General features: G+C 37.2%; 3 protein-coding genes across 10 annotated transcripts; 1 reads left to right on the top strand and 2 right to left on the bottom strand.

The window, feature by feature from the left end:
• Nucleotides 1-9,861: 9,861 nt before the first annotated feature.
• On the bottom strand, nucleotides 9,862-99,980 carry TOGARAM1 (TOG array regulator of axonemal microtubules 1). 5 transcript variants are annotated; one of them, XM_081133944.1, is made up of 22 exons: nucleotides 97,702-99,980; nucleotides 79,579-79,735; nucleotides 76,731-76,865; nucleotides 69,522-69,827; nucleotides 67,911-68,170; nucleotides 65,868-66,100; nucleotides 63,267-63,367; nucleotides 57,884-58,033; nucleotides 52,570-52,668; nucleotides 51,174-51,349; nucleotides 50,524-50,677; nucleotides 49,804-49,938; nucleotides 45,022-45,175; nucleotides 36,941-37,046; nucleotides 36,448-36,683; nucleotides 35,895-36,053; nucleotides 32,165-32,291; nucleotides 30,342-30,460; nucleotides 20,292-20,481; nucleotides 15,522-15,741; nucleotides 12,279-12,365; nucleotides 9,862-11,471 (listed from the first exon to the last, which is right to left on the bottom strand). In XM_081133944.1, the coding sequence occupies exons 1-22, from the start codon at nucleotides 99,619-99,621 to the stop codon at nucleotides 11,218-11,220; spliced, it is 5,478 nt and encodes a 1,825-aa protein (XP_080990070.1). In that variant the 5' UTR covers nucleotides 99,622-99,980; the 3' UTR covers nucleotides 9,862-11,217. The 5 variants fall into 5 exon arrangements, with proteins under 5 accessions (XP_080990070.1, XP_080990071.1, XP_080990072.1 ...); XM_081133945.1 differs by lacking the exon at nucleotides 52,570-52,668 and having other exon boundaries at nucleotides 97,702-99,939; XM_081133946.1 differs by lacking the exon at nucleotides 69,522-69,827 and having other exon boundaries at nucleotides 97,702-99,939.
• A 96-nt stretch (nucleotides 99,981-100,076) lies between these two features.
• Nucleotides 100,077-140,681, top strand: KLHL28 (kelch like family member 28). Of its 3 annotated transcripts, XM_081117649.1 has the most exons (6): nucleotides 100,220-100,348; nucleotides 101,032-101,198; nucleotides 125,128-126,026; nucleotides 133,300-133,743; nucleotides 135,707-135,915; nucleotides 138,113-140,681. In XM_081117649.1, the coding sequence occupies exons 3-6, from the start codon at nucleotides 125,128-125,130 to the stop codon at nucleotides 138,274-138,276; spliced, it is 1,716 nt and encodes a 571-aa protein (XP_080973775.1). In that variant the 5' UTR covers nucleotides 100,220-100,348; nucleotides 101,032-101,198; the 3' UTR covers nucleotides 138,277-140,681. The 3 variants fall into 3 exon arrangements, with proteins under 3 accessions (XP_080973774.1, XP_080973775.1, XP_080973776.1); XM_081117648.1 differs by lacking the exon at nucleotides 101,032-101,198 and having other exon boundaries at nucleotides 100,077-100,348; XM_081117650.1 differs by lacking the exon at nucleotides 101,032-101,198 and having other exon boundaries at nucleotides 100,268-100,425.
• Nucleotides 140,682-151,789: 11,108 nt separating this feature from the next.
• DORIP1 (dopamine receptor interacting protein 1) lies at nucleotides 151,790-161,854 on the bottom strand. Of its 2 annotated transcripts, XM_081158081.1 has the most exons (6): nucleotides 161,522-161,820; nucleotides 158,253-158,777; nucleotides 156,334-156,423; nucleotides 155,982-156,071; nucleotides 154,707-154,841; nucleotides 151,792-153,754 (listed from the first exon to the last, which is right to left on the bottom strand). In XM_081158081.1, the coding sequence occupies exons 2-6, from the start codon at nucleotides 158,774-158,776 to the stop codon at nucleotides 153,571-153,573; spliced, it is 1,023 nt and encodes a 340-aa protein (XP_081014207.1). In that variant the 5' UTR covers nucleotide 158,777; nucleotides 161,522-161,820; the 3' UTR covers nucleotides 151,792-153,570. The 2 variants fall into 2 exon arrangements, with proteins under 2 accessions (XP_081014208.1, XP_081014207.1); XM_081158082.1 differs by lacking the exon at nucleotides 155,982-156,071 and having other exon boundaries at nucleotides 151,790-153,754; nucleotides 161,522-161,854.
• Nucleotides 161,855-243,793: the final 81,939 nt, after the last annotated feature.

The following is a 243,793-nucleotide window of genomic DNA, read 5'->3' as shown; positions in this document are numbered from 1 at the left end:
AGATGGCAGAGAACTCAATTATCAGAGGCAAAGGAGCATGATTAGGAATAGGGAGCAATTGGATGGTGTGACTGGTAGGGATACTTAGTAATATCTAATTGATCGTGGGACCCAAATAGATGAGTAAAATACTAAAGTCCTAGTTGTTTTGTATTTCAAAAACTGCTCTAGCCTGGCTGGTGTAGCTAAGTGGTTGAGCATCGACCTATGAACCAGAAGGTCACGGTTTGATTCCTGGTCGGGGCACATGCCCGGGTTTTGGGCTCAATCCCCACTGAGGGACATGTAGGAGGCAGCCAATCAATGACTCTCTCATCATTGATGTTTCTCTCTCTCTCTCTCCCTCTCTCCCTTCCTCTCTCTGAAATCGATAAAAACATATTTTAAAAAACCCTCTAGACTTGTGAAGGGACCACAATCTCTCAGCTACTTCCTAGGAACCACTTGAAATAAGGGCAAATAAACCTAGAGAAGGATTCCACAGTAATATCACTATGATTATTCCTCCAAAGAGACCTTTAGGTACTTATCAAAGTAGCTTCACACTGGGAAAAATGTGCTTACTTTTGAGAACTTACTGGACACTGGTTCTAAACTGCAGAATAGTACACTGGAAAAAAACCCCACAAAACACAAACCTTCTTTACCCACAGTTTACTACCATTAACATGTTGGTGTATATAACTCCAGCTTTGTTTTCTGTGTGCATATATATTTGATAGAGACACTGTACTTATTTTGTAGTTAGGTTTTTTCCCCTCTTTAACCCATTATGAACATTGTCCTGTTATTAAAGTATTTCACATATTAATGACTAAATGATATGAATTGGGTAAAATATTCCATTAAAATGTTTTTTCTCTTATTTTTAGTTGCAGCATAAGCGAGGTTAGATTTTTATAATTATCACTGCTTGTAAAAAACATCTATTTATTCCAGTCTATTCAAGTCTTCAGCTTTTCTTGAGTTCATTCAATCAGTGATCAGTCTTCAAGTCTTTGTTGACTTCCTGATTGATAACAGTTCTTGATAACAGAGTGCTAGACTTATGAGTGCTTAATATCAAGAAGTTACTTAAAATAGAGACCTCTTTTAGGCTTGGGAATCTGTTACATTATGACTCCTTTCTGTATAATTAGAGAAAACACTGGTCAGGTAGCTCAGTTGGTTAGAGCATTGTCTCGATGCACCAAGGTTGTGGGTTCACTCTCTGGTCAAGGCACATAAAAGAATCAACCAATGAATGCATAAAAAAGTGGAACAACAAATTGATGTTTTTCTCTCTCTTATCCTTTCTCTCTCTAAAAATCAATAAATTTTAAAAAGAGAGGGGAAAAAAACAGATTATGTGATGTAAAGTCTCCACATTATTAGTACTAGTTATATTTACTACACTTTCTTCAATGCAAAGTTCAAACTATATTTAAAATATATGGGTAAGCTTATATATAAAGCAGTGGTCTTCATTTGCCTTTGAAATTTAAACTTTACCTTACCCAACAAGCAATCAGTGCAAAATTAGTAGAAACATTTGTAATCACACAAGGTCAGTGGTCAAAATTAATAAAACATGGAATCCATAATTATGGTTTCAATGAGGCATATCATAAATGGTTGAAGCAAATTTAATGACACATTCAGATTTACAACTTAGGTTAAAGAGTCTAAATCAGGTGTTCCAAAATATGTCAAAGGCCTGTTTTTGTTTGTCACAACTTAAGAATGTTTTTTACACTGTTTAAAGGGTTGTAAAAAAAAAAAAAAACCAAAACCAAAAAACAAGAATATGCCACAATCTTGTCTGTGGCTTACAAAGTCAAAAATATTTCTTTCTGGTCCCTTACAAAAAAAGTTTGCCAACTTCTGATGTAAATTTTAGGAACATAAAATACACTTAGAAGAGGGAGGGAAGATGGTGGCACTCTTGACGGGAAGCAGAGCACTCTTGCTCCCAGCCAGGGACTTGATTTACTACTAAAATATCGTGTAACCAGCTTGGAAAAACATGAGAAATATACCTGAGTGGACATATTTTGAGTAAGGAGCAGTGAAGAAAGAACATCAAGTCTGGTAAGAGAGGGGTGTGTTGAAAGGGTGAGTCCCCCCTGAAGCCAGTGCCAGGCTGAGAGGCCCGAGGGTTAGAGGCTGTAAAGCTCCCTCCCCTTGGGAGTGTGGACTGGCATCCAGAAGCTGGGATCTCAAATTCAGGGCAGAGGAGAGGGGAAGGAGAGCCCCGTGCAAGGCAGGCAGAGGGACCCAGCGGAACAGTGTGCCTGTGAGAAGGTGAGGGGGGCCCTCCCCCACCTTCCCAATGAAACAATGCACCTAATGGCAGCAGCCAGGACAGGAGACTTTCACCCCGAGAGCTGACTCTAGGAAAGGCTATCCCACAATGTGTGGCTTCCAAATATAAAGATGCCAGAGGGCTGCACTGAGCAGCCACCTACAGGGACCCTCTGCTTTCCTGTAAGGCACTGTATAGAACCCCAGAAAGCATTTGAACTGTGTGGCATGGGGAAGGGGAAGAGAGCACTCCCGCTGCCAGAGAGAGAATCAGAGCTGCCAGTGGGTGGATTGGGACCAATCCGGACTCCAGCCTCCAGAGCTGCTGATGGGGTAAATCTCAGATTTTTGATCTGCTCTGAGGAGAGCTGGGATAGTGCACAAGGAACTGCCCTAGCTTTACTGAGATCAGCTGTGCAGGGGAGCTATGTGGAGCTGACTTTGTGACTCCTTCTGCTTGGTTCTGAGGCACTGGGGTGCAGGACCTCGCAGGGCGGGTTCTCTGCATGTTTGTTGCTTTCTGTGTTTTTGAGTTTTTGATTGTTGAACTGGCATCCACCCTCCTGGCTTGCATTGGGGAGACAGACCAGCAACAACTGGGATATGTGTCTGTACTGTGGAGAGTTTGAAATGAGGGCCCCGTGAGATCAGCCAACCAGATCTGAGAAAGGAGGGCAGGAGAATGCCTACTTCCGCCACTGGCTAAGAGCACCAACCCCAACAAGAAAGGAGCTGGTTCAGCTCATGGAAGCCCCAGATACCCCCACAAGGCACAGTCCTGAGGGGGAAGGGAGAACAGCTCACAGGATGACAATACAGTAACTCTCAGGGACTCCTGTTTGGGAACTGGAGGAAAAGTTTAAAACCCCTTCTGGGGGCTGGGCAGGCAGCCTGCTGAAGGGAATCTTTTTTAAATCAAACCCACAGAGTCCAGGCTGCTGAAACTGCCCATAGAGAAAAGGCAACAGACTGAATCCAATCTGAATCTGCAGCAGGCCTTTGTATGTGGAACTAGAATTAGAAGATAGGGTAGAGACTGAGGAACTGGCTTTGAAGCAGAGACAAACTTCCCCACAGTGAGTGCCTGACAGCAACACCTCTAGGTAAGGGGAGCAATACCCCAAGTTACACTGGCCAGCCTGCACCCTAAAGACTCTTCAGAAGACTCTGGAGTAAGACCAGGCAACCACAATAGGGAGGCAAAAATAGCTAACAAGTGGAGGTGGTCCACAGATAGGCTCAGACCAGCCAACTACCCAAGGACACCAAAGCCAAACCTAGATAGGTACTGACATTGGCTGACACACAAGTACCTCCCAGGAGACCCGAAATCAGCATACAAAACAGTGAGCCTCAGACAACATAAGTTGCCCAGGTGAAACTCACATGGTAGACTTTTTTTTTTTTTTTTTAGAAAAAGAAAAAAGCTTTAAAAAATTTTTAAGTTGTTTTTAATTTTTTAATTAATTTTTTAAAAATTTGTCTTGCCCGGCTGGGCGTGGCTCAGAGGGTGAGCGTCAACCTAGGATCCAGGTGATCGGGGTTTGATTCCTGGTCAGGACACATGCCCGGGGTTGTGGGCTCGATCAATGACTCTCTCATCATTGATGTTTCTATCTCTGTTTCTCCCTCTCCTTTTCTCTCTCTGAAATCAATAAAGATATATATATATTAAAAAAACCATTGTCTTGCTTTGCTTATATTTTTGTTTTGTTTTTTGTTCTATTATCAAGATTTTCTTGATATTCTCTGCTTTATTGCTGGGATATTATCATAATCACCAATAAGCTTATAGCTTTTCTCTATTTTTTTCTCTCATATCTCTTATTGGACTCTTTCTATACCATTGCTTTACCTTTCTCTTCTTTTTCTGTTGGCATAAATTTCTTTTTTTTTTCTTTTCTTTTATTCTGTCTTCCTTTTTGTCTATTTTATTTCTATTTTTTATTTTTCAAGCATGTTTCTGTTCTCACACTCTACCCTTAATTTTTTGCTCGCCCCTTTTTCTTGCAGAATCATTTCCCTGCCCCTTTTATCTCCCAGTAGCTTCTCTATTTTGTAGTTTTTAGTTTATTATTATTTTTAATTTTTTTTTACTATTAGCAATAATCTCCTCCTCTCTCTCTTTTTTTTTTTCTTTAGCATTTGTGTTCTTGCTTCACTCTCTCTATTCTACCGTCTCTTAGGAAGTTTCATTGTGATTGTTAGGATATTTTGTAAGATAGTGTTTGTTTCCTGGAAGTTTGGTTGTGTTTTGTTTTGCTCTATCAGCCTCTGTACAACAGTTCACATGACATGACTGTGGCTGAGCCTAATAGCTAGCCAACCTGAGAGGAGGTTCCTCCCATGAATGGGTCCACAACAGTCTAGACCCAATCACAACAGGAGAGCCCAAAATACAAACAAAAGGGACACCCACAAAAGGGACACACCTAGAGCAAACAGCTCAGAAGTATATGGAAAACACACCTCTTGGCTCTACTGGACATACACTACAAAATCCCACCCCACAAGATGGGAGACAGCAAATATATCTAATATACAAATACACACACTAGAAGTTACTAAAATGGGGGGACAAAAAACAACCCTCAAACTAAAGAAAAGGAAAAATTGCCAGAAAAAGACCTTGATGAGATGGAATTATGCAAGTTATCAGAAATAGAGTTCAGTGTAATGGTTATAAAGATGCTCAAGGAAATTAATGAGAACCATAAGACACTTAATGGGAAGGCCCAGGAACTTAGGGAAAACATGAAAAAAGAGCTAAATATGATAAACAAAAACCAGGCAGAAATGAAGAATACTATATATGATATCAAGAATACGCTGGAAGGAATTAAAAGCAGGCTCAATGAGGCAGAGAACAGAATAAGTGAATTAGAACAAAAGGTAGAAAAAACAATCAGAACAGCAAAAAGAAAAAAAACTTAAAAACCATTTGGACAGTTTAAGGGAGCTTTGGGACAACATATAGCGAAAAAACATTCCCATCATAGGCAAACCATTAAGGGGAAGAAAGTGAGCAAGGGATAGAGAACCTAGTGGAGGAAATAATGACAGAACACTTCCCTAAGCTGGTGAAGGAGAAAGCCATACAACTTCAGGAAGCACAGAGGGTTCCAAACAAGGGGAACCCAGAGAGACCCACTCCAAGACCCATCATAATGAAAATGGCAAATGTTAAGGAAAAAGAGAGAATATTAAGAGAAAGAGAAAGACAAGCAGTGACCTACACAGGAGCCCCCATAAGGCTTTCGGCAGATTTTTCAACAGAAACACTTCAGGCCAAAAGGGAGTGACATGAAGTTCTCAAAGTAATGAAAAGCAAGAGCATACAACCAAGACTGCTTTATACAGCAAGGCTATCATTTAAAATGGAAGGTGAAATAAAGAGCTTCCCAGAAAAAAGAAAGTTAAAGGAGTTCAGTACCACTAAACCAGTATTGCAAGAAACTCTAAAAGGACTGCTTTAAGAAGAAAACATACTGAGAGAAAGGTACCTCGGCAAAAACAGAAAAAAATGGCATTAAATAAGTATTTATCAATAGTAACCTTAATTGTAAATAGAATAAATGCTCCAATCAAAAGACATAGGGTAGCTGAATGGATAAAAAAAACTGGCCCCATATAATATGATGTCTACAAAAGACCCACCTGAGAGCAAAAGATTCACACAGGCTGAAAATGAAGGGATGGAAAAAATATTCCATGCAAATAGAAATGAAAAAAAAAGTTGGAGTAGCAATACCTATTTCTGGCAAAACAGACTTCAAAATAAATATCATAACAAGAAACAAAGGAGGTCACTACATAATACTAAAGGGATAGATCCAACAGGAGGCATAACCTTTATAAATACATATGCAACCAATATAGGAGCATCTAAATATATAAAAAATTTCTTGGTCGACTCAAAGGGAGAGATCGACAGCAACACAATCATAGTGGGGGACTTCAACACCCCACTGTCATCAATGGACAGATCATTAAGACAAAAAATCAACAATGAAACAGAGACCTTAAATGATACACTAGATCTAATGGATTCAATTTACATTTACAGAACATTTCATGCCACAGCAGCAGAACACACATTCTTCTCAAGTGCACATGGAACATTCTCAAAAATAGACCACATGTTAGGGAACAAGGGAAGTCTCTACAAATTCAAGAAGACTGAAATCAGATCAAGCATCCTCTCAGATCACAATGGCATGAAACCAGAAATCAACCAGTATAAAAAAAGACTCAAAAACATTCAAACACACGGAGGCTAAATAGCATGTTATTAAACAATGAATGGGTTACCAATGAGATCAAGGAAGAAATCAAACACATCGTGGGAGAAAAAGAAAATAAACAATCAACAACCCAAAATCTATGGGACACAGCAAAAGCAGTCCTGAAAGGAAAGTTCATAGCATTACAGGCATATCTCAAGAAACAAGAAAAAGCTCTAATAAATCATCTAACACAACTACTAAAAGAATTAGAACAGCAAGAAAAGTCATGAGGAAGTAGAAGGAGGAAATAATAAATATTAGAGCAGAAATTAATGACATAGAGACAAAAAAACAAAACAAAAAAATAATACAAAAGATCAATGAAACCAAGAGCTGGTTCTTTGAAAAGATAAATAAGAGTGATGAACCTTTAGCCAGACTCACCAAGAAACAAAGACAGAGAACCCAAATAAATAAAATCAGAAATAAAAGAGGTGAAGTTAACAACTGACCCAACAGAAATACAAAGGATCATAAGAAAATACTATGAGCAACTATATGCCAACAAACTGGAAAAACTGGGTGAAATGACAAATTCCTAGAAGCATACAACCTTCCAAACCTGAATCAGGAAGAATCAGAAAACCTGAATGAGCCAATAACAACTAAAGAAATTGAAGCAGTAATTTAAAAACTCTCAGCAAACTAAAATCCTGTACCAGAAGGATTTACAGTCGAGGTTTACCAAACATTCAAAGAAGAAATAACACCAAATCCTCCTCAAACTATTCCAGAAAATTCAAGAGGGAAAACTCCCAAACTCTTTTTATGAGGCCAGCATCATCCTAATCCCAAAACAAGATAAAGACACTACAAAGAAAGAAAATTACAGGCCAATATCCCTGATGAACATAGATGCTAAAATCCTCACTAAAATACTAGCAAATCTGATCCAGCAATACATTAAAAATATCATACGCCATGACCAAGTGGGATTTACTTGGGATGCAGGGCTGGTACAATATTCAGAAATCAATAAATGTGATACATCACATAAACAAAATAGACAAAAATCATATGATCGTATCAATAGATGCAGAAAAAGAATTATACAAAATCTAGCACCCATTTTTCATAAAATCTCTCAGTTAAGTGGGATTAGAGGGAACATACCTCAACATAATAAAGGCCATACACAACAAACCTAGAGCCAACATCATACTCAATGGTCAAAAACTAAAACCATTTCCCTTAAAAACAGGAACAAGACAGGGTTGTCCATTTTCACAATGCTTATTCAACATAACTAGAATTCCTGGCCACAGACATCAGAAGGGAAGAAAACATGAAAGGTATCCAAATTGGAAAGGAGGAAGTAAAACTGTCATTATTCGCAGATGATATGATAGTGTACACAGAAAACCCTAAAGGCTCCATCAAAATACTACTAGATTTGATAAATGAATTTTGCAAGGTAGCTGGATACAAAATAAACACCCGAAAATCACCGGACTTTGTAAAGACCAACAGTGAACTCTCAGAAAGAGAAACTAAAAACACAATTCCATTTACCATTGCAACTAAAAAAATAAGATACCTAGGAATAACCTTAACCAAGGATGTAAAAGACCTGTACTCAGAGAACTACGGGATACTGAAAGAGAGGAAGATATAAAGAAGTGGAAGAATATACCATGTTCATGGAGTGGAAGAATATCATTAAAATGTCCATACTACTCAAAGCAATCTATAGATTCAATGCAATTCCTATTAAAATACCAAGAGCATATTTCACAGAGCTAGAACAAATATTCCAAAAATTTATAGGGAACTCAAAAAGACCCCAAATAGCCACAGCCATTTTGAGAAAGAACAGAGATGGAGGGATCACTTTACTGGATATCAAACTATAGTACAAAGCCCCTGTAATCAAAAGAGCCTGGTATCGGTACAACAACAGACATAGAGATCAATGGAACAGAATAGAGACCCCAGAAATATACCCATGCAATTATGTTAATATTTGACAAAGGAGGCAAGAGCATATAATGGAGTAAAGACAGTCTCATCAATAAATGTTGTTGGGAAAATTAGACAGTACATGCAAAAAAATGAAACTAGGTCACCAACTTACGCCATACACAAGAATAAATTCAAAATGGATAAAAGACTTAAATGTAACTTGTGAAACCATGAAAATCCTGGAAGAAAACATAGGCAGTAAAGTCACAGACACCTTATGTAGTGGAAACAGAAGAAAAATTAAGCAAACGGGACTACATCAAACTAAACTTCTGCAGAGCTAAAGAAATCAGCCTCAAAATACAAAGGAACCCCACAGTATGGGAGAACATATTTCCCAAGGATGCATCTGATAAGGGGCTAATTTCCAAAACGTACAAAGAACTTGTACAACTCAACAAGAAGAAGACAATCCAATTAAAAAATGGGCAAAGGACCTAAACAGACACTTCTCCAAAGAGGACATACAGATAGCCAAGAGATATATGATAAAATGCTCAAGGTCATCAGTCATCAGAGATGCGAATTAAAACCACAATGAGGTATCACTTCACACCTGTCAGAATGGCTACCATCAACAAATCAACAAATGACACATGTTGGTGAGGATTTGGAGAAAGGGGAACCCTGGTACACTGCTGGTGGGAATGCAGACTGGTGCAGCCACTATGGAAAACAGTGTGGAGGTTCCTCAAAAAATGAAAAATGGAACTGCCTTTTGACCCAGTGATCCCACTTCTAGGAATATATCCTAAAACACCAATCAGAAAGAATCTTTGCACCCCCATGCTCATGGCAGCATTATTTACAATAGCTAATATCTGGAAACAGCCCAAGTGCCCATAAGTAGATGAGTGTATAAAAATGCTGTGGTACATTTACACCATGGAATACTACGCAGCTCTAAAGAAGCAGCTCTTACCCTTTGGGACAGTATGGATGGACTTAGAAAATACTATTCTAAGTGAAATAAACCAGGCAAAGAAAGACAAATATCACATGATCTCATACATGGAATCTAAAGAACTTAATAAACTAATGAACAAAATAGATTTAGTGACATGGAAGCATGGATCAGAAGACAAATCTCAGAGGGAAGGTGGGGGTGGGTGGGGAGAGATTAACCCAAAAATTTATAGGCATATATGCATATCCCATGGACACAGATAATAGTGTGGTGAAGGCCTGGGAAGGGGAATGGGTGCAGGGTGGAAGGGGTCAATGGAGAAAAAAAGGGGCCATTTGTAATGATGAACAATTAAAAAAACTACACTTAGAAGAAAAGATAAAGTATTTAAAAGTATGTTTGTAACTATAAAGCACTGCATATAAATAGAAAAAGTAACCAAATCTTTATTCTCCTTTCAGCTTAGGTTCAAATGGCATCAAAAACCCTTTATTTTTTAATTTTCAGAAGTCACAGATTAATTAAAATCACAATTTTAAAAAGCAGCCAAATACTTTCAAAAACTGATCAGTGACACAAGAATTAAAAGAGAATGAAGATAGTTCACAACTATAATAAAGTGATCATAGAGTAAAGTATAACATAGAATCATATAATTTTAGAACAAGATGGGGTCTTAAAGATCATCTAGTCCAGCCCTCACATTTTAGAGATGAGAAAACTGAGGCCCAGACTTGGCAAGTGACTTACTCAAGATGACACAGCTACTCTCCTGTAAAGTTAGAACTATAACCCAGTTCAGTAGAGATAGGTCAATATTATAATACATATATTTTGCCATTTTAACATATATGGAAGTTGGAAAAATAGGACACCTTTCACACACCTACAGAAATAAATCCTTTTATTTTATAACAATCCTTTTCTTTTTTAAGATGCATACAGTACTTGTAGCCCAAGAATTCTGAGAAAAGCTATAGATGACCTGGCACTATTTTTGAGAATTATACAACTGGACAGCAAAATAACACCTTTATAAATGTTAGGACATATAGAAATATAATTTAGTGTTTGCACAAAAAATAGGGAAGTTACATTCAACACGTTTCCTTAAACGTGCATTTAAAATATTTAAATTTTTTCTAAAACTTTGGTCACCATGCTTTATTATAATTTGTTAAAATTCACAATTATATAGATGATTAAACCCAAGTGGTAAGCAAATATATCACATAAACACAAAACAGCAAAAGCAAGCTAATACTGCACAATCATATTAGCAGACTGATTTGAGAATACATATTTTTCACAAATAGCACACAAAAGTTTGTGATAACATAGTTCAATGACTTTTCTTCCACTTCTTCATCAAATAAGGTTGAGTAATGAGACATAGCAGAACATGATTACATAATAAAAAGTATATTTTTAATTACAAATCTAATTGTACATATAGGGCAAAAATGCAATTTCTATAGAATAGTGCAAATGAGCAGGACTTTTCTCAAAAATATTAAAATTGGATTCACTTCATGTTCCTCACATTTCATGAGCATTAAGTTGTATTAATTATTTTAGGTTTTTGTGTGATGGGACAAGTGGTAGGGTTAATATAGGTCAGATGTGTATTCATAGGCTGCAAATAAAAATAGCCATTGACTTAATTTACTGGATGAGAAGTGCAGGCACTGAAAACGTAACTTTAAAAAAGTTCCATCTGTCATCATGTAAACAGTTTTGTTCATCATACCATATTTCATGAAAGATTCATAATTCATTTCAAATTGTCATATTGAGCAATTCCTCTAAACTCTTTTTAATATGTGGTGGTTGAGATGCAGCCTGATTTAATAGATTCTGGCCCATCTGTGCAAAAAGTGCTTTTGATAACTTAGCTGTGGCTATTCGTATATTTCCTCCAGCTCCAGGCAAAGAGCCACTATTTGTCATGTTTCCTAAGAGATGCCATAAAACAACCAACACTTTCTGTTCTGTGGCAAAAGGCTTCCTTTGATAGAGTTCCATAACAATATCTGAAATACAAAAACATGGTAAACTGTAAGGTTTTTAAAAAAATAAATTCAAGTTCTGCTAATTAAAAAGTATACACAATATATACTGAACTTCTTCCCAATGCCATTTTTCTAAAATGTTAGGTATCTTAAAAGAAGTAGGACAGAAACTTTCCTCCCAAAGATTGGAATCTTCAAGTATTAAAATTCTAAATATAATAGTTCAGGCAAAAGTAGTAAAGATGGGAATGAAACCCCAAATTCATCTCAATGTTTTCCAAATGCAGTTAATTAAAAATTTCTACATTTTTGACCCATGGGCATTTTATCAAACACATAATTTGAAAATAGCAGTTTTCTATGAATACCAATATTTGATTTTAATTATTTTTATTTATCCTGTTTATTTCTAATAGAAGGAAGACTAAATACTTAACTGGGAAAAAGAAGATGAAATTATTTTAAAGAAAATTTTTGGGAGTAAAAGTGTTAAAAGGTCCTTTTGTGGTTCATTATACAATTTATTTCTACTTCATGGGTAGTGATACTGAATTTGGCAGCTAGCCATAAATTAAAATGAAATACCCATCAGTTTATCCTTAATTAATAAAATATTTCTTCAGCCCTGGCCAGATAGCTCAGTCGGTTATAGTATTGTCCCAATATGGCAGGGTTGCGTGTTCAATTCCCCATCAGGGTACAAACAAGGATCAACCAATAAATGTATAAATGAGTGGAACAAGTCAATGTCTTTTTCTTTCTCTCTTTATCTCTCTCTCCCCCCACCGCTTTCTAAAATGAATAAAGTAAAATAAAAAACAAATTTACCAGCAAGCTTTTCAGTCATATCCTGTTTTGCTTTTCCATTTAAAAACTGAGCTTTTGTACAGAATGGCTGTAGAAGTAAGTAATTGTCTGAACAAAAAGAACAGAGATATGTTTAAAGAGTTATGACATCTTAGTTATTTTCAATTACATAGTATTGAAAGCAAAAAATATGCAAATGATTACAACTGTGTTAAAAAGATTTTTTAATCTATCCAGTTGACCACTATTTAAAATTCTCTATAAAACCTTAGCAAGTAACATTCTTAGACTAAATGAGGCATAAAAATACATCACAAAATATTAAAGTAGCTATTGTATGGTGTATATGTATACAGAATTGTATATATCCTAGATATCTTATTCTAAATTATACTCTATAGGTTTATTAAAAAAAAAAAAAAACACAGAAAAAGAATTACTTTTGGGGGGTTAGTTTTTACCTTTACTGCTTTTTCCAAAGTTTTTACTTAGAAATAATTATAGATTCATAGAAAGTTGTAGTAAAGATAGTACAGAGGGGTCTTGTGTACCTTTCGCCCAAAGGTTACAGCTTACATAATTACAGGTGTCTTCCGCTTTTTAAAAGTTCATTTTTTGTCACCTTGCTTTTATGAATACCTGTTTTTGCTAACCAAAAGAAATCCAAAGATGATTGCTGGTGTGGCTCAGTGCTTGAGCATCGACCTATGAACCAGGAGGTCACAGTTCAATTCCAGGTCAGGGAATATGCTTGGGTTTCAGGCTTGATCCCCAGTAGGGGGCATGTAGGAGGCAGCCAATCCATGATTCTCTCTCATCACTGATATTTCTCTCTCTCTCTCTCCCTCTCCCTTCCTCTCTCTGAAATCAATAAAAACATATTTTAAAAAAACCTAAAAAGTGAAAATGCCATTCAGCATGTTTTGCAGTGAGCCAATATAGAGGCAGTGCATAACTCCGAGCAGTGAACTGTACTGCCAAATTAAACTTCCCAGGAAACTAAACTCAGCATCTTAGCACCAAGCTGCCATAGCTTTGAACTGTGTCTGTGAGCATCTGTGCTTTATCTTTTATTTTTTAAAATACATCTTTATTGATTTCAGGGAGAGGGAGAGGGAGAGAGAGAGAAACATCAATGATGAGAGAATCATTGATCGGCTGCCTCCTGCATATCCCCTACTGGGGACTGAGCCCGCAACCCGGGTATGTGCCCTGACTGGGAATTGAACCGCGATCTCCTAGATCATAGTTTGATGCTCAACTGCTAAGCCACGTCTGGCCGAGTTGTGCTTTATCTTGATTTACTTTGTGAATCCATTAGGAAGATGTCTCCTAAGGTAATTGCTTTTTCAATTTATGCCATTTTGGATTTTGAAAGGTTTCATAGGAACACTTAAATTTCCAGTATCAGGGGATACCTGTACAATGCAATATGAAAACAAAGAATCTGACATTCATTGATACAATATGTGTATACAGTTCTGTTATTTTAATACATGTGTAGATTTGTGTAACCACCATGGCAATTAAAATATAGAATTATTCTATCACTACAAAGATCTCGCTAGTGCTACCCTCTTTATAGTCACATTCAGACCTTCTTCCTTAACTGCGCCTAAACCCTAATAACCACTAATCAATTTCCATCTCTGTAACTTTGTCATTTTGAGAAGGTTATACAAATGAAATTCTACAGTATGTGACTTTTTGGGACTGGCTTTTGTCACTCAGCATAATGCCCTTGAGATCCATCCCAATTTGCTGTGTGTCAACAGTTCATTCCTTTTTAGTGCTAAGTAGTATTCTATGGTATGGATGCATCAGTTTGTTTCACCATTAACCCACTGAGTTACATACACACAGGTTGTTCTAGTTGGCTATTACAGATACAGCTACTATGAACAATCATATGCAGGTTTTTACATGGACAGTTTTCATTTCTCTAGGATAAATGCCTAGGAATACAATTGATAGGTTATATGATAAGTGCATAGTTTTTTTAAGAAACAGCAAAACTTTTCTAGAGTAGTCATAACATTTTATTTACATTCTCACGAGCAATGAATGAGACGCTGAGTTTGAGCTCTTCTAATACTTGCTATGGAATGAATGTTTGTGTCCTCCACCCCCAAATACATATGTTGAAACCCAATCCCCAATGTGACAGTATTTAAACTAGGCTTTTGGAAGGTGATTAAGTCATGAAGGTAAATGAGGCATAAAAATACATCATAAAATATTAAAGTAGCTATTGTATGGTATATATGTCTAAAGAATTGTCTATATCATGAGGGTGGAGCTCTCATGAATGGGATTAGTGTACTTATAAAAAGCCCTAGAGAGCTCCCTTGCACCTTCCATCATGCAAGGACACAGTCAGAACATAACCATCTATGAATCATAAAGTGGGTCTCACCAGACACAGAATTTACCAACACCTTGATCTTGGACTTCACATCCTCCAGAATTGAGAGAAATAAATGTTTTGTTTTGAAGCCATTCAGTCTGTCAGTTTGTTATAGCAGCCCTAAGACACCTGTGCAGTGATCATAGTCTTAATTTGCATTTGAATTTCCCTAATAACTAGTGATATTAAACATCTTTTCATGTATTTGCAATTCATATATCCTCTTTGGTAAAAAGAGGATATAAAGTAGTGTTCCTATGAAAACTTTCATGCCTTTTGCCCATTTTCTAATCGGAGTGTTCTTTTTTTTACTGTTGAGTTTTGAGAGGTCTTTATATATCCTAGATAAGTTTTTTGTCATATATGTAGTTTGCAAGTATTTTGTCCCAATCTGCAGTTTATCTCTTTATCCACTTAACAGGGACTTTTGTGGAGCAAATGTTTTTAATTTTGATGAAGTCCAGTATATCAACTGTTATAATGTTTTTAGTGTCATGCTAACAATTCTTCATTAAGCCCTAAGGTCCTGAGGATTTTCACCTATATTATCTTCTAAAAGTTTTAAAGTTAAGCTTTTCATTTAAATCTATGATCCATTTTGAGTTAATTTTGTAAAAGATGTGAGGTTGAGGTAGGAAAAAAATTTGAAAACTCAAAAATAAGGGAAGAGAAAGTCAGTTTAGTAGGATAACATTTAATCAATAAAAATAATTTAAAATATACTAAGTAATTGAAACAATTTTATAATACGAAGTGATAAAAATTAGTTAGAATTTCAGCATTATAAAAAATATGTAAAATAAGAAAGTACAAAAGTAAAGTCCAAGTAATTGGAGTGCCAAAGTAAGATTTCTTACCCACATGCTGACTCAGTGCCTGAACAACATTTGTGGCAGCCGCATAGATGCCTGGATTCTTGGAATTCAAATTGTTATCTACTATTGCTGGAATTAGCATGTTGATGATAGGAGATAAGTTGTCTCTAAGCAAAGGAACCATTTTGTGCATTGTTTCCAGAGCCACCAGATTTACTTTACTATTAGAATCATGAAGTCGAGATTTAAAAGCATCAAAAATCTGAAAGTAAAGTGATAAATTATTTAAAGTGAAATACTGTTTATAGCTATTATATTTAATGTTGGGGCCATTTCATAGTATTTCTCTTTTAGCATACTGTTTTAAAACACAAACACATTTCATTTAACCTGAATTTAGAAAACAGAAACTTTATAAAAATGTAGATGATAAATCTAAGTGTAGAATTTTCTTACATCAAAAAGAGAAGGCTTTAAAAATTACCATAAAAGACATCCTAATAAATTAAGGTTGAGAAATTTGGCTCAGTAGGCTGATGACTTATTTACTAAAAATGTGATAAAAATGATGCTTTCTGGAGGGTGCAGATTATCTTACCTAACTCTAAGGAATTAAGATAAGCTTTTATTTTTATCTATTTGTAGCAAAAGTAGATATTTAAGTTTTAATATAAAGATTTCAGTTCAGGTTTCTAATGAAAATTTTAGCTGAAATTTTAGAGTTAAATTTTATTATTAACCTGATTAACAATTATTCCTTGCTCTTCAGAATTCCTAACTTTAATAAATTAAAGATACAAAAAAGTGAATGCTAAGCAATTCTTTTTTTTAAATTATCTTTATTGTTGAAAGTATTACAGATGTCCTCTTTTTCCCCCCCACTGACCCCTTTTTCCCTGCACCTGTCCACCCACCCCAGGCCTTCACCACACTGTTGTCTGTGTCCATGGGTCATTCAGCCATGCATATACGTTCTTTGGTTAATCTCTTCTCAACCATCCACCCACCCCCGTCTTCCCTCTGAGATTCATCAGTCTGTTCCACGCTTCTACGTCTCTGGATCTATTTTGTTCATCAGTTTATTTTGTTTGTTAGATTCCATATGTGAATGAGAGCACATGATACTTGTCTTTCTCTGTTGGCCTTATTTCACTTAGCATAATACTCTCCAGGTCACTCCATGCTGTCTTGAAGGTAAGAGATCTTTCTTTTTTATAGCTGCATAGTATTCCATATGTGTAAATGTACCACAGTTTTTTTATACACTCATCTACTGATGGGCACTTGGGCTATTTTCAGATCTCAGCTATTGTAAATAGCACTGCTATGAACATAGGGGTGCATATGTTCTTTCTGATTGGTGTTTTGCGTTTCTTAGGATATATTCCTAGAAATGGGATCACTGGGTCAAATAGCAGTTCCATAAATCCATCTGAACTAATGTGTCATTTATAGTCACTGTTTGCTTGTTGATTTTTTTGGTCTGGAAGATCTATCCAGTGAAGTCAGTGGGGTGTTAAATGACTGTATTGCTGTCGATATCTCCCTTAAAGTCCTCCAGAACTTTTTTTTATGTACTTTTAGATACTCCTATATTGGATACATATATGTTTACCAGGGTTATATCCTCTTGTTGGATCGATCCTTTAGTATTATGTAGTGACCTTTATTGTCTCTTGTTATGGCCTTCATCTTGAAGTCTATTTTGTCAGATATGAGTATTGCTACCCCTGCTTTTTTTTTGGTTTCCACTTGCATGGAAAATTTTTTCCATCCCTTCACTATCATCCTATGCGAGTCTTTTGTTCTGTGGTGAATCCCTTATAGACAGCATATATTTGGGTCATGTTTTCTAATGCATTCAGCTACCTTATGTCTTTTGATTGGAGCATTTAAGCCATTTACATTTAAAGTTATTATTGATAGGTATTTATTTACTGTCATTTTAATTCTTTATGCCTATGCTACTAGCTCTATTTCTTTTCATTATAGCAGTCCCTTTAACATTTCTTGCAATGCTGGTTTGGTGGTGAGAAACTCCTTTAGCCTGTTTTTGTCTGGGAAGCTCTTTATTTCACCATCTATTTTGAATGACAGCCTTACTGGATAGTCTTGGTTTCAGATTCTTACTTTAACAAATTGCTTTTCTCTTGCTGCCTTTAAGATTCTCGCTTTGTCTTGAACTTTTGGCATTTTAATTATGATGTGTCTGGGCATGAGCCTCTTTGAGTTCTTCTTGCTTGGGATGCTCTGTGCCTCCTGAACATGTGTGACTTTTTCCTTCACCACGTTAGGGAAGTTTTCTGCCATTATTTCTTCAAACAGGTTCTCTATCCCTTGCTTACTTTCTGCCCCTTCTGGTATTCCTATGATGTGAATATTGTTATGTTTCATGTTCTCCCAGAGCTAGCTTAAGCTGTCTTTTTTTTTCTTCCCCAAAATATATCTTTATTGATTTCAGAGAGAGGAAGGGAGAGGGAGAGACAGAAATATCAATGATGAGAGAGTCATTGATCAGTTGCCTCCTGCACGGCCCCCACTGGGGATTGAGCATGCAACCCAGGCATGTGCCCTAACCAGGAATCAAACCTTGATCTCCTGGATCATAGATGGATGCTCAACCGCTAAGCCATGCCTGGCTGGGCTGTCCTCCTGTTTTTTAATTTTTTTTTTTCTTTTGTTTCTCTGAGTGATTTTTTTCAACCCTGTCTTCTAAATCACTGATCTGGTACTCAGCTTCTATAATCTGTTTATCCCTTCCAATGTATTCTTCATTTCTGCTATGTCATTCTTAATTTCCTTCACAGTTTCCATATCTTTTCTCATGTTGCTGAGCATCCTTACAATCATTATTCTGAACTCTATATATGATAAGATTGTTTATCTCCATTTCATTTAGCTCTTCGTCCAGAGAATTCTCTTGTTCTTTCATTTCGGGCTTCTTTTTTTGTCTCCCCATTTTGACTGCCTATTTGAGTTTGTTTGTATGTATTAGGTAGGCCTGCTTGGACTCTCAGTCTTTTTGGAAGGTCTCTGGTGCAAGTCAATGTCAGACGTTTGTGACAAGCCACAGCTTGTGACTCCCTGTGTTGGGGCTGGGTGGGTTTGGAAAGGGCCAAGATGCATGCCAAGTTCTGCTTTTCCTAGCCCTGGGTACAGAAGCAGATCAGGTAAAGTCTCAAAGCATTCAGTGATCTACCTTTGCCTGAAGGCTGATTGTAATTCTCAGTCTTTTAATGAGCCTCAGGCTATAGACCACAGCAAGGTGTAAATTCCACAGGGTGGGGCAAGAGCTTTTCCAACAGGATGGGGCAATTGCTCCTCCCACCCCAGCAAAAGCTGCCTGGATGGTAAAGGTTGCCTGAGAGAGATGCCTGCTCCAGTCTCAGGGAATGACTCAACACAGGAATCCAAGCTCTATCCCCAAAGCCCCCAACCCTGGATTCTCCTCACACAGCTCTAGTCCATCCTGCCCTCCCTCTGCTGGATTCCAAGGTGAGTGACTACACACAAAAATTTGTGTGCTGGCCCTTTTGGAGGGTGCCTGCACTTTCAGTTGAACCTCCCTGGCAGAAAACCCTCCAGTTTTTCACAACCAGATGTTATATGGGCACCTTTCTCAGTTCTGGTGCTCAGAGCTGCGGAGACCAGATTGGAGTTTTGTTCTCAGTGGGAACCCCCCATAGCTGAGATATACCTCCTGACCTTCAGCTGCTTCCTGGCAAGCCCTCTGGCGCCTCTGCACTTCCTACCAGTCTCTATGCAGTCTCCACTTTTTGTCCTTGGTTATGAGGGTTCTCTCCAGCTAGTCTTTAGTTGATTATTCAGGATAGTTTTTCTATATTTTAGTTGTAAATCTAGTTTGGTCCTGGGAAAGTGTCAGTGTAGCTTCCACTTAATCCACCATCATCTTTGAATCTCTACATATATAGTCTTCAATGCTAAGCAATTCTTTGTTAGGTGAGTGAAGAACTATTCTGTGAGGCTGAGACTGTTAAGTAATAATTTCTGATACATATTATATATATATATATATATATATATATATATATATATATATATATATATATATAAAAATACAACTTTTCATGTTAACAATAGTCTTCCCAAGAGATCTATTTTTAATCAACAGAATCAGAAAATGTAACTTTCTAGTTCACATCATATGTTAATATGGTACTTTTCTTCTGAAATTAAAAGACAACACCACTGGAATTAAAAAAGTAGTTATAGTATATTTGCCAAATTTAACGCACATAATACAAATTTTAAATGGAATTTAATTAATAAATTACTAATAAAATTAACTAAACTCTGATGAAACAGATAATTTATGCTTCAATCCTACTAACATTTATTACTATATTTCTTTCTAATGCTTTTTGTTTTCCTGAAGGTAGGTATATAAATTGGTATATTTGGATGTCTAACCTATATATGAAAAATTTTAATATATCTATTCTAAAGTAATATCAAATCTCTTAAATCCTCTGGTTTTTAAAATATTTATTGATTCACTCAACATATATTTACTGATTGTCAGATTCCAAGAGCTTTCAAGGAGTTACCATCTAGTGGGAAGATCCATACAAATAAGCAGCTATTTTGTTACTTATTTTTTTATAATTACTTTGAATTGTTCTAGAATGCTTTTAAAAGAGCAAAACCTAAGTAATCCATTCTTTTCATAAAGGTGATTTTAACATTTTAAAGTAATATATATAAAATACTAAGATTTAGAGAAATATTTTATACTAATAAACTTTATTAGCCATAGATTAAAAATTAAAATTAATTTTGATGTGTCCTTACCTTCACAATGTTTCCAACAACAAGCTCTTGATTGTTTTCAGTATCTGATAAAAGCTGCTTAATCCCATTAATACGATCACGAAAGTCTTTTGCATTTAGTAAACCCGTTATGACTTTGATATACTCAGCACTTTCTAAGGAATTACGGGGAACTGATTTTCTGGTGACTTCACGAATTTCAGTTACCTCTCTAAAGTAAAAGAAAGGCAAATTTAATTTCATTATTTTTAAATTTTTAAATTTTTAAATATATCTTTATTGATTTCAGAGAGAGGAAAGAAGAGGGAGAGAAAGAGACAGAAACATCAATGATGAGAGTGTCATTGATCGAGCCCACAACCAGGGCATGTGCCCTGACTGGGAATCGAACCCCAATCGCCTGGATCCCAGGTCGACGCTCAACCGCTGAGCCACGCCCGGCCGGGCTAATTTCATTATTAAATTCCTATATGAAACACAAATGTAATAATAATTCTCATTATATATTTATTTTCTAAAAATTCACAAAATGATCTGCCCTGGCCAGTGTGGCTCAGTTGGTGGAGTATTGTCTCAAGCACCAAAAGGTCACCGGTTTGATTCCCGGTCAGGGTGCACGCCCAGGTTGTGGGCTTGATCCCTGGTAGGGGGCTTGTAGAAGGCAGCCAATCAATGTTTCTCACATTGATGTTTCTCTCTCTCTCTCTCCCTTCCTCAATCTCTCAAATCAATCAAAACATATGTTTTAAAAAATTCACAAAATGATCTAACCCATAGCCATTATACCTGTGTTGGGACCCCCAATATTTCTCCTGGGTTAAGTGATTTGCTAAGAGGACTCATGGGGTTCAGCATGCAGGGTTTTGTTTTTGTTTTTAATTTTGCTCCCACCTCTGTTGCAAGGAGTAGATCAGCTCTTAACAGGCCTGCAAACAACCCCAGCACTCCCACCTCCAATTTGAATAAAAGCAATAGGGGACATCTATAGTAATATCAACAATAAAAAATAAATTTACAAAAATTAAGTGGCTTTCAGAGGAGCTACCTTAGGAATTTGTATTCAAGCCTCAGCATGCAGTTTTACTCATGGCCAAGATTTATTACAGTAGAAGGTTACAAAGCAAAATCAGCAAAGGCAGAAGGCACGTGGGTCAAAGCCTGGAGGAAACCAGATTTAAGCTTCCTAGGGTCCTTTCCCAGTAAAGTCACATAGTACAAACTTAATTTCTCTAGCAACAAATTGAATTAAGTTTATCAGATGGTAAGAGATCAGAGTTTTTATTGGGAATGGGTAATGGTTGGTCCTCTGCCTAGGGCACACTGAAATTCCAGACTCCCAAAAGTAAAGCAGAACTTCAGCATAAATCATTTTGATTATCTAAGTAATTTAGGCACAGTAAACTATGCTTATCAGTTAGGGAATGGTGAAAAGCCTTGAAATCCTAGTTCCCAGATGCCAGTCAAGGGCTAACCTTGCAAGCAATCCTTTCTGAGGAATGCAGCCTGAGGTGTGCTATATTAACCCTTTTCTTTTTTAACATATGTTTTTATTGATTTAAGGGAGAGGAAGGGAGAGGGAGAGAGAGAGAGAAACATCAGTGATGAGAGAGAATCATGATTGGCTGCCTCCTGCATGCCCCCTACTGGGGACTGAGCTGGCAACCTGGGGGTGTGCAATGACTGGGAATCAAACTGTGACCTCCTGGTTCACAGAGCAACGCTCAACCACTGAGTCACACCAGCCAGGCTATTAACCCTTTTCCATAAAATATCCATGTAAACATGCAAGAGAAAATTAGAAATTTGAGACCAGCAGAATTTACTATTTCAATGACTTTTAGTTTTAGTTGCACAATGTTTTCCATTGCTATAACAGGTTGACTCAATGTGGCAGATAATAATTCCTTTGAAACTAGAGTCCTGCAAATTGATAGGTCTTAAAGAGAATGGTAACAATTGCCAGTTACTACCATTTCACTGATTAGCGGTATAAAACTCTATACTAAAGTTGTCGTAAGAGCAGTGGTTTAACGAATGACTCAGAATCATTATAAAAGTAGATAGAGGATGGTGATCTGAAAATGCAGATCCTAGATATATTTATCCATTATTTTTAATTTGTTTAAATAAGTTAATCTGAGGTTAATTGGTAAAATGGTTAATTCTATTCAAATTAATTCTACAATGAGAAAAATAAGGGATTAAATTTATATTTTAACAGAGGATTATATGATACATAAAAGGTGAATAAATGAAAAGGATAAAACAGAAGAATACCTCAAGAAGCCATCTAATTACTGAAACGTATCCATAAAGATGGCTTTTTTATTGTTCAAAACAGGTTGAACTTGCCCTGGCCGTTGTGCCTCAGCTGATTGGTTGAGCACTGTCCCATGCAGCAAGAGGTCACCAGTTTGATTTCCAGTCAGGGCACATGCCCAGGATTCTGGCTTGATCCCCAGTAGGGGATGTGCATGAGGCAGCCAATCAATGTCTCTGTGTCTCTCCCTTTCCCTTTCTCTCTCTCGAAAAATCAATAAACACATATTAAAAAAAACACGCCAAAAACTGTGTGAGGCTTAAACAATAACCAGGATGGATTTAATAGTAAAATAACACTTAATACACTTTAGAGGGAAAAGATAAAGTAACGTGGAGGAACTCACTAGTTATGTTAATAAAATTTATTTCAAAAAAGAGAAGACATTAAGAATGATAATAGAGCAGATACAAACATCCTCAACAAAAATATTAGCATACCAAATTCAATAAATTAAAAGAATCATACACAATGACCAAGTGGGATTTATAGGATGGCTTAACATCCACAAATCAATCAATGTTATACACCACATTATCAAAAATGAAGGATAAAAAGTCATGTTATCATCTCAAAAGATGCAGAAAAAGCATTTGATAAAAATCAATATCCACTCATGATAAAAATGCTCAACAAACTGGATATACAAAAAAAATGTACCTTAACATATTAAAGGCCATATGTGAAAAGGACACAGCTAATATCACAATCAACAATGAAAAGCTGAAAGTTTTTTCTCAAATATTAGGAATAAGAAAAGGATGCCCATTCTCAACATTTTTATTAAACATATTACTGAAAGTCGTAGCTGGAGCAATTATGCAAGAAAAAGAAATAAAAGGTATTTGAATGAAAAAAGAGGAAGTAAAACAGTCTCTATGTGCACATAATATATTATATACAGACAACTCTAAACACTCTACCAAAGAACTTTTAGAACTAATCATTAAATTTAGTAAAGTTGGGTTCTGGGAGCCAAGAGTCATTATGGCATCTGTGTGATCTCTGGAGGCTGCTGAATCAGACCTTGGGCAACCATAAAAGATGACAAACATCATAATTAAAATGGCAAACATTAAAGACAAAGAAAGAATCTTAAAAACAGTGAGGGAGAGACAGTAAGTTACCTATAAGGGAGTTCCCATTAGGCTGACAGCTGATTTCTTGATAGAAACACTTCAGGACAGAAGGGAGTGACATGAAGTACTCAAAGTAATGAAAAATAAGGGATTGAATCCAAGACTACTCTATTCAGCAGGGCTATCATTCAAAATTGAAGGTGAAATAAGGAGCTTCGCAGACAAAAAAACGGCTAAAGGAGTTTATCACTAACAAATGTGCACTACAAGAAAGGTTAAAGGGGTTGGTGTAAGAAGAAGAAATATAGAGAATGAGACGAACACAGACATAAAGAGAAAATGGGCCCAGCCAGGCGTGGCTCAGTGGTTGAGCATTGACCTAGGATCCAGGAGATCTTGGTTTGATTCCAGGTCAGGGCACATGCCTAGGTTGCGGGCTGGACTCCCAATAGGGGGCATGCAGGAGGCAGCCAATCAATGATCATTCTCTCATCATTGATGCTTCTCTCTCTCTCCCACTCTCTTCTGCTTTCTGAAATCAATAAAAGATAAATTTAAAGGGGGGGGGGGGAAGCCATTCCAGACGCTCATAGAGATTCTTAAAAAAAAGAAAGAAAAAAAAGAGAGATAATGGCAATAAATAAGTACCTATCAATAATAACCTTAAATGTAAATGAATTAAATGCTCCAATCAAAAGACATAGGGTGGTTGAATGGATAAAAAAACATGACCCATATATATGCTGTCTAAAAGAGATACACCTCAGAACAAAGGACTCACACAGGATGAAAGTGAAGGGATGGAAAAATTTTTCCCATGCAAATGGAAATGAAAAAAAGCAGAGGTAGAAATACTCATATCTGACAAAATAGATTTCAAAATAAAAGCCATAACAAGAGACAATAAAGGTCACTACATAATACTAAAGAGATCAATCCAACAAGAGGATATAACCCTGGTAAACATATATGCATATGAAAAAAACTTTTGGAGGACTTTTAGAGAGAGATTGACAGCAATACAATCATAGAAAGAGACTTTAACACCCCACTGACATTACTGGATAGACCTTCTAGGCAAAAAAATCAATAATCTTAAATGACACACTACATCAGATGGAATGAATTGACATTTACAGGACATTTCACCCTAAAGCTACAGGATATACATTCATCTCAAGTGCACATGGGATATCCTCAAAGATAGAGCACATGTTAGGGCACAAGGCAAGTCTCTACAAGTTCAAGAAGACTGAAATGATATCAAGCATCTTCTCGGATCACAATGGCATGAAATTAGAAATCAACTACAACAAAATATTATCAATCAGATGCAACAATATATTAAAAAGGTCAAACACCATGACCAAGTCGGATTTATTCCAGGGATGCAGGGCTGGTATAATATTCGTAAATCAATAAATGTGATTGATACACCACATAAACAAGCTGAAAGACAAAAAAATTACATGATCATATCAATAGAGAAAAAGCATTCAACAAAACACGCATTTTTGATAAAAACACTCAGCAAAGTGGGAACAGAGGGATCATACCTCAACATAATAAAGGCCATATATGACAAACCTACAGCCAACATCATACTCAATGGGCAAAAACTAAAAGCATTTCCCCTAAGAACAGGAACAAGACAGGGGTGTTCACTGTCACCACTCTTATTCAACATAGTACTGGCAGTCATTGCCACAGAGATCAGACAAGAACAAATAATAAAAGGCATTCAAATTGGAAAAGAGGAAGTAAAACTGTCATTATTCGCAGGTGACATGATATTGTACATAGAAAACCTTAAAGACTCCACCAGAAAACTACTAGATTTGATAAATGAATTTGGCAATATAGCTGGATACAAAATTTACACCCAGAAATCAATGGCATTTTTATATACCAGTAGTGAACTCACAGAAAGGGAAAATAAAAAATCAATCCCATTTACCATTGCAACAAAAAAATTAAGATACTTAGGAATAAACCTAACCAAGAATGTAAAAGACCTGTACCCAGAAAACTACAGGATGATGAAAAAAGAGATAAATGAAGACATAAACTGGAAGAATATGCCGTGTTCATGGACCGGTAGAATTAACATCACTAAAATGTCCATACTATCCAAAGGAATCTATAAATTCAATGCAATCCCTATTAAAATACCAATGACATACTTCACAGATCTAGAACAAACACTTCAAAAATTTATATGGAACCAAAAATAACCTGAATAGGGATGGCAATCTTGAGAAAGAAGAACAGAGTTGGAGGGATCACAGTACCAGATACCAAGTTATACTACAAAGCCACTGTATTCAAAACAGCCTGGCACTGGCACAAGAAAAGGTATATAGATCAATGGAACAGGACAGAGAATCCAAAAATCGACCCACTCCATTATGGTCAATATTTGACAAAGGGGGCAAGAGCATACAATGGAGTAAAGATAGTCTCTTGAATAAATGGTGCTGGGAAAATTGGACAGGTATATGTAAAAAAGGAAGCTAGACTACCAACTTACACCATACACAAGAATAAAGTCAAAATGGATAAAAGACCTAAATGTAAGTCATGAAACCATAAAAATCCTAGAAGAAAACCTAGGCAGCAGCAAAATCGCAGATATCTCTAGTAGCAATATGTTTGCCAATACATCTCCGAGGGCAAGGGAAACAAAGGAGAAAATAAACAAGTGGGACAACACCAAAATAAAAACCTTCTGCACAGTGAAAGAAACCATCAACAAAACAAAAAAGGGAGCCCACTGTATGGGAGAACGTATTTGCAAATGATACATCTGATAAAGGGTTAATTTCCAAAATATACAAGGAACTCATACAACTTAACAAAAGGAAGACAGACAGACAAATTTTAAAAAGTGGGCAAAGGAACCTAAAGAGACACTTCTCCAAAGTGGACATACAGATGGCTAAAAGCCATACGAAAAAATGCTCAAAGTCACTAATTATCAGAGAGATGCAAATTAAAACGAGATATCACCTCACACCTGTCAGAACAGCTACCATTAACAAATCATCAAATGACAAGTGCCGGCAAGGATGTGGAGAAAAGGGAACCCTAATACACTGCTGGTAGGAATGCAGACTGGGACAGCCACTATAGAAAACAGTATGGAGTTTCCTCAAAAAATTAAATATGGAACTGCCATTTGACCCAGTGATCCCACTTGACCCAGTGAATATCCTAAGAATCCCGAAACACCAATTAGAAAGAATCTATGCACCCCTATGTTCATAGCTGAACAGTTTACAATAGCTAAGATCCGGAAATAGCCCAAGTGTCCATCAGTGGATGAGTAAGTAAAAAAGCTGTGGTACATTTACACCATGGAATACTATGCAGCTGTTAAAAAGAAGGATCGTGTAGCCTTTGGGAAAGCATGGATGAACCTGGAGAGTACATATATATATTTTTAATATATCTTTATTGATCTCTGAGAGAGGAAGAGAGAGGGAGAGAGAGAAACACCAATGATGAGAGAGTTGTCATTGATCGGCTACCTCCTGCATGCCCCTGACTGGGGATCGAGCCCGCAACCCAGGCACGTGTCCTGCCCAGGAATCGCACCCTGATCTCCTGGATCCTAGGCTGATGCTCAACTACTGAACCACACCTAGCCGGGATGGAGAGTATTATGCTAAGTGAAATAAGCCAGTCAGAGAAAGACAAGTATCACATGATCTCACTAATATGTGAACAAAATAAACTGATGAACATAATAGATACAAAAATATAAAACCATGGAGCAGTTGGATGAATTTCAGAGGGAAGGTAGGGGTGGGGAGTGGGGGTGGAAAGATTAACTAAAGAACTTAAAAGCATATGTGCATGACCTATGGACACAGACAATAGTGTGGAGATGGCCTGGGGGCAGGAGAGAGGGTGGATGCGGGGTGGAGGGGATCAATAAGGGGAACAAAGGGGACATCTGTAATACTTTCAACAATAAAGATAAATTAAAAAAAAAATTTAGTGAAGTTGCCCTAGCCAGTCTAGTCTTGCTCAGTGGTTAGAGCATCAGCCCACAAAATGAAGGGTCCTGGGTTTGATTTCAGTCTCAGTTGTAGGCTTGATCTCCATCCCCCATTGGGGTGCATGTGGGAGGCAATTAATCGATGTATCTTTCTCACATCGGTGTTTCTCTCTCTCTCCTGTCTACTCTCTCTGAAAAAGCAATGGAAAAAATATCCTCAGGTGAGGATAAAAAAAAAATTTTAGTAAAGTTGCCTGGCCAGCGTGACTCAGTTGGTTGAGTATTGTTCCATGCACCAGGAGGATGCTGGTTCAGATCCTGGTCAGGGTACATGCTCAGGTTGTAGGCTTGATCCCCAGTATGGGCTGTGCAAGAGGCAGCTGATTGATGTTTGTATCTCCCTCTCCCTTTCCCTTCCTCTTTCTGAAATCAATAAAAACATTTAAAAAAAAAAAATAACAAATGGTCAAATACCCCAATTAAAAGGCAGAGATTGTTAGACTGAATTAAAAAAGCACAGCCTAATCATATACTGTCTACAAAAAACCCCAAATCATTTAAAAAATACATACTAGGAGCCCAGCTGGATGTGGCTTGGCGGTACAGTGTCGACCTAGGATCCAGGGGATCGTGGTTCGATTCCCGGTTGGGGCAATTGCCCGGGTTGTGGGCTCGGTCCCTGGTTGGGGGCATGCGGGAGGCAGCCGATAGGTGACAATTCTCTCATCATTGATGTTTCTATCTCTCTCCCTTCCTCTCTCTGAAATCAATAAGGATATGTTTTTAAAAAATAAAAAAAATACTACGATATATAAGTCACAACCACAATGTGTTAAAGAAAAATTATTCTGACACTTGTAAAATGATAAAGAGAACTTTATTCAAGACTACTGCAGTAGGGACCATGACTGTTGCAACAGGGGAGAAAAAGTGTGTTCAACTCTGAATACAGCAGAGACAAATGGGGATTTACAGCCAAAATGCATAGTAAAGGGGTTAGTGGATGGAAAATTACTAAGAGAGACATCAAGGGTAGAGAGTTTCTTGCTAAACTGGCCTAATAAGATTTTTGTAAAGGAAGGCTAGGTAGTTATACTTCAAAGGTGGAGGATGAGGAATCTACTCAGATAACAAGGGGGAGGGAGGGAATGACAGCAGGGTTCTTTGCTAAGACTGGCTTAGGTAGGCCAAGAACAGTACCCAAGGAGGAAGCCCAGTACAAAAGAGGGCTCAAAGGCACTTGTCTAAAGTTTGGTCAAAAAGAGAGTCTGTCAAATAAGATATCAGTTTATACTCACTTGGATAACTACAAGTGTTGATAAGGATGTGGAGAAATTGGAACCCTCTTTATTGCTGGGGGATTGCAAAATGGCGCCACTTGGAAAACAGTCTGGCAGTTACTCAAAAGGTTAAACACAGAGCTATCACGTGAACCAGCAATTCTATATACCAGGAGTCCATGTACCCAAGAGAACTGGAAACATGTACACAACAAAACCCAAAGATCCATCAAATGATCAATAGATAAACAAAATGCAGTATATTCATACAATGAAATACATCCCTAAAAAGGAATGAGGTATTGATATATGACAAAAAATTGGATGCCAAGTCTAAGAAGTGAGTCATAAAAACCTCATATTATTCCATTTATACTGTCATATAAAGTCCAGAATATACAAATCCACAGAAACCAGATTGCCTACAGATGGGAGTGGGAGGATTGTGAGGAAATGAGTAGTGATTGCTAATGAACATGGGATTTCTTTCTGAGGTGATGAAAATGTTCTAAAATTGACTGTGATGATGGTAGCCCTAGCTGGTTTAGCTCAATGGTTAAAGAGTCGGCCACGGACTGAAAGGTCCTGGTATCGATTCTGGTCAAGGGCACAACCTGAATTTCAGGCTCAATCCGTAGCCCCAGTAAGGGGCGTGCAGGAGGTAACCGATTGATGTGTTTCTCTCACATCGATGTTTTTCTCTCTCTCTCCCTTCCACTCTCTCTGAAAAGGAATGAAAAAAAGATCCTTGGGTGAGGATTTAAAAAAAAAAGGTAGATATATATATATCTACCTATGTATCTACTCATATTGCTTTAAAATGTTTAGAATATACTTAAAAATATACCAGAGAAATCATAATACTTTTGTTTTGAAAGATTTAAAAAAATGATATAATCAACCTATTAAATGTTAAAAGTTTAAACAGGTGAGATATCTGCATATACAATTATATTTATAAAATATTTAAGAGTAGTTTTTTACTGGTTACTAGTATTAAAGGTTAAATTCTTCAATGTTTGTATTTTCTAAAGTTGTTTTCTTCTTTAACCATAATTATATATTACTTTTATAATTAAGGGGAAAAAGTAAAGGCTATAAATTTAAAAAAAATTAATCACAGCTGTCCAACACAAGCCTAATATTGATAATTTCAATAACACTAAAGCTTTACTAATTTTTAATACATGTAAAAGAAAGTTGATGTGAGTATATGTATAATTGCCTTATTAAATCTAATTACCTCACACTTTCTAAGTCCTTACCAATTTTTAGAGCTCCATTAAATTTTGGCAAATACCTCTGGGATAGCTCATGGAAACAACCAAATGAGACTACTATCACTAGAGAGTAATTTCTCTAATGATGTGGACTATCGAGTGATCCTACCTTTCGGCTATACTGAAAACATCTCTGGAAACAGATGATGACCTTGCATTTCCAACACTGCCAGTATGAGATCGTCTTCCTTTTGCTGAAGGAGTATCTAGTGGTAAATCTCCCAAACCCTGTAAGTAAATATAAAGAAAGGTAGTGTAATGAAAGTCTTAAAACTAATAAATTGAAATAACTTATATAATGTAATTTTCATAGCAACCATTATTAATCTGTTTTTATGATTGAAGACATTTTAATAATCTGCTATGCTTATGCTTTAAAGATTATCACATATCAGATATATAAAATACCTTATAGTTAATAGTAAATTAAAATATGTGACCAATTAATGGGAAATGATATTGGCGTGGTAAAGTGTCTAAATTTTTAAAAAACAATATGCTATATTTGTAAGTACTTTTCTTAAAGCTAAACTATATAGAAAATAAGAACACATTACATAAACAATGAATTCCTATGGAACGCCAGTGTGAGAATAAACATTTCAATAAGAACTATTTAAAAACCTCTTTTTTGCCTGGCCAGGAGTGGCTCAGCGGTTGAGCATCTACCTAGGATCCAGGAGATCGCAGTTCGATTCCTGGTCAGGGCACATGCTCGGGTTGCATGCTCGATTTCCCAGTTGGGGGCATGCAGGAGGCAGCTGATCAGTGACAACTCTCTCATCATTGATGCTTCTCTCTCTCTCCCCCTCTCCCTTCCTCTCTGAAATCAATAAAGATATATTAAAAAATAAAAATAAAACCTCTTTCCCTCTCTGATACTTATACTTAAAGTGATTCACAAATATAATATGCCTCATTTGAGTAAGATAATTTTTTCATGATTATTTTAATAAGTTCGATATGAATGAAGCTGAAGTCTTTAACCTCAATAGACAGAAAAAATGTTCTAAAATGTGTATTACTATATATCTTTCAAATATCCTTTCATAAATTAATCCTTTGCCCAAGGTTATCAGACAGAAATAACATAAATTACCATAGAAAATTTTTACATTATTAAACATACTTCTACAAAAACTAATATGTAAATGGGATACTTTTCTATAAGACACTTTCACATTTTATTTCACTTGGTATTTCCTCACCCTCTCATTTCACAGACATTTCTGAATCCCATTATCTACCAGGATAAAGGGGCTTCCTCTCAAGGAGCTCCCTATCAATCAATGCTTTGGAGTGTGGTAGGAACTCTAATAGTGAGGCATACAAGGTAAATAAAGCAGGCACCCAGTATAATAAGCATCACTATCCTCATTTTATAAAAATAAAAATTCTGGTTAAAGAAATGATGTGCCTGCCCTGGTTGATGTGGCTCAGTTGGTTGACTGTCATCCCATGCACCGAGAGCTCACCAGTCCGATTCCCAGTCAGGGCACATATCCAGGTTGAGGATTTGATCCCCAAAGTGTGTGTGGAAGGCAACCAATCTATGTTTCTCTCAGTGTTAATGTTTCTTTCCCCTCTCTCCTACCTTCCTCTCTCTCTAAAATCAATAAAAATGTATATTTTTAAAAAGAAATGATGTGCCTAAAATTATACATAGTTGCTAATTCTTAAGAGTTGATTCAAACCCAGAGCTTGTAACTCCAATAAACCACACTACATTCTACCAAATATCAAGCTTCTGTTCAACAACATTTACTGACACTATGACTGTCTATTTAGCACTGCTGTTGCTGAAATGCTACTGTAGATATATTCTAAATGGTTAACATAGACAATTGAAAAAGTTATTATTTCTATCCTTTACCTTCCTGGGCAAATAAACTTTGCTATGAAAGTTGTTTATAGTAAACTTTTTCTACATACCTTGTGTCGTAAGCTTTTAACAGATTCCTTAATATATGGCAAATCTTTAGATGGGACATACTTTTCAAGCATTTTATCAAAGTTAGGATGACACATCATGAGGAAAAGCATCTTTCGACCATAATACCTATAGATATTTGAGAAATATGTAAATAATTTTACATATCTTAAAAAGCTCAATTTCTGTCTTTAGATATAGAGAGCCAGGAGCTCTGAGTCAATTTTTCAGGCACCCTAGGGTCGATATCAAGGCTGGCCTTTGACAGAACTGTGCGTTGGGAGAATTCTTATCTTTGTCCTGGGCTCCTTGTCCAGTGACCTTTTGCTGCTGATCTGCTTACTAGATGTTTTGATCTGAGTCAACCTCTCCTTGGTTCTGTATTTCTGATCTTCTGTCTTTTTTCCTAGCCTCAACTTACCTGGGATCCAATTTGTCAAAAACCTATTCTCTGCTACCTAAAATGTAGCCAAAGTTAGTTGATAAATCATGGTTGGTGTATTAATGAATGTGTAATGCTCTCCAAATTAGGATTTTTATGGTATATGAATTTTAAAATAATTCTTTTAGAATAATACCTTAAGCCAAGATATCATTCTAATGGTAGAAACTCAAATATCATGAAATTGCAATTGGAGATATTTTTGGATAGAGAGATCACACAATATATCATAACAATACCATATTTTATTTTTCAAGGAAGCTTGGAGCTAAAATAAATTACAGTTATACTTTTGCTTATAACTTAGGATATGTATATGGGACTAGAAGAATCAGAGAAGGCAATGCTTTTGAGGGGAAGAGGTACACAATAATCTCAGTAGCATATATATCAGGGGTGGGGAATGTCTGGCCTATGGGCTGTATACAGCCCTTGAAATCATTTGGTCTGGCCCTGCCAAGGCCTCACCAAAGAGAAACAGTTTCTGCCATCACATTAGGGGTGAGTTAATTAAATATTTGACCAAATATAGCAGGCTAATTTTTAAGTTGATAATTTTGTATCGCCTGAGAATGATGCTATAAATATCCAAATGGTCCTTGGCAGAAAAAAGGTTCCCCACCCCTGATATGTATCAACAGATTCTCAAATATAATAAAATTACCTTTTCTCTCCCCACAACCAGAATAAGGTCTACTCCCAGATAGGTACCTCCTAATCAGTTATAGTTTCAAGCACAGTTCTAACTTTTGGCCCAGAATGTTAAAGACTAGAGGTCTACCAAAGGCCCTAATAATTTTGGGATGGCTAAAACAACCAAGAAGGCAGACAATAGGGACACAAAATGTAAGAAATATTAAAACTGGAAATTTGTAACCATTTTATAATTTTAAAATTTCAAATAAGAATCTAGGAAGTGACAAGTGGATTATAAGAATTACTATGCATTAAGAAAAAGTTACAACACAAAACAACCATTATCTTTTTTGGTTCTTAACTAGTCTATTATGATCCAGCTCTCCTAAAATGTTTTGCACATTACTATGATATGCAGAACTTCTAAAATGGTTCCCCCATGATGTCCTGCTCTTTCAGAATTATGTTATGTTATATGGTAGAGATGATTTTAAGATAGATAATCTAGATCTAATCTAATCACATGAGCCCTTCAAAACAGAGAGCTTAGCCCTAGCAGGGTTTGGCTCAGTGGTTAGAGCATCGGCCTATGGACTGAAGGGTCCTGGGTTTGATTCTGGCTAAGGGCATGTGCCTCGGCTGTGGCTCAATTCCAGCCCTGGTTAGGGCCCCCTAGGGAGGCAACCAATCGATGTGTCTCTCTCACATCGATGTTTCTCTCTCTCTCTCTCCCTTCCACTCTCTCTGAAAAGGAATGGGAAAAAAAAATCCTTAGGTGAGAATTAAAAAAAATAAAAACAGAGAGCTTTCTGTGGCTCGCAGCAGAAGTCAGAGATTCTAAGCATGAAGAGAGTTCAGCAAACTGTTGGCTGGCTTGAAGATGGAAGGGGCTGCATGAGAAGGAATTCAGGTAGCCTTAGGGAGCTGAGAGAGAACCCCGACTGACAGCCAGCAAGGAAATGGTTAACTCATTCCTATAAACACAAGGAACTAAATTTGGCCAACAACCTGAATGAGTTTGTATGCAGATTCTTCTATAAAGCCTCTAGGTCAGGGGTGGGAAACATACTGCCTGCAAAATCATTTGGCCCTGCCAAGGCAACTGCAGGCAGGACTCAAAATTCAATAAATACATCTAGGAGGTTTTTTCATAGTTAATTTTTAAGTTGATAATTTTGTATGGCCCACGGATGATGCTGTAAATATCCAAATGGCCCTTGGCAGAAAAAAGATTCCCCACCCCTGCTCTAGGTAAAGGTCCAGCACTGTGGTCACCTTGATTTCCATCTTGTGAGACCCTAAGTGGAAGCAGTTGAGCCATGCCAGACTTTTAACATAAAAGATAAGCTAAAAATCACAACAACCCAAAACACTATGTTGATTTAAATCACTATATTTGTGGTAATTTGTTATGCAGCAATAGAAAATGAATATGTTTACCTTCTACATTAGCTTTTGGTATAATGACTTCTACAAGATTAATTCCAGTTACCTAAAGTAATGGGCATCTTTGTCTTAAAATGTTAAAAATTTAATATTCTTTTTAACTTTAGTCTCTATGAATTCAGGAGTCTCCCTCTCCCCTTTTAATCTAACTTCATATATAAATGTCATAAATTTTTAGATTTTATATGGGGCATTATCAATCACCTAGTCCAACCTTCCTAATTTTATAGACAAGGAAACAAAGGCTAACAGAGGTTGAGTAACTTGCTTATGGGCAAACAGTGATTGGGGCTAGGAATTGAACCTAGGCTTCTGACTGCATCCAAAATTTGTCTCCACTACACCTATTGTAGTGTAGTGGTGACAGACCTTAATTATTTTTGTCACCTTTCCACATCTTAATTATTTTGTCATCTTTCTTTGACCGTTCTTAACCTTCATAAAATTGTTCAAGTATAGGTAGCAATCAGAAAATCATGGAATTTTCTAAGTGCAGATATCTCATGTTTCAGGAGATAGTATGCTATTCATTTTTTCATGTGCACTGATTTCCTTGATTTTACTTGACTGCTTAGAAAATATATAATTTCTCCCTAAATGCATTACCTTACATTTGCCCGCAATGCTGTTCTTCGGCCACTTTTCTGCCCATTCAATAGTTTTGTGCTGTTTTCATGCAGTTCATCCCTGTGACATGGCATCTTACTATACAGAAGTATGCAGTGTCATCTGTAAATTTGGAGAATTCACTGTGCACTTCCCCAGGATCATTTACAAGTTGGTTAAATAAAACCACTCCCCCACGCCCTAGTCAGTTTTCTCAGTGGTTAGAGCATCAGCCAGAGGACTGAAGGATCCAGGGTTCAATTCCAGCCAAGGGCACATACCTCGGTTGCAGGCTTGATCCCCGGCCTTAATCAGGGAGCGTGTGGGAGTGAATCAATTGATGTTTCTCTCTCACACTGATGTTTCTCTCTCCCCCCACCCCCTCATTCCACTCTCTCTGAAAAGCAACGGAAAATATATCCTCCTCAGGTAAGGATTAAAAAAAAGAAAACACCAAAAAACCAAAACACACCATTCCCCCAGCACAAATCCCTGGGGGCACCACTTGTACATTTAGAAAAATGTTCATTCTTTTTAAACATTTGTTTCTTTATTTTAAGCCCTTATACTAACAGGTTCAGCAAACATTAGCAGCTATTCACCTGGTTTCTTGTGAGCTGTCCTGAGCAAACTTAGCAGCGGCTGGTAATATACGGTCAGCCATATCTTTTGTTCCAGATAAAATACGATCCACTTCCATAAGTTCTACTACTTCTGAAAGGTGCTGGGCTGTACATCTTCTTACTGCAATGTGTAAATGGCTACAAGGAAACATGATGAATTAAAACAAAGTTGCTGTATGAATAATTTTCCTTTAAAGATATGCCTTTAAAGTTAAATGATTAAACTACTCCTAACCTTCATCACCCTTGAAAGCTAAAATGACAAATTATTTGCATTAGCTATCCCTCCCCAAGAAGTTAAAGATAAATAAAAACTCAATCACTAACATTTATTTAGTTCCAGATCTACAAAAGTAGATATTAGAAAAATAATATTATTATTCTTTTTACGTTCAGCACCTAATATAGTTATCACATACAAATTATTTAATAAATGTTTTCAACTGAAATCTGCTAGTTTTTTTCTATACCTCAGATTACAAACAACTGCATTTTCAGTTTAAGGACATATCAAGATTATTTTGAACATTACCTTTGTCCTCCATTGATAAGAGAAACAACTGCACGTGCAGGAGTTACATTACTGACCATAGCTCTCAAGGCTTTGTCGACATCTTCTCTTATAAATGTGTTTGATTCTCCTGCCTTATGCAACAAAACTTTTACTGTAGTATCTAGTTCTTGATCCATGCTCTTTTTTAGGTAAGTGAAAAGATCACTTAAACAGACCACAGCAGCACGAGAAACTCCAGAGCGTAAATTTTTCACCTAAAAAAAATTTCCAAAATGTACATTTTGCTGATATTCTGAAAGAAAATCAGTAATAATGACTTTGAAACCAAATTTACTATTAAAATAACATGTTTTCATATGTATTATGTTCTAGAGATCAACATTTAACAAGTTTTTTAAAATGTTAACTATATACAAGCCTACTCACATCATTTAGTACAGTTTTTAAAAAGGTAAAATAAATGTGGCATATTTATTCAAATAATCCTTAACTCTGCTGAAAATAAGTTTACCTCTTGAACTACTGCAAAATTTGTTTCATGCAACTTTGTGTTCAATATTTCAGAATGAAAAGCAGCTAAGCATCTAATAAAATTCAGTCCCTCAATTTTCTTCTCCCTATGGGAAAAAGAAACAAATAACAAAATCATTTATTAAAATGGGGTTCAGCTGGAACAGAATGTCTTTTTTTAATATATCTTTATTGATTTCAGAGAGAGGAAGGGAGAGGGAGAGAGAGATAGAAACATCAATGATGGGAGAGTCACTGATCGGCTGCCTCCTGCATGCCCGCAACTGGGGATCGAGCCTGCAACCCGGACATGTGCCCTGACCGGGAATCGAACCCCGATTGCCTGGATCCTAGGTTGATGCTCAACCGCTGAGCCACGCCTGGCAGGGCTCAAAACCACTACTGACAAACTAAGTTTATGCTTTGTAAATAAAAAGGATTATTTTTGTCCCCTAGTAAGAGTGTCACTTTCTTTCTAGAGAACAGAGGAAAAGGAATGGCAAACAAAAGGTGAGTGAAACAGCAAAACAAAAGCAGAAAAAAGAAAAGTAACTACCTGTTACCTTGTTGGTGACTATATAAATCAAGAACAGAAAACCACCAATAGGTGGTTCTGTAACTTGTATTTCTTTTCATTATCTAATGTAATAAGCCAGATGAAGGGTGGGTGAATACTAACATCAGCAGAGTGGATTCAACTGAAATTTAGATATAACATTTCAAATTTGATGGTTTTCATCTTGAGGGTTTGATTATGTGAGCTAAGATGAGTTTCCTAAGTTGGTACTATTAATGGTTGTTATTTTTTTAAGCATTTAAATTATCTGAATAAGCCCAGCCGGGCGTGGCTCAGCAGTTGAGCATCGACCTAGGATCCAGGCGATCGGGGTTCGATTCCCGGTCAGGGCACATGCCCGGGTTGCGGGCTTGATCTCCAGTTGCGGGCATGCAGGAGGCAGCTGATCAGTGACTCTCTCATCATTGATGTTTCTATCTCTCTCTCTCCCTCTCCTTTCCTCTCTCTGAAATCAATAAAGATATATTAAAAATAAATAAATAAATAAATAAATAATCTGAATAAGTAATGGAAAACAGAGAGAAAAGACCTAAGATTCTAAGGTGGTAAAGGGTAAACCTATTAAATAACTAGTTCAAAAATTTCATTTTATAGATAAGCATAAAACACTTTACAGTTACAATTTAGATGTAGAAGCAATCCAATTCTATTTTCTATTTAAAGTAAATAGAAAATGGAGTTGAGAGAGGGAAATAGAAAAAGAAATTAAGAAATAGTGGCTGAAAATTTTCCAGATTTGATCAAAATTATACACTCTCAGATGCAAGAACAAGTCCCAAACAGGATAACCACAAAAACAAAAAAAAACCCCAACACAATATAGGACATCATATTCAAATTGCTAAAAAGAGTGTTAAAGGGAATATTCTTAAAGAGACATAGAAAAAAAGACTCACACAGAAGAACAAATAATTGCAGAAAACTTCAGGTCAGAAATATAAAATCCAGAAACCAACTCAACAAAACCTAAGTGCTAAAAGGAAACAAATAACAGAAAAAAATAAACAATAAATATTCAATTATAGTTGGAGATTTCAAAAGCCCTTTCACAGTAATTGATAAAAGAAATAGAAAATCAGCAAGGACACAGAAAATTTAAACACTATCAACCACTATCAACCAACTTGATCTACTTAACATTTAGAGAAGACTACAACCAACATCAGCAGAACATAGATTCTTTCCAAGTTTATGTGAAATGCTCATCTGAAAAAGATAAAACATCTCTGTCCTCATAGATATTATAATGAGAAAAAATATATATAAGGTCAGGTAGCAATACGTAATATTAAAAATAAATCAGCATAAGAGGATGGGGAAAGAACACTATTGTAGTGAGAATGAAAGCAAGCTTTTCTGAGGTGGTGACATTTGAAAGGTATTTCAATGAAGTGAGAGAGAAAGCCATTGGGAAAGTGTTCAAAGAATGAAGTACAAAGATCTTGAGGTAGAAATGAGCTTGGGTGTACAGAAAATAGCCAGTTAGCTACATTGGATAAGTAAGGCAGAGCATGGTAGGGAATTAGGCTACAAAAAGAGGCAAGGGACAGATAATGAAGGACCCTGTAAGCAATAGTAAGCAGTTAAAGGACCCTGTAAGCTACAGTAAGCAGTTTAAAATTTTTTTTAGAGAGCCACTGGATGGTTTTCCATGAAGGAATCCCATGGTCTGATTTGTTTTAAAAGCATCTTTCTGGCTGTTGGATGAGGTAGGCAAATAATGGATGTATGGAAACTACTGATGATACTACTGTAGCCAGGTGAGATTAGAAGAATAGCAGCAGAGATCGCAGTATGTGATTGGGTTCAGGATATGTTCTATAAACAGAGAAACTGATGAAATGTGAAGAAATGAGAACAAGCTAACACTCAGTATGAAGAAGTAAATGTCCATGGCAGGGGCATTAACTAAGATGGTGAACACTGGGGGAAAAGCAGATTTGGGACTAGAAGGGGAAATAAAAAGTTCTGTTTTAAGGATTTTTGCATCTATGTTCATGAGATACATTGGTTATAATTCTGTAGTTTTGTTTTCTTGTCTTTGCATGGTTTTGATATCAGGATAATACCGGCCTCAATGAATAAGATGGAAAGTACTCTAGCCTTTTCAATGTTCTAGAAATTTGTGTAGAGTTGATTTCTTCCTTAAATGTTTGGAATAATTCACTAGTGAAACCATCTGACACTGGAGTTTTCTTTGTGGGAAAGTTTTAAACTCGAATTCAATTTCCTTAATAGATATTGAGTTATATACATCATCTAATTTCTTTTTGAGTGAGTTTTGTTAGTTTGTGTATTTCAAGGAATTTGTACATTTCATTAAGTTGTCAAATTTATGAGCGTAAAGCTGTTTCTGACATTCCTTCTATTTGATTAATAGCTATATAATAGTGATGCTTCTTCTTTCATTCCTGATGTGGTAATTTGTTTCTTCTCTCTTTTCGTATATCTGACTTGAGGTTTATCAATTTTACTGATCTTTTCCAAGAATACACCTTTGCTTTCACTGATTTGTTAAAAATTTCATTGATTCTGCTTTGCATTCCATTGATTTCAATTCTATCTTTATTATTTCCTTTCTTTGCTTATTTTGGGATTCTTTGCTCCTTTGTTAATAGTTTAAGGTGAAAGCTGAGGGCACTGATACAACACTTTTCTTCTTTTCTGATATCGGTGTTACAGTGCTACAAATTCCTCTCTAATTTAGCTGCAACCCACAATTTTTTTTTCATTCTTTTATTTATTTTATTTTTATTATTTTTTAAAAATTTATCTTTATTGTTGAAAATTACAGGTGTGCCATTTCCCCCCCCCAATTTGTGTTCTAGAAATTTGTGTAGAGTTGATTTCTTCCTTAAATGTTTGGAATAATTCACTAGTGAAACCATCTGACACTGGAGTTTTGACCCCCTCCACCTCGCTCCCACCCCCTCCCCAGGCCTTCACCCCACTATTGTCTGTGTCCATGGGTTATGCATATATGCATATAACTTCTTTGGTTAATCTCTTCCCACCCTCCACCCCCACTTCCCTCTGAAATATGAATATGATTGTCTGTTGCATGCGTCAATGTCTCTGGATCTATTTAGTTTGTCAGATTCTTTTGTTCATTAGCTTCTTCTTAAAGAAGACCCTTCAACATTTCCTGTAGTACTGGTCTGGTGGTGGTGAACTCCTTTAGCTTTTCCTTGTCTGAGAAGCTCTTTATCTGACCTTCAATTCTAAATGATAGCTTTGCTGGGTAGAGCAATCTTGGTTGTAGGTTCTTGCTTTTCATCACTTTGAATATTTCTTGCCTCTCCCTTCTGGCCTGCAAAGTTTCTGTTGAGAAATCAGCTGACAGTTGTATGGATGTCCCTTGTGGGTAACTAACTGCTTTGCTTTTGCTGCTTTTAAGATTCTCTCTTTGTCTTTAACCTTTGGCATTTTAATTATGATGTGTCTTGCTGTGGGCCTCTTTGGGTTCCTCTTGTTTGGGACTGTGCTTCCTGGACTTGTAAGTCTATTTCTTTCACCAGGTAGGGGAAATTTTCTGTCATTATTTTTTCAAATAGGTTTTCAATTTCTTGCTCTCTTTCTCCTCCTTCTGGCACCCCCAAAATATAAATGTTGGGCCGCTTGAAGTTGTCCCAGAGACTCCTTACACTATTTTCACACTTTCGGATTATTTTTTCTTTTTGTTCTTCTGATTGGGTGGTTTTTGCTTCATATTCCAAAGCACTGAATTGATTCTCAGCATCCTCTACTCTACTGTTGATTCCCTGTAAATTATTTATTTTTAAACATCTTTTTTTAAAGCCAAGTTTATTCATTATTGATTTAAGAGAGAGGAAGGGAGAGAGGGAGAGAAAGAGATAGAAACATCAATGATGAGTCATCACTGACTGGCTGCCCCCTGCAGGCCCTTGACTGGGGATTGAGCCTGCACCTGGGCACGTGCCCTAACCAGGACTTGAACCGCAATCTTCTGGATCCTAGGTCTATGCTCAACCACTGAGCCATGCCTGGCAGGGCCCCTGCAAATTATTCTTCATTTCAGTTAGTGTATCCTTCATTTCTGACTGTTCCTTTTTTGATGTTGTTAATGTTCTAAGTTTCTTGAAATTCTCACTAAGTTCTTTGAAGTTCTCATTAAGTTTCTTGAGCATCCTTGTAATAACCGTTGTTTTGAACTCTGTATCTGGTATTTTGCTTGCTTGACTCTATTTCATTTAGTTCTTTTTCTGGAGATTTCTTCTGTTCATTTATTTGTGACATGTTTCTTTGTTCATTTTGGATGCTTCCCTGTGTTTGTTTCTATGTATTAGGTAGAGCTGCTATGTCTCCTGGAATTGGTAGAGTGGCCTTGTGTAGTAGGTGTCCAGTAGGGCCCAGTAGTTCAGCCTCCCCAGTTACCTGAGCTGGGCACTCTAGGTGCACCTGTGTGGGCTGTGTGCACTGTCCTGTTGTAGTTGAGCCTTGACTGCTGTTGGCATCACTGGGAGGAATTGACCCCCAGGCCAAGTGGTTTTGAGGACGAGCTACAATTACAGTGGAAGAGCTGCTGTGCAGGGGACACCACTATGGAGGAGGATTTGCTTCAGTGAGGCTTTGGTGCTCACCAAGTCTGCACCTTGAGTGTGCCACTTGTGGATGTGGTTGGGTTGTAATCTGGCATGGTCTGAATCTGACCACTGGGTGCACTGGCTCTGGGGCCTCCCAGGAGATGCAAAGTCAGCTAATGCTTGTGTCCTGCCTGGGGCCACTCGGCACCAGCTACAGAGTGATCTACGGATGGTTGCTACTTGTGTTGGGCTTGGAGGTGCCCAGGAGAGGCCAAGCTGTGAACCTTGGCAAGCTGCTCCTAGTGCTGGGCCTGAGGTCACTTATCAAAGGTATGGGGTATGCTGAGGCCAGCTGCTGTTTGAGAGATTTTAGAAAAGTCTGAAGTTTGAGCTAGGACAGGCCATTTATATGGAAAAGCTACTGCAAACAGCTTGGGGAGGACTGAAAATTGGGTGGGGTGGGGGGTCTCAGGGGATCACCAGGGAGGGGCAAACAGTGTGGGCTGGATTGATGGAGACTCAGATAAGATGCCTGCCAGTCAGCTCTGTGGCAGGGGAGATATCAGTAGAGTAATAATGACCTTTGCCAGCACTTTTGTCTGGGAGAAAACTGCCTCCCAGTTCTTGCCCTCGTGCCAGACAATTTAGTTCCTCCCTGTATGTCCCTGGATCCTTTCAAGCTGCTGCCTCAGTGCTGGAGCTCAGAGGGAGTGAGTCAGAGTAAGTCTGTGTGCTGGCCCTTTAAGAGGAACAGCTTGGGTCTCCAGCTCCTTCCGTTACTCAGCCATAATCCCTGTTGGTTTTTAAAACCTGAAGTTATGGGGACTTCTTGTCCCAGCACTGGAACCTGAGGCTGAGGGATCTGTTGTGGGGCTGGGAGCCCTTGCTCCTCATGGTGGATTTGCCACAGCCAAGATATTGCTCCTGATGAAAAACATGCCCCATGTGGGTATTGGACCAACCCAGCCTGCTCCTCCACCCCTCCTACCAGTCTCAACGTGGTTTCTTCTTTAATTCTTTAGTTGTAGGGCTTCCATTCAGCCATATTTCAGGCGGTTCTGAATGATGGCTGTTCCGTATTTTAGTTGTAATTTTGATGTGGTTGTGGGAGGAGGCGAATACCGCGTTTACCTGCGCTGCCATCTTGGTTCCTCCTAGAATATGGTCTTTCTTGATAAATGTTCCTTATTGCCTTGAAAACAATGTGAATTCTGTGGTTTAAGGTGGAGTGTTCTACAAATGTCAATTAGTTCAGTAGTGTTCAAATTTTCTATATACTTACTGATTTCCTTTCTACCAGTTCTATCAATTAATGAGAGAGGGTTATTTAAGTTCCAACCATAACATCCATTTGTTTATTTCTTCTTGCAGGTCTACCAGTTTTTTCTTAATGTATTTTGAAGCTCTGTTATATGGTAAATAAATGTTTGGGATTGCTATGAATGCTTGATGAATTAACCTTTTTCATTTTAAGATGACCCTCTTTATTCCTGATGTGAGACACAGAATTTTAAAATGGCACCATGATTCCTGCCCATGGTATACAAACATGTATAATGCCCTCCTCTTGGAGATAAAGATGATGAGATATCACTTCCCTCAATCATGTTACATTATATGGCTCAAGGAATTTTGCAAGTTGTCCTAAGCTCACTGATTCTCTGTTCATGTCTTTCTTCCAGCATAATTTTTTTAAAAAAAGTATTGATGTTAGAGGGAGAGAGGAAGGGAAGGAGAGAGAGAGAAAGAGAAACATCAATTTGTATTTCCTCTTATTTATGCGATTATTGCTTGCTTCTTGTATGTGCCCTGACTAGAGATTGAACCTGCAACCTTGGCCTATGGAGAGGTAGGGGAACTTTTTTCTACCAAGGGCCATTTGGATATTTATAACATCATTCAGGGGTCATACAAAATTATCAACTTATAAATTAGCTATGAAAAAAGCTCCTAGATTTATTGAATTTTAAGTCCTGCCTGCTGTTGCCTTGACAGTGCCAGACCAATGATTTAATCTCTGGCCTATGGGGACAACGCTCTGACTGAGCTACACAGCCAGAGCTGCTTCTAGTTTAACACATGGATTAGAATTATAACTGTAGTTATAATATCCTTCTTTATGAATTCTATCATCTGTATCATGTTAGGATTAGTTTCAATTGTTTAATTTTTTCTTCTCATTATAGTTGTATTTTCCTATTTCTTTGCATGCCTGACAATTTTTATTGGATACCAGGCATCGTGAATTTTACCTTAGATACTGTTGTATCGCTATAAATATTTTTGAACTTTGTTCTGGGATGTAGTTATTTGGAATATTTGATCATCTCAGGCCTTAATTTTATGCTTTGTTAGGTGGGACCAATCCAATCTTTAGCTTAGGGTTTAGTCATTCCATAGATGAAGCAAAACTCTTCTGAATGTTCTACCCAAAGCCCTGTGAATTTGGAGTTTTCCACTCTGCTGGTAGGAACAGGATGTATGCTTGGCCTTGCACATGCTCTATGGATTGTTACCTATAACTCTTCGAGTGGCCCTTGTTTTAGCTTCAGGTAATTTACTCACATGCATGTCTTGACCAGTTTTCAGATAAACATTTGAGAAGATTCCTCTGATGGTCTCAGGAGTTCTTTGTGGAGCTCTATCCTCTCTGGCATTCTGCCTTGCAAACTCTAGCTACCATGGCCTCCCCAAACTCCCAGCTCCATCTACATCTCTGTTGATATGTAGGTGGTTTCTCTCTCGAGCTGTGACCTGGGGGTTGCAGGTTCGATTCCTGGTCAGGGCACATGCATGGGTTGCAGGATAGATCCCTGGTACGGGGCATGTAGGAGGCAGCTGATAGATGTTCCACTCTCACATCGCTGTTTTTCTCTCTCTCTACCTCTCCCTTCTTCTCTCTAAAAATCAAGGGGGGAAAAAAAACTAGTTAAAAAAAAAGAAAAAGAATGTTGAACTTACCAATCCTCATCAGCTAAAAGCTTCAGGGCTTCTATCAGTGCTATATCTGGTTTGGAAAATGGCCGCAGTTCTGATGAATCCATTATTTCTGGACTATGAGTAACAGAAGGCATCCTTTCTTTGTACTGTGCAATGGATCCAGGAGACGTGTCACCTAAAAGAAAAAACATTAAATAAAGCATCAGGGAACTCTGATACAAAGGGATACAAATGGTATTCTGATGATAGAGTTTATGAATATTTCTTATGGGAACTAGTACTATTAACTTAGTCTCCAACAAAATTGTAATATCCAGATACTGAAGCTATTTAAAACTATACTTTTTATATACAAAATTATTAAATTACATGTACTATAATTATATAAGTGGTTTTTCAGTTATGAGTTATATAACAAAGCCTAGCTTTAAGAACTAAGTCAGTAAGAAGCATATGATCCCATTTTGTAAAAACATGTGAATATATAACTGTTTTACTATCCAACTGATAACTAAAAATGAAGCTTCAAGGTATTTGCATATAGAATTCTAATTGAATTGTACAACTATCAATTTTTGCTATTTGGCATAGAATTAATAGTGTATCACAAATCCTAAGCCTATGTGTAGTAATAAAAACAAAGTTTTTTCCATAATCAACCATTTCTAGACGTAAGGCATTTCCTTAGATGTTGGGGAAACAAATCATCATCCCTAAGTGCTCAGGGTAATGTCCTGAGGGTGCTGCACAATGTAGGCCGTGCAGGAAGGTGTTAAAAATGCATAATGGCTTTTATAAATGGGTAAAGACATATTAGCTATTTTTTATGTTAATATTACCTTAAAAAATACTTTTAGGTACCAGAAAATGGCTATCAAAAAAGTATTTACTTATCATGCTATTTGTAAAAAAATGTTACATGAAATATAAGAGATACACAAATATAAGAAATTTCACGTGATGCTATACACTAATTATGTATTCAGATGCACCTAAAATCCAAAGGAAACAAGGTATTAACAATATTAGTTAATGTTTATGACAGATCTTATGATAATCTGCTTTTACAAACTTTACTACATTTAAATTTCTCAAAAAGCTGAGATACATTATCTCTATCTTGTGGCTGAGAAAATAACTGAGTTTTACAGAGGCTAAAAAAAATCTATTCAAGGTCTCAGTGATAATGAGCAACAAAGGCAGGATTTAGATCTAGGTCCACTATTACCTTTGATTTTATATAAAAAGGTCTAAGACAAAATTCCTGCTTTCAATAAATTTACCACATACCTAACAAGAGACATTTAAATAGATAAATATGATATTTTGGATTACTGTAGTGAGAAATCAGTAACAGTTTTTGCTAGAGTAAATTGTATATGAGGAAGATGACGTGATAATTAAAGAATATAATAAAAGCTCTGGCAAGTGTGGCTCAGATGGTTGGGTGCATCCCATGCACCAAAAGGTAGTCAGTTCCATTCCTGGTCAAGGCACATGCCCGGGTTGTGGGCTCCATCTCCAGTAGGGGGTGTACAGGAAGCAGGTGATAGATATTTGCTGTCACATCAATGTTTTTCTCTCTCTCTTTCTCCCTCTCCCTTTAAAAACACAAAAATAACCTTGCCAACAATAACAATGATCTACATGTTGTCAAAGCCAATAAACATTTCTCTAAAAAAAAAAAAAAAAAAAAGAATATAATATAGTAAGTAGCACTGGCCAGGTAGGTCAGTTGGTTAGCATCATCCAGATATGCCAAGGTTGCAGGTTCGATCTCCCGTCAGGGCACATACAAGAAGCAACCAATGAATGCATAAATAAGTGGAACAACAAATCAATGTTTCTCTCTCAAATCAATAAATTTATTTATTTTTAATTTTCTTTACTTATTTATTTTTTCCTCACCCGAGGATATTTTTTCCATTGCTGTTTTAGGGAGTGGAGGGGTGGGAGAGAGAGTGAGAGATATCAACGTGAGACACATCAATTGGTTGCCTCCCGCATGAGTACCACCAGGGCTGGCGATTGAGCCTGCAATTAAGATACATGGCTTTAGGCCGGAATCGAACCTGGGACACTTCAGTCCTTGGGCTGATGATCTAACCACTGAGCCAAACTGACTAAGGAAAATCAATAATTTTAAAAAAAAAATATAATACATAGACATCATTTTATTTTTCTTAAAATTTTTTTTTCAATTAGAGTTTACACCTAATATTTTGTATAAAAACATGGAACACTTCACGAATTTGCATGTCATACTTGTACAGGGGCCAGGCTAATCTTCTCTGTATTATTTCAATTTTAGTACTTGTGCTGCCGAAGCAAGCACTTTCAGTTTATTTATTTTTTATGGTGATTCAGATATACCCTTATTAGGTTTCATATGTAAGGCTGATATGTATAAACAAAACCCTCCAAATTTAGAATTTCACAAGCTAGAAAAAGTAGCAAATACAAAATACTAGCCATTATTTATTGAGATTTTGTCTGGCATTGTACTAAGTGCTTCATTTACATAATCTAATTTCATTCATTCAACAACACTATCTGATAGTTATATTATTCCTACATTATGAAGAAACTGATGCTAAAGTTTTGAGAAACCGGTTTCTAGATCTACTCCCCTCCAATTAGAAAGAGAATAACTCATTATGAAAGAGATGTAGATAAACACCAAATTTGCAGTTATATAGGTATCTTTAGCACTTTCACCTGAAAAAAATGAGACTAAACAAAATTTTAGTCCAAAAAAGAAGCTGTATAGGATATCAATCTAAAGCAGTAATGATCAAACTAAATTGCTTTTTTAAAAACCTTCCACTATATGGTAGACTGATACTTTTATAAAATACAATTAAAGTGCCATGGCAATGTCGAACTGTTAAAATAGTTTCTAAAAATTTACTTTCAGCCCTGGCCAGTGTGTCTCGGTGGTTAGTGTCAGCCATTGCACCAAAGCATCAGGGATTTGTGGGTTGCAGGTTTGATTTCCAGCCCTGATCAGGGCACCCGTGAGAAGCAACCAATTGATGCATCTCTCTCATCATATCGATGTTTCTCTCTATCTCCCCCTCTTCCTTTCCCCTCCCCCATACTCTCTCTAAAAAGCAATGGAAAAAATATCCTCAGGTGAGGATTAACAAAAAAATAAATAAAAGTTTACTTTCACTTTTTGTATTTTTCTTGTAAGTATATTCTTCTGCTCAAATAATACAAGGGTGACTTCAAGGAAGCACTCTCCTTATACTTCCTAGAAACAATATCTGTGAAACTTCCATTATAGGTAAAAATAACAAAATTAGTTCATGTCTCTAGCAATAATGAATACTTAAAACATTTATGATTTGTTGCTACTTGTACTATTTGCTACTGTTAACTACTAGCTTAGGTAAGAAGTTTTATAGGTTTTTCTCCCCATAGATTATTTAACATTAATATATAGTGAAATTATTTGAGAATGCTAACGGGCTTCAACTTCATGAATGCCTAAGAACTTAACCAGTTGTTAGGGTCATGTTTACCCAGTAATTTTATAGGCCAACATCTCTCATCAAGCATACTCTCAACAATTATTAGTTTTGAGGATACATAATTTTTTCTTTTTTAAAACAAATTTTATCTTCTTTTTCAATTGAGGTACAATTGACATAAAACATTATATTAGTTTAAGAAGTATAACATAATGATTCAATATTTGTAGAACCTGCAAAATAATCACCATAGTAAATCTAGCGACTACTGTCCCCATACATAGTTAAAAATTTTTTTTTCTTGTAATGAGAACTTTTAAGATTTTACTCTTAGCAACTTTCAAATATGCAATACAGTATTATTAACTATAGTCACCATGCTGTATATTACATCCCCATGACTTACTTATTTTATAACTGAAGTTTATATCTTTTGACTCCTCTCACCCATTTCACTCATCCCCTAAGCCCCTCCCCTTCAGTAATCATCAATCTGTTCTTGAGGATATAGAATTTTTAAAAGTTTTCAAGACTTCTTGCATTATAAAAGAATTACAAGCTAGGAAAAACTTCAGACATCCATCTAGTTCAAATCTCTTTTATATTTATCTTTGAGATGGTTAAGTACGCTGTCCAAGATCATATTGATATATTTTTTTCTATACTTTTTGGGGTTTTTTGGTTGATACCTACACTTCAGACCCAACATAAATTTAAGAATGTTTATTATAGTTCACACAGTTTATTCCTTATAAACAATTAATAATAAACAAAATAATAAGCAATAATCCTTAATGCTTGTTATAGTTCTAACATTATTTCATTTCAACCTCTCATTTTACCTAGTTGCTACTACACATAAGGCCTATTTTAATATTTTAAAAAACAATACAGGAAACATGGAGCCTACTCTTGGCCAGGTATGGAACCTTGTAAGTACTCAATATGAGGCTGATTAAATGATGAATACATTTTTTTTTAAATCATGACCTAATGCAAACCAGCTTCACAATCTCAGTTACCTTACCTATAAAATGGGAAACCACTCCTCAACAAAACAGGGATATTTGTATGGAGCATGGAAGAAATCTTTGAGATAATCTGGACCTTTGAGGTAATGTAGATATTTATAAGGGCAGAAAATAAGGCCTGTTCCAGGTCACAAAGCTAATTAAAAGGCAGAGCTCATATTTAAAAAGCCAGGTCTGTCTAATGACTCCTGCTAGTTTAGTGCTCTCTCCACCACCAATGAACTGAACCAGACGTGGTCTCTTAAGCTTAACAAGGATTTGTGACATTACTTTTTACATTTAAACAAGTGACTTACCTGAATCTGAAAACACTAAAGATGGTGACCTTTTTAAACTGGCCCCTCCTTTCAATGGAGGGTTGAAGGTAATGTTTTCTAAAGAGGAATCCTCATTTTTTGATATTCCCACATTATCTCCAAAAATATTTAAGTCTAGAAAAGAGAAGAACAGTCAACCTCCTTGTTATGAGAAATACAGTGGTACCTCGGTGTTCAAACGTCTCCGTTGACGAACATTTCGGTTTAAATACTCAGAAACCTAAGCATATACGTTCTTTTTTACAGGCAAAAGGAAAGAAACCATTATTTGTACAGTTGATCCTGGAAAATATATGGAGTTTGTATGATGCTGTCTTTTAAATGCCGTCTTTTAAAGGTTAAGAATGCCATAAACCTGGAAGGAAATGCTTTGGTTTTCCAACACGCCTGGGAAGTCGAACATGCCACACAGCTTCTGCTGAGGGCAAGATCCTGAGGACTAGCTGTTGGCTGTGGATCCCTCGGTTTTTGAATGTTTCAGAACTCAAACGGTCTTCTGGAACAGATTACATTTGAAAACTGAGGTACCGCTGTAATTAATATTTATTATAATAGTTAAGCTACTGGGTCTTGCAAATTTCAGCATTATAGTTCAACATATTCCACTATTAGCCCTATATCACCCTCAGTTAAACCATAGTACACTAGCTTTAGAATATTACTAGTGGAAAAACATACCAAAAGCTAAATTCCACTTACTTTCAGATGCTATTTTCTCAGTTCCTGTCTGTTTCATTTGCTCCCAGGGACTGTGTTCCTTCTTTTCACAATCTTTAATGTCAAAAAGTTCTTTTTCTTCTTTTCTCTTTTGTTTCATCTTGTCAAAAGTAGATTTTGAAACAGAAATTTTGATCTGCATGAAAAAGTTGAAATATCGGAAAGTATTCAGGGAACTTGACATTTAAAATAACTATCTTCATCTCAGACAACTGTATATAGGCATTAAATGTCTACATACAATATAAACCATACATTTCTTAGTTCTTATTTCAGGAATTCTAAAATAGAAATATATAGTGCCAATATCCAACTAAATTTGTGCCTGAGGATATTAGTCTGTTACTCCTTGAGTATATACCCTAGAAAATTATTATATACATACATACACACACACATATAAAATACATGTCTAGTATAAAAATACACTAGATGCTTTACACCAGAACATGAAAATATGTGGAGGAAAATAATAATAATTTATGATTTAAATAATCAAGCATCAGACTTTTCAATTACATTGCAATTTTAAATTTTTAAATTGGAACACTTTCACTAACCCAAATCTGACATATACAAAACAATAATGCATTATAGGCTTAAAGTTACCCTAATTAAGCAAATGACCTTACATCTTTTTCATTCTCAACATCAAGATACAGTGGAATACTTTGTTGGACTGCTCTTCCATAAATCCCTGATGGTGGTTCAATGTTTTGTTTAACTGAAAATTTATACCCATTTTCCACAGAAGATATCACTGATTGGATGCAGGTTGCTGGTTCTGAATTTGGATTTCCAAATACACCTGAAATCAACAAACAATCAAAATGCCATTAAGTATTTATGTGATGTCACTCTAAATAAAGTTTAAGACAAAGCTCTGGCCTTCAAGAAATAAACAATATAGTTAATAAGAAAAACATATTATATACTCATAAGATATAAAAGTGAATACCCTGACAGGACAATAATATAAAAGTATTACTAGACATAATATCAAGTGAAATCATGTAAGTGCTGAGTTCACAGGAAGGAAGGTTAGCATGAGCTGGGTGTTTAAGATGATTTCAAGAAGCAAGAATCTGAGCTGGTACTGAAAGACACAATGGATTTGGAGACCAGAGGAAGGAGGAAAGGATATCCCATGAAGATAGGGATGCTTATAAGCAGAGTTGAACACGTATAAAGCATGTATATGGAGTGAATAAATTAGTTTGGTTTGGTGCAAGGCAAGCAGAAAAATAACAGAAAATAAGTTTGCAAGAGTAGGTTGGAGCCTATCTGAGGAGGGCCTTACAATGACTTAATGAGACTCTATCAGGTAAAGAAGTTAGGAAAGGTTTTCAAACATTACATTCTTTTTACCAAGAATAAGATATATACCCTCAATGCCTGTCATCACATTCTAGTTTTTCAATTAAAAAAGAGACTAGTTGGGATGTGTTAATGAACTTGATAAGGGAATCCTTTCTCAATGTATATGGATGTCAAATCATCATGTTTTACAATTTAAATATCTTACATTTTTATTTGTCAATTAAACATCAATAAAGCTGAAAAACCTCCACCTAGTTTTAAAGGATATTTGCAAATATGTACTACAAAGGTTCCCCACTCCCCCTAAAATATATAACAGGTGTTAACTCTGATTTGGTTAGGCATTATTTAAGTGGTAATAAAATCATATTAATTTATACTGATTGCTAAGCTCATAAATAAGGACTATCATTTGAATTTAAACTATGGTAAAACTGTTTTAGCTATTCTAAAAGTATCTTAGAAGTATCCAAACTGTAGTTGTCATGTACATAAAATATGTCTCTGAAAATTACTGACATGAGTTTACTGTAGTTTTGCTCGAGGATAGAAATGTGAAGTATTCACTTCTAATTCTTTCAACTTAATAACTTTTCAAAAAGAAAGTTCTATTCAACACCTGAATCAAACTCTCTTCTTTATTGATATACTTTGCTTATGAGGGAAAAACATGAAATACAATTAAAAAGCTAAATAACTTTGAAATACCTTTTCCAACAACTACTACTGAGTCTTCTGATAAGGTATTTGTGGATGTGAAGTCAAAACTGGAAATATGTTGTAAATTTGATGATGACCCTGTAAATCCTAAAGAAAAAAAACCCCATATTTAGAAAAACTTATTATTCAGTATTTTGGGATATCATAATATGGTCTTCTAAAACTGAAAATTTATTTTATACAAAGAATTTAGAATTTACTTATTCACACATGTTTATTAATTCAATAAATATTTATCATTAGAATACCTAACATAGACTAGGGACCAGAGAGAAAAGAAACCTTCCTTCCCATAAGAAGTTTACGCATGTCAGGATTAGTGGGAAAGACACACAAGAAAATAATCACAGCATGATAATCAAGTAACAAAAGGGTAACAACAATGAAGGAAAGTTTCTAACCCCTGGAAACAGATCAAGTCAGTCTCACAGCAATCTGTACTTTCCTAGGTTAACTTTTACCTCAGTTTGTGATTATTTATTTTCTCTCCTATTAGACTGTAAGGTCTATGGAGATAGAACCTATGTCTAGTTTTTGTGTTTTTTTTAATCTTCACCTTAAGATATTTTTTTCCCCATTGCTTTTTAGAGAGTGAAAGGGAGGGGGAAGGGAGGGGGGGGGGACGGAGGGAGGGAGGGGGCAAAGAAAAGAGGGAGAAACACACACACAGATCGATGTGAGGGAGACACATTGATTGGCTGCCTCCGGCACATGCCCTGACCAGGCCAGGGACAAAGCCTGCAACGCAACTGAGGTACGTGCCCTTGGCCAGAATTGTACCCAGGACACTTCAAGTCTGTGGGCCAATGCTCTAACCACTGAGCAAAACCAGCTAGGGCATAAAGAACATGTTCTTTAATTTAATTACAGTTATCAGAGAGGCTGACATAACTAATCATTTCTAATGTTACTTTTACTTTTTACACTATATTTTCTTCTAAACAAAGATGTATTGAAAGACATATTGCTCAAATCTCACTCCTAAAATAGAAAGAAAAAAATATATTTTTAAAATATATCTTCATTGATTTCAGAGAGAGGAAAGGAGAGGGAGAGAGAGAGATAGAAACATCAATGATGAGAGTCACCGATCAGCCGCCTCCCGCACGCCCCTGGACAGGGGATTGAGCCCGCAACCTGGGCATGTGCCCTGACCAGTAATAGAACCCAGATCGCCTGGATCCTAGGTTGACGTTCAACAGCTGAACCATGCCCGGCCAGGCAGAAAAAATATTCTTAAAAGACACTTTACATACAAAAATATCCTTCTATAATCTTTTTATTACTTCTGCCTAATTCATTCAAATAGAGAAAAAGTGTTAATTCATGGAATCTAGTTTGTTAACACTTTAAACAACCATCATTAATCACTTTCTCAAGTTATTCACTGGGGCTCTAGGTTGTTATTATGTTAGAAAATGGAGAGGTTCAACCAGCAGAGGAGAGGAATGGGAAAAGAAGGTGGTTCTGAGATCTTATCCTACAAAAGTTTGAAGGTTCCTTCAATATGAATTCACTTACATATGCAACTCATTACCAGATTTCTTTTGGAAGTTTCTTCATTCCTTGCACCATTGTCCTCAGTATTTACTTTTTTTAAATCCTCACCTGAGGATATTTTTTTCCATTGCTTTTCAGAGAGAGTGGAAGAGAACGAGGGAGAGAGACAGAAAGAGAGAGGAAGAGAAACATCGGTTGGTTGCCTCCCACACTTGCCCAGACTGAAACCGGGAATCGAGCCTGCAACAGAGGCACATGGCCTTGGCCAGAATTGAACCCAGGACCCTTCAGTCCAAGGGCTGATGCTCTAACCACTGAACCAAAATGGCTAGGGCCAGTGTTTACTTTAACCAGATTATTTGAGAATGCAATTTTGGAGTGATTATGCCCAGGGCTACATTATTAGTTTTGGTTGGCTCATTACCACTCCATTCCTTTAACATATGGCACTGAGCACCTATATTCATTTATTTTTTTAAATCCTCACCAGAGGATATGTTTTTTATTGATTTTTAGGGAGAGAGGAAGGGAGGCACACACACACACACACACACACACACACACACACGAGAGAAAGAGAGAGAGAGAGAAACATCAGTCAGTTGCCTCTACTACATGCCCCCACCAGGGATCAAACCTATAACCTCGGTATGTGCCCTGAGCGAGAATGGAACCCACAAGCTTTTGGTGTACCGGATGGCACTCCAACCAACTAAGCCACCCTGCCAGGGCTGAACACCTTTATATACAAAGCATAAGAAAGATATAATGATAATAGTTTTTTTAAATCTGTCTTTATTGATTTCAGAGAGAGGAAAGGAGAGGAGAGACAGATCAAAACATCAGTGTGAGAGTCATTGATTGGCTGCCTCCTGCACGCTCCACAGCAGGGATCGAGCCCAAACCCAGGCATGTGCCCTGACCAGAAATCAAACCGCAATCTCCTGGATCATAGGTCAATGCTCAACTGCTGAGCTACACCAGTCAGGCAACAGTATCTTTACTTTTAAGTATCTTGTCCTACTTCAGGCCACTAGAGTAGGGAAAGCTTTCTAAAGAAGCAGCTTTTAAGCCAGTATTCAAAAAGCAGACATGATCTGGACAAATTAAGATTGGGAAAGGGGCCTGGCCAGGCATGGCTCAGCGACTGAGCACCATCCTAGGATCCAGGAGATTGCGGTTCGATTCCCAGTCAGGGTACATGCTCAGGTTGCGAACTCAATCCCCGGTGTGGGGCGTATAGGAGGCAGCCAGTCAATGACACTCTCTCATCATTGATGTTTCAACTCTCTCCCCCTCTCCCTTCCTCTCTGAAATCAATAAAGATATATTAAAAAAAAAAAAAAAGATTGGGAAAGGGAATGTAGGCAGACTGTATATGCTAAGAAAACTACTATTAAAAATGCGAAAGTCCAGCCGGGCGTGGCTCAGCGATTGAGCGTCGACCCAGGATTCAGGGGATCGGTTCGATTCCCAGTCAGGGCACATCCCCGGGTTGTGGGCTCGATCCCCAGTTGGCGGCATGCAGGAGGCAGCTGAACAATGACTCTCTCATCATTGATGTTTCTATCTCTCTCTTTCCCTCTCCTTTCCTCTCTCTGAAATCAATAAAGATATATTTTAAAAAAAATGTTAAAGCATAGGCATGAAAAGAGGTATAACAGTAAGCAATAATGCAAAAAAGTTAAGCAAAGTCCCCTGGCCAGTGTGGCTTACTTGGTTGGAGGGTGATCCTGTACAGGGAAAGGTTGTGGGTTTGATTTCTGGTCAGAGTGCATACCTGGGTTGCGGGATTGATCCCTGGTTGGGGCTCGTACAGGAGGCAACCCATCAATGTTTCTGTTTCTTTCTCTTTCTCTCTCTCCACCCCACCCCCTCCCTTGTTATCTAAAATTAAATAAATAAATAAAGACATAACCTGGGGTGAGGATTATAAAAAGGTTAAGGTAAGGTAAGATACTTAAGGGCCTAAAAAATTAAGCTACAGAGTAGGAAACTTATTCTGTGGGGAACAGGGGACTACTACAGGTTTTGAGAGCATGACTTTACTTAAGAAAGATAATACTGGAAGAGTATGCAGCCTGCATAAAAAGGGATGAAAATAAGAGGCAAGATGTCTATCAGAAGATTCCTGTAATTATCCAGAGTGTGGTAATGAAGGCCCAAATTAAACTGAGAAGTACTTGTAGGATGGGTCACTGAATGAACTTGGAGAGCAAGGAGATTAAAGTTTTAAGTCTCCATGACTGGGAAAATGCTGATGCTGCCAATAGAAATGGATAACAAAGGTAGAGGAGCAGGTCTGGAAAGGAAGGTAAGTTTGGTTTTGAATGTTTATTCTTGACCACAGCGATCTAATACGTGTTTGTTTTAGAACACAAAAGTGTGAGTGTAAAGTAATTTTCTGGAGTAGGATAAACTGCTGGTCAAAAGATATACATATTTTTATGATTTTGCTGTATAAAAAAGGATATGACTAACAGTGAATGAATATGCTCAGCAATTATTTCAAAACAATTGTGAAAAAGAAAAGTCAAAAATTGTATGTTAGGGTATGAATTGCCTTTGGAAAGAAAAGTATATTTTGTATTTGATTTTCTTTACATGAAAAATGCAAGTACATATGAAAAAACCTTGTCATTCTCTTTATAAAAACAAGGAACAACTGATCTCTTCCACAAAGAAAATATATAAAATTACACTATGGATTAAATTTTAAGAAATTTACACAAAAAATAAAAGTTTCTAATCAAATTCTGTTTTACGCAATTTGAGTTATTTTCACACAAAAATATGCATTTCCTGGAATGCCTGATTGCCTGCACATGTATGACTTAAGATATCAGAAATAGCAAAAGTTGACCTTATTACAACCACAGTTGCTATATACAGAAAGTGACAAATCCTTACACTTACTGGATGATTACATTGCTTAAATACAGGTGACTTCTAATTATTCTATTTAAGTATTTATACCCTTAAAAAATCACTTACTCCTTGCCCTGGCCAGTGAGGCTCAGTTGGTTGGAGTATCATCCCATGCACCAAAAGGTTGCCCATTCGATTCTTGGTGAGGCCCCAAACTGAGGTTGTGGGTTTGATCCCTGGTGGGGGTGTGTGGGAGGCAACTGATGGATGTTTCTCTCTCACATCGATGTTTCTCTCTCTCTCTCCCTTTCTCTCCCTCAAATCAATAAAAATATCCTCAGGTGCGGATTAAAAAAAAATAAATCAGTACTCAATACCCTAAGGGAAAATTTTAAAATGTGGCTATAATAAGATCTCTGCAAAAATGGAAAGAACAGTCACAGAGGGAGATGGTACTTACTACTAAGAAAAACAAACAATGTAAATTGTTAGAGATAACAAAGAAGTTTTCTCAGGTTCTACCACACAGAAATTATATTCCAGTTTTACTTCATGGTTACAACGTAAGTAGGCATCTGAGAGTCATTTACTCCACCCCATTTTAGTGGTAAAATGTCTTATATTAAAAAAAAAAGTGTGTGTATGTGTGTGTATGTTCAGGAGGGGGGGCAGTGGCAATAGGGATTCCCTAGTTTTAACCTATTGGGCAATTGCTTCACTGCACTGGCTTCTCAGGCAAGCCCACCAGCCAATACATAAATCGGTGTATTCTCCTACTTAATAAAATTATTTAAGCAACAACATACTAGCAGAAGGTAAGAAAAAAAATTTCGAAACTCAGAAATCTCAGTTAATGTTTCTTTACTGGCATGTTAGGGAAGATTCAGATTTAGAGACAATTTAGGAAAATTAACTTGCTATGAAATTTACTAACCTTTTGTATGCTTATGTCTTGGATGTTCCTTATTTTGTATTTTTAAAATACTAGATGAAATGTCACGTATCCTATCATCTTCAAAATCACCACATCCAAACCCATAGTTCATACGTTGACCAATTATGCTTACGTTGGATGTTGTAATCCCTATAAAATAAAATAAAATACATAAAAACATTTATTTGAATGATTTAGGTAATATGATAGAGAGGTACATATTTCCCCTTTAACTCTATCTTGCCTTCTAGCCTTTTAAAAATGTCAGTAACATAACAGTAGAAATTATAATATTACAATAATTTTAAAAGTTTTATCTTATTTTAAATTTTGTAATACTTTTTACTTAATAGTAGATAAGAACATTTATTATACACAATACTACAACATTTTATAAAACAGGCTTTAAAATTACAATGAAATAGGAAATTCAGTGTTGAAAGAGATAATCAAATACACATTTTAAAAATATGACAAGCATTTCATGTTTAAATGACATTTTAAACTTTACAGCAAAAAGAAAATTTTAAAATCTAAAATGTTTAAACTGTGTCTTGAGATGTGCCTATATTCTTCATTTCTCTCTTTTCTCCCACTCTTGTGTAATGGGGCTATACTTGTCTGGCTGGTGAGGCAGTAAACTATGTTGTGACTAAGAGCTTAAGACCCTGGAGTCTTCCTTCCTGGCTTTATTTTTTATTTTTTGAAAGTATTTCTTACTTTTTTTTTTTTTTAAATATATCTTTATTGATTTCAGGGAGAGGAAAGAGAGGGAGGGAGAGAGAGAAACATCAATGATGAGAGAGTCATTGATCGGCTGCCTCCTGCATGCCCCCGGCTGGGGATCGAGCCTGCAACCCGGGCATGTGCCCTGACTGGGAATCCAACCCCGATCACCTGGATCCTAGGTCGCCACTCAACCGCTGAGCCACGCCCGGCTGGGCTCTTACTTTTTTTTAAAAAATTGATTTTAGAGAGGGAGGAAGCGGGGGAGAAAGAAGAAGAGAGAAACATAGATGTAAGAGAGATACATCAATCTGTTGCTTCCCAACTGGGGAACAACCTGCAATCTAGGTATGTGCCCTGACCAGGAATCAAACCCAAGACCTTCAGGTGCACAGGATGACACTCCAACCAACTGAGCCACACAAACCAGGGCCCTGGCTTTAAATCACAGTATGGCCACCTAAAACGCTGACAGAACCTGGGCAACACACTTAACCTTATTTGTAAAATGGGTATAACAGTAGTATTTCTTCCAGAACTGTTGTGAGGATGAAATAAAGAAAACAGATGCAGAGTTTAGCACAGTGCTAGCATATTATAAATACCTAAACAAATCAAAACCTTAACATAGGCCTCCTTTTAACAAATACCAAAAATTTATATGTCTGAGTGTTTAAACTGACCACCCTATATAATACTCTGCAGCTGTGAAAACCACAAAATGTCTACTAAATGACAGTCTTAGGCAATATGTATTTGAATCATCATCCACTCTTATATACAGCTCCTATGTAAACCATTAATAATAATAAAATATAATGTTTTTAATACTGTTGGGGGTATTTTAATAAAATGATAATGAGGAGAGGAGGTGGCTGGTTGCCCCTGGACTAGAGAGGAATATAAAGGGTACTGGGCCAGTTCATAGAGAATGATTTAAAAAATATCTGATAATAGCCTGGCCAGAGTGGCTCAGTTGGTTGAGCATTGTCCTGTGCACTGAAAGGATGTCAGTTCAGTTCCCAGTCAGGGCAAATACCTGGCTTGCGAGTTAGAGCCCCAGTCAGGGCACGTATGGAAGGCAACCGATCAATGTTTGTCTCTCACATTAATGTCTCTCTCTCTCTCTCTCTCTCCCCCTCTCTCTAAGCATGTCCTAGAGCGAGGATAAAAAAAAAATTGATAATAAATGATAGAGAACTTCCAGGAGTAAAATGGATATCTTTCTAAATTATTCTTAGTTTTGGTAATTCATAAAGTAAGCCTCACAAAGATACTGGCTTGAGTGGAAATGCTTTCTATTAATAGGCAAGACTAATGGTTCTTTAAAAAGCTAAATAAAATTAACAAACTTTTAGCATCACGCACCCTGATTTCAAACTATATTACAAAGCTAGTAATCAAAACAGTATGGTATTGGCATAAAAACAGACACATAATCACTGAAACAGAACAGAGAGCCCAGAAATAAAAACAGATATATACGGTGAGTTAATTTACAACAAAGGAGCCAAGAATATTCAATAGCAAAAGGACAGTCTCTACAATAAACGGTGTTGAGAAAACTGGACACCACATCCAAAAGAATGAAACTGGTTACCTTATAAAATACACAAATTAACCCAAATGGATTAGATGATAAGCTCATTGACATAAGTTTTGGAGATAATATTTTGGAATTAACACCAAAAGGAAAGGCAACAGAAGCAAAAAATAAGCAAGTGGGACTACCTCTAAACCAAAAGCTTCTGCTCAGCAAAGGAAGCCAACAAAATGAAAAGACAACCTACAGAATGAGAGAAAATATTTGCAAATCATATTAACTGATAAAGGGTTAATATCCAAAATATATTTTAAAAACTCATGCAACTCAATCTCAAAAAAACAAACAATCCAAATTAAAAGTGGGCAGAAGATGTGAATACAAATTTTTCCAAAGATATAAATATAGCCAACAGATACATGAAAAGATGCTCAACATCACTAACCATTAGGTAAATGCAAATAAAAATCATGATATATCACCTCACACCTGTTAGAATGGCTGTTTTAAAAAAGGCAAAAAATAACAAGTATTGGTGAGGATATGGAGAAAAGGGAACCCCTTGTGCACTGTTGGTGGAAATGTAAATTAGTGCAGCCACTATGGAAAACAGTATGGAGGTTCCCTCCAAAATTAAAAATAGAACTACTACATAACCCAGCAACTTCACTTCTGGGTATATAATCAAAGAAAACAAAACCACTACCTTGAAAAGATATCTGCACTTCTATGTTCACTGCAGCATTATTTATAATAGCCAAGATATGAGAACACCTAAGTGTCTACCTATGGATGAATGGACAAAGAAGATGTGATATAGATACACAGAATATTGTTCAACCATATGACACAACATGGATGAAGCTTGAAGACAGTATGCTAAGCAAACTCAGACAGACAGAAAAAGACAAATACCGTATGATCTCCCTTATATGTGGAATAAAAAAAAACCCCAAACCTCATAGATACACAGAACAGATTGGTGGTTGTCAGAGGTGAGGGCTAGGGGTGCACAAATGGGTGAGGGAGTCAAAAGGTATAAATTTCCAGTTATAAAATAAATAAGTCATGGGGATGTAATGTACAACATGGCAACTATAATTAATAATATTGTACTGCATATTTGAAAGTTGCTAAAAGCGATGATCTTAAAGAGTTCTTATAAGAAAAAAAATTCTAAAACTGTGTGGTGACAGATGTTAACTAGACTTGTGATCATTTTGCAATACATACAAATATTGAATCATTATGTTGTACACCTGAAACTAATATAATGTTTTATATCAATTATACTTCAATTAAAAAAATAGATAATACTAATCTAATGCTATGGAAAAAAGTTTACTATAACATCATTCACAAAATTTAGCACAATGTGCTATAATAGATAGTGGTAGAATATATGTGGAAATATTGGAAGTGTTGTTGGAAGGACAGATTAGGTCTATAGTTTTTACATAATTATTTTTGTTTTTGTCTTCAGATAGTCTTTATTCTGAGCATTATTATTTTTATATTTTACCAATTAAGTAATAAACTTGTAGGGATCGTTTGCTTACTGAAAATAAAATGAACTCCATCCCACATAAACAAAAAATATAAAATCAAGCTTATAAAACCCTAAACCAGCCTGGCCGGGCGTGGCTCAGTGGCTGAACATCGACCTAGAATCCAGGTGATCAGGGTTCGATGCCTGGTCAGGGCACATGCCCAGGTTGCAGGCTTGATCCCCAGTGATGGGTGTGCAGGAGACAGCCGATCAATGACTCTCTCATCATTGATGTTTCTATCTCTCTCTCTCCCTCTCCCTCTCCCTTCCTCTCTCTGAAATCAATAAAGATATATTAAAAACAAAAAAACAAAAAACACCCCTAAACCATTAACAACTTTACATTTTGAGAGCATATTACATTTAACCAAGAATATCTCTTAGTGAATTCAATAATAGTGTTTCTAAAACTTGATCCCAGAAATACCTAAGTTACTTGTTAAAAATACAGATCTCTAACCCTAAAGATTGATTCATTATTAGGCAATGAGGTTAGGCCCTAGAATCTGTATATTACATGAGACTGAAACTGGAGAGAAATCTTAGAAGGCTAAGTAGGTAAGAAATGAATGAGTGATAGTGGTAATTAAACTTAGATGAGTTTAAGACTCATTTAGTAGCAAAAAAATTAACAATCATAGCAAACAATTAGCTACATATATAGCTTGTTAGAATGGTAATTATGATGTAAGGTAAAGTAACCTTAAAAGTTTATACTGAAATCATGTGAAAATAAGTATTATATCCTAATTTGTTACAATTCATTCATAATTCCACACAGTTTACTAATCATAAAAAATAATCATATGCAGTTCCCATCCTAAATAGATCAGAATCCAAATATTTTTCTAATTGATTACTAATAAATTATTTTTGTGAAAAATGATTATAAGTTAGAGACTTCCAGGTTAGCTCACAAAATTTTTAACACAAGATGTACATGAACTCAACTACTAGTTAAATTTTTTTTTAAAAGAAATTGTCTTTTGTGATGCCCAGTGGTTCCCAAACTAAGCTGCATATTAGAATCATCTGGAGAGCTTTCAAAAATTGATGGCCAGATCTCTTTCCATATCAATTAAATCTAAATGTCTGGGCATGTGAGCTATGGGCTTAAAGGGAGATCAATTATTCAGGTAAATATTTTCTCTTCCAAGAATAATACAATATTTATTCTTGCCAAAATGTCTTTTTAAGGCGTTAAAAAGATGATTAGTCGTTTTTTTTTTTTTAAATATATCTTTATTGATTTCAGAGAGAGGAAGGGAGAGGGAGAGAGACAGAAACATCAATGATGAGAGTCATTGATCGGCTGCCTCTTGCACGCCCCCTACTGGGGATCGAGCTTGCAACCTGGGCATGTTCCCTAACTGGGAATCGAACCTCCATCTCCTGGATCATAGGTCGATGTTCAACCGTTGAGGTATGCCTGGCCGGGCAGAAGGATGATTAGTCTTAATTGGTAACTATAAACTTCTAACTCTGAAATGTATCCATTATCATTTCTGACATCATTTAAAAATCATACTTTCTATAATCACATTTATAAAACAGTCATACAATACCAGTACTGGAGCTTTGTTCAGCTATCTGAGAGATTTTATTCTTTGCAGAAGAAAGTCTTGTTAGACAAGGTTTTGATCCAAATGTTGGTAATATGTCTGACCTACAATGAAACAAAGTAATTTCAATAAAACATTTGAGATCTAGAGCTGTTCAACACGCTTAAATCAAACATTCTTTATGCTTTTTATTAACTCACTAAACAGGCAGCAAAAAGTATGGAGAATTATGGCTAAAAACATTTTTTATTGGTATTCCTAGTTTACCTTTTGAACTTCCAACCTTTTTAACACATGGTCAATTCTTAATTATTCATGAGAGGAATGCCAAAGGAATTTAAAACTCTCTAACTTGTGCCGTATAATCTTTCATTGGGTCAAAAAACACACCTAATCCAAGGAGAGTCCATTCCAAAATAAACCAAATGATTCTAATCATCTAATATACTATCTACCTTCATATATAATATAAAAATAGAAACTTAACCTATATGATAAATAAAACATCTGCAACAAGTGAGTTTAGTAAATGCCACTTTCTTCTTGGACTACCATTTGCTGTATTTCCTGACTTTATAAAAGCCTACAGGCCTTGTTTCACAAAGACAGCAAACTGAAGAATGTTAAATCTTACTATAAGGAAACAGTTTTAATGTCAATAAGTTCAATGATAGATATAAAAAGTTGTTTTGAAGAAGTACAATTATTTGTAGTTGGGTAGACATATTTGTTAATTGGCCTACTGAGAAATCAATGTTAAACATTTTAGAAGAGTAATTTCTCTAGAATAGATTACTGTAAATTTACATTTATACTCAGTATATTTCACTTGGATGAAAGAAAATACTTCAGTCTCTAGAAGAATGGTTCTCAACAATTGTTCCTCCCCAAACTGCTTAAAGATAAAAGCTCTGCATGAAGTAGTAGTGGCTTTCTTTGGCCATGATTCTTAAGGCAGAATGAGAGCTGGTTGAGAATAATTGCTCTAAAGCTATTAAACTTAAATGTGGAAATACTGAATTCTTTAAAGATAATTTAGTCCATAGATGAGAGTATGCTGAACTTACTTCTCACAGAGTTCAATATCTGAAGAGAGTAACTCTGTGAGACAATATAAAGAATAGTGAATGCTAAATGTTATAGTATCAAATAAAGTCCTCTTCCCAACTGTGTACCAAATTACTTATAGGACCTTGCAACTGTAGTAGTATATAACATAAAATTTCATATTCATGGACTATAAGAGAAGAACTTTAGGTCGAAAAGATAAATATATATTTTAAACATCTGGTAACTTAATGAATAGTTACTTTACCAGCCCACATACTGATTCCAAATTCATTCTGTAAATACATTGCATTAGTCTACTTAGGTAATTACAACAAAGGAATTTCCAGTAGAAAAAAATTCCAACCACAAAATAAGCTGCTATTTAAATATACAATGAGAAGTAAATCATGAGATGAGAAAAACTTCTCAAAACAGGACACAAAAATTTGGTTTAATTCTATGAACTGCTGAAATAAAACACCCTTTTTCATTGAAGTTAATAGAACACCGTATCTCCTTTGATTATGTAATCTCTATTTACCTAACTTATTCTGGTTCTAGTTCACTTAAGTGAAAATAGAATTAATTTTAAATATTTACTTTTTAAAAAAATATTTACTTCTAATAGCTATCTATAGACGTGGTTTAGGATGAAATGAAAGGAAAATAAAATAAAAAAGACTGACAACACTAAGTGTTAATAAATATGTAAAAACAACTGGAATGATGACACATTGCTGCTGGGAGTGCAAAATTGCACAAGCATTATAGAAAACTGTTTAGCAGTTATTTAAAAGTTACATGTACGTCTACTCTATGACCAAGCAATTCTACTCTTAGGTTTTTGTCTAAAATAAAGAAGGAAAGGATTTCCTAAAATCCTAGGATAGAGTCACAGAGATCTCAGAAATCAAGGTGGGAACACTGTTTAAGACTTAGTTTATTGAGTTAATCTAAAAAAATTTGTTAAATTGCTATGCTGGAAAATATTCTGTCTGTGTGGGATGGGCAAGAATCTATTTCCAGCACTATTTCTTTAAGAAGACTTCTGAGAGGGCTGCGAAAGTTATGGCATGAAATTCTAAGTTTCTACAAAATAATGGAATAACAAAATATAATAGTAAGGTAACAGCTAAGTGGAGTTTATCCATAACTTAGAGGAAATCAGTGCTGAGTTTTAAATGAAAGCAGTAATATCAGCTATAGGTCAATTGCCAAAGAGCCAATGATCCAGAGAAGAGCTAAAGAACAAGGAATATTGAGATATCTTAGATAGGAAAATGAAAAACTAGAGCTTGGGGGAACAGACTTTATACATATTAATTTAGGTGCTCTAGATTAAAGTTGGGGTTGTGTTCTCTTCTCTCCACCCCCATCTCAAACCAAAGTCAAGCAAAGTAATATGTGAAAACTTATCCATTGTCTTTTAAATGTATTTCAACATTTTAAAAATTAGAAAATCGTTTTAAAGGTTTTTTTTTCAAATATGATATTAGGGCTTTAGACTACAAACTACAGATTAGCATTCACTTAACAACTTAAAACATAAAATACATTATTCTATTCCCCTGGGGAGTTGTAGACAGAGAAGAAGTCAATGATTCTTGGCTGTAAACTCCACTTTCACTGTAAGAGCTGATGTTTGGAGAGGAAGATCGAGATGGGGAGTCCACAGTCAAGTCAAGCTTAATTGCAGAATCAGGGCTTTCAAGATCAGAAGTACTGCCACTCAGTTTTGCTCTTTTCTTAGCTGCACTGTTACGAAGGGACCTAAGAGAGCTCTGCATCTAAGAAAAAATAAAAACAATCAACTTTACAAAATAATTATATTAGTAAAAGTTATCCTTAGATTTTAAAATACACTCTTCTTCAATCCAATACTAACAAGATGAATGTTAACATATCTGCACGTAGTATATAAAAAAAGATTTCATCACTTAGGTATTTATAAACAGCCCATTAGGCTGTAAACCCCTTAAGAGGAAGGATCTCAAGATATTATTTACCATGACATTTCCAGCACTGGGCACAAAGACTAGTATATTACAATAACTCAATTAATAAGTGAATCATTGAATCAGATGGTAGACAGCAGAGTGAGTTAAAGTCACAGAGATCCAGCTAATCTTAGGTCACTTATGTTCATATGTGACTATTTAGAAGTTCTGTGAAATTAGCAAAAAGTAATCCGTTTTCTAAAATTTAAAGTTCACATTCAGCCTGCCAATGATAGAGTTCAGAAAATAATAGATCATTTTATATAACTTCTGAAGTCAAGTATTTCTAGAAATGCAGAGAAATCATTATCTGAAACTAATACATTAAGGTTGGGAATAGAAATTTGGACGAATTAAGGAATAAAGAAATATACATAAACTGTGCTTTGCTTACATTTTGATTATAATAATTATAATGGATAATTCAATAGTATGGCCACTTCCCTAGTAAATCTTTGAAAGAGTCAATGTCCAAAAAGAGTAGTATCCTCTTACATTTATTAATAATTATATTTTTAAAATTACCCTTTCACTTATCCACTAAAAGAAAAAGGCCTATTTTTAAGTTATAAAATCAATGAAAAAATATATAATCAGATGAAATTTATGAATTATGTAGGTAAATGCCTCTTCTATAAGTTTCTTTTCTTTAAATAAATCCCCTTCCAAGTACCATTGGAATACAATTGAAAAAATTAAAAAAAAAACAAGGAAAGATTTTTACAAGCAGTTAGAATTTGTAGTGACTAACTCATTAAGAAACAATTTTGGTACTTTATTCATTTTACACATGCTTAATGTTAAAGAAATGCTTTTAAAATAAATATGCATTAATATTTATTTTATTAAGCAAATGATCTGTATATGATGCTTATTATATCTTTAAAATCAGTTTAAAAAAAGACCACAAAATATTAGCATCTAGTGTTTCAGTTTACATATTTAATGTAAAACACTTTTTATATTTGATATCAGGTAAACTGAAATGATAAAAAGAAAGCGTCTATAAAAATAGTGCTCTGAATCCAAATACAGCAGCCACATTCCTTCTCTGGCATATTTATATGTATAGAGTTATCATATTGACAGTACATTTTTATAGTTTAAATGGAGTGACCTAGAATTCAAAGATAAGTATCCAATACGATCATAATTTCATAAAGATAAATAAACTTGTACATATATGAACAAGGGACATACTCAAGAGTGGGGAGGGAATTATGTTTTATTTATTTAAAAAATGGAAACAAATATGACAAACTGTTCATTCGGGAGGGATTAGTGCAACAGTATATTGCTATATTATTCTTACTTTTAATTTAAAAAGGAATAATATATGCATAGAAGGAATACTTGAAGGAAAACACATTAGAGTGTTAACAGTAAATTATTCCAGGCAGTGAGAGTTGGTGTGATGAATTTTCTTCCTAGTACTTCACTGAAATTTCCACATTTTCTAAAATGAACATGAAATATTTTTATAAGTAAGAAAACATGTTATGGGATTAAAAACTACTGGAATTTTTCTTAAATAAAACTATTATATTATAGAGAAATTACAAGCATTTAAAAATTATTAAAAATGGTATTTGGTTCTAACCTCTTCTTGATCCAAATCTTTATCCTTGATATTTAATTCTGAAAGATCAATTTTAACACTATCATTTTCACTCTTCCAAATATCATCAGGCTCTCTCTTTTTGGGTCCCACCGTGCTTAAACTGGTTTTATCAGGCAAAAGGCTGATTCCCCTTGGTATAGGAGGGACAGGCTTGGTCCCATTCAGGCCTCGTCGGGAAGATGGTGATCTCACCAAAGCAGGTGTGAGTTGAACTGGAGGTTTTTCTTGAGAATTTTCTCCTATGTGAAAAGTGAATATTTTACTTCTTTAATTTCAGAGAAGTGGAATTTTAAACCACAAGTGTTTGGAATACAGTGTTTTAAAATTAAAAAGCACTGTTACATTTTATTAGGAATAGATTACTACTTAAAATGAGATAAAAGTATCATTGTCCGCTAAACAAATAAAACAAAAATGAACCACTGCAGATTTATTTATAGAAATAAAAATATTACATACCAAGTTAAATTTCTATCTTCATACACATCACCATGACTAATACTTACACGGAAAAGTACATAATAAGCTAGAAGAGCTACTTTTCTTGCTTGATTTAATTACATAAGCAACATTTGAAGGACTAATAATGCAAAGTAGTAATACCGATCACCGGGGAGAACAAACTGAATAATGTCTCAGCTTTAAATAATATTTGATCTTATAGGAAAGACTAATTCAGAAAGAAATTAATACAAGGGAATGAAAGTTCAGAGCTAACAGAAAATGATAAAATTGACTGACTATGAGTTAAAGTGATCTTATGTTTATAAACTGGAACATTAGCATTATGGGATAGTTTAAAGGTGAAATACCTTATTTCAGACACTGAGGATAGGAAAGAATGTGCGATATAGGAGTTGCCTTTAACGGACTTTTTCTTTTGAGACTGAATCTGTCTTGAATAAACTTATATGCTAATTTCATAATTTTGGAATGGGCTATTGTTAAGAATATTTTAATCTTCACCCGAGATCATGCTTAGAGAAAGGGAAGTGGAGAGAGAGAGAAACATGGATGTGAGAAAAAAACATCAATTGGTTGCCTTCTGTATGGGCCCCAACCAGGAACTGAGCACACAACCCAGGTTATGTGCCCTGATCAGGAACTGAACTAGCAACCTTTTGGTGTACAGGACGACAACCAACTGACCCACTCTGGCTAGAAAAGAATATTTTAGTTAAAAACAAATAATAGAAAACCCATCAAAAGAATTTTAACATATACTAAACATTCAATAAATGTTGAATGAATGACTACTAGACATTATAGTAAATATATGAATGATATTTTATATTTCTAAAGCTAAAATTTGTTAGCAGGTTCTCAGGCTGCTCATGTTCATGTCCATTATAAAGCATTATTATTTGCCTCATTCTGAAAAGGATTTTGAAGTGGCAATAGAAAAAAAGAAGAACTGACTTCAACTGCATTTTATATGACACATTTGATCTAGTTAACATATTATTTTCCTAAATATTTACTAATGCACAGAAATAAAATGCAATTTACCAGCTTTTAAAGACCTAACAACCATAACTTCAAAATAATAATCAAACATACAAATGAATTTGAAAAAATATTAATTTTTACCATCATTTCTTCCTGTTGAGCCAGATGATTTTTGGCTGACAAGCTTTTTCTGAGGACCTGGCTTTGATAGTCCTTCAAAGCTTTTAAGAGGCCAGGAATTTGAGAAATTAACAGAATTATCTTGAGACTTCTTTGGAGATACAGTAAGGGATGTGTGTTTTGGGCTAGTCCGAGGTGATGAGAGAGGATAGGATGAAAGGATAACGGCTCCTGGACTTGCATTTGGACCAGAGTATGGTGAAGTACGTTCTGTTTGACTACCAAATGTTTGCTGTGTCTTACTGCCAAAATTTAGGCTAGCATACACTGTAATAACACAAAAGAAAATATGTTATTCCCACTAAGCTGTACACCTGAAACCAATATAAAATAAAAAAACAAATAAAAGAGAGAATATGTTATCTATATATATACAACTTCTAAGAGTTTTAAGATTTTTGCTTTTCACATTAAGGTTTTTCTTCTATCTGGCATTTATATTTTTGTACGATGTGAGATAAAAATTGAATTTAACGTTTTTCTATATAGTGTCATTTTCCCAGTGGCACTTTTGTGGTTATCCATTCTTTCCCTTTCATCTATAAATCTCCTATATATTATTTTGGTCTGTTCTTAGATACTTCTTATTGGTTCCATTAATCTATTTATGTATATCTATTATATTATTTATAATCAAGCTATCTGAGGATAAGTTCCCTTCCATTCTGGTCTTCTTTAGAATATCTAGGCCATTCTTGACCCTCCCTTCTTTCATATGAATTTCAGGATCAGCCCATCAGTCTCCACAAAGGATCCTATTGGGACTTTGGTTGAAATAACATTGAATTTACAGATTAATCTGAGAATAACTGTCATTTTACTGATATTGAGTCTCCCTGTTTAAAATATGGGATCTTTTAGCCATGGCCAGGTAACTCAGTTGGTTAGAGGGTTGTTCTGTATATCCAAAGGTTTCGGATTTGATTCCTGGTCAGGACACATACCTAAGTTTTAGGTTCAATCCCCAGACAAGCCAAGTACAGGAGGAAATCAATCGATGTTTCTCTATCACACTGATGTTTCTTTCTTTCTTTCTTTCTCTCTCTCTCCCCCCCTTCCTCTCTCTAAAAAAAAAAAAAAAAAATCAATAAGGACATATCCTCGGGTGAGGATTAAAAAAAAATATATGGGATCTTTTCCTTTATTCAGGGCTCCTTTCATGTCTCTCAAAAAAGTATTTTAGATATTATAATAAAAGAAATGCAAATCGTTTTTTAGCTATGCAGATATTCACAAATTTTGTTGATATTATAATTTCTTAAAAACTACATTTTCTAAAGTTGCTGGTGTTCAGAAACTTTATTTAGCATAACATCCTAGTATTATACCTGGCAAACTTGCTAAATTATTTAATATTTTAATACTTTTCTATATATCCTTTTGGATATTGTGTATAGAAAATCTAATAATGATTGGAATAATAATGATGGTGACTCTGATGATAGTAATGATGAGCTAATATTTATTGAGCTTTTACTATGAGCCAAGTGTTATTCTAAAAACTTTACATGTATTAACTAATTTAATCCTTACAACAATCCTCTGGGGATATTATTCCTATTTTACAGATTTAAAAAAAAGTACAAAGGGATAATAAGTAAATTACTAAAAGTCACACACTAGGAAATTATAACACTGAGATATCAACCCAGGCATTCTGGCTTCCAAGCCTATGCTCTTAACCATTTCATTGTACCATGTTTTTACCTGGGAATAATGACAGTTTTTGTTTCTTCCTCTTCAAATTTTATACTTTCAATTTTGAGCTAGGTGTTCCCTAGATAGGCATTATACTGACTCCCAAATATTTAGCATTGATTTCCCTTAAACTCTAGACTCCACGTCAAAATGCCACTCGACATCTCTAAAGAGACAGATGTCCCAAACATTACATATCCAAAACAAAACTCTTATTTCCCAGTCAAATCTGCTTCTCCTCATCTTCCTCTTCTTGGTAAATGGTAGTGCTATTCTTCAAGTTGCTCAGGCCAACAGTGTTGGACTCATCTTGACTATTCTCTTGAACTTCATATCTAATCCATTAACAAATCTCACTGGCTCTACATTAGCAATACAGGGTGATCACTGAATCTGGAAACTTGGGTGAATACAGAATGGTTTATTCATATGACATTAGTATATACATAAAATAAAATTACTGATGTTTCCAAACTTTACAGCCACACTGTATATCAGAATCAAACCACTTTGTATCATTTTCATTGCTTTCTCTCTAATACAAGCCATATCTCTCACCTTTACTACTGCCATAACTTCCTAACTCGTTTGCTTTGTACCTACCCCAACTCCTGCCAAGGCTATTCTCTACACAGCAGCTCTGATCCTTTTAAAAGGCAGTCAGATGATGCTATTTCTCTTCTCAAAAACCTCCAGACTTCCCAACCCACTCAGAATATAATCCCAAATCCTTACCATGACCTACAAGGCCACATGTTATCACCTATAATTATTCTCCCCCCAGTCATTCCACTGACTTCCTTTCTATTTATTCTTCCAAAAAAACCAAATACGGTCAAACTTCATAGCATTTGTAGTTTGTTGTTCTCTCTGACTGGAATGTTCTTTCTCCAGATATCCATGTGGTTCACACCCTTACTTCATTCAGGTTTCTGTTTAAATGTTATCACTTCAGAGAGGCCTTCCCTGTCACATTCTGTCCCCTCATGCTGCCTTATTTTTCTGCAGAGCACTTATTTCCATTCTTATTGCTCATTTATTATCTTCTCTACTCGATTTTGATCTTTAGATTTTAGAACAGTGTCTGGTCTCAATAAATATTAGAGGTATTAATAATAAATACTCAATAGCAGTGGTAACAGTGAGCATTTATGTCTTGTTCTTGACTTTAAAGTAAATTCTAATATTGTACTACTAAGTATATTTGCTATTGGTATTAACAGGTATCATTAATCAGGTTAAGAAAATTATTCTTAATTTGTTAAAAGTTAATAGTTATGCATGGATGTTGATTTTTCATGAATTGCTTTTACTGCATCTATTGACACAATTATATGCTTTTTCTGCTGCTATTTGTGATAAGGTTCAACTGCAGGTTTTTCTGGAGACAACTGACTTAGGCATAATATGTAACATACAAATTTTATTTTTATTTTATTTATTTATTTATTTTTAAATATATCTTTATTGATTTCAGAGAGAGGAAAGGAGAGGGAGAGAGAAAGATAGAAACATCAATGATGAGAGAGTCATTGATTGAGCCCGCAACCCGGGCATGTGCCCTGACCGGGAATCGAACCCTGATCGCCTGGATCCTAGGTCGATGCTCAACCGCTGAGCCACGCCCGGCCGGGCTCTAACATACAAATTTTAAAAATGCATCACTAGCCAATCTGTAGATTGATTTGCTAGCATTTTATTTAGGACTTTGACTCTCATAAAAGTGAGACTGGACCACCATTTATTTTGCTTTATTCGCTAACCTTATCTGTTCCTGGTATTAAGGTTATACTCATTTCATAAAATGAATTAGGGAACCTTCTTTTTTTCTTAATTCTTTTAGTTTGTGTAAGACAGAATTTACTTCTGCCTTGAGGGTTTGACAGAACACTAGGAAAACCATCTGTGCCTGGGGTATTTTGTTTGTTTTTGTGGATAAAGTTTTAAACCTAAAATACCTTCAATGATTATAGGTCTGTTCAGTTTTTGTATTTCTAACAGATAACTGTGACAAGCTTATTAACTGAAATATTCTGTATCATCTAATCCCAAACTTCTTTATTCTATTAAAATTTTCTGCTAACATGTGTAGGTTTGTTAATTTTCTCCTTGTAATTTTGTCAAATTACATATAGATACACCCACACATACATGTATGCACACACACACATTTTTTAAAGTCTTATCTTCTTAGTGAATTGTTCTTTTTTCATCATAATGACCCTCTTCAACCCTAAAAGTGTTTTTATCTTTAGTGTGTACATTTTCCTTAACATCAATATTTTTATACCTGCTTTCAGTATTTGTCTAGTATAGTAGTTACACCCTTATCACAGGGGATAAGTTCTAAGACCCCCAGTGGATGCCTGAAACCAAAGATAGTACCAAACCCTAAATATGCTGTTTTTCCTGTACATAATATCTATGATAAAGTTTAAGTTATAAATTAGGCAAAGCAAGAAATCAACAATAACTAATAATAAAAAAGAACATTAGGAGCAGTGATGCAGAACAATTATAACAATGTACTGCAATAAAAGTTATATGAATTGAATGTGGTTTGTCTCTCTCAAAATACCTTATTGTACCATACTCACCTTTTCACTTAAAGGAAGCACTTTACGGCTTCTCTACGGCATATTCAAATTGCCAGCATCACTATTCTTGTGCTTTGGGGACAATATTAAGTAATACATGGGTCACTTAAACACAAGCACTACAATACTACAACAGCTGATCTGAAAACCAAGATGTCTATTAAGTGACTAATGGGTGGGTAGTATATGCAGAGTGGATACAATGGACAAAGAAATGATTCATGTCCTGAGTAGGAAAAGTGAGAAAGAGATTGTATCACACTACTCAGAACAGCATATAGTTTAAAACTTATAAATTGTTTATTTCTGGAATTTTCCATTTAGTATTTCTAGATCTAGGCTGACTGTGGGGTAACTGAAACCATGGAAATCAAAACAGTGAATAAGAGGGGACTATGGTATGGTTTTCATGCTTTACTTTCTCCCATTCTATTTTGATCTATTTTAGATGTGACTTAAAAATAGCATTTAAAATTTAAAAACCTAATCATCTCTGTTATTTAAATGTACATTCTGTCTATTTATGTGTATAGTAACTACTGATATGGTTTACTTCTACCATCTTATTTTGTGCTTCCTATTTGTTGTGTTTCTCCTTTATTACTCTTTTCTTGCCTTTTATTGACCTTTTCATTTTACTCCTCAATGAATATAAAAGACTACTTGTAACCTTTTAGGGGTTCCCTTAAATTTTCCTTCAATATTTTTTTGGAAGACTTTCCATGACAAAAGACCTAGCTTACATATACTAACAAATACAACATTCTTCTGAAGAGTATATTTGATAGACATCATATATCATTTACTTTTAATTCATATCTGACATAGTCAGAACTTCCACTACTACCTAAATCTTATTTGGGTGGAAAATGGGCTAGAGTGGTAAAAAAAATTGTATATAGAATGAAAACTTTTATTTCCTGATTTCAATTACGTGCTCTATTATAAACAGATTCTGTTGCTTCCATGTTAGGGTCACATTATATATTCCTTTTATTAAGAGATTTAAATATAGGGTGTCCCCCCCAAAATGTATACACACTTTGAATAATTACAAAGGCAGTGTTTATTAAAATACATTTCATTTTCAAAATTGAGCTATCAGCTGTTAAAATGTGTATATATTTTTTTGGGACACCCTGTATATTTCTTACGAAAAAATCAAACATCAGATCTCTTTATACATATAAAGAGAATCAATGGTATGCAACAAAATATACTAACACTTCCAACATCTAGTGTGGATCACTGCAACATTTAAAATGCGGCAAGAACTTCTAGATTATTTGGCATCTAGCATTCACACTCCAGGTCCTTCAGAAACATCGTGGAGAATGTTTCTGAGAAAGTAGTGGTCCTGAGAAAATTTTTAATATATAACTTACTAGTAAGTTAAATCTTGACTTTAGAAGAACATGATATTCCTTTAGTAGCTGCTCTCATAGTTATTGTGAGAGGTTATAGAAAATTAGATGCACTGCAAAGATCTGATTAAACACTGAGAGTGTAAGTAGTCTTCAAAGGTAAAGTAATCATTCAGGATATCCTAAACAGGAATAGGCTAAGTAACAGAGAATCCTCTCTGCTTCTACTAATTATGAGTCAAAATTTAGGAAACACCTATATTATTAAGAAAGATGAAGTATTTTATTGGGAACACACCACAAAGAAAAGCTTTATGGAGTCACGTGGCCCTCTGGAGTGGGTGGAGGAAAAGGTAGCTAAAATGTAAGTGCTATATTAACTAAATCCTCTTTACTAATTTCAAATGAGAATTACTTTTTCATCAACAAATAGAAGTACATATATTGCTATTGTTCAAAAAATTTTAGTAACTTTACAACATAAATGAAAATATCTCTAGAAGTATTTGATTTGCTCCTACCTCTAAATAATAATTGAGAAAGCTATTAATTAGCATGGAAAATTTAAAAAAAACACCTTCAAATCCATATGACTGACAGCCTCAAATCTTCCTTTTGTTCTGTATTTTACAGACATATAAGAGATCTGAAATGAAAGCTAGTCAGAAAGTTATAGTTCCTAACAGGGGATATAATAAATTCTAAATAGCCTCAAAATTTAAAACTGTTATGGAAAATGTCTTCTGCTAACACAGTTCCTCTTAATGAATAATGTTACTTTCAATTACTTGGTATAAAAATGCTCATCTCCACCATGAGTAGAAACTCTCTAATTTTAATGAGTCAAAATATTTGTATCAATATTATGGTATTTATCATTTTAGGGTAACAGTTATTTACGTGTTTGTTTTTTCCTATTGATTTTTTTTTTTTTTTTTATAGAGAGAGGGAGGGAAAGAGAGAGATAGAAAGGGATGAGAGAAACATCATTGATCAGCTGCCTCCTGCACGCCCCCACTGGGGATCAAACCCGCAACCCAGGCATGTACCCTGACCAGGAATCGAACAGTGACTACTTGGCTCCTGGGTCGATGTTCAACCACTGAGCCATGCCCAGCTGGGCAAGTTATTTAAATGTTATTAAAATTTTTACTAAAATAACTTTTTATGATGAGTATAATTATACAAAATAACATATAAGCTAGATTTGGAAACCCCACACAATATTTATAAATCATTTGTATCTAAATAAATTTAGAGCCCAGCCGGGTGTAGCTCAGTGGTTGAGCATCGACCTAGGATCCAGAAGACCGTGGTTCGATTCCTGGTCAGGGCACATACCTGGGTTGCGGGCTCAATCCCCAGTTGGGGGAGTGCAGGAGGCAGCCGATTAATGACTCTCTCATCACTGATGTTTCTGTCTCTCCCTTCCTCTCTCTGAAATCAATAAAGATATATTGAAATGAAATGAAATAAATAAGGAAATAAATAAATAAATTTAGAATTTAAACCTTTATCTTGATGACTGTTTGTTGTTCCCAGGTACTGTAAGTCAGAATCCACACTTCCAGTTTTACCACATATCTGTGAAAATCCAAGTTGTCCACATTTCCCAGAAAGATTTGTCTGATGAGTCCCAGTAGTGCCTTTGGAAGGAAGGAGAAAAATATAAAAATAAAAGTCAGCTTTATTTCATGAACATGTCTAATTTCATAAATGGTGTCATTTGTGTGGAAATAAATATGAAAGTATAAGGACAGTGACCCTGGAAGGCAAGAAAGGGATAAAGCTTTTGCTACTGGTAGATCTGATTAGTGGCAGGGATTAAAGGACAGAAAATAGACAGGTAAAGTGCAGAGAAAAGCATATTGAAAAATGAAGACAAAGGCAGTTTCTTCCTACATGCTCCCTTCTCTTACCATGGAATGTTCCTTCAGATCTGCTTTCCTTCTTCCTAGTATTTGTTGTATACACTCTACCCAAAAAGTTCTACTGCAGAACTCTTCTACCTTCTTTCCTAACATATAGCATAGCATTCACATAACTTCCAAGCTTACTGCTTTCCCTCTCCTGTGGCTGGTTAAGGTTAATCCTGGGCAGAGGAATAAGTCTCAATTAAAGAAGGTAATAATGACCTCTCTGGCAATCATTTATTCATATATAAAACGAGCTTATCCCTTGCAGTTCTGAAACTATGATTTTTAAAATTCTCTTCTTATAATTTCAAGTCCTTTTATCCATGTACTGGACATCTTCTAAGTTAATTCTCACCTTCGTGCTTTGGTTATTCTCCCTACCTGCAATAGTCCCTTTTGCCTCACTGACAATCACAGATCCTTCTGTTCTTTAAAGTCAGCTCAAGTCCAACCTCTTTCTTGGTGTTTTTGTAAATCCCTTCAATACCTATTATCTTTTCCTTTCTTGAATCCCTATGTACTTATAATCTGTATCATCCAAACTAGCATTAGGTTATATGTTGTCTTATTACCCTGTTATTTAAAAGCTGTACTACTAGGTAAGAGCTTCTCAACGGTACAGAAACCATGAGCCTTATAAAAATCCAAAGTAATGGTATAAGCATAACTGGATATCTTCTTGTATTTCTTGCTCTCTATTAAATGAACATTAAACTATATAATCATTATAATACTCCATTTTTATATGAAAATACCATGGAATATTATTGTATAAAAAATCTATAAATTCTACTAGGGAAACGTTTTCTAAATATTGTGTCCAAACTCATAGCCAACAAATTTCAGTAACTGATATCATTTGGATACTAAATAAATGTTAACTTCTATGACAAACTCAATCTTTACCTTATTAAGTATTTTTCCTTTCCAAATAGTTTTGTTTTGTTAACACATGATCATTTTTCTAATTAGCTGGGTGCTTAAGTCTTGATATCTTTCTCTACTCCCCTTCTTAATCTTTTATGTCCAATCATCATATTTTCCTGATTATTCCTTTCTATTTCATTTGTAAACAACCTTATCACTGGCCTTCTTTCTTAACAAAATAAAACAAAAAAATAATAAAATCTCCATTAGCTCCCTATAGCTTACAAGAATGAGCTCAAATTTTTAAGCCTCGCTACAGGGGTCTTCATATTCAAGTTTATCTTTAAGCATCTAAAACGAATCTTGCCTTTACACAGTTTCCAGAATATCTCAAGCCCATTTTTAATGTAAGCCTTTGTTCTTCTCATACTTCCTATCTAATTACTTGTATCATATACATCCCAAAAAGATGCAATTCGAGTACTATCTCTTCTTAATGTCTTTTCTAACTGATATGGTCCATGACAATGTCCTCTGAACTGCTATGATATTACTTTCTGTAACACTTACTTAGGCAATTATACATCTTTCTAGTTGCTCTGGCCAAGAAAACCTCTTGACTTCCCTCCCTCCCTCCCTCCCCCCCCCTTCCTCTCTCTCCCTCTCCCCATACCCAATCCATCAACAAATCACTTTGACATATAATCAGAATCTAGTCACTTTCACTACATTCACTGCTACCCTGGTCAAAGCCTCCATCAACTCTAGCCTGGATTACTACAACAGACTCCCTGTTTTTGCCCCTGCCCTCCTTAAGTCTACTTTAAATGTAACATCCAAAACAAGGCAATCGATGTTACGTCTTTCCTCAAAATGTTCCTCACTCAGAGTAAAAGTCAAAGTTCATTCAATAGCCCACTAGGTCTTTTAAATAAGAACACCTAATATTTCTTGAATTTCATTTTCTTCTTCTCTTCACCTTACTCATCATTCCAGACTTACGAGCCTCTTTGATCTTTCTCAAACATGTTCTATACTCTGCACTTACTGTTTACTCTTCTTAGATTTGCTCTTCTCTCTTGATACCTATATGGTTTATTTCAAGCATTTTTTTTCTGAATATGCCTTCTTTCAATACATTATTTAAAACAGCACTTCCTTCATATTTCTCTTCTGTTTATTTTTTTCCATAGCACTTATCACCATCTAACCTAATATGTTTTGTATTAATTTAAAGTCTGCTTTACCCCAAACAGAATACAGAATACTGGGCACAAAGTTTTCCTCTTTGTTGACTGCTATATGCCCAGTACTTAGGAAAGTACCTGAAACATAGGAGATACTCAATAATATTGACTTACATTAGGACTTAAAGTGTTTCAGTGAGAAGCCCTTCCAGGGTCTTATGAGACAAATTTATGTCAAAGTGTCCACTCTTATCAGATCTTTAATGAATATTTATTGAATTTAAATTGTCTACTAGACTGTAAGTTCTATGAGCTCTTAAATAAATTATAAAGTTTAGAGAAATCTTTCACTTAGTTCAACATGTCCATTACCTGTACCTATTACTTACCAGCAGCACAAACAGGAAGTGAATCTGAGTTAAAATCTCGACTATTCTGAAATAAGTTTCTTGAAACTCTTTTTCTGCTAAAACATAAATCATCATTGACTGACATTCCTTGGGAGGGTTTTAATTTTGAAGATGGGATGAAATCATATGCTGAAAACTATAGAAACAGAATAACAAGTTAGCAAATTTGTGTTGTCTACTTGTAATAAATGAGACAGGATAATTTAGATTCAATTAGGAAATTCAGATTAAAGAAAAAATTAACTTTATCAAATATACAAATAAGCATCCATATATAGTATGATAAAAATAACAGTATTTTTCATTCTATGTTAGAAAAAATATTTTTTTTCCTCTTACTACTTCACCCCAAATCTTTTCTGTAATTTACTTTCCTATAGTACACATCTGGCAGCTAGGAAAGAAAGAATAGTAATAACAAAAAGAGTGAAATGACAACTTGAATAGAGAAAAGAACATTTTTGATTCAGTAGCACAGTCCGTCACACTAGGCCATCTGTATTTCAGCATTAGACAATAAATGACAACTGAAGGTCACTGAACCAGCAAGCATCCCACTCAACTATTATCACTGAAGCAAGTTTCTTATTCATAATCTGCAGCCCAAATGAAAATGAACACATGGTCATGGTTCCCTCAAAATATTTTCTTATGATAGGTCTTTTAGTTAAAACAAAGTATATAACACTTTATATATGTCTAGTACTTTATAGTTTCCAATTCTTTTTTCACATACTTCCTTTGTCCTTAAGGTACAAAAGTACCACGATAGAATTTCTACCTAATCATAGTTAAAGAACTAAATGAGAGCATGATTCAAGTGTTCAGAATTCTTCACCAATGACAACCTCAATTATTCTGGATAACTTCATACTGGACATGGCTATAGAACATTTTCAAAACTCAGTGAACAGACAAGAAATTATACATACTGTCTATATATTTATTTGGGGCTTATAGGCACAATAAAATCTAGATATATGGAGAACTATAAGCCTTCTCAGTAATACTTCTTTGCAAACTTTGACAATTATCAAATAGAGTTGAAATACAATAAAATTAAAGTGATGTAGCCCTGGCCAGTGTGGCTCAATTCCCCATCAGGGCACCTCTCTCTCTTTCTCTCTCTCTTTCCCTCCCTCCATCCCTTTGTCTCTCTACATATCCTTAGGTGAGGATTAAAAAAATTAAAGCAATGTGTACTTGTCAATTAAAAGATAAAACTATAAACCACTAAATATACCTTAGGGAACTTGTTACTCCTCATCAAATTTTGTGAAAAACCTGTTAACTCCTTCAAAAATTAACTCAGAAAATACCAATGAGAAAGAAAGAATGCCTCAGATGAAAAGGCCTGATTTATTTTCTTGAAATCAAATACTATAATTTCTATGACTGATTAAAAGGACACAATGGAATAAAAATGAAACTAATTACAGTCAACTTCTGATTAGATACATTTAAAGACATACCCAGTTAAAATAGTAATCCAGAAAAAATTCCCCAGCACAGAATACATTTTATATTAGATTTACTCTATAATTAATTTCTGCTTAGAGAACAGAAATTTCATATGTATGCCATATACAACAACTAGTGATGGTGGTGGTGGTGGTGATGGGGACAAAGGGGGCAGTGGTCGTAGTGGAGAATATGTGTGTGAGTGTAGAATTTGAAGAATCTAGGAGTCAGTCAGGAATTACATTTTGCTATAGAAAATTCTGCAAATATTTAAAAGCAGACTCTAGGACACACCAATTATAATTAACATGACAAGCCCTTTTTGGTCTCTCTTAAAATCAGTCAAATTATTTTTGGATAAGGATAAGCTCTGATGAAACTAAACAATGAATAAAGAGAAAGGGAAATGAGCCAGAGTAAAAGAGAAAAGTACAGGTATATTTTGAAAGAGTTATAAGCTAAATTTACAGAATGTGAAACATCTGTTTAGAGCACTTTAGGAACATGGTACTGAGTTTTCAGTCTTTGAAGTTAATATCTAAAATTTTAATTTGTTTAATTCCTTAGAGTTATAGTAAATGAAAGCATTATAAAAAGCAAGTTTCACACTTAATATTAACAATGACTTGAAATTCACAGTCTTATGTACTATTTTAACCTTGCATTTGCTTCCCTGTAGAAGGATGGGCAAAAGTAGGTTTATAGTTGTATGTGAAACATAGTTTATTTTTGTATTATTATTTATTAATTATTGTGTTATTTTCTATATTAACAACTGTAAACCTACTTTTGCCCACCCCTGTGTGTGTGTGTATGTGTGTGTGTGTGTATGTGTATATTTAAATATACCTTTATTGATTTCAGAGAGAAGAAAGGAGAGGGAGAGAGACAGACACATCAATGATGAGGGTCATCGATCGGCTGCCTCCTGCACAACCCCCACTGGGGATCGAGCCTGCAACCTGGGCATGTTCCCTGACCCGGAATCGAACCTTGATCTCCTAGATCATAGGTCGACACTCAACCACTGAGCCACACTTCCGGTCACCCTGTATATTTTTCATAAAAAGATTCTTTGACTTAATAATGCATTTTATTTCATCTTCTGGCAAGGGGTGTAAAAACACAAAAATAGTTCAATTCTATTTTGGTATAGTAGCAAATTATCAGAAAAAGACTTTTTAATAGCTAATGCTCTCAGAAATTACCTACACTCCTGCATTTACTGAACTCGTACTAAACTTTATCTTGACCTCCAGTTTTTGGGGCCTTTCACCTTCTACCAGTTCTTTCTGGTTTTACCTGGACTCCAACCTTGCCCCTTAATGGTAGTCATTTAAAAAGTTTATTCCAATTACCCAAAGTCTCCTTCTGGAACATCTTTGTGTTTTCAAATCAGTTTTTAAATTTATTTATTTATTTATTTATTTTTGGAGAGAGGAAGGGGGAGAGAGAAAGGGTGGGAGAAGAGAGAGAGAGAGAAAGAGAGAGAGAGAGAGAGAGAGAGAGGGAGGGAGGGAGAGGGAGAGGGAGAGGGAGAGGGAGAGGGAGAGGGAGAGGGAGAGGGAGAGGGAGAGGGAGAGGGAGAGGGAGAGGGAGAGGGAGAGGGAGAGGGAGAGGGAGAGGGAGAGGGAGAGGGAGAGGGAGAGGGAGAGGGAGAGGGAGAGGGAGAGGGAGAGGGAGAGGGAGAGGGAGAGGGAGAGGGAGAGGGAGAGGGAGAGGGAGAGGGAGAGGGAGAGGGAGAGGGAGAGGGAGAGGGAGAGGGAGAGGGAGAGGGAGAGGGAGAGGGAGAGGGAGAGGGAGAGGGAGAGGGAGAGGGAGAGGGAGAGGGAGAGGGAGAGGGAGAGGGAGAGGGGAAGAGAAAGAGAGAGAAATACTGATCACTTGATTGCCTCCCCCACTCGCCCCAACCGGGGTCAAACAGGAAACCTGGATATGTGCCCTGACCTGGAATCCAACCACCACCTTCTGGCGTATGGGAGGACACTCCAACCAACTGAATCACACTGGTCAGGGCTCAAATCACTTTCTATGCACACTTTAAGAAAACATAGTTGTGATACTACATATATAAAATTTTATATGCCACTTTTGTACTTAACATTATAACAAAAGTATTTCCCATATTGTTAAAACCTCTCATAAGGGCTATGAAGATGAATTACAAAAGTAGTAGCTGCTTATTGTTTAAAAAAAACACCCACAATATAGAAGTAAGATATAAAATTAAATTCCTCTTTGACACCCCTTCACTAGAATCCTACTGCTAAACTCTGTTAACTTACCTTTTTCTACATACAAACATTCTTCAATAAGCTGTTTTAAAAAATAAAAATAGATCACATAACACTCTGGTACCTATAAGTACTCAGCATATTGTAGATACCCTTTCATGTTAACCCATACAAATCTGCTTATTCTTTATAATGGTTGTCTAGTGTTCCACATTATGGTTGGACTCATAGTTCCCTATTGATGGTCGTTTTCTTTGTCACAGCTTTTCACTATTGCAGTCTTGTAGCCAATATTGTTATGCACATATCCTTCTGCATCATATTAGTATACTTAGAATTAAATCGTTAGGTCTAAGGATATAAACTATTTTTAAAGGCTGCATAATATTCTATTGACTAGATATGCCATTCTCCTATTATGGAACATTTATTTGATTTACTTCAATTTTTTAAATACTGATAAGGAAGAAATTTCAATGAGGGAAATGGTACATACTTGGCTTAAGATAATAGTGCTGATAGGAGATTGGCAGACTTTAGAAAGATTGTTACATATGTTACACAGCTAAAATATATTTCTTAAACAACTAAAATGTTTTCTCTGCTGTCCTTAGGCTTCCTACATAAGGGTAGAATACCCAGATTGAACTTTGTAGCTGTCAGCTGATCAGTTTATCCATAAAGTGTGCAAACAAGACTTAGTATGTCCAGTCTGCAATTTTCTGTCTCTTTTCTCATTTCTGGTTTTTCCTTGATTTAGACTATTAGCTGACTCGCTAACATGAAAGAAAACGAATTGCAAAATAACAAACAGAACGTTTCTGACTCCTTTATTGATGTTTATTTCTGGAGGTTTCACTAATATACTGTCCTCCTGGGTTCTAAAATGAGAATTAAACACATGGCCTGAAAGTGTACCTCTTCTGAGACTTAGACCCTTTCCGCACATAACTGACTGAACAATATAGCTCTTACACAGTGAATCTGATTCTGGGTAAAGCCTGTTTCTGGTTCTGATTTTGACTGATCACATGGACAATAGTTTCCACATAGATGGCAGCAATGGTGGAAATGGGTTTTGATTTTTTTGTTCTATTTGGTGATTTCTGCTGGATGACAGTAACCCTGGTCAGGTGGCAGCTGACAGGAAATCTAGAATCTTGTTTCCTTGTACTGATATGAACTCCTTTACTCTAATAACAGAGACCACTTCTTCCATCTAAAACTTAAGGTTTTTTTCATGTTATACTTATTATGGGCCCAATACCTGTCAACACCTACAAAAATCAAATTCCTATACCAAAGATGAAAGGAAACAAAATCCGTAACATTCAAAGTCAGCTTTCATCAATTTCTCTAAATAACTGAGTAACTGTAAATTAACATTACTTTAGAATTCCGAAGCTAAAGATAGTAGAGAATCTTATTTAATTATAAATTAGACAAACTCAGAAAAATGATGGTTTCCCTAAGCAAACAAAACAATACATTTTCCACACATTAAGCAAGTTTAGCCTTTTAAAAACTAAGAAAATTCAATGCCATTATTGTAGAGGATGTGGACATTGACAAAAACAAAACAGGATGCCTCTCCAAATTCCTGGGAATCACAATTCTCAAACTATTAGTTAATTATTTCTGTGTAATGAATTATCCCAAAATATAATAGCTTAAAACAACAAACATCTTTCTGTGGATTAGGAATTTGGAAGTGGCTTACTAGATGGTTCAGATATTTCTGAGGCTACAATCAAGATTTGGCTAGGCTGCTGTCAACTGAAGGATCACTGAAGTTCACTCAGGTGACTACTGGCAGGAGGCCTCAGTTCCTTGCCATTTAGGCATCTCAAGAGGGCTGCTCAGGACATGGCAGCTAGCTTCCTCTAGGGCAAGTTAACTGAGAAAGAGAGCAACCAAGATGGAAGCCAAGGTGCCTTTTTATGACCTATTTTCTTAAGCCACAAACCATTAATTTCTACTTTATTTGTCAGAAGTGAGTAATTAAGTTCAGACACATTCAAGGAGAAGGAATATTAAACTCCCAATTCTTCAAAGAAAGAATCTCAAAGAATTTGAGGAAATATGTTTAAAACCAGCACACTCAATAATGATGCTTCCTTGATGAACCTAATGAATCCAATGGTGCTTAATTATATGTTTTTGTTTCTTTTGTTGGTCAGTTTTTCCCCCCATTTTAATTTGTATGTATTTGTCACAACCTTTTAAAGCAGAACATGACTTGAACACTACATTTCCATTCACAAAACTTGCTCTGAGTTACTTTCGAACAGCTTTACAACATGCCTAGGTCAGTTTATAATTTTGCTCCTCTTAAACAATACTTTTTCTGGAAAACAAGCCCTATGGATAGCTACTCCCATCAAATTGGTTCAGCTTAGCATACTGATTTCTAGAGGCTATACATGAAGTTGATAGTACAGGGGATGGAAGATTTAAAACACAGATCCTAGGATGAAAGTTGTTTTAACCACCTATGCCTTAGAACACTTCAGTGACAAGATTTGTCTACTAAGGAATCTGCTTGATTGCTCAACACTCTAGACCACAAAGTTAATAAACATTAGGTTACACACACCTTGCAACAAACATAACCTCATTCTGTTAAAATAAGCCAACATGGCCTTGGCTGGGTGGCTCAGTTGGTTGTAGTGTTGTGCCCTGTACACCAAAAGGTTTCGGGTTCAATTCCCCGTCAGGGCACATACCTAGATTGCATGTTTGATCCCTGGCTCTTATTGGAGGTAACCGATGAATGTTTCTCTCTGTCTTCCCCCATTCCTCTCTCTCTAAAACCAATATAAACATATCCTCTGGTGAGGATTAAAAAAAATTAATAATAAGCTAACATAAAGCTAGAAAAGAAAAATTAGCTCTGCTTTAGTGCCTGAAGTATCACAATATCATATACTTAGAAAGAAATCTTAAAAAAATTTTTTTTAATTTATTGATTTGAGAGAAAGGAAAGGAGAGAAAGAGAAAGCGAGAGACTGAGAGAGAGACTGATTTATTGTTCCACTCATTCATGCATTCATTGGTTGCTTCTTGTATGTGCCTTGATCAGGGATCGAACCGAAACCTTGATGTATAGGGACAATGCTCTAACCAACTGAGTTCCCTGGCCAAGGCCATGAAGTAGAAAAAAATCTTATCTTTCCTTCAAGTAGTTATTATCATGCCATACAGATTTTTTTAAAATGTTAACAAAAATAAAATAAAAAATCCTTGAAAATATGGTCAACTTTTTAAATAGATTGGTACCTTCTACCTTATATTCTGATGCTTTATCATCGTCAGGTCCTCTAAATTACATAGAAGATAAAAATTTTCCATCTTATGAATATAAATATTTTTTGAGGAAATTGGTTTATCTTATCTATCTATAGAAAGTATTAATCTATCAGGATAAAATAAATTGGAAAAAGCTCCTGCTCCAATTGGCTTATAAAAATCACTATTAACAGGTTAACTAAGTAAAAACCACAAATTTTTAAGCTTTCTTTTACTTCCTATGATTTAAATGTACTGTCTCTTTAAGGAAAAAAATGCTCTTACCAAAAGTTGTACATTTAAGGGAAAACAGACCAGCTCTGAGTTTAATTAATGGCCTTGATCACTAGAACAATAAATGCTCTTAAACAAACAAAAGTTTTAATATTTGGTATATAATTGTATTTAAAAAGTTCACATAAAAATCCTATTTACAATGGCTCTTTGAACAACCTAAACTTGTTTAAAAACAGCTCTTTGTTGCCCTGGCTGGTGTGGCTTAGTGGTTAGAGCGTCGGCCTGCTGCGGGTTCGATTCCCAGTCAAGGGCATATACCTGGGGATCCCCGACCCCACTGGGGCTTGTGTGGGAGACAACCAACAGATGTGTCTCTCTCACATCGATGTTTCCCTCTCTTCTCCCTCCCTCTCTCCCTCCCTTCCACTCTCTCTAAAAACCAATGGAAAAAAATATCCTCAGGTTATCAACAACAACAATATAAACAGTTCTTTGTCTTTGCTCAGATTTTATCACCATGTCAAAATATTAGTATGATATAACTGTTTGTGAAAACTTGAACATTTTTCTCAGGAAATACCTAGTTAACTTAAATTTCTTTTTTTTTTAATCCTCACCCAAGGATATGTTTTTATTAATTTTAGGGTGGGAAATGGGGGGGGGGGAAGAGAGAGAGAGAGAGAAACATCAATGTGAAAGACAAACATCAATTGGTTGCCTCCTGCATGAGCCCCAACAGGGGATTGAGCCCCACAACCTAGGTATGCACCCTGACCAGGAATCAAACCTGCAACCTTTTGGTGTATGGGACAATGCTCCAACTAACCGAGTCACCTGGCCAGGGCAAATTTCTTAAATTTCCTATACTGGTTTCACATTTAATATCACCCTTTTTCAAAATATAAAATTGTAAAATTATGTGTTCCATTAAATTTTAAAATAGATAATATCTTTATTAAAAGGGATCAATTTTTTTTTAATTGATTTCAGAGAAAGGAAGGGAGAGGGAGAAAGAGAAACATCAGTGATGAGTCACTGATCAGCTGCTTCCTGCACGCCCCTCACTGGGACGCAAATGGATTGATGTTTCCCTCTCACATTGATGTTTCTTTCTCTCTCTCCCTCTCTCTTCCTCTCCTCTAAAATCAATAAAAACTTATTTTTTTAAAAAAGATGGTAAAATCAGTATAATATATGTTGTTTTATTCAACATGCTAAGATTTATTTTGAAAAATATATCTAAAAAGTATTTTAAAGCTTTTAAATAGATTATTTACACTGAGAATAGATATGATTTTTGGTTGTTCATGATTTTGACAAGCATTAAAAATAAAATTTTTTCAAATTCTTCAGACAACCCAATAAAATTTTAAAAATAAAATTAATGACTAGTTATTTGAAATAACTCAACACCTACACTGATATCAGATATGCTTTTAGAGTTGATCATGATTTAAAAACAATTTTTAAAAAAATATGTTTTTACTGATTTCAGAGAGAGGGAGAGGGATAAATAGAAAGATCAATGATGAGAGAAAAATCATCAACTGGCTGCCTCCTGCATGCTCCTTCAATGGGGAAGGACCCTGAATCGCGGGCATGTGCCCTGACCGGAAATCAAAGCGTGATTACCTGGTTCACGGGTCCACGCTGAACCACTGAGCCATGCCAGCCAGGCAAAAATTTTTTTATTTATTGATTTGAGAGAGAGAGGAAAGGAAAGGGAGAGAGAGAGAGAGATCGATTTGCTCTCCCACTCATCCATGCATTCAAGGCTTGTATGTGCCTTGACCAGGGATCAAACCACAATCTTGGAGTATCAGGACAATGCTCTAACCAACTGAGCCATCCGGCCAGGGTAAGAGTTGATCATGATTTTGACAAGCTTTAAAACTAAGAGTTTTTCTTATTCAGAAACTCCAATATTTTTTTAAAAAGTAAAGACTACTTATTGGAAACAATCCAACATCCAAGTAAAATCCCAATTTTTAGGATTAAGTTCATACCAAATACATTAGTATAACTTAATTTTAGGTTTTCTGTTACTTTAAATTTGTCATATTGAATATTCTAAATCTTTCCCACATTCTTCAAGTATCTGATCCTCTATTTTCCATCTCAGCTTGCCTGTTAGTTTACCAGAATATGGAAGCCAAATATTAGAGCTCTGTACTTAAAATCTGGTTCACAAATCAGCAACATCAGCAACACCTAGCAACTGATTAGACATGTAGTCTCAGACTTCATTCCAGACAAACTGAATCAGAATCTATATTTTAACAAGATTCTGAGATAACGCACATGCACATTAAAGTTTGATAGATACTGTTCTAGAGCTCATATCTTCTTTCTTTTGACTTACATACGCACACACCCTTCTTGCTATCTGAAAAATTTTCTGTGTCTTAAGTCATCTTCCTAATGTTTTTTCCTTCAATTCTAGAGGAAAAGTTTTCCCCTTTTGTTCCAAAGCCATCCTGTCTCTACACCTGTGTTCTTGACTCACTCAGTCTTTATTGAGGGATGTTAATTCCTTGTCTTTTTCTCTCAAAGATGATTCTCAAATATGATTACAGGGAATGAACTGTATATATCTTGCATGTCTAGCATCTACCACAGTGCAAGACACAGTAGGCATGTTAAATTTATAGGTGTTTCCTTCTATGCCTCTTTCAAATCAGGTATTTAAAAACAGAGTAGTAATTCACCTTGCTACGTCCTGCTGTATCTTGCTTGGTCTTTTCTTTCACTGTCAAACCCTTAGATACTGTATTTTCTCTTAATTGATACTTGTTGATAGTGATTGTGGATGCTGCACCATGGTTAGTACTGTTACAAAAACAAACAAAAAACCCAGTCCCTACTATCACAGTGCTTACCATCATTGAAGAGAAAAAAGACATGTGCTAAATACCAAAAGAGCCCGGCCGGGGGTGGCTCAGCGGTTGAGTATCGACCTAGGATCCAGGAGATTGGGGTTCAATTCCCGGTCAGGGCACATGCCGGGCTGCGGGCTAGGCAGCCAATTAATGACTCTCTCATCATTGATGTTTCTATCTCTCTCTCTCCCCCTCCTTTCCTCTCTCTGAAATCAATAAAAATATGTTTAAAGAGGACATACAGATAGCCAAGAGACATATGAGAAAATGCTCAAGGTCACTAATTATCAGAGAGATGCAAATTAAAACCACAATGAGGTATCACTTCACACCTGTCAGAATCAACAAATCAACAAATCAACAAACGACATGTGCTGGCAAGGATGTGGAGTAAAGGGAACCCTAGTACACTGTTGGTGGGAATGCAGACTGGTGCAGCCACTATGGAAAACAGTATGGAGGTTCCTCAAAAAATTAAAAATGGAGCTGCCTTTTCCCAATGATCCCACTTGTAGGAATATATCCTAAGAATCCCGAAACACTAATCAAAAAGAATATATGCACCCCTATGTTCACAGCAGCACAATTTGCAATAGCTAAGAACTGGAAATAGCCCCAGTGCCCACCAGTAGATGAGTGGATAAAAAGTTGTGGGACATCTACATCATGGAATACTACGCAGCTGTAAAGAAGGATCTCGCACCATTTGGGACGGTATGGACGGACCTTGAGAATATTATGCTAAGTGAAATAAGCCAGGCAGAGAAAGACAAACATCACATGATCTCACTTATATGTGGAATCTAAAGACTTAATAAATTGATGAACGGAATAGATTCAATAACATGGAAGTGTGGATCAGACTGACGAATGTCAGAAGGATGGAGGAGGGTGGGTGGGTGGAGAGGGAGAGTTTAACCAAAGAACTCATATGCATATATGCACAACCCAAGGACACAGACAATGGTGTGAAGAGGGAATGGGGAGGGGGTGGGATGGGGTGGAATGGGTCATTGGGAAGAAAAAGGGACATCTGTAATATTTTAAACAAAAATAAACAAAAACAAAAATTAAATTAAATTAAATTTAAAAAATTAAATAAAGAGTAGTCTACAGCTTTGCACTTGGCTTTGCACATAGTGGATAATCAAAAAGATGTTGAATAAATGCTTACTTTCTGTATTTCCTTATCAACTCACCTCAAAAACTTTTAAATTTGGTGTCTGTCAACAATATTCTTCTAAAACTACTCTTTTCCATGCCCCAACAACTTTGAAATAACCAAATCCTTTACCTTGAAGCAAATATGCTTCTTATTTTTCAGTCTAGGTTAGTGACTATTATCACTCTACTGTGTTATAGAGAAATCTGTTAGGAAAAATACAGCTCATATGGTAGCTCTAGTTTTGCCTAATTACTTGACCCCACTAAGCCACTAAAACACTCACAAAAACCTAGAAAGAGATGCAAAGAGATGCAGAGCCAGCTGGCGTGGCTCTGTAGTTGAGTGGTAACTCATGAACCAGGTGATCACCATTCAATTCTGGTCAGAGTACATGCCCTGGTTTCGGGCTCGATCCCCAGTAGGGGGCGTGCAGGAGGCAGCCGATCAATGACTCTCATCACTGATATTTCTCTATCTCCCTTCCTCTCTGAAATCAATAAAAACATTAAAAAAAACACATAAAAAAAGAGATGCAAAGTTAGGACATCACAGGAATCTGGTTATCAGTCTAAGATATGTCAGGACACAAAAATAATCAACTAAATGGTGGAAACAAAAACAGAATTAAAAAGTCTAAATATTCAAAAGAGCCATTAAACAGACCAAGATATTATGTGATCTAATATTAAATAGCTATTAAAGATCCTACTATAGTTTATTTGATATTAAAGAAAAAAATGTTCATAGTAAAGTAAGTGAAAATGGGAGACTTTTATGTATGGAAAAACAAATCTAGCCCTGGCTGGTGTGGCTTGGTTGAGTGTTATCCCATGCACTGAAAGGTTACTGGTTCCATTCCCGGTCAGGACACAAACCCAGGTTTTGGATTTGATCCCTGGTCGGGGTGTGGGTGGGAGGCAACTGATTGATGTTTGTCTCTCTCTCTCCCTCTCCCTTCCTCTCACTCTAAAATCAATAAAAATATCTTTTAAAAAAGAAAAAGAAATCTATACCTATATACATAAATTGAAATGATACTTGAAGTACAAGCAAAAAAATATTCACTGCAGACCTTAGTAATGAAATTGCTGAAAATTAAATTTCTTCCTTGTGCTTTTTTTATATTTTCCAAATTTTCCATAATGAGCACATAAAACATTTTTACAATTAGAAGAATTATTAGGGGAAATTAAGAAAGATAAAATTAAGAGAAAATTACCATAAAATTGTCTTAAAGTGGCAGACTGAATATATAAACACAAATCATGCTTTTCAGTTTTCATTCTCCCTAATCTCTCTTGCACATAACAGTACTGATGCACTTTCTGGAACTCTACTCCACTTCTAAAACCTTGTTCTTTCTTGGTTGTCTTTCACCTCTTAGGCATCCTTTCTCTTTGCCTTGTTTGGTTCTATCCTCTACTGTTATTTCCTAAATGGGGCAGTATGCCACAATTGAGTCTTAAGCACTCTACTCTTGCCTTATATGCCCTTCAACAGAAAGGCCATTTAGCAATTTCAGCAATTAATTCTCAGTATGTGACTTCCAAGATTTATATCTCCAATTCTTTCCTTATCTCTTGAATTAGTCTTTAAACTCGACTGGAATATTCTATCATTTTCCAGCTAAAATTCTTCTTCTCCCAAATTAACTTCCCCTTTTTGGAACTCCCTATGTGTATTTATGGATCTGTTATGCATTTTGTCACCTCATTCAAATTTTAGAGTTACCTCTTTCTCTCCCTCTCTTCAACACTTAGTCATGATCCTTTGAAATATCTCTTACATCCATCACTTTCTTTCTAGTCTAATCCTGATACCCCGCCAATCCTCATAAAAATCAACACCTCACACCTAAAGTAGTCCAGTAAGTGTAAGTCTAAGTTATCTTCTAAGTCTCCAGTCTCCAGCTTCTCTGAGAAAAAGAAACACACACACACACTGCTCCTGTTGTGATTAACTTTCCTAAAACATTGCTTAAAAAAATAAAGCAAGAAAAAAACACCACCTTAAACCCTATAGTCTCAAATCACTGTCAAAATTAGAGGCTAAATTCGTCTCCAATCTAGCCTCTACTTACCTCTTGTAACCTTATTTCCTACCACTACACTATAGAAATCATCCTTCCAAGCAAACTAGTCTATTTATCTTCAAAATCAGCTACAGAAGTATGCAATTGAAACGTTCTTGAGTTTTTCTGGAAGCTTTGCTATTTAATGTCACTAACCAATGCTACATGTGCTATTTAATGTCTCTAACCAATGCTACAAATACAGTCTATATAACTGACTAATTTGCGCAAGGGGGTGTCCATTAAAGCGGAAAGTCCATTATAAAGCAGGTTTTCCAAATGTGTATGTTAAAAAATTGACTAATTAGTTTACCTGTTTTTACTTTGTAGACAGGTTTGTATACTCAAAATTAAGTATTTATGAAAAGTTTAATTTCACAGAAAAGTTTTCTGTATGTATCACTGTAATTTTAAATTTATACTGAATAGGTCTAGTAAATGGGTACATTCACCATTTACGGCCAGTAAACAAATACACAGGGCTGGATTGTGGCTTAGTGCACGTCAGAACATTGGCAGCTGGAGTTAAACCTGCTGCATAAAGTCATGCTATGCAACAACAGAACCAATTACCACGGCCAATACAGTGTGATCACACGCTAATCATTCCCCAAACATTGTTTAAGAGTGGTGCCTCTTGGAATTAAATATGTGGACTACAGTTGTAGATATGTAATATTTATGTGGGTGAAATTACTAGAGTGTTTTTTCCAACATATGTGGCCTATTCATTAAAATTTGTTAAAAATAAGAGTGAATTAGTAACAAAAAACCCTGTTAATTTAATTATAAGCAAATCTTGGTTAAAAGCATTTTAAAATTAACAGGTGATAATTTTCACATATGCCCTGTAGACCGGAAATTTTGTCCATTAAATCCGAAGTCTGTTAAACAGAGGTCTGCAAAATCAAGGATTTACTATAACAGATTAACAGTAGACTGTAAATATTAAGGCAGAGCTGGGTAAGAGCCAGTACAAATCAGTCCTGGGGCCATGACATTCTGGAAAAGGCAAACTATGGAGTAAAAAATCAGTGGTTGCTAGGAATTATGGCGGAATGAGAGAGGGGTAAATAGGCAGTACACAGAGGATTTTTATGGCAGTGAAACTATTCTGCATGATACTACAATGGTAGATAATGGACATGGATATATTTGTCCAAATCCATACAATGTGCAACAGCAAGAGTAAACCCTAGCCCGGCCGGGTGTGGCTCAGTGTTTCAGCATCAACCTAGGATCCAGGCAATCGGGGTTCAATTCCCAGTCAGGGCACATGCCTGGGTTGCGGGTACCATCCCCAGTGGGGGGCGTGCAGGAGGCAGCCAATCAATGACTCTCTCATCATTGATGTTTCTTTTTTTTTTTTTTAAATATATCTTTATTGATTTCAGTGAGAGGATAGGAGAGGGAGAGAGAGATAGAAACATCAATGATGAGAGAGTCATTGATCAAGCCCACAACCCGGGCATGTGCCCTGACCAGGAATCGAACCCTGATCGCCTGGATCCTAGGTCGACGCTCAACCGCTGAGCCACGCCTGGCGGGGCATCATTGATATTTCTATCTCTCTCTCTCCCTCTCCCTTCCTCTCTCTGAAATCAATAAAGATATATTAAATAAAAATAAAGTCAAATTGTCCTCCTAAAAAGAATCTATTAAAAAAAAAAAAAGAGTAAACACTAAAGTAAAGCTATGGACTTTAGGTAATAACGATGTGTCAGTGTAGGTTCATCCATTGTTACAAACATATCACTGTGGTGTTTGATGTAGCATGGGAGGTTGTGTAGGTTTGGGGGCAAGGGGTATATGGGAAATCTCTGTACTCCCTGTTCAATTTTACTGTGAACCTAAAAATGTTCTAAATATTGGTTATTATAAAAAACTGCACACATAAAAATATTTAAAAATTTAATCCCTGTCCTCTATTAAGATAATTTCCAATGTAGTTCTACAGATAATTTCTGAGCAAGAAAGTATAACTTAATTTCTTAGATAAGTTTTAATTTCACCAAATGTCTACACTGGAATTTCAGAAAGGCACTTATTTTCAGATTCTTGGTTCTTTGGCCAGGACCATAATCTTCTTAACACATTAACATTTCAGACTTGAAGCATAACAAGCAGTGTTATGATAAAATGCTTACAGAAAATCATCCACTGTCAGGTAATGTTTACAATACACGAATATAACCATATAACTACATTATGTAAATCTAAAAATTATTTTAAAAAACTGATAAATTTTGGAACTGGAAGGAATGAAAGAGAACACTTAGTTCATCTCAATCCCTTTTCAACCACAAAAAGAATTTCTTATTTGTAAAAATGATTTCCATACTCTGCCCCTGCCTACATTTCTATCATCATCTGCTACTTCCTACCAAAACGCCTTACTCAGCTATGTAGAAACTCACCATTTCTTAATATGCTAAGTCCTTTCACAACTCAGGATCTCTGAACATATATTCTTCTGTTCTGAAATTCACCAGGACCCATGCACACTAGGCAAACTCCTATTCATCTTCTATTACACTATTTGAATCATAATCACCCAGAAAACAGTTTAAGAAAGGTTTGGCCTGGCCAGGTGTGGCTCAGTGGTTGAGCTTCGACATAGGATCTAGGAGGTTGAGGTTCAATTCCCAGTCAGGGCACATGCCCGGGTTCAGGGCTTGATCCCCAGTCACAGGTGTGCAGGAGGTAGCTGATCAATGACTCTCTCATCACTGATGTTTCTCTCTCTCTCTCCCTCTCCCTTCCTCTCTCTGAAATCAATAAAAAAAAGAAAGAAAAAAAGGTTTGAACATAGAACTCTAACTGTGGGATAATGCTAAGCAGAAAAAGAACTGCAAAGAAGTCTTGAACTTCATTTAACAGGTAGTTGTGTTACTGGTGTAGTAATTATTTTTTGTGTATTGTTAGATACAGCATATGAATAAATATGACTGGTGTTAGGAACCAGAATTTTATTGTGGGAGATACAAATATGGAATAAATTAGATGAGGAAGAACCCTGTAGTGCTGAGTTTGAAGGTTTCAGCATGAATTCATTTTAAAAAAAAAGGTACTTCCTGGTTCTGGCAGGTGAAAGGACCAAGCTTCAATGGTAGGCCATAGCAATGAGCATATCTATACCCAAACTTTGGTTTTTAAATTCCATTCTTCACTGAAAAGGCAATTTTAGGGTTCTTGGGGGGAAAAAAAAGGTCGATTCTACATCTGGAACAAGAAAAGTGCAAGGTAAGCCTGGGCATCATGTTATGTTTAAACTAAGGAAATGTTCACAGACTAAAAGTCATGTCAAAGACAAAGGAGCCAGCCATTGGTTAAATCTTTGAGACAATTTTAGCATCAAAATGAATACTGATGTAATTATTTATATATAGACTTAAAAAGAACGCCAGGTAACAAATACAGGAGAAATATTAGAATTTTTAAAAAGAGTTATCCTTTTTTGTCGCCTTTAATGAAATAAGTGATACAGGTAAGGATCATTAAGGAATGCTAAGAACAGTGGGTAAAAGGTTGTTGAGGTATTCATAGGGTCTCAAAATATCCTACAGATCATGTGCTAATTATAAAGAGGAAAACAAATCTCTACAATGGTGTGATCTGGCTATCACCACCTTAAGCAAGTAATAAAATTTAGCATCACCAAGTGGGACAACCTGGTATTACATGCCTTGTGGTGTATGTAATGTTAAGTTCACAACATCTCTCCTATGGAGTATTTCTGCTAAAACTGTTTGTTTAATGTAACCATAAGGAAACAATCAGATAAATTAAGAATGTGGGAAATTCTACAAAACACTACTCTAAACTTTTAAAAAAACTCAATGTCATGAATAAACAAACAAGTGGGCATATTGTTCTAGATAAGAGATATATATTAATCACATGAATCTTGATTGGATCCTGGCTGATAAAAGTAAAACAAATACTATAAAACACACTTTGGAGGCAACTAAAGAAATTTAAATACAGGCTATATAATAGATATTACTGAATTACTACTGATATTCTGAGGTGTGATAATGGTATGATGGGTACAAAGGAGAACGTCATTCTTAGGAGACATGCAGAAATATTTAAGAATGAAATGTTAAGATATCTGCACTTACTTTCAAATGGTTTGGCAAATATAGAGTACATATGGCAAGATGATAACAAATGGTATATATAGATGAAGTATATGAATATTCATTGTACTATTAAGTTATCTGTGGATTTGAACATTTCAAAATAAAAACTTTGGGACAGGTATAGGGGGAATTTCAGTTCAGATGTCATATCTCTGAAGGCTTTTTGGCTTTTCTAGTGGAATTATTTTTTCTGTTTTCAGTATTCCCACAAGACTATTTCTATTTTAGCACTTAACAAATTTGTAACTGCCTGTTTACAGGTCTGACTTTATGAAACTGGTCTCATTTTCATTCCTAAAGAACTTAGCTCTTTAACTGGTACCTACTAGGTAATTAGTGCTTGTTGTATGAGCTAATTGATATACCAAACTGACAGGTCAAAACTGAAATCCAGGTATTGTCTATATCACATTGTGCCTAGAATTTAACCAAATCCATCAAGCAAAAAACCTATTAAAAGTTCCTATGTGATCTATACCATTATAATAGATACCCACATCAGCATTCACGATTTAAACATAAAGCATAACAACCCTAAAGCTGCCTCACCCTTAAATCATTACAGGCATATTTTCCTTTTAAATACTTTTAGTTTCAACACAAGGAAATTAGAGATGCATACCTGTTCTGTATCCTTGGAACTGGAGGTCTGGTTTTCTCCCATGACTCCAGGTTGCTCATTTTCCCATGGTAATTTATTTTTTCCTTTTCCTGCACTCAATACCCTCCGGGTACAGATAGTTGGACTGTAAGATCCATAAATTTGCATGCTATCCCTTGTGTGGTCACCACAGTGACAGTATGCACTCTGAGTCCTATTACCAGTCAAAAGCCAGTCTGTATCTGCTCCATGTGCGAAATGGCTTGACCTACCCTGGGCAGATGATGGCATAAGTATCGCATACTCCACAAATCCCTGTTCCGTTAACCTTGGGAGGGTTTTCCTAGCCAATCTGGCCTGCACAGCATTCATCACTCCATCTCCATTATCTTGTAGTTCAACAGTATCCACAGCTTTGAAAAGGATGCTGGTTTTACCTGAGCCCATTGATGATGCCAACACAGCAAAGGCTTCCAGAGCTGCTTGGCGAACCCTGCGTTTGCTATCTACAAGAGCTGGGGCAAGATCAAAAGACAATTTGGGTAAGTCAAAATCCTCACTGGGATAAGTCAAGAGGGAGCAAATGCAAATGTTCACCACCTCCTCTCTCACTCTTGAATGTTTATGTTTGAGATGTTCCAGGAGTAAACAAAGCACCTGTTGAGGACCTACTTCCTTCATTAGCTTGAGGAAGATTTTCATGTATTCTTGTTTGATCACCAACTTGTTGTCTGCCAGCACTTTGACAGAAGCTGCTATAACTGGTCCCAAGAAATGTTGTACCTGCTCTCCAAGGCGAAAAACTAGTAAATGCAGAACCTGAAGTGTGCCATGGACCACTCTGAAGTTAGAATCGTCTAACAAATTATACAGCAAGCTAATAAAACTGACAAGACTAGAATGTGGGGTAGAACTAGGGTTAAATCGTCCCATCACCTGTTTTAGTTCCTCAACAGCCTGAGTCCGGTTCTTATAGTCTTCCTGATCTAACAATCTTGAATGCAGCTCCTGAGGAATAATCCCAAATTTAAGATTGCTGTTGGAAATGGTCACTGCACAGGGAAGGGGATCTTCAGGAAATCCAGCGGCTTCAAGTTCCAAATAATAAGGAACCTGACTGCCAAACTGGGACTCCAGACGGCGGTTGTAGTGTCTCCTCAGGGCAGACGGCAGGCGAGAGATATAGGATTGAAACCTCTCTTGGCCAAGTCGCTCCCCAATTTGTTGAAGTGCAGAGAAAGCTGTTTCAGATTCTTCTTCTATCTCCTGATCGCCAAGCTTTCGGGCTAAGGATATTATCACTTCGGTAAGATCTAGGCCGAGCAACAAATCTTCAGGGGTAAGCAAGACAGGGAACAGCAGTGCTGTGGAAGCTCTAAGCCGAGCATCGGTACTTTCCAGTCCTTGCTGTATAAGCGTTCTCAGCACCTGTCCAGAACTACGTTTCAGGCATACGTGCAGGATCTGCAGCGCATCCTTCCGCAGGGCCGGATTCTCTTCTCGTAAAGCGACAACTAGTTGAGGCAGAAGTGCTAAGCTAAAGGCCTCTTCCAGCTGGCCGGCCTCGCCCTGACCGCGAAGAACGTCCGAGAGGAGTTGCAGGCAGAGCCGCTTCTCAGCACTACCTCCTTCCACAAGCACTCGGCCCAGGGCTCGATACAATGCTTCCTTCCGTCTGGGGAAGCCAAGTCGACCGCCCCGCCGCGGCAAAACAGCCTGCAAAGCCTGGAAGGCCTCAGAAGGATCTGGCGCGGTCCGGAGGAGTTGAAGGAGCCGAGTCTCCTCTTCATCTCCCCCTGACAAACCACCTCCAGACCCACACCAACTACTTGAGATTGCCTCCGCGGGCATCAAGAGGGTCGAGGCCAGAGGCGAAGGTGTCGGGGGGCAGGAACCGTGGTCTCCTGCAGCTCCACGGCAGCAGTTTTTCTCGCCTCTCATGGTGCCCCCACGTCGACTTTCATCAGTCTCTGGGGCGGAAGGTTGACTGCGGCTCTAGGGGCGATAGGAACTTTTTGGCCGGACTGGGAAGCAGCAGGAGCAGCGCGAAGGGCGCAGCCGCCGTGGAGGGCCGTTAGGTGGCGGAGGCTGGAGGAAACCATAGTCTTCTGAAGGCCTTGATGGAGCCCAGCCTTCTTGCTCCTCTCCAAGCCCCAAGCTGCAGAGGAGGAAAGGAAACAGCTTCAGTCGACTACCAGGCTACCCCCAACTCCGGAAGCCTTCTGCAAAATGGCCCCCGTCAAAGCCCGGGACCCCAGAGCTACCACCGGGCGTAACCAGGGGCGCCACGTGACCAAACCGACCGCTTCCATGGTGATGTATCCCGAGCGGACCTCTTGACCCGGAAGTCAACCTGCCGTGGTGAATGCTGGGTCATGTAGTCCACGTCAGGTGTTAAGACTAGGCTGAAGTGTCCTGGAAAAGGAAGTGAGAACGTCGCGAGCGTAGAGAACTCAGGGCACCGGGATGGTGTCTGGGGGCAGCTTGGATAGGCGAGGGCAGGGAGGAGCCATTAAGCGGAAGTGACGGTGTCCACGGTCTGGGCGGAAGTTCCCTGCCCCACCCGTAAGAACTGTGGTTTGACTAGAGGCAAGCGAGGATCCTGCCCGGGCTCTAGTTGTCCGCGGCTCCTCCTCCAGTCGTTGCCGTTGCGATTCCTGGGACTCAGGTATTTTCCTTTTGCTGTCCGCCTGCGGCGCAGGCATTGGCAGAGTTTTGCCCGAGCGCCGTTGGGGCTGGAGAGAGGTAAAGAAATATACGCGAGCAAGCGAGGAGAGAGGAGACATCTTCTTGTGCAGGACTAGTTAGCGTTGTAAACGCGTTGCTCTCTACAACCCTGAGGAAGTGCGATCCTTTCCCCCTGCCGTCCGCTTTACTGGGACTGAAGATCTGGATCAAGGCCAAGCTCAGAGCTTGCGTACTTTTTTCAGATGCTGGTCTTTTAGGCCCTTACTCTCCCCGCCTTCTTCCCGACCCCCTTTTCGTACTTTGTTTACCCTCTGGCCGTGGAGGGTTCAAGGTTTTATGTTAGTTTTCCTTAATGCGATTACTTTAAGTTCTCTTTGAAAACATACTTAGTCTGGAGATAAGTCTGTTTTAAGCTAACCTCCTCTGTATGTTCTCAGTCTCCCTGTGCAGTTCCTCTGTGGGACTCACCCCTCCATCCCTCCCGCTCCCCCCGCCGCTTCAGCGTCCCTCCAGGATCCTCAGGCGTCTCTGCAGCCTTTCAGTCTCCTGGAAACGGAGATTGCAAAGAAAATTTCATTTGGGGTAGAAGTTCTCGGAATCACGATCCTAAGAGAATTCTGCCCTGTAGATATAAGGCTGATAGTAGACGTTTCTTTGTTTTAGGTGAACTGTGAATTTGATGAGCATTTTCTCCTTGTAAATGAAATTTAAGCGGACACAGTTGAAGAGATGGAGTGTCTGGTGTAAGGCTGAGTTCTTTGAAGTGTGGAAGAGAATTTATTGTTTTTGAAGGAGTAACACAGTTACTTTTGAATGACCCAGTGAGAAAAGTGAGTTTTCGCTTGAAGTCTCCAATTTATGCACTTCAAATGCAAGTGCACCTACTCTGGTCTGTGCCACATGGGATGTCTCTTAAATACATTTTTAAGCCTTAGAATAATTGAGTCACATGTGCCAAACCACTTTATAAATAATGTTGATGGATAATTTAAGTTTAAGAATAATTTCGGATATTGTCTTAAAGTTTCTTAAGGTTTCTTTTTTTCTTTTAGGGCTACAGTAAATGTGAATGTGTAAATGATGCTTGTGTAAATCATGCATCCTTGCTTTGGTTTTGAGTTCTGGATTGTTCCTTTAAAATTACTCATTTTGATAGTTAAATGAATCTGCCTAAATTTGGGTTGGCTATGTTTCACTAGACCAGAGAAACACCATTTTCCCCCCTCATTTTTTTTCTTGCAGGAGTAGGGTAAGGGCAGGGAGAGAAAACCCAGAGATGATTGTAGCAGTTGTCAATGAGAAGGAATGTCTGGTTTTCATATTTCCAATGTATATTTTTACTCATGTATTTTCAGACTTCTGGAACCCAAATCATCTAAAAGAATGATTTACACATTAGAATGTACATATTAGAATGCCACTTTATGTTGGAATAGAAGATTACCCTTTCCAGTGATTAGAATTTTAAGGTTAAAAATCCAGCGCACTCTTTCCTGTATCTGAGAACTTGGGAATAGTAAGTAGAGGTTGTGTGGTAATCATGGAATCAAAGAAAAGGAACTTGGAAAGTCATGAATGTTATTAATCATCAAAGTTATGGTAGAAGCTTAAGAATTATTATCTCTTATCTCTATAGAGAATTCTTCTCAAGGGGCTTTGATACCTAAACCAACCAGTTGTTATGTCCTTTTCCTTGGAACAAAGCATGATGAATCTTCATTTTGACTGCTTTTCTCAGCGCCATGTAGATAGGTCATTGTGTTATAGATTGCAATTTATTTTATATGTTACCTTTAGTTTCCTTGATGAAGACTTGGAAGATGCATTAGTCTCCATGGTGGTTATTTAGGAAATGGGATCTTAACAGCATCTCATATCTTACTAATTATCTTTTATGGTTATTCTGTGGAAGATAAATCTCATCCATTTAAAGTATATTGTTTATTTCTATTACAAAGATTTTTTTAAATCTTATTTTTGAGTTCTAGGAATCCAGGGAATTCTAGGAATCCAGGGTTTCATCATGCTTTGTGTATGGACTAGAAAACCTTTTATATTGAGCCATAGATAGAGGTAGGATAAAAAAAAATTAGTCAAATTCCAGAATAATGGAACACACTGTTAGGTGTATTAATAGTACACCTCTGAAAGTTGAAAGGGGGGTAATTAAGGATACATTGAAAATATCAAATTCAGGTAAACCAAATGAAAAATATCAATAATTTCAAAAAAGTATAGTTGAAATAATCGATTACAGGAGTGTTTGTGATATATACCTTAATTTTTTGAACTGAATTTAAGCAATGTAAACACAGTTGCCCTAAAAACATTCTTTATTTCCTTCATCCCTGATATTAATCGGTTAGATGAACCACTATAATTTATTCGGTGTTCTTATTCAAATTTTATAGACATCCAGGAATATTGAAAATCAATGTGAGTTCTATAAACTATTAAGAATTTTGTATAGGTTAAGAAGTTATTGTGAAGAAATACTATGCAAATGAAAGGTGCTATTAACAGGTAGTTATAATAATACTACCATTTATTGAGTGTTGCTTTTTGTACTATGCCACATTTTTATTCATGTTTCCATTGGAAAGTAATTAGAGAAAGAAAGTAAAATTCAAATTAGTCAGTATAGCTACTTGTTTGGAGCTTTGGAAAAGTTTTGGTGAGGGAGAGTGTTGAAACTATAGGATAAAATTAGATTTTCCCATTATTGATGATTCATATCTTTTATTATGTATTTGATTATGTATATTTTTTCTTTTTGGGTTTCTGTTCTGAATCTTTTTAGTTTCTTGTTTGAGTCAAAACTTTAAGAAGGTTAAGATATTATGAGCTTATTTTTACACATGTCGGATTAAACAGGTGTTCTTGATGTAAATCAGTGATATATTTTAAATTACTTAGGTTTATGTCCAAAGCTATTGTGCATTTCTGACTGAGTCAAAGCTAGAATTTTATACAGAAATCCAATTTTTGTTTCATTTTAAGCACTAATTTGTATAAGTTAACAGGATTTCACATCCATTGCAACCAGTTTTTCAGTGGATGGGTTTTAATTATGTAACTTTCAGTTTTTAATAATGGCTTTGGGGACTTGCTTTCTTCTGTTATTCCTGAATTTGTGATATAATAATTCATATTATAACAGGCTCTAATTTTACTTTTGTTTCTCCAGATATAATGAAAATTAATCTCAGAGAAAAGGAAAATATGTCAGTTTGTGCCATATAGGGTCACTGATAAAGTTAATTGCCATCATTAGTTGAATTCTTCTGTGAAGAGAGTTGAACTATGGAAAAGAAATTTAAGAAAAGAGCTGATATGATAAAATATTCTCTTAAATTTATAAATAACTCTTTTACAGAAAGGTATATGTGTGTTTGAATTTTTTTTTTTTTTAAGCAATCCTCATTTCCCTTCGCCATTTATTTGCTTTCCTTCTAGCAGATAATTGCCTCCCAACTGATTTCAGCACCACTGTCAGCACCACTGTTTTGTAGTTTAGGTGTCAATTAAGTAGTTTACTAAACACACAGCTTGACCTTTATTAGCTTTTTTTCAGAACCTAAAATTGTGAAGCTGCCTGAGAGGCTGGAAAGTTTAATTTTATTTAACATTGTCTTTATGTTGTGGATATTTATGTAACAAGAATGTGATTAGAAGTGAAGTACAATACTCTTACCTATTTAAAAATTTTTCAAATGGGTGCTATTTATTCAATATTGACTAATCCAGTTATCTGGATTTAGAGTATTCCTAAATATTTGTTTTATGGTACAAAAATTAAAAACAAAATAAGTATGGCCAGGATGTGGGGAAAGAAGAATCAGTCCTTCTATGATATAAATAACAAAAGGAAATAAAAGTTTCATGATTCCTCTTTATTTCCTTCTTAATTACCTTATGTATTTTTGTACATAATGATTGTTTATGTTTTATGTGTGTGTGTGTATGTATGTCATCTATCCTTTTTGGGTTTCTATTTTGCACCTTTTTTAGTTTCCTGTTTGAATTAAAACTTTAAGAAATTGTAAGCTCATAATTGAAGCAGTTATTATATAGTATTTAAGAACTCTGAAGAGAGGTTTAAATCTTCCCTTGGGGCTTAATTTCATTTTGCCTCAGATTTCTTCATCTGTAAAATAGGAATAATAATAACTGTGCCTAGCTCATGGTATTTCCTCTGAGGATGAAAGGAGTTAATACAGGTAAAAAGCTTAGTACATTATGACATTCAAACAAAGGCATTTTAGATGCTCTTTATAGAATAATTTAGTCTTGTCAGGAGTGGTAACAATTATAAATAGATTCAGTAAATATTTTAAGCAGGTCAGCACTGTTCAGCATTGTAATTTTTTACTGTAATGTGTAGAGAACACTGTTCTAACATTTAAAAAAAATTATAGTCCCAGTAATGTCTCCTAATTGTGTCATCTTATTGATTCATTTAAACTCTCTGAACTTGATTCTTCATCTGTAAATCTTGTGCCGAGTTTAGTGCCTTATTTATATATATTTTTTTCCTGCATAAAATTTCCAAAACATGCGAAAGTAGACTAGAATAACATGATGAACCCTCAAGTGCCTGTCAGCCAGCTTCAGCAGTTACCAACTCACGACATCTCCATCTCCATCTAATCCTTCATGCTATATTTGAAGCAAATCTTTGAGATTAGCCCAGGTTGGTGTTTCTCAGTGGTTAGAGTGTCAGCTGATGCACTGAAGGGTCTATGGTTTGATTTCCAGTCAAGGGTACGTACCTGTGTTGTGGGTTCACTCCCCACCCTGGTCAGGGTGCCTGTGGGAGGGAGCCAATTGAAGACACATGGATGTCTCCCTCCCTCCCTCCCTCCCTCCCTCCCTCCCTCCCTCCCTCCCTCCCTCCCTCCCTCCCTCCCTCCCTCCCTCTCTCTCTGAAAAGCAGTGGAAAAAAATATCCTTGGGTGAGGATTAACAATATATAAAAATGAAAAAAATTTCTGAGATTATATATATATATTTTTTATCCTCACCCGAGGATATTTTTTCCATTGCTTTTTCAGAGAGAGTGGAATGGGGAGAGAGGGAGAGAGAGAAACGTCAATGTGAGAGAGATACATTGATTGGTTGCCTCCTGCACATAACCCAACCAGGGATGGGGACTGAGCCTGCAGCCAAGGTATGTGCCCTTGGCTGGAATCAAACCCAGGACCCTCCAGTCTGAGGGCCGACACTTCAACCACTGAGCAAAACTGCCTAGGGCTGAGATTATATTATTTTATCTATAAGTATTTCAGTATGGATTTGTATATATAAAAGAAAAACCCTTAAAAATGTAACTATAATATTACTGTTCAGCAACAAAATATAGCTGATTGGTTAAGATGATCAATAATCCAGTCAGTTTACAAATTTGTAGTTGTTTCCTGGTGTGTGTGTGTGTGTGTGTGTGTGCGCATACACATGTATGTGTATGTTGTGCCTGTATAGTTGACATGTCTTTTACGTTTATTTTAACCCATAGGTTCATTCTCTTTTTATTTCTCTTAGTTTGTTGTTGAAGCATGTAAGTTATTCCATAAAATTTCTCAGGATGTTTTTGCTGATTGCATCCTTCTGCTTTTTCTGTTTTCTGTATTTCTTGTAAATTTCTAGTTAGATCTATATTGTTGACTGCCTGTTTGATTTTGGTGTGTGGTGGGGAGGGGTGCAAGAATATTCATAGGTTGTATTATGGTCTTCCATCAGAAGGCCCTGATGTCTGGTTGTCTCTATTTTTGTGATGTTAGCAGTACTTCATAATCAGTGCCTAGCTTCATTAATTGATTAAAGTTGCAAAATGGTGATATTCTATCATTAATTCTTTATTTACTAACTGGAGTACTCTTATAAAGAGTAACCTCCCTTCGTCTATCTTCTAACCCAGTGGTACAGTTAGTATAGGAAACACATGGTAAATGCTAGATTCTTTCCTTTCAGTTACTAGGTTTCCAATAATGAGTTGGTTCATTAGCATTCTCCAATGGTGATCAATTAGGACGTTAAAAACATCATTTTATTACTATGAACTCATGGATTTAAGCATATCTGATGTGTTTTAATCAATTGCACTTATTATTGATGATCATTTTGTTCCATCTTTGACTAGTGAGAGCTTATTCACTTTGACTCTTAATTTTTTTTTTTTTTAATGAACTTAGTTATTGATAGCTTTCTTGCTATCTAGTATGTAAAGATTCTAAATTTGTCTTGACATTTTTCCGCCCCAGGCCTGAAATCAGCCATTTGTCCAAGGAATTCTGTTCCTTTGGAGGGAAACAATCTTTAGGGATACTGGGAGTACTCTTTGCTACTGGGTTCGTCATAGTTTCTGGCCCTTTTTAGTAGATAGAGCTAGGTGATATAATTTATTTTTTCCTTAAAATAATATTATGTATATTTTACACATTTTTATATCTCTTATATGTAATTTATTTTTAAATTATATTTATTTTTAAAATATATATATATCTTTATTGACTTCAGAGAGAGGAAGGGAGAGGGAGAGAGAGACAGAAACATCAATGATGAGAGAGTCGTCATTGATCTGCACACTCCCGACTGGGGATCCAGCCCACAACCTGGGCATGTACCCTGACCAGGAATCAAACCACAATCTCCTGCATCCTAGGTCCACGCTCAACTGCTGAGCCATGCCTGGCTGGGCATCTTATATGTATTTTATGTTATATTTGTATATTATGTATTAGCATATATAAATCATGTTTTTATATATATTTGTTTTGATACTTTTATTCAAAATCTGACTACAAGGTTTATATTTAATGTCTCAGTTTTACCCTTTAGCTCTTTTCTCCCAACCTGAGAATCCCAGATCACAGTGACCCGAGGGATGACAGAATTAGAAATGTCTCATAGTTATGCATTTGTGGCAGTATATACCTAACAGTTTCAGAATACAAATAACACTTCTGCCAATAATGTGATTATTTTTAAATGGTGTAAGATTCTGGAGGGGGAGCATATCCCACTAGGGATGGTATATTAAATTACTGGTATTTTAATAGTATATTAAATAAATAAATAGTTTTATTTATTTACTTATTTATCTTTATTGTTGAAAGTATTACAAATGTCCCCATTCCCCCCATTGATCCCCTCCACCCTAAATTACTGTTTTAAAGTTATTTGGAATGGTTAGGCCACTAACTAGATGAACACTGTATTCCTTTGCTTCTTTTTATTTTCGTATTTCTTGTGGATTGTGTTTTTGAGATTTAATGTTGCTTTGTAATTATGTAAAATGCTTTCCTGGTTCTATGATTAAATCTATAAAATGGAGTATATTCAAAGATGCCTAGCTTCTATATCCCCTTCACTCTATTTCTTCTCTCCTATAGGTAACCTTTTAAAAATATATTATTTATTATTTCCTTTTTTTTTTTATAAATGGGATGTGTATATTTGTCATCTTCTCTTTCTTAGCTAAATGGTGACATACTATACACACATTTCTCTTCCTTGTTTGGATCCGGGAGTCTCTGCAGAGTAGTATATACAGAATACCTCTTTCCTTTTCACAGCTGCATAGTACTTCATTGTGTGGATATGCTATATTTTCTTCACCCATTCTTTTGTTGATGGATGTTAGAGTTTTAAAATTCTTAGCCAGTACTGACCGGTGTGGCTCAGTGGTTGAGCATTGACCCATGCACAAAGAGGTCCAGTTCGATTCCCAGTCAGTGCAAGTGCCCATGTTGAGGGCTCAATCCCTAGTAGGGGATGTTCTGACTCTCTCATCATTGATGTCTCTCTATCTCTCTTGCCCCCCCCCCAAAATCAATAAAAATATATTTAAAAAAATAAATAAATGAAATAAAATTCTTGGTCAGTTGCTTTTTGGTGTCTCAAGTATGAAATTAAGAAGCATAAAGCCTTATTCTCTTGCTTTTACAAATTTGTAACCTTTTAAAAATATATTATTTATTATATAAATACAAATGTAATTTGTAAATACAAATGTAATTTTATTATATTTGCCAGATTTACCTCCAGAGGTTTTATATAGTTTAACATTTTTAGCTTTATGTATTTGTCTTTATATACTTTTTGCCAGTGTATCTTTTTTTTAAAGAGAGAGAGAAAGAATAGTGTAGAGAAATTAGAAACAATTCAGGAAACAAACTTTTTATTTTATTAAATATATCTTTATTGATTTCAAGGAGAGGAAGGAAGAGGAAGATAGAAACATTAATGATGAGAGCCATTGATCGGCTGCCTCCTGCACTCCCCCTGCTGGGGATTGAGCCTGCAACCCGAGAATGTGCCCTCACCGGGAATCAAACCTCGGTCTCCTGGATCCTAGGTCAATGCTCAACCACTGAGCCACGCCCAGCCGGGCTGGCAGTGTATTTTTTTAAAAAATACGTCTTTAGAGAGAGGAAGGGAGAGGGGGAGAGAGAGAGAGAAATATCAGTGATAAGAGAGTCATTGATTGGCTGCCTCCTCCACTCCCCTCAGTTGGAGATGAAGCCCTCAACCTCGGCATGTGCCCTGACCAGGAATCGAATCTTGATTTCCTAGATCATAGGTCGATGGTCAACTGCTGACCCTCTCCAGTCGGACCTACCAGTGTATTTTTAAGATAAATTCCTAGGAGTAGGATTGTTGGGTCAAGGGTAAATACAAATGTAATTTTGTTATATTTGCCAGATTTACCTCCAGAGGTTTTATATTGTTTAACATTCCCTCAGAAATGCGTGAGAGTGCTTGTTTGTCACAGCTTCACCAACAGAGTATGTGGTAAAGAGGGCATTAACTCTATGTAGTTTTAATTTACTTCTATTAAGTGAAGTTGAGCAATTTTCATATAGTTAAGAACCATTTGCATTTTTAAACCATTTCTTCAGCTTATATTTTCTACAGGGCTAGAATATTTTAGAAATGTTTTGTATATTACTGATATGTTTTATATATGTTACAAATACTTTTCTCAATCTCGTTTATATTTTTTCTTATAATATCTTTAGCTCTTCAAAGTTTTAACTGTAATCAGCTTGATCTATTTTTTTTCCTATTGCTTTTGGATTCTGTGTCATAGTTAGAAAACTGTTCCCTAATCTCAGGTTATAGAGGAATTCACTTTATTTTATCCTAATACTTGTATGATTTCATTTTTTACATTGATACCTATGGTCCATTAGGAATTTACCCTAATGTGGAAGGGATCTAATTTTGTCTATTTTCATATGGCTATTCAGTTATCTCAACATAGTTATTTAAAAGTCCCTCTTTTCCTCACTGATTTTAAGATGTTGCCTTGATTATAAACTAAATCCACATATGTTAAGTGATCTATTTCTTTATTTTCTATTATTTTCCATTGGCTTGTTTCTCCAAACCAAACATTTTATTTAATCCACAACAAATTTTACAGATGAGAAAGTTCAAGTTTAGAATAAGTTATTTGCCCAAATTCATACTGCTATTAAGTAGTGAAATGCAGACTTGAACTCAAATCTCTCTGGCTCTAAGATTCATACTTTTACTCACTGTTCTTCCTGTTTTCCATGTTACTTGCCCTTCCTTCTGCACAAGGTTGTTATTGAGATAAATGAAACAGTGTCAAACTAACAAAAGGTAGGCTTTTGAGATTAGAAATTATTGCTTCTTTGAGTTATTTTTAGCCACTTATGGGTAAATAGCTGAGAACCAAATATAGTCACCAAATATAGCTGTAATTTATAATTTTAAAGAAGTGACAGTTATAGTTTACAATAATTTTTAAACTGTTACACTTGTGCTGGAAATAGTTTAACTGGTTCTCAAACATTAGCATGCACAGATTGCTATCCCTTCCTCACTGTATAGTTTCTCATTTCTTAGATGTTTAGTTTGGCTTAGGAATTTGCATTTCTGTCAGGTCCTAGGTGATACTGAAGTTGCTAGTACAAGGATTATATTTTGAGAGCCATTGTTTTAAAAAGTTAAAGTTCTGTGTATTTCTCTTAAGTCAGACTTTTTGAGAAAGGAAAGGGGTCAAATTAAAAAAAAAATTAAATAAGAATAGCACTTTCAGACTTTTGAATCTGTTTATTTTTATTTTTTTTATTTATTTTATTTTTTTTTTTAGAGAGAGAGGGATGGAGAGAAAGAAACATCAATGAGACAGAACCATCATCAGTCAGTTGCCTCCTGCATGCCCCTACTGGGGATCAAGCCCGAAACCCAGGCATGCTCCCTGACTGGGAATCAAACCAGTCACCTCTTGGTTCATGGGCTTTGCTCAACCACTCATCCACACTGGCTGGGCTCAAATTAAAATTTTTAAGAATTATGTTACAGCAAACCTCCAGTGTAATTCATTTAAACTTCCCCATTTTTATCTTGCCCTTTTAAAGTTTTTAGTTTGAATTGTTTCAGTTAAATGTTAAAAGTACGATCTCTTTACTTAAACTTTATTCTCAATTGTTCTTAAAGGGAGAGAATATCATGTCATTTGTATGCAGCACAATGATAGAAGTTGTGTATGGTTGCTCTTTTACAAAGTCATTTTTAGTGGTACCTTTTCTCTGAGTGGTTTTTAAAACTTTGATTGTTTTTATTATTTGGGGGAGGAGAGGAAATAGGAAAGTGACATAAAGGAGAAATACTATACAGGGCATATGTGTAGGAAAACAGGTTAATTATGGCATCCTGGTCACCTTGTATGTGTCCACATAGGCAAAAGCTTAGACTGCGGGACCAAACTTACATCTGTGTCTTGGGATACCTTGTGATTCTCTTGGAACACAGAGGATGGGAGGCCTTTAAAGAGCTGGTTTTATAAGGTCATCTCCCACTTGCCTCTCAGTGACCCCTGGAAGTCTGTCATGAGACAGTTTCTCTTCAACTCCCTGGTTGTGATGAGGTCTGGGGCTTTTGTTTCTCCCATCCCACAGAATAGAGCTGCAGAATATAAAACTGTTTAGCTGCAGTCTTATTTGGTTGGGTTCTTTATAATTTGTATTGCTGTTATCCAGCTCCCTTTGTTTGGTGTTGACCTTTTTGGTTTGTGGAACAAGGATCTGGGGAGCTTAGTCTTTGGCTTACTCTTCTTTTCACTGTCTGTAAGTAGTAAGCTGTCTAAATTTAAAAATGGCTCATGGTATATTTGATTGGTCAAATTAGTCAGACTTTGGCCTTGACCAGGTTGTGTTTGTTTGCTTAATAGTAAGCTTGTTCCTTTTTTGGTAAGCATGGAAGGGAGTCACATGGGTTTAACTGGCAAAAACAAAGCCTTTTAAGGATGATAATGATAATAATAAATAGTATCTAGTAATTATTGTGTGTTTGTGTGTATTGTTTTGTCCTTGTTTTACAGATGAGAAAACTGAGATTTTTAAGATCATTTTCGGGGGGGTCCTGGGGGGTGGAGGGATTGAGCAAAAAAGAGAAAGAACTCATAGACACGGACAACAGTGCGGTAATTGGGGGAGAGGAGATTGGAGCTAGACGAGGGTATAGGGGGGATAAATGGTGATGGGAAAATTTTTTAAAAATCCCTTTCCCAGCGTCACATAGCTATTAAATAGCTGAAACAATATGGTAATCCTAGGAGCCTGATTCCAGAGCCCAGTTTCTTAAAATTAAAAAACACATTATGTGTGTTGATATGTTGTGTGTACATAGATATGTGTGTATGTATATTTACAAATCAATATTATATCATGCTCTCATATCATATGTTAATGGCAATTTACCAGTCTTGAATTGGATACACGAAAATTAGTTTAAGGATCTATCACTATATGCTTCCTATTTGTACTAAAAAATGAATCTAACCAATAAGTCATTAACTTGATTTAAGAATCAATAATTTTGCAATACTTTGTGTGGCCTAGGATGTCAATAGTACAGGGTGGATTTCTTTCCTAGTAGTGGGAGATGATAGATATAACATAGCAGAATACCTTTTAACCAGATAACTTAAAAAATTTACTAGTAATAACTTATTGGTAAATAAGATAATATTTATCAAGAGCTTACTGAGTGATAGGCATATTCTAAGCACTTTATACAGGGTGGGGCAAAAGTAGATTTACAGTTGTGAGTCTGCACAACAGTTTATTCTTGTATTACAATTTATTAATTATTGTAGTATTGTCCATACGAACAACTATAAACCTACTTTTGCCCCACCCTGTATGTATAAACTCATCTAATCCTCAAAACAACCCTTTATTATTATTATTGAGTAACTTTTAACCCCTTGGTTTTTCACATGATACTCTGAATTATCCTATTTTCATACTCAGTGTCCTCAGTTTCATTACCCATTACACATAATTTTAATTTCTTCTCTTCATCAGATGTGGTGTGACATTTTCGTAGCAAAGCAAGAATATCTCCTTTCTAGGTCTGTATATTATAGTTTTGTTAATGCAGCTTAAACCTACATAAACTTAGTAGTACAAAAATTAAAATCACTAAGTCTTTTAAACACATCCTACAGATGAGTTTTTTCTCTCTCTTATTCTCTACTTGTATAGCTGTTTTGGAATCTACCATAGAATCTTAATATTTATTCCTCTTGGACTTCTTGTTAAATGTCAGTTCTTTTGGATCCTTCTTTTGTTATCTAGTGTTTTTGCTGTACTTTGCAGCTTCATGTCATCTGCAAAACTAAAACAAATTCCTTTCTCCTTCTTTACAGTTTCACAGATAGAAGATTCTTACTGTAGATCTTAGCAACCTCAGCATAATTTTTTCCTTGTTGAGACTCTCACCTTTCCACTTAAAGTACGCACTTTAGAGCATTTCTTTGGCACATCTGAGTTGCCAACATCACTACTCTTGCAGTTTGGGGCCATTATTAAGTAAAACAAATGCTGCTTGAACACAGGTACTGCAGTACCAGGACAGCTGATTATAACTGAGATAGCTACTAAGTGACAAATGGGCGGGCAGTGCATACCGTGTACAAATGCTAGACAGAGATGATTCATGTTCCACGTGGGCTGGAGTGGGACGGCACAAGATTTTTTCATGCTACTCAAAACAGCAAGCAATTTGTTTTAAATTGCAAATTATTTTTTCTGGAATTTTCCATTTAATATTTTCAGACCATGTTTGATCAGGGGTAACTGAAGCCACAGAAAGTGAAATTGCAGATAAGGGATAACTACTATATACCCTGCCTCAATACATGCATACCCTCCCTTATTATCAGCATCTCCTACCAGAGTGGTACATTTGTTGCACGTGATAAACCTACACTGAAGCATTATTATCACCTGAAGTTCAATATTTACCTTTGGGATTACTCTTTTTTTTAAAATTTTATTTATCTTTATTGTTGAAAGTATTACAGGTGTCCCATTTCCCCCCCCAATTGACCTCTTCCACCTCCACCTCGCTCCCACCCCCTTCCCGGGCCTTCACCCCATTATTGACTGTGTCCATGGGTTATGCATATATGCATATAACTTCTTTGGTTAATCTCTTCCCATCCTCCACCCCCCTTCCTTCTTCCGTCTGAAATATGATCGTCTGTTGCATGTGTCAGTGTCTCTGGATCTATTTAGTTCTTCAAATTCTTTTGTTCATTAGCTTCTTCTTAAAGAAGACCCTTCAACATTTCCTGTAGTGCTGGTCTGGTGGTAATGAACTCCTTTAGCTTTTTCGTATCTGTGAAGCTCTTTATCTGACCTTCAGTTCTAAATGATAACTTTGCTGGGTAGAGGAATCTTGGTTGTAGGTTTTTGCTTTTCATCACTTTGAATATTTCTGCCACTCCCTTCTGTCCTGTAAAGTTTCTGATGAGCTGACAGTCATGTGGGTGCTCCCTTGTAGGTAACTAACTGCTTTTCTCTTGCTGCTTTTAAGATTCTCTCTTTGTCTTTAACCTTTGGCATTTTAATTATGATGTGCCTTGCTGTGGGCCTCTTTGGGTTCCTCTTGTTTGGGACTCTCTGTGCTTCCTGGACTTGTAAGTCTATTTCTTTCACCAGGTAGGGGAAGTTTTCTGTTATTATTTTTTCAAATAGGTTTTCAATTTCTTGCTTTCTTTCCTCTCCTTCTGGCACCCCAAAAATACAGATGTTGGGTCACTTGAAGTTGTCTCAGAGACTATACTATCTTCATATTTCTGGATTCTTTTTTCTTTTTGCTCTTCTGGTTGGATGTTTTTTATTTCCCCATGTTCCAAATTGCTGATTTGATTTTCAGCGTCCTCTACTCGACTGTTGATTCCCTGTAAATTATTCTTCATTTCAGTTCGTGTAGCCTTCATTTCTGACTGGTACTTTATTAAGTCATCAATGGTCTCACTTATTTCCTTAATAGTCTTACTAATATCCTTGAGCATCCTTATAACCGTAATTTTGAACTCAGTATCTAGTAGCTTGCTTGGTTCTATTTCGTTTAGTTCTTTTTCTGGAGATTTCTTCTATTCTTTCCTTTGTGACATGTTTCTTTCCCTCCACATTTTGGCTTCTTCCTGGTGTTTGTTTCTGCGTATTAGGTAGAGCTGCTATGTCCTGGAATTTGTAGAGTGGCTTTGTGTAGTAGGTGTCCTGTAGGGCCCAGTGGCTCAGCCTCCCCAGTCACCTGAGCTGGGCCTTCTAGGTACTCCCCTGTGTGGGCTGTGTGCACTGTCCTGTTGTAGTTGAGCCTTGGTTGCTATTGGTGTTACTGGGAGGAATTGACCCCCCAGGCCACTTGGCTGTGAGGACCTGCCACAACTATAGCCAAAGAGCTGCTGTGCTGGAGACAGCCCTATGGAGCAGGATTTACTTCAGTGGAGCTTTGGTGTTCATCAAGTGCACCCCTTGAGTGTGTCATTCGTGGATGTGGTAGGGTTGTAATCCAGCATGGTCAAGTCTGGCCACCAGGTGCCCTGTCTCTGGGGCCTCCCAGGAGGTGCAGAGTCAACCTCTGCCAGTGCCTTGCCCAGGGCCACCCAGCATGAGCTACACAGCTAACCAGACTTGGCTGCTACTTATGTTGGGCTTGGAGGTGTCTAGGAGAGGCCAAGCTTTAAACCAATATAGGCTGCCAGTAGTGCCAGGCCTGGGGCCGCTTATCAATCCATATGGGGCACACTCCTGCTTGTTTCAGAGATTTTTTAGGAAAGTTCTAAGCATGATGCTCAAGAGGCCACTAGCCATAGGAAAGCCACTGGAAATGGCCTGGATGAGCTTGCAAGTGCAGGGGGCGGGGTCTGGGGAATCACCAGGGTGGGGCCAAAGGTGTGAGTCCAGCACTGGAGATTCAAATATGGTGTCTGCCTGCAGGCTCTGTCGGGGGAGGGCTTGCCAAAGGAGCAGTGACCTCTGTCAGCTCTTCTGCCTGGGAGGAAGCTGCCCCTCCACCTCTCACCCCAATTTCAGACAGGCTAGTTCCTCACCAAGTGTCCCAGGTTCCTTTCAAGCTGCTGCCCGGAGCTGGGCTCAGAGGGAGCATATCTGAGTGAGTCCATATGCGGGCCTTTTAAGAGGAGCTGCCTGGGACTCCCGCACCCTCCGCAACAGTCACCCTCAGCAACAGTCCTCTATGGTTTTCACAGCCTGAAGTTGTGGGGATTTGTCTTGCCGGCCCTGGAGCCCTGGGCTGGGGGGCTTGATGTGGGCCTGGGACCCCTCACTACTCCGGGAAACCTCCACCGCCGAGATATCCCTCCTGGGCTTAAACAGCAGCACCGGGTGTGGGACCTCGGCTGCCTCTCTGCAGTTCAGACCTGATCTGCCCCCTGTCTCTGCCCCTTCTACCGGTCTCTGTGCTCCTTCAGTTCCCTCGTTGTAGCGCTTCTGTTTAGCTAGATTTCAGGAGGTTCTGAGGGGTGGTGTTTCTGTATTTTGATGTGGTTGTGGGAGGTGGCGGGTATAGCTGTTTCCTACGCTGCCATCTTGTTTCCTCTCTGGGTTTACTCTTGATATTATACATTCTATGGTTTGGTAAAAGTATAATGACATATCTACCATTATAGTAGTATACAGAGCAGTTTCACTGCCCTAAAAATCCTGTGTGCTTCGACTGTTTCTTCCTACCCCTAACCCCTCGCAACCATTGATCTTTTTACTGTCTCCAGTTTTCCTTTTCCAGAATGTCATATAACTGGAATCATGCAGTATGTAGCCTTTTCAGATTGGTTTCTTTCACTTGGTAATATGCATTTACGTTTTCTGCATGTCTTTTCAAGGCTTGATACCTCATTTCTTTTTAGTACTGAATAATATTTCATTGTCTCTTATGCACCGCAGTTTATCCATTCATCTGCTAAAGTACATATTGGTTGCTTCCATGTGTTGGCACTTATGAATAAAGCTCCTATAAACTTCCATGTGGAGGTTTTATGTGTGGGCAGAGTTTTCCATTTATTTGGGTAAATACCAAGGAGGGCAATTAGTGGATTATATACTAAGAGTATGTTTAGTTTTAGAAGAAACGATTAAAGTGTCTTCCAAAGTTACTGTACCATTTTGCATTCCCACCAGCCATGAGTGAGAATTCCTATTGCCCCACATCCTCTCCAATATCTTGTATTCTTGATATTTTGGATTTCGACCATTCTAATAGGTGGTATCTCATTGTTGTTTTAATATGCAGTTCCCTAATGACATGTGAACTTGAATATCTTTTTATATGCTTACTTGCCATCTGTATATCTTCTCTGGTGAGGTGGCTGTTTAGGTCTTTTATCGATTTTTTAATCAGGTTGTTCGTGTTCTTACTGTTGAATATTGAGAGTTCTTTGTTTAAATATTCCTTTATCAGATGTGTGTTTTACAAATATTTTCTCCTTGCGTGTTGCTTCTCTTCTCATTCTCTTCACATTGTATTTCCCAGAGTAGTAGTTTTTTATTTTAATGATATCCAGCTTATTAGTTCTTTTTTAAGGATTGTGCCTTCGATATCATACCTAAAAAGTTATTGCTGTACCAAAGGTCATCTAGATTTTTCTTCTGTGTTCTAAGTGTTTTATAGTTTTGTTTTATGTTTAGGTCTGCGATCCTTTTTTTTTTTTTTAATTTATCTTTATTGTTGAAAGTATTATAGATATCCCCCTTTCCCCCTCGATTAATCCCCTCCACTTCACATCCACCACCCCAGGCCTTCACCACACTATTTTCAGTGTCCAAGGGTTGTGCATATATCCATGTAAGTTCTTTTAATTAATCTCTTCCCACGCACTCCCCCACCCCCACCTTCCCACTGAGATTCATCAGTCTGTTCCATGCTTCTGTGTTTCTGGATCTATTTTGTTTCTCAGTCTGTTTTGTTTATTAGATTTCACATATGAGTGAGATCATGTAAAACTGAATCGGGAAGAATCAGAAAACCTGAATAGGCTAATAACAGCTGATGCAATTATAGCAGTAATAAAAAACTCCCAGCAAACAAAAGCCCTTGTCCAGATGGCTTCACAGGGGAACTTTCTAATTCTTTAAGTTGTAGGACTAGATAGTTTACTAAAAATTTTTCTTGCCTTTTTTTTTTAAATATATCTTTATTGATTTCAGAGAGGGGAAAGGAGAGGGAGAGAGAGAGATAGAAACATCAATGATGAGAGAGTCATTGATCGAGCCCACAACCAGGGCATGTGCCCTGACCGGGAATCGAACCCTGATCACCTGGACCCTAGGTCTATGCTCAACGGCTGAGCCATACCCGGCCGGGCTTCTTGCTTTTTGAGGTAGGCCTATAGTGCTATGAACTTCCCTCATAGGACTGCTTTCACTGTGTCCCATAGATTTGGGGTTGTTATGTTTTCATTTTCATTTGTTTCCAGGAAGTTTTTGATTTGTTTCTTGATCTTATTGGTAACCCAGTCATTGTTTAATAACATGCTATTTAGCCTCCATGTGTTTTAATGTTTTTGAGTGTTTTTACTGTAGTTGATTTCTAACTTCATGCCATTGTGCTGAGATGCTTGATAGGATTTCAGTCTTCTTGAACTTGTAGAGACTTGTTTGGTGTCCTAACATGTGGTCTGTCTTTGAGCATGACTCATGTGCACTTGAGAGGAATGTATATTCTGCAACTTTGAGGTGAAATGTTCTGTAAATATCAATTAAATCCATCTGATCTAGTGTGCCATTTAGAGTCACTATTTCTGTATTGACTTTTTGTCTGGAAGATCTATCCAGTGAAGTCAGTGTGGTGTTAAAGTCCCCCACTGTGACTGTATTGCTGTTGCTCTCTCTCTTAAAATTCCTTAAGTTTATTATTGATAGGTCCTTGTTTATTGCCATTTTAATTCTGTATGCCTATGTTTCTCTATTTCTTCTTATTAACAGCAGTCCCTTTAACATTTCTTACAATGTTTCTATTTCTACTTCTAATTACAGCAGTCCCTTTATCATTCCCTCCAATGCTGGTTTGGTGATGATAAACTCCTTTAGCCTTTTTTTGTCTGGGAAGCTCTTTATTTCACCATCTATTTTGAATGATAGCCTTGCTGTACAGAGTAGTCTTGGTTTCGTGTCCTTGTTTTGCATTACCTTGAATACTTCATGCCATTCCCTTCATGCTTGTAGAGTTTCTGATAAGTCAGCTGACAACCTTATGGGAGAGAGCTTCTTTGTAGGTAACAGATTGCTTTTCTCTTGCTGCCTTTAATATTTCTCTTTGTCTTGAATTTTTGGCATTTTTATTATGATGTGTCTGGGTGTGGGCCTCTTTGGATTCTTCTTGCTTGGGACTCTCTGTGCCACCTGAACTTGTGTGGCTTTTTCCTTGACGAGGTCAGTGAAGTTTTCTGCCATTATTTCATCAAAGAGGTTCTGTAACCTTTGCTTACTTTTGACCTTCTCTGGCACTCATATGATGTGACTATTGTTATGTTTCATGTTCTCCCACAGTTTCCTTAGACTGTCCTCCTGTTTTTTAATTGTTTTTTCTTTTTAGATCTCTTATTGAGTGATTTTTTTCTACTCTGTCTTCTAATTCACTGATCCCATCCTCAGCTTCTTCTAATCTGTTGTTTTTTTCTTCCTGTGTATTCTTTATTTCTGCTATGTCATTCTTCATTTCCAACTGGTCATTTTCCATAGTTTCCATATCTTTTTTGTGTTTTTTTTCCTGTTGAGTATCCTTACGATCAGCATTCTGAACTCTATGTCTGATAGATTGCTTATCTCCATTTCATTTAGCTCTTTTGCTGAAGGCTTCTCTTATTCTTTCACTTGAGGTTCTTTTTCCTGTCTCCACATTTTGGCTGCCTGTTTGGGTTCATTTCTATGTATTCGGTAGGCCAGCTTGGACTCTCAGTCTTTTTGGAAAGTCTCTGGTGCAGGCCAGTGTCAGACACTGTTTGTGACTGGCCTTGAGTACCCTGTTTGGAGCTACCAACAACCCATGGCTTGAGGTCCCCTCTGTTGGGGTTGGGTGAATTTGGACAGGACCAAGATGTACACCAAAGTCTGCTTTTTCAAGGGCTAGGTCCAGAAGCAGATCTGGCAGAGACTCAAAGCACTCTGAGGTCTGCCTCTGCCTGCAGGCTGATTAATCTGATTCTCTTAATGAGCCTCAGGCTGTAGAAACTCCACAGGGTGGGGTGGCTGATCGTTATCAGTCTCTTAATGAACCTCAGGCTACAGAAACTCCAAGGGGTGGAGTGGAGGTTTTCCACAGGGTGGCACAATTGTTTCCCCCTCAGGCAAAAGCTGCTTCAAGGTAAATGTCTTCCTGTGAAAGATGTCTTCAGCAGTATGGGGGAATGACTGGGCATAGGAATCCAGAGGGGTGGCCTCTGAGCTCTTATCTCCAGAGCCCACGGCCCTAGATTCTCCTTACACAGCTGCAGTCCACTCTGCCCTCCCTCTGCTGGAGCCCAAGGTGAGTAGCTGCACACGAAACTTTGTGCTTTGCCTCTTTAAGAGGGTGCCTGCATTTCCAGCTGTCTCTGCCTGGAAGACAGAAACTTGGCTGCTTTTCACAGCCAGATGTTATGTAGGTGCCTTTCTCAGTTCTGGTGCTCTTGGCTGGGAAGCCCAGCCTGGGGTTTGGACCCCCGAGTCCTTTGTGGGAACTCACTCCCCCACCCCAGCTGAGATATCCCTCTGGACCTTCAGCTGCTTCTTGTGGGAGCCCAGCCAGCCCTCTAGCGCCTCTGCACTTCCTACCAATCTTTATGTGGTCTTCACTTTTCCTCCTTGGTTATGAGGGTCCTCTCTAGTTCATCTTCAGTTGCAGTTGATTGTTCAGGATGGCTTTTCTATATTTTAGTTGTAATTCCAGTTTGGTCCCTGTAGAGTGTCAGTGTAGCATCCACTCAATCCACCGCCATCTTTAATCTCCTCCTATGATCCATTTTGAGTTCATATTTTTGAAGAATGAGTATCCAGTTGTTCCAGCACCATTTGTTGAAAGACTCTCTTTTCTCTGTTGTATTGCCATCGCTGCTTTGTTAAGATCAGTTAACTATACTTATGTGGGTCTATTTTGGGGCTCATCATTCTGTTCCATTGGCCTACTTGTCTGTTTTTTCACCTGTGACATACTGTATTGATTACTATAGCTTTATGATAATTCTTTTTTTTTTTTTTTTTATCCTTTCCTCACCTGAGGACATTTTTTCCATTGCTTTTCAGAGAGAGTGGAAGGTGGGGGGGGAGGGGGAGAAATATCGATGTGAGAGAGAGACATCCAGTGGTTGCCTCCTGCATGTGCTCTGACCGGGGCCGGGGTTGAGCCTGCAACTGAAGTATGTGCCATTCACCAGAACCAAACCTGAAACCCTTCAGTCCACAGGCCAACACTCTAACCACTGAGCCAAATGTGCTATGGCAATAATTCTTGAAGTAGTGTCAGTCCTATGGACTTTGTTCTTCATTATTGAATTAGCTGTTTTGAGTCTTTTGCTTCTCCATATAAACTTTAGAATCAGTTTGCAATATCCGCAAAATAACTTGCTGGAATTTTGACTGGGATTACATTGAACCTATAATTCAAGTTGGGAAGAACTGACATCATAATAATAGTCGTCTATTCATGGACATGGAATATCTCTTCATATTTAGTTAGTTAATTCTTTGTTTTCTTTCATTAGAATTTTAAAGTTCTTATATAGATCTTATACATAATTTGTTAGATTTACACCTAAGTATTTCATTTTTTAGGTGTTAGTTTAAACGGTAATATGTTTTTAATTTCAAATTCCACTTGTTCATTGCTGATATATAGGAAAGTGATTGACTTTTGTGTATTATCCTTGTATCTTGCAATCTTCATAATTGCTTAGTAGTTCCAGAAGTTTTTTTGCTGATTATTTTGGATTTTCTATATAGACAATCACATCATCTCCCAACAAAGACAGTTTTATTTTTTTCCTTTCCAATTAATATATTTTTTATTTCCCCTTATTGTTCATTACATTAGCTAGGTCTCCTTTTTCAATCTCTTCACTTATTTTCTTTATCCGTTTGCCTTTCCTGTTTATTCTTCACTTTTCAGTCTGAATAACATTCTCATTAAACTGGACAAATGGGAATTGAGAGGGGTTTGTTTCACAAAACAGCACACATAATTAAATTAATTGCATGTAAAGAATTGAAGTTTTCAATGCTTGTAGACTTCCAGGTGAAGTTAATTTTGACCCAGCCTTTGAGAATTTGAATTGGTTGAAAAGAACGTGAGAGAGGACAAAGATGGTAGACAAAATCTGACATATGATCAGAAGATATTTGTACAGTGCTGTAGTAATTACTTGGATTTATTGGAGTGAAAAGTCATTGTGGAAAGAATGGGAATTAGCGAAAGTGGAGATCATGGGAAGAGGCAGTTTAATATAATAAGACTTAAGTGCTGTATTCGTAGCACCTCAAGTTGTGTGGAACTTTACACTTTATAAAACCATTTTCATGTAACCTTTTGAGATAGATGGGAAGTATTCTTATTTTACAAATGAAAAAGTTAATATTTAGATTAAGAAATGTACCAATTTCATGTAACCCAGTATGTGACCCAGTTAGAACTAAAACTCTGTATTCCCAAAATCCCTGTTCTTCACTGATACTGTTACACCTCTGTTGCCTCAGCATAGTACTATATACTTGTAACTCTTAGAGTTTATTGTGTTTTCGTGTGCATTATCTGATTTGATTAAAAGTCTCGTGAAGTATATAGTTTAGGTATTACTATCTCATTTTATAGATAAGGAAAATGAAGATGAGAGAACATAAAGTAGATAGGCCTGCTTTCTTAATCCCATCACTTATTTTCTGTATCTGCATGCCTTATTCAGTTTTCACTTTTCAGTCTAGATATTAACTTTTTCTATTAGGTTGAGGCTAAAAGAAGTTAAATAGGTTAAAAAGGTCAACACTATAATAAGTAAAAGAACAGATCCAGGTCTAAACTTATGCCTTCTAGTTTATGTCTTCTTGTCAATATTCTGTTCTGGAATTAAGTACCTACTGGTAGACCCAGGAGTTCTTGAGACTTGTTCTTACCATGATTGAGAATTATTCTGATAGATGTGTGTAGGATTATTAGGAAAGATAAGAAGTGGAGGTTGGTGATATCAGCTGTAAGGTGGCCATATTAACACAGTTTGTTAACAGACTTAAAATTTAATTGAAAACTGTGGAATGATGAAGTTCTAGATGAAATAAAAATATCAGTATTTGGATATTTCCACTTAAAAATGCACAGGAATGGCCCTGGCTGGGCTGCTCAGTTTGTTGGAGCATTTCACATACACTAAAAAGTTTCAATTTCATTTCCAGTCAGGGCACATGCCTAGGTTGCAGGTTTGATCCCTAGTTTGGGAGTGTACAGGAGGCATCTGGTCAGTGTTCCTCTCTCACAGTGATGTCGTGTGTCCCCCTGCCCCCTCTTTCGCTCTCTTTTTCTCTCTCCCTTACTTTCTCTCTAAAGTCATTAAACATATCCTCTGGTGAGGATTAAAAAAAAAAAATGCACAGGAATGAACTGCTGTACTCTCTCACTTCTGCCAATATTTATATTATTTAATAGTGTTGGGACTGTTTTAATTTATTCATAATACTTTAAAAATAGGAACGAAATCTTTTTTTATCATCTCCATAACTTGTGTTTGAGGTGTGAATGAGATAGGAAGGAAACGGTTTATATGTATAGCTATCTTATGTTTTATGCATTCTAAGCAGGTGCTATGATCTAGTTTGAAGTATTTATGTATTGTGGGGTTTTTTTAATCCTCACCCAAGGACATGGTTAGAGAGAAGGGAGAGACAGAGAGAGACAGAGAGAGAGAGAGAGGAACATCAATTGGTTGCCTTCCATATGTGCCCAACTGGGGGTCGAACCCACAACCTTTTGGTGCACAGGACAACACTCAACCAACTGTGCCACCCCAGCCGGGTTAATCTCTTTTTTTTTTAAACTATTTTTTCCCCTTTTTTTTTTAAAAAAAAATTTTTTTTATTTATTGATTTTTAGAGAGAGAGGTAGGGAAGGGGGAGAGAGAAGAGAAACATTGATTTGTTGTCCCACTTATTTATGCATTCATTGGTTGTTTCTTGTATGTACCTTGACTTGGACGGAACCCACAACTTTGGCTATGGGATGACACTCTAACCCACTGAGCCACCCAGCTAGCGCTATGTATCAATTTCTTATGACTGATGTAACAAATTACTACAAACTCAGTTGCTTGAAAAACCAGAAATTTAATCTCTCACAGTTCTAAAGGTCAAACATCTGAAATTATTATTACTGGGCTGAAATTAAGGTGTTTGTAGGGCTCTAGGGGGGAATTTGTTCCTTGCTTCTTCCAGCTTCTTGTGGCTGCCAGTATTACTTGGTTTGTGGCTTCATCACTGTACTCTCTGTCTCAGTGGTCACATTACCTTCTCTTCTGTCTGTTTCAAATCTTCTACCCTCTCCTTATAATGAACCTGTAATTATATTTAGGTCCCACCAGGATAATCTCAGAATCCTTAATCATATCTGCAGAGTCTTTTTTACCATATATAACATTCAAAAGTTCCAGGGATTAGGATGTGGATGTCTTTTTAGGGAGCCATTATTTAGCCTACCACAGTCCTTATGCCTTTCACTTTCTCTTCTTCTTCTCATCTCTTCTCTCCTGTTTTTATTCTTTTTCATTTTTCAGAAGCACATAGTGGCAAGTAGGTTGCGTGGGTATGATCTGAAGTTGTGTTCAAGAGTTGAGTAGATGTGGTCTAGATCAGTGAGTGAGCGTTATTGTCCTCACTATATTAATTTATTAATTTTTTGTTGTCATTGAATTAGTTGACAGTAATGGTACCTTTGTTAAGTTTAGCACCCTTTATCAAAGTAATTATTGAATCTTTGGGTAAAGTATGTGAGTTAACATGAAATTTCTTTCTAATCAAAGCGTCTGTTGATTAGATTGGCAGGCATTGATACTATCATTGAGAAAATAGCCAAATAACTACTAGCATTGTTTCAAAACCAGTTTTCATTTAAGGGAATTTTTTTTCACATTTACATTTTGTTACAGTGATAGCTCAGACTTGAATTTAAGGAAGGTAAACAAAAGAGTTGGCAGAGTTCTGATCCCAAAGTCCATTGTCAATAGAACTTTGTGGTTTGGGGCATAACACATAACCTTTGGGCCTTTGTTTCTTAATTTCTATACTGAATGAGTTGAATTATATGACTAGTAACATCGCTTTTAACTTTAAAAGCCTCTATCTGATACTTAGCATAAAGTATTTAAAAACAAACAAACAAATCTTATTTATTTTGTACTATTAGGAAGAGAAATCATAATGGCAAGATTATTTTGAATTAACTGTGCTTTTTGTTTTTCTGTAGATGGACCACGCATCTCCAACCTACATGCTTGCTAACTTAACCCACTTACATTCTGAACAACTCCTACAGGGTCTGAATCTTCTTCGTCAGCATCACGAACTCTGTGACATCATTCTTCGAGTAGGTGATGTTAAAATCCATGCTCACAAAGTGGTACTTGCCAGCATCAGCCCATATTTCAAAGCTATGTTCACTGGAAACCTTTCTGAAAAAGAGAACAATGAGGTTGAGTTTCAGTGCATTGATGAAACTGCTCTCCAGGCCATTGTGGAATATGCCTACACAGGAACTATTTTTATCTCGCAGGACACAGTTGAATCTCTCCTTCCAGCAGCAAACCTACTCCAGATAAAACTTGTCCTGAAAGAATGTTGTGCATTTCTTGAAAGCCAACTTGATCCTGGTAACTGTATTGGAATTTCTCGTTTTGCAGAGACGTATGGTTGTCATGACCTTTATTTAGCAGCCACTAAATACATATGCCAGAATTTTGAAGCTGTTTGCCAGACTGAAGAGTTTTTTGAGCTTACTCATGCTGATTTAGATGAAATTGTTTCCAATGACTGTTTGAATGTAGCTACCGAAGAGACTGTTTTTTATGCACTTGAATCTTGGATCAATTACGATGTACAAGAACGCCAGAAATACTTAGCACAGCTACTTAACAGTGTGCGATTACCATTGCTAAGTGTTAAGTTTCTCACTAGGTTATATGAAGCAAATCATCTTATTCGTGATGATCGCACTTGTAAACATCTTTTGAATGAAGCCCTAAAGTACCACTTTATGCCTGAACATAGACTCTCTCATCAGACAGTCTTGATGACAAGACCTCGCTGTGCTCCCAAAGTGCTTTGTGCAGTAGGAGGAAAATCTGGACTGTTTGCCTGTTTGGATAGGTAAATAGAAGGATTGATATTAATAGGTTTTATACTTTTTAAATGTTTCCATAATTTTAAAATAGTTTGATTTTCTTAGTTTTTTATTTGCTTCTTTTTGTTTTTTTCTCTTCTTTCTAAACACTTATCTGGTGGTTTTAATGACATTGTTGTCCATTGCTCTACAACACTTTCAAATATTCACACCCCTGCTCCAGGTCTACAAACTTAATCTTTTCTGGTTACTTACTAACTTTTCTTCTATTTTATGTCTTTTCTCTTTGTGAAACCATTTGTATCTTTATTTAAGTCATACCAGGTCAGAGGGATTTATTATTGGTAGCTATATCAGAAGGTGCTAAAGAGGAGAGCTAGGAGTCTGTGATGAGGGAGACTTGGGGTTAAGATTGGGTTTGAATGAATTCAGTTAATTAGAAGAACCACCAAACAAATAAGAAAAAGTAGGATATTGATACAAATCATGGACTTTATATGCAATTTATTTTAATGACAGTGGTAAAAAGTACTTTCTTTTCTAATAACTTGGTGTTGTCAGACTACTTAATGAAAAGCCAAATAATATTTTAGACTTTGTGGCCATATAGTCTCTGTCATAACTACTCAACTCTATCATGTATGAGAGAAGTCATAGACAATACATAGATGAATTAGCATAGCTAGGTTCCAACAAAACTTTATTTACGAAAGTAGCTGATGGGCTGAATTTGGCCCATAACCATAGTTTACCAATCCCTGATTTAGAGCATTATGCAATAACTTATATATTGGAAATAGAACTGGATGTTACCTTTGCTTTTCCCTTGAATGGGATTGCTTCATGAAAACGTTTGTGTTTGATATATTTTTTTAATACTGTGGATTTCTTTCTGGCCATTTCCAAAAATTTGGTAGATTGCTTTCTCTGCTCAGTGGTAAGAAACTATTGATGTTTTATCAATGTCAACTGATATATTCTGTATATTTTTAAAATACATATATATCTTTATTGATTTTAGAGAGAGAGGAAGGGATAGGGAGAGAGAGAGAAACATCAGTGTGAGAGAGGAACATCGATTGATTGCCTTCTGTATGTACCCACACTGGGGACTGAACCCTCAACTCAGGTATGTGCCCTGACCAGGAATCGAACTGGCACCCTTTCAGTGCACAGGACAACACTCAACCAACTGAGCCACTCCAGCTGGGCTGTATCTTTTTAAAAAGCCTTAGTGTACATCTTAATTGTAGCCTAAAACTAGTATTGTTGAAATTGGGCTACATGTAAAAACATTAGTTATGGTGACTATGTGAATTGTTTACTTTTTTTTTTTTTAATCCTCAGCCAAGAATATGTTTATTGACTTTTTTTTAAATTTGTTTTTTTGAGAGAGAGAGAAAGAATCATCAGTGCCCTCACTGGAAATTGAAACCCCAACTATTCGGTGTATGGGATGGCACTCCAACCAGCTGAGCCACACTGGCCAGGGTTGTTTACTCCTCTTTAAAGGCATTGATTAGTGGCATGAAGTAAATCATATTAATCAAATACCATGACACTAAATTTCAAATATGAATTTACGTTCTAAAAACTCTTGAGCAGTTGCCTCTTGGTCTCTTGAGTATTGAAAATAACAAATTATTATTGTTATTTTTTAGTTTAAAAAAAACTGTTTTTATTGATTTTTTTTTAGAAGAGAGGAGAGGAGAAGGAGAGAGAGATAGAAACATCAATGAAAGAGAAATACCAGTTGGCTGCCTCCTGCACACCTCCCTCTGGGAACCAAGCCCACAACCTAGGTATGTGCCCTGACCAGGAATTGAACCAGTGACCTGTTGGTTCACAGGTCGATGCTCAACCACTGAGCTACACTGGCTGGGCTGTTACTTATTAATTTTTTTTATTAAGAAGTCTTAATGTTGACATTGTTGCAGGTGTTCCTCTTCCCCGCCCCCCCATTGCCCACCTCACTCACCCCACATCCCCCTCCCTTGGCCTTCACCAAACTATTGTCTGTGTCCAAGGAGTATGCATATATATTGTTTAGCTAATTCCTTCACCTTCTTTATCCAGTCATCCCCACACCGCTCCCCTTGGGCACCTGCTATGTATCCATGTTTCTGGTTCCGTTTTGTTCATCATTTTATTTTGTTCATTAGATTACCCAAATTAGTGAGATCATACGGTATTTGTCTTTTTCTGACTGACTTATTTTATTTAGCATAATAACAAATTATTGAAGAGTCATAAGAATTGTTCATATCCTTAGAGCCAGTAATCTTTCATTTTAGAATCTAACATAAGAAAACAAATTTAAATATCACTTGCACAACGCTGTTTATTGCAGTATTATTTATTTATAACAATGGAAAAATTAGGATCAACCTGAATAATTATTCAGTTTAATTCTACAAAAAGAATTAAACACCTGTGCATGAGACACTGTGCTAGATAATGGATCTTTAACAAGTTCATAATTTAGTAAAGGGAACAGATATTTACACAGATAATTATAATGCTTAGTTTTAATATAGCAATAAAGAGAATTCTATGGTAGTATTAAGGAGAGGCATTTATCCCATTTGGGGGATTTAGGGAAGATGTTATGGATAAGTTAATGTCCAAGGTGAGTATTAAAGGCTAAGCAAGGGCCAAGCAAAAAACAGTGGGAAGGTCACAGGAAGTACACAAAGACACAGTAGCATGTTACAATACAGGCTGTGTAGGAAATAAAAAGCTGTTTGGTATTTCAAAGTATAGAATTTTAACCAGCAAGTAGCAGGCCATGGTCAATAGCCAAGTCAAAGAAGGTATTATGTTTTATGATGATGAGAGGATATTTATTACATGGATTGAAAAATAATTTTAAGGAGGATAGTAAAATGATCATATTTGTATATTAGATCATTCTTGACTGTGTTACAGACATATATCAAGGAGACTAGGATTAGCATCAGAGTGATTGGGAAAAAGGCTATTGTAAAAGTACAGGCAAGAGATTGTGAGGTCCTAAATTAGGGAAGTAGTAATAAAGTTAGAGAATGGGGCATTCATTTAAGAAATGTTTTAAGAAGTCAAATTGATAAAATTTGGTTGAATGCATATGAGGGGATAACGAGAAGGAAAATCAAAGATGAGTGAGATTTCTTGGTTAGGTATTAAATGATGAATGGTTATTCCAAGAGAAAGAGAGAATATAGGAGGAGCCATTGTAAGAAGGAAAATAATGTGTTTAGTTTTGGAATACTGAGTTTGAATTGCCTATTGAATATCCAAGTGAAGGATGTTGTAGTACTAGCTGGATATGATTGCAGAGCTCAAAGATGCAATCAGTGCTGGAAATTTGGAAGTTAGCATATAGTATAATTTAGAGGTATAAATGAAAACCATGACATTCCTATTACCCAGGAAATTCCAAGGAGTTCCGGATTTCTGTACTAGGAACCTGGGACAAAACCCAAATATATATATTTTTATTACACTATTATTGTATGGCCTTGTATACCATCTAATTTAACCTAATTGCCCAGCCTTTTTACTTACTTTTAACTTCTTAAATCTGTTTGCTGTGTCCTCTAGGATTCACATTCTATTATAGAAAAATCTTCTTTATCCTCAACTTCTTGCTTATTATAATGAAATAAGACTGATGCTTAAGGATACTGTTTTTGCTAAAGCCCTTTCAAAACTGGCGTGGTTTTTCCCCCCCATACCTCATGTATCACAGGCCCTAAAGGTTGAGTAATTGGTTTTTTGCTCCTCAAAGCCACTTCCAAAATTTTTTCATCTCCCACCCTCAAAAACCTCAACTCATTTCAAGCAGTTACCTTCAGGCTATATTACTTGATGCCCCTTCTGTTAACATCATCTGCTGTTCCTTTAGTAATTTCATTTATTGAAGACTTTTATAGCTGGCTGTCTTTTCATCATTTCACATAAGTAATCATTCTTATTGATTTCAACATCCACATAGTATAATCTACAGTTACCCAACTCCTTTGTCTCTCTCCTGGAACTCACTTTTACTAATTTTTTCTGCCTTACCTTAGGCACCTGTTGTCATGGTCATACCCTCAACTTTGTTATTACCAATGACTTGAATGAACACTTTGAAAATCTTGGTTTCAAACATCCCACTTTCTGTCCACCACCTTCTTTCTTGCCAGCTTATTTATTTGAGTACAACCACTGCAACCTTTCTTTGTTCCCTTCAAGACTTAATCCTTTGACCTTCTAATCAGTTAGTAAAACTTATTGCTAACCAACCACCGCATGTCCTCACTCTGTCCAGCTTTGATTCCCGGAACATCAGTCATCACTACTTTGAATACACCCATGGCTTCCTTACCTATCTTTTCTTCCATCATACTCGTCTAGTTAAATTCAGTTATCCACTTATGCCATGGCTGCATCTGAGCAGCAAAATGTGGCTAGAGAAACACACTTATTCATCTTAACTGGTTTCCCTTAGGGCTCTCAGTACTCCCAGCCACCCCTTTGCTTTTCCCTAATTAACTTACTTTTTTACTTCTTTGGAGGAACTGTTTCATACCTTCTGCTATCGCCATAAAAACTTCCAAAGTCCCTTACCCTCACCTTCCAACTCTCAGCTGATAGAAGCATTCTGAAGAGAACTGCCTTATCTTCCCATCACCAAATCTACAAAGTTATTTCTATCTAAGACAAACCCCTCCACTTCTCTATTTATTCACTATCTTCCATTCCCTCTCTACACAAGGACTTTGCTCCTGCAGTTATCCTGTCACTCTCCTATATTATCAACTTTTCCCACTCTACTACATCATAGCCAGCAGCTACAAACACGTTCTGGTTTAAACTCCCAGATTAAATTAATATACCTTGGACTCTATGATCTTTCTCTGCTCATCTTTATAGCTGCCTCCCCATATGTCTTTCACTCTTTAGAGTAAAAGCCTTGGAAAAGTTGTCTACACCCACTGTTTTCCTCATCTCCCATTCTCTCTTGAACCACTCCCATCAATATTTGCCCCCACTGAAATTGCTCTCCTTAAGATCAAATAGTTCCCTGATGTATATCGTTCTTATTGAAACAAATTCACATTTTTATTTTATTTTATTTTTTAAATTTATTTATTATTATTTTAAATATGTCTTTATTGATTTCAGAGAGAGGAAGAGAGAGGGAGAGAGATAGAAACATCAATGATGAGAGAGTCATTGATCGGCTGCCTCCTGCACACCCCCTACTGGGGATTGAGCCGGCAACCCAGACATGTGCCCTGACCGGGAATCAGACCACAATTTTCTGGATCGCAGGTCAATGCTCAACTGCTAAGCCACTCTGGCCGGGCAAATTCACAGTTTTAAAACAAGCAATATAACAAAACTGTACTTAGCTATTCAATAGCTATTGAATAAATGAATGTACTTTGATCATACTGGATAAAGAATATATATTTTTATGCTATGCTGTATTGGCTACTTTTTCCCTACTTTTTTTGTAATGAAATATCTATACATGCAAGAAACCATATATAATATGCATAATAGATACCCATCTTAAGAAGTAGACTAATAATGGTACCATTAAAGTCCCCCATGCCCCTCCTTGATGCCATCTCCTTTCCTCCCCCAAAAGGAATCACTATTCTGAATTTTCTGTGCATTATTCCTTTGCGTTACAATTTTGCCACATCTTTCATGTACCCCAATATATCATTGGGTTTTACACATTTTTTTCTTCTCTCTTTTTTTTAAGAATAGTTAATTGATTTTTAGAGAGAGAGAAACGTTGATGTGAGAGTGCTACATTGATTGGCTGCCTCCTGTACACCCCTTACCAGGGATCGAGCCCGCAACCCGGGCATGTTGAGATTCGAACTGGCGACCCCCTAGTGCATAGGACAATACCCAACCAACTGAGCCACACCAGCCAAGGCTACATGTTTTATATAAATGAAATAGTACTATGTATATTTTTTCAGAGATGTGTTTTGTCACTCAACAGTAAGTTTATGAAATTCATCTGTGAGACTACATGAGGAGATAGTTCATTTAGCTTTACTGGTGTGTGGTATTATATGGACATAATACAGTATTTTCTACAATGAACATATTAATTATAAAAGTTAATTGAAGTGCTACACACATGCAGAAAAGTTTACAAATTCTAAGCGTACAGCTCAGGGCATTATCACAGGTTGAATATTACAAACCAGTTTAAGAAATAGGAAACATGCCCTAGCCGTTTTGCCTCAGTGGTTAGAGTGTCGGGCCTCGGACTGAAGGGTCCTGGATCCGATTCCAGCTAAGGGGCGCATACCTCGGTGTGGGCTCGATTCCAACCCAGCCCGCCTGTGGGGGAGGCAGCCAATCAATATGTCTCTCTCACGTTGATGTTTCTCTCTCTCTTTTTCTCTCTCCCCCCCTCCACTCTCTCTGAAGAGCAACGGAAAAAATAGCCTTGGCTGAGGATAAAAAAAAATAGGACACATGACCAACACCCAGAAACCATTCTTGAGTTCCCTCCCTGTCCTCCCCAAAGGTCACCACTATCCTTATTTTTAATACAGAGATTAGAAATATTTTTGAATGTTATATAAATGAAACTACGCAGAATATAATCTGAATTTTGGCATCTTTCGCTCAATATTATATGTGTAAGATTCAGCCCTGTTGCATGTACCTGTTTGTTCATTTTCATTGCTGTGTATGTAGTATTCTCTTGTATAATATACCACAGTTTATTCATTTTTTGGTTGATGAACATTTGGAACATTTAAAAACATCCAGTTTTTAACTAGTACAAATAATGCATCTGTTAACATCCTTATACATGTATATATGTGTACATTTCCCTTGGGTACATATCTAGGAATGGAATTGCTCAGTCATAGGGTGGATATATACCATCTTATTCGGTCATTCTTCTTTTGACGGATGATTGTGTTGTGCTGCTATGAACATTTCTGTATATGTGTCCTGGTGCAAAGCTGTAATAGGCATTCATTAGAATACATACACAGGAATGAAACTGCTGAGTCAGACATGTGTGTATCTTCAAATTTACCAGATAATGTGAAATTGTTTTCTAGAGTAGTTTTACCAGTTTACACTCTCACCAACAGAGTATTTATTCCTTGTTCCACATTCTTGCCAGTCGTTATCTAACTTTAACTTTTTCCCAGTCTGGAAAGTGTGTCATGGTTTATTGTGGTTTTAACTTGATGTCCCTGATTACTAATGAGATTATAAACATTTTTGTTTGTGGACCATTTTGATTTTTAAATGTAATTTTTTTTGCTTATTCTTTAGTGTGGAGATGTACTTTCCTCAGAATGACTCTTGGATTGGTTTGGCACCCCTAAACATTCCTCGTCATGAATTTGGAATATGCGTTTTAGACCAAAAAGTGTACGTTATAGGTGGTATTGAAACTGACGTGCGTCCTGATTTCACTATCAGAAACCATGAAAATTCAGTAGAATGCTGGAATCCTGATACAAATACCTGGGCTTCTCTCGAGAGAATGAATGAGCACCGAAGTACCCTTGGAGTAGTAGTACTTGCAGGAGAACTTTATGCTTTAGGTGGTTATGATGGACATTCTTATTTACAATCTGTAGAAAAGTATATTCCCAAATTAAGAAAATGGGAACCTGTGGCACCAATGACTACAACACGAAGTTGTTTTGCTGCAGCTGTGCTGGATGGAATGATATATGCCATTGGTGGGTATGGTCCTGCCCACATGAACAGGTATTTAACTTAATCAAGCTATTGATTTTTAAAAATATTATTAACAATAATTTCTGTTTTTCAAACAATTTGTGTGTACAAATTAACTTCCCTTTTTAATTTTAAAAATTAAAAAGGGAAATTTTGGAAAATTTAATCTCCTCTGTGAGTATAATTATAAATGTTTTAATGGGGATTTAATATATACCTACAAATGCCTCTTATTAAATTTTACATTCAATCAATATAAATGGACATATTTTAAAATTCAGAAATCTGAAAATAAGATTAAGTTGACAGCTTTAGATTTTGGGTGGTGTGTGTGTGTGTGTGTGTGTGTGTGTGTGTGTGTAAATGGCCTGTTGTTGCATTGCTTAATAGAATAAAAAAGTGAAAAATGTAATCCCTATATGCTTATACAATATTATAATACATCATAAACTTAAATCCTTATTTAAATATTTTTTCTGGATTCTTATTCTATAATCATACATATATTATGTATTTGAGTTATGTTAGAGTTTGAATTTGAGATTTCTGTATTTTGTATTCTCTGAATAAAGGAGAAATATGTAGGAGGAAAATAAAAGGATAAAGTGACTGCTTATATGGAAAATTAGTCATCATTCTGAATCCTTGTTGAAAATTGATGTTCCAAACATTTTTATCTCTAATACTAATTAGAGTGGTATATGTTTTATTTATTGTGAGCATTTTAATGAAAAAATATATTATGGTTTGTTAAGTGACTGAGAAGGTAATAGCACAACAGCATCTCATCTATACATTTTTATTTATTTTTGTGTAAGCTAAAGTATTCCTTTTTTTTATTGTTTCCTTAATTGAAGGAAAAATATTTGAATCCCAGGCATACATTTCTATGAAAAGTTGCTGGCAGAGATTTATAAGATGAAATGTTAAGTATTTTAGTTTTGAGATTAAGCTCTTGAAGTTTAAGTTTTTGCTATAGTTTATCAACTCTTGTCCAGTGATTTTGCTCTAATGGTTTTTATTGTGGTGTCCTTTTAGAAACAGTTATAGTTTAGTCTACCTTCTAGTCTAGTCCATAGTCTAGTCTCTATCCTAACTCCAGGATTACATCACTGACTCTCAAATGGTTTAGGATTTTTTTGAGAGGTAAGTAAGGTTAAAACCAGAACAAGTTTAACAAGCTTGCCTTTGTGCCACTGCAAGGCAAAGCATTGGCTTACAAGGCCTTCTGGGATTTTCTAGAGAAGCTCTTTTGGAAATTCTGACTTGATTTGGATTTCCATAGTACAGCTTGGAAATGCCAAGTGTTCCCTGGAATGCAGATTTGACTTAAATCCCTGAATTCTCCTAAATCACTCTGAGATTATTATGATTAGCCAGTTTGTGCTATGAAATCTGCAGTTTTTGCTTTGTGGTAAACCACCGTGAATTCTACTGTAAGAAAAGAAGTCCTCATCTTCTTTCCCCTTTCCTTAGCTGTGTAGACGAAGACTCTTAGTATCCTTAGAATACACCTATATTCAGATGTGATTTTCCAAGTCCTTTCACGTGCGTACTCATTTGACTTTATTCTTACGTGGATCTTTGAAGTTGTATTATTGTCATTTTTGCAGGTGAGAGGAAATAAGACTTATCCAGGATTACACAAATCCAAAGTGATAAGGCTAGGGTTCGTTCAGCTCTAGATATGCTGCATTAGCACTTGAACCCAGGTTTTCTCACTCCAAAAGTTCTATAACATTAATATACCTTGCTGCTTACACAATATAATGTGATAGCATATGGCTATTTTTGCACCTGGTCCACTTGGTAAGCTTTTATTCCTGCAATTTCACCAGCAAAATCAAAACATTTGGGACAAACTACTCTGGTTTTATATCTGCCTATTTATTTAACATTTGAAAGTTCAAATGGTAGGGTTTAGTTTTGCTTTAGTAGGAAAAGTGACACAAAGAATATGTGAATTAATTCTTTCTTTTGTGAATATTTGCAGTGTGGAGCGTTATGATCCAAGTAAGGACTCCTGGGAGATGGTTGCATCTATGGCAGATAAAAGGATTCACTTTGGTGTGGGTGTCATGCTGGGCTTTATTTTTGTGGTAGGTGGACATAATGGTGTCTCACATTTGTCAAGCATTGAAAGATATGACCCTCATCAAAATCAGTGGACTGTGTGTAGACCAATGAAAGAACCCAGAACAGGTAATAACAACTTACTAATTTCTAACATATAGGACAATATTTTTATAGTGATGTTCTTGGAATAGTAGTTCTTTGGAATATAACAGTAAAGAGTATTACTTGTTCAGGAAAAAACCAAAAACTTTTGCGGTAAAGTTGAGAGACAACTAGAATAGACAAAACCACATAGATTTCTTTACTGTGGTTTTAATATGCCAGTGTCCATATTAAGATTTCTTAAACTTGGAGAACACATTTTGAGAAATGGTGGTAATAGAATGCATCTTATAGAAGCTCTTTTTATCCATATAGCAAATGTCATCTTTTTATATGTTAAACACACACACACACACAGAATCCCCTGATGTATTTTGTTTTTTATTGCACGTTAGCAGCCTATATGTTCCCTTTCAAATGTTCTCTCCTCCTGAAGGGGTATCGTCGATCAAGAAAAGGTTGAATTTCAGAGTTCCTGGAGAAAAACAGATATATCAAGGAAAAGAAGAAATTATCTTTGAGTCTAACTAAATAACATTATTTTAAGGGGAAAGTTTTAAGTTACTGATGGAGTATGTTGCGAATATTCTTTGCATTTGTGAGTTAAGAAACTCATGAAACATAAACATGCAAAGGAAACTGAAAGGACAAAATTGAGTGAACTATTTTGGTTGTTTACTATAATTAGTTTCTGTGCCATCACTGAGAGAGAAAGCCATAAAAAAAAAGAATGTAAAAAATTTAGGTAGCTCTGTTCTTTAAGAGCATAAGTTATGTAGCTCAATAGATATTTTAAGTATTTCAATATACAGGTTTCCTCTGGTACCCGAAAAAAGAGCTTTCCTATGAAACCTTTTCTAAACCGAAATGGCTAAAGCCTAGAAGCAATTACCTTAGGTGGCTTGATACTGAGGTGCTGAGGGTATTTCCCAGGGAAGGAGCTTGGCGGTGCCACTCTCACTTCTTGGTACATGCTGCTTCTATAACCATATGCTGCAAAACATGCTGAATGGTAGTTTCTCTTTTTGCTGTTTTTTGTAAAAGTGAAAATCCTCTTCAGATTTCTTTTGGTTAGTGAAACAGGTACAGTTGACCCATGAACAACATGGGTTTGAATTGCTCAAGTCCACATATACATGGGTTCCCCCCCAAAAATACTGTATATATATTTTCTATTCATTTTGATTTTTATAATATTTTCTCTCTAGCTTACTTCATTGTAAGGATATAGTACATAATACATATAATTACAAAATATGGGTTAATCAACTGTTTGTGTTTATCAGTAAGTCTTCCAGTCAATAGTAGGCTATTAAGTTTTTGGGGAATCAAAAGTTCTACTCGGATTTTTGACTGTGCAGGTGTTGGTGCCCCTAACCCCTATATTCAAGGGTCAACTGTAATGTAGGTCTTTCATAAAAGCAAAATGGTGTAACTCAAACTTTCAAAAAACAGGATACTTGTGTTTGAAAACCTGGTAAAAATGAGTGATTTCTTGAAAAATACAGGATGTCCCCCAAAAATATATACGCACTTTGAATAATTATTTATTTCAGTGGGTTGAATCTGAAAAGAAAGAAGCATCAATTGAGCTATCAGTTGTGCATATATATTTTTTGGGGACACCCTGTATATGTGAATATGAATTGAGAAGAAAGCATGTGGAAAGATATATATATTGCAGTCTTTTTTTTTAATGTTCATTCATATTCATTAAAAATGTTGCATTACAAACATTTTGATTCATAAATAGTCAAGGTGGGTGGTGTATTATACTGCATTCTTTTTTTTTAACTCATCCAAGCCTTTATTAAGTACCTACCATATGCACAATCCTGTGCAAAATATTAAAGGAATATAAAGATGAATTTAAAAATGGTGCCAACTCTCAAGGAGTTTATAATCTAATGATAGTGACAAATAGTTTAACACAAACTGTAGGAAAGGAATTACTGCATTTTTAATAGTATTTTTCTGTGGTGCAGGAGAGGGAGAGTACGATTGGGGAGCAGAGGTGAAGGAAGTCTTCAGCTCTTTCTTTACTTTTATATTCAGGGATATTTTCCCAATGAGCTCATATTACTATATGGCTTGTATAATTAATAGTAGATTGTTGAAATGTATTTTAAGAAAGCATTAAAATACAAATTCATTTCTTTTTAGTGAGTAGTCTGCTAGATGGTTAACATGTTTTTTCTCCATTTTTATTCACCTTTCCTAGGAGTTGGTGCTGCAGTAATTGATAACTACCTTTATGTAGTTGGTGGTCACTCAGGATCTTCCTATCTGAACACTGTGCAGAAATATGACCCTATCTCAGATACATGGCTGGATTCAGCTGGCATGATATACTGTCGCTGCAATTTTGGATTAACTGCACTTTGACAAGTGTGGACTCATGGAAACAGTGAGGTGATGAACCTCGTGCCGCATGAAAGGATGCCCAATTATCTGAAACCCCAAAGCCACATTGCTTTCTTTTCAACTTGAAATGGCATGAAGACTCAACGTTTGTTGGGTACTTTGACCTGACAAGTAGCTTTGGTTGCTCTTGATTACACGGTGAATCAATAATCAAAAAAAAAGAAAAATCTTGCCAATTGAATTGTGCACTTTTTCCCCCTCTAATACTGGCATAAAGTAGTTTTATGTTCTTAAGTGTAGATGTGAAGAAAAACTTGCTTTTTTTCCTCTAAATTTTAGCTCTCTTCCTTCTTGATATGCACCATGATTTACTAGGATGAATGATGTTTAGATGCTGGAGTGTAGTGAATGACTGGACAGTGCACTGATGTCTGTTGGGTGTAAATTCATATACTTCACATTTTAAATAAAGGGCTGCTTTTCTTTCTTTTTTGGGCAGTGAGGGTACTTTTAAGGGGTATAAATTATATATGCCATAGTGAATCACCTGGACATTCTTCCTGCTAAATGGCTTTAGGGCTGAGGATGTAATAACTTTGCAAGACAAATGCTTTTACTATCATGATATTTGGGGGCCTATTTAAAGAAGTCATATTTACTGTTTATATCTTTTTTACATGGCAGGTCAGTGCTGGATGAATTTACTTATCCAACTATGCTTTGCCTGGCATGGATAGAGTTAAGCATATCAGTGGGTTTTTTTAGTAGTATATAGCAAGCTTCCCAGTGTTGATGTAAATAATTGACAACTGGTTAGTATCACCCTTAGTGCATATTGAATTTTTTCATATATCCTTATAATAATTTCAGTTTTTAAGACATTGGTTTGCTTTTTCAAAGTCTTCAGATACAAAAATGGTGCTAACTATAGGAGCTATAACAAGGCTATAATGACGTTCTTTTGGATGTTCAGTATGAGATATGCATGACATGTTTTGATAGTGTTTTTTCATTTTTACTGGCTTGATTTATTTGTGCTTATTAAAAATGTTAGTGAGTATACTAATGTTAACATCCAAAAATTATCTAAATGCCTATGTTATGTTTATCATGGTTCCTGAACAGTGATTTAAAAAATACATTTTTGATCTTCTTTCTTCTTGTGCTAGATATAACATGTCCTTCTTAAAAACAGAAATATATGCATTAAATATAAAGTACTAGGCAGTTATGCATTACTCTGTACATTTCTTAGGTAACTGAATATTTTAAAGTTATGGAGGAAAACTGGAACTCAATGTTTACTTGAGTAGTGGTTCTAAATTTGGTTCTACTTTGACTAAAGAAATAATCTTTTAAAGCAAAATAGTTTGCTATTGCCAAGTGACAGCTTATTTAAAAGAAGTGGTTGACTCATTTTGTTTTAGCATGTTTTAGTAAATGTCTGTTAGACTTGAACACATTACCTTGCATTTTATTAGGATGTTGGTACTTCTGTTTTTGTTACTGTAGTCATTTTATTTTCCATGATTTTTTTTAACTTGCCCACCATTTCTTTATATGGTCTCTGCAAAACCAGTGTATATTTGTAAGAAAAATTATACTGCATTCTTAAGTGCCACATTGTTCTAAACTATTGTTAAGAAGCCATTTGTAATTATAAAATGTAAGTTAATTTGTTAGCAGACATGTTATTTCTTGAAAACTGTAGCCAGACAATTTGCTGTTTTCCTAGTTCTTCCATAAACTGCCAGTTGTAGATTTAAATATATACTACCAAACTATGTGAAATTCATCCTTAAACATAGGTAGTATCATGCTTTATGAATATTTGCACAGATTATAAAACCTTGCAAGTAATTTTTAGTCTCTTCTGATTAAGAACTCAACAGGAGCTACTAATAAACTTGACAGGCTTAGTATTTTCTATGTTGCTTGTTTAAATAACAATGATATATAGCAATAACTTTTTAATTGATTTGAATAACTCTATTGAATAGAAACAAGGTGCACTATTGTGATTGGCCTAGACTTTATTTAAAGAAAAGCAATTTAAAATAGATTTCATCACATACTTAATTTAAATTTCCCAACTCAATTTTCTATTTATATCAATAAAGTTGTTAAATACATCATGTTATTCTATATTTAATCCTTTCCCCCCAGAAGGGAATTTGGAAGACTGGAAAATTATTTTAACTGTAAACAGCTATACTGTATATTTTATTTTAATAATGTTTTACTCAATGTATCGTTGCCACTATCAGATTAGTATAAAATATATAAATCATTTGGAAAATTAGATCAAAAGCATCTGTTGATCACTATTTTGGAAAAATTTGAATTTCATGTTAAGAAGAGTAAATGTGAAATATTTGGGGCAATAGTAGAAGCCATATACCAGAGAAAAAAATTATGAAACCTGTAAAAGGAAGAGAAAAAAAGAAACAAATTTAGAAATATTTATTTTAGGTTTGCTAAACCTGATATATAGTTCATAACAACTATAGGTATTAATGTGAACTGACAACTAATAACTTTACAGTAGAACCTTCGTGTACAGATTCGTGAGAAGTTTCATTATGAATACTCTGCTGACAGATTGTGACTATAAAGCCACGTTTCTTATGTTAAAAAGGATAAAGATATTTGATTATAAATTCCCAGGGTTAAAGATGTTACAAATAATTTTATATAATCAAGAAGGAGACAGCTATTTAAGATTGCCCAAAAATATTTTTTTAAAAAGTGACAGTGAGAAATAGAGATTGTCTAATTGGTTGGAAGATAATTGCCTTTTATAATTATTTTATGAGGACATAATCAGGAATGTTTGGCTTTTTAATATTTGTTGAATATAGTAATAGAACTTAAGTGGTTTTTAATATAGGCCAAAGGATATTTATGTAAGTTCCTTATGTTATTACTAATATTGTTTTAGATATTAATAAATATGAAATTATAGGAAGTGGTATCAAGTGATAGGAAAATGACATTCATTAGGTTTTGAAAATTATTTTGATAACTTGACAAATGTGGAGGGTCTACTATATGTATTAGATATTGTGCTAGATGCTATAGAGGCCAGAAATATAAGTTAGATATAGTCTTTTCACTCAAAGAATAAAATATAGTGAGGGAGACCTATACCCAAATAACTATTATGGTAAAGTGTGAATCTAATTCCTTATATCCAACATCATAAAAAGTAATTAAAGACCCAGTTTATGTATAAACATTTGTGTTCTTTCGTGTTCAATTAGGTTTTATTGGCATGAAAGAGAATTATTTAAAAACTTCACGTCTGTAGAATTCAGAATTTCCCAGAATTGGATAATATATTTTCTAGTAGAAAAACAAAATTATAGAAGCTTAAAAAAATAACTATTACCAAGGCTCTGGCTGACATTGAAGGAAATATATGTACATATAATGCTCTGTTTTCAGTTTTGGTGTTGGATTTCTGGTATTGTCACCTAAGTGCTCATTTTCAGGAAAATCAGATTCCACAATAAATACACTGCTCAGAGTTCAATAAACTTGTGATAACCTCCATAACCTCTGTAGTCTGAAAGTTAAGAAATTATAATATGTCACATGTCAAGTTAACATCCAGTTCTACCTTTTAACCTTTTTTTCCTTTGTAAAACAGCACTTTGAATTAGACATGATTTAATTAGATACAATTATTCTGTGGCTGGATATATATTGGATTTTCACTTACAGTATATTGATTCAATGTTGGTACACATTTGAAAGAGTGAGGAATACAATAAGTTTTAAATACTATAGGTTTACAAGTTTTCCTGTTGGTGTGAATATGGAGTCAAATAAAAATCCAGTTTACATCTCTGCAGAGAGAAAAGTTGTTATTCATATGTCTTTTATATTATATTTAACTAGGTATAATTTATTATTATTTTTGTCAAGTTACCATGTGTAAGTCCCATTTATTTTAAAACACCAAGCAAAAAGTTCCAAGTTTGCCTTAAAATACAAGTGAAATTAAAGAACTGGATAATAATGCCTATATTTTTGCCTTATATGCTGTATCATAAACCAGAGATGGTTTTGATTTAAACAGGATTCCGAAATTTTGTAGATGCAGAGTACTAATATATGTACTCTCTTGCAAAGAATGTGATCTAGTGTGGATTATGTTAATATTTAAATGTTTTTGTACATGTATTTTACCTCTGAATAGGTATCTTTTTAGCATCAGGGTTTCATTTTATTTTTGTTTACATAGTGAAGTGGCATTTAACTTGTTGAAGGTTGTATTCTTTTGTCTTTTATTTTTAAAAGTTCTATGTATGTACTATTGTAATGCTCTGTAATGACTATGGTTAACTTTCATTTAATGTGAAATGTTTAGAATAAATTTGAAAAACATGGCTTCGTGTGTGTCAGTTGTTGTGAACTGACCTGAGCTAACTTCGTCATGCTTGAAGCTGGGGTTCTTCTTGGTAGATAGGTAGTGGCCACAAAAGTTGAAGTGAGTGTAGAATAGCCATACATTCACACACTTATTAAAGAAACATTTATTAGCAAAGCAGGCACAAGAGTTTGGTGGGTAAGTTCAGTGCAGTCCCAGCTTTCTATCCTTTAGAGTTTCTAACCAGTCTTTAAGAAGGATTCACTTGAGGCAGGCAAGGTAACATTCCAGAGGATTTTGTTACTGTTATCGCCAGCAACAGGTAACCAGCAGCCCTCCTTAAGGAAGAACTGTAAACAAGAAATCGAGCTCCCAGTGCCATCTTTAAGGAAGTTGTAAACTACAGGCTTGAATGGATTCAGATAACCTGTACATGCAAGGATTGGAAATGTCTCATATTTTTAGATAATCTACAATCTTCAAAAGGAGCTTTTACTTTATTCTTGGATGTTAATGTAATTTTTTTTCTTAGCCTAAAAATCTTGGTTTCTATCAACATTAACATAATTACCTATTTGATTTATCTTAAACACATGTTTGGAAATAACAATGGATGCAGTTAAGATGCCTTTGTAATTCTTTTTGTCCTTAGAATATATTTCAAAAGGATAAACAATAAAAATGCTGGTTTTAGCCCATCTGGCGTGGCTCAGTGGTTGAGCATCACCTACAATCCAGGAGATCCACCAGTTCAATTCCAGGTCAGGGCACATGCCCAGTTACAGGCTCGATCCCCAATAGGAGGTATGCAGGAGGCAGCCGATCAATGACACATCATTGATGTTTCTCTCTCCCTCTTCCTCCCTCTTTCTGAAACCAATAAAGATATATTTTAAAAATACACAAAAAACCCCCGCTGGTTTTAGAGTCAACTGAAGTAATATTTGGTTAAAGCATAATTGCTGTACATTTAATGTACACTTAGGTTGTTTTAATTCATATTTTAATTTCTAGGGATATACTTTTTATTTAATTTTATTTTTAAATTGTATAAAATATTTACCTGACCCCAAAGTTGAAACTATATGAGAAGATGGGGTCATAAAAATTGTATCTGAATTTCTACCTTTTCCATTCTGCTTATTTTTATTCTCCTGTAGATAATCATATTTATTAAATGTTGGGTCCATTGTTTCATTTTGAAAATATGAGTACATCTTCCCCATTACCTTACAAAATAGCATACTGTAAAAACACTTTCAATTTTTTTGTACTTAATACATTCAGAGGATTATTCTATATCAGTATATGGAGGTAAATTCTTAATCTTTTCTGCAATCTTTTCTGTAAATACTATAGGACTCTTAAGTAGTCTGATGGACATTTAGGTTTTCATACTTTTATTTACAAATAAATGCAGTGAATAGCCTTGTGCATTTGTTGTTTTGGATATAGATTTTAAGAAGTGGAATTGCTGGGTGGAAAGGTAGATTATACGTAATTTGCTAGATCTTGCCTGTTTTAGTTCAGGCAGCTGTAACAAAATACCATAGACCGCATGTCTTATAAACAAAAGTATATTTCTCCCTGTTCTGGAGCCTGGAAGTCCAAGACTAGAATTTCAGCATGGCCGGGCTCTGGTGAAATCTCAGGGTTATAGACCACCGACTTCTCATTGTACCCTCAAATGACAGAGTACAGTGGGAAAGAAACTACAGTGTCATAACTTTTATTATGACACTAATCCCATTCATGAGAGCTCCGTATTCATGGCCTCATCTAATCCTAATTACCTCCCAAAAGCCTAACTTAATAGGATCATCACAAGGAGGAGGGTAGGTTTCAATATATGAATGTTGGGGAGACACATTCAGTCACTAATGTCCAATTCTCCCAAAAGGTTATACAATTTTGCATTCTCATCAATAGACAAGAGTACCTTATAGACTGTTTATTAGTCTACCTACGTGAGCTAATTAAAAGATAACATGTGGCCTCAGATTCTTTTTGGCACAGATTATGTCTAACACTAAAAGAAATGAAAAGTTTCTGATCCAAGATGGCAGGGAGTAGGTCAGGGGTGGGGAACGTCTGGCCTGCAGCCCTCAAAATCATTTGGTCTGTCCCTGCTAAGGCAACTGCAGACAGGACTCTAATTCAATAAGATGATAAAAAATATGCACCCCTATGTTCATTGCAGCATTCTTTACATTAACCAAGATTTGGAAGCAGCCCAAATGCCCATCAGTAGATGAATGGGTTAAAAAACAAAACAAAAAAACTTTTGCGACAGCATGGATGGACCTGGAAAGTATGGTAAGTGAAATAAACCAGTTAGAGAAAGACAAGTACCATATGATTTTACTTATATGTGGAACCTAATGAACAAAATAAGCTAACAAAATGGAAACTGACTCATAGATACAGAGAATAGACTGACAGCTGTCAGAGGAGATGGGGGTTGAAGAACTGGGTAAAAAAGGCGAAGGGATTAAGAAAAAAATAAACCCCCTATACACAGACAACAGTGTGGTGATTACCAGAGGGAAAGTGAATGGGAGGAGGTAGAAGAGAGAAAGGGGGGATAAAGAGTGACAGGAGACGAGTTGTCGTGGTGAACACAATACAATATGCAGAGGATGTATTATAGAATTCTACACCTGAAACATATAATTTCATTAACCCTTGTCTCCCAATAAATTCAATAAAAAAGAAATGAAAAGTTTCTTATTTTTAGTGTACTTGAAAAGCTGCTTTAAATCCTTTACTGAGTAAAGCAGGATCTAAATAAGGATGGACTAATCAATCACTTGTCATTGTGATCAGGAAGAAAGTCTTGGAAAGTATATTCTTGTGTGTACCCTGGGGAGACTTAAGAGTTTAAATAGCAGTGGTCCTAGAATCTATTTGAGTGGGTGGTTCCCACTATATAGAGGTCTATGTGTAAAAAAGTTTTAGAGTCTGATTTTAAAAGATTTTGACTAGCTAGTTTACTTAGTGGTTAGAGTGTTGGCCCTTGGACTGAAGGGTCCCAAGTTTAATTCTGGCCAAGGGCACTACCTATGTTGTAGGCTCGATCCTGCCCCAGTTGGGGCATGTGGGGGACGCAAACAATTGATGTGGTACATCAATGTTTCTCTCTCCCACTCTCTCTGAAAGGCAATGGAAAAAATATCCTTGGGTGAGGATTTGAGTAAAAAAAAAAAGATTTTGAATAAATGATTTTGGACAATGGTGGATAATCTATTTTTGAGCAGGAACAAGATAGGATATTTCATTAATATTTACTATCAAGGGAAATTTAAGCTATTCACTTTTAACTTTTGCTTTATTTGTTTCTGCATTTCAAACCGCTTCATGAATTTAACATTTTTTCAGGTTTAATATTAGAATTTGTTCTGTGACCTTAATTGCCACAGAAATGCTAGCAGTGTTTTTCAGCCAACAAACTCAAAATATTCACACAGCACTTAGTTCATTTTCTACAGCAGCACTAGTCACCTAATTTCATTTCTTAATAAAATATTGAAAGATGAATAAAAAATAACAGTAGCTAACATTTTCATGGTGCTTACTATGTGCCACACACTAAATGCTATACATAATAATTGATTTAATCCTCACCACAACCTTAGGAGATATATTCTATTACCTCCATTTTACAGTAGAAACAGAACAGAGAGGTTAAATAGACTCAAAGCCACACAATCAGTGACTGAGTCAGAATTTGAACCCAGGCAATCTGGCTTTAGACTCCAGGTATTTAAGTGCCAGACTCTTACCTTTCTCTCCCTGGGGGCATAAAATTCAGTAGTTTAGGACTGATGATAATAGAGATAATTGAGCTACCAATCGATGTGACATCAATGTTTCTCTGTCTCTCTCTCCCTCCCCCTCTTTCCCTCCCTCCCCCTTCCACTCTCTCTGAAAAGCAATGGAAAAAATATCCTCAGGTGAGGGTTAAAAAAAAAAAAAAAGTGGTCTCATCTCATGATTCACCTTGGAAGTCTGCAATTCCTTTATCTTTTTTCCTGAGTGAAAAATGTCAATCCTGAATCAGGTCTTCTGGCATTTCCATAAGCTCTCCAGGGACAGGAATTCCTAGCCCTTTCAAAAGAAGAAAGCATAGAGGAGTCCAGGAACCATGAGAGTTGGGGAAGCAGATGAAGAAACCCGAGTCAACTGACAAATATTATTTAAACTGGGGTGGTGTTGGCAGCGAGCATAGGTAACCTCATCAAAGACATCACCACTGAATGCTATCCCAAAGCTATGAGTGTGTATAGTGTCACAGAACAGAAGGAAAATTGGACTTGCCTCTCCCAAATTATAAAGCAGATTAATACTTTAAGGCCCTAAAGTTCCTTTATATTCCATACTGAGGAGCGTCTGCCACCTGTTGTTCATACAGAAGACTACAAGAGCTTGAAATCCAGTCCTGCCCCTCAAGTCATTATCATTCACCAAGTATTTAAAGAGGACCCATCCCAACGGTTCTCCACTGTCCTCTCAAGTCTCTTCCCTCTTATTATAGAAAATATTTGAGATTATTAATCCTTGTGAGTTACTTTAGCTACAATAAATTTTTCTAAATGTGATGGTGTTTGAAAATGATTTTATCTTTAATTCTAGGATTTATAGCTTTCTAACAATTAAAGGTGGTTAGGTTTTGTGGGTAGGGGTAGAGGGCATAGCACTTGACAATTGCCCTTGAAATCACAAACTGGATCCTCTTTCCTCCCCAGACCTCTTGCCAGAATGCTAAACAGCAACTGTGAAGGGCTTAAAGACCTCACCGTAGATGTCTGCCAAGCTGCCCCTCCTCTGTACTCTAAAGCCTCAGGTGCTTACCCTGCCATATTACTTCCCCATGTATAGTCATTGATTGATGCATCTTTCTCCTTTTTGAGATGTGTTCCTTCAGGGCATAAATCATACCTAGTTCAACTAGCAATTCCTAGATAGTGTATATTAAGGGAATGCTACGGAGAAAGTATGTCTGATATTAATTTGTTCTAGCTTGTAGCCCCCAAATCAAGCTTATATTGCTTGGGTAAAGATTTCTCCAGCCAGCCATTTCCTCCAAGCCTTAACCTCATGGCTTCTTGACCCAAGCACAGGTCAGCTCTCCGATTTCCTGCCATCTTCTCTGGTCCTCTCCTTTCCTTCTGCCCTAAAATTCCCATATGCTGAATGTGCAGATATATTTGTCTAAATCCCTTCTCTTCACAAACTCTCTTAGATAGCTTTTTCCTACTCTACCTTTAAAGCAAGCCAATCAGTGTATTTTATTTTATTGATTTTGAGAGAGAGAGGAAGGGAAGGAAGATAGAAACACCCATCTGTTGTTCTACCCATTCATGCATTCATTGATTTCTTCCTATATGTGCCCCGACCAAGATTTGAACCACAACCTTGGCACATTGGGATGATGCTCCACCCAACTGAGTTACCCAGGGCCTTAATCTTCTGTTACTCCTTTGTTAGGTTAACAGGGAAACAGTCCATTTTGTTGTACCACAGGGTCTTGCTTCCAACTGTGGAATCTGGCATACTATTTTGAGATGTAGGTAGAGGAACATAAAGAAATGACATTCTCGCCTGGCTGGGCGTGGCTCAGCGGTTGAGCATTGACCTAGGATCCAGGTGATCAAGGTTTGATTCCCCGTCAGGGCACATGCCTGAGTTGCGGGCTCGATCAAGACTCTCTCATCATTGATGTTTCTCTCTCTCCCTCTCCTTTCCTCTCTCTGAAGTCAATAAAGATATATTTTTTAAAAAACCAACAACAAAAAAAACAAGCCTCTCATTTAAAAAAAAAAAAAGACATTCTTCATAAAATGAGTTCTTGAAGGTTTGAGAAAAGCTTCTGAAGGCAAGTGTCCAGGTATAAAATGTCTGAACAGGTGACCACAGTAGTTTTCTTCAGTCTCACTTCCCTCTCCAAGCTGTCTCATGCTGATTATTTCTATCACCACTATGCCAAAACCTAGGATTATATATTTCTTATTTCAAAGGCTGAACTCCTTGATTCTTGCTCTTCAGTACCAGGGAGCCATGCTGGATTTTTCAAAAAGGCTTTACCAGTATATACCAATGGTTTTTGCTGGGTGGAGAAATCATAGACCATTTTCTTCTTTACCCTTTTCTCAGACTTACAGATTTTTTTACTGATTTATACATTATTATTGTAATCATATTAAAAAATAACAATATAGCACGGTTGGAATGGCTTAGCTGGTTGAGTGTCGTCCCATGCACCAAAAAGTTGCTGGTTCGATTCCTGGTCAGTGCACATACTGAGTTTCAGGTTTGATCCCCAGTTGGGGAACATACGGAAGGCAACTGATCAGTTTCTCCCCCTGCCCCATTCCTCTAAGCATGTCCTCGAGTGAGGATTAAAAAAAGAAAAAAGAAAAAGAATGCCACTATGTAATTCAAAGGGAAAACAGGGAAGTAATGAAAATGAAGCTAGGAACAGCAGATTTCTTGTTCTTTTTTATCTATACCCTCTTCCACCTCCCCCAACCCCTTTTCGCTCTGGTAAGCACTATGCTGTCTGTGAGTTTTGTTTTTTGTTTAATCCTTTCACCTTTTTCACACAGCCCCTCAAGCACCACCTCTCTCACAGCTGTGTCTGTATTTTGTTTTGTTTCTTTAGATTCCACATATGAGTGATATTATTTGGTACTTGTCTTTCTTGGACTGGCTTATTTACTTAGTATAATGCTTTCCAAGTTTATCTGTCCTGTCAAAAAGAGTAAGATTTCTTTCTTTTCTTTTTTTTTTTTTTTGCTGCTGAGTAGTATTCCATGGTGTAAACGTACTGCAGCTTTTTTATCCACTCATCCCCTGATGGACACTTGGGCAGCTTCCAGATCTTAGCTATTGTAAATAATGCTGCAATGAACATAGGGGTGCATATATTCTTTCAAATAAGTGTTTCGGGTTCCTTCAGCTATATTCTCAGAAGTGGAATCGCGGGGTCATTTTAGCACTCATGTTTTGTTTCTATAATCCTCATGTGAGGATATATTTTCCATTGCTTTTCAGAGAGAGGAAGGAGACAGACAGACAGACAGACAGACACATTGATTGGTTGCCCCCGCTTGCACCCCGACCAGGGCCGGGGGGTAGAGCCTGCAACTGAGTACGTCCCCTTGGCCAGAATTGAACCAGGGACCCTTCAGTCTGCTGGCCAACACTCTAACCACTGAGCCAAAGCGGCTAGGGTGGCAGTTCCATTTTTTTGAGGAAACTCCATACTGTGTTTTCCATAGTGGCTCCATCAATCTGCATTCCCACCAATGGTGCATGAGTGCTCCCTTTCCTCCTCCTCCATGCCAAAGCTTGTTTGTTGATTTATAGATGATGGCCATTCTGACAGGTGTGAGGTGATATCTCACTGTGGTGAACAGCAGATTTCTAATTCTACCATGGCTAACTTGTCTGCACAGCTCATTTGCTCCCCAGCTCATTTTTGAGGGCCCTGCCAGAGTGGATCACTTTCTCATTTTCAAGATATTCCTCTTGATAGCTTGCAGAAGACCTCATTGAGGAAAGAATGGATGGACTATAGAACTGGTTGCTCATTGAGGGTAAATAACCTGATATACCTCCTCAGGTAGATTTCAGCATATAAAGAAATTTTCTAGCTAGAGAGACTCCACACTTCTTCCTCAGTTTCCCAGAGATACAGTAAAAGTTTGTTTTCCCTAGAATCAAATTAAAATTTGAAGTTAAAGGCTATCCAGGTGACCAGATAGTGAACCCTGGGCCAACTGGGTGGGTTGGAACTCTTTAGTAATACATCAAGATGAATTTCAAAAGCTATGTGAGTTTAGCTTTTAATGCAGAATAACTTGATTTTAAATGGAGCATTAACAAAGGAAGATGAGTACAGGGTGAGTAAAGTAGGTTTATAGTTGTGAGTATGCAAGACAGAGTTTATTCTTGTATTATTATCTGTACGAACATCTATAAATGTACTTTTGCCCCACCGTGTATAAATGTTTGCTTTGGCTGTAGTTTAGTACTTGTTGCAGTCCTTTTTACTTGAACTGCTTACCCTTCCTTTCTTCTTACAGTGCATTACAATTATTTTCAAATAATTGTCATTCATTTAATTATAAAACTTCATATGCTTAACAAGTACAGCTTTTTGTCATAGTAGTTATCTGCTTATATAGCTTAGTTGTTTGCTCATAACCTCAGAATGAAATAGATTTTAGAATTCACCCTAGTAAGCATGCAAAGCTTGCCTGTAGCCAAGTATCTTTAGTTTCTTTTCCTCTTTGATTGGATCAGATACAGTGAGAAGGCCTCAGATATTAAATAAAGTCTAATAATAATGAAAAGCCACCCTGAAGGATAAAGCTAAGTAAGATCATTTGCTAAGTTGGGAGGGAAAGGTTTCTTTTGCTGAAGAGAGGCAAGTTAGAAATTCCTCCTTAAATTTGCTGTAATTTATTCTTTATTCCCCTCAGAGGCCAAGGTTTTAAAATCATTTTTGCTCTCCCCATAGGTATAGCTATGATTTGTGGCATTTTGATTAAAAAAATATTCTGATCATTCCCTCATATCTTTGCTTCCTCACCCCAATTTCTCTAAGGGTGTCTGTGGTTATAAAGAATGTTCCATACCCTCACTTTCACATTCTACAGATAACCTAGTTTAGTTCATTCTTTTTTATCCCTTTTCTATTTGGTCAGCAGGGAATAATTTCTTTCATTTTTTTATCTTCCATTTTTCCACTGCTTTTCAGAGAGAGTGGAGAGAGACAGAGAGACCTCAATGTGAGAGACACATCAATTGGTTGCCTCCCGCACACGCCCAGCGCCAGGGTTGGGGATGAGCCCGCAACTGAGGTATTTGCCCTTGACTGGTATCGAACCCACGACCCTTCTGTCTGTGGGCTGAACCTCTAACCACTGAGCCAAACCAGCCAGGGGAGCAGGGAATAATTTCATCTTTCTACCAGCCAACCACCACCATAAAAATAAACCACCTATTATCCTTAAATCCCAACCATGTGGGGTCCAGAAAACACCCTTAAATTCCATTACACATTAAATCCACTACTCATATGAGCTACTGTCTAAATAATTTTTAAAAAGTCTGAAAAGTTCATTAGTAAGAGAGAAACTGGGAGACTTGCCTGTACATGAAAGAGGTAGAAAAAATATGTTTATTAGCATGTTCAAGGTAGTCAAGATTTTAACAAACATCTAAAGCCTCACAACAACCCTGTGAGGTAGGTAAGTCATTGTTTTGTGATAAACTAGCATCATTCTAAATAAAGTGCAATTCCTAAAAAAATAAATCTGCAGTAGAAATAATTTTGTTAATGATACCATTTATGTATATGCTAGAATTTGTGTTTTTATTTACTTTGATTCATGCAATAATAAGGTGTTCCCAGAAAAGTTTACCATAAATCAAATTCTATTTAAATACCCAGGGGAACTATTTAAATAAATCCTGGGGTGATTTAAAAAAAAATAATAAATCACTATTTTTTTTTAATCTTATGTAAAAAAGGGATTTTCATAGTGTTTGCTCAAAGTGAGGCATTCTCAGCAACATTTCACTCACATTTATCTATTCTTCGGTAAATTCTCTTAACATGACACCATGCCAATGTAAGACTTAATTTACTGAATTAAAACTTAGCAATTTGGTATATGGCAGTGACCTGGGTTATCATGTAGTAATCTCCAATATATTGCGCTCCATCTCAACACAAAACCTAAGGTGGACAATTTAATGAAATAAATGTAAACACTAAAAAATTGTAGTAAATTTCAAAAAGTATTTTCCCTTTAGAATACTACTTAATTTTTTCCTTTAAACTGCAAAAGAGAGAGAGAGATCTTAGGGTCTTTGAATAAAAATACAATGTTCTGATATCTATACAATTCTAGTGATTTCTATTGAAAATCAAAGTCTCATGTTACCAATTTACTTACAAGGGAGATGTTACTCCAAAAATTTGTTTTTTTTCTGTGCCAATATGACTTACTAGGAAAAGAAATTTTCCCAAGAACCCATTCTCTCTTAAGTATATATTCAAAGTACATTTCTACTGTTAATCCAACATTAGTAAACATCAGTTGCCTAATTTTTTTATAGTCATGTTACATGCAAAATATATTTTTATTGGAGAAATTGCATTACATTTAATTATGAGATAAATATTTAGATTAGTTCTATAATTTACTTTGAACAATAACTCCAATTAAGCTCAGAAACTTAGTTCTAACACTTAAAATCCACTGTCAGGTTTATAATACTTCAGCAAGTGGTTAAAGGAATTTGCCATTATAAAGAAATTATTCAAGCCCAGAAAAACATTCTCACCAAAATTTTTAAAAAATTGCTTCAGGGAAATTAGGCAAAACAACAGGTAAAACAGACTAAGCCATCTATAACTTGTACATTCAAATACATACTAGACCCAATAGTGCACTTTGGATTATAGTGAGGTAGGGCAAAGAAATAAAGTCAGATACATTTTGAACTGTGAAATGTATATAAACTAAAACACTGACTTGTACCCAGGTTTTATTTGGATATTAAAAAAAAAAACAACCCCCAAAAAACTGAGAATTCAAATGACAAAGTATTTTTTTAGATTCAAGGACAGATTTTCAAAAACTCTTTGCAGTACATATAAATAAAAAAATACAAAGGTATATTTTATTTCAACATAAAATATGCTTGTATAAAAATAACCCAGGATATAGAAAAAAGAAATACAAACATTTTTGCATAGATTCTCCATATAAAACATTTACCTGGGGCTAAAACTGGAAAAAACACCTCTGAAACTAGTATAGTTGAACTATTTCCTTGGATACCAAGTACATAAAAATAAAAGCCCTTCATCTTAGGGAGTATGGGCAGGAGGGCAAACAATTAAATTTAGCATCAGTCTATATTTATTTCTCTGTTGCTCGAATATAAACCAATGATGACAAGAGGAGAAACTCTGGGGGTTTATTTAACAAAATTAAATTCACATTTCTGAGGCCATCATAGTGCATCCAATGTCCATCAATCTGGAAAGCTGCAGAATAATGATGTTCCTCTTTGTTAAATAATGTGGCACCTTCCAACAAATACCTGCAAATTCAATGATAAAGTATAGCAGAAAATTACAATACTTTGTTCTTAAAATAAACATTCCTTAAATTCTTAACTAAGGGAAAAAACTGAGATTATCTGCATTCTATTCCCTGGAAAAGATATCCATCTGTAAAACTAATGTACTATAATTGGTAATTTGGAAAAAAATGTTTAAGAATTGTTTAAAATTATATAATTTAAGAATTAAAAAAAATATATCTTAATTCATTACCTGTATGGTGCTATTAAATAAGAGAAAACACACAAAAACTTTTAAAGCAAAAAGTTAAAGGAATCCTATATGTCCTAATTTGTATGCAGATACTTTTATCTATAATAATGACAGTGCCATTTTATTTATTTTAACTTAATTTAATTTAATTTAATTTATATATTTTTTTAAAGGTGCCCTGAGGATCGAACTCTGCCACCTTGGTCCATTGGGACGATGCTCCAACCGAGCTACCCAGCCAGGGCCAGTAACATTTTATTTTTAAATGATGACTTCAGACTATGTATTACTTTGACTTGAAATATAAATAATAGCTAGAATTTAGTTTAGTATGTGTAGGTACTATCCTAAACACTTTTCATGTGCTATGTAATGGCACCAGATAGATACTGTCATCTCTGTTTTATAGATAAGAAAACTGATGAGTAAACTGTTCAAGTTACTGGTTCAAGGTCACATAGCTTATAAATGGTAGGGCTGGGTTTGAACCCAATTCTGTCTATTCAATAATCCAAACACCTAACCACTATGCACACTGCAGGCAGCTAACTCCCTGTCGTAGATTCTGATCTTATTCAGGATACATAAATTTAGAGATAGCTACGATCTCTTCAACAATATTTCCTTAAGGGCTGGACAAAATCATAACAGAATAGCAGAAAAACATAATAAATCTGTTTTTCACTAGTTTTATAAAACAAACAAAAAACCACCTACTTGTGATCAGATAAATCCAAGTAATAGGGTACATATGCCAGATCTTCAGATTTCCAATGCTGCATATTTAAGACAACAAAAGGAGGTGCCCCATGGCAGAAAACTCGTTGGGAAAATTCTCTTAAACCACCACACCTAAAATTGAAAATAGGCATGAACTTTATTAAATTTGGAATAAAGCTGCCTTTTATCACTTCTCAGTTGTCTTTATTACATGTCATAATAAGCATAAATATCTATTTTAGGTATGGCTATGGTGAAGCTATATTAGTACCTTATACAGGGTGGGCAAAAATAGGTTTACATTTGTGAGTACATGAAACAGAATTTATTCTTGTATTAGTATTTATTATGTATTATTTTACTTGTATTCAAACTGGAAACCTATTTTTGCACATCCCTATATATCTATTCCCAGAAGTTTACAAGCTCTGAGATTTCAATATGCAGGAAATGATACTTTTAGAACTCCAGGAAAACCTAGCTGTTTTGCCTAGTTTTATAAAAGTGAGTGACTTTTATATTTAGATAGATTTTTCTTTATCTAAGATGGTTTCAAAGGAAAATAATGACAAGAGGGGAACAATATGATTCTTATAGGCCCCTTTAGACTGGATAAAATTCCCTAATTGCTTCCTTTTGCCATAGGATGAAGCAAATTCTGTTTTCTTAGCAGCATCAGGTATTAAGCATATGGATCACAACAAATAGTTACACAGTAAAATCTCGATTAACCGGAAAGCTCAGGGTATAGTATTTTGGTTAACAAACATTACTAATTTAACAGGAAAAACATTTTGTTTCAGTATTTGTTGCTAAAATACGTTAGTTCACTCTCTGAACTTAAGCCTAATTAACTGAACATATTTTATTCTTTCCTTCTTTAGTGATCAATTAACTGTAAGATCATCATTCTAAATATTAATTCTCATTGTAAAATAATGTAGCTATAGAAATTAAGAGATTGGGATAAATATATTCTTTCTGCCCCTTTGGATTTTTTTTTATTATGTTAAATATTTTGATTGTGCCCGGCCGGGCGTGGCTCAGCAGTTGAGCGACCACCTAGGATCCAGGCGCTCGAGGTTCGATTCTTGGTCAGGGCACATGCCCGGGTTGCGGGCTCGATCCCCAGTCGGGGGCGTGCAGGAGGGAACCAACAAATGACACTCTCATCATTGATGTTTCTATCTCTCTCTCTCCCTCTCCTTTCTTCTCTCTGAAATCAATGAAGATATATTTAAAAAATATATATATATATTGGTTGTAATTTACCTCTTTCTCCTAAATGAGGAGTGCAGAAAAAATCCAGTTAATTGAGGGTGTCGATTAGCTGGGTTCCGGTTAACCAAGGTTTTATTGTCCCTACTCAGCAGTGGGGGAAAAAAAGAAAAGGCATTTGCTTTGTATTCATCAATTAATTGTAGTATTATATTCTACTTGATAATGACAGTGCAGCATAAGATAGTATAGGAAACTAGAAGGTGTTAAGATTTTAAAAAGTTAGACTTCCTAAATACTTATGAGAAGCTATTTCATATAGAATTAACATCAAAGAGCATATTAGTCCAGGTTTATTTATAAACAACACAAATATTTTCATCTTAAATGTCTATCATCTACTCACCCACGCTCTTCACACAGTTCAATCCTGGAACAGAATAACTCATCCACAGCCAGTCGTATCAAGTTTCCATGTGGAATTTCTTGAGGAGGACTACAATTGCAAAATGTATGTTAAGAACTGCTTCAACATCTTACAGGTAAATACATAATTAGGATTACAAAATTTACAGGTCAATTCATTATTAGCAAACCAAATAAAAGTATAACCTCTGTTATTCATCTTTGTATTTCTTGTAGATAGAGAAACCAGTTAAATTTAATAAATGTCAGTGCATGAAGCTTTCCAAGAAACATTAAATCTTTCTGTAAACTGATACTGAAATATGCAGTTGTTATTTTAAAAAATTTTCCAGAGGATTCAACAGAAGGGATTCTGGTCTAGGGGGAAGAAAGTAGGACCCAGAATCAGGAAAGCCGTTGATTAGTTACTGAAGGTGCTGGCCTAAATTGCAGCCACTGTTGGCTTCACTTACCTGATTTGTTAAAAAAAATTTTTCCTACATATTTCAGAAGTTGTTTTGAATATAGGATTCAATAAAGCAGGCAAAAGCTTAAAAAATTTATATAGAGTATGATAAAAATATTTTATTAAGAAAAGCATAAAATATTAGTATTAATACTGTACATACACAAATTAAAATATTAGTTTTTAAAAAAACAAGAAAAATTTCTAAAATGCTTTTTAGTCCATTATGACTTAAACAGAATTTTTTTGCCTGATAGATTTCAAATTCAATATCCTCATATAAGCAATACAGGAAAAGGGACAAAGTGTATTTCAGAAAGAGAGTAATTGCGAGACTCTAAAAAGAATAAAGTATCTTCAGCTTTCCATATGTATATTATAATATTAAATATGCTATAAAGAAATATGAATTTAATGTTAGGGTATGTGATGTATATCCTCCAGAGAACAATCTATTAGGTGTTTTTTCTGGACCATAGGGCCAAATACACTTTCTGACAACAATGTATTTGGGTTTGTTTTTCTGTCCTGTTTCTTTCCACTGACAATTATCCCTTTTCCAGCTCCTGTCCCTTGGGGGCTTTAATGTTTCCCAACACTCCACTAGGGCTTGCCAGTTTGGCCTTCCTCCCTGCCATTTACCAGCCTGGAGGTCTGCCTTCTCTCTGAAAGTCAAAAATACTTAGCAGGCCACCAGCATCTTTCCCAGTTAGTGAAAATGCTCCTCATAGCCACATCTTCTCCAGGTATTATGATTCCAACTTTGTGATTTCTGTCTATACTTATGCTCTGGCCATAATGTGAAGGAGTACTTTCAATCTTCTTTTTTTAAAAAATATTGATTTTAGAGAGAGGAAGGGAGAGAGAGAGAGAGAAATACCCATGTGAGAGAGAAACATCGTTCGGTTGCCTCCCATATGAGCCCCCACTGGGGACTGAACCTGCAACTTGGATATGTGCCCTGACAGGGAATTGAACCCACTACCTTCTGGTGTATGGGATGATGCTCCAACTGAGCCACACTGGCCGGGGCTTAATTTTTTTCATGTAGAACTAGCTCACTCAACAGAGATCTATTTAAGGGGTGAAACATTATATTGGAAACATAAATTGAACAGTGTTCTTCAAGACGTTACATTTGTGACACAGGAATTCATTACCTACATAGTCACATTAGCAAATTCAAAGCAAGAACAAAATATTTTGCACTCTGAATAATTCATTATTTTGCAAGTAAAATAGTTATCAGTTGGTTTTGTAAAGTAAATTCCAAGGTGTTTAGATATTTCTGTCATGGGACTCAAGAATCTTAAATTTCTGTGGTGGATTTATGTGTAAGTAATTATACAGGGTTGTACTTTAAGAAGTACTTTGACTATATACAGATTTACAGCACTTGATTAAAAAGGTATACTATTTCTAAAAGTTACAAAACAGACTTTAGAGCAACTTACTTTATATTAATTGTACGCTGCTGATCTTCCTGCACTCGAGTTGGGCATCGCCAGTTGGAACAATAACTTTCTTGTATGGTAGACATGAGATTTTCGAGATTTTTTGTAAAATTATCATGTTCATTCCCAAACAAATCAATTATTAATGAAGCTTTATGAACTTCAGATTTATATTGCTGTTTTTCCATCTTGTCCCAAATCCAAAGTAGCTTCACAGTTGTAAAACTGTAGGTGTCCATTAAATAAAGAAAACAGTCTACAAACTCTCTACCTAAATGTAGAGAGAGTTCCCTGGGAAAATTTTCATTTTCATGAAGAATGACATATAATAACATCAAGAATCCATCTATGGTGCAGGTATTTTTCAGTCTTATTTCAACATAGAGTGGTGTACAGGATACTGCTTTGCGGCCAGCTTTGATAGTAAAAACACCGCCCCAAGGAAGAACAGGCCTCCAAAATGAGCGATCTTGGTTATAGTTATTTTTAATTGATGCTTTGATCTCTTCAAACAGTGTCTTCATCCTGCATTTTAAAAGTTAAAAATAGAACATGTATTTGACTACATATGACATGTTTAAATGAAAACAAAGCTATCTAAATAAATTGAATTTGGTTAGATGGCTTTCCAATGCAACAAAAATATCTAAAACAATTCCAGCTATGAGTCACTTTTGGGGGCAATGTGTATGGTCTTTGGAAACATCACTTAAGAAGCTGCAACCTTTGTTTGAGGTACTGAATGGCTATTTGATAGGCCTTTATATTAATTATACTGCAGATTTTATCTATGATATAGGAAAACACTGTTAATAAATCTTAAATGAAAATAAAGCTATTTAAAGATATAATCTACATTAGGTTGTGTATATTCCTAATGTAAACTTTTTCCACCCTCCAAAATTCAAGCTGTGCTTCATTTTCTTGTTAATATGTGTAGTTTTACTTATAAAATGAATATACTATAATGGAATCCTTATTTGGGCTACAGAATAATGGCTAATTAGCTTTGAAATATATGAAGATTAATTGTGAGAACTTAACTGAATAGTAGCACAGCTAATACAAATATCATTTATATGAACTTTGGGATTTTTAATTACAATTTAGGACCATGCTATATATCCTACAATTTGAACTACAGAGGCTATGCTGTGTGGATTTGATTCAGAACTTGGTAGGTAACCTGATTCCCTTCTCTGCACTGTTTTTTGTTTGTTTGTTGGCAGTATTTTTTGTTTTGTTAATCCTCACCCAAGGATATTTTTTCCCATTGATTTTTGGAGAGAGTGGAAGGGAGGAGGAGAGACAGAGAGAAAAGACGATGAGAGACATCGATTGGTTGCCTCCCGCATGCTCAAGGTACCTGCTGCCCTTGACCAGAAATCAAACCTGAGACCCTTCAGTCCATCGGCTCACGCTCTAACCACTGAGCCAAACTTGTTAGGGCCTCTGCATCTTTTGGGAATGAACTGAGGTGTTATCCCTATTTAAATTAGCACCTATCCTTCCCCTAACTTTGAGAATAGCTAAGCATTTTATTTTTAAAGTCATTGGCAGTATTCTAATAAACATGTTCATGTCATATGTATGTTATATAGAGCAAAATTTTAAAAAATTAAAGAATGACATCCTAATGAAACTGAATAGAAAAAATACTGCTTTACTTGAGACAAAAAAAATGTCTTAAAACACCATTAGTGTTTTCCAATATATTACTTTTATGGAAAAGTATCTTTTTTATTAAAAAAGGGAAGCATCTGAGGAATAGGAAGAGAAGTGAGTGACTGAGGTGAGTGACTTATCTTGACCACACCCTCACAAACATAACATGTATTCAACACTCAATACTGCAGATCTATATGTTTTATTTGCATGAAAAATTTAGTTCAAGTTGACTTTACAACAGCAGCAGACTAAAAATTCAGTTCTATAATATATTAAACACACAGTATTTCTGGCTTGAAGAAAGATACTCTGCACTTAAAATATTCAACACTAGATTTAGTCTGAAGTGTAGATATTTATATAGTCAGTAACAGGTTTGCTCTCCTCAACCAATTAGGAATAAGAGGGTGTGGCAAACTTGGAAAATGGAAAACACACACTCAGTTTCTTCTTCTTAAGAATTAACACATTTCCAGAGCAGACTCGAAAAAATCATAAGGCATTCAAATACTTTAAAAATGAAAATAACTTTCTTCATGGTTTGATTTATTTCTGTTGAATTTTAAAGAACTTTGTAGCAAGGTCATAAGATCAAGAGCTTGAGTTCAGACTCCTAAATACTTCATTGAAAAGGTATCGTAAATCTTTACTGTTTTTTGTTTTGTTTTCAAATTATCTTTTGGACATGACCAAATGACGAGTAACTGCAGCTCTATAAAGCAGCACCGGTATTTTAAGATAATTAAATTACAGTTTTATATATTTGCAATAAAACTACTTTAGTCTTTTTCTGAAAAAGAAAAAAGAGGGGGGTAGAGAGTATTGGAAGAACCAGAAGGCACTTAATATAGTATCAGCACTAATGTGATTTGTCCCAAAAAAGTTACTAAAAAGTAGTTTTAAAAAAAATGGAGAAATGGCTGCAAAGAGCTTTACTTAAATCTGTCTTGTTTGCCTCACACCTTCTAAGATTGCTCGTTAGGCACTATATTAGAAACCTTGGAGGAGTTATCCTGCTGTCTTTATTTTCCTGCCTCAACAGGCCCTCCAATTTGAAAAAACCTGCTAAACTCCCCTGACCTTTTATTTCCCTGGCAAAACACTACTTTTTTTTTTTGCAGTCATTTCCAAGGGTTACACTCTATACTCCACGCAGGTTATGAGAACCAGACCATTTGCCCAAGGTATTGAACGCCGGACGCCCTAAAAGCTCGGGAGTCCTAAAGATCTCCTCTGGCATCAGCTCGGAAATAATCTGAAACACGGCCCCACGCCCCACCACGAAGCAGCGCCGGGCTTCTGGGCTGGTGCGGGCTGCCGGCGCGGTGGGCACCCAACTCAGCCCCCACGCTCCGGCCACGCCCACCCCGCCCCCACTCCGGCCCGCCGCGCCCTGGAAGGCCTGGCACCCAGCCCTGGCCCCGCATTGCGGGCGGGTCCCCGAAGCAGAAGCCCGTGTAGAAGGCTGGACGCCCCTGTCTGCGTCCGGGCAGCGGCCCCGCAGAGCGCCTGGGGCTGAAGGCAAAGGCTGGAGGACCGGGCCGCGGAAGGCGTTCCCACACCCGACAGCCTCCGTCCACCAGGAAGCCGACTCTCCGTACCTCCCCCGGGACCGAAAACCGCCGGTGCCGCCGCACCCGTCGCTGCCGCCGCTGGCTCATGGAGAGCCCGGGCTGCCGTCGCTGCCGCCGTCGACTCATGTACTAGAACCGCCGGCTGTCTCGGCCTCCCCCGGCGTGAGTGCTGGGCTCCGGCATGGCCTCCATCGCACCCGCCGCGGCGTGAGCCACAGCAGCTCCGGCGCCCAGGCCCGACCCGACCGGACCCACGGAGCCAGGACCGCGGGACGCGTTGCTTATTACGGAGGAAGATTCTGCCTGACCTCCGCCTCCCTCCCCCCAGCCCCTAGTTCCCAGCTGCCTGACGGTACTGCTGCGCAGGCGCAAAGACGCCCCGATCAAACGTGCGTGTCGGGTGTGTACATAGCCTTCAGCTTTGTCCAATGGGAACCAACATCAGGTGCGAGGGGCGGGACCTCGCAAAGAGGGGCGGGGTTCCGGTGTTGGGGGGGTGGAGCAGCCAAAGTGGGCAGGGTTTGCCCGGAGGCGGAGCTTAGTTGGCAGACAGCCCGTTTGGGTTTTTGAGGTTTGCATCATTTTTGGACCTTACTTGATTTGAGTTTGATTCTGGGTCTTGTCATCTCAAATTCTTAACTTAGAAGGGGAAAGCTTTGTTTTCTCAGTAAGTTATAATTATTCAAGCTTTTGATTTAAGTATATATTTAGGAAAATTTTGAATTAGTGTATTAAATGCTGTCTTTAGTGTTGAAGGTAATGCTTGGCCAAAATGCTGTAATTTATAATGGAAGTTAACACCATTTAAAGAAATTAGATAGCTTTAACACACTGTAGAGGTGAAAATTTTATGTTTTGGGTATGATAAGGCCCCACACATTAAGTGTCAGCCGGAAATTTAAGCTAGAGTTGCTTAATGCTAGAATCTGTGGGCTCAACCATAATTCCTGTTCAGTAGGCCCTAGTCCTTGTTTCCTCTCTTAAAGAATCAAAGCCCGCATGGTTCTGCTCCTGTAGAACACAGGCCACCCTGAAAAACTACCTCCACCGGCAATTAGAAGTAGGCTAATGTTGAGATTTTCCCCATCTAGTCGTGCGACGGATAATGATTGTCTGGAGAGTGAAGCTCAACCTCTAGAATACACAATTTGGAAGGCTCAGCGTCAGCCCAGCACATCACTGTAGTCCTTAGTCAGGGCTGAGTCTGCTGGAGGTTAGATGCCTTATTGGCTAATGTGATGGCCAGCTAGACTATGGACCTCATGCACCTTTCTCAAGAGGTCTAGTGATGAAAGGATGGAGGCTGGGAGATAAGCTTGACTTACTGAAGATAATACTGCTGGTGGAGATGGGAAGAAACGGCTCTCTCTCAGAGCAGAGGGGGAAGAAAGATGGCTCTGTCCCCACAAAAGGAATTAATAACTGTCAAAGTCTGCTCTTACCTGCTTTTTCTTATTATGGTATTTCACAAATGAGGAAACTGAGGCTCTGAGAGATTAAATAATTAGTATGCATTGGAGTTCACATACAAAAAAGTTCACTTTTAATATTAAAACCATTCTGCAGGTAGAAAGTCCTTGAAAATGTTTATAAATTGGATTATTTGTTTAATTGACAACCTCTCATAAAACATGGAATTCATCTTATATTGATTGAGTCATTCTCTTCCAGAAAATAGACCCAATAGTGGTGATTGTCACCATTTCTGGAGAATAGCAGGGAGATGGCTCATTAAACTCAGCTGAGGCTTGGCTAGGGAGGGGAAGCATGGATTCCTTGCGTACTTGGGTAATTTACAAACCTCACTGAGGTCTTTACCCTACATTTTCATTCTGCTTCCTTTTTGCCCCCCTCAAAGTCTGACAGCTGAGTTGCAGTTTTTTATTTTTTTTAAGACAGATTTTTTGAGGTATAATTGACAAATATATGGAGCTTATTTAAAGTATATAATTTGATAAGTTTTGACATATGTATACCCCCTTGAAACCATCACTACAATCAAGTGAATATATCCATCATCCCCAAGTTTTCTTATGTCCCTTTGTAATTTTTTTCTCTCATCCCTCTTTGCTTCCCACACTTAAGCATACTTGTGATGTGTTCCAGTTATGCATATTTGCATAACAAATCAATCCTAAACTTAGTGGCTTAAAAGAGCAAATTTATTTTGCTTATGAATTTGCAATTTGCCCAAAGCTTTGCTGGAATAATTTGAAGGCTGGGGGCTGGAATAATCTGAAGGCTCCTTCACTTACATGTTTGGCTGTTGATGCTACCTGCTGACTGGACCTTAGCTTCAACTGTGACCAGAATGCATTTATGTGATTCCTTGACTTTCTTGTAGCATGGTGGTTGGGCACCAAGGGTGAGCATCCCAAGAAAGAGAACCAGGTAGAAGCTCTAGTGCCTTTTCTAACCTGGCATTGCAAGTCATGCAGTGTCAGTTCCAGTGCATTCTGTATAATGGAGGTGAAGAAATTGCAGTATTCAAGGGGGAAGGAATTGGACTTTACCTTCTGATGGGAGGAGTGTCCGAGGATCTGTGGATATGTTTGTAAATCACCACACTTATCTAACCAGCATCCTGACCAAGAAGCAGAACATTACCAATGCCCCAACCTCACCTTCCTGTCTTTACCTCCTGCCCCAAGGATAACCACTATTCTGATAGCATAGATTAATATTGCCTATTTTTGTACTTTATGGAAATGGAATCATACAATATGTACCTTTTGTGTCTAGCTTTTTTCTCTCAGCATTGGTTATGAGATTCACTTATGTTGTCCCATGTAGATTGTTCTTATTACTGTTTAGTATTCTATTTTGTAAATAGCACATAATGATTTTTGTCCTATTTATTGTTGATAGGCATTTGGGCAGTTTCGAGTTTTTGCCTGATATAAGTTCTCATTTGAAATTCTAGTACATGTGTTATGTCCCTTATGTATGTTGAGAATATGTGTAGGAGTGAAATTATTCGGTTTAGGGTATGCATATGTTAAAGTTGAGTAATACTGTCAAACAGTTTTCCAAACTGTGCCACTGGCAGTGGTAATTTTGAACCTGATTTCTTAATCTTAGGTTTTATGCTTGAAAAGACTACACAAAATCCTCTTCAACATGTATTAATAACGTGCTCCTCAGATTCTGGATAGTTACCAATGACAGATGAGGCTGGGCTTAGCTGTCTCTCTTGACCAGAATGTGGCTTCTCCAGCATGGTGTCTTCTCACATAATGGCTCAGGTCTGTAAGAGCAAGTGTGTCAGTGAAGCAAGGCAAATTTTGTATGGCCTTTTATGACCTAACCTCAGAATTCTAGGCCAGTTTTTGTATACATAAGTATGTGATGCCAAATACTAGAAGAGAATTCACTGCTTTTCTTCAGTTCACAGAATTGTTATTAAACAGAATTTAGATAATTTGATTTTTAAAAATTGTACTCTAAATCTAGTAGCTCTTTCACTGACAAGTGTTAAGGTTGAAATTCTTTGTAATAATGAAAGTGGGTTTACAATCAATTAAAATTTTTCATATCAAGTACTTAATAATAATGTTTTTCTTTAAACATATAAGGATGTTGATCTATTTAGATTTTTTAAAAAATTATAATAATGTATTTCTTTGAATTTGAATAATATATATATCAATTTAAATTCCTGTTATTTTTCTTGTCTGTTAGCTTTGTGACTTTGTTTCTCCCTCTGTAAACTGAGGACAATGATAATACCTACTCACAGTATCAATATGAAAATTTAAAAACATAATATCTATAATTACATAGCACAGGGCCAGGTAAAATCTTAAAAATGCTACTATCATTATTGTTATCAGTAAGAAAAATCTTTTTTTTAAATTTTATTTTTGTTTAAAATATTACAGATGTCCCTTTTTCTCCCCAATGACCCGTTCCACCCCGACCCATCCCCCTCCCCAGTCCCTCTCCCCACCATTGTCCATGACCTTGGGTTGTGCATATATGCATATAAATTCTTTGGTTACTCTCTCCCCCTCCACCCACCCACCCTCCTCCATCTCTCTGACATTCGTCAGTCTCATCTATGCTTCCATGTCATTGAATCTATTCTGTTCATCAGTTTATTAAGTTCTTTAGATTCCATGTATAAGCGAGATCATGTGATATTTGTCTTTCACTGCCTGGCTTATTTCACTTAGCATAATATTCTCCAGGTCCATCCATACTGTCCCAAAGGGTACGAGATTCTTCTTCTTTACAGCTGCGTAGTATTCCACGGTGTAAATGTCCCACAGCTTTTTTATCCACTCATCTACTGATGGGCACTTGGGCTGTTTCCAGATCTTAGCTATTGTAAACTGTGCTGCTATGAAGATCGGGGTACATATATTCTTCCTTATTAATGTTTCAGGATTCTTAGGATACATTCCTAGGAGTGGAATCACTGGGTCAAACGGCAGCTCCATTTCTAATTTTTTGAGGAACCTCCATACTGTTTTCCATAGTGTTTGCACCAGTCTGCATTCCCACCAGCAGTGTACCAGGGTTCCCCTTTCTCCACACCCTCGCCAGCACATGTCATTTGTTGATTTGTTGATGGCAGCCATTCTGACAGGTGTGAAGTGATACCTCATTGTGGTTTTAATTTGTATCTCCCTGATGATTAGTGATGTTGAGCATTTTCTCAAGTGTCTCTTGGCCATCTGTATGTCATCTTTGGAGAAGTGTCTGTTGAAGTCCTTTGCCCATTTCTTAATTGGGTTGTTTGTCTTCCTCTTGCCGAGTAATATGAGTTCTTTGTACACTTTGGAAATTAGCCCCTTATCAGATACATCATTGGCAAATATGTTTTCCCAGACTGTGGGGTTCCTTTGTATTTTGAGACTGTTTTCTTTTGCTGTACAGAAGCTTTTTAGTTTGATGTAGTCCCATATGTTTATTTTTTCTTTCGTTTCTCTTGCCCTAGGAGATGTATCAGTGAAAAGTCCACTACATGGGATGTCTGTGATTTTACTGCCTATGTTTTCTTCCAGGATTTTTATGGCTTCGTGACTTACATTTAAGTCTTTTATCCATTTTGAGTTTATTTTTGGGTATGATGAAAGCTGGTGGTCTAGTTTCATTTTTTTGCATGTATCTGTCCAATTTTCCCAGCACCACTTATTGAAGAGACTGTCTTTACTCCATTGGATACTCTTGCCTCCTTTGTCAAATATTAACTGACCATAATGGTGTGGATTTATTTCTGGGGTCTCTGTTCTGTTCCATTGATCTATATGCCTGTTGTTGTACCAATACCAGCCAGTTTTGATTACAGTGGCTTTGTAATACAGTTTGAAGTCCGGTAATGTGATCCCTCTCACTGTTCTTTTTTCTCAAGATGGCTGCAGCTATTCAGGGTCTTTTTTGGTTCCATATAAATTTTTGAAATGTTTGTTCTAGGTCTGTGAGATATGCTATTGGTATTTTAATAGGAATTGCATTGAATTTATAAATTGCTTTGGGTAGTATGGACGTTTTAATGATATTAATACTTCCAATCCATGAGCATGGTATATTCTTCCACTTGTTTAAATCTTCCTCTATTTCTTTTTACAGTGTCACGTAGTTTTCCGAGTATAGGTCTTTTACATCCTTGGTTAAGTTAATTCCTGGGTATCTTATTTTTTTAGTTGCAATGGTAAATGGTATTGCTTTTTTAGTTTCTCTCTCTAAAAGTTCATTGTTGGTGTATAAGAATGCCATTGATTTCCGGATGTTGATTTTGTATCCAGCTACCTTGCCCAATTCGTTTATCAAATCTAGTAGTACTTTGATGGAGTCTTTAGGGTTTTCTATGTACAATATCATGTCATCTGCAAATAATGACAGTTTTACTTCCTCTTTTCCAATTTGGATACCTTTTATGTTTTCTTCCTGTCTGATGGCTATGGAGAGGACTTCCAGTACTGTGTTGAATAAGAGTGGTGAAAGTGGACATCCCTGTCTTGTTCCTGTTTTTAATGGAAATGGTTTTAGTTTTTGCCCATTGAGTATGATGTTGGCTGTAGGTCTGTCATTTATGGCCTTTATTGTGTTGAGGTATGATCCCTCTATTTCCATTTTGCTGAGAGGTTTTATCAGAAATGGGTGCTGGATTTTGTTGAATGCTTTTTCTGTGTCTATGAATCATATGCTTTTTGTCCTTCATTTTGTTTACGTGATGTATCACATGTATTGATTTGCAGATGTTGTACCAGCCTTGCATCCCATGAATAAATACCACTGGTCATGATGTGTGATCTTTTTAATGTATTGCTGGATCTGACTTACTAGTATTTTAATGAGGATTTTAGCATCTATTTTCATCAGGGATATTGGCCTGTAATTTTCTTTCTTTGTAGGATCTTTATCTGGTTTTGGGATTAGGATGATGCTGGCCTCATAAAAAGAGTTTGGGAGTTTTCCCTCCTCTTGAATTTTCTGGAATAGTTTGAATAGAATAGGTGTTAATTCTTCTTTGAATGTTTGGTAAAAGTCACCTGTAAATCCATCTGGTCCAGAACTTTTGTTTGCTGGGAGTTTTTTGATTACTGCTTCAATTTCATTAGTTGTTATCGGCCTATTCAGGTTTTCGGCCTCTTATTGATTCAGCTTTGGAAGATTGTATGCTTCTAGGAATTTGTCCATTTCCCCCATGTTGTCCAATTTGTTGGCATATAGTTGCTCATAATATTTTCTTACAATCCTTTGTATTTCTGTTGGGTCAGTTGTTATATAGCCTCTTTCATTTCTGATTTTACTTATTTGGGTCCTCTGTTTCTTAGTGAGTCTGGCTAAAGGTGCATCAATCTTATTTACCTTTTCAAAGAACCAGCTCTTGGTTTCATCAGTTTTTTTGTAATGTTTTTTTAGTCTCTATGTCATTAATCTCTGCTCTGATCTTTATTATTTCGTTCCTTCTACTTCCTCGGGGCTTTTCTTGCTGTTCCCGTTCTAGTTCTTTTAGTTGTTGTGTTAGATGGTTCATTAGATCTTTTCCTTGTTTCTTGAGATAGGCCTGTAATGCTATGAATTTTCCTCTCAGGACTGCTTTTGCCGTGCCCCATAGGTCTTGGATTGTTGTCTGTTCATTTTCGTTACTTTCCATGAAGTGTTTGATTTCTTCCTTGATCTCATTGGTAACCCATTCATTGTTTAATAACATGCTATTTAGCCTCTATGTGTTTGAATATTTTTGAGTTTTTAAATAGTGGTTGATTTCTAGTTCATGGCATTGTGATCCAAGAAGATGCTTGATGATTTCAGTTTTCTTATATTTGCAGAGACTTGCCTTGTCCCCTAACATGTGGTCTATTTTTGAGAATGTTCCATGTGCACTTGAGAAGAATGTGTATTCTGCTTCTTTGGGGTGAAATGTTCTGTAAATGTCAATTAAATCCATTAGGCCTAGTGATTCATTTAAGGTCTGCATTTCCCTGTTGATTTTTTGTCTTGATGATCTGTCCAATGCTGACAATGGGGTGTTAAAGTCCCCCACTATGATTGTGTTGCTGTCTATCTCGCCTTTAAAGTCACCCAAGAAATTTTTTATATATTTAGGTGCTCCTATATTGGGTGCATAAATGTTTATAAGGGTTATTTCCTCCTTTTGGATTGATCCCTTTAGTAATATGTAGTGACCATCTTTGTCTCTTGTTATGGTCTTTATTTTGAAGTCTGTTTTGTCTGAAATAAGAATTGCTACTCCAGCTTTCCTTTCCTTTCCATTTGCATGGAATATTTTACTCCATCCCTTCACTTTTAGCCTGTGTGAGTCTTTTGCTCTCCGATAGCATATATTTGGGTCCTGTTTTCTTATCCATTCAGCTACTACTTGTCTTTTGATTGGATCATTTATTCTGTTTACATTTAAGGTTACTATTGATATCAACTTATTTAATGCCATTTTTCCCCTTTATGCTGATGTGCCTTTCTCTCACTATTCCTTCTTTTTCTTAATGCAGCCCTTGTAGCATTTCTTGCAATGCTGATTTAGTGGTACTGAACTCCTTTAGCCTTTTTTGTCTGGGAAGCTTTTTATTTCACCTTCAATTTTAAATGATAGCCTTGCTGATAAAGCCATCTTGGTTGCATGTTCTTGCTTTTCATTACTTGCAGAACTTCATGCTACTCCCTTCTGGCCTGAAGAGTCTCTGTTGAGAAATTAGCTGTCAGCCTTATGGGGGTTCCTTTGTAGGTCACTGCTTGTCTCTCTGTTGCAGCCCTTAATATTTTCTTTGTTCTTGACATTTGCCATTTTAATTATGATGTGTCTTGGAGTGGGTCTCTTTGGGTCCCTCTTATTTGGAACCCTCTGTGCTTCCTGAACTTGTGTGGCTTTCTCCTTCGCCAGCCTAGGGAAGTTTTCTCTCATTATTTCCTCCACCAAGTTCTCTATCCCTTGCTCTCTTTCCTCCCCCTCTGGCAGTCCTACAATGCGAATGTTGTTTTGTTTCATGTTGTCCCAAAGCTCCCTTAGACTGTGCTCATGCTTTTTAAGTGTTTTTTTCTTTTTGCAGCTCCGATTGTGTGATTTTTTCTATCTTGTCTTCTAAGTCACTTATTCTACTTCTTCTTCATTGAGCCTGCTTTTAATTCCTTCCAGTGCATTCTTGATATCAGATACAGCATTCTTTATCTCTGTCTGAGTTTTGTTTATGGTATTTATCTCTTTTCTCATGTTTTCACTATGGTCCTTGATCTATCATCTAGTGTCTTCTTAAGTTCCTTGAACATCTTCATCATTCATACTCTGAACTCCATTTCTGATAACTTCCTTAACTCCGTCTCATCAAAGTCTTTTTCTGGTGGTTGTTTTTTCTTTAATTTGGGGTTTGTTTCTTTGTCTCCTCATTTTGGTAGGTCTTAGTGTTTGTATCTATATATTAGATATATTTGCTGTCTCCCAGTATTATGGGATGGGATTTTGTCTTGTGGGTCCAGTGGAGCCCAGAGGTGTGTTTTCCTTATACTTATGAGCTCTTTGCTCTAGGCGTGTCCCTCTTGTGGGTGCTCCTTTTGTGGTTTCTTTATGTTCTCCTGTTGTGGTTGGGTCTAGATTGTCGTTGATCAGTCGTTGGGAGGACCCTCCTCTCAGGTTGGCTAACTGTGTCTCAGCCCCAACCTCATTGTGTAGGCTGTTGTATGGATGTTGGCAAGGCAGGACATTACACAACTAAACTTCCAGGAAATAAGAGGTATCTTAAAAAATATCTTGACAGTCACAATGAAAACAACCCGCATGAAAATAGAACTGGGAGAGTGAAGGGAGAACACAGACACACACACAAAAAGCTTAAAAAAAAGACAGAGAGAAAGTAAAGTAACACTTAGAGAGAGAGAGATGTATATTATTGTTGATACTGGTAAAAATTTAGAAAACAATAATAAACTAAAATGTAAAAAATAGAGAAGCTACTGGGAGATAATAGAGGCAGAGAAAAGATTCTGAAAGAAGGGCCAGCCAAAAATTAAGGGAGAGAATAGGAATAGGATAATAGTTGAAAATGAGAAAACAAAAATACAATAAAGAGAATAAGAGAAACTAACAATCAAACAAAAAGGAAGACAGAAGGGAGGATAACGAAAGAATGAAAGAAAAGTAGAAAAAGAAAAAAGAAAAAGAAAAAAAAGTTATGCCAATGGATCTAGAGGAGAGAGGGAGATAAAGCCCAGGCAGGGAGGGAGTCCGGTAAGAGATTTGGGAGAAACTATAGAGGAAAGCAGTAAACATGGTTTTAATGATAAAGTCCCAATCATTAAGCAGGGATATCAAGAATGTCTTGATATTAGAAGCAAGGATAAAACAAAACAAAACAAATAACCAAAACAAAATTAAAAACAAGCTAAGCAAGACAAAATTCTTTTATAAAAAGGAGGAAACAAAATTTTTGTTAAAAAATGTTTAAAAGAAATTTTAAAAAATTATAAAATTTAAAAAAGAAGAAAAAACAAAATTTCTCCCCTTTCTCTTCTTCCTAAGGAAAAAAGAGAAATAATAAAGAAACCCACAAACAAAAAACCCCAAAACCCCAAAAACCCAAAACCAAAACCAAACCAAACAAAAAAACAGTAGAAAAAAAGGTAGTCAAGTACATGAGTTTCTTCTTGTCAGCTTATGTTGTCTGTGGCTCACTGTTTTGTGTGCTGATTGCCGTTCTCCTGGGAGGTACTTGTGTATCAGCCAATGTGAGGAGCCTTCTAGGTTTGGCTCTGGTATCCTTAGGTAGATGGTTGATCTGAGGCTCTTTGTGGACCTCCTCCTCTTTTCAACTATTTTGCAACGTTGTAGTTGCCTGGTCTTACTCCAGAGTCTTCTGTAGAGTCTTTAGGGTGCAGGATGGCTAGTGTAGCTCAGGGTATCACTCCCTCTAGAGGTGTCACTGTCAGGCGCTCATTCTGCGGGGGTTAGTCTCTGCTTCACCACCAGCTCCTCAGTCCCTACTCTGTCCTCTGATTCTAGTTCCCCAGGCTCTGGCCTGCTGCAGCTTCAGATTGATTTCAGCCTGTTGCCTTTTCTGTATGGGCCGTTTTGGCAGCCTGGGCTCAGTGGGTTCAATTAAAAACATGTTCTGGTGAGCCCTTTGCCTGCCCAGCCCCCAGCAGGAGTTTTCAGTGTTTTTCCCAGTTCCCAAACAACAGTCACTGAGAGTCTTATTCCTGTGATGTCCTCCTGTGAGCTGCTCTCTCTTCCCCCTCAGGACTGTGCCCTGGGGGGTGTCTGGGGCTTCAGTGAGCTGGGCCCACCCCTTTCCTGTTGGGGGCAGTGCTCCTGGCTGCAGGAGGGGCCCGCGGGCTCTGTCCCTCCCTGCTCAGCTCTTTTTGGCTGGTCCCACCAGGCCCGCCCCTCAGACAGTGTACTGCTCAGATGCCAATTCCAGCCTCCGTTGGTATGTCCGCGCAGTGCATGCTGGGAAGGTGGGAACCAGTTCCGCAATCAAACTTGCAAACGCATAAAGCAACACACAGGCAGAAAGTTCTCCCTGCAAGGTCCCACTGCCTGAGCACCAAGGCACCTGGTGGGCGGGGACCCAAAGTCAGCTCCACGCAGCTCCCCGCACTGCTGGTCTCAGCAGAGCTGGGGGCGGCTTCATGTGCCACCATGGCGCCCCTCAGGGCTGGTCACCAATCCCTGCCTCGCTGCACCGGGAGCTCAGGGCGGGTGGACACCCTCAGGGCTGGTCACAGATCCCAGCCTCTTGGCACAGGGAGCTCAGGGTGGGGAGGGCTTCTCCCCTCCTCCACGCCACACAGATTCAGTGCTTTCTGGGGCTCAGCACAATGTCCTACAGGGAGGCAGAGGGTCCCCGTGTGTGGCTTCTCAGCATAGTCCTCTGGTCCCTTACCACTTCGGTGCCACAGACCTTGGGACAGCCTTCCCTATGGTCGGCACCCAGAGCACTAGACGCTGGCCGCAGCCATCAGTAGAAGCTTTGTTTCGCTAGGAAGGCACCGTCCGCCATTAGAGGCTTTGTTTCCTAGGAAGGCTCTGTCCCCTCCGGGACTCACCGGTCCCCTGGGTCCCTCTGCCCTGTGCGCGGGACTCTCCTTCCCCTCTCATCGCTCCTGGTGTGAGTTCCCCGCTTTTGGATGCCGTCTGCACTCCTGAGGGGAGGGAGCTTTGCAGCCTCCAAGCCTCTGGGCTTGGAGCCCAGCACAGGCTTCAGGGGGGACTCCCCTTTCCTAGCCTCCCCCTTGCTGGACTCTGTGATGTTTCTTCGGTGCTCCCCACTCGCACTCCATCCACTCAGGTATGTTTCTCTGGTTTTTTCAAGCTGGCTACGTAGGATTTTAGGAGTAAATAGAGTCTGTGGCTGGAAGCGGGGGCGCTCTGCTGCTTCTCACACTGCCGCCATCTTCCCTCTCTCCTAGTTAGGTTTTTAAATTTATCTTATTGTTGAAAGTATTACAGATGACCTCCCCCTCCCCCCACTATTGATCCTCTCCACCCTGCATCTGCTTTCACCCAGGCCTTCCCCACACTATTGTCTGTGACCTTGGGTTATGCATATATGCATATAAGTTCTTTGATTACTCTCTCCCCTCCCAATTCCCTACACCCACTTTCCCTCTCAGATTCATCAAACATAGAAGTGTTCCATACTTCTATGTCTCTGGATCTATTTTGTTCCTTAGTTTATTATGTTCTTTAGATCTCACATATGAGCAAGACCATGTGATACTTGACTTTCTCTGACTGCCTTTTTTCACTGAGTATAATACTCTCCAGTTCCATCCATGCTGTCCCAAAGGGTAAAAGATCCTTTTTTTTTTTTTACAGCTGCATAGTATTCCATGGTATAAATGTACCATAGCTTTTTTATCTACTCATCTACTGATAGACACTTGTACTGTTTGCAGATCTTAGCTATTGTAAATTATGCTGCTATTAACATAAGGTGCATAAAATCTTTCTGATTGGTGTTTCAGGTTTCTTAGGATATATTCCTAGATGTGGGATCATTGGGTCAAATGGCAGTTCCCTATTTAATTTATTTAATTTTTATGAGGAAACTCCATACTGTTTTCCATAGTGGCTGCACCAGTCTGCATTCCCTTGAGCAGTGTACTAGGGTTCCCCTTTCTCCACATCCTCACCAGCATGTGTCATTTGTTGATGGTAGCCATTCTGACAGGTGTGAGGTGGTATCTCATTGTTTTAATATGCATCTCTCTGATGATTAGTGACTTGGAGCATTTTTTCATATGTTTCTTGGCCATCTGTATGTCCTCTTTGGAGAAGTGTCTATTTACGTCCTTTCCCCATTTTCTTTTTAAATCCTCACCTGAGGATATGTTTTCCACTGCTTTTCAGAGAGTGGAAGTGAGAGAAAGGAGAAGAGAGAGAGAAACATTGATGTGAGAGAGACACATCAATTGGTTGCCTCCCACATGAGCTCTTATGGGGCCTGGATGGAGCCTGCAAGCGAGGTATGTGCCCTTGACTGGAATTGAACCCAGACCCTTCAGTCTGTGGGCCAACACTAACCACTGAGCCAAACCAGCTAGGGCCCTCTGCACATTTTTTAATTGGATTGCTTGTCTTCCTTTGGTTAAGTTGTATGAGTTCTTTATATATTTAGGGTTTTAACCCTGCATCAAATGTATCATTGGAAAATATATTCTCCCATACAGTGGGCTCCCTTTTTGTTGTGTTGATGGTTTCTTTTGCTGTGTAGCTTTTTCTTTTCATGTAGTCCTATTTGTTTATTTTCTCCTTTGTTTCCCTTGCCCTAGGAGATGTAATGGCTACAAGAGATGTCTGAGATTTTGCTGCCTACATTTTCTTTTAGGATTTTTATGGTTTCATGACTTACATTTAAGTCTTTTATCTGTTTTGAGTTTATTCCTGTGTATGGTGTAAGTTGGTGGTCTAGTTTCAGTTTTTTTTTCATGTACCTGTCCAATTTCCCCAATACCATTTATTCAAGAGACTGTCTTTACTCCAGTGTATGTTCTTGCCTCCTTTGTCAAATATTAATTGAGCATAATGGCTTGGGTTGATTTCTGGGTTTTCTATTGTGTTCCACTGATCTATATGCCTGTTCTTGTGCCAGTACTAGGCTGTTTGGATTATAGTGGCTTTGTAGTGTAATGTGATATCTGGTGTTGTGATCCCTCCAACTTTGTTCTCCTTTCTCAAGGTTTCTGTGGCTATTCAGATTCTTTTTTGGTTCCATATAAATTTTTGGAGTATTTGTTCTAGATCTGTGAACTATGCCATTGGTATTTTAATGGGGATTGCATTGAATCTATAGGTTTCTTTTGGTAGTATGGGCATTTTAATGATGTTAAATTAATTCTTCCGATCCATGAACACTGTATATTCTTCCGCTTGTTTATATCTTTCTCTATCTCCTTTTTCAACATTCTGTACTTTTCCAAGTACAGGTCTTTTACCTCATTGGTTAAGTTTATTCCTAAGTATCTTAATTTTTTTGTTGAAATGGTAAATGGGATTGTCTTTTTAGTTTCTCTTTCTGAGAGTTCATTCTTGGTGTATAAAAATGCCATCTATTCCTGGGTGTTAATTTTGTATCCTGCTACATTGCCAGTCATTTATTAAATCTAGTAGTTTTTTTGGTGGAGTCTTTAGGGTTTTCTATGTACATTATAATGTCATCTGCAAATAAGGAAGTTTTACTTTCTCTTTTTCAATTTGGATGCCTTTTATGTTTTCTTCTTGTCTGATTGCTGTGGCTACGACTTCCAGTACTATGTTGAATAAGAGTGGTGAAAGTGGACACTCATGTCTTGTTCCTGTTCTTAGGGGAAATGCGTTTAGTTTTTGCCCGTTGAGTATAATGTCAACTGTAGGTTTGTCATATGTGGTCTTTATTATGTTGACGTATGATCCTTCTATTCTTACTTTGCTGAGAGTTTTTATCAAAAATTGGTGCTGGATTTTGTCAAATGTTTTTTCTGTGTCTAGTGATATGATTGTATGATTTTTGTCTTTTAATTTGTTTATGTGATATATCACATTTATTGATTTGCAAATATTGTACCAGACTTGCATCCCTGGAATAAATCCTACTTGGTGATGGTGTATGATGTTTTTAACCCTTTGCGGTTTGTCTATTCTCAGCCACCAAAACTTTTTTACTGTTCTGGTCGTATGTCTGCTCTCAGCCACCACAGCAAGGAACCGTACAAATCTTAACTCTATTCATTCATGTATCAGTTCATAATTTCTCTGAAAGCTCTTAAGTGTCTAAGCGACTTTGTCACGAACCAAAACATTGCCCCGACAAATCGGAGATATCGAAACTCAATATAAACAAACGCGGTCGTTCCACACTCGCCATGCAAAACACCGTGGCGAGTCAGTCGGCTTTTGAGAGTGAAGAAATCGACAAGCTTCGGAGATACTTCGCAGAATTTCAAATAAAGCTTTACAAATTATGTTTAACTGTAATTAGGGATTCTCGCTTGTTAAGATATTTCAAAATAATACTCCAAAATGGCAAAAAGAAAGTTACCGAAAGAAGTGTACTGCGAATCTGAAAGTAACGATGAAGAGTTTTATTTTGGCACCTTGAATACTGACTCTGACGTAGAAAGTGATAACGTTTGTATTGATTCTACTAGTAGTGACGTAGTTCCAGTGAAGCGATAACTAAGGCAATTAGTAATATCCAGCGACAGTGAAGCAGAAGAAAATGATAAAAATGAGAACAGTAATATAAACGAATTTACTACTTGGAGAGATGTTACGCACCGAGATCAGCCACAATCAAAAATTCGATCAGGTGATATTTTATTATTAGCGTGGAAAGATAAGAGAATAGTCACCATACTAAGCAGTTACGATACCTTGGGCACGACAACTATAGAAAGAAGGGTGAAACAAGGTGGCACCATCAACATTAGCAAACCGAATGTTATTATAAATTACAATATGAATATGGGAGGCGTCAACAAAGCTGACCAATTAGCAAGTTCATATTGTTTTATGATAAAATCTTGCAAATGGTGGAGAAAGATTTTTTTCTGGGGATTAGAGATCTGTGCAATAAATAGCTACATCTTATATAAGATGTCAGCTAGAAAACAGGATGCCTATGTCACATTTTATGTTTGTTCAAAAATTGGTCGAACAACTTGTAGGTGATTTTCATGAAGGAGCATCTTCAAAACCAGGAAGACCATCAGCCTCAGATAAAGATGAAAGGCTTGATGGGAAACTGCATATATTGCGGCACTGTGAAGGTGTGAAAAGTAAAGATTGCTCTGTATGTTGGAACAGAAAGATTAGGGGCAGAAGACCCCAAACTAATTATTTTTGTGATACATGTAGTCGAAAACCAGGACTGCATATTGGAGACTGCTTTCAAAGATACCACACAGTGGGGAAATATAAAATATAATTTTTACATAAAAACATGTTATTGAAACACATTATTGTCTAAACATACATCTAATGTTCAAAAAAGAATTAATAAATCTTGTTTATCCTTCATAATCTTGCATGTTATGTATCACTGCTCTTTTAATGGAAATTAATTCCGACCAGTACGACACCCATGTCCAAATTTAATACGACCGCAAAGGGTTAATATAATGCTGGATCTGATTTGCTAATATTCAATTGAGGATGTTAGCATTTATGTTCATCAGGGACATTGGTCTGTAATTCTCTTTGTAGTGTCTTTATTTGGTTTTGGAATTAGGATAATGCTGGCCATGTAAAAAGAGCTTAGTAGTGTTTCTCTCTCTTGGATATTTTGGAATAGTTTGAAGAGGATAGGTGTTAGTTCTTCTTTAAATGCTTGGTAAAACTCACCCTCAAAGCTGTTGGGACCAGGGCTTTTGTTTAATGGAAGTTTTTTTTATTACTACTTCAATTTCATTAGTAGTTATTGTCTTTTTCAGGTTTTCTGATTCTTCCTGATTCAGTTTTGAAAGAATATATTTTCCTAGGAATTTGAACATTTCATCTAGATTGTCCAGCTTGTTAACGTATAGTTGTTCATAGTATTTTCGTACTATCCATTGTATTTCTGTTGGGTCAGTTGTTACTTCACCTCTTTCATTTCTGATTTTGTTTATTTGGGTTCCCTCTCTATGTTTCTTGATGAGTCTGGCTAGAGGTTCATCAGTCTTGTTACCTTTTCAGAGAATCAGCTGTTGGTTTCATTGATCATTTGTATTGGTTTTTTTTTAGGCTCTATCTCATTTATTTCCACTCTGATCTTTATTATTTCCTTTTACTTACTCTGGGCTTTTCTTATTGTTCTCTTCCTAAGTCTTTAAGTTGTAGGGTTAGATAGTTTATTAAAAGTTTTTCATGTTTTTTGAGGTAGGACTGTTTTCATTATGTCCCATAGATTTGGGGTTGTGTGTTCATTTTCATTTGTTTACAGGAATTTTATTTCTTCTTTGATCTCATTGGTAACCCATTCATTGATTGATAATATGCTATTTAGCCTCCATGTGTTTGAATGTTTCTTAGTGTTTTTATTGTAGTTGATTTCTAATTTCATGCCTTTTTGATCTGAAAAGATGTTTGATATGATTTCAGTCTGCTTGAACTTGTAGAGACTTGTTTTGTGTCCTAACATGTGGTCTGTCTTTGAGAATGTCCCATGTGTACTTGAGAAGAATGTATATTCTGCAGCATTGGGGTGTAATGTTCTGTAAATGTCAATTAAATCCATCTGATCTAGTGTGTCATTAAGGTCACTGTTTCCTTGTTGATTTTTTGTCTGGAAGACCTATCCAGTGAAGTCAGTGGGGTGTTAAAGTCCCCCAGTATGACTGTATTGCTGTTGATCTCTCCCTTCAAGTCCTTTAGAAGTTTTTTTTATATATTTAGGTGCTCCTATATTGGATGCATATATGTTTATCAGCATAATGACCTTTCTTGTCTCTCATTATGGTCTTCATTTTGAAGTCTATTTTGTCTGATATGAGTATTGCTACCCTAGCTTTTTTTTCATTTCCATTTGCATGGAAATTTTTTTTCCATCCCTTCACTCTCATCCTGTGTTAGTCTTTTGTTTTGAGGTGGGTCTCTTATAGACAACATATATTTTGGTCTTGTTTTCTTATCCGTTCAGCTACTATGTCTTTTGATTGGAGAATTTAACCATTTACATTTAAGGCTATTAGTGATAGGTACTTCTCTATTGCCATTTTATTTCTTTATGCCTGTTTCTCTCTCTCTCTCTATTTCTACTTCTTATTACAGCAGTCCCTTTAACATTTTTTGCAATATTGGTAAACTCCTTTAGGTTTGTTTGTTTGTTTTTTGTTTGTATTGCTCTGGGAAACTCTTTATTTCACCATCTATTTTGAATGATAGCCTTGCTAGGTAGAGTATTCTAGGTTTCAGATCCTTGCTTTTCATTACCTTGAATACTTCATGCTATTTCCTCTGGCCTATAGACTTTCTGATGAGAAATCATCTTACTACCTTATGGGGGCTCCTTTGTAGGTGACAGGTTGCCTTTTCTTGCTGCTGTTAAGATTCTCTCTTTGTCTTGAATTTTTGGCATTTTAATTATGATGTGTCTGGGTGTGGGCCTCTTTGGGTTCTTCTTGCTTGGGACTCTCTGTGCCTCCTGAAGTTGTGTGACTTTTTCCTTGACCAGGTTAGGAAAGTTTTCTGCCATTATTTCTTCAAACAGGTTCTCTAACCCTTGCTTACTTTATCCATCTTCTGGTACTCCTATGATGCACATATTGTTATATTTCATGTTGTCCCACAGCTCCCTAAAGTTGTCCTCCTTTTTTAAAATTTTCCTTTTGGCCCGGCCAGGTGTGGCTCAGCAGTTGAGTGTCGACCTAGGATCCAGGCAATCAGGGTTTGATTTCCATTCAGGGCACATGCCCAGGTTGTGGGCTTGATCATCATTGATGTTTCTATCTCTGTCTCTCCCTCTCCCTTCCTCTCTCTGAAATCAATAAAGATATATTTAAAAAATAAATAAATAATAAAATTTTCCTTTTGGATCTCTGAATGACTGTTTTTTCCACCCTGTCTTCTAATTTCCTGGGGAGGAAGAAACTGACCCATCCAATGGAAAACCTCTTGCCCCACCCTGTGGAGTTTCCTGATCTGATTCTCAGCCTCCACTAATCTGTTTTTTCCTTTCAATGTATTCTTTATTTCTGCTATGTCATTCTTAATATCCTTCATAGTTTCCATATCTTTTCTCATGCTGTTGAGCATCCTTACAATCAGTATTCTGAACTCTATATCTGATGGATTGCATATCTTTAATTAATTTTGCTATTCTTCTAGAGACTTCTCTTGTTTTTTTCACTTGGGGCTTGTTTGTATTTTTTTTTTGTCTCCCCATTTTGGCTGCCTGTTTGGGTTTGTTTCTATGTATTAGGTAGGTCTGCTAGGACTCCCAGTTTTTTTGGAGGGTCTCTGGTATAGGCCATTGTCAGATGCTGTTTGTGACTGTACCCTGTTTTGAGCTATCAACAATCCTCAGCTTGTGTTTCCCTCTGCTGTGGTGGGGTGTATTTGGAAAGGTCCAAGATGCACACCAAAGTCTGCTTTTCCTAGCCCTGGGTCCAGAGGCAGATCAGGGAAAGACTCAAAGCACCTAGTGATCTGCCTTTGCCTGCAGGCTGTTAATCTGAGTCTCTTAATGATCCTCAGGCTGTAGGCCATAGCAAGGTATAAACTCCCCAGGGTGGGGCAAGAGGTTTTCCATTAGATGGGTCAGTTTCTTCCTCCTCAGGCAAAAGCTGCCTGGATGGTAAAGGTCGTCCTGTGAAAGATGTCCTCTGCAATATGGGGGAATGATGCAGCACAGGAATATAGATGGCAACTCTCCGAGCTCTATCTCCAGACCTCACAATCCTGGATTCTCCTCACACAGCTCTAGTCCACTCTGCCCTCCCTCTTCTGGAGCTCAGGGTGAGTGGTTGCACACAAAATTTTGTGCACTGGCTCTTTAAGTGGGTGCCTGCATTTCCAGCCATCTCTCCCTGGTGGACAGAAAGGCCTGCTGTTTTTCACAACCAGATGATCTGTGGGCACCTTTCTCAGTTCTGATGTTCTGGGCTTGGGAGCCCATCTTAGGGTTTAGGCCCCAGAGTTCTCAGTGGGAACGCCCCCCCCCCCAAGTTGAGATATCCCTCTGGACTTTCAGCTGCTGCCTGTGGGAGCCCAGCCAGCCCTCTTACACCTCCACACTTTCTACCAGTCTTCATGCTGTCTCTGCTTTAGTTCCTTAGTTATGAGGGTGCTCTGCAGCTAGTCTTCAGTTGATTAGTCCGGATGGTTCTTCTATATTTAATTGTAATTCCAGTTTGGTCCTGGGGGAGTGCCAGTGTAGCTTCTACTTAATCCACTACCATCTTGAAATCCTCTGATCTATTTAGTTTTAATAAGTATTTTTAGGACTCATATTATTAGTAGTAAACTATTTTTACTATCACTTTTCCAACTTTGAATTTGTGCTTTGAATCTATAAATTTTGTTGGTAGTTGTTAAAAGAGGTCCAGATTGTACTCCAAAGATTAATAAAGTGAGTACCCTGGGATAATAAGAGTGCCTAAAAAGATGAAAGGAGGACATTGATATCTGAACTTGGAGACAGAGAGCCTGTTTGAAGAGACTATCTTACAAATGCAACCAGCTTATAGTGACCCCTCAAAAAGAGCCTTGGGGGAATAAAAGCTCTGATTTCATTCTCCTCACCCCTCTGATACTGTGATGTGTTGTTAATACTTCTACTATTTTACTGTTTGAAAGTGACACCTTTTCTTTCTCCCTTGCTTTATTGGTTGCAGTATTGACAGTTTGCATGCTGGTTCATAAAATGAGTGATTCTGCAATTGCATAAGGTCAGATACATTTTATTAACTCCTATCTTTTGTATGTGGTTGGTTGTCATATATATTTTGTTAATCCTCACCTGAGGATATTGTTTCCATCAGTTTTTTTAAAATCCTCACCCAAGGAATGGGGATATTTTTTCCATTGATATTAGAGAAAGTGGAAGGAAGGGGAGAGAGGGAGAGAAAGAAAGAGAGAGGAGGGGGAGAGAAACATTGATGTGACAGAGACACATCAATTGGTTGCCTCCCACATGTGCCCCTACCGGGGCTAGGGATCGAGGCTGCAACTGAGGTATGTGCCTTTGACTGGAATCAAACCCCTGACCCTTCAGTCCAAGGGCCAATGCTGTAACCACTGAGAAAACCAGCTAGGGCAATTGTCATATATTTTTAATCTACACAGGAATTTAGGAAATTAAAAAAATATATCCTTTTTATATACCTACATGTTTACCATTTCTGGTGCTCTTCATTCTTTTGTGTAGGACTAAATTTCCAGTGGTATCATTTCACTTCAGCCTGAAGAACTTCCCTTAATATTTTCTCTAGTGTAGATTTGCCATGTTTTTAAAAATCGCTGTTTATTTTTTGACCCTTTTCGCACTGAGTCACCTGGTCTCTTCCCCCTCCTCTTGAATCTGGGTAGGCTGGCAATTTCTTTGACCTATACTATACAGCAGAAATGAAACACTATGACTTCTGAGGCTAGATCATAAAAGACCATGAAGTTTGTGCTTTATTCATTAGAGCACTTGCTCTTAGAGCTCCGAGCCACCATGTGAGAAACTTTCTGGGCTGGAGAGGCCACATTCTGGTCAACAGAGCCAGCTGAGCCTAGCAGTCTATTTACTCCTATCATAGTATCATATATGTTAGTGAAGCTGTCTTGAACCCACTAAGCATCCCATTCACCAGATAAATACCACTGAATGACTTCCTTTGTTGCCACAGGAATAGAAAGATAACCTAGCCAAAACCTGCCTAAATGCCTGATTCTCTTAATTGTGAGCTATAATGAAATCATTGATTTAAGCAATTATTTTTTGAAGTAGTTATACAGCATTAGATAAGTGGAACAAAATTTGGGGTGCTGTTGTAAAAAACCTAAAATGTGGTATTGGCTTTGTAACAAGATGTCAGACAGAAATCAAAAAGACTTTGAGAAGACTGTTAGTAGAATCCTGACAGGCATGGAGGAGGGTGCCAATGAGTACTTAAAGGAAAGTAAGGAAAATGTTATTGGAAGATAGAGAAGGGAGGATCTTGTTGTGTCATAGCATATGCTTTAGCAAATGTAACATGGAGAATTATTTATTTATTAATTAAAATATATATTGATTTCAGAGAGAGGAAGGGAGAGAGAGAGATAGAAACATCAATGATGAGAGAGTCATTGATCGGCTGCCTCCTGCACACCCCCCACTGGACATCGAGCCCCGCAACCGGGACATGTGCCCTGATCGGGAATCAAACTGAGATCTCCTGGATCATAGGTCGCTGCTCAGCCACTGAGCCATGCTGGCCAGGCATCTTTTTTAAAAAGTTAAGTTTTGAGATAATTTTATATTCACATGCAATTGAAAGAAATAATACAGAAATCTTGTGTAGCTTTCACCTAGTTTCCCTCAATGGTAACATCTTGCATGACTGTGGTACAATATTACAAACAGAAAATTTACATTGTTACAACTCAGAGACCTTATTCAGATTTCACAGTTTTACATGCATTCATTTGTGTGTATGCGTGTTGAGGTGAGGTATTTAGTCCCATTCAGTTTTATCACATGTAGATCTCATGAACACCAACATAATTAAGATACACAGTAGTTCCACAACAAGAATCTCTTTTGATACCTTTTATAGCCACAGTGGGTTGTTTGCTTAGCATATTTTTGAGATTTTTCAAGTTGTTATATCAGTAGTTTTTTTCTTTTTGTTGCTAAGTAATATTCTATGTTATGGGTATACCACAGTTTGTGTGTTCACCTGTTTAACTGCACATGAGTTAATTCTAGATTTTGGTAATTATGAATAAAGCTGCTATGAACATGTGTGTATAGGTTTTTGTATGTACACAATTTTTATTTCTCTAGGATAAATTCCTAAGAGTGCATGCATTTATAGTTTAGTAAAGAAATTATACTCTTTTCAGAGTTGCTGTAACGTTTTACAATCACACAAGCAATGTATAAGTGATCCAGTTTTTCTACATTCTTACCAGCATTTGGTTTTATCACTGTTTTTTATTTTAGCCATTCTGATGTATGTATATTACTCTCTCATTGTGGTTTTCATTTGAATTTCCCTAATGACTAGTGATATTGGACAGCTTTTCATGTGCTAATTTGCCACCTTTGTATCCTCTTCAGTAAAATGTGTTCATGTCTATCCCCCATTTTCTAGTTAGATTTCTTTTTTAACTATTTCTAAGAGTTCTAGATAAAAGCCTTTGTTAGGTTAGTCGTTTGAAAATATTTTCTCCCAGTCTTTAGCTTGTACTTTCATTTTCTTAACAGGGTCTCTCACAGGGGAAACATTTCTTATTTTGATGTGGCCCAGTTTATCAATTTTTATATTATGAATTATGCTTTTGGTATCAAGTGTAAGAATGCTTTCCCTACCCTTATATCCCAAAGATTGTTTCCTTTTTTTTTTCTAAACTTTTTATAATTTTATGTTTTACATTTAAGTCTAAGATCCATTTGAAGTTAGTTTTTGTATTAGATGTGAGGTTTAAGCCAAGGTTCATCTTTTGTGTATACATGTCCAATTATTTTGGCACCAATTGTTAAAAAAAGGGCTATCCTTCCTACATTGAATTGTTTTTGTATCTTTGTAAAAAATCAGTTGGACATATTTGTGAGTTCTCTGTTTTGTTCCATTGATTTATGTATCTATCTCTTTGCCAACACCATACTGTCTGGATTAGTGTAGCTATACAGTGATGAAGCTATATGGTATGCAAAAAAGAGTTGATATAGCAGACCTGTCACTTCTACCCTTAGAAAGGTCAGCTTCCAAGGCTGGCCCTTGGACAGCATCTGGGAACTATGATTTTAGGATTCCTACAACTCCAACAGTGCTCACTTTGCCTAAACTGTGCAAATAAAGATGGTTTATGCTGAACACCTGACTTTCTTCTGGGAATCTGGAATTTTGGTATGTGCTAGTGTATCTACATGACAGTCCCCAATAAAAACCTTGGGCACTGAATCTCTAAGGAGAGTCTCTGGTAGAAAACATTTTGAAATGTGTTATCACAACTTGTTACTGAAGGAATTAAGCAATTCCTGTGACTCAAGTGGGAGACAACTCTTGGAAACTTGTGTCTGGTTTCCTGCAAACTTTGCCCTATGTACCTTTTTCCTTTGCTGACTCTGCTTTATATCTTTATTTTGTAATAAAACATAGCCATGAGTATGATAGTCCTCTAAGTCCTTTTAGCAAATCATTGAACCTGGGTCGTCTTGGGGACTCAATACAGTAAGCCTTAACATTCAATAGAGTTTTTCCTTTCACTTTATTCTTTAACATTTTTTTTTTTTTTAAAGCTATGTTAGGTCCTGTGCCTTTCTGTATACATTTTACAATAAGCTTTTCTATATATTTTAGTACTACATTAGGCCTCCTCCTAAAGTGTGATCTTCCTGAGGTGTCCACTGAATGCTGCAGGATTTTCAGTAGAATCAGAACTAAAAAGGCTCCTGGACTTGGGTGAACTCCAGTAGTTGTTCAGCTCACAGCTGCCTGGCAATTATTATTTTTTCCAATAGTAGTTCTTTATGCAGCTTTGTAGATTCTCTCTCTGTGTGTGCACAACTTATTATTTGGCCATAGACTCAAGGGGCCCTATGCAGATTTCTGGATCTTTTTATCTGGGCAGCTTCCTTCTCTTTGGTAGTCTGCCTCACACTTTCAGCAACTTTTTCAATAATACCTCAATAAAGCTGGAAAAAAGATAACATTACTAATCAAATATTATCTCTACTGGTTGTAACTCCTTTCTCCTTTCCCAGCTTATGAGATTCCTCTACTTAATTTTTCACAAGTCTAAGCAGAACTGGGAATATCTCCTTATTAGTCTTCAATCTTAGAAGAGGTGGACTGAAAGCCATATGACCATGGTCAAGCTCCGGAAATTATCTGAGTACTGCTTGGCCCCTCCATGGTGACCTGTCTCCTGATTCTATACCTAAGATGAATATCAGTGGTGCCATTTGCTCACCAGTTTCCCTTAGTAGGAGCCCTGAGAGAGGCCTTTCTCTAGAAGGTGATGATACAAAAGAGCAAACATGCAAAGATTCCCTTAACTGTTTAGGCGAGAAAGACTGTAGAACATCTTTTGCTATTTTGTTCTCTCCCCTTAACATAATATAAATTATTTATGGAAACAAATTGACCTAAACTTTGCTTGCCATGCTGTCATAGTGCCAGTACTCAAAATGAGTTCATTCAGATCGAAAGGGATCAGTGTGACCTTGCAAATGGTTGCAAAGTGCCTGTTGGTCCTGCCATCCTGCCTCATGGGATTGTCCACGGTTTCCTTGGACAGACCTGGTCAGAGGTTTCCTATATCATGAACTTGAAACGAAACTTTGATGTCGTTGTTTTAGAAAGATGCTTTTTCTTTGCTCTTGCTAAAATATGAGAACCTAAAATTAGTTTACCAATTTGTTCAGGTATAGATGTAAAAGGATGGGGGTATAAAAAGGTGTAGAGACATGACTTGGTTCTGTTTTGTGCCATTTAATGTAGAAATTTGCATTAGAAAGCCATGACTGCCCACTCTGGTTCTTATGATAAAGGACTGAAGGAGCATTATTTATATACATATAACCACATTTGTGATTATAGTATCTCCCGCTAATGATTTCTATCAGTAGAAGAAAAATCAATAAATTTTATAAAAGTATTAAAAAATATACCCCACTGAGTTTTTTGTTGGGAGAAACAGAGCTTAATGGTGGTGAGTGTAGGGAAGCCACCCTGTTTCCTTTGCAGGATTCTAGACTGAAAGTCCATGTCTGCAATTCAGGTAGCAGAAGACCAGTTTAAAATTTGGAATTTGTCCTTTTGTAGATAGATTAGTGGTTTTCTGTACTGGCTAGGCTTCAGAATCATTTGTGGAATTAAAGAAATACAGATATGTCATGGGGATGTAAAGTATAGCATAGGGAATATAGTCAATAATATTGTAATAACTATGTATGGTTCCAGGTGCGTATTTGAATGACCAGGGGGTCACTTCATAAATTATATAATTATCTAACCACTATGCTCTACACCTGAAACTAATATAAAATAATGTTGAATGTCAAATGTAATCTAAAAATAAAATTTTAAAAATACAGATATGAGGATTACACACCTAAAGATTTTGAAACAGTAGGTTTGGGTAGGGCCTAGAAATCTGTATCTAAAAAAAAGCTTTTTGGGTAACTTTGCTGTGTTTCTTGGTTTGAGAACTACACAGAGATGGAGTAGAACTGGCAAGAGTACTTCATGGTGTTCTATAGCGGTTCATATGATCTCATTAGCTCGCTGTCTCCTTTCTTCCTCTCTCAGCTTTACCAACAGCCCCTTTCATGTGGTGGGAAAGGTGGCTTCTGACAGCTGTAAACTTTCATTTTTATTGTTCATAATTCAAAAGTAAGAGATCTTTTGCTCCCAGCATTCTCCTATCAAATCACATGGATGGACTCTCGCCCTGCTTGACTCATGTACCCAGCCCTTTGACTAGTCACTGTGAAAAGGAGGGTGGTCATGTGAATAGCCGGGGGTCAGACAGGGCTTTGTGACTGTTTCATCAGAACCATGCAGGATGGAGAAGCAGCAGTTTTTCAGTGGGACAAGGTATATTGGGAAGAGAAAACAGAGATATACACAGAGGCCCACCTATCTGAGTATGATGTAAAGACCTCTGGTGGTACAGTGATTATTATGGGCATTAATAATTTAATCTTTAATTCTATATAATTTAATTCTTTATGATTAAGCATTTAATCAAATGATGCAAAGCTGTTAGGGTCACTGAATTTCAAGCAGGGAAATCTGAGTTATTGTACAAGGTAAGAATAGGACATACCTGCTACAGTTTGAAAAACATATCTTCTCTTAACCCTTATTTTCATGGGTGTGGTAGACAGGCTCCTAACTGGCTTCCACTGCTCCCTACCTGTTGGTATTCACATCCTTGTGTAATCTCCCTCCCTGTGTGTCTGAGCTGTACCTAATGACTTGCTTCCAATGAACAGGAGCACAAGTGCTGGGATGTCACTTCCAAGACTGGGTTATAAAAGACTGACTTCTGTCTTATTGGCACTTTCTCGCCTTTTTTGGTTTGCTTATTTTGATGAAGTAAGCTGCATATTGGAGAGGTCCAAGTGTCAGGGAACTGAGGACAGCCTCTGACTAACAGCCAGAAAAGAACTGAACCTTGCCAGTGATCACATGCGTGAGCTTGCAAGCACATCCGTCCTTCCCCACTGAAGCCTTGAGATGACTGCAGCCCCAGCTGACATCTTTTTTTTTTTTTTTTTATCCTCACCTGAGGACATGCTTAGAGAGAGGAAGGTGGGGGGAGGGGAGAGTGCACATCAGTGTGAGAGAGAAACATCGATTGGTCACCTTCTGGACATGCCCCAACCTGGGATGGAAACTGCAACCCAGGTATGTGCCCTGACCGGAATCAAACCCACATCAATTTGGTGCACAGGATGATGCACAGCCAACTGAGCCACTCTGGCTGGGCCCAGCTGGCATCTTGATTGTAGCCTGTGAGAGACCCTGAGCCTGAGGACCCAGCTAAGTGGTGCTCAGATTCCTGACTCAATGGAACTGTGAGATCATAATTATTGATTTAAGCCACTAATAATGATGTTAGGCTATGAAACTCAGATCCTGCCATATCCTCACCTCTCCTGCCTGCACATTTTCCAACCATGAGAGCTATAGTTAAGAAACAGCAACCAGTGGGGAAATTACTCCTTTATTAACAGCCAAGCCAGCACCCAATTACCCCCAATGCTGAGGTCTGACAGAAGCTGTGGCTTAGTCCTGAAGGCTTACATGGGCTAAATATTGTTTTAAGCCACTAATTTTTGGGTAATTTGTTATATGATAATAGATAAAAATACAATGTGGGACTTAAAATAAAAATTTTAATATTCTATATGCATACTTCATGGATTACTGGGTCATGGTATAGGTCACTTGTTCTCTTAGGCCTGGTTGTGGTGATCCAGTGATGACTGCTGAATTGTTGCATCTTTTTCTAAGTCTCCTTTTTCAGTTAGATCTGGATTTCTGTGTTTCCTTTGCATTCACTCAATTCTGAATCACATTGCTGCCCGCCTGTGCCCCCCCCCGCCCGCCCCCTTCCTGCCATGTTAATTCAGTGCAGGGCCAGGATGAGGGTGAGGCAAGTTGGAAGCTTAGGCACGGAATTTAAGAGGGCCCTAGGCATCACACTTGGCTCACCATGATCTGGCTTTGATTCAGCCAGTACAGCTGGTTTTGTGTCTTGGTTCCTGTTCTTATGAAGTTACCTGTATACCTGTGATGGTATCCTATTGCTCCAGGAGAAATTGAGCTTTGTCCTATACACAAGCCTAGGTGGATATTTAGTATACGTTTGTCTTTGTGTGTGGCAAGTATGTGTTTATGTAAATCTGTTTTCCTACACATTCTGCCCTCTGTTCATCCTTTTTGTAGTGTCCATCCTCCAAGGGAGGAAAAGTTGATAATCTGGTTGGCTAGGGCCCAGGACATTCACTGGGCCCTGCAGTACTAGTAGGCAGGGTACTGTGCTTTAAACGTCAGTACCTATGAGTGGTGTCCTATTTTGTTTTTCCTACCCTCATGTGGTACGCACACCCAAGCGGGTCCTGTCCTTTTAGCCCAGGCCAGGCATTTTCCACTTCTTTTGCATCTTGAATTGTCTTGTTGATCTTCTAGACAAAATTGTTTGTTGGTCTTTCTTTTCCCCCTCTTCCATATCTGCAACTGGGTGGTTACATAATAGCAGAGCCTGTTTTCTCTTTGAGTCTTGCCATTTTCATTTGGGGGGAGGAGAGGGAAAGCCCATGTAAGCTCTAAGGACTAAGCCACATTCTTCAACCCAGCTTCTGTCAGACCTCAGCATTGGGAGTAATTGGGTGCTGGCTTGGCTGTTAATAAAGGAGTAATTTCCCCATTGGTTGCTGTTTCTTAACTATAGCTCTCATGGTTGGAAAATGTGCAGGCAGGAGAGGTGAGGATATGGCAGGATCTGAATTTCATAGCCTAATGTCGTTCAAACCTCACCTTGCATTCCTAAATATTGCTCTTCATTGTGGGACTGAGTGAATATAAACAGACAGCCTGGAATTTAGTCAAAGCGTGTGGAAAACTTCAGCTTTTGTGTGGCATGCAGCAGCTGGCTTCAACTGTGGCATCCCAGCTGCAGCAGATGGTATTGCTGGCGTGGGGCCATGGCTGGGGTTGGCAAGAAGAAGGGTTCATTTTGGGGTCAGAACAGGTTTGACTGAGCAAGCAGGGAACTGGTTTTGCTAAGGGGAGATAATTATTTTCTCAGGCCGAGGAGAACCTCTTTAGGAGCTGTTAGTCTTGCAGAGACAGCATCAGATGTTATGAGCAGAATACATAGGGAGAGGGCAAACTCTCTCTGGGACCAGAGAAATCTAACATCAAAATGGCAGAGCTTCAGTGCTCAGGCTTTGTGAGAATGTACTTTGCCTTTAGGTAGCACAAACCCATTCTCCTTCTACCATGTGTTTCTGGCCTTTCAGAAAGAGCAACTTTTGTTCTCCAAGGAAATCAGGTTCTTTTGCAGTGGGAAACTAGACAGTAGCAAGGGATTATGATTTATTTGGGTTTTTATTTTTTGATGTTGCCCTTGGAGTAGTGAAGATTAGCTAAGGCCTTGGGCATTAAAAAACTGAGGAAAATAAATTTGTGGTGAGAAGCCCTAGGCAGAGATTGTTGCTTCTTTTTGGACCGAAGGAGAAAAGAAGACAATTGAAACTTCACAAATTACCAACACCTTGAGTTTCCATAAACCTTGGATTTAATTGAATTCAGCTGCACTTAATTTTATGCTCTGTAGTCTCCAAATGTTTAGTGTGGACTGACCAGCATCCTGGCAAGACAGAAACCACAGAGAGTTTTCTGTTGTTTTTTTTTCTCTTGCTTTTTTTTGTTTATTTTTCTTTTCTCAGATAATATCAGTTCTTTGCTATGGTCATGGGTGGTGACAGCAATGTGGGGACTTTACTTTGGGAAATGCCACTGGGGCAGTTGTCACATTTGGTTCTAAATTTTAAAACGGATAGGGGAGTGGCAGTGATATTCATGTGTGTTTTACTGACATGTTGAAAGAGAGAAATTAGACACCTGAGGGTTGGTGTTAGGATTAATTTAATTTAGGCGGTGCCAAAGGAACACCACTCATTCTAGGGGAAGACCACTAGGCTGCCGCTGAAGAAGGCAGCCAGGCCTCTGAGGTTACCCTCTTGTAGACACTGAGCAAAATGAGAGACTGAAGGGGAGAACTATGGGCTCAAATTTCCTTGAGACTAATTTCTTCATGTTTGGACTTTAATTTCTCCATCGGAATTTAACAACAAAAGGTGGAGTTAGAGGGAATACAAATTTAGATTCTTTTAACTTCTTCTTGAAGTGAACCTTTTAAGATTGTAAAGTGACTTTCTATATCTCTCTAGTAATACTTTTTGCTTTGAAGTCTATTTTTTATATTAATATAGTAATATATCAGCTTTCTCTTAGTGTTTGCATAGTATATCTTATGTTCTGTTGTGCTTTTGACTTTTCTGTGTGCTGCATTTTAGATGTATATCCTATAAACAGCACACAGTTGGGTTTTGTTTCTTTAATCCAATATAATTAATGTTGTCCTTTAATAGGAATATTTACTTTATATTTAATTTAATTATTGACATATCTTTAACTTTACCACTTTAATACGTCTTTCTATTTGTCCTACCTATTGTATGCCATTTTTCTCTGCTTTCATGTTTTGGACTTACTATGTTATTATTCCAGTTTTTTCTTTGATTGAAAGGTAGACGTTCTTTTACTATTCTTTTAGCAGTTACCTAGAAACTACAACATGCATTTTTGACTCAACAACATCTAATGTTAATTTATACTTTTACTTTCCTCCTAAGTGATGTTAGGGCTTTGGAACACTTTAACTCCCTCTTGACTTATATGCTATTGTTATTGTATTATTATTGATATTTTAATTCGTATATATTTGAAACCCACAAAATAGTATTATTTTATTATTATTGCTCTGTATAGTCAATATTCATTTAGATTCACCCACATACTTACCATTTTTATTCCTTCAAACTCTCTGCCCTTACATCTAGGATCACTTTCCTTATGCCTGAGAAATACTGTAAAGTGCACACACTCTCATTGCTGTTCACTCAGTTGATCCCAAGGGATCCTCCAGGTAGCCAAGGGATCTGGGGGAAGTTTGACCTTCCGGATCATAACATCTGGCAAAAAACTGAGGTCAGGGGAGGCCACCCACTCCTGCAGGAGTTAATATGCCTGAGGGTTCAGGTTTGGCTCCATTCTGTAGCAAGTAGGCCTCCATAGCTTTGCCGAGCTTGTAGGGTGCTGTTTCCACAGCGCAAGGAGTGATGGGCAGCTGGGCCTAGAGGGTCATGAACTCAGGGCCTGTGAGAGCTTTTGTTTCCAAAAGAGACAAGTATGTGGCCAACAATTGCCGTTCTAATGGTGTATAGCACAGGCTGAGGAGAGCAGTTTCTTGCATAAGAAACATGGACAACTTATGGCCATTACAGGTGGGTCCCAAGACTCCAGGAGGCTTGAGATGAGGTTGTTGGAGCTTCTATAGAAGGAGTCTATAGAGCACTAATGAGAATGCCTGTTCTGTTGCAATTTTCATAGATTCTAGAATCTTTTCTTGGAGGGAGACCATTTAAGGTAGGCTGATTTCCAAGTAATAGTACAAATGGACTTAAGTAAAATTTGTAAATGAGGAATATATTGTCTCCAAAACCCCACAAGAACTAAGAGATATTGTGGGTGTTGAGATGGTCAATAGCTGTTTCCTGACAGTGTCAGGGATGCTGTGGCCCTTGGTTTACTGAATACTTTTTAGGAATTTAACTGAAGCAGTGGGGCTTTGTATTATGTGTGGGATGATGGCTCATCCCCTTTTTCTAAGCTCCTTTGTGAGTAATCGTATGTCCCAAATGAGTAGTTCCAATGCATCTCAACAATGTAATGTCATACTTGTGATTCTAAAAAAAATTGGATGTAGTTAAGATCTTGCCTGCAAAGATTGTTGAGGTGTCCCAAGAGCAGCTGAGTAAAGGTATATCCTTCCCTTTTGGAGGTGAAGGCAAATTGCAGCTGAGAGGCTGTTGAAATAGTCACTGAACAGAACATAGTAGTCAAATCTATACTAGCAAAATGTCTATCAGTCTTTGATTGGATAGTCAGTAATTTCAATAACATTGGGTATAGGAGTCCTGATGGGTGGGTCACAGTATTTAAGGTTATAGTAATTCACCATGAGGCAGCTTTCATTCTTTCCAAGTTATGGTACAGGCAAAAATGGGCTGTTAAATGGAGAAGCAGTGAGGACAATCACCGTTTCCATAAATGTTCTTATATAATGGATTTCAATCATTGAATATTTTAATTTACATTCGCCATATTAACTATTTTAACAGAGGGAGAAGGTTCATGGTATACCATTTTGTCAAGTGCCAACAACTTAATTAATTTTAATTTATTACTCTTTGGGTTAGAGCATCCATGTCCACCATGGTATACTGAAGGTAAATGCTGTAGCTGTGGACAATTTACGCAAGGCAATAGTACCAATGGTTAAGATGAGGAATACGTATTTGTCCCCTATTTTATATTTAACTCTCTTAGGAATAGAGGGAGCACCTTGTTTAAATGCAGTGCAAATCCCTAGTATTGATGAAGTTCATGAAAGTTTGCCATTTGGTGCATTTCATCATATGATATTAAAGTTAATTCAGAATCTATATTATATAAGCCCCAAAGCCAATCAGTGCTCTTTTATCTTTTATTGTATAAATTCTTTTAGTAAATTTTGGATTTCCATTTGGATAAAATTGTGGACCTTTGTTTTAGTTGTTTGTTGTTTTTCTCCCTTTGTATATAGATGTCTTTCTGTGTGTGTGTGTGTGTGTGTGTGTTATTACTGGATATACTTCAAGGGTGAGGAGGGTCCTTGAACCTGCTCATGCTTAGAAAGTTCTTTATCCAGAGGGCCTCAAATAAATATCATCAAGGTTAGGGATTTTCCCTGTGGCAACACTTGTTTTATAGGATTTAAGACCATAGGCTTAAGTCAGGTTTGAATTAGCCCCTTTGCTGTGCCAAAGGGCGCCATGGGTGTTTTTCATATAACCCTGAGGATTAGATCTTAATTATAACAGATGCATATGCTATCACAGCAACAGAGGCATTGATAAGTCCTGCTGAGCCATTAACTCTGAGCAGTGAGGACCTCAGCACACCACATAATGGCTGCTGTTTTCTCTCTTCTTCTTCCCACCTCCCTCCCTCCCTCCCTCCCTCCCTCCCTCCCTCCCTCCCTCCCTCCCTCCCTCCCTCCCTCCCTCCCTCCCTCCCTCCCTCCCTCCCTCCCCTCTCCCTCCGTAATTACTATTCTTTCATGAGTGACCACCAATGGACTTGTATGTTGCACAGGGTATATAGTCTTTCCTCTGAGAACTTTATATAGCAGGGACAGTGCCTGGTGTGAGACACAATCAATTGGTTGGTTACAGTGTAAGAGTCTTTCCCTGGAGCCTAGCATCAGTCATAGCTCCATTCTAAGACACACAGATAGGTCTAGGCTGACACACATGAACCAATATTTGATATTTTGCATTTAGGGTATGGAGTACAGTATTTTTTCTTATCTTTCCCCACTGTTACCCTGGGAGTGGACAGAATCTCTTGGGGGAGCAAAAGGTATTGAGATGAGAAGAAGGGAAACACTAGGATTATGAACCTCCTCTCCTGCTCACTGATGACAGGCTAGGTTTGAGAGTAATACTCTACAATCTCCTGGTTATTTTTGATTACTGAATCCTCTGGTATTGGCAGGAAAAAGAAGTAACAGTTTCTGAGATTGTGATGTCACTGTGCTAAATATTCTATACTTGAAAATGTAGGCAGACTGGAAAGCCTTCTTATAAAGTATTAAAAAAAGAATCTCAGCCCAGCTGGGCATGGCTCAGCAGCTGAGCAACAACCTAGGATCCAGGAGATCGAGATTTGATTCCCGGTCAGGGCACATGCCTGGGCTGTGTGAGGAGGCAGCCGATCGATGATGACTGTCTCATCACTGATGCTTCAACTCTCTCCCTCTCCCTTCCTCTCTCTGAAATCAATAAAGATATATATATATAAAATCTCAAACAAGTGATTCATTTGTGGAGGTCTGGTAGCCTCAACACAGACCTTTGAAGGACAGAAGAAATGCTGGTTTCCTGAGGCTTGCTCGGAGCAGGGGAGATGGGAAATGGGAGAAGTGGTGGAGGACATTGGTGGCAGCAGGATGGGGTGGACGAAGTAAAAGCAGCCACAGCAGCAGCAAAGTACAAAGGCAGTGAGGATGGAAGAAGAGAAATGCTGTTACAAGCTGCTTTCCCTGAAAAGCAGAGCCAGAGACTAGGAGTTGGATGCAGATAGTTTATTTGGGAAGCGATTCTTGGAAGCAAGAGAAAGAAGTGTGGTGTTTGCTTGAATGGCAAGAGGCTGGAGGTGAGTCTGAGGTCACGTGGAGCTGTCCACCAACTTTATGGCTGAAATCAGAGGTGGGCCTTGAGGATGAGATGTAGATAGCCCGGAGCATTAACTGTTGTCCACCCCTCACATAGCTCATAGTCCCATGTACCTCACATTAAGTCTGCTTTCTCACTGAGTCTGTGGTGTTTTTTTTAATCCTCACCTGAGGATATTTTTTCTATTGCTTTTCAGAGAGAGTGGAAGGAAGGCAGGATGGGAGAGAGAGAAACATTGAAACATTGATGTGAGAGAGACACATCAATTGTTTGCCTCTCGTACATGCCCCGACGGGCAGGGTGAACCACAACCCAGGTACATGCCCTGGACCATCGGCCTTTTGGTCATCTGGTTGATGTTGGCAACGCTGGCCAGGGCTTCACTGAGTCTTTAGGAGTTGGCTGGCCTCAATAGCTATGTAAGACTTACTATAGTGGGTTAGAAGAACAAGCTTTAGACCCTTCTGTTGCTGTGGGTCACAAGGCCATGACTAATATTTTTTCCTTCCTCTGCTACCCATTCCAGATTTCTCTTAGACAGCACTTGATGGATGTAGTTTGCTTGTCTGGCAGGGTGATCCAGACTCTCATCTCTGAGGGGTCTGAACTCTTGGTTGTCTTGCTCTTATCAGGTATTGGTTATTGCAATTGCCTGTTTGCTTTGGTAACTGGACATGAAAGCACCAGAAATGTAAGCAGACATCCCAGGTACCAATATACCTCTCCATGCCCCTGTTACATAGCAGCAGTCTTGGCTCCTCATGATAATCAGAGTTCGCTGCCTCTGCAACATGGTAACATTTTGTTGTCTGCTGGGCCACTGGCATAAGGATCCCAAAGTGATCAGGTCTCTATTTATAGTTTCTGATTCAGCAGCAGTCCTTGCAATGCCTGCTGGTGGAAATAAACCCCCCTGAAGACCAGGGATGAAGATCAGAGAGCCTGGGATGGTGGGAAGGGAAGCAGACATTCTATACACAGAATCACATGGAGTGATGGAGAGATGGGCCAATATCACATCCACCTCTTGGTTCCGTACCTATATATTCAGTAACTGAGTCACAGGTCTCTAGATCAGCCATTGGTTGAACTGCATGTACTGCATCTTGGAGCACAGTACTCCTGCCTTGCAGAGTACCATCCCTGAATTGGTGCCTCAGGCGACCGTTAGTAGGATATCCCAACATTCTATTAGTCCAGCTACTTCTGGGTGAGTCTAGCCTCACCTAGAACTGTTCTCCAAAGTTACTGCTGAAATCAGGGGTAGGCTGAGGGAATGTGACTCAGGTTTCAGAGGCATCCGCTAGAGGGGAGAAATGTTGGTATTATTTGAAATGACCAGAGACCTTGTGAAGGTTGCCCTAATTTTTTTTTTCTGCCTTAATTTTTGCCTGGGGAAGAGAATTGATCTAGCCTCACAGAGCATATATTATTTTCTAGCTTTATTGAAGTATGATTGACAAAAACTGTATATATTTAATAAATATAATGTGATGTTTTGATATATGTATATATTGTAAAATGATTCCCACAATTAAGCTAATTAACATGTCTGTCACCTCACAACTTTATTTCTTTTGGTGTGTGTGTAGTGAGAACACTTAGGATCTACTCTCTTACCAAATTTCAAGTATACAATGCATTATTATTAACTGTAGTCACCATGCTATACATTAGGTTTCAAAACTTTTTCCTCTTATAACTGAAACTCCTCCTTCTCCCGTTCCCCCCCATCTTTTGCTATTCAAGTCATTAATGGTGCTTGCCTTCCCAGCAAACTTTTCCTTTTATTGTCCCCTCCCTCAATTTATTATTATTTTTTAAATCCTCACCAGAGGATATTTTTTCAGAGACAGTGGAAGGGAGAAAGGTAGAGAGAAACATCAATGTGAGAGAGATACATCCATTGGTTGCCTCCCACATGTGTCCCAACTTGGGCAGAGCCTGCAACGGAGATATGTGCCCTTGGCCAGATTCAAACCCGGGACACTTCTGTACTCGGGCTGCCATTCTAACCACTGAGAGAATCTGGTTAAGGCCTTCAATTTATTTTTACCCACTTATATATCGACCTTCACACTGCTTCAAGTTCCATTGTTAATTCACTAACCCTTATATTTCAAGATTTCTGGGAAAATGCATATCCTTTACTTCAAAACACCCTTACCTTTGTTTTTAATTCAGAAGTCATTTCTATTTCCTGTTGAAGCAGGAGGTATTTGAAAAAATTACTCTAGACTTTCACATCTTTTCTGTTTTACCTTAATTGTACTTGGCATTTGTTTTAGTTGTTCAGTTCTAAGTTTTAACCATGCTGCATGTTACAGTTTTGTTGCTATGCCTCCAGATGGCAGTGCAGTACCATCCAAGAAGCTCATAGATTTCTGTTATACATGCGCAATTGGTGTTCCTGCTTCTATAAAGGTGATCTTCATTTTGTTAATGACAGCGTCTTCTCCTTTCATTATTTCCCTATTGACCTAATGTTGAAACATTTGATTACTAATTATATCTGGCATCAAAGTGAAATCTGAGAAACATCAAGGTACCTACAGGGTGCTGGATTGGGTTTAGGGTGCTGCAAAGTCATAGTATCCATTAAACTTGGCATTTTAACGATAATAAAAGTAAAGACAGCCTACAACATGAGAATTCCTGGTCATACTGACACGTTATTAGGGCACTTAGTACAGAAACTGAGTGCTATAAACCACTTCAAATTAGCACCACACATCTAAATATTCACAATCCATAGGTAGCATTTATTGTTATTTCTCAATCAGCACAAATCATTACTTACCATTGTCATTTCAGTGTTTTGCTGTTATGGGAAATTTTATTATGGAGGCAGGTTCAAGAGGATGTTAGTCCATTTGCCATCCCTTTCCTCTGTCCTGCCATTTAAGCCTCTAGACATGTGCCTGTGACTCTTTGTCTCTGTTGGTGAGTTTGATTTCCTTATGAGCTAGTTAACTTTGTTTCTTTCCGTGAATTCAGTCTGGACCCTTAACACCAGACAGCCTCCTTGAAAATGCATTACCCTGACCTTAAGGGGGATAGAAAGTGGGAATTCGTATTCTCAGTGCCAATCCTTCATTACTGGTGAACAGTCAAGCCACTCTCTCCAGCAAGGTTTTACTGCTGTTACCAGGGAGATTGATGGGCTGAATGCTTGAAAGGTATGGGTTGCCACCTGAACCAGTGTTCGTTCCTTTGCACTCACCTGCCACCATTCTACTTCAGGCAGGGATTATTGCCTGCGCTTCCACGATACTTTCCTTCTTGCCTTAAGCCCTTCCTTGCACAACTTGGTATCTCTCTGAAATTCATAATTCTTCAGATTCCCCGCTGCCAAATGAACAGTCCAATTCTCTAGCTACCCCTTATGACATAGGCCCAAGACATTGTCACAGTTTTCCTCCACAATACTGTATTCCCTAGAAAACTGGACTACTCAGTATTCCTGAAGAAATGTTATGCTTTCCAGTCTCTGCCCTTTTGCTCATGAACTTCCAGTCTCTGGAATATGCATTCTCCCATCTCCATTTCACACTACTGAGATTTACCAATTCCTCAGAATCTGGCTGAAATTTAACCTCTCCTGAGAAATGGTCCTTTATACTCCAGAAACAATTTTCTGTTTCTGTATCATCTATAATGCTTTGTTTTTGTCACTTTTATGGCATTTGTAATGCTTTTTATTACAGTTATTTATTCATATGTCTTATCTTCCCTGCTGGATTGCAGGATTTCTAAAGGACAGGGATTTTTATCATATTCATCTTTTTATTTCTCTTAATACCAAGGACATAACAGGCCAGCAATACATTTTGAGACATAATGCTTATTAATGTACACATAAAATCCCGTTTTTGTAAAAATGATAAGGGAAAATTCAGTCTAAAACAGCCGCCAGTCCCCCCCCTTCCCTTATTGCCATCCTGCTATGTTCCTGCTTGCGCCAAACCAGAAAGGGCTTTTCCCCACCCTAAGCAAGGTATAGCTGCCACGTAGGTGGAAGCATGTGCGGGATATAACTCCTTGCCCGATTGTGCCCTGGGCTCAGACTTTGGGCTTGAACTCCTCTGGGCCCACCAGCGTAAAATAAACCTTCTGAACCCTAAACCTCTGAGTGCCGCTTGGTCTTTCCATAAGGTGAACGTCTCCAGTTCCACAACAAAAGTATAGGTACATACTGGTGAAATGACAGTTTTTCTGTTGTCATGGAATTCTGGCTAGATCCTCAAAGTTGAGACACTGGACAAAAAGTACCACCATATTTTCAAAAGAGGTGCTAGGCGATGTGCTGGAAAATTTGTTATGAGATATCGGAGCAGACAGGCCCAGTATCCATCAGCAGCAGCAGCCTGCTGAAGGACAGCCTGGACATTATTAGGATGATTCTTTGAAGGGAGTTTGTAGTACATAGGTCTTTGAGTCTTCCCCATGAGCCAAGTGGGAGAGCCTTAAAAGGACCCCTCAGTGAGGTTGGAAGGGTACTTATAAGAAGGGAAGACTGCATTTTGCTCCTCTGCTGCATGTCTGCTGAACAGCACAAATGAATAGATGTGACACATGAGATATTTTATGAGAATTGGATGCCTGTGCCCAGGACTTTGGGAACAAATATAAGGATGATTGAAACTGGTGACTGCCTCTAACTTGGATGGCCTTGACTTTGGGAGGCTGCCTGAGGTAGGCAGAAATGGGAATAGGAGGGGATGAAGATTTGTGAGTTCTGTGAGCCAAGTAGACACTGAGGAGGGTGTTAATGGTCTCTATAAAGTGTCTTACCCAAGAGGGCTGCTTGGTCTTGGGAGGGCTTCAGTAGAAAAAGGCTGTGGGTGAACCACCAAAAGGCAGATACTGAGGGGGTGTTTGTATCCCATTTAGCATCATTGGTGTCGGGATTTTACAGGTGGAGGTGCCCATGGAGGTGCTCAGGTGTCTCTAAATAAGGGTGAAAATAATGCTCTTTACCCTGCAAGAGAGAACTAGAATTTGGTTTCCTGTCATGACAGCAAGTAATTGACACAAGAGCCTCTGCTGAGTAAAACAGCATTTTCTTCTCATCCCTCCTGCTAGTTGAACCCAACCTCCTGCCTCAGCCAGAAGGAGGGAGGTGGTAAAGCAAGAATTTGAAAGAAGAAAAGTCTCCCTCCTCTGGCTTTTGGCCCCTGTAGGTCTCTAATCCTTGGATCAGTTCTAAAGTGGAGGAGAGAATAAACTCTTCTTATAGCTGAAAGTGGCTTGCAAAGCGATGGGGTCCACTTGTCTGGGGGAGGAGAAGGGAGAATCCAATCTGAAGGAGGTGGTAAAAAAAGAGGTTTCCTGTTTGTACCCTACCAGGTTTAACCCATTAAATAAAACATATGCATCTGTCTATGTATCTATCCACCTATCTCTTGTGGGATTATGTTTAAATTTTTATTTCTCTCAATTTTCTAATTTTTAAAAAATGAATGTATAATGTGTAAAAATATTTATAAAAATAATCTGATTTTTAAATAAAAATTCAAAAAATAAAAATGTGTTAGAAAAAAATAAAATTACCCACAATTTGCTTATCCACACACAACTACAGATGCTATGTTTACTTATAGTATGTTTTCTACTCACATGGTTATTAAAAAAAACCAATTATAATATTATTTATGTAATTTTGTGTTCTGCTTGTTTAATGTAGCACTCTTCCATGACTTTAAATATCTTGGAAAACATGGAAGATGAATTATGGAGGAAACAATGCATTTAATCTATCCCTATTGCTGGACATTTTGTTCCAATTTGTGATATGGTTATCCCCAAATAATATATTTTTGTATGTTGTGGATGAAAAGGGGTCACATACTAAACCTGAAAAACTCAGGGCAGGCCTATGTGGTGGCCTTGCAAACTCAGAGACCTAAAATAACCACAAAAAATGGTATGAAATGAAAACTTTTTAACTAAACGCAGTCTATGGTGGGTAGTCAGGCCCTAAGGCAGTATTTTTCCTTCACAAAGGTTAATTTTCACCTTAACTGAGCCTGTTGGTCGTGTTTTGCATCTGAGATAACACAGGCCTTTGCAGAACAAGGAATTTCCCCTTTTTCCAGGCCCTAAATGCACCAGGGCAGAGACCAGGAATCTTCTCATTGTTATTGCTGTCTTGTTAACTGCTGACTGTTAACTATTCTGTATCCACCTATGTAAAAGAAGTATGTGTCTATCGTTTTATTATTTATACAATCCCAGAGATTTCCCCTTTTTGCTTCTCCCATCTCCCTAATCTATCACCAATGGATTTCATGTAACCTACTTATGTCTACCCCTTTGATTGTAATCTATTAAAGCAAGGAGCAAAACTGCCATTCTCCGGAGCATTATCTCAATACGTTGAGATTTTGGCTTCCCAGCAATTGTTGACAGTTTGGCTCAAATAAACTCATAAAAATCCTTCACAGGTTTGAATGATTTCTTACATTAACAATGTCTGTATGAGGCAGGAACCGCAGCCATTTTAGGAAGATTCCCCATCTCAGGTATCAGATTACCCGCCTGAATGTATATGTAACCTTATCTAACCTCTGTAACCCCGCCCACTATTTTCGAGCCACAAGCAGGCCCGACCTATGACCCTATAAAGCTGACCCAAGCCCTTTGTTCAGGGCCCAGAATTTGGAGACTGCCTCTTCTGGGACCGCATGCGTTAATAAAGGTCTCCTTTCGCCTCCTCCAGTGTACGGCCTGAGTCTTTTCCACTACATGTATGCTTCTCTAATGATTTTCTTTTTCTAATCTTTCAGTATGTCCTTCCTCCCAACAAACACTTATTTTGTGCCAGTTACTAGGTATGAGGTTGGATTGTAACTGTTAGGAAGAAGTGGCCCTGGCTCTTAAGAGGTCACAGTGTAATGGGGAGAGAGATACATAAAAGAGAATTTTGTATGTGATGACAGTGATGTTGACAGAATTTTATGGGGAAACAGAGGAAGCATTCCTAACCCAATTGGGAGGGCATGGAGAGAGGTGGGCAAGTGGTAAGGCAAAGGATATGTGTGGGATACAGTGGTGAGGGTTAGTGGAGAAGAATGTGTGAGCAAAACCAGGGAGGTAAGAAACAACACTGGCTGGGGTATAGGGATGGTAAAAAAGATTATAAAAATCTCACAGTTAAATGGTAATTATAATCAGCCTACTTTATAGAGTTGTGAGGATTAATTATCATATGAATTGCCCAGCAAGGTGCCTGACACATTGTAAGCACTCAAGTTTAGCTAATACTTTAGTTGTTATCCACATTGTAATTGTCCCTACTCCCTGTTTATGTTAATAGAATTAGGTCTAGCTCTCTCAGACTATTTCTTGCATGGCCATATCGAAACCCCCATCATCACAGCAAAGCCAACACCTTCAGAGCTTGTCCTGCGTGCCAGGCATTGTTCTAAGTGCTTTACACATACTGAGAGTTTAAATAGTTGGCTAGGCAGCCAGGTTCCAGAGGTTGTGCTCCAGCTAGGCTATTATAGTCTCTTGCCAAACATTTTTGCTGTCTTTTCAATCCTGGAGATAAAACTGTCCAATTTCCGCTTTCCAGAGGGAGACTGGTTTGAATTGAAACAGGTTCACAATCTGACTTTGGTAATAACCGACATGAATAAATTGAGACATTTGTTGTGTTTTTGTTTGTTTATTTGTTTTTCACTTGCCCCATTCTAACATTTCTTTTCTTTTTTTAAGTTTCTTTTTCTTTATTGTTGAAAATATTACAGATGTCCCCTTTTTACCCCCATTGATCTCCTCCACCCTGTATCCATCCCACCCCCAGGCCTTCCCCAAGCCAGTGTCTGTGTCCATGGGCTATGCCTATAAACATATAAGTTCTTTGATTAATCTCTCCCTATCCACTTCCTCCTCTCCACCTTCCCTCTGAGATCCCTCAGTCTGTCCATGCTTCCATGTCTCCAGATACATTTTGTTCATCAGTTTATTTTGTTTATTATATTCCACAAGAGACATTTGTTAATTCAAAGTTGGTAACCAGGTCTCTGACTCAGGTCCTGTGGATGCTAAAGTATGAGCTCTCACCCACTGTGGTCTGACTCTGACTTTGTAAGTTTTCCTGGACCTTTACAGTGTCCCTCATTTAGTAGTTTATTAACTCCTCAATAGTGATTAGCAGTACAGACCTTTAAAGTGAAAGGTGTTTGTATCTATATTTTATTGGGAGAAATATAGTGGGGATCTAGGCAGACAGGCTCATACTTTGCAGCTGAACTTGAGATAGCCTCAAACAATAGGATAGACCAAGTGTGGAGGGCAGAATATGACCCCTGAAGAGAGAGATTTGATGGTGCTATGTTGCTGGCTTTGAAGACAGAGGATGGGGCCATGTGCCAAGAAATGCAGTTGACCTCTCAAAGCTGGAAATAGATTCTCCCCTAAAACTTCCAGAAGTAACACAGCCCTGCTGACACCTTGACCATTTAGTACACTCAGTAAAACCCATTTAGGACTTCCAGAACTGTAAGAGAATACATTTGCTAAGCCACTTGTTATAGCATCAATAGGATGCTAGTACAGTGAGTGAGATGTTACAGCAGCACTCTGGGCCCCAAGGATGGTCTCAAGCTTGGGATGGAGAGTGCTTCAGGGGCTTGACCAGTGTGAGAGTCCTGTGCATTCCAATCCTTCCCAGTTCATGCACCAACAGTTTGCATTAGCGTCAGCATCGGGTGTGTCAAAGGCCAGATGGGCCCAAAGATCTCTGAACCTGGCAGACACATTGGTAAAAAGCTTTGATTGGTACAATAGAACATAAGAGGGAGAGAAGGTGGGTAAAAATATTTTGTAAAGTAAAGTATTTTTTTTGATAAGGAAAATTATTCTATTGAATAAGGCAGAGTTAAAAAATAATATATTGTTTGTATAGCAATTTGTAGCTCAGGTAGCATTTTCATAAATTATTTTATTTTTAAAACATTATTTCAGAATAATGGTTCATCTTAGAAATGGGAAAGAACTGTTATCTTTCTTTTATGGTTGAGGCAGAAATATTATGAAATGCAGAAATATTAGGTCATTTGCTCAGAGCCACAAAGCCAATAAAATGACAGCTAGGATTTGAACTTGGCTCTTATGTCTTCCAAATACAAGTGCTTTTTCACTACTACTTTCTGTCTCAGATGGACACTATAAAAATCACTAGTTCCTTGATAAGTCACTAGTATATCTCCCCAAGAATGACACTATCAAAGAGAGGAGTTCTATATAGTTATGTGTACAAACTGGAGACTATGTAGCATATACCACCTCCAACTTCTAGCTATATTCCTCCATAGTTTAACCATTTTGTGATAGAATGCCATCTAGAACTTTTTGTAATTTTATTATTGTTGAACAGTTCATAAAATGAGATACACCAGATAACTGATCTTGTTATCCAAAATGTGAATCCCTCTTCCCATTCTCACTATTTATATTAGGGAACCAATTGTTTACACAACTAATATTAAATTACCAAGATATTTGGAGATTTAGGAGAGAGCTATTGGAATGATGACAGAGATCCAGGCCATTGATGTTTAACTCAGAATATTTAAAAATAAACTCCAGGTTTCCTGATCCCCCGATCAGAGCTGTTTCTATTATGATACACTGAGATTTTGGGTTGTATATGTGAGGGATACATCTGTTTCAGTCTGGGCAGCATGGTGACTTCTGGGCTTTTATAGTCACTCTCAAGTCTAGACAGTGAATATGGCATAAAGACCCTTGGGGCACCTCTAGTGACCTAGAGGTAGTGTGTTTGGTGAAGGATCTCTGCATGGTAAAATCTAGACATCTGGACTTACTACCTTCCTTACTACGGCTGTGCCTTCGTGTTCGCTGTTCTCTCTATCTGGAATGCACTTCCACCGGATATGTCTTGTCCCTTTGTTTCACTTACTTCTTAGAGAAACCATTCTTGACTTACCTCTTTATCAAATGTGGCACTTCCTCTATTCTTTCACTTCTTACCCCCATATTCTAGGTTTCTTCCTAGTTTTTACCACCATCCGACATTACATTACTTATTGTCTTTATGACAATATGACAAATGTAAGCTCCACGAGGGCAGGGACTTTGTGTTGAATAAGCCTAATTCTCATCTAGAACAGTGCCTAGTAAACAGGAATCAATAAACTTTTATTAAATGAAAAAAAAGAGACAACCCTTCAGTAGTAGTTGTTATTTAGAATAGTGTTTCAAAGATAGTTTAAATAATTTTACATTATGTATCATAATAATAAAATAGAAACATAATATTATTTATATAATAAATATAATGTATACAAAATATTATATTTCTGCCAAAGATTTTTCCCATTTAAATGCTTTATTACAAGGCTAAATTTGAAACATGATTTAAAGAATTGAAGTAATTCTATTTTAAAAGCAAATTGATAAATATCACTCTTGTAACATGAGTTTTTAAAGACTTAAGTATTGTTTAAAAATCCCTTCATTACCACTGAAAATATTTGTATGTGAGAGATGAAGCATTAAGTGCAAGACTCCTTGTTAAGCTACTTGTTATCTTCCAAGGATTACTTCTCTAATACCAGCTAGCTTCATGCATCTAGGTTTAATGTTCAACCTAATACAAAACTGAACTCAGAAAGCTATCCTAGTGTAAAAGTCTTAAATCGTTACTTTAGGCCAGGGTTTCCCAATTTGCCTGAATATTAGAAATACCTGGAACACTTGTCAAAAATAAAGCCCTCCCCTCCGCAATCAGAATCATTGGATGGTAGGGTCTGAGAAACTATATATTTCACCTACTGATGCTTTTTATCATTAGGCAATTTTGAGAAATTGCTTAATACCAATGATTCTTATAGAGAGTGCAACTGGAGAACTTATAAGTGTGTGTTTTTGGAATCCATCCCCAAGTATCCAAATTTTAGAAGATGTGAGTGGTCTTTTAACTACCTCTGGAAAAACAGGGGCCCAGGAGGGTCAATGTCAAGGACCTGGCTCGGCAGAATGGGGTCTGTGGTCATCAGTGATTGACAGCTTATCTAGCTTGGAAATCCTGGAGGGCAGCAAGTACCAAAAGGATAGAATAAGAAAGAGCCTTAAGCCAGGAATCATGGCATATGGATCAATTATGCCACTAGCATAACTCTCAGAGCTTGAGAATAAGAGCCTAACTTTAACATGAAGTCCATCTGAACCAAGCTGCAATTTGTATGCCTGTTGAGAAAGTGGACACTTATGGATCTGGATTGGTAGGTTGAGCAGCGTGATAATTCCAACTGAGTAGGAAATGAAATGATTATAATTGCAAGGAGGTTGAAGAAGGAGGGAGGAAGCTTTATTTGCTCATGGTTTTTAATAATCTGGACATCCTTAGTCCCAAAATATCTTCTGTTACATATCATCAAAGTGTGGTCTTCAGGTCATTTCCATTTGTTATAAATGCAGGTTTCTGGGCCCTACCTTAGATTTATGGATTAAAAATCTGTAGGAGTGAGGCCAGGGAATTGCATTTTGAAAAAGTTCTTAATTCTTATACATATTGAAACTTAAAAATCATGACCTTATCAGAGGCCCTGAAACCTGAAAAATGTTTAGATAGGCATTTTACCTGGTAAAAATGCAAGTCCACTGGGAAGGACAACACATTAAATAGATCATCAGATATTAAATAAATTAGCTCTCTGGAAGAAAAAGGCACGCTGAGACGAGAGTTTGGGGTGGAAGAAGAGGAAGTAAATGAAAACCAAAGGCGAAGAAACTTTCCTGGTTGGATCTACCTGAGTTGGTTTTACATTTATATGGGAGAGAGGCAGTTAGAGGGATAGAAAGATTGGGGACTTGTTTGCAGATGGGTTCCTGCAGCACCTTCAATACAGAGGCATGCTGGTGTAGCTGGGGCAGAGCGGCAGGGTGTTTCTATTGTGAAAAGAAGAGATGTTTTATAGGAGAGCATAAACACTCTCCCTGAAAACTTAGGGCTGTACTCCAGTGTTTCTTAGTCTCTTAATAACTGTTATAGTTCTATTGTTGATTACTTTAAAGACCCCTGTAACTTATTATACTTGCAGGCTTAAAGCGTGCTCTGGTTCTAGTGACTAGTTCTTTTAAAAGAGATATTCTAGAAAAAAGAAAGGATTTTAAAATTCAACTCCCCTAGTCAGTGGGCATATTCTGTAAGAATATCCAATGACCCTCTTTTCCACTTTTACCCTCATAAAACAATTATTGGATTTTAATTTGTTCTCAGAAAGCACCTAGCATTCTGAGCAATGGCTGGCCCACTGTAAATTATTGTAAATTATTAAATTGGCATTTTGGGTTAAGAATAACACTGTTGTGGATTTGCCATTTAGTGGGCATGAGTGATCTTCTAGGGGCTCATCACTTTTGGGTAACCTGATAAAATTGAACTTATTAACTTGTAAAGCAAAGAAGTAATTTCTTCTAATTTTACCAACATGTAGATGTCCTCTGTCAGAACATCTACCTATCAGGTTGAGAAGGCCAGTGTATTGGTTTTATAGACTGCTGCATAATAAATTACTCCAAAACTTTGGCTCTTTAAGCAATAAACATTTATTATTTATTGTTTCTGTGGGTCAGAAATTCAGTAGCAGCTAGCTTAGCTGGATGATTCTAGCTTGGTATCTTTCATGAGGTTGTAGTCATAGAAAGGCTTGATGGGGGCTGGAGGATTTATGCCCACAAAGTGGTTGGCTCATGTGGCTGGCAAGTTGGTCCTGGCTAATGGTGGAAGGCCTTGGTTCCTCCTCAGTGAGGCCTCTCAACAGGCCACTTGAGTGTCTTCCTGACATGGTGACTGGCATTCTGCATGGCTGGTAATCCAAGATAGATCTAGGCTGAAGTGTCGATGTCTTTGTTTCCGCAGTATTTGTCACACAGGCTAGCCATGACTCAATGTGGGAGAAGACTACCTAAGGGCATGGATATGAGGAGTACCAGGAGACAATGATTATTGGGGCAATCTTGGAAAACTGGCTATCACAGCGTCGATGTCACAATATCACAAATGCCATATTTATTACATTATATGTATGTAATTTATGCTTTAAATTAAAATCATATAATTTCTCAGGCCCTGTCTTCTAAATAAGAATACCATTTGCTTTTAGTTTCCTCGTATAGTAAGCCCACTATTCTTTCCCTTGGAAATGGAGACCAGATGAGCAGTTTTTGGCATAAGAAAAATAATAATGTCTCTCTTATTTAAAAACATTTTATAACTATATACTACATTTAGGTTTGGTCTAAAGTCTCAGGTTGTGTGTCTTTGCAATCTTCACTTTTCATTTTGTTCTTTCGCTAGCAGTAGAACTCCATGGATTTAAATATCATAAAGAATATTTTTTAAGACTTCATATAGTGCAATTTTTAAACCTATTAATACAGTTTATGTTTATGCATGTCTTCTCAAGTTCAAATAAGAATATTTATGTAGTGTTATTCCTACACTTTCAGAAATGTATTATAGAATTATTGTCACTGAAGAATTTACTGTTTTTCTGACAGTAACATCTTCGCTGCATCATTCTTAGAAGAAATTTTCTTGACAGCAGTATTTGTGTTCTATGTCTGGAAATAGTGATAAAATATATTCAATTCTCTGAAAATCTCAAAGGAAGAGTTGCTGTGATAAACTTTTTGACACAAATATTTCACATTTCTAGCTTTGGCAGCAGCTTCACAATTCTACAGGGAAAAATTGAATATGTATATATGTGTAAGAACAAAATGCCTTGAAGATATAGACGGTAAGTTCTATTTCAAGAAGATAAAAGGAAAGATCTTTATTCTAATTTGTATTTTCTAGCGTTATAAACACTTTCTGCCCTGTAGGTGTGGTAAAAAGGTAACTCTCTCTCTCTGACCATTTACAGGTAGCAAAGAATTATGATCCCTTAACTATTAGTCCAAATGCTTGCTGACTCTGACTTTGTAAATGCTACTAAGAAAGGTGACAGACAGAAGGCTTAGAAACTGTTGCTGTGAATATAGATTGTCTCCTTAAGCCAGAAGGTAAATTGGACAAGGTCTTAATGGACAACAGGATACTTATGAAATATTTGGCAAAAAGATGAATTGGGCAAAAGGTATTTGGATTGTAGTCATATCAACATTATTCCTTGGACCATCTAGTTGGTAATTATGACCTATATAAAAAATTAAATGAAATATGTCCATGTGACTCAATATATGGGATTTAGATGTATGTGGGATTTAGAGAAAAGAGAATTTGAGAGAAAATTGAAGGTTCTTATTTGACAACTGAGTATGATGAACTTATATTTGAATCAATGATCTCAAGTGGACCTGCTAAGTTGAGAAACCAAATCACAGGTTAGTGAAAAGAATGCTAAAAGAAGTTTCTTAAAACAGCCTTCTTAACTTTACAGCTACTTTTGGGTATGTGGGGTGAATCTCAATCCAATTTTTGCTTCAGATAAGTCTACCTGAGCAGAAGCTGAAGACTAGATTTAACCTTAAGACTGTAGTTTCTCTTGGGCACTTCCCCAGCTGTAGTTTGCATGCAGAATGGAGTGACAGAGGAGCAACATCTTTGGAGTCAGACTTATGTTTGAATCTGGTGTCTGCCACTTGCTAGTTCTGTGATCTTAGGAAAGCTACTTAATCTCACCAATTCTAATTTTTTCATTTTATAAATAGGGGATAATAGTACCTACTCAGGGCTAGCTACATAATTTGTGGGGCCCATAGCAAAAGGAAAATGCTAGACTCCTTGTTCAAATAGCAGGAAAAAAGTGCTGTTAAAAGTACTGATATATAAAGCTTTTTTCCTTTATAAATATTTTGTTACTTATAATAATGTGATCATTATACGCATAAACAACTAAAAATTTAAATTATTACCATGAATTTTATCCTTCATCTTTATATTGTATAATGTCAATATATTTTTACAATATATAATTATAAGTGCAAATATAAGGGCATTTAACTCATATGCGGAATAATCAGCATTTCATAGCTCAGACGTGTATATATTTCATTCTTATCAGAACAGTGAGGGAAAAACTGTACAAAACTAACTTTTTATTTTACTTATATGTGCACATTCTACCAACACTCTCTACTTTCAATTACTGATGAGGAAGGAAGGACCGAAATGAACCCAATTGGGTTGCCTTATCTTTCCTTTTTTTCCCCCTATGTCATCATTTTCAGCATTAGTGGTACTGGGAAGTAACATGATAAAAAAGGGTATAGTAGGGTTCCTTGGTCATTCATGTTTCTTAGAGTTACCATTACCTTATTTTTTTGTTCCAAGCAAGTCCAAGTTCAAAAGGGTAAAGCATGGACTCTGATCTGTTGGGACCCCACTTACTCAGTCACAGATATGTTGTATGGAATACGACCACAGAATTCTGGTGGACCAACTATGTTTTGGATTTTAGTGAGACCCAAATAAGCATATTACAGAAGCTTATTTGGGTAACTTGGAGTGACAAGTTATAGGTGACACATGCATGTACCTACTCTGCTCTTCTGCATGCTCTATTGTCCCATTAAACTTCACTTATAAAAAGCATGCTGAAAAAAATTCCAAACAAAAAACACATGATCAAAGATAAAATTATTTACGATTTCAAGATGGCAACAGCAGAGCTTTTAAACAGGTTCAGGGACCTCTGAGAGCAGGGCTCTATGTGACTGCACTTGTTACATGCTCATGAAGCTGGCCCTGTACCTACTTTATAATGTTGTAAGTCCCCCAGCAGAGTACATAGTAGGTGCCCAATAAATGTCCTTCCATTTTCTTAAAGAAAATACTAGATTCCTTCAGAATAGACATTCATGTAAGCAGGACTCAGAACCTTGATGTCTAAGGGGTGATAAAAAATACTCACATTGAACCTGTTACTTTTTCTAAGAGAAAAAGCATACTTTTCAGGTTCTCTAGAAACCAGTGGAAATCCTTCTGAAGTTTTGTCCTGATTCAGCCATTATTGGCTTGTTCAGTTGATAAAATAAGGGGATAGCTATTTGTTGTGATTTGCCAGGCCTTATAAAGCTTCCTCTCCCTCTCAAATCTCTCTTCACTATTTACTTGACATATTGTTTCCGAGTTCAATATTAGAAATTCATTCCTCTGTGTTAAATTCATTCCTCTATTTTAAAACACTAGGTAAAACTACTATGTGAGCATAAAGTGGTTTTGTTCAAATCAGGTGAAGTGTTCAGAAAAAGAAGAGGGCACATTTTCTGTGGGAAGCGTTTTGTCTTTAACAGTCATATTTAGTCACAATTTAGTGGAAAAAAAAAAAAAAGATTTCTTTAGGAAGGGACCTAAGGCTTCCTTCAAAGGTCAACTTTGAAGAGTTGTGAATCAGACCAGTGGCTTTGTTGGAGCAAATGCTTAGTGCTAGGAAGAACGTATTAAGGTTTATCTTGGCTGTGTTAGTCAGGGGAGGGTTAAAATTATAGAATTTTGGTTAAGTCACTTAATCTTACTGGAGACTGTTTGGCCTGAATATTTGTTCTCCCAAGTATATTTTTCCCCCCAAATTTCTAAGTATATACTCTTGTGTTTTCTCTCCCCTCTTTCAGCTATCTGTCCCTAAATATTTCTTTCCTTTGGGCCTTTCAAACAGATATTGTGGCTTAGTGGGCAGAGAGTACCTAAGAGGCTTCAACTAGAAGTTGTACTTATAAATTTAACCATCCTGTTTGGGGAAAACATCTGAAAACACAAATACACTTGGAAAGGTAACAGATTAATGAAATAACCTCAAAATGTCTATGTTGTTTTTTTCTGTGGGACAGCACCTACCTAAGGGCTTTGCAATTGTTATCTCATTTATTTCTTGCTGTAACCATTTGAGTTAAGTTCTTCTTGTTTCCATTGCATAGATAAAAACCTGGCATATGACAGGTAATATTGGTCATTATTACACTCACGAGAATTGGTTTATTAGATAGCATATTCAGTTTTTGCCACAATAATTCTGAGTAACAGATCATCTCAAAAAGTCAGTGCCTTACAAAGACAAATATTTATGTATTTTGTTCATGGGGTTGCAGGTTGGCTGTGGCTCTGCTGGGTTTGCCTGGGATCAGTTGCATTTACATCTGCTACCCAAATTTTCTCATTCTCTTAGGACCAGCAGCTACCTGGAGGTGTTATTTTTCTGGTGGCAAATCACAGGAGCACAAAAGCACAAGCCAAACTCTGAAGTCACATTTAAGGTCTTTGTTTATGTCACATCCACTGATATTCATTGGCCAAAGCAGTGTCAATATTGAAGGGGCAGGAAGGTATATTTTACCCACAGTGGGAGGGGACTACAAAGTGACTTGGCAAAGGGAGTGGCTGGATAATCTATTACAGAGGAACACTTGGGATAAATAATCCAATCAGCTTCTAGTTGGGAGTAGGGCACTGAGAAACTGTGAATCACCTTGGGAGATGAAGAGAGAAAGTGACGCACAGTGCACAGTATGGCAGGTCTGGTACAGACCAGCAAGAGGGGTCAGACCAGGTGGTGAGCATGCCAGAAAGGAAAGTAGCATCCTCTCATCTCCTTTTTCAAAGTCCAAGCCAGATTATCTACTTAAGACCTTATTTATGATTGTCCCCACAATTAAGGGGACCATTCTGAGAGAACAACGGTAGCACAAGACCCCAGGGTCCACTTTGCACCATTACATTATCCCAACCCAGAGGAGTACTAGGTTAGGGTTTGTGGTCACTGCTTATTCTCAGCAGATTTTGTGATGTTCATTTAAATGCTGGCCTGTGTCTCCTTCATTGTTGTACAAAGAACATTCTAAGTAGCTTTCCTAAAAAATGCCACTGCTCATAGCAATGAGGATGCTTCTTTATTTAAGGGCTATATTTTGGATCAGAGTTCTAACCATTGGTTCCTAGGGGTTTTGACAAGATTGTTTCTAAAAAAGAGCTACCACATATATTACTAACCCAGCTGCCACAGACAATATGAAGTTATAACAAAATTAATAGCATTTTTTCAAACTTCTAGTTTGTAGCTTGGTGAGATATTCTAGTCTTTGCAAAGGAGGGGATGAGATTGGAAAGAAGAGTCAGAGTCAGATGATAGAAGGCTTGGGAAGCTATGATAAGAAGTTTGGACTTTATGTAAGATTATTGAGGAAAGAAAGGAGGAGGAGCTGAGAGGTTAAGATTGGTTTATTTTTATTTTTTATTTTTTAGAAAGATGGCTCTGACAGCATGGGCAAAATGGATTTGAGGGAAGATAATGGATAGGTGGTAGGGACACCAATTTGAAATTTACTTAATGTTTTAAGCAAGTGATGGTGAGAGCAATCACATTCTCTTTCTTAGGAGCACCCTGCTTTGGATATCCTTTTAAGACCAACTGTTCCTCACATTCTCTAATACCTTTAATTCTAAAACAACTGAATTCTGGAGGGCTTTATTTGGAAGTACCATTTAGTTTTCAGATTAATTTTATTTTAAAAAATTTCTCCTAAAATGCTTGGCAAAAAGTAGGTGCCCATTGTTTGTTAAATTAAAAAAAAAATTGAGTTCTAAAAGCAAACTACTAGCTTTCTCTCTTTCTCTGGTTATTGTTTATGGAAAGAAAAAATAAGTGTACCTTATAGTATACCCAACAAAAAAGAAGCTTTGATAAGATTCAAGTCTATCAGGGGTAAAAACATGCCCTTGGTTTTGCTTGCTGTGGGTATTAGCTTGTCTATAAAGACCAGGCATGACCAGTGTGTGAGAGAAGGGAGGAGGAATTTGCTCTCCAAAAGACAGATTTGCTGTAGCTTGTCAAGTATACCTGGAATCATACGTGGAGCCCTTTAGTTCAGGCTAAAGCAATATAGCGCACACCATACACAGGTTAGAGTGTGGAAGAGAGTATATAGGTTATCTGTTTAATGCAACTTGTTCAAGGGCCTGGGGCAAACCTTGAAATTTGGCAGGGATCCTTTTTCTCATATAAAAGGTAGTTCTGGGAGATTAAAGATGGCGGCAGGCTGAGTGGAAGCTACACTGACACTTTCCTGGGACCAAACTGGAACTAAACTAAAATATAGAAAAGCCATCCTGAACAATCAACTACAACTGAAGATGAGCTGGAGAGCACCCTCATACCAGGGAGGAAAAGTGGAGACCACATAGAGACTGGTAGGAATGGCAAAGGCGCTAGAGGGCTGGCTGGGCTCCCACAAGAAGCAGCTGAAGGTCCAGAGGGATATCTCAGCTGGGGTGGGGGAGTGAGTTCCCACAGAGGACTCAGGGGTCCAAACCCAGGCTGAGCTTCCCAGCAAAGAGCACCAGAACTGAGAAAGGTGCCCACATAACAACTGGCCATGAAAAGCAGCCAAGTTTCTGTCTTCCAGGCAGAGACGGCTGGAAATGCAGGCACCCTCTTAAAGGGGCAAAGCACAAAGTTTCGTGTGCAGCTACTCACCTTGGGCTCCAGCAGAGGGAGGGCAGAGTGGACTGCAGCTGTGTAAGGAGAATCTAGGGCTGTGGGCTCTGGAGATAAGAGCTCAGAGGCCACCCCTCTGGATTCCTGTGCCCAGTCATTACCCTGTACTGCTGAAGACATCTTTCACAGGAAGACATTTACCTTGAAGCAGCTTTTGCCTGAGGGGGAAGCAATTGTACCACCCTGCTGAAAAACCTCTCACCCTACCCCTTGGAGTTTCTGCAGCCTGAGGTTCATTAAGAGACCGATAACAATCAGCTACCCCACTCTGTGGAGTTTCTACATCTGAGGCTCATTAAGAGAATCAGATTAACCAGCCTGAAAGCAGAGGAAGACCTCAGAGTGCTTTGAGTCCCTGTCAGATCTGCTTCTGGACCTAGCCCTTGAAAAAGCAGACTTTGGTATACATCTTGGTCCTGTCCAAATTCACCCAACCCCAACGGAGGGAACCTCAAGCCATGGGTTGTTGATAGCTCCAAACAGGGTACTCAAGGCCAGTCACAAACAGTGTCTGACATTGGCCTGCACCAGAGACTTTCCAAAAAGACTGAGAGTCCAAGCTGGCCTACTGAATACATAGAAATGAACCCAAGTAGGCAGCCAAAATGGGGAGACAGAAAAACAAACCCCAAGTGAAAGAACAAGAGAAGCCTTCAGCAAAAGAACTAAGTGAAATGGAAATAAGCAATCTATCAGATATAGAGTTCAGAATGCTGATTGTAAGGATGCTCAACAGCAAGAAAAAAGATATGGAAACTAAGAAGAATGACCAGTAGGAAATGAAGAATGACATAGCAGAAATAAAGAATACATTGGAAGGAAAAAACAGCAGATTATAGGAAGCTGAGGATGAGATCAGTGAATTAGAAGACAGGGTAGAAAAAAATCACTCATTCAGAGATCCAAAAAGAAAAAAATAATTAAAAAACAGGAGGACAGTCTAAGGGAGTTGTGGGAGAACATGAAATATAACAATATTTGCATCATATGAGTGCCAGAGGAGGTCAAAAGTAAGCAAGGGTTAGAGAACCTGTTTGAAGAAACAATGGCAGAAAACTTTCCTAACCTGACCAAGGAAAAAGTTACTCAAGCTCAGGAGGCACAGAGATTCCAAGCAAGAAGAATCCAAAGAGGCCCACACCCAGACACATCATAATTAAAATGCCAAAAATTCAAGACAAAGAGGAATATTAAAGGCAGCTAGAGAAAAGCAATGTTACCTACAAAGGAGCACCCATAAGGTTGTCAGGTGACTTCTCATCAGAAATTCAACAGGCCAGAAGGGAATGGCATGAAGTATTCAAGGTAATGCAAAACAAAGATCTGAAACCAAGATTGCTCTATCCAGCATGGCTATCATTCAAAATAGATAGTGAAATAAAGAGCTTTCCAGTTAAAAAAAAAGGACTGATGGAGTTTATCACCAGCAAACCAGCATTGCAAAAATGTTAAAGGGACTGCTATAATAATAAGAAGAAATAGAGAAACATAGGCATAAAGAATTAAAATGGCAATAAATAAGAACCTATTAATAACTTTAAGGACTTTAAGGGAGTGATCAACAGCAATACAGTCATAGTAGGGAACTTTAACACCCCACTGACTTTAGTGGATAGATCTTCCAGACAAAAAGTCAACACAGAAACAGTGACTCTAAATGGCACACTAGATCAGATGGACTTAATTGATATTTACAGAACATTTCACCCCAAAGTTGCAGAATATACATTCCTCTCAAGTGCACATGGGTCATGCTCAAAGACCACATGTTAGGACACAAAATAAGTCTTTACAAGTTCAAGAAGACTGAAATCCTATCAAGCATCTCAGCACAATGGCATGAAATTAGAAATCAACTACAGTAAAAACACTCAAAAACATTCAAACACATGGAGCTAAATAGCATGTTATTTAACAATGACTGGGTTACCAATAAGATCAAGAAAGAAATAAAAAACTTCCTGGAAACAAATGAAAACACACAACAATCCAAAATCTATGGGACACAGCGAAAGCAGTCCTAAGAGAGAAGTTCATAGCACTACAGGCCTACCTGAAAAAACAAGAAAAATTTTTAGTGAACTATCTAATCCTACAACTTAAAGAATTAGAAAGCTGTCCTGTGAAGCCATCTGGACCAAGGCTTTTGTTTGCTGGGTTGTGTTTTTTTTTTTTTTACTGCTTCGATTTCATCAGCTGTTATTAGTCTATTCAGGTTTTGTGATTCTTTCTGATTCAGTTTTACATGATCTCACTCATATGTGCAATCTAATAAACAAAATAGACTGAGGAACAAAATAGATCCAGAGTCATAGAAGCACGGAACAGACTGATGAATATCAGTGGGAAGGTGGGGGTGGGGGAGTGAATGGGGAGAGATTAATCAAAGAACTTATATGCATTTATGCATAACCCATGGACACAGACAATAGTGTGGTGAAGGCCTGGGGGCAGGTGGATGTGAGTTGGAGGGGATCAATGGGGAAAAAAGGAGGTATCTGTAATACTTTCAACAATAAAGATAAATTTAAAAAATAAATATAAAATAAATTTAAAAAAAGATATATGCACTCCTAACTTCACTGCCATATTATTTACAATAACCAACATATTGAAGCAACCTAAGTATCCATCAATAGATGAATGGATAAAGATGTAGTACATATATAGAATGGAATATTACTCAACCATCAAAAAGAATGAAATCTTACCATTTGCAACAACATGGTTGGACCTAGAGGGTATTATGCTAAGTGAGATAAGTCAGACAAAGAAAGACAAATACCATATGATTTCACTTATATGTAGAATCTACAAAATAAAATAAATGAACAAACAAAACAGAAACAAATCAATAGATACAGAGAACAAATTTATGGTTGCCAGGTGGGAGGGGGGTTGGAGGACTGTGTTTAAAAGGTGAAGTGATTAGAAGTACAAATTGCCAGTTACAAAAACAGTCACAGGGATGTCAAATACAGCATAAGGAATATAGTCAGTAATATAATAATTGCCCCACCAGGCATCGACCTGTGATCTGGGGGAACTTGGTTCAATTCCTGGTCAGGGAACATGCCTGGGTTGTGGGCTCCATCCCCTGTGGGGGCCATGCAAGAGCCAGCCGATCAATGACTCTCATTGTTTCTATCTCTCTCTCCTCCCTTTCTCTCTCTGAAATCAATAAAAATATTTTTAAAAAAATGGTGAAGTGATTAAGAAGTACAAATTGCCAGTTATAAAAACAGTCACAGGGATGTAAAGTACAGCATAGGGAACATAGTCAATAATATAATAACTGCCTGGCCAGGTGTGGCTCAGCAGTTGAGCATTGACCTGGGATCCAGGAGATTGTCGTTCAATTCCCAGTCAGGGCACATGCCTGGATGGTGGGCTCAATCCCCAGTTGGGGACGTGCAAGAGGCAGCCAATCAATGACTCTCTCATCATTGATGTTTCTATCTCTCTCTTTCCCTCTCCCTTCTTCTCTCTGAAATCAAAAAAGATATATTAAATATATATATTATAATAACTATGTATGGTATCTAATGGGGGTACTAGATTTACTGTGTTAGCACTTCATAAGACATGTAAATGTCTAATCACTATGTCGTACACCTGAAGCAAATATAATATTGTTGTCATATTTAGTTAAAAATGAAAACAAAGATAAATAAATAAATAAATAATAATTTGGGAAAAAAAGTTACTGAATCCAAGAGACTCTTTGGATGCCCTTGGAGAGTATTATAATTAGTCAATAACTAATTCCCAAGAATTAGTCATTAAACAATATAAAGCCAATCATTTATAAAAATAATTCCTTATGTACACTAAAAGTATCTAAAATTTTCTATTTTATTAGATAAAGATACCATAACAGATTATATTTTATTGGATTACCTTATCAGTAAACAGTTTTAAAAACTATGTGAGCAAAAAATTAACCAATCATTTATATTTAAGTACCAAAACCAGGGCTGCCAAATTCAATGGACTTTTTCTCTGTTCTGATTTTATTCAACCTTCCAGTATTATTTCCCAATCTCATTCCCTTTCTTTCCTTGGTTTCCATGACTCCATACTCTCCAGGTTTTCTCAGTGGTTATTTCTCCTCCATCTACTTCCTGTCTCTTCCTCTACCTCTAAATTTTGGTAAGTGCTCCAGTGTTTATTCCTGGGTGTTCCTCTCTTCTCTGTCTTCATTCTCTAAGTGACCTCATCAATTTTCACAGAAATATAGACTATTTTTATGCTAATGATTCCCAAATTTGTCTCTCTAGTTCAGACTTTTTCTTCTGAGCCCCCAACTCAGACAACAGCCATTTAAAACTTTTACTTGCAGGTCTTACAAACACCTCAATTTTAACATATCCAAAATGGGACTCTTTGCCATCTTATTTACCAGTTGGATAGGATGGCACCTATCCAATTGATCCTATCTAAGTCATCCTTGAATTCCCCCTCTCTTGTGCCCCTCAACCCATCTCCAAAAATATGTCTTGAAGCTTTGTTCCTTTAAACCAGTGGCATGCCAGGTGCCCATTATCTCTTACCTAGATTACTACAACTGCCTCCTCCCTGATCTCCCTTCCACCACTGCCTTACTCCAATCCACTAGATACATGGATGCAAAAGTAATCCTAACAAATGTTTTGAACCAGTCATTTCCTTTCTTAAAACCCTCTGTAACTTCCTGTTTCACTTGGAATAAAATCTAAACTTAACCTTTTCCCAATGTCTTATAATATCAACTCCCACGTATGTCTCCACTGCTCTCCTCCTTGCTCTGAAACCTCCAGTCACTCCTCCTGTAGCTCATCAAGTTCTTTTCCACCTCAGGAACTTTCCATATACAATAAGTGTGGATAGATCCCAGATATATTTTTGGAGATGGTTTGAAGGACATGAGAGAAAGGGGAGATTCAAGGATAACTCCTGTTTGGTCTTCCTTTCACTCTTCACATGGCTCTCCACATGGCTAGCTCCTCATTGTTTATATCTCAGCCAGCCCTGAACATCACTGAGTTCAAGCCTATTAACACTCAGGCTGCCACTCCACATCCCTTCTGTTAGGTCTGGTGGGACTTCCAGCACAGGAGCAAACTGAGAAAGAAGAGCTCTGCCAGGTGATGTGGGACAGTGAGCCTCCAGGTCATTGTTGTAGCGGATATGAATTAAAGATTCATCAACAAGATAGTAATCCACAAAATGAGACTATCCTTATTACACAACTGTACATAATTGTCTTGTTTCTGAACTCCCAGTCAGCTCAAAAAAAGACCACTTAGTGTATTCCATTCTGATAAACACAAATATAATAAATTTCAAGTCACTTTTAGTTTAAAACTCCTTCCCTTTCAGTAAAATTCAAGTACTATCTCGGTCACCATCCACAGCTCAAAGGTGGTGTTTGTTTTAGCTATCTTCCCCTGTACCATCTTCCCTTTAAACTCCCAGATGAACCAGTTCACTGCTTCCTGGCAGCACAACAGGGAGCGTCTTCTTATGAGACAGCACAGCTGGTCACAGTCCCTTTTCTTCTGGCCCTGGCTACTGGATATCACCACTGATCTGACATCTGGTGCTGGGGGTATCCAGCTGCTGGCTCCACTTTATGGCACGTTTGATGGTCATTGAGCATCCAGCTGGGAAGTATCACCTAAACTGCTTAGTGTCAGAAAAAAGACCGCAGTTTGCCACCTCAGCTCCCAGTTGGTTGATTACTTCACAACCTCTCTCTGAGCCGTCTACAGCCCCAGATACTTTCTTTAGCCTGCTCTAGATCTCAAGGAAAAGTATTAATATCAACTCTGACAGGCTCAGCTCCACAGGAATATAGGGGCTCTTTGCCTTCTTTGGACAGGCTATGCCCTCTGCCAGTTTTCTGCTGTCCTCCCAGTTCCAGAAGTTGTTTATGCCTATATATTCTAGTTCTCAGAGAGCTCCAGAGAAGAAGCTACCACAGTGACTGTATTGATACCTCTAATTCTAAAAGAGAATTTTTTTTGGACCCTAATTTCAGGACATAATAGGATAGGTAGAATATTTGCCTCTCCTTGCATGAGGTAGTAGGAAGGCACAAAATTCCTTACTTTAATGTTCCATAAACTCTTCTGTGCCACAGAAATTTCCAACTTCCATCCACTTGCCTTGGATATCCTCTTTTAAAGTGAAGAAATTTTCTCACACCTGGCAAGGTCTACATCCTGTCTAGACATTCCCTTCGTCCTCAGAGATCTTGAGTGGAAAATGATCCTGAAAAGGGGGAAAACAAGCTTTGTATTTTAATGTCTGAAGGTATTGCTGGGAATAAATGAGCAGTGTTTGTCTCATATCCCCTTTCAAAGATTGAGACTACTATTTAAAATCTAAAACCAAAAGCACAATGATAAAATTAATGCTTATTTTAAGTACTGAAGAGCTATGCTGGTCAGGCAGAACAAACTTCTGATCTTCTAAAGCATTCTTGAGAGTTTATTGATTACAGAGTTGTGAGAGTAAGTTGACATAAACCTTACACTCATGTTTTACCTTGATTACAAAGGCACCAATTTGATGTCAGCCTTAGAAGTGTGTTCACTGGAGTGAGGCCACTGCCCATTAGTGATCATTGTCACTAATCAATGACAGGTTTAAAACTAGTTCTAACCCTACCATAGTTGTAGAACTGTCAATGATTTTCGACAAGTGTGGAGAGTTTTTGTTGTTGTCGTTGTTTTGTTTTTTTACTCCCAGTCTTCTTTTGGTCCTCTCTCAGCCAAAGCTGCAGGAAAGATCACCAAGACTGTCCACATTTTCACCACTGTTGTTGATTCTCTTGGAAGTTGATGTTTAATTTGTGGAGACCTAAGTTTCAATTTGTTTATCAGAATGATTTTACCTTGATTCGTTTTGGGATCATCTGTTAGGAGAGTGGTGTGGAGAAGCATTCAAGATGCTGGATAAGAAACATGACATAACTGTGAAGAAAACAAGAATAACTAAGGTACTATAAGAAGGCACTCTAGAACCATGGCCTATGGTTTCACACATTGGACCAAGAAAACAAGTCTCAACAATTCTTTAAAGTCTATCTTAGATGGTAAAGTTGCTTTTAAAAAAAATTTATTATTTATCTTTATTGTTGAAAGTATTATAGATGTCCCATTCCACCCCCCCCCATTGGTCCCCTCCACCTCACTCCCACCCTCTCCCCAGGCATTCACCCATTATTGTCAGGTTGCTTTTTAATTTTGCTTAGATATAGATTGTTTCACCATCTCCAACCCTAGTGTTAGTCCAGGTACAAAATAAAGTATTACTAATGGAACAGATTCCCTGCTGGCTGGCCAAAAGGAAATGCAAGGCTATTATTTCATCTGCAATAATTTGGGCTAAGCAACTTAAATGTTTATTCCGTTGTATTATCTACAAAGTTGGGGACAAAATTTGAGACCATCTGGATTATTTAACTCCTATGAATGGCATTACTCTGTCCCAAAAGACTCTGGAGAGTTATTATCCCTAATAAAAGTTTTACCCCTTTAGACATTTTTAAGAAGGTATAGTCTATTGAAGCTATAGGGGAGTCATTGGATACAAATGATCTAACTAATAGCTCCATGGAACAACTAGCTAATGAGTTGGTATTACCAAGCACTGAGTTGGTATTGAAAAGCCTAATTTCCACACAGGTGAAAGAATCCAATAGCTGATAAGAGAAGCATTCAACCTTATAATTATAGACTTATTTTGTTTGAGTTTGTCATTACAGTCACTATTACATCCCAACATCTTTAGCCTCCTCTTGCAGTACAAGGACAGTTTCCTTTATTTATATATTGCCTAAAAAAGACAATCATCATGGGTAAGGCTAATGTAATACATCTTTATACCAATCTTTAAATTGGCTGCACTAGCAAGCAATAGCTTGGGAGAACTGAGCTATAGAGTTATGGTAATAATTATCCCTATACTTGTGTACCTTATTATTGTAGTAAAAGAACTCTGATAAATTAACTCAGACATGTAAAACCTTAAACCAGTAAAAAAAAAAATGACAGAATTTGTTATCCTATGGATTTAACAGTAGAGATACAAATGTTCTTTTTTACGAGCTCCAACCTCTGGCAGTTATACCATAACCAGCAAGAAAGTGGGAACACTTTGAAATGCTCAAGTTGAAGAGACCTTAAAGGTGAGGCAGTATGACTGACAGCCTGAGATTCCTATCCCCCTGAGCTCTGTCCTCAGGAGCTATGAAGTGTGTAAGCCTAAAATAGTCATCCTTGCCTCAGAGGTGAATGTAGGAAAGCACATTCAAAAGATGTAGCACTGTTGGTTGACAGGCATTTAGATTCAGCTCCAGAAATAGCAAAAATTATCATGAATGAATGGAATGGGTCATTAAGTATTTTTCAATTGAATTTATTGAGGGTGACACTGGTTTATAAAACCATATATGTTTCAAGTGTACAACTCAGCAAAATATCATCTGCATAGTGCATTGTGTGTCCATCGCCCCAAAGCAGCCTTTTCCTTTGCCTACTTCCACCTACTTCACCCTCCTTTCCTTGGGCTATCACCACAGTGTCTTCTGTGTCTATGTGCTACATATATATTTTATTTTGCTTAATCCCTTCACCTTCAACCCAACTCCCCACTGACAGCTGTCAGTCTGTTCCATATATCCATGCCACTGTTTCTATTTTGTTGATTAAAAATTTTTTTTTTCTTTATTGTTGAAAGTATTACAGAAGTCCTTTTTTCTCCCATTTACCCCTTCTACCCCACACCTGCCTCCCCACCCCAGGCCTTCACCACACTATTATCTGTGTCCATGGGTCATGGATATATACATATAAGTTCTTTGGTTAATCCTTCCCATCCACCCTCTGAGAATCCTCAGCCTGTTCCATACTTCTATGTTTCTGGAACTATTTTGTTCATCAGATTATTTTGTTCTTTAGATTCCACATATGAGTGAAATCATGCGATACTTGTCTTCTCAAGGAATGAGATCCTTCTCTTTTACAGCTGCATAGTATTCCATGGTATAAATGTCCCACAGCTTTTTTACTCCCCCTTTCTACAACCCCCTCTGTTACCATACTCTGTGATGTTTCTTCAGTATTCCTTACTCAAAATATGTCCACTCAGGTATATTTCTCTTGTTTTTCCAAGTTGGTTATGCAGTATCTTAGTGGTAAATCCAGTCTGTGGCTGGGAGCAAGGGCGTTCTGCTTCTTGTCAGAGTGCCGCCGTCTTCCCTCCCCCTGAAACTCTTTTTGATTTTTTGATTCCGTTTTACATTTGTACTATAACTATATTTTAAACCAAACTTTAACATTTTTGTCTTACTATAGTGTCTAATATAGTGCCAAGAATGATTAAGACTTTAATAAATTGTGATATAGTTAGGGATGACATTTTCCTCAGTATAGTTCTATTTTAGTTTTTAATGTTCCAAAGGTATTCATGGTTTTATATATAGGGGTGAGCAAAAGTAGGTTTTCAGTTGTAATACAAATAAATAACACAAAAATTAATAAATAATAATACGAGAATAATGTGTGTTTCACATACAACTGTAAACCTACTTTTGCGAACCCCTGTATACTTGCTTTACAGTAAATTTTTTTGAGGAGCACATTTGCTCTCCAAGGGCTATCTCTGGTCAGACCACTTACAGCTATGAGTTTGGCATGACTAAATAATGCCTTCTTTCATTTATGGTTTGATTTTTTTGATAACTAATCTGTCTCCAGGTACATAACTTAAGAATCATTGGTTTGTAGAATTAAATTTGCTTTGCCCTTTTATGATTTGATAACTTGCAAATATAAATGATTCACTCATTGCTTTCCTTACTAAGTGCCTTTCTATCTTATCCATGGAATTATAGATGGAAATATGTCAAATGGTTCCATTAGAGCAATTCACTTAAATTTTGGGTTAAAAGAGAAAACGGGGTCATTTTAGGCTACTATGACTAAAAATTAAAATGAGCAAAATTCTGAGGAAAGAGAAAAAAAGAAAAATAATATGAGCATTTATGGTCTTATGAAATTGAAAAGCAATGGCTGTCTCAGAAAACAATTCAATTAAACTGTGAGGCATGAGATAAGCTCTTTAGAGGCTGACAGTTATTGCAATTCTAGACATTTCAATTTTAGTTAGGAATACATAGTGAACCTGTTGGTTTTGCCACATAAAATACAAATTGGCAGAATAGTCTACCATGCTCTTCTAGGATGGATCCCCAACCAGAGTAAAACTTCTTAAGAAATATAATATAAAATTGGATATTAAAATTCATGCTCTCTTTGAGTATGCATCTGTGTTCCAGCACTTTAGCTAATCCATATTAGAATGTAATAACTTGAGTCAACAAACTTGATGAGTACATTATAAGTACAATCACACAGTGGTAAAGAGACATGACATCTGACTTTTTTTATGAAATAGATTTCTCCTTTTTTTCTTCTATAGTCTAGATAAAAGTAAATTAATGAGAATATAATTTTAACAGACATCTTTCTCTCAAGGATTTCTTTTCCATTAACCAATTACAATTTTTATTTAATTTCTATGTATTTTCTTCCTTTCTTTGACTTGTTTTCACTGTTTTGAATAAGAAGGTTTTTATACAATTTCCAAGAACCCCATGATATAGTTTAATGATTGAAAATATAGCAGAAGTAGAGCATACACAGCAAGATTAGGAATCCCTTATGCCCTCCTTCTCTTCTCAGGTTTCACAAGTTTCTCCCATTGCCTTCATGGGGAGAAAACTGTAGGTTCTTATTCCTAGAACAAATTAGATTCAGGGCAATGTGGACAATTCATGGAGACCTAAGGCTGCATAATAATCATTTAACTTGAAAACATGTGGCAAGATAAGAACATTCAGACTATTAAAAAATTTTTTTTTAATTATTTATTTTTATCTTCACCTGATGATATATTTACTAATTTTTAGAGGGAGGGAGGGAGGGAGAGAGAGAGAGAGAGAGAGAGAGGGAGAGAGAAAGAGAAAACAGTGTGAGATAGAAACATTGATCTGTTGCCTCTGGTACGCGGTTTGACAGGGGATGGAACCCACAACTTTTTTTTTTTTTGGTGTCCGGGGTGACACTCCAACCAACTGAGCCACCTAGCCAGGGCCATTCACACTATTTTAAACATGGAAACATAACCTTTTGTTTTTCTTCCCTTTATTCAGTGTACTAGATGAATAGGAAAGAGATATTTTCCTTTGGTTTTATGGTTAAATCCCCCCTGCTCATGAGGACAGGAAAACTATTGTTTGCTGGCTAAATTGTGTGTTCACCACTTATTCAGTGTCCTGTAGTTTTCTGAGTAAGGGTCTTTTACATCTTTGGTTAAGTTTATTCCTAGGTATCTTATTTTTTTAGTTGCAATGGTAAATGGGATTGTTTTTTTAGTTTCTGTTTCTGAGAGTTCATCATTGGTGTATAAAAATGCCATTGATTTCTGTGTGTTAATTTTATATCCTGCTACCTTGCTTAATTCATTTATTAAATCTAGTAGTTTTCTGGTGGAGTCTTTAGGATTCTCTATGTACAGGATCATGTCATCTGCAAATAATGACAGTTTTGTTACCTCCTTTCCAATTTGGATGCCTTTTATGTTTTCTTTTCTAATCGCTGTGGCTAGGACTTCCAGTAGTACTATGTTGAATAAGAGTGGTGAAAGTGGACACCCCTGTCTTGTTCCTGTTCTTAGGGGAAATGGTTTTAGTTTCTCCCCATTGTGTATGATGTTAGCTGTAGGTTTGCCATATATGGCCTTTATTATGTTGAGGTGTGATCCCTCTATTCTCACTTTGCTGAGAGTTTTTATCAAAAATGGGTGTTGAATGTTATCAAATGCTTTTTCTGCATCTATTGATATGATCATGTGATTTTTATCTTTCAATTTGTTTATGTGATGTATCACATTTATTGATTTGTTAGCATTGTACCAGCCTTACATCCCTGGAATAAATCCCACTTGGTCATGGTTTATGATCTTTTTAATATATTGCTGGATTCGATTTGCTAATATTTTATTGAGGATTTTAGTGTCTGTTCATCAGGGATATTGGGCTGTAATTCTCTTTCTTTGTAGTGTCTTTACCTGGTTTTGGAATTAGGCTAATGCTGGCCTAGTAAAAAGAGTTTGGAAGTGTTCCTTCCTCTTGGATTTTTGGAAACAGTTTGAGGAGGATAGGTGTTAATTCTTCTTTGTAAAGCCATCTGGGCAAGGGCTTTTGTGTGCTTGGAGCCCTTTGATTACTGCTTCAACATCATCAGCAGTTATTGGCCTGTTTAGACTTTCTGACTCTTCCTGATTAAGTTTTGAAAGGTTGTATTTTATTAGGAATTTATCCATTTCATCCAAGTTGTCCAGCTTGGTGGCATAGAGTTGTTCATAGTATTTTCTTACAATCCTTTGTATTTCTTTTGGGTCAGTTGTTATTTCACCTCTTTCGTCTCTGATTTTGTTTATTTGGTTCCTCTCTCTTTGTTTCTTGATGAATCTGGCTAAAGGTTCATCAATCTTGTTTATCTTTTAAAAGAACAAGCTCTTGGTTCATTGATCTTTTGTATTTTTTTTTTAGTCTCTATGTCATTTATTTCTGCTCTAATCTTTATTATTTCTTTCCTTCTACTTACTCTGGGCTTTTCTTGTTGTTCCCTTTCTAAGTTTTTAAGTTGTAGGATTAGAGAGTCTATTAGAAGTTTTTCTTGTTTTTTGAGGTAGACCTGTAGTGCTATGAACTTCCCTCTCAGGACTGCTTTCATTGCATCCCATAGATTTGGAGTTGTGTGTTCATTTTCATTTGTTTTCAGGAAGTTTTTTATTTCTTTCTTAGTCTCTTTGGTAACCCATTCATTGTTTTAAAACATGCTTTTCAGTCTCCATGTATTTAAATGTCTTTTAGTGTTTTTATTGTAGTTGATTTCTAGTTTCATGCCATCGTGATCCAAGAAGATGCTTAATATGATCTCAATCTTCTTGGACTTATAAAGACTTGTTTTGTGTCGTAACATGTGGTCTATCTTTGAGAATGTACCATGTGCACTTGAGAAGAATGTATATTCTGCAGCTTTGGGGTAGAATGTTCTGTAAATGTCGATTAAATCCATCTGACCTAGTGTGTCATTTAGGGTCACTGTTTCCTTGTTGATTTTTTGTCTGGAAGACCTATCCAGTGAAGTCAATGGGGTGTTAAAATCCCTGAGTATGACTGTATTGCTGTCAATCTCTCCCTTAAATTCCTCTAGAAATTAAAAAAAAAATAAATTTAGGTGCTTCTATATTGGGTGCATATATGTTTATCAGGGTTATATCCTCTTGCTGAATTGATCCCTTTAGTATTATGTAATGACCTTTCTTGTCTCTCATTATGCTCTTCATTTTGAAATCTATTTTGTCTGATATGAGTATTGCTACCCCAGCTTTTTTTTCATTTCCATTTGCATGGAAAAATTTTTTCCATCCCTTCACTCTCATCCTGTATGAGTCTTTTGTTCTGAGGTGGGTCTCTTTTAGACAGCATATAGATGGATCATGTTTTCTTATCCATTCAGCCACCCTATATCTCTTTATTGGGGCATTTAATTCATTTACATTTAAAGTTGTTATTGAAAGATACTTATCTACTGACATTTTGTTTCTTTATAGCTGTTTCTCATTCTCTTTATTTATATGTCTAATTATAGCAGTCCCTTTAACATTTCTTGTAATGCTGGTTTTGTAGTGATAGTCTTTTAACCTTTTTTTTTTTTTTTTTTTTTCTGTCTTGGAAGCTCTTTATTTCACCATCCAACTTGATTGATCTTGCTGGATAGAGTAGTCTTGATTTCAGATCCTTCTCTTGCATTACCTTGAATACTTCATGCCATTCCCTTCTGGCCTGTAGAGCTTCTGATGAGAAATCAGATGACAGCCTTATGGGAGCTCCTTTGTAGGTAACAGTTTGCTTTTCTCTAGCTTCCTTTAAGATTCTCTCTATGTCTTGGATTTTTGACATTTTAATTATGATGTGGGCCTCTTGGATTCTTCTTGCTTGGGACTCTCTGTGCTTCCAGAACCTGTATGCCTTTTTCCTTGACCAGGTTAGGGAAGTTTTCTGCCATTATTTCATCAGATAGGTTCTCTAACCCCTGCTTACTTTCAACCTCCTCTGGCACTCCTATAATACAAATATTGTTATGTTTTATGCTGTCCTACAGCTCCCTTAGACTGTCCTTCTGGTTTTTGTTTTTTTTAAAAATATATCTTTATTGATTTCAGAGAGAGGAAAGGAGAGGGAGAGAGAGATAGAAACATCAACAATAAGAGAGTCATTGATTGGCTGCCTTCTGCATGCCCCCGACTAGGGATTGAGCCCAAAACTCTGGCATGTGCCCTGACTGGGAATTGAACCCTGATCGCCTGGATCCTAGGTCAATGCTCAACCGCTGAGTCACGCCCAGCTGGGCTGTCCTCCTGTTTTTTAACTGTTTTTTGTTTTGGGTCTCTGATTGAGTGATTTTTTCCTACCCTTTGTTCTAATTCACTGATCCCATCCTCAGCTTCTTCTAATCTGCTGTTTATCTCTTCTAATGTATTCTTTATTTCTGTTATGTCATTCTTCATTTCTGACTGGTCATTTTTCATAGTTTCCAAATCTTTTTTCATGCTGTTGAGCATCCTTACAATCAATATTCTATACTCTATATCTGAGAGGTTGCTTATCTCTGTTTCATTTGGCTCTGTTTCTAGAGACTTCTCTTGTTCTTTCATTTGGGGCTTGTTTTTTGGTTTCCCCATTTGGGCTAAATGTTAGGTAGATCTGCTAGGATTCTCAGTCTTTTTGGAGGGTCTCCTGTACAAGCCAATGTCAGACGCAGTTTGTGACTTTCCCTGAGTACCCTGTTTGGGACTATCAACAACCCCAGGTTTGAGGTCTCCACTGCTGTGGCTGGATTCATTTGTACAGGACCGAGATGCACACCAAAGTCTGTTTTTCTAAGGCCCTGGTCCCTAAACAGGTCAGGCAAAAACTCAAAGCACCCTGAGGTCTGCCTCAGTCTGCAGACTTGTTAATCTGATTCTCTTAATGAGACTCAGGCTGTAGAAGCTCCACAGGGTGGGGCAGCTGGTTGTTATCAGTCTCTTTTAGAAGCCTCAGGTTATAGAAACTCCTCTGGACAGGGTAGAGGCTCTCCAGTGGGGTAGGGCAATTGCTTTCCCCCTCAGGCAAAAGCCAAAAGTTGGCTTCCCAAGAAAGGTGTCCCTCACAATCTGGGGGAATGACTCTCCATAGACTCTCCCCACACAGCTCCAGTCCACTCCCCCTCCACCAGAGCCCAGGGTGAGTGGTTGCACACAAAATGTTGTGCAATGGCTCTTGAAGAGGGTGCCTGAAGTTCCTGCTGCCTCTCCCTGGCAGATAGAAACCCAGCTGCTTTTTACAGCCAGATGTTATGTGGGCACCTTTCTCAGTTCTGGTGGTCTTGTCTGGGAAGCCCAGCCTAGGATTTATGCCCCAGAGTCCTCAGTGGGGCCCCCCCCACCTCAGCTGAGATATCCCTCTAGACCTTCAGATGCTGCCTGTAGGAGCCCAGCCAGCCATCTCACATCCGCACTTTCTACCAGTGTCTTTGCAGTCTCTGCTTTTCCTCTTTGGTTATGAGGGTGCTCTCCAGCTCATGTTCAGTTGGTTTTCAGGATGGTTTTTCTATGTTTTAGTTGTAAATCCAGATTAGTCCCAGGAGAGTGTAAGTGTAGCTTCCACTCATTCTGCCGCCATCTTGGATCTCCTCTTATTTTCAGTAATGTGAATTGCTCAGTTACTAGAGGCCACCCTTAGGTCACTGCCATGTCACCTCTCCAGAAACAGTTCACAGGAATGTTTGCTTCTTTAATTCCAGCAGGAGAGCCTCTGTGCTGCTTCTCACCACTTATTCAACAACTCTATTGAGCATCTGTAACACATCAGCCCTTATCCTAGGTACTAGTTTACATTTTATGTAAATGACTAAGAAGATGCATAGGGATAAATGTATAGGGAGAGATATACAATTAGAAATATAAATAACTGATTTAAAAAAAGTACTGTGAACAAAATAAAGCAAGTGAATGAAGATTGAGGGATTGAGGGCTTTTAGAGGGAGGAGGCTGTTTTAGAAAATAACTTATGCTTTAGGTTTAATCAGCTACTGTCTGAGTCCATTCAGACTGCTATAACAAAAATACCATAAACTGGGTGGCTTATAAACAATAAACATTTATTTCTCATATTTTTGGAGGCTGGGAAGTCCAAGATCATGGCTCTGGAAGATTCAGTGTCTGGTGAGAGCTCACTTTTTAGAGTGCTGTCCTTTTGCTGTGATGTCATGTTAGAAATGGCTAGGGAACTCTCTGAGATCTCTTTTATTAAAGCACTAATTCTATTCATGAGGGCTTTACCCTCACAACTTAGTCATGTCCCCAAAGCCCCACCTCCTCATATTGATTATTAAGTTTCAATGTATGAGTTTTGGAGGAATACAAACAGTCAGACCATAGCAGGCACCACAGTGTTTTGGTAAAACATAGGGAAAACAGGGTTTGAAGAAAGAGGCAGGGTATCCTGGAGAAACTGGAGGGAGCTTGAAGATATCATCCAAGACTAAAAGGGAAAGATCTGTGGGTACTACTTGTAGAGTATACTACCCTTGACTGTATTCTGAAGATGTAGCTGGACTGCAGAGCGAGTGGAGGTTGTGTGAGCAGGGAGGCAGCACCAAGTGCTGGGTTTCCAACCTCAGCAGTTTCTTGTCTCCCATTTGTGGCAAGGAAGCAGTAGAGGATTTGAAGTAAACCATAAAGACCAGCTTACAAGGCATGAGCTGTTTGGGCAGATGACCCAATGGCCTTTTCTTTGCAGTATTGTTAGGTAGGATCATGAAACCTTGGCTAAATCCTGGGAGTGTGTGTCAGAGCTCCAAGATGCCTCATGTTTTTTGTTGGTGAAAAATTATATTGATTTATAGTAAATACAAGTGTTTTTCTTTCACATGTGAGTTTGTTTACTGAGATTAATATTGGTTATATTTAAATGACTTTTCCAAGCTGCATTTCACCTCTTTCCACCCACTCCAATCTCATCCTGCTCAACTGGTAAGCACATTTATTTGCCTCTTTCAGATATTTTGACCTGAACATTATTTGAACAGTCTTGGTTTATGGAGTTTACCAAGGATTTGATCTTTTATGGCAATATTTCAGAAGCTTAAGAAAAGTTCACTGAGGGAAAAGTTAATTTTGTGGCTGAACTTTATGATCTGTTTTATGTGTTAAACTGCTACTTGTTTTAAGGAAACCTAAATTTAAGTTTTAATTTTTAAACAATACCTGCTTCCTTTGATAAGACTATGGAGAAATAGATTACTTTTGATGTCATTTCTTTTTATTCTAGGAAGTAAACTTATACCCATTTTTGGCAGCTTTGAAATTTGAGAAACTTCTAAATGACAATTCTTGTCTCCACCTCAGAAAAATGGTTGTGAAGAGGGTTTTGTGCTAACATTTAGTATTTTACCAAAATGATTAAAGGTTACGATTCATTGGATTCTAGTGTTTAAAAATCTGTGACTACAAATATTGTGTAATAAAACAAGGCTGATATTTTACTGAACTGCTGTGATGCTTTTTCTCCCTCCTCTTTCCTTGCAAGGAGCTGCTGAAGTGTTCCAGTTTGCCTGAAACAGGAACTGGAGTAGACTCAGATAATGGTGTGTCCCTTCTTATTCTAAGTCTTACTCTGTGGACCCAGGAATGGATAAACTCAGATACTTCGGAAAATCTTTCTCCCTTCTCCAACAATAGAACCTCCCAGGTGAAACCTTTTCTGGCTTTCCCCAGCTACATTTATCACTCTTATCTTTGGTGTTTTCTCTATTCTCATTTCACACTCTATGGTGGGATAAATTGCCAAATAACCCTTCTTCCCCAATTTCTCCATCAAAGAGAGACTTTTAATTTGAAAGGATAAACCTGAGATGGGGCCATTACCTGGAAGACATGGTACAGTTGTGTGACTCTCTGCTCTGTCTCAGCCCAGTTGAACAGAACCACAGTTTTTCTTGAATGAAATGAGTTGCCTTTGTTTCTCGATGGCAAGCCAGAGCCCTACTATTGAGACTTTTTTTCCCCCCCTACATGGAGACTTATTGTCTCCAGGGAAAGCTAATGTTTGTCACTGAGAAAAGTGCTTATTTAATTGGTCCCCTAGTGAGGGAATCAGCAGGCTTACCACTGTCACAGGAGGGAAAATGGAACTAGAATTGGGAGACACATGTTCACTTTGATTAAAGAACTAAAATAGGATAAGGGTAATGCCACTGTTCACCACCTGGTCTGAGGAAGAAATTGTGAATAGGTTCTTTTTATGTATGATGTAAGGAGTGGATGGGCAAAAATATCAGTCAGGGCAGGAGAGGCACTATGAGTGTTATTTAATAGAGACTTATAGGCATTAGATTGTATATGACTGAGGAGCTAGGCAAGTGCAGATCTGAAAGGAGAGTTGCAGGATCAGTAAAGAAGTGACTCACTGGCCCATCTGAGAAGCCAAGCATGTCCAGCCACCAAAGTGGGTCTATGAAGGGGAAGGTCTATGGTAAGCTTGCCTATATGTGGCTACTGCCTCTGGTGGGTCTGCAGCCAATTGTCTGGTGGTGGGCCTGGGGTCAATGAGGTCAGCATTTGGGAAGAGGTGTTGGACACAGAACATAGGAGACCAAGGATGAAACAGAACCTTCTTGTTTCTGTGTCTGTCCAGCTCTATATCTGTCAACAATGACATTCAGAGAGTAATGGTCACTGCTTTACTTCTGCCTTTTAAATCTCATGCAAGTTCTTTTGTCCAGCCTCTCTAAGAACCGTATAGGGAAGGGGATCCTGGGAAATGTCTTTAGTTAGTTTAACAGTGCAAACCCTCACAGCAGAGCTGTGAAGTTGAGGGCACTGGGCCTGATCAGAAACAGAGACAGCTATGAGATGGTTACTCTCTTTTGTGAAGGATGAAAGCCAACATCTTGAGATGCCTCATGTAAATGATGCATAAGCAAAGAAAAAAAAGAGACTCATGGACACAGACAACAATATGGTGATTGTCAGAGGGAAGGGAGGGTGTGGTGAGATAGAAGAAGGTAAAGGAGGGATAAATGGTGATGGAAGGAGACTTGACTTATTGTAGAATTGTATACCTGAAGCCTGTATAATTTTTTAATCAATGTCACCTCAATAAGTTCAATTAAAAAAAGTAAAAGTCCAGGTTAGCCAGAATGTTAATGTTGTCTATCCCACAGTGTATTTCTCTTCTGAACTTCCCTTCAGTGAAGAACTTCATAGTTATATTGGTTTCTAACATAGTTAGCTTTCTGGAGACCAAAAAGGACAAAGTTGGAAAGAAACAAGGGCTGTATATTAGTTATTTATTATTTTGATAGTAGCAGAAAATCCGAGTAAGAGTAGCTTAAAACAATAGGGATTTATATTTTTCATAGGGTAAGAAACCTGGATGAAGCCCATCTTCAACTGGAGCAGAGGCTCAATAGCATCATACTGTAACTGAAACCAAGGTTTGGCTGCCTGTCACCATGAAAGCCAAACATGTGAGACAGGTGCTGTTGAAAAGGAAAGTGATTTATTCAGGTGCCAGCAACCTGAGAAGATGGCAGGCTCATGCCTTAAAGACCATCTTAACATTTCAGTGCAGGCAGGGGTTTTTTTGTTGAGGGGGAGAAGCAAAGCAGAACAAAGAGATCAGGGGGAGGGGCTGTAGATTTGCAGACAGTGTCCTTGCTGGTCCTAATATAGATCTTTAATGTCAGCATCCTGAATCTGGTCAGTGCCAGTCAAATTCCTGCAGTTTGGTGGTCAAGGCTGTTTCTTGCACCAGCAGGAACTGGAACTGCTGATGCCTGTGATATACTTATAAGGAAACTGTCAGTGTGTGAGTTCATTTAATCAGTTTCTTAGTACATTTTATTCTAATTCAATTTCATGCTTAGTCAGAGTAATATAAAGTTTTTATTCCCTATTACAATACAGGACTCAGGTTCTTTCACTCTTTCTGCCTGCTGTTCCCAGCATGTTGGTTTTTTGTGCTTGTGCTTGTTGCCTCATGGTCTCAAGATATCTGCCTCATCTCCTGACATCTCATCTTCTTTTAAGCTAGGAAAAAGGAGCAAATGGCCAAAAGATTCCTCCTGTCATGAAAAAGTCTTCCAAGAAGCCCACTTTCAGACTTCCCCTTCTAGTCTATTGAAACAGTGTCACCTGGTTACCTCTAGTTACAAAGGAAAGACCATATCTGGCAAAGTGGAAAGGTGTTACCATGACTGTTTCAAATTGGTCATGATTCAACTCTTGGACCAGCAATAGAAAGCCTGACTTTCTTGATACTTACCTGAACACAGAATTGATGTTCTGGTTGCACAGAAGGAAGACTTGGTAGTGGTGGGTGGGAGGATAACTAAAGAAAACAAAGAACAATGTCTGCCACAGGCTATTTTGCTATTCCTATTATGCTCCTGGGTCTCAGGAGGGAAGGGAGCATCTACCATTCGAGTGGACTGTTCTAGAGAAATATTCACCTGCTGTGGAGAAAACAGGACCAAATATTCTGAACCCTGACAACAAGTGACATCCTTTAAATTGGAAGGGGGCTGGTGGTGGGATTGGCATCTGGATTATATCTCTACTATAGGACTTATTAAAGATACTGCAATTGTTTTGTTTTATGACTGACCCTTTCATGAAGGGACATGCTCCTTAAAGATAGAGATCTTGTCTTATTTATCTGTGTCCCAGCATCCAGTATGGTATCTGCCTGAATAAATACTGACTATTTCAAGAATTAACTCTCCTAGAGAGCCTTTGTATGGGTCTCAACAACCTGTGGCTACACATTTGAAAAACTGGGAAAAAACTTTAAATTCTAATGCACAGGCCATACCTGAGACCTACTGAATCAGAATCTCTGTGGGTAAGACCCAGGCATCAGTGTTTTTAAAAGCAGTATTTTGAAAGCTTTTCAGATGATTCCAGTGTGTAGCCAATATTGATAGTTACTGTAATAGAACCCTTTCAGTTTTTTGTTTTCTTTTTTTAAATACTTCCTGGAGAAGAACAAAAAGCAGATGTGTATATGGGATTCTTGAGGTTCTATTTCTTAGTGGAACTCAAGCAGTAGTTAGGGATTATAGCCCTTACAAAGATAGTGTATTCCATTGAAGATATCTTTTAACCACTTCTGTGCTAGCTTATTAAAAATCTTCATAAGGGACATATATGGGTTAGGAATCAGATGAGATGATACCATCGGAACTATGTAGCAATGTTAATGATATTATATAAATTAGTGATCCCATTTTTTTCTCCATAGATCTCTAAGAATGGCATAACCATAACTGATGCTCAGATCATTCCTCTGTTCCCTTTTTCCTGCTCTCTAATATGCCATTTCTTTATCTCTTTTCCCCAACTCCTGGTTGCTCTAGGCTGCTCAGAATTTCTAGGCAGTTCTAAATTGTCATGTTGTAACTAAACAGAATTGGCAATTCAGAGGGTAAGAAAGGGTCTCTCTGGTATGTACTAGAGAGCAGCTTTTGTTTCTATGGAGGGTCATCATCATATTATGTACTGAAAATGTCTCCAATCCTACTTAGATTTGAATTATGTCATTTGATCTTGCATGCAGTTGATGCACAATAGGTATGTGTTGAGAGGCAAAGTGCAGTTAGACAGATTTGGCTTTGGGACCTGATTCAATCACTTTTTAGCTGTATCATTTAAGACTAATTAATCTTGATGATTTTTGGGTTCCTGATCTAAAACATATGAAACAAAATGTCTTTTGTTAAGAGATGATGTGATTCTCATCATCTTTAAAACATATTTCTTGCCCTGGCTGGTTTGGCTCAGTGGTTGGAGCATCCACCCACAGACTGAAGGATCCTGGGTTTGATTCCAGCCAAGGGCACATACCTCAGTTGCAGACTGGATCCTCAGCCAGGGTTGGGGTACATATGGGAGGCAACCAATTGATGTGTCTCTCTCACACTGATGTTTCTCTCTCTCTTTCTCCCTTCCTTCTACTCTGAAGGAAGCCATGGGAAAAAAGCAATGGGGGAAAAAAAGAAAAAGAAAAAAGAAACATATTTCTTAATTTCCCACTAAATCAAACAAACAAAAAAACCCAACCACCTCCACTGTCTTAGTGAGTTTGGACTACCATAACAAAATGTCATACTGGATGGTTTAAACAACAGCCACTTATTAAAATTCTTGAAGGTAGCTGGGAAGTCCAAGATCAAAGTGCCAGCAGATTTGGTTCTTGGTTGGGGCCCTTTTCCTGGCTTGCAGATGGCCACCTTCTCACTCTCCTCACACAGTGGAGAGAGGAAGCTCTGATATCCCTTCTTTTATGGACAGTAATCTTATCATGGAGACTCCATTTTTATGACCTCCTCTATATCTATTTACCTCCTCTTTTAGTAAGTTTGGACTACTATAATAAAGTACCATATACTGGTGGCTTATAGACAACAGAAATTTATTTATCACAGTTCTGGAGGCTGGAAGTCTGAGATCAGGATGTCAGTGGGTTGAGTTCTTATGAGAACCCTCTTCTGGGCTGACTTCCCTCTGTGTGGTCTGCCACATGGTGGAAGGGGTGAGGGAAGCTCTCTGGGGCATCTTTTTTTTTTTTTTTTTTAATATATCTTTATTGATTTCAGAGAGAGGATAAAGGAGAGGGAGAGAGAGAGATAGAAACATCAATGATGAGAGTGTCATTGATTGAGCCCACAACCTGGGCATGTGCCCTGACTGGGAATCAAACCCTGATCGCCTGGATCCTAGGTCGACGCTCAACCGCTGAGCCACGCCCGGCCGGGCTGGGGTTTCTTTTATAAGGGCACTAATCCCAGTCACCTCCCAAAGGCCCCACCTCTTAATACCATTGGGGGTTGGAGCTTCAACATTTGAATTTTGAGGGGACATATTTGTCCACAATATCCATAAAACCCAAGAAACTATACCCCAAACTTTTTGTCAACCTCACAGCTACTTCCCTCCTAGGAAAATATCTTAAAATACTTCTCTATTTTCATTGTTTCTATTTTCTCATATTCTATTCACCCCTCAGCTAAAATCTGAAACAACTCTCACGTATTCCTAAATTGATCCTCATATTCAGCAGCATTCTACACTGGTGGTCATTCCCTCCTCAGACTCCATGACATTGCATTCCCCTGGGTTTCCTCCTACCTCTCTGTTCACTTCTTGTCTTTGGAGTTCCTTGAACACAGTCCTAGTCTTCTCTCTTCATATTTGTTCCCTAGGTATTCCCACTTACTCCCATGGTTTCACTTATCACTAACATGTGAATGGCTCCCAAATCCATATTTGTATCTTCTCCGGGCTCCAAACCTGTCATTCTTACTAACTTCTTGACATTTCTACCTAGACTTCTCAATGTAAAAAAGTTGAGACTCAACCTCAGGCTCAACAAATTCAAAATGAAGCCAAAATTTTTTCTTTTGCAAATTTTGTTCTCACCCATTCCCCTATCTTAGAGGAGGGCTCCATTTTTATCTATCCATTTTACAAGCCAGAAATCTGGAAAGACCTTTATCTATCAACCTTCATAACTAAACAATTGCCATGTTCTTTTGGCCTTGAATCTATATACATCTTTCTGCCTTCACTGCTATTGCTCTCTTTCAGTGTATCAGTCCTTTACTTTAGACACTGAAATAAGTTCCTACTGGTCTCTTCATTTCCTTTCTTGCTGACTTCCAATCTGTTCTCTGTACTCCAGCAAGAGTGTTCTTGAAATTCAAAATTATATTATCCCTGCTTAAAACACACCAAAGCTTCCAATTTTCTCAGGTTAAAGAGCAAAATCTTTAACTCTTGGCCTGTTAGTATCAGTGTGATCTGGTTTCTGTTTCCCTCTTTAGTTCCTTTCATAGCATGCTTCCATCACTGCCTGTGCTCTAGCCGCATTAATTGTCCTGTAGTTCCTGGAAGATGCCCTGCTTCTTCCAACCTCAGGCCCTGTGCAAGCTCTCCATCAGCCTGGAACATGCTGCTTCTCCCTTCAGATATATAACTTCTACTTATTCTTCACAGTTCATTTTTCTCTAAGTCAAATGCTCTATTTTATATTCATATGAACCTAGCCTAAATGGAATTTTATTGTAGCAGCCTATTAGTTTTCTAGGGTTGCCATAACAAAATATCACAGACTGGCTGACTTATGCAACAGAAATTAATTTCTCACAATTTCAGAGAAAAGAGGTCCAAGATCCAGGTGTTGGCAGATTTGGTTTTTCCTGAGGCCTCTCTCCTTGGCTTGCAGGTGACCTTGTTCTCACTGAATCCTCATACCATCTTTTCTATATGTGTGCATCCCTGGTGCCTGTGTCTACATTTTTCTTTTTATAAGGACACCCATCAGATTGAATTAGGGCCCATGCTAAAGGCCCCATTTGAACTCAGTTACCTCTTTAAGACCCAGTCTTTAAATACAGTCACATTCTGAAGTACTGAGACTACAGCTTCAATATATACATTTTTTGGAACACAATTCAGCCCACAAGACAGTTATACATTTATATTCAGTTTGGTGATTATTATTATCTTCTCCAGTAGTTTATGACCTCAGTGAGGCAGGGATTGTGTCTGTGATCAGCCACCATTGTTATTACATGGTCTGACAGCACTGTACATGAGTTGTTTGTGGAATAAATGAACAATTATGAATTAGAAGAGCCTAGCAGAGTGTGAGACATAATAAATGCTCTACAAGTGAGAGATGCTATTAATAATGGTGATGATGGACCAATTTTTCTGCTGACTCAGGTGACCACTCTTAGTTTTGTTTTTATAATTAGGTTGTTGCTCCTATTAGCATTTCTAGTGAGCATTTCTGAGGTCCTGCTGCTGAATTAAATCTTCAGGTTTCCTTGCAAGTGTTTAACCAAGTGACTATAACACAAGGCAAAATGATACTAGCACAGCTGCAGTAAATATGGATCAATAATGATGAATTTCTTGTGACTAATCTAACTTCTTTGTAAGAGATTGTCTTAAAGCTTTTTAAATGATTGATATGTTAAGCCCTTTCTTGAAATATTAATTTTCCAACTCCTCTTTGTTATAGAAAAATATGAATGAAAAATAAAAATCCGTGATTGGGTTATGTTTATTTAACACAATGGTTTCAGTCCTCTAATATTCATTATAAAATTGTGTAAAATGGAATTCATAAATTAATATGTACTATTCAAAGCCAAATGTATTTTACACTTGCTGTATTATGTTGGATTAATTTGCATTACTTTGATGGACTTTTATATATGCTTTGAAAGAAAAATGAACATACATTAATATTTCTCTTAAATATATTTTTCTTTTTTGGGATTTTAAGGTAAACAAATTGATTAAAACAAAAGAACAAAGGTTGATGTGATGGCTAATGTCAGTTTCACTTGTTCAAAACACTTTCAATGTAAACGAAAGATGAGGTATAGCCAACATAAAAAGCATATGAACAATCTACCTAGAATTTAACTCATTCCTCCTAAAATAATAGGAAAATTCCTTGCACTAAGACCACAAGCTTTTACATTTGCTGTTTGCCAAAACATGTAATTCACCTTTCTGATCACTAGGTGTCAGTGTTATCTCATTGAAACTCAGAGGCTGAGGTGACAGAGGAGCTCAGGAGGATTTTAAGTGATTGCTGATCAACATTCTGCACCCAGCGCTGGCTTCTAAGGGTCATGGAAGTTCTTTTAGTATCACAGAAACAAAGAAGACCTTTTCCTCACAGGCTACACAGAATGAACATTCTTTTATCAGCCTGATGAAGGATGAAGGAAAACAAGATTCAAAGAGCCAAAGACCATTTTTGCTTAATAATAACTACCACCCGGCGGGGCAGGGTGTGGCTCAGCAGTTGAGCATCCACCTGGGATCCAGGCGATAGGGGTTCGGTTCCAGGTCAGGGCACATGCCCGGGTTGTGGGCTCGATCAATGATTCTCTCATCATTGATGTTTCTATCTCTCTCTCTCTCCCTCTCCTTTCCTCTCTCTGAAATCAATAAAGATATATTAAAAAACAAAAAACAAACTACCAAGAGATATTGAATAATTATTCTGTGCTAGGCATGGTGTTAAGCATTTTACACAGATTTCTCTTATTTAGTGTTTTCTTAGAACAACTGCAGGAGGAATTTCACTTTTATTAAAATCAAATTTCACATGTGAAGAGATTGTGGCACAGAGAGTTTAAATAATTTGCTTAGAATCACAGAACCAGGAAATAGCAGAATCCAAACACAGGGAAGCCAATTGCTGAATTTCACTTTGCCCTTAACTAGTGTACTATGTGGACTCGCCTTTAAATTAATCATAACAAAGAAGAATCTTTGTAAAAAACACTGTGCAAAATAGTTCTTTAGAAAGGAATCCGTTTGGAATTACTGTAAATAAAAATTGGGCATTGTGACTCAGTATAGAATTTCCTGAAATATGAAGCAATTTCCCCCCCATCTTTGAGTGCCACCCAATCACAAAGGGATTATGTTTATACAACCCCTTTGGGAATCTGTGGCATCCCAATATTATTAAAACTAAATCACTTATATACATACACACACACTCTCACACACACATGGAATGAAGATTGACGTCTTGATGTCAGAGGATCTTACACGGACATTTGTTGGTGGTGGCATATCTGGGCCATAGGTTGTGTTGGTGGAGCTATGACACACAAGCTCTAATTGATGTATCTCTGGTATACTGCATGCCAGAATCGTGGAAACCTTTTGAATGAACCATGGGAAGATTCTAAGTAACTATGATTTTTAGTAATCTTGCTAGTAGCTTAGTCAATTAAGTAAATCATGAAACATTAAAAAAAGAAGCCTACTAGAAGGCAATTGGTCAATATATATTAACACATTAAAAGATACATATAATTTAATATAACAATTCCTTTCTTGGAACGTTTCCCAGGAAAACAGTTTATATATATGTGTGTGTGTATATATATATATACACACATATATATGTATATGTATATATATGTATATTTAATTTATCTTTATTGTTGAAAATATTACAGATGTCCCCCCCCCCCCCCCCCCCGTCTCCCCCATTGATCCTTCCACCCTGCACTCACCCCCCAAGCCTTCACTGCACTATTGTCTGTCCCTGAGTTACGCATATATGCATATAAATTCTTTGGTTAATCTCTTCCTGCCCCACCCCCCTTCCCTCTGAAATTAGTCAGCCAGGAAAACACTTTTTGATGATTCTATTTGGATAATCAAAGCCTTATTTATATAATCTGAAAGAGATTGGTTAAATACAGTTTAGTTACTCAAGCAGAAGAATATTTAATGATATGAAAAAAATATTTGTAGTATGTTAAGTTTGTAAAACTATATTCTGTGGGATCCCAATAGTATAAAAACTAAAAGCATTAGTGTGTGTGTGTATATATATGGAATGAAGATTGATGTACACATAAAAGCATTAGTATTTACTTTTTTACATGGTGGGATAATAGATGACTTTTGTTTTCTTTCTTTGCACTTTTGTTTATTTTTTCTTTTTCTTTTTTTTTAAAAAACATAAGTAGTGTGTTACTTATGAGTTAGAAAAAAAAATCTCACAAGCTATTTATATTTTAATAACTGAGTTCAAAACTTAGTTTTGTTATTTAGGAGAGTTAATTATTGCCATTTGTTTTCTTTTTTTAAAAACTTATCTTTATTGTTGAAAGTATGTCCCTCCCCTTTGATCCCCTTCACCCTGCCCCCCCTCCAGGCCTTCACCACATTATTGTCTCTGTCCATAGGTTATGCCAGAGCCCAAGGTGAGTGGCTGCCCACAAAATTTCTGCATTGTCCCTTTACGAGAGTACCTGCATTTCCAGCAGTATCTCCCTGGCAGAGAGAAACCCTGCTGCTTTTCACAGCCACATGTTATATGGACACCTTTCTCAGTTCTGGTTGTTTGGCCTGGGAAGCCCAGCTTGGGGTTTAGACCCCAGAGTTCTCAGTGAGAGCCCCACAGCTGAGATATGCCTCCAGAACTTCAGCTGCTGCCTGTGAGAGCTCAGCCAACACTGTTGCACCTCCACACTCCCTATCAGTCTCTATGAAGTCTCCACTTTATGTCCTTGGTTTTGAGGGTTCACACTAGCTATTGTTCATTCAATTATCTAGGATGGTTTTCCTATATTTTAGTTGTAGTTCCAGTTTGGTCCTGGGGAATTGTCAGTGTAGCTTCCACTCAATCTGCCACCACCTTGGATTCTCCCGCCATTTGTTTTCTAATATCTTCATTGTTGTTAATAATTCATGGTGTGTGTGTGTGTGTGCAGGAGGACAAGAGGGAGCTCAAATTGGTTTTATCTATCTCCAGAGGTAAAGTCAGATGCTTAAAAAAAAATAAGTACTTGATTATGCAACTTGAAGATAATCGGTGAGGCTTTTGTAAAATGTTTCTCAGAAAATTTTCCAACCTAGTTTTTCTATTAAGGGCCATTGAAGCTTTGTGTAGGTCAACATATTTAAAGACACTGTTGAAAGGGCCTGTTTCATTTAGATCATATTTAGTCTGTTTCCTTGTTAACATGAAAGCCAAG

The sequence above is a fragment of the Miniopterus schreibersii genome (assembly GCF_964146895.1).
Source record: "Miniopterus schreibersii genome assembly, chromosome: 1".
NCBI classification, from domain to species: domain Eukaryota; kingdom Metazoa; phylum Chordata; class Mammalia; order Chiroptera; family Miniopteridae; genus Miniopterus; species Miniopterus schreibersii.
Note: the sequence above shows the minus strand (reverse complement) of the source record. Positions and strands in the feature narration are given on the sequence as shown.

Excerpts from the sequence above, each read along its gene's own strand:
- KLHL28 (XM_081117648.1), top strand. The coding sequence starts at position 125,128 with ATGGACCACGCATCTCCAACCTACATGCTTGCTAACTTAACCCACTTA. Across the intron at positions 126,027-133,299 it reads CTGTTTGCCTGTTTGGATAG|TGTGGAGATGTACTTTCCTC; the intron begins GTAAATAGAAGG and ends CTTATTCTTTAG. Across the intron at positions 135,916-138,112 it reads AATGAAAGAACCCAGAACAG|GAGTTGGTGCTGCAGTAATT; the intron begins GTAATAACAACT and ends CACCTTTCCTAG.
- TOGARAM1 (XM_081133944.1), bottom strand. The coding sequence starts at position 99,621 with ATGAGAGGCGAGAAAAACTGCTGCCGTGGAGCTGCAGGAGACCACGGT. Across the intron at positions 69,828-76,730 it reads AAACAGTCATCAAGATAAAG|TGTATGCTAGCCTAAATTTT; the intron begins GTTTAAATTCTA and ends GTGTTATTACAG. Across the intron at positions 36,054-36,447 it reads CTTATCAATGGAGGACAAAG|CCATTTACACATTGCAGTAA; the intron begins GTAATGTTCAAA and ends GTTTCCTTGTAG.
- DORIP1 (XM_081158081.1), bottom strand. The coding sequence starts at position 158,776 with ATGAAGACACTGTTTGAAGAGATCAAAGCATCAATTAAAAATAACTAT. Across the intron at positions 156,424-158,252 it reads CAGCGTACAATTAATATAAA|TCCTCCTCAAGAAATTCCAC; the intron begins GTAAGTTGCTCT and ends TTGCAATTGTAG. Across the intron at positions 153,755-154,706 it reads TTGGATTTATCTGATCACAA|GTATTTGTTGGAAGGTGCCA; the intron begins GTAGGTGGTTTT and ends TTGAATTTGCAG.